Raw genomic sequence first — 243,573 nt, 5'->3', positions numbered from 1 at the left:
TGCCGGGCCCACATCTGAGAGAAATGTGAAATACAGACAGTTTCGATGGAAACATATTTTTTAATTGAAATATTAAACTTCAAAGATCGCAAAACAAGGTAGCTAGTTTTAGGGAAAAGATAAATACGGTCAAACAGGAAGTAAAATTCTCCAACGGAGATGAATTTTGTGTAATTTCCGCCATCTATCGGGCAGTTTCTGAATATTATATTTACAATATGTCATTCTCCAGTCGAATTGACTTGAAAATTCATGAAAATAATAATTTCTTCACGACAACAGTTTATAGCATTATTGATATATTTTGATAATGTAGAAACAAAAAAGTACAACAGCAGATGCAAAGCACTTATTAACCAAATATTGACCAGTTATTTAACAATATTCCAAATAAAATGAGATCACTGTTCGGTATAAAAGTAATAAGTTAGTATTGAAGAAATGTGTAGTCAAAATAGAAAACTGTTTGTTTGTTTTTGCATTTCGTGCATAGCTACACGAGGGTTATTTGCGCCAGCCATTCCTAATTTAGCTGTATAAGACTAAATGGAAGGCAGCTAGTCATCACCACCTACCGCCAACTATTGGGCTACGAACGAATAGTGTGATTGATCATCACATTCGAACATTCCCACGGCTGAAAGGGCGAGCATGTATGCTGCTACGGCTGAATAAAAATATTTATAGATTCAAATGACAGAAGAATACGAAAGTTCTAAAGCTTCAGGGAAACATTGAGACTAACACCTATTGGATATGTAGCTCAAAGACTTCACTTAAAATAGACTTTGTGCCCTGGTCTTATACTGCTTAATAAGCAGGAACATTTAAACTAGAAGAACGTACCTTTAATAAGCAATTTGTCTTTTACTAAAATATTAAGCATATGATCACACTGTTTAATGTTTTCTACGGTAATCAGGTTACATGTAGGAATGTTTGTGTTTTTTCTATGTTTATCAGTTTGAGACGTTCATCCAATCCTATAACATCGCTAATGTAAACTGATACACTCAGAGGGTAGTTTTGAACTAATTAGACTGAAAATCATGGTTCCATTACAAAGTTGAAAACAATTTTTTCAAAGCAGTTTCCATCGAGTTGTGTTTAACTTACAACGTTTTAGTTGTTAAGTCTTGTTTCAAACACTGCACATACACTTAAATCCGAACACGTCAAAGGAAACCATACATAAATTAAAGTGAAAAAAACGTTTATGTTCCTCGTCTTCAAGTGCTTTGTTTTAGACAGACTCGAGGCACATTTCTCATTATTATTTATCTCTGTCTTCAGCTGCTCTCTTCATATATCCATGGGTCCTCCTAGTTACACATAATCTATCTTATTCTGTTTCTTAATTTTCTCCCAAGGAATCTTCCCACAATCACTTGCTTCTACAGGCAATGCTTCATCAATACGGAACTAGTACACGTTTTCGTGATTGACGTGACAAGTCCACGTTCTTCTCTCACCTAAGGTAGTATTATCTCTTAAATTGTCTTTTGTTGAGTCCAACTTATTTTCGTGACGTTTCAGCAAGTTGACATGTAAAAAAATATTCAGTCTATTTATGTTTTCCTTGAATACGTTTCTACACTCCAAATGTAACTTTTATATTATTCTGTCCTGCAGTTTTCTCTCACACTGTATAGTTAGCAGTTCTATTTTTTTTATGGAGACTTCTTTAGCCATTTCTGATACGGGTCAAATTTTTTTAGAGAACTGACCACCTGATGTTATAAGTCTACGTAAGTTATCTTCCAAAAATCAATCTATAGAAAGTTATAATTATTTTTCAAATAATATTCAACAAAGTAGTTGCTGCCATACATTTTTATAAACTTGTTTCAATGATGTAAAACAATTTCTTTTTTTCACGTTTACATGCATCCCAGTGACGTTAAAACAGATCTTTTTCTAGAACGAGTCTAACAGAACTAGACAGAATAAACAGAATGAAACTTGACTCCGTAATATTAATGCTAGGACCTGTAAATATATAATTATTAAAGAGAAAATAAAGACCACAGAAGAGCGGATCTGATGGTGTGACATTCTTAGGTAAACTGATTTCAGAGCAAGTTCAGAATAGATCTAATACATATATGGTAATATAGGACATTTTCCGAGTTATCTAAATCAGAAAAGTTGACTGAGTTTTAAGTTGAATGAGGAAGAAAGAGGTTAGGCATGTTCTCGTTAAGTGATACAGTCTTTATTAGTGACATGACAGCAAGAAAAATATCCAGTGAGGTGCGTAGTTGAGTGTACACTCACTCAATATAGGTCTACCAAAATCGGACGTAAAAATGGTTAGATGAACTGAAAAGCAACTAAAACACGTATAAAATATACACAAACGACCTATAAAACCGGGTTCGAGCTTACTCGAAACCACTGGTTTCTTTTCCTCAAGATGGCGTGAGTACGTGAAGAAACGATTTCTCATGGCATTTGCTGGACGAGATACACCAATATCATCCATTCGGCCAACGTTAAGCATTTTAAGAAGCTAAATAAGGCGATATCTGATGTGAAGGAAGACTGAGAGAAACGGCCACGCTAGAACAAAGAAATATCGACGTTTTTCCAGACAAACTGTTTTTATGCCAATAGTGCACAGAAAACAACTACAAGAAATCTTCGGAAACTTTCACTTCAATAAAGATCTTTGAATAATATATAATGCACAGAGGCATGGTAGACTCCTACTTCATACTGGTTCAAAGAGAAATCAAGCAACTTCGTGAAAAGCTTTTGGTTTGTCCGAGATGGTATAATCGTATTCAAGATTTAGATAAAACACTGATTTAATTATCCCACAAGTTTATGCGCCATCATCTGATAATGAAGAAGATAAAATCGAAAACTTTTATTCAGATATTGAGGAAACTATACAGCAGTGAAATCAGGAGAAAACCTGAAAGTTAAAATTAAAAAAAAAATTCTTCCAATCACAGTAGGCTATCTGGTCATCAGAATAATTAATCAAATGCACTTTTCTTACGTGGCTATTTATAAAAACTAGTGTGGATTGTTTTGTTAGTTGGGCACCCTTGCTGTTAACAACAGTTTCGTCCGTAAATCCATAAGCTTGGGCCAGATTAGTATGTCCAGACTAACTCTAAATAAAAATTCTAAATTAATAATGACACTCAATCTTTGTAATACATGTTTTATAATTAAGGGCATATTGACGTAAAATAAATGTAAATCTATTTGATATATTAAGTGGTATATCATATACTTAATGAAGGGGACAATAGATAAATAACATGATATTACTCAAATGAGGAACCCATATACAATAACTCTTTTTCCTAAGCCACAGTCGCTGATGTATATTATTTTTTTTGGGAATTGGCTCTCTCTCTAACAACACACTCTGTATGCCTTCCGCCACTATATAACTTGTTAAATGTGAAATTTAATATCAGGTGTTTTGGAAAAAGATTTCGGGTTCGATGCATTCGCTTTGTCATAATAGAAACAAATATCAGACACTACAAAATAAACAAAAATCACAAAACTAATAAAATGATACACGACCTTGTCATTATAATATAATACGGCTGAACGCAGAGGAAAGAAAACACCTAGCCAAACGTAAAACGTAGATTTTTAAAAAACTCTTAGTACCAGTATCAACACCTTTACCTCTGTCCCACTCATGTGTTCGTAGAATTACTAACCCTTATAATAAAGTACCCAAAGTATTCCTGAAAGCCGAAAAGAAAAAGAGAATAATTAGCTATCTTTAACGTAAAACTTCCTTTGAAGACAGCAATGTATAATGACAAACATACAGCCCTTTAGACGGGAATGAGATAATTATAGATTTACGAAGATTATTTTGTTTTTTGAATTTCGCGCAAAGCTACACGAGAACTATCTGCACTAGCCGTCCCTAATTTAGCAGTTACAGACTACAGGGAAGGCATCTAGTCATCACTACCCATCGCCAACTCTTGAGATACACATTTATAAACATAAAATGAGATTTACTGTTACAGTATAACGCCCCACGGCTGAAAAGGCGAACATGTGTGGTGTGACCGGGATTCGAACTCTCAACCCTGAAATTACGAGTCGAGCACCCTGACCATCTGGCCATGCCGGGCCTGGCGAGGAAATAGGCTTAACGATCAGCAACATTTGATATAATGTAATGATCACTCAGTTTTTGTACACTTGGAGGTTACCTCAGGATGGTTAAGGAATTGTAACAAATCAGATAGATTACACACAAAGTAAGAACATTCTAGAATTTACCCATCAGTAGACTGAGGCTCTGATCACAATCCAGTGATCGGTGAAATAAGATCTAAACCGAAAATAAGACAAAAAAGAGGCCGTAGATCAGGTTACAACATAACCAAGGACTTTATAACAGAGTTACGTACGCCGATCAAGAACATTAATAAGAAGTTTGGAAATTCTAAAGAAATTCTGTTTAGTATAGCTTTGAAAGACACATATAAGAATGTATGGTAGCAACTGATTTGTTGGATGTTGTTTGAGAAGTAATTATACTTTTGTACAGGTTGGTCTTTGGGAGACAACTAACTCTTCTGATGCTTTGTTTCCATGACAAACAAGAGAAATTGTAGTAAAAAAGTTTTTTTGAGAGAAATCTATGTTTTGGTTTAACATCACTTGAAAAAAAGTTTTAATTTCTGTAAATCATCAGTACAATCTTGTCTTCAAGACCCAGTTGACCTATACTTGTTTATTAGCCGTAACATAATTTATGATTTGACTGTATATAGTCTGTTATCTGCATTGTATTTTTACAGATGCACACAAAGTCTTTGACAGCTATTTGCTGTACAGAAATGTTTTTATTTACATCTTCACTTGATGGAACACCGAAGGTGTGGGATCTGTTCAGTCAGAAACAGGTATTGTCTAGTTTATTTTGTACTCTTATAATATGTTTGTCTTAATGGCACACTTTGAATAGCCGTACTCTCATTCTCTAAGAACAAATTATTCAATTGTTTAAACATGTCATTTATCACTACAGAAATTGAAAATGGTAAATTTAAAGTCACATTACATTTTCATGGGAAATGTTGTTCTTTGAAAACAATACTACAAATATATATGTAAAAACGGCTCGTTTGGGTTGAGAACATTTTTTACGTAGAGGAGTGAACAATGTTTCGGTCAACATCAGGTTCACGAAGAAGATGACCGAAGAAGGTTGAAACGTTGTTCACTCCTCTTCGTAAAAAATGTTCTCAACCCAAACGAGCCGTTTTTACATATATATTTCTCTACAAGTGGGTTTTCTCGACATCACTGAATACTACAAATGATTTGCTCTAATTGTACAGTTTTGTCTTGTTGATGAGAATTTTGCTTTCACAAGGAAAACTTTGGAATGAAGAATAGACTAGAAATCCACTTGATGTTCTCACCTAATTTCTTTTACAGCTGGGACAGTTTCACATGCCAGTACCTATCAGTGCAGTTTCTGTACATACTTTTGGCCGTAAAATGTTAAGAACAGTGGACAACATTCGTATTGTCTGTGGCACAGCCAGTGGTCACGTTCATCTGCTTCTGTGGAAAACCAGCTTGGAATAATAACAGGAGAAAAAAACCCTCATTTGTTAGGCACTGCATCACTTCAGATATACATATAAATTAATTTGATTTCAGTAATCTTGTGATAAATTATTTATGTGATACTAGATTAAATATCATGGTATAAAAATATTTTTTTTGTAAATTATCTGTATTTTACATTAGAACAGATAATACTGTATAAAATCTCCAATAATTTCAGTTGATGACGATGTACATTTTGTTTTTGTTTTGAACCACATTTTAATCACTTGTAGATTGCTTTTTGGACTCGGCTTCTTAGTTGAAAAATCTCTGAGTAAAATTATGGAAATTTCATGACACATTAAATAATAGAATTAAATAAAGTTATGTGAATTTCATTTTTTAATCCAAAAATTATTCAGTAAGTTTAACCAAGGTTACCCTATGACTTGGTTGGGCATTTACACTGTGTGAAGGAACAAAATTAATGTACTGGTTTATGCATATTATATCGACTTGACAGTTACTATGAGTGTAAAATCTAATAAAGGGACTATTAGACAACCAGGGGCACTCAGAAACTTCTGTTCCTCTTCACCGTAATAGCAGAATTAAAAGTTATTTGTAGGTGAATTCATAAAGTGTACCAGAGTGAATAAAACTTAAGATAATATACAAAGTTTTAATTATGGGGTATGAACATTAAGCTTCCAGATTATTTGTAAGTATGCATGGTATCTATGGGCCTTACATCTGCTCTGGGGTAGAGCCCCAGTACTGTGCATGTAACCCCTAAATTAGTATTGTGATCTCAACACTGTCAGCAACCTGGGTGCCCTTAACTTCCTTCCATATCCTAGGCTTTTGATAATTTTGACCAGTTAATAGTGGTTTCTCTGGACAGTTGGATTTTCGTTCTACAGATGCAAGTAAAAGCCTCAAAGAAAACCAGAGGAGCAGTTGTCTTCATGATGTTGGTTTGAAATGAGATGTTTTAGACATTTTAATCTGACAACCGATGAACTAATTACAATCAGCAGAATCAGACGGCAGAGACCTGTATCAGTAGGTCAGTGCTCCCAGTTCTAGAGAAGACATAACGCCAGCCCCAGCGTTTGTTTCATCACATTTACAGATTACAATTTTTCATAAAGTCAGTTGCATAGTGATAAACTTTATACAAAAACAGAACTTACAATATGCTCATAATATCTTCATAAACATCAACTATACAAATCCTGTACATTTGACATACCAAGTGACCCATATGCAAAGTACTGTAGGCCTTACATATTATTCAGGTTGATGCGCTTTAATTGGTTGTTCGTTCTTGATTTTGATTGGTGGAGCAACTGAATGTGAATTCAACCAATGGTAGCCATAAGTTTCTCATTTCTAGGCTCGCTAAAGTTTTTGTTTAACTAACATTTTATTTTGTTGATACAACAAGAGCCCTTTATTTTTCTTGTTTTCCAAACGTTGTCTGAGTAGATTATTCTATTTTTGGCGGAGTCTTTATTGTGTCCAGTTTACGTAGTATGTTCAACAATGGCTAATCTCTCCATTTTCATTAATCTTGTAGTGTCCTTGTATTCTTGTCACAAGTTGTCTTCCCATTTCTCAATATAGTGATTTTGTGATCTTTTGTGTTAACTCTTCTATAAAAAATGACAAATTGTGGTCAGAATTCAAAACTGGATGGTATCTGTTGTCCAAAAGATATAAAATTATACGACATACATAGGAGAGGTACAGTTAGTTGCCATGGTTCAGTGATCATATGTGTATGTTTACGAAGTTACATCCAATATTTTTTGGTTTGCCAAGGGTGCCAAAAATAAGTCGAGAAACTTGACTAATGCTAAAATCTTTAACGAGTGTTTAAATTTAAGGTGCCCTTTGAGCTCGAAATCAAATGGCCCCATCCTGTATTTGAAACAGTTAAAATAGAATATTACCAGTTTTGAGGCATTTCGCGAAAACAGATAAAACACACATGTGTGTAACAGAAATTTTCGTAAAAACGTTACCAAAAATTATTATTTGTCAAACAAACTTTTATCTGATAGTTAACCTATCAGCTTGAGAGCTTTTAACCCTATAATCTGTGTAAGATATCTGTAATGGATACAGCACAGATAGCCAGACGTTAGTTGGAAACAAAATGGAGTTAAACGTTAGCTTGTTGTTTATTTGATTGTTTTAGTCAAAATGATTCTGAATTGGGTTTTATATATGCTGCTAATTAGCAGTCAGTGTGCTCCAAAAGTCTCCCACCAATAAAATAACTTTGCAGGGCTCTCTACTCGTAATATGAGGGTTGTAGGTTCGAACCCCATCCCTCCAAGCATGCTCGCCCCTTTCGCCGTTGGGGCGTTATAAAGTCATGGTCAATTCCACTATTCGTTGGCGGCAAAAGAGTAGCCCAAGAGTTGGCGTTGGGGAGGGGGGTGATGACTAGCTGCCTTCCCTCCAGTCTTACACTGCTAAATTAGGGACGACTACTGCAAATTTAAAAACAAACATCCAATAGTAACTTTGCAAGAAATTATAAGTTCGAGCTTGTATGATCACCAATTAGTTTATATTATTTTTGGGAAGGGACCAGTGCTGACTGGAACGAGCATCGCGGATGGTTGATTGTAGTGATTTCTGGGTTAGCTAAATCATTTCTTTTTATGGTAAAGATAAATACATAAAAAGCATTCTTTCATTACCTTGACAGTTTTGTAAGAAACAAACAGTCCAATGAAAACGTTTTATCAAAGAAAGGAATTGGAATTCTCAACCTGAACTCCCATCTTTTGAGCATGTGGGTTAAACGGGCAGGTTAAAAAAGTCCTTTAGAGTTCACGTACTAGTAGCTGTTCTTAATTTGATTTATTAACCAAAAACCCAGTAGAATCAGCTAGTACAGTGGATTTTTTAGGCCTTTGGAACCAAACACCAGAATAAACATTTACTTTCATAACTTATCCAAGGATGATAAAGCAGGTAAAATAGTACTGGTCTCGAGCCTTCGATTCACCGTCCAGCGCTGTAATTATTATGTTAACAAAACGTCGAAGAGATAATTTGCCCAAAAATAAATCAATTTATATAAGTGTTTTGTACCACCCAGTCTTCACAAAAGAGTAAAGTGATGTTCACAGGATCGAAGTAAATGCGAAAAGAAACTATTTTGGGGAAAAATATTCGAGTTTATTGGAAATAAAAAAAATTACAGTATATCGTTCATATAGTTTACAACTTTAAGGAATGGTAAATACAGTTACCTTTAAATGTAATGCTAAACAATTTATATAATAAAACGGTTAAAACATTTCTTTTATTGATAAGAAAAAAATAAAACTTTGCCTAAGGCTACAAATACGCAACTTCATTTCGACACATGATTTAAACATTTAATACAATAAGAAAGTTGAATCTTTTATTTTCTTCAGGAAGTAATAAAAGGATGAAGCAACACGTTTCGTCTTTACTTGTAAACAGTGAACAAATTTATTCTGTCAATCGCTAAGATGATTTGATCTTCGGGAATTTGTGGACATTTGTTAATAATTGACTGAACCACTTCGAACTTTGATGAAAGCTGCTGGTATTGAATTTTCTGATCGGCTCCTTCTGAGAGCTCAAACTTATTTTTGATACCGCAGAGTTTGAGTCCAGGAAAGCTAATAAAATATAAATTTTCTAAGACTGGAGGGTTCACTTCTGCAACGAGGTATGCTTTAGTCATGTGTTCTTCAAAGTAAGAAAGATCTCGAGGTTCAAGATCAAAAATAAAATAATCAGACCAACCGTCTTTATCACGCCGATTCTCGGGTACAAGAACGTCTAAAGTTTTATGAACTCGTATTATTAAATTTCCTTGACGAACAAACTTAAATTTGAGATATGACATGCTATAAACTGGTGATTCTTCTTCGAAATCTAATGGGATTGCCTTGAACGTTGGGAAGGCGTTGAAATCCACCAGATGTTTAGTGCCACGTGCCGACAAGTTTCGAACAATTGTGGCAATATGATTGTTTGGAAATCCAAACGCAGATGCAGTATGATACACGTCAAACCCCAAAGCTTGAAGCAAATATTTCACAAAGACATTGAGAATGTAACACGATCCTCCTTGTTTAGCCATCATGGCTTCTTTAATTCCAGCCCATGTTGGTATGTAACGATGTTCCGGTTCCAGTGAAAGGAAAGATATATTATGATAAGGAATTACTTGGTGGATCGTCTCTATAAGATGATCTAGGAAAGCACTGCGATCTGTTGCCAATTTTCTCTTAGCCTCTGGTATCTCAAGAACTTTAGATGCAAAATACAGGGCTTCTTCTTTGGTCAACCTGGATTCCATCGCCAACAAATCTCTTGTATTTATTCGAGTAATCGACCTTAAAACATGGAATAATTTAAATTTACTTTTGATAAAATCATTGAAACATAAAGTACAAAGTAAATTAGTGTAAGTTAACCAACTGAAAGAAGAAACTACTACAGTACATACCATTTCTTTCATAATCCGATGGTCGCAGGTTCGAATCTCCGTCACACAAACACGCTTGCCCTTTCAGCCATAGGGACGTTAGAATATCACGGTCAATCCCACTATTCGTTGGTAAAAAGAGTAGCCCAAGAGCTGGCGGTGGGTGGTAGTGATTAACTGCCTTCCCTCTACTTTTATTCTGCTAAATTAGGGAAGGATAATCCTCGAGTAGCTATGCGCGAAATTCAAAACAAACCAAACCTTTACTATTTTATCATGAATGAATAAACAAGTAATCCTGCTTAAGGCTAATTTGAATACCTAATCTCGAAAGATTAAATCTTTTTTTCTTTGTTTTGTCTTATATTTATAAAGCTGAGGAAATTTGGCATACATTTTGGCATGGTCGATATAAGCGTTTGTAAAGGACTGGCTGGAATGTTATTCCAAGTGGTGAAGATGGCTTAACGAAGATCATGCACTGTTTGGAATTGACATCGATTTCTCTAGACTTCCCTTGCCATCCACTTCCAAATATTGTCAATAGGGTTCGGTTTGGGCGAACACGCTGGATGGTCCAAAAGAATCGCGTTATTCTCCATTAAAAAGTCCTTTGTCCTGCAGGCATATGGATTGCAGCATTGTCCTGCTGAAAGATCCAGTCATTTCCACACAAACGAGGGCCTTCAGTAAATAAGGATGCTCTCTCCAACATACCAGTGTAGCCAGCTGCTGTTTGACGTCCCTGTATAACCTAAAGCTCCATTGTTCCATGGAAGGATAAATCACCCCAGATGATGATGAAACCTCCTTCACTGTGTCGAGTAGAAAATGTCTCAGGTGGGATATCCTTATCATGCCAGTAGCGTTGGAAGACATGTGAACCATCCAGCTTAATTTTTTTCTCATCAGAGAACAAAATCTTCTTCCACTTTCCTACATCCCATGTTTAGTGCTTCTCAGCAAAGTTTAACCGAGCTGTTTCATGGTGTGGAAGGAGGCGTGGCCTTTGAAGACGCTTACGGTTTTTAAAGCCTTTCTCTTGTAGATGCCGTCTTATTGTTCTTGATCTGCATTCTAAGTTCATAAGGGCCTTAATCTAGTTCGATGATAGGATGGTATCTTGCTGGACAACCCTTCGAATCCTCCTGTTCAACGCCGGCGAAATTTTCTTGGGCCGACCACTTGAAATTCTCGTTCCATATCCCTCAGAGTCTTTTAAAAAATTTGCAACAGCAGGTTTACTACGTCCAATCTCACCAGCGATGGCACGTTGAAAAAGACCTTGCTTTTGCAGCTCGACAATTCTGCCACGTTCAAACTCTGTCAACTTTTTAGCCTTTGCCATGTTTTTACCAATTGTAACACAGGAGATGTTGACAACGCTAATGCTTGAACACAAATGACTGAATTTCGTTACGTGTTTATCGATTAAGGCTAATTTCATATTGTTCACATTTTCCCTATTAAATGCCAAAAAGGTATTTTATTTTTATTTTCCATTTTTTTATTTTCATCTTTCGAAGCTCAAATAAGTGGTTGAGTCTGACAACGCAAAGCGCATATTTTTTCTTTATGTTTATTGGCCTTAAGATTTTGGCCAGCAGTGTATATCTTTTTGTTTTAAGTTTCAGCCTTATTGTGTAGTGCACATTGGCTATTACCTTCTTTTACGTTTTTGTTAAACAAGATATTAAATATTGTGATTCCTAAACATACATATGAACACATGGTTAGTTTAAATAACGATAGTAGATGTCGGGTCAAGCTTAAAATGCGAAGGAAAATTTAAAAAAAAACATTGAAATAAAATGTTTCTGGCAGCATTGGACAACACCTTCCTTTGTCTCTAACGCGGACCGACTCCCAGTAAAGAAATTTTAACCTTTTGGGTGTTTTTTATTGTTTAAATAAGATTTTAAAATTATCTAAACTTCATTATATTAAAGAAATTAAAAATAGTATTGTATTATCTTCTTTTTTAATCTGAAATTTCAAATTTTGTTAACCCTGCTGTAGGTTTTTCAATTCACTTGTGATATTTTGTCGTCAAGGTATGAGAAAATAATGTACGATTAATACACAGGTATATGACATTACATGCAACCTTGGAAATAATAAAGTAAAGTAATGAAGAAATCTCTCCTTTTAACTGTTTTCAGTGGGGTGAAAGAATATGATGTTAAATCTATTCTCAATATGTAATATACAATAAACAAAAACTTTAGAGGATTATAAATTTTTAAGACATGCTAAACTAAACTGAATAAAACTTTTTGTTTGTTATTAATTTTTCGCAAAGCTACATAAGGGGTATCTGTGCTAGCCCTTCCTGATTAAGCTGTGTAAGACTAGAGAGAAGGCAGCTAGTCATCACCACCCACCGCCAACTTTTGGGCTACTCGAAACCTAACGAATAGTGGGATTGGCCGTCACATTATAATACCTCCACTGCTGAAAGGGCCAGCATGCTTGGTGCGACGGGGATTCGAACCCCAACCTTCAAATTACGAGTCGAACGTCTGAACCCACTTGGCCATGCCGGGCCCACATCTGAGAGAAATGTGAAATACAGACAGTTTCGATGGAAACATATTTTTTAATTGAAATATTAAACTTCAAAAGATCGCAAAACAAGGTAGCTAGTTTTAGGGAAAAGATAAATACGGTCAAACAGGAAGTAAAATTCTCCAACGGAGATGAATTTTGTGTAATTTCCGCCATCTATCGGGCAGTTTCTGAATATTATATTTACAATATGTCATTCTCCAGTCGAATTGACTTGAAAATTCATGAAAATAATAATTTCTTCACGACAACAGTTTATAGCATTATTGATATATTTTGATAATGTAGAAACAAAAAAGTACAACAGCAGATGCAAAGCACTTATTAACCAAATATTGACCAGTTATTTAACAATATTCCAAATAAAATGAGATCACTGTTCGGTATAAAAAGTAATAAGTTAGTATTGAAGAAATGTGTAGTCAAAATAGAAAACTGTTTGTTTGTTTTTGCATTTCGTGCATAGCTACACGAGGGTTATCTGCGCCAGCCATTCCTAATTTAGCTGTATAAGACTAAATGGAAGGCAGCTAGTCATCACCACCTACCGCCAACTATTGGGCTACGAACGAATAGTGTGATTGATCATCACATTCGAACATTCCCACGGCTGAAAGGGCGAGCATGTATGCTGCTACGGCTGAATAAAAATATTTATAGATTCAAATGACAGAAGAATACGAAAGTTCTAAAGCTTCAGGGAAACATTGAGACTAACACCTATTGGATATGTAGCTCAAAGACTTCACTTAAAATAGACTTTGTGCCCTGGTCTTATACTGCTTAATAAGCAGGAACATTTAAACTAGAAGAACGTACCTTTAATAAGCAATTTGTCTTTTACTAAAATATTAAGCATATGATCACACTGTTTAATGTTTTCTACGGTAATCAGGTTACATGTAGGAATGTTTGTGTTTTTTCTATGTTTATCAGTTTGAGACGTTCATCCAATCCTATAACATCGCTAATGTAAACTGATACACTCAGAGGGTAGTTTTGAACTAATTAGACTGAAAATCATGGTTCCATTACAAAGTTGAAAACAATTTTTTCAAAGCAGTTTCCATCGAGTTGTGTTTAACTTACAACGTTTTAGTTGTTAAGTCTTGTTTCAAACACTGCACATACACTTAAATCCGAACACGTCAAAGGAAACCATACATAAATTAAAGTGAAAAAAAAACGTTTATGTTCCTCGTCTTCAAGTGCTTTGTTTTTAGACAGACTCGAGGCACATTTCTCATTATTATTTATCTCTGTCTTCAGCTGCTCTCTTCATATATCCATGGGTCCTCCTAGTTACACATAATCTATCTTATTCTGTTTCTTAATTTTCTCCCAAGGAATCTTCCCACAATCACTTGCTTCTACAGGCAATGCTTCATCAATACGGAACTAGTACACGTTTTCGTGATTGACGTGACAAGTCCACGTTCTTCTCTCACCTAAGGTAGTATTATCTCTTAAATTGTCTTTTGTTGAGTCCAACTTATTTTCGTGACGTTTCAGCAAGTTGACATGTAAAAAAATATTCAGTCTATTTATGTTTTCCTTGAATACGTTTCTACACTCCAAATGTAACTTTTATATTATTCTGTCCTGCAGTTTTCTCTCACACTGTATAGTTAGCAGTTCTTTCTTTTTTTTATGGAGACTTCTTTAGCCATTTCTGATACGGGTCAAATTTTTTTAGAGAACTGACCACCTGATGTTATAAGTCTACGTAAGTTATCTTCCAAAAATCAATCTATAGAAAGTTATAATTATTTTTCAAATAATATTCAACAAAGTAGTTGCTGCCATACATTTTATAAACTTGTTTCAATGATGTAAAACAATTTCTTTTTTTCACGTTTACATGCATCCCAGTGACGTTAAAACAGATCTTTTTCTAGAACGAGTCTAACAGAACTAGACAGAATAAACAGAATGAAACTTGACTCCGTAATATTAATGCTAGGACCTGTAAATATATAATTATTAAAGAGAAAATAAAGACCACAGAAGAGCGGATCTGATGGTGTGACATTCTTAGGTAAACTGATTTCAGAGCAAGTTCAGAATAGATCTAATACATATATGGTAATATAGGACATTTTCCGAGTTATCTAAATCAGAAAAGTTGACTGAGTTTTAAGTTGAATGAGGAAGAAAGAGGTTAGGCATGTTCTCGTTAAGTGATACAGTCTTTATTAGTGACATGACAGCAAGAAAAATATCCAGTGAGGTGCGTAGTTGAGTGTACACTCACTCAATATAGGTCTACCAAAATCGGACGTAAAAATGGTTAGATGAACTGAAAAGCAACTAAAACACGTATAAAATATACACAAACGACCTATAAAACCGGGTTCGAGCTTACTCGAAACCACTGGTTTCTTTTCCTCAAGATGGCGTGAGTACGTGAAGAAACGATTTCTCATGGCATTTGCTGGACGAGATACACCAATATCATCCATTCGGCCAACGTTAAGCATTTTAAGAAGCTAAATAAGGCGATATCTGATGTGAAGGAAGACTGAGAGAAACGGCCACGCTAGAACAAAGAAATATCGACGTTTTTCCAGACAAACTGTTTTTATGCCAATAGTGCACAGAAAACAACTACAAGAAATCTTCGGAAACTTTCACTTCAATAAAGATCTTTGAATAATATATAATGCACAGAGGGCATGGTAGACTCCTACTTCATACTGGTTCAAAGAGAAATCAAGCAACTTCGTGAAAAGCTTTTGGTTTGTCCGAGATGGTATAATCGTATTCAAGATTTAGATAAAACACTGATTTAATTATCCCACAAGTTTATGCGCCATCATCTGATAATGAAGAAGATAAAATCGAAAACTTTTATTCAGATATTGAGGAAACTATACAGCAGTGAAATCAGGAGAAAACCTGAAAGTTAAAATTAAAAAAAAAATTCTTCCAATCACAGTAGGCTATCTGGTCATCAGAATAATTAATCAAATGCACTTTTCTTACGTGGCTATTTATAAAAACTAGTGTGGATTGTTTTGTTAGTTGGGCACCCTTGCTGTTAACAACAGTTTCGTCCGTAAATCCATAAGCTTGGGCCAGATTAGTATGTCCAGACTAACTCTAAATAAAAATTCTAAATTAATAATGACACTCAATCTTTGTAATACATGTTTTATAATTAAGGGCATATTGACGTAAAATAAATGTAAATCTATTTGATATATTAAGTGGTATATCATATACTTAATGAAGGGGACAATAGATAAATAACATGATATTACTCAAATGAGGAACCCATATACAATAACTCTTTTCCTAAGCCACAGTCGCTGATGTATATTATTTTTTTTGGGAATTGGCTCTCTCTCTAACAACACACTCTGTATGCCTTCCGCCACTATATAACTTGTTAAATGTGAAATTTAATATCAGGTGTTTTGGAAAAAGATTTCGGGTTCGATGCATTCGCTTTGTCATAATAGAAACAAATATCAGACACTACAAAATAAACAAAAATCACAAAACTAATAAAATGATACACGACCTTGTCATTATAATATAATACGGCTGAACGCAGAGGAAAGAAAACACCTAGCCAAACGTAAAACGTAGATTTTTAAAAAACTCTTAGTACCAGTATCAACACCTTTACCTCTGTCCCACTCATGTGTTCGTAGAATTACTAACCCTTATAATAAAGTACCCAAAGTATTCCTGAAAGCCGAAAAGAAAAAGAGAATAATTAGCTATCTTTAACGTAAAACTTCCTTTGAAGACAGCAATGTATAATGACAAACATACAGCCCTTTAGACGGGAATGAGATAATTATAGATTTACGAAGATTATTTTGTTTTTTGAATTTCGCGCAAAGCTACACGAGAACTATCTGCACTAGCCGTCCCTAATTTAGCAGTTACAGACTACAGGGAAGGCATCTAGTCATCACTACCCATCGCCAACTCTTGAGATACACATTTATAAACATAAAATGAGATTTACTGTTACAGTATAACGCCCCACGGCTGAAAAGGCGAACATGTGTGGTGTGACCGGGATTCGAACTCTCAACCCTGAAATTACGAGTCGAGCACCCTGACCATCTGGCCATGCCGGGCCTGGCGAGGAAATAGGCTTAACGATCAGCAACATTTGATATAATGTAATGATCACTCAGTTTTTGTACACTTGGAGGTTACCTCAGGATGGTTAAGGAATTGTAACAAATCAGATAGATTACACACAAAGTAAGAACATTCTAGAATTTACCCATCAGTAGACTGAGGCTCTGATCACAATCCAGTGATCGGTGAAATAAGATCTAAACCGAAAATAAGACAAAAAAGAGGCCGTAGATCAGGTTACAACATAACCAAGGACTTTATAACAGAGTTACGTACGCCGATCAAGAACATTAATAAGAAGTTTGGAAATTCTAAAGAAATTCTGTTTAGTATAGCTTTGAAAGACACATATAAGAATGTATGGTAGCAACTGATTTGTTGGATGTTGTTTGAGAAGTAATTATACTTTTGTACAGGTTGGTCTTTGGGAGACAACTAACTCTTCTGATGCTTTGTTTCCATGACAAACAAGAGAAATTGTAGTAAAAAAGTTTTTTTGAGAGAAATCTATGTTTTGGTTTAACATCACTTGTAAAAATGTCAAAAAAAAAGTTTTAATTTCTGTAAATCATCAGTACAATCTTGTTTTCAAGACCCAGTTGACCTATACTTGTTTATTAGCCGTAACATAATTTATGATTTGACTGTATATAGTCTGTTATCTGCATTGTATTTTTACAGATGCACACAAAGTCTTTGACAGCTATTTGCTGTACAGAAATGTTTTTATTTACATCTTCACTTGATGGAACACCGAAGGTGTGGGATCTGTTCAGTCAGAAACAGGTATTGTCTAGTTTATTTTGTACTCTTATAATATGTTTGTCTTAATGGCACACTTTGAATAGCCGTACTCTCATTCTCTAAGAACAAATTATTCAATTGTTTAAACATGTCATTTATCACTACAGAAATTGAAAATGGTAAATTTAAAGTCACATTACATTTTCATGGGAAATGTTGTTCTTTGAAAACAATACTACAAATATATTTGTAAAAACGGCTCGTTTGGGTTGAGAACATTTTTTACGTAGAGGAGTGAACAATGTTTCGGTCAACATCAGGTTCACGAAGATGACCAAAGAAGGTCGAAACGTTGTCCACTCCTCTTCGTAAAAAATGTTCTCAACCCAAACGAGCCGTTTTTACATATATATTTCTCTACAAGTGGGTTTTCTCGACATCACTGAATACTACAAATGATTTGCTCTAATTGTACAGTTTTGTCTTGTTGATGAGAATTTTGCTTTCACAAGGAAAACTTTGGAATGAAGAATAGACTAGAAATCCACTTGATGTTCTCACCTAATTTCTTTTACAGCTGGGACAGTTTCACATGCCAGTACCTATCAGTGCAGTTTCTGTACATACTTTTGGCCGTAAAATGTTAAGAACAGTGGACAACATTCGTATTGTCTGTGGCACAGCCAGTGGTCACGTTCATCTGCTTCTGTGGAAAACCAGCTTGGAATAATAACAGGAGAAAAAAACCCTCATTTGTTAGGCACTGCATCACTTCAGATATACATATAAATTAATTTGATTTCAGTAATCTTGTGATAAATTATTTATGTGATACTAGATTAAATATCATGGTATAAAAAATATTTTTTTGTAAATTATCTGTATTTTACATTAGAACAGATAATACTGTATAAAATCTCCAATAATTTCAGTTGATGATGATGTACATTTTGTTTTTGTTTTGAACCACATTTTAATCACTTGTAGATTGCTTTTTGGACTCGGCTTCTTAGTTGAAAAATCTCTGAGTAAAATTATGGAAATTTCATGACACATTAAATAATAGAATTAAATAAAGTTATGTGAATTTCATTTTTTAATCCAAAAATTATTCAGTAAGTTTAACCAAGGTTACCCTATGACTTGGTTGGGCATTTACACTGTGTGAAGGAACAAAATTAATGTACTGGTTTATGCATATTATATCGACTTGACAGTTACTATGGGTGTAAAATCTAATAAAGGGACTATTAGACAACCAGGGGCACTCAGAAACTTCTGTTCCTCTTCACCGTAATAGCAGAATTAAAAGTTATTTGTAGGTGAATTCATAAAGTGTACCAGAGTGAATAAAACTTAAGATAATATACAAAGTTTTAATTATGGGGTATGAACATTAAGCTTCCAGATTATTTGTAAGTATGCATGGTATCTATGGGCCTTACATCTGCTCTGGGGTAGAGCCCCAGTACTGTGCATGTAACCCCTAAATTAGTATTGTGATCTCAACACTGTCAGCAACCTGGGTGCCCTTAACTTCCTTCCATATCCTAGGCTTTTGATAATTTTGACCAGTTAATAGTGGTTTCTCTGGACAGTTGGATTTTCGTTCTACAGATGCAAGTAAAAGCCTCAAAGAAAACCAGAGGAGCAGTTGTCTTCATGATGTTGGTTTGAAATGAGATGTTTTAGACATTTTAATCTGACAACCGATGAACTAATTACAATCAGCAGAATCAGACGGCAGAGACCTGTATCAGTAGGTCAGTGCTCCCAGTTCTAGAGAAGACATAACGCCAGCCCCAGCGTTTGTTTCATCACATTTACAGATTACAATTTTTCATAAAGTCAGTTGCATAGTGATAAACTTTATACAAAAACAGAACTTACAATATGCTCATAATATCTTCATAAACATCAACTATACAAATCCTGTACATTTGACATACCAAGTGACCCATATGCAAAGTACTGTAGGCCTTACATATTATTCAGGTTGATGCGCTTTAATTGGTTGTTCGTTCTTGATTTTGATTGGTGGAGCAACTGAATGTGAATTCAACCAATGGTAGCCATAAGTTTCTCATTTCTAGGCTCGCTAAAGTTTTTGTTTAACTAACATTTTATTTTGTTGATACAACAAGAGCCCTTTATTTTTCTTGTTTTCCAAACGTTGTCTGAGTAGATTATTCTATTTTTGGCGGAGTCTTTATTGTGTCCAGTTTACGTAGTATGTTCAACAATGGCTAATCTCTCCATTTTCATTAATCTTGTAGTGTCCTTGTATTCTTGTCACAAGTTGTCTTCCCATTTCTCAATATAGTGATTTTGTGATCTTTTGTGTTAACTCTTCTATAAAAAATGACAAATTGTGGTCAGAATTCAAAACTGGATGGTATCTGTTGTCCAAAAGATATAAAATTATACGACATACATAGGAGAGGTACAGTTAGTTGCCATGGTTCAGTGATCATATGTGTATGTTTACGAAGTTACATCCAATATTTTTTGGTTTGCCAAGGGTGCCAAAAATAAGTCGAGAAACTTGACTAATGCTAAAATCTTTAACGAGTGTTTAAATTTAAGGTGCCCTTTGAGCTCGAAATCAAATGGCCCCATCCTGTATTTGAAACAGTTAAAATAGAATATTACCAGTTTTGAGGCATTTCGCGAAAACAGATAAAACACACATGTGTGTAACAGAAATTTTCGTAAAAACGTTACCAAAAATTATTATTTGTCAAACAAACTTTTATCTGATAGTTAACCTATCAGCTTGAGAGCTTTTAACCCTATAATCTGTGTAAGATATCTGTAATGGATACAGCACAGATAGCCAGACGTTAGTTGGAAACAAAATGGAGTTAAACGTTAGCTTGTTGTTTATTTGATTGTTTTAGTCAAAATGATTCTGAATTGGGTTTTATATATGCTGCTAATTAGCAGTCAGTGTGCTCCCAAAAGTCTCCCACCAATAAAATAACTTTGCAGGGCTCTCTACTCGTAATATGAGGGTTGTAGGTTCGAACCCCATCCCTCCAAGCATGCTCGCCCCTTTTCGCCGTTGGGGCGTTATAAAGTCATGGTCAATTCCACTATTCGTTGGCGGCAAAAGAGTAGCCCAAGAGTTGGCGTTGGGGAGGGGGGTGATGACTAGCTGCCTTCCCTCCAGTCTTACACTGCTAAATTAGGGACGACTACTGCAAATTTAAAAACAAACATCCAATAGTAACTTTGCAAGAAATTATAAGTTCGAGCTTGTATGATCACCAATTAGTTTATATTATTTTTGGGAAGGGACCAGTGCTGACTGGAACGAGCATCGCGGATGGTTGATTGTAGTGATTTCTGGGTTAGCTAAATCATTTCTTTTTTATGGTAAAGATAAATACATAAAAAGCATTCTTTCATTACCTTGACAGTTTTGTAAGAAACAAACAGTCCAATGAAAACGTTTTATCAAAGAAAGGAATTGGAATTCTCAACCTGAACTCCCATCTTTTGAGCATGTGGGTTAAACGGGCAGGTTAAAAAAGTCCTTTAGAGTTCACGTACTAGTAGCTGTTCTTAATTTGATTTATTAACCAAAAAACCCAGTAGAATCAGCTAGTACAGTGGATTTTTTAGGCCTTTGGAACCAAACACCAGAATAAATATTTACTTTCATATCTTATCCAAGGATGATAAAGCAGGTAAAATAGTACTGGTCTCGAGCCTTCGATTCACCGTCCAGCGCTGTAATTATTATGTTAACAAAACGTCGAAGAGATAATTTGCCCAAAAATAAATCAATTTATATAAGTGTTTTGTACCACCCAGTCTTCACAAAAGAGTAAAGTGATGTTCACAGGATCGAAGTAAATGCGAAAAGAAACTATTTTGGGGAAAAATATTCGAGTTTATTGGAAATAAAAAAAAATTACAGTATATCGTTCATATAGTTTACAACTTTAAGGAATGGTAAATACAGTTACCTTTAAATGTAATGCTAAACAATTTATATAATAAAACGGTTAAAACCTTTCTTTTATTGATAAGAAAAAAATAAAACTTTGCCTAAGGCTACAAATACGCAACTTCATTTCGACACATGATTTAAACATTTAATACAATAAGAAAGTTGAATCTTTTATTTTCTTCAGGAAGTAATAAAAGGATGAAGCAACACGTTTCGTCTTTACTTGTAAACAGTGAACAAATTTATTCTGTCAATCGCTAAGATGATTTGATCTTCGGGAATTTGTGGACATTTGTTAATAATTGACTGAACCACTTCGAACTTTGATGAAAGCTGCTGGTATTGAATTTTCTGATCGGCTCCTTCTGAGAGCTCAAACTTATTTTTGATACCGCAGAGTTTGAGTCCAGGAAAGCTAATAAAATATAAATTTTCTAAGACTGGAGGGTTCACTTCTGCAACGAGGTATGCTTTAGTCATGTGTTCTTCAAAGTAAGAAAGATCTCGAGGTTCAAGATCAAAAATAAAATAATCAGACCAACCGTCTTTATCACGCCGATTCTCGGGTACAAGAACGTCTAAAGTTTTATGAACTCGTATTATTAAATTTCCTTGACGAACAAACTTAAATTTGAGATATGACATGCTATAAACTGGTGATTCTTCTTCGAAATCTAATGGGATTGCCTTGAACGTTGGAAAGGCGCTGAAATCCACCAGATGTTTAGTGCCACGTGCCGACAAGTTTCGAACAATTGTAGAAATATGATTGTTTGGAAATCCAAACGCAGATGCAGTATGATACACGTCAAACCCCAAAGCTTGAAGCAAATATTTCACAAAGACATTGAGAATGTAACACGATCCTCCTTGTTTAGCCATCATGGCTTCTTTAATTCCAGCCCATGTTGGTATGTAACGATGTTCCGGTTCCAGTGAAAGGAAAGATATATTATGATAAGGAATTACTTGGTGGATCGTCTCTATAAGATGATCTAGGAAAGCACTGCGATCTGTTGCCAATTTTCTCTTAGCCTCTGGTATCTCAAGAACTTTAGATACAAAATACAAAGCTTCTTCTTTGGTCAACCTGGATTCCATCGCCAACAAATCTCTTGTATTTATTCGAGTAATCGACCTTAAAACATGGAATAATTTAATTTTACTTTTGATAAAATCATTGAAACATAAAGTACAAAGTAAATTAGTGTAAGTTAACCAACTGAAAGAAGAAACTACTACAGTACATACCATTTCTTTCATAATCCGATGGTCGCAGGTTCGAATCTCCGTCACACAAACACGCTTGCCCTTTCAGCCATAGGGACGTTAGAATATCACGGTCAATCCCACTATTCGTTGGTAAAAAGAGTAGCCCAAGAGCTGGCGGTGGGTGGTAGTGATTAACTGCCTTCCCTCTACTTTTATTCTGATAAATTAGGGAAGGATAATCCTCGAGTAGCTATGCGCGAAATTCAAAACAAACCAAACCTTTACTAATTTATCATGAATAAATAAACAAGTAATCCTGCTTAAGGCTAATTTGAATATCTAATCTCGAAAAATTAAATACTTTTTTTCTTTGTTTTGTCTTATATTTATAAAGCTGAGAAAATTTGGCATACATTTTGGCATGGTCGATATAAGCGTTTGTAAAGGACTGGCTGGAATATTATTCCAAGTGGTGAAGATGGCTTCACGAAGATCATGCACTGTTTGGAATTGACATCGATTTCTCTAGACTTCCCTTGCCATCCACTTCCAAATATTGCCAATAGGGTTCGGTTTGGGCGAAAACGCTGGATGGTCCAAAAGAATCTCGTTATTCTCCATTAAAAAGTCCTTTGTCCTGCAGGCATATGGATTGCAGCATTGTCCTGCTGAAAGATCCAGTCATTTCCACACAAACGAGGGCCTTCAGTAAATAAGGATGCTCTCTCCAACATACCAGTGTAGCCAGCTGCTGTTTGACGTCCCTGTATAACCTAAAGCTCCATTGTTCCATGGAAGGATAAATCACCCCAGATGATGATGAAACCTCCTTCACTGTGTCGAGTAGAAAATGTCTCAGGTGGGATATCCTTATCATGCCAGTAACGTTGGAAGACATGTGAACCATCCAGCTTAATTTTTTTCTCATCAGAGAACAAAATCTTCTTCCACTTTCCTACATCCCATGTTTAGTGCTCCTCAGCAAAGTTTAACCAAGCTGTTTCATGGTGTGGAAGGAGGCGTGGCCTTTGAAGACGCTTACGGTTTTTAAAGCCTTTCTCTTGTAGATGCCGTCTTATTGTTCTTGATCTGCATTCTGAGTTCATAAGGGCCTTAATCTGGTTCGATGATAGGATGGTATCTTGCTGGACAACCCTTCGAATCCTCCTGTTCAACGCCGGCGAAATTTTCTTGGGCCGACCACTTGAAATTCTCGTTCCATATCCGTCAGAGTCTTTTAAAAGATTTGCAACAGCAGGTTTACTACGCCCAATCTCACCAGCGGTGGCACGTTGAAAAAGACCTTGCTTTTGCAGCTCGACAATTCTGCCACGTTCAAACTCTGTCAACTTTTTAGCCTTTGCCATGTTTTTACCAATTGTAACACAGGAGATGTCGGTGGGAGATGTTGACAACGCTAATGCTTGAACACAAATGACTGAATTTCGTTACGTGTTTATCGATTAAGGCTAATTTCATATTGTTCACATTTTCCCTATTAAATGCCAAAAAGGTATTTTATTTATATTTTCCATTTTCTTATTTTCATCTTTCGAAGCTCAAATAAGTGGTTGAATCTGACAACACAAAGCGCATATTTTTTCTTTATGTTTATTGGCCTTAAGATTTTGGCCAGCAGTGTATATCTTTTTGTTTTAAGTTTCAGCCTTATTGTGTAGTGCACATTGGCTATTACCTTCTTTTACGTTTTTGTTAAACAAGATATTAAATATTGTGATTCCTAAACATACATATGAACACATGGTTAGTTTAAATAACGATAGTAGATGTCGGGTCAAGCTTAAAATGCGAAGGAAAATTTAAAAAACATTGAAATAAAATGTTTATTCCTTATCTGGCAGCATTGGACTACACCTTCCTTTGTCTCTAACGCGGACCGACTCCCAGTAAAGAAAGTTTAACCTTTTGGGTGTTTTTGATTGTTTAAATAAGATTTAAAAATTATCTAAACTTCATTATATTAAAGAAATTAAAAATAGTATTGTATTATCTTCTTTTTTAATCTGAAATTTCAAATTTTGTTAACCCTGCTGTAGGTTTTTCAATTCACTTGTGATATTTTGTCGTCAAGGTATGAGAAAATAATGTATCGATTAATACACAGGTATATGACATTACATGCAACCTTGGAAATAATAAAGTAAAGTAATGAAGAAATCTCTCCTTTTAACTGTTTTCAGTGTGGTGAAAGAATATGATTCAAAATCTATTCTAAATATGTAATATACAATAAACAAAACCTTTAGAGGATTATAAATTTTTAAGACATGCTAAACTAAACTGAATAAAATTTTTGTTTGTTATTAATTTCGCGCAAAGCTACATAAGGGGTATCTGCGCTAGCCCTTCCTAATTAAGCTGTGTAAGACTAGAGAGAAGGCAGCTAGTCATCATCACCCACCGCCAACTCTTGGGCTACTCAAAACCTAACGAATAGTGGGATTGACCGTCACATTATAATACCTCCACTGCTGAATGGGCCAGCATGCTTGGTGCGACGGGGATTCGAAGCCCCAACCTTCAAATTACGAGTCGAACGTCTGACCCCACTTGGCCATGCCGGGCCCACATCTGAGAGAAATGTGAAATACAGACAGTTTCGATGGAAACATATTTTTTAATTGAAATATTAAACTTCAAAAGATCGCAAAACAAGATAGCTAGTTTTAGGGAAAAGATAAATACGGTCAAACAGGAAATAAAATTCTCCAACAGAGATGAATTTTGTGTAATTTCCGCCATCTATCGGGTAGTTTCTGAATATTATATTTACAATATGTCATTCTCCAGTCGAATTGACTTGAAAATTCATAAAAACAATAATTTCTTCACGACAATAGTTTATAGCATTATTGATATATTTTGATAATGTAGATACAAAAAAGTACAACAGCAGATGCAATGCACTTATTAACCAAATATTGACTAGTTATTTAACAATATTCCAAATAAAATGAGATCACTGTTCGGTATAAAAAATAATAAGTTAGTATTGAAGAAATGTGTAGTCAAAATAGAAAACTGTTTGTTTGTTTTCGCATTCGTGCATAGCTACACGAGGAATATCTGCGCCAGCCATTCCTAATTTAGCTGTATAAGACTAAATGGAAGGCAGCTAGTCATCACCACCTACCGCCAACTATTGGGCTATGAACGAATAGTGTGATTGATCATCACATTCGAACATTCCCACGGCTGAAAGGGCGAGCATGTATGCTGCTACGGCTGAATAAAAATATTTATAGATTCAAATGACAGAAGAATGCGAAAGCTCTAAAGCTTCAGGGAAACATTGAGACTAACACCTATTGGATATGTAGCTCAAAGACTTCACTTAAAATAGACTTTGTGCCCTGGTCTTATACTGCTTAATAAGCAGGAACATTTAAACTAGGAGAACGTACCTTTAATAAGCAATTTGTCTTTTACTAAAATATTAAGCATATGATCACACTGTTTAATGTTTTCTACGGTAATCAGGTTACATGTAGGAATGTTTGTGTTTTTTCTATGTTTATCAGTTTGAGACGTTCATCCAATCCTATAACATCGCTAATGTAAACTGATACACTCAGAGGGTAGTTTTGAACTAATTAGACTGAAAATCATGGTTCCATTACAAAGTTGAAAACAACTTTTTCAAAGCAGTTTCCATCGAGTTGTGTTTAACTTACAGCGTTTTAGTTGTTAAGTCTTGTTTCAAACACTGCACATACACTTAAATCCGAACACGTCAAAGGAAACCATACATAAATTAAAGTGAAAAAAAAACGTTTATGTTCCTCGTCTTCAAGTGTTTTGTTCTTAGACAGACTCGAGGCACATTTCTCATTATTATTTATCTCTGTCTTCAGCTGCTCTCTTCATATATCCATGGGTCCTCCTAGTTACACATAATCTATCTTATTCTGTTTCTTAATTTTCTCCCAAGGAATCTTCCCACAATCACTTGCTTCTACAGGCAATGCTTCATCAATACGTAACTAGTACACGTTTTCGTGATTGACGTGACAAGTCCACGTTCTTCTCTCACCTAAGGTAGTATTATCTCTTAAATTGTCTTTTGTCGAGTCCAACTTATTTTCGTAACGTTTCAGCAAGTTGATATGTAAAAAAATATTCAGTCTATTTATGTTTTCCTTGAATACGTTTCTACACTCCAAATGTAACTTTTATATTATTCTGTCCTGCAGTTTTCTCTCACACTGCATAGTTAGCAGTTCTTTCTTTTTTTTTATGGAGACTTCTTTAGCCATTTCTGACACGGGTCAAATTTCTTTAGAAAACTGACCACCTGATGTTAAGTCTACGTAAGTTTTCTTCCAAAAATCAATCTATAGAAAGTTATAATTATTTTTCAAATAATATTCAACAAAGTAGTTGCTGCCATACATTTTTATAAACTTGTTTCAATGATGTAAAACAATTTCTTTTTTTCACGTTTACATGCATCCCAGTGACGTTAAAACAGATCTTTTTTCTAGAACGAGTCTAACAGAACTAGACAGAATAAACAGAATGAAACTTGACTCCGTAATATTAATGCTAGGACCTGTAAATATATAATTATTAAAGAGAAAATAAAGACCACAGAAGAGCGGATCTGATGGTGTGACATTCTTAGGTAAACTGATTTCAGAGCAAGTTCAGAATAGATCTAATACATATATGGTAATATAGGACATTTTCCGAGTTATCTAAATCAGAAAAGTTGACTGAGTTTTAAGTTGAATGAGGAAGAAAGAGGTTAGGCATGTTCTCGTTAAGTGATACAGTCTTTATTAGTGACATGACAGCAAGAAAAATATCCAGTGAGGTGCGTAGTTGAGTGTACACTCACTCAATATAGGTCTACCAAAATCGGACGTAAAAATGGTTAGATGAACTGAAAAGCAACTAAAACACGTATAAAATATACACAAACGACCTATAAAACCGGGTTCGAGCTTACTCGAAACCACTGGTTTCTTTTCCTCAAGATGGCGTGAGTACGTGAAGAAACGATTTCTCATGGCATTTGCTGGACGAGATACACCAATATCATCCATTCGGCCAACGTTAAGCATTTTAAGAAGCTAAATAAGGCGATATCTGATGTGAAGGAAGACTGAGAGAAACGGCCACGCTAGAACAAAGAAATATCGACGTTTTTCCAGACAAACTGTTTTTATGCCAATAGTGCACAGAAAACAACTACAAGAAATCTTCGGAAACTTTCACTTCAATAAAGATCTTTGAATAATATATAATGCACAGAGGGCATGGTAGACTCCTACTTCATACTGGTTCAAAGAGAAATCAAGCAACTACGTGAAAAGCTTTTGGTTTGTCCGAGATGGTATAATCGTATTCAAGATTTAGATAAAACACTGATTTAATTATCCCACAAGTTTATGCGCCATCATCTGATAATGAAGAAGATAAAATCGAAAACTTTTATTCAGATATTGAGGAAACTATACAGCAGTGAAATCAGGAGAAAACCTGAAAGTTAAAATTTAAAAAAAAATTCTTCCAATCACAGTAGGCTATCTGGTCATCAGAATAATTAATCAAATGCACTTTTCTTACGTGGCTATTTATAAAAACTAGTGTGGATTGTTTTGTTAGTTGGGCACCCTTGCTGTTAACAACAGTTTCGTCCGTAAATCCACGAGCTTGGGCCAGATTAGTATGTCCAGACTAACTCTAAATAAAAATTCTAAATTAATAATGACACTCAATCTTTGTAATACATGTTTTATAATTAAGGGCATATTGACGTAAAATAAATGTAAATGTATTTGATATATTAAGTAGTATATCATATACTTAATGAAGAGGACAATAGATAAATAACATGATATTACTCAAATGAGGAACCCATATACAATAACTCTTTTCCTAAGCCACAGTCGCTGATGTATATTATTTTTTTGGGAATTGGCTCTCTCTCTAACAACACACTCTGTATGCCTTCCGCCACTTTATAACTTGTTAAATGTGAAATTTAATATCAGGTGTTTTAGAAAAAGATTTCGGGTTCGATGCATTCGCTTTGTCATAATAGAAACAAATATCAGACACTACAAAATAAACAAAAATCACAAAACTTATAAAATGATACACGACCTTGTCATTATAATATAATACGGCTGAACGCAGAGGAAAGAAAACTCCTAGTCAAACGTAAAACGCATATTTTTAAAAAACTCTTAGTACCAGTATCAACACCTTTACCTCTGTCCCACTCATGTGTTCGTAGAATTACTAACCCTTATAACAAAGTACCCAAAGTATTCCTGAAAGCCGAAAAGAAAAAGAGAATAATTAGCTATCTTTAACGTGAAACTACCTTTGAAGACAACAATGTATAATGACAAACATACAGCCCTTTAGAAGGGAATGAGATAATTATAGATTTACGAAGATAATTTTGTTTTTTGAATTTCGCGCAAAGCTACCTTCATTAAGGTCATAGAGACGTATGTTGAAATATTTCACCGTAATTTACTTCAAAATATTATACAGGGTGTTCGGAAAGTCACTGTGCACTTATATATTCATTAACAGACAAAACTGCACAGTGACTTTCCGAACACCCTGTATAATAACAAACTAATAATATACTTAGCAGATGAGATTACAATAATAAATAAGGCCGTGGGATTATTGGTAAAACATTATTTCTAGATACAATATTTCAAACTTAACCTATAAGATTAAAAATAAATAAAACCGTTGGAATGTTGGTAACGTATGTTTGACAGATTCAACAAAGCCGCTTCATACCATAACTCGCAATATAATATTATAATTAATCATTTATATAATTCTAGAGATGATACCAATCCTTAATTAATAGATTTGTGGTTACAAAGTCTAGCAAAAATTTAAGGGATTCCATTATAATTATGGAATCAACTTTGGAATTTTTATTATTTACTCTGTATGTAAATAGCATTGTTTGTGTCGATTGAGCTCGTTCTATTTATATTACACATCTTGGTGATATTGTGATTTCTACTAGTGTTACATATATCTTAATGTGTTTAAAGGATTGCCAGAAACGTTTAATATTATATAACTATAACAGATATTAAGCACATGTATCTGTTCGCCAAAGACATTTAATGAGAGAAATTTGAAAAGTATAACACATTTCCTAAGTTGTATTAATAGGTTTGGTACAAAGCACGAGGAAATGTTTCAGAATTTATAAATTCAATATTCAGACAAAAACTTTAGGTAGAAAATCAGATACAACTTATTTGTAATAGATTAAATCTATTTTTGGCTGTTAGTTATAAACCTCAATTTTTGTTTCTTCGTAAATGGTTGTTTGTTTGTTTGTTTGTTTTTTTTGAATTTCGCACAAAGCTACTCGAGGGCTGTCTGTGCTAGCCGTCCCTAATTTAGCAGTGTAAGACTAGAGGGAAGGCAGCTAGTCATCACCACCCACCGCCAACTCTTGGGCTACTCTTTTACCAACGAATAGTGGGATTGACCGTCACATTATAACGCCCCCACGGCTGAAAGGGCGGGCATGTTTGGCGCGACTGGGATGCGAACCCGCGACCCTCAGATTACGAGTCGCACGCCTTAACACGCTTGGCCATGCCAGGCCTCGTAAATGGAATGAATAAATTACTAGACATGATAATTTAGTACATCGAAATGTATATAATATGTTTGTGATGAAATATTAAAATCTAAGTGTAACGTGAGAAAATTTTGAAGCATTAACTATATAAAATATAGATGGTCCCCTGCTAGTACAGCAGCAAGTCTGCGGATTTACAGCGTTACAATCAGGGGTTCCATTCCCTTCGGCGGACTCAACAGATAGTTCGATGTGGCTTTGTTATAATAAAATACACACACACGCACAAATATAGATATATAAAAAGAAGTCTGAACATGATAAGCGTATAAAGAAACCAGCTGTAAATACACATTATAAAAGTAATTCTGTTTATTTGCTAATGCAATTAAGGTAGGATTAGATTAAACCTTTCCATCTAAAAGTAAAAAAAAATAATCAAGGAACAACATAAATTTAAATACTAACTTTAGAATAACTGACATCAAATGTTAGGAGCATACAATATCCTTCTTACCTTTAAACGAATTAAATATAAATCATAACAACTAAAATGTCTCCCAGTGGCTCAGCTGTATGTCTGCGGACTTACAACGCTTAAAACGGGGCTTCGATACCCATGGTGGATAGAGCACAGAGAGCCCGTTGTGTAGTTTTGTGCTTAATTCAAAACAACAACTAAAATGTAGTTATAAAACGAGTTGGACATATGATCAGGAGAGGTAGAAATGATAAAAGGCCTTGAAAGGATTAAAAATACTGAATCTACTTTAAAAATAAAACCTTTCTCAGCAACCCTGGTTCGTGGGTAAAAATATGAGAGTAGTTGTTTTTTTCTCAATTTGATATTGTATACTCAAAATGTTTCGAATATAAAACAAACATTTAGGTACATTTTGATGTATTGTTTATTCAGAACGAGATGAATTTTTACACTGATGTTAGTTTTCGTAGTGTAGACATCTGTTAATTGAAGCCCTTACGTGAAAGTTTGAGACTAAATGATCTAGTTGTTAAATGTTCTGTCACTGTATGGCTCATTTTGACAGAGGTATATCGATTTCTTTGTGTGTTTTTTTTCAATTATGTATTAGGAAATGTCGTAAAAGTAAGATGGTTAAATACATCTGCCTAAAGCTACACGATTCATTTTCACATTTATTTCTAACGAAACCTTCTGCTTTTGTCAGCTGAAGGAATTCATGTTCTTGATCAGTTACATTGCTAAAACTTAAAGTCTAGATTTGGCTAAGTTCCAAAAAAGATTAATCGCTCGGTCGATATCGCTTTAACAGCAGTATTCGAGGGTTTCTATCATTTTTCACACTGTTTTCAACTTTGCCATGCCAGCGAAATCCGCTTCCAAGTCAATATGTTCAAAGATATCAGTTTTATAGAGAATAGTTTTTGATGTTAGCTTTGAATACAGTGTGGTTAGTACCGAGTCCAGAGCTGATTCTAGTGGTACGGTATTCAAAAGTGAAAACTTAAATTAAAACATAATTCTGTAAACCTTTATTCGTGCTGTGTTTACATTATGATTGATGCGAACCTTCAATTGAAAGTTAATTTACTATTACTCTATTTGTTGTCACATCACACGGTTGGTATAAACTGATATGTGGAAATCGATTCCCCTACGACTAAAAAAGTGCAAATATCCAATTAAGAAAAACAAACCAACACTTATCGTCACAAGGGTTCATTTTCACACGAAGAAATTCAAAACGATTTCAATAAAAGCTCCACCCCCACCCCAGTGGACCACCGAATTATAACGACACCAATGGTAGTCAAAGCATAAATAACGTGTTGTGTAGCTTTGAACTTACCAACAAACAAACTTGAATAAAAAAATCAAATTCCTGTCTCAAATTACTAACTGCCCAAAAGCTTTTGTTCCCATTTTCAATGGCTCGGCATGGCCAGGTGGTTAAGGCACTCAACTCGTAATCCGAGGGTCGTAAGTTCGAATCCCATCACACCAAACATGCTCGCCCTTTCAGCCGTGGGTGGTGATGACTAGCTGCCTTCCCTCAAATCTTACTCTGCTGACCTAGGGACGGCTAGCACAGATGGCCCTCATGTAGCTTTGCGCGAAATTCAAAACAAACCAAACCACACCCATTTTTAATAATAAACTAATACGACAACAATATGGTTCATCATTTATCACGTCTCCTAGTGGCACAGCGGCATGTTCGCTGACTAATAACGCTAGAAACCGGGTTTCGACACCCGTGGTGAGCAGAGAACAGATAGCCCATTCTATTGCTTTGTATTTACCTACAAACAAATAAAACAATCTAACATCCAAAGTAATCCTTGTAACATTTTATTCTTTCCAAATAGGGAACAAGGATCTTGTAGTCCAGATCTCTACATAAAGTACATTTAAGACAAGCATAAACAACTATGGAACCATCAATTAAGACAAGAGCTATAATTATTTAAATATGATTTAAGAAACAATGTAAGTTAATTTCCTGTTTCTGTTTTTTAATTCGTATATTTTACTTTAAAAACGCATAAATGGAAGCATTTACACTTACAGTTCAAAATATCCAGTTATAAAATATTTTCGAAAACATCCTAAACAGTTTCAAATATTTTTGTTTTTACTAAGTAGGTAGACGTATAACAAGCATTTCAGCCCACGAGATATAATTTTCTAAGTCTTCTTACTTTACCTTTCTTTATCTTATTCCTAAGACAGCTTCAAGTTGACTCATTCACCTGGAAATTGTGCGGCTCTTTAAATTATTTCGGCCTGAAGCAGAATAAATTAGCCTAAGAAAGCTTTTTTCTTTTTCCATTTTTATTAGCTGTATTTTTGTTTTCCACCAATAACAATTGTTTTGCAAGCGTTTACCTGATCCTATTTTATTACTCATGTTTACCTACCTACCCTTAAATTGAAATTATTTGAAGCATTATTAGACGTAAACTAATCTATAAGAGCTTGGGTTTAACCTTCTGAGTCCAAAACTGTAATTATATCTCAAATCGGCTATGAAATGACGGAGCTATTCGTTTTAAAAATTTGTCCTTAAAAGCAAATTAAGAGCCATTCTATGATCCGCTATGCAGTTGCCAAAAAAACAACAACAAACTAGACACAATGTATTGGATTTCATATCTTAAAATGACATAATTTCGGAAGTCGGATGTCTGCCAACAGGGTTTCACTTAGTTTGGCCGATCTTGTTTTGTTTTTTATCACGGTTTCCAAAGTAAACTATTTTTTACAAACATATTTTTAATTCGACAGCTCCTCTTTCTAGACCTTTATATTTCATCGAAATTCTACAATTTTTATTAGTGTAATATAATCATACAAATAAATATACATGTATGTTTGTCAGTGCTGGATTACCCAGTAGACAGACTAATCATATTCATGATGACGAATCACCCACTTGAAGTAAAAATCGATCTCGGGATGGCTGGTACGGGTATTGACCCTTTTACCAATAAAGCAGAAACAACGTTTTGACCATTTTAGGTCATCTTCGGGTTAACAAAGATACATTTTTACATTCAGACTAAGCACGTGCTTAGGGTACCAGCAAAGAAGGAACACCAAAGAAAAAATAAAAGGAATTTTCTTTGGTAAGAATTTGATATTCCACAGAAAACATGCTAAATTATGTACGGCTAGCGTAGATAGCCCTCGTGTAGTTTTGCGCGAAATTCAAAAACAAACAAACACTATTACTTATCTTCACCTAACCATCGACGTTCTTCGATGAAATGATCCAGAATTTTGCAATCATAAAATCTAGAAAAAGCTATTTTAATTTCAGCATCTGAGTTTGTTTCAGTTTGAAAGATAATTTATTTTATGTTTATTATTGTTTTTGTTTTAAATTATATTTGTTTTATTTTGTTTTGAATTTTGCGAAAAGCGACACGAGAGCTATCTACGCTAGCCGTCCCTAATTTAACAGTGTAAGACTAGAGGGAAGGCAGCTAGTCATCACCACCCACCGCCAACTCTTGGGCTACTCTTTTACCAACGAATAACTGACACAAAGAACGCCCCCACGGCTGAAAGGGCGAGCATGTTTTGTGTGACGGGGATTCGAACTCGCGACCCTCTGATTACGTGTCGAGCGCCTTATCCATCTGGCCATGTAGGGCCTTTAAATTATATACACATGGGTTTGTTTTTGTTTTCTTTGTTTTTGAATTTCTCGAAAAGCTACACGAGAGCTATCTACTCTAGCCGTCCCTAATTTAGCAGTGTAAGACTAGAGGGAAGGAAGCTAATCATCACCCCCCACAGCCAACTCTTGGGCTACTCTTTAACCAACGAATAGTGGGATTGATCGTCACATTATAACACCCCCACGGCTGAACGGGCGAGCATGTTTGGTGCAACGGGGATTCGAATCCGTAACCCTCAGACTACGAGTAGAACGCCCTAACCCACCTGGCCATGCCGGGCCTATATACTTGGGGCACCATAATCTTTTCAGTGCTTAGGGCCTATAAAGGTCTTAATCCGGTCATTATGTTTATGTATGTATATATAATTAATTCACTTTCATCACTCCGCTATCGCGCACAAAGTTTCATAACCGGCTAGCTGTACTATACCCACTGCGATTATCGAAATCCAATTTTCAGTGTCATAAGCCCTCAGACTTGCCACCGTAGTTTTGTCAATACCATTGACTTCGTAGAAGGTCACTAGCCAGATTGAACGATTTTTAAGACGTTAAAATTTAATAAACGTAGTTAAAAATTTGAATGGTTTCAACAACTTTGCAATCTTTGTGGTTTTCCACATGTGATGCATTTGCCACAACTCTCCATTACAAATTACTCCTTTTATGGTCCCCGGTACCTCATTCTTCGGCTTGGGCACTCAATTCAGCCAAGATTGGTCCCACGATTGGTCATTTATGTTTATCCTTCTATCCAATTACTTAGTTGAGCGATCTCTTCCATCTATACCACTCCTTTCGAGTCTTTTAAACTCCTCCCTATTGGCCAGCTCAATTGTGGTTTGCACGATTACTCCAACTGCAGCTTTTCTCACTAGCACTTTTCCCCTTGTCTTCCTCCATTCTTCATCAGACTTGGTCACTGGTTCTACCTTTCGCCGTTTATGTCATTTATCTTCACACCTGATTTTTATTCAGTCTTTGATAAAGAGGTCAGTTTTCTGTTAGTGAGTTGCTTTCCTTTTGGCTTTTGGCTCATTCCCTGTATCTTTCTTCAATGTATCAGCAGAAGTGGAAAGTGTTCCACATTTGGTCATAGATTCCAATTCCCCACTGTCTGATCTACTGTGTCTAAATGTCGCACATGGCTTTTCAATCAAAAGTCTTTACAGTGTCTTTGATCTAAGGTTATCGGGCTGCCTTATCCTATACCATTTGTTTTTCGTTACACCATCGACTTTTTGCTTCCCCCTGTTCTTATTACGTTAATACATCCCCCTCATGACCTTGTCTTCCAGACTTCATGGTTTTCCATTCCCTTACACTTGATCCTACTTCGTTGTGCTTCATGTTTCACCATTACTTTAAAAATATTTTCTTCTCGTCTTAGCCTGTGGACATTGAAGATTTGGGTTGTTCACCATTGATTAGTCACCACATCTATTTTCTTTATGTGGGTCATTTCTTCCTCCCAAAGATCTCAGTGGGTAAGTCCTCGTGTTTGCTGTTTCTCATCTCTACCCTCATCCTGATCCAGATATACTTTATATCTTATTCCTATATGGATTCTTTCCATGGTACACATTTCCGCCTCTTTATCCCTTGGCAGTCTTCCCCTGTTCATGATCTATTACCTTCCATCCTCATCATTTGGGTTCAACATTTAATTCAGTTCTCTGTTCTTCGCTTTCTTCCCACTGGAATTCGTTCAAGGTGTCTTCTCATCAGATTCAACACCTTAACGTTTTCCTCGCATCTTGCCTTTGTCGGCCATTGAAGTAAATTATACAATAGTTCATGCGAACTACACCTAAACCGTTCATCTCCCATTATTTACACCATATCATAGTTTCTTCTTCGTCAGGTTTTCGTATTCTATTTTGTAGCCATTCATCAAATTTTAGTAGAACTGATTGGGTGAGTCTATACTCATAAATTATTTTGATTTCAGGTGTACTTACTTCATTAATTCTTTAGAGAGATACCCACCTGTGGTGAGTGGCGCCTGACCAGATATTCCTCAATCAGAAATCCGTACTGCACAACCACGTTGACTCACTTTAACTTTCATGGCTTCGCAATGATCATCCTTGAGAGGATTGTTCCACAAGATTGCTTCCAGTTGATAAATCTCGCGATGTAATCACTTCATAAATTTGTTGATTCTACGCACATTTCATTGATGCAAAAGAGTATACCTGATCAGAAATAATGCAGCCTCCCTCATCAGATCTTTGGATCTGGCCCTCTCATTTTCAGGGGTATCCTTTGGATGATTTTAGGTGATATTTTCATTTCCTTGTACTGGTCTCTCCACATAAATAAAGTGAGATTCTAGTTAATCTTATGAGAGGAAGGAAGTATCGTATCGGAAGTTATAATTTTTCTTTATATAAAATACATTTTCAATATATACTTCCCCCTTTCACACTTCTCACCCTTCCTTCCCATATTCCTCCCGTGCTTACGTCTTCTATCAGACTTTGAAGTGATGATTCGATTGACGTTTATAGAGAAAGTCACATGAGTATTTTACACTTCTAATGATGGAGAATTGATATGGATGAGAGAAATGTTGGGATAATTTAATTCTAATAGGGAGAAACAAAAGACGTGTGTCATGCCTGAAGAAAATATCTGCATACAGAGGGCAGAACTAAACGAGAATTGCTAAACTTGTTGTTGTTGTTGTTTTGAATTAAGCAGAAAGCTACACAATGGGCTATCTGTGCCCACAATGCCCACCACGGGTATCGAAACCCGGTTTTAGCGTTGGAAGTCCGCAGACATACCGCTGAGCCATTGGGGGCTGCTAAACTTGTTAGCATAGATAAGCATCTATCGCAAATAAATTTTCAGCATACAAAAATTATAACACTAATTCAGTATTTTTATTTCTACTGCAAACCAAGGTTTTATCTGACATCTTTACTTTCAATGGAAATATATTACAATTTAAGTTATTTAAATCGATTCTTTGTACTTTAATTTGAATAATAACAGCAACAGAAAAAGAGCGTTATTTTCTTAATCTTTCAACCCCATCCATTCAAATTTATCACAAACCCATTCACCTAATATGGTAACTATTCACTTCGTTATATTTGGATCCATTTAAATCTGTTCTCGGTGGAGTATATCACAATTCAGGATCTGATTAAATGTTAGGTAACAAGTTTATGAATGTTATTTATTGTTGTTAAATGATCTTACGAGATTACTTTGAATATCATTATATTCTGAATTATGTATCAAACAAATGGAAAATCAGAAGATGAATAAAAGCTTTGAGGAACTGCCTACATATGATTCTAAGGTTAAATGTTCGCGTAAACATAAATTATGGACTTGTAAATTCCCCATATTTGAAAGATTTTGTTATGAGTTACAGTAGTTTATACACATTGTATGAAAAGGGGATGATGTAGACAAACAGATGTCGGTGTCTCTACGATTGTTGAAAATAAAAATCCGAACAGGAAATTACGACACTAATGTTGGTAATGACAAGCTTAACATGACAAGTAAACTAAATAACTAAACATACTTCTTATATCTCTGTTGCCGTAACATACTTTTACAAACGTTTTTTCAAACAAAAACATAAGATTGATATTTTTGAACGTGGACTTAAACAGTCAAGTCAGAGGCCATAACTAGGCTTTAAAACTGAGGATTAGGGGTAGAGGGAGCAACTAGTCTTGAGTATCCTCCGATAAATTGCTACTCTTAATCGAATAACGAGATTAAGTGAGACATTTATAACGTTCTCAACAGCTGAAAATGCTGAGTGTGTTGAGCAGCAGGTCCTGGCTCAAACACTTGAATGACAAGAGCACTTGATGAACTATGTGCCATCTCTCCTGAAATAAATGTTTCTGTTATTGAATTTTATTATTTAGTTAGGGGGTTTATCGAGAAATAAAGGTGCTTAGTCAACTACGATCATGCATAATACATATAACGTCGATTCAGTGTTAGGCTTATTGTTGTTGTTAAATATATAACCTGTATACGTGATTAAGACTTCTAATAGTGAATTAGGAAACAAATGGTTAGAATGAAAAGTAAATGGCCTGGTAGTGAAATCACTCAACACGTAATCTGAGGGTTACGGGTTCGAATCCCCATCACACCAAATATGCTTGCCCTTTCAGCCGTGGGGGTGTTATAATGTGACGATCAATCCCACTATTCGTTAGTAAAAGAGTAGTCCAATAGTGGGCAGTAGGTGGTCATGACTACCTGCCTTCCCTCTAGTTTTACACTGCTAAATTAGGGACGGCTAGCGCAGATAGCCGTTGTGTAGCTTTGCGCGAAATGCAAACCAACCTTTTACAAGGCTTTTAAATAATTTTACTAAAAATGCACATTCACCATATAAATGGCACACGTTACAGAAAATAAAAATATTATTATCAATGTATCACCTAACGAAAAACTCGTATCCTAAAAACGAAGAGAAAATAAGACTATCCTGACAATATACTGACACAGAGATTATTTAGTAAGCTTGTAAAACAAAATCCTAAACAGAATCATATAAAAGATTAACTCAGTAGAATATGTGTGCATGTGTTTTCTTATCGGAAAGCCACATTGGGCTATCTGCTGAGTTTCCCGAGGGGAAATCTAACCTCTAATTTTAGCGTTGTAAATTCGAAGACTTACCGCTGTATACTCAGTAGAAAGAATACCTGTCACGCAGAGTTGATCATATTTTAAAATATGTCCATCTTTATCGAGGGACATGGACCATTTTCAGCTGAACAATGAAAAACAATAATTCATTTATGTCCAAGTGTCATCAAAATCCTTTCATTTTTGACAAAGTTAAAGGACAAAAATTGCGTGACAAATTGGTTTCCATGTGAACAGATAGGGATTTTTTGGATATTTGTGAGCTTGCTGTGATATTTGACCTTGAACCTTCGAAAATTAATCAATTTTAAGTTTTGTTGTTATTCAACATTCGTCAAAATCCGTTCAATCGTTTTCAAGAAATCTTGCTGACAAACAAACAAAAACAACAGCAAAAAAACACGTGACGAAGGTAACAAGTGTTTTGTGCCAGTAAGTTAATTGTTAGGATTAGTTGTTTATAGTTCTTGAAATATAAAACTGCATCTTTATTAGTATTAGATGACAGTTTTAAAATGGTTTTATTTTGCTATCGTTTTTTTTCTTTCTGGTGTGATAATTGAGTTTGATCTTATTTCAAACTACAGGGTGTACATGTTGACCAGTTGTCACTAGGTTTTTCTTTCACGGAGATATTGACCGGATAGCTTCTATAAAACGAACTTTAATTTCCCTTCTGTTAATCGTTAGAATCAGTCATGGAGAAATCCGAAAACAGCTAGGCGGGAAGACCTGTAATACGGAACCTGGTGGCGAGTTTTAATATTCGTCATACCCGTTTAGAAGTCATCAAACATTTTACTATTCCGGAATTAATATTTCTCTCTCTCTCTCTCTTTGTGATACAAAAACATTCCTGATTCGTTATGTCAAACTCATGAAAAAGATAACATTAGGCTTACGACGAAAGACACATTTCTCAATCGTTAAGCCTAAATATTAAGTAAATAAATTAGTTAATACGTGATGTATAATAGCTCAATATAACATAAACTTTTAAGTCGATTATACTTCTCAACTGTAACTAGATTCAACAAGGTTTTTCATACTAATAGACAGTTTCAGTTTATTTGTTCATTTTTGTTAAACACCAAAACTGCAAAACCGCCCAAAACGGGTGTCAAAATGTTTTAAGCCTTCAAACTTACTGTTGAGTCACTGTTTGTGTATAAGAAGGGAGCAATTTCGAATAATATAAAATAAATATGTTACACATATAATATTATAATGTTACTTCTTACCCCTAATAAGTGCTGGATAGGATAGGGATTAAGTTGCTTACAAATAAAGTATTTAAGATAGTAAAATTTGGTTATGACGAATTACCTGAAAGAACGCGAATTCTGTTTTCGTCATCAGAATTGTGTATTTTTACAAAAGAAACTACAGCGTCAAACTTAACACATGTCACATAGTAGGCTGGCATGAAAGAATTCTATCTCTTGTCATTAGTCATAAACCTATAAAAAATAGGTTAGTAACATTAGTATTACCTATTATTAAAACATCTATGTTCATTTAGCCTAGCTGTGTAAAGGAAAATTCAATTATTACATAAACTAACCGGTTATCCGTGGCCCAGTGGTCTCTTGTGGTACCAGCAATTGGTAAGGATGACAGTGTATGGTAGCTACGAGTGATTTGTAGCAATCTATGTTGAATTACCCTAAAAAACATGCCAATTACTCCGTAAACATCGAATCTGCGTGTGACCTCTTCAACTTCATTTGTTCCACTAACTTGCACCAAATTCAGCTTCTCATTTTTCTGTACATTCGAATGTACAAACACCGCTGTTTTACTTGGGGGCGTTTTATTATTAACAACAAGCACAACTGAGATACATATAAGTACTGGAGAAAAAAAGGTTTTGCAGGCAAAGTTAAAACTGCTGTTAAATGTACAGTATTGTACACTTACTTCGACCTGTAATTTTCACCCAGAAATTTCTTTGTTTAAAAGAAAAACTATGTAATAAATGACGAGTTTTACTCACTCCGATTTGTTTAGTGATTGTCAACTTTGTGTCAAGGTTCTTAATATAACGTAATGACTGAATGTCAACTTTGTGTCAAGGTTCTTAATATAACGTAATGACTGAATGTCAACTTTGTGTCAAGGTTCTTAATATAACGTAATGACTGAATGTCAACTTTGTGTCAAGGTTCTTAATATAACGTAATGACTGAATGTCAACTTTGTGTCAAGGGTCTTAATATAACGTAATGACTGAAAACTATCTTTATTTTTGTGAGAGACAGCGGTATGTCTCCGGATTTACAACGCTAAAATCAGGGGTTCGATTCCCCTCGGTGGGCTGAGCAGATAGCCCTTTGTGGCTTTGCTGTACGAAAAACACACACACATACATTTTTGTGAGAGGACGACTAAAAGGATGCTACAAGAGTTGCTGACGTGTTACATTGATAAAGTTGCTACGTGATATACCAGTGAAGTGCAAGTGAGGTCAAGCCCTTCTCTGCCTTCTCGTATGTCACGTGCTGCTGATTAGTTGTTTCCTTCCTGTGAGTATTCTGAAATTAGGGACAACTTTGACTGAATCTTGGAGCTTCACAGTTGCCTATTTAGCCCATGTATTGCGCGAGATATATTGTTTAGACTGAAAACAGCAAACTTAATACGAGCTTTTCTTGTTTTAGGTTTTGAACCTGTTTTTCATAACTGAAAATTACATCGCTCGGAAAAGTCGAATGCAATGAAGAGTTGTCTTTGGAATAGCAAAAGAAAAATCGTTTTGTCGTCAGATTCCTGTCATTCTTGTGAATTACTCATTACCATTTCTGATAACTGGTGCGAGTTTTGACTCCAACACAACTTTGTACCGTGTAGAGGTGGTTAAATAACCCGTGAAAAACGGAAGTAGTTGTGCATTTCCCTGCCTGGTTTCTAAAGACGCTAAATTTTTGTGATGAGGAGTTAATGAGACATTGAACATCAAGACATTTCCCTAGTTGAGTCTGCTACTGTTTCTTTAACACTTAAATACGCGAGGCATACAAATATGAGAGTAGATAAACCAGAAAAGACTGGCATTAATCACAGTAACGTTCATTGGATTACCATAAAACTAGCAATAATATTACGAATCTTGACGTATGGAAAAAGACTATTTGCTTGCAAATACATCTCACAGAAGAGGGCGTGATCTAGAAACTAAATGTTGTTTTAATACTGTTTATGTTCGAATCTCTAGAGAATTGCTCGTCACGAACACTAAGAAAAAACTTCGACAAAGAATAACATGGACTGCTAATTAAGGAAAGTCATTAATAACCTCTATGAAGTTTGTTACGTATTATAATTCATTTTGCACTTTCCTCTCTCCCAACATATTATGTTATGTATTACGATTTCAAATAGCCTGAACTGTAATTTCAAATTAACTTGTTTTTCAATTTCGCGCAAAGCTGCTCGAGGGCTATCTGCGCTAGCCATCCCTAATTTAGCAATGTAAGACTAGAGTGAAGGCAGCTAGTCATCACCACCCACCGCCAACTCTTGGGATAAGTAATTTCAATTTAGAACATAATAAATGTTCATTTGTAAATTTGTGCTTGAACATTTAATTTTAACTTGTGACTTTCATTGTTCTCATCAAGGTCAAAGCTTTTGTTTACTGGTGAATATAATTAGGAAGGAAATATCATTTAAAATTTATTTCATTTTCTTAATAGCTCTAAACTACTTTTATAATTGCTGTAATTTAAAGTAAAACTTGCTAGTTCAGTAATTTTCTAACACATTATTTGAATATATAGCATAACATTTTACTGATCCACTGGTTTAGTTGTTGTTAAGGGTATACATATATATATATACACACAACAGGCTATCTTTGCTCTGCCCACCAGGGGTATCGAAATCCAATTTTTAGCGTCGAAATTTAAGCCGACAAACAAATAAACTTAGCGCAGCTTTCTTTCAGAAGTTTCACTTTGTTAAATCGTTTGTGTAACAAAACAATGTCAAATAAATACAGGGTGTTCGGAAAGTGCAGTTTTGAAAGCAGCGATAACAACATTCACTGACTCTATTTCAAGCCAGCAACTGATAGCGGTGTTTAGAAACAAAATAAGAAGGATCCAGGCCTGTATTGATGCCAACGGGGGTCACTTTCAACATTGTTTATAATTCATTCATATTTACCTCCTGTATTCTATATTGAAACATGTCTGTTAATAAATATATAAGTGCACAGTGACTTTCCAAACACCCTGTATAAAGTAAAAGTGTTGGATTACAGGTCAGGGTCGTGTTTTCTTAATTCTCGAGAACATATGTATATACACAGCAAGCAAGTAACACAGTGCACGACCAAAATCCAAAACGCGAGTTCAATATTATTGCAACAACCATGGAAGATAACACATACAGTCATGTGAAAAAATTAGGACACCCTATGAAAGCCTGTGTATATATGTAGCAATTTTGGATAAATGGAAATTTTAATCTCAATTGTAACAATACTGAGAGATTATAGGAATATAACTAAAAACTGAAGAAAATACTTTTCAAGATCTGTAAATGTAATTCTACAAAAATGCATATTCTAACTGAAGAAAAAGTTAGGACACCCTACCCCCTAATAGCTAGTGTTACCCCTTTGGCTGAAATAACTGCAGTGAGACGCTTCTTGTAGCCATCTACCAGTCTCTGTCATTGGTCTGAAGAAAGTTTGCCCCACTCCTCAATGCAGAATTCTGTCACTTGTGAGATGTTTGAGGGGTTTCTTGAATGTACTCGACGTGTAATCTGAGGGTCGCGGGTTCGAAGCCCCATCACACCAAACATGGTTACCCTTTTAGCTGTGGGGGCGTTATAAAGTGACTGTCAATCCCCCTATTAGTTAGTAAAAGAATAGCCCAAGAGTTGGCGATGGGTAATGATGACTAGTTGTCTTCCCTCTAATCTTACACTGCTAAATTAGGGACGGCTAGTGCAAATAGCCCTCGTGTAGCTTTGCGCGAAATTCAAAACAAGTAACGAGAGTATGATTACAGTCATGTGGAAAAGTTGGGACACCCTATGAAAGCCTGTGTATTTTTGTAACATTTTTGGATATATAGATATATAATCTCAATTTTAACAATACTGAGAGATTAAAGTAATATAACTAAACAATTAAAACTGAAGAAAAGACTTTTCAAGATCTTCTGTAAATGTAATTCTACAAAAATGCATATTCTAACTGAGGAAAAAGTTAGGACACCCCACATTTATACCCACTTAAAATGGCTCAACTCACACACAGGTGTATCACACCAGGTGCACGTGATTAGAAGATTGCTACTCATCATTGTGAATGAGGCTTGCCCTATTTAAACCTCAGACATTTAGTTTGGTGTGCTCCTGACTGTTGAAGTGAGAGTGAGCATCATGATGAAAGCAAAAGAGCTGTCTGAGGCCTTCAGAAAGAAAATTGTAGCAGCTTATGAGTCTGGTAAGGGATTTTAAAAGATCCCAAAATATTTTGAAAATATGTCATTCAACTGTCCGGAAAATAGTCAACATTTGGAGGGTTTTCAAAACAACTGCCAGCATGCTCAGGTCTGGTCGTCAATCAAGTTCACCCCGAGAGCAGACCGCAAGATGCTAAAAGAGGTCTCCAAACACCCTAACATGTCATCACGGGACCTACAGCAGGCTCTGGCTACTGTTGATGTGAAAGTGCATGCCTCTACAATCAGAAAGAGACTGCACAAGTTTAACTTGCATGGGAGGTGTGCAAGGAGGAAAGCTTTGCTCTCTAACAGAAACATCAAGGCCAGACTGAAGTTTGCCAGAGAGAATGTAGACAAAGACCAGGACTTCTGGAATATTGTTCTTTGGACAGATGAGTCCAAAATTGAAATATTTGGACACCAGAACAGAGGACATGTTTGGCGTAAACCAAATACAGCACTCCAGGAAAAGAACCTCATACCAACTGTGAAGCATGGAGGTGGAAGTGTCATGGTTTGGGGCTGCTTTGCTGCAGCAGGACCTGGACAGCTCACAATCATAGAATCCACCATGAATTCTACTGTATATCAGAGGGTGCTTGAGGATCATGTGAGACCATCTGTACGAAAATTAAAACTGAAGCGGAACTGGACTCTGCAGCACGACATTGACCCAAAGCATACCAGTAAATCCACCAAGGACTGGCTAAAACTAAGAAATGGAGAGTCCTGGAATGGCCGAGTCAAAGCCCAGATCTTAATCCCATTGAGATGCTGTGGGGTGACTTGAAACGGGCTGTACATGCAAGAAACCCCTCAAACATCTCACAACTGAAAGAATTCTGCATTGAGGAGTGGGGCAAACTTTCTTCAGACCGATGACAGAGACTGGTAGATGGCTACAAGAAGCGTCTAACTGCAGCTACTTCATCTAAAGGGGGTAACACTAGCTATTAGGGGGTATGGTGTCCTAACTTTTCCTCAGTTAGAATATGCATTTTTGTAGAATCACATTTACAGAAGATATTGAAAAGTCTTTTCTTCAGTTTTAATTGTTTAGTTATAGTCCTATAATATCTTAGTATTGTTGAAATTGAGATTAAATATCTATATATCCAAAAATGTTACAAAAATACGCAGGCTTTCATAGGGTGTCCTAACTTTTTCACATGACTGTAAGTGTAGAATGATCACCTTAATGATGTTGTTCTTCGTTGGTTTTTTTTAAGATTTTCACATGAAGTTTGCCAGAAAAGGTCTCATTTGTCTAACAATCTAAACTTCATGCAGATTAAGTAAACAATGGGAAACTCTGACCATAACATTTCAGTGAATTAAAGGTATCATAAGTAAGCATACTGCTGTGCCAGTAAGTGTGATTTAATACGATACTATCAGAACTGTCACTATATATATGTATATAGACAGCAAAAGTTTGTGATCAAATACACTTTTGTTAAATCCTTAAATTATTGTGTATGTCATATTCAGGTAAGTTCATTTGTAATTTCCTTGCTTTGCAAAGTTCTCAATTATTTGGTCTGGAATGGTCTGACAGTTGACATTTAGATTCCCAATCTGCGGATCATAGGTGTGAATCCTCTCATCAAACTTGTTCGCTGTTTCAGCCATGAAGTTAATCTCGCATTTTCGTTGATTAACGAGTAGTTGAAAAGTAGAAAGTGGAAGATGTCGTGGACCATCTGTCTTCCTTCCGGTTTATCGCTTAAAAATTGAGTTTGTTTGTTTGTTAGGTTTGTTTGTTTTTGAATTTCGCACAAAGCTACTCGAGGACTATCTGTGTTAGCCGTCCCTAATTTTGCAGTGTAAGACTAGAGGGAAGGCAGCTAGTCATCACCACCCACCGCCAACTTTTGGGCTACTCTTTTACCAACGAATAGTGGGATTGACCGTCACATTATAACGCCCCCACGGCTGAAAGGACGAGTATGTTTGGCGCGACGGGGATGCGAACCCACGACCCTCGGATTACGAGTCGCACGCCTTAACGCGCTTGGCCATGCCGGGCCTTGTTTGTTAGGAATTAAGCACAAATCTACACAATGGTGTATCTGCGCTCTACCCACCACAGGAATCGAACACCCGGTTTCTAGCGGTGTGAGCCCACAGACAAACTGCTGTGCCACTGGGTGGCCGAAATTAGGTACGGCGAGCGCAAGTAGCCCTCAAGTTGCTTTTCTCGAAATTAAACAAACAAATATCAGTCGCTTGATAATTAAAACAAAGGACTCAAATAAGGTGACTAGAAAACAGATGGTTAAATGGCGGTAGGTTTAAGGTTTTTACTAACTTGAACAGTAAATTCTTCAAACCCAACCCTTTGACTACTCAAAATGTTTTCCGCAACTCTAACTGTCTGATAACACTGGGGAACACTCATTTTGTTGCATTTAAAAAAAGACCTTTCTATAGTCAATTTGAGTGTGTTGATTTCAAATCTGAAGTCGGTTTTTATCTGCAAGCTACAGATTTTATGCAATTTGACATTTTATTTATTTTTAAGGCAGACCATTGCGTTTTCCTTTGGTCCAGTCTCGAAGCATTTCCTCACAATTGTGGCACACAACATGAGGAGCCCATTGCTTGTCTTGATCACCAAGATGGACTTCAAAATATGCCTTGTAGGCACGCTTGACGAACGAGGATATGTTACGTCTCTGACGATTGAGTGTGTAGCATCCACATATGTAGCAGAAGGCATCAGGCTTGTTTCTGTAATGATATCTATTTTTGGAAGCCATGTTTGATCTGAAACAAAAGAAGAATGATCAATATATTAGAAGCTATCTATATATATGGACGTGAAAATGCTTATACATGGATTACGCAAGTTCACATTTGTACAATTTCATTAACCTCAAATTGCATACAAACTAGAGCTTGTAGAGAAAAACTAATTTCAGATTTGAAATCAGCGCCTAAAACTCCTTCAGAATCAGTTAAAATATCCAATGAAACTCAAAGTTACTGAAAAAGTGTTCCCCAGTGTAATTACTGTTAGCCTACCGCGTTAAGGCCTGCCAAACGAAAAAGAGGTTTTGTTTTGTTTTTTATTTCTGCGCAAAGCTACACGAGGAATATCTGCGCTAGCTGTTCCTAATTTAGAAGTGTAAGACTAAAGGGAAGGCAGCTATTCATCACCACCCACCACAAATTCTTGGGCTCCTCTTTTACCAACGAGTAGTAGAATTGACCGTCACATTATTACGCCCCCACAGATGAAAGTTTGAGCGTGTTTGGTCGGACTGTGATCCGAATCCCCGACCTTCATATTGCAATTCGAGCTCCCTAACAACCTGGCCATTTCGGGCCTTCATTATCTTCTGCGATATTTACATGGTTTATTTGCGATTTATAAATAAATCTTTTATTTTTTGTATTGAAGCTTAATTTATATGTATGGGCTCTGGCTCAACAGTGCTATTTCTTTGTTTTACAGATTTACTAGCCGTGTGGATTCTAACTGATTCACCAGTGCGACTTCCCTAATTTTTTTTTATTTTTCCCTAGTACAATGGCTTTTGCTGACCTTAAGAAATCGGCTTCCTAATTGTCCAGTCTAATTATTTGTGACCCATGTTATCTCTTCGATATTTAGTGTTATAAAACCGCAGATTTATGCACAAATGCTCGTTTTCGTGCGCGAGTCCTTGCCAAGTTAAAAATGCGATTACTTTTTTTTTCCAAGTTTTTCGTTTGAAATGGATTTTTGTTTGTTTAACAGTGCTGTGTCCATATATTTCACGATTATTCGTGATGCAAGCACATGGGTTCTTCTTGGTTTAACACTGCTATTTCCTTATTTTCCTGGTTTATCTATTGTGCGCGTGTTCTTATTTAACAGCGAGGCCAGGCATGGCCAAGCGCGTTAAGGCGTGCGATTCGTAATGCGAAGGTCGCGGGTTAGAATCCCCGTCGCGCCAAACATGCTCGCCCTTTCAGCCGTGGGAGCGTTATAATGTGACGGTCAATCCCACTATTCGTTGGTAAAAGAGTAGCCCAAGAGTTGGCGGTGGGTGATGATGACTAGCTGCCTTCCCTCTAGTCTTACACTGCTAAATTTGGGACGACTAGCACAGATAGCCCTCGTGTAGCTTTGCGTGAAATTCAAAACAAACAACCAATGTGCATGTGTTATTATTTGTTTAACAGCGCCACTTCCATATTATTCTGGTTTATTCACTGTGCGCGTGTTATTTATAGTTTGTTTAACAGCGCTACATCATTATTTTCCTGGTTTATTTACTGTGTGTAAGTTATTATTTGTTTCACAGTCGTTCAGTATTTTCTATTCAAAGTACACCTGAGTGATCACAAACTAGAAACTAAAGACAGAGCACATAACAAAAAAAAAATCACTCCTAAGATAATAATATAATAGAACTTGTTACTGTACGAAATGAAACGACAGTTACGTCCTTTGACGGTTAGGAATTTTGTGATATTTGTGAGCTGATGAGATTGCAAACATAACATAACTGGCAAAGAATGTTCCTTACTTTCTTTTAAATATAATCTTATTACTCACTGTAATCGTTGATTGTTTTTGTCATTTCTTTAGTTGTGCATGAGCTGTAGTATAGCCTATCCTTCACGAAAAAACTCTTCACGCGCCGGACTTTATTTATTCCATTAACTCGGGTGATGTTAGAATTATACCAAAAACATCTAGTCATGAAATATTCCTGAATTGAATGTACACAGAAATCAAGCTATTGTACAGCAGTGCAATTATTTTAAGCACGAGATTCGCCCTCTGAAATTATTGAACCACTAGCTTATGTTCTTAGGGAAGTTTCACATAGGTGGGCTCTCCTGTGGTTCAAATGTAAGTCTGCAAGCTTTATATATGATTTCAATATCCGTGGTAGGAACAACGCAGATTTTATAATTATTTGTTTAGCTTTGCGCTTGACAACAACCAATCAAATCAACTGATAGCAGGATAGTGCAGACTTTCAGGGTAATTGGTTAGAATCGACGTGCGTAGGTGAACAGCAGTAAATAAAATTGTAGAACTATAAAGCGGATGGATAGGAAGTTAACAAAGAGTAATCAGTCCATTTTAAAAGATGATAAATCACGTTCTGTTTTATTTATTTTTATAGCTTTCATTGAATAAATAATAAATTGGTCGTGTTTTTATTTAAGCTTTTATATATAAAGATAAAATAACATTCACTGGTGCCTACATATTTGAGCAACATTTTATTTGTTTGTTTACTTTAGTGCTAAGTAAATCTTAACGTATATGATGCCAAGAGAATTTGATAAAATCGTTTTGATTACCACTTGCTATACCTATTTAGACACAAAATGGTTCCAAAAAACAAACAAACAGTTGATAGATTAATATTCTACAAATATCTATTTAGAATTATCAAACAGGAAATGATATTTGTACAATTATCGGTTGTCATATGGATACATTCCACTTCAGTAGTAGTTTCTCGCGACAAAATATAGTTCCGGAAATAATCACGTCGTCCGACACTAATTCTGAACTCTCCTGGGAATTTATCAAATAATTCTTTTTCACACAGTTATTCTTGACCGGAAACATTAAGATCAGCAGTTTCCGCTAAAATAAAAACAAAGACTATATACAAATGAATTAATAGATAAGGATCTGGTATTTACTTTCTACTATGTGTGTTTCGTTCATCGATAGACCTATAGCTGTGTCAAGCTAGAAAAGTTTGTTTATTTTTTTGAATTTCGTGCAAAGCTATACGAGGGCTATCTGCGCTAGCCGTCCCTAATTTTGCAGTGTAAGACTAAAAGGAAGGTAGCTAGTCATCACCACCCACCGCCGACTCTTGGACTACTCTTTTACCAACGAATAGTGGCATTGACCGAAACATTATAACGCCCCCACGGATGAAAGGGTGAGCATGTTTGATGCGACGAGGATTCGAACCCGTGATCCTCAGATTATGAGTCGAACACCGTAACCCACTTGGTCATGCTGAACCGTGGGAAAAGTAAAAGTTTCAATTATTGTAGTTTTATTCTCTCATTTTCTTTCTTTTTTTTAGTTTGTAAAATAGCATAATATAATATAATATTATATAATATAATATCTTATCACTTTGTTCTTACGCTTTTATCAAAATCATATCTCGCCAGTTAAATCGGTTGTTAAAAGTTGAGTTTTGAAATATGAAGTTTTCATAGTTTATTTCGCTTATTCAAATTGGTTTAATTATTCGCTGTAAGTCTACAGACTTACAGCTCTAAAATTAGGAGTTCAATTCCTCTCAGTGGACTCAGCAGATAGCTTGATATGGCTTTGCTATAAGAAAAACACTCACATTCGACATAAATATATCACTTTATTAGGTGAACCGTGTGTCTCATTGAATTACCTCTATATTAAGATATTGCGAATACGTTTAAATTATAAGCAATGCTCGATATAGTCTTTTGTTTACGACATATTTTATAGACTTAATGGCCTTGTTATAGACCAATGTAATACGTTCGTACGTTTTATACATAATAGTAACTATAAATAATAAATGTTAAAAAATGCACTGTATATTATCTCAGATTCAATAATAAGACTCACCAATTTCGATCTTATAAGGAAAACAAAGCAAAAACAAACAACAAATTCATTTACTCACTAATTTTCCTCTATAGTGTATAAAAGCAATACAAATAATACCGTGCATTATATTTATTGGCTATCACGTGCGGCTTCCCGTATACGATTATAATTATTTTGGCGACCGTTTGTCAATTTTCACTTTTCACGTGGTGTTCACGTAACACTCGCTTTCAACAGTCGTTGATCAGTTTATCACGCTGAGCTTTTGATATTTGGGAATTGGTCGATTTACAAATGAATTCTCCATAGAACTGTATATTATTCTCCTGAGTTTGTATGTATATATATTTCTATAGTTTGAATAATATTTCTCTCCAACATTTAACAAGTTTCTTTACCCTTTACATGTTATTTTTCTTCTTCTCTGGTGTTTTCCTTATGACATGAAACAAGCGTTTTTTTCTTGAAACTCTAAATATAAATTAGATTCGTTGCTTTAAGTTATTCCAGATGTAACTGGCCTGTTGGTTTTTAAATGATTGTATGGTGAGGACTTTTATTGTATTTTTACTAAAAACGTTTTGGCTCAGCTATTTTTCACACCTTATTTCAGAGGTGTTTTTTGATCACAGCAAACTGGGTACGTTTGACTCTCTCTCTCTCTCAAACCTACACTTTTTATTTACTTTTTGAAAATAAATGGAATGTGGTTTAGTGGTTAGCATACCGGAATAAGAGGTAAAGAGTTTACGTATATACGCAATAAAAGTGACGCTTAAGTCTCACTATTTTATCAAAGAAAAGTAGACCAGCAGTTGGCGGTAGGTGGTGTTGACTAACTTCCCTCTAATTTATCAGTCCAAAATTATAGACAGTTTTGCGCATATTTATAGCTCTTTATACAGCTACAGGCGGATATCCAAAACAATACAAAACTGTCAAATTACGTTAGTTTAATTTCGATGTTTCAGTAAAGAAAAAAACAAAAGTTGTAAAAGACATTTAATGTAGTGTTAACTTAAACATGTGAGCAAATAATAATTTAAAACTTTATTTAATTTTTATAAAAAGCCAATAATGTAGCTTATAAATAATTCTGCGCAATATTTATTTCATTAGAACACAAGTCCTCTATTAATGTCTTGGAGACGTTATAATGTGACAGTCAATCCCACTATTTGTTGGTAAAAGAATAGCCCAATAGTTGGTGGTGGGTGCTGAAGACCAGCTGCCTTCCCTCTAGTCTTACACTGCTAAATTAGGGACGGCTAGCGCAGATAGCCCTTGTGTAGCTTTGCGCGAAATTAAAAAAAAAACACGAAAAACAAACCTTTATTTCATTAGAACATAAATCCTTTATTTTCTGCCTAAACAACCATTTACAACATCAGCATTAGATTCGATATATTAAGGAAGTAGATTTGGTCAATCATTTGAAATATTTATGTTTTCATTCTCATTTGAAAATGATGCGCTGTGCTTAGCAAAATCATTTAAATCTGTTAGAATTAATCAATTAATTTTATGCAGTACATTGATCTGGCCAACATTATGGAGCATAGCGTTCTAGTCGGTTGAAAACTGAAATCAATAATAAGAAAGAATGTTAATATTTTTTTCCCTCAGTGTAAGTTAACTTAATGTTCCTTGAATGATACTTCAACCATACGAGTACGAATAAATCACAAATTTATGGACATCATTTTTCCCTCTGAAAAACTTTTAACGATCTTTCAAGTACGAGGAACATCCCACCGTTTCAGGGACAACACGTCAACTGGAAAAAATAAAGATAAGTTCTATTTATTACTACGTTGGTGATGTAAGTAAGTAAATGTTTTCTTTTCTACTGTTTTAGACGAAACTTGGATTTCACATTGAAATGTTACGTGGTAAACGTCAATTTTCTACTGTTTATCAGAATTTTGTTTTTACTCTTAAAGTCGCAACTGAACATTTTTGTCATTATGGTTTAATTGTAAAATTGTGATTGAACTAAATTAAGATGGTTTTTAGCTCACTGATAACATACCACTGTATAAGCACATAACACTTAACATTGTTCAGGTAGTTAACGAGCTCGACTCGTAATTTGAGAGTCGCGCGTTCGAATCCCCGTCGAACTCAACATGTTCGCCTTTTCAGCCGTTGGGGCGTTATAAAGTGACGGTCAATCCCATTATTCGTTGGTAAAAGAGTAGCCCAAGTGTTGATGGTGGGTGCTGAAGACTAGCTGCCTTCCCTCTGATCTTACGCTGCTAGGGACGGCTAGCGCAGATAGCCCTACTGTAGCTTTGCGCGAAATTAAAAAAAAAATTATAACTTAAAAAACTTAAAAAATATATAACAATTCAATTTGTATCATTAAGTTACCCATTTTTTTACATGTTAAAATATATCCAAAACAGAACACTTCAGATTATCCAATCTCTCATTGTTTGGTAACTTCAAATCGCAATAAACTATAACCCTTTGTTCCATTAATTTTTTTTTGTTTTCAAAGTTTTAAAATATCTATCTTAAAATTAAGATGAGAGATATACATGTTGAAAACAGGAATTTATAAATAAGTAACTTAATACTAAATTAACAGTTTGAAAAAGCAGGCATCACATGAAAATATGTCTTGCGGTGACAGCAGTTGGTCAATAACGCCTACATCACCCCAGAACCTCGATTTCCCTTACTTTTCTGACAGGGATGGTCAGAAAGCTATTTAACTTGAAGTATTTTTGGTAGGGGCGAATTTAGATAGCTTTTAATTAAGGAATTTTCGGCGATTCTTTTTTTTTAATACAGTTAAAGTTTGTTTGTGTTTTGGAATTTCGCACAAAGCTACTAGAGGGAAGGCAGGTAGTCATCACCACCCACCGCTAACTCTTGGGATTACGAGTCGCACGCCTTAACACGCTTGGCTATGCCGGGGTATGTGTCGCATAAAACTCTTAGTAATTCTCAACTCACATGTTGGCCAAAGCCTCTTTCCAGTTGTTGGTAAAATCTCACCATCTCACAACCAAAATATTGTAAAATTAAAAACACTGACTCATGAAAGGAAACATGTTACATGAAACAAATATTAAAACAGTTTTATAACTAAGTGACAACGTTGCTTTTGTTTGGCACAAAGCTACATAATGGGCTATCTGTGCTCTGTCCACAAAGCTACATAATGGGCTATCTGTGCTCTGTCCACCACCAGTATCGAAAACCCTTTTTCTAACAATTTTTCTTGTCAGTGGCTCATCGGTACGTCTGAGCTTAAAACACTAAAAATTGGGTTCCGATACCTGCGGCAGGCATAGCGCAGACAGCCCACTGCATAGCTTTATGTTTTACAGAAATAAACAAACAATAAATATATTATGAAGTAACAAAACTAAATAATTATCATTAAAACTGCTAATTTTAGATGAAAACCTTGAAATAAATAACTTACATTTTCAACAAAAAAGTAAAACTATTTTCTGGTGTAGAGCTGAGTTAATAATAACTAACATTTTCATTTGAATATTGTTCTCTCAAAATGTAACCTATACGCAGTTATCTCAAACTTTGAATTCCATAATAAACAGCAAGAGCAGCATCCACCAAACGTTTCTTTCAAAAGCTAAGAACGTAGATTATTACGGTCGGAGACTCAGTTTAAATGGTCTTTATATCTCCTACGATTCACAGAATATTAATAAGAATGCTAAAGACATTATGTCGTCAAAGAACTGTAAAACAACGAAATATAAGATAAATGAATGACATAATTTTGCGTTTCTACCCTTTATACGAAGGCATGATTTATAATACTTTTTCTAAGTATCTCACTGAGAGTTTAAACTAGCGGTTGTTCTAGATTTTTATATTTATAATACTAATACACTGGAACAAAATATAGTACATGCGATTACATTTCTACCAATAAAGTAGAGGAGCTATAAAACTTTTTCAATTCTAAATCCGAGTGTAATTTTTAAATTACATTTTTTTACATTTACGTATGGGGTAAATTTAACGACAAATATCAACTAAATTATTTTATAATAACAGCAAAATACTCCCAGGAATTTTACGAGGGTGTTTATGATAGAGATAATTAAACTGAGTGTTTTCTTTAGTGTATAAATAACAAAGATGGACACGGTTTTAACAAACAAAGTTTTTTAACAATAAAATAAAAACCAGTGCGTGCCTTTATTATTTTTTTGGGATAGTTGGTGTCTCTTTCTCTCAAGATCTTTCAAAAAATGAGCATGTCATTATTTGTTGGTTGACTAATGAAAACTGAACTAAGAAAGTGCGTCGGGTTCAAAATGTCAACTCGCTTTCTTTGTTCAGTGAATGTCATCACACCTTCAACTGTGCTTCCCGACAGTCAACGTCATAATCTGCCAACATATTATATTCAAGTTTCAACTCATTCAATCCTAGGCCTGTAAATAACACAGAAAGAGCTTTAGTAGCTAGATGAATGTCACATACCAAAAAAAAAAAAGATCAAAGCAACTAGAACAACACAATGCCAGTGATTTTGAACTATGTATTACCGCCATGACAAAGTGAAAATTAGATAATCAGTCATTTTGAAGATTTTTACCTTACTTTTTAATTGCATTAAAAGCTTTCCTAAAACTTGAATTCCCAAACAGGGTTTTAAACGACTAAAAACTATAATATAGTTATTTCTTTTCAGCACGCGAGAACCTAATACCATATCACTTTCAAGTTCCTGATGACAATCCCTAGAATGTACTAAAGTTTCTATTTTCTGCTTGGAAATGAGCAACGTAGTTGATAAATGAGATTAATATCAACTTATGGTAAACCGAAATATTTTTTGTTTGTTTTGTGTACACCTTTTTGAAATTTTCTTTCTCGGAATTATCACATTTTTTTGTTATCAGCTACCAAATAAAGAAAATTTCAAAAAGGTGTACAATATGCGCTCAATAATCTTTGTATATCTTTGATTAAATAGGTTTCGAAAGTTATTGTGCATATTGTATTCCTACCCATCGTCAAATAGTTCCAATACATAACAATAAAAATATAAGTTTTTTTAACTTTTTAATTACAGTTTTTAAAATTTCTATTGAGTATAATAAAAGCAATGTACAGTATTCCATAACTTTGTGTTTCCGAAAAATGCTGGAGTTCGAAAGCTCTATACATGAAACACGATTGTGTCATTTAGTGACGCTCTTAAATTTATCAAAAACATAAAAACCGCGTGCTTTGAAAAAAAAAAGTGCATTAATGTTTTCTAATAAGCAAAATGTCTCTAAATTAGAATAATTTTTCAATACCTTTCACATTCTAAAAACATTTTAAATTCAAATTTGAATAATGTTTACTTTCACTAAATAAAAACTCTACGCCACGCCCACCTGCAATTCAAGTTTGAGAAAATTGCATTTCTTCAGAATTCGTAGCTCAATGAAGAAAAATATCAATCAACAGAGTAATTCTCTAACTGTGATATTACTACAATTGCTGGTAGATGGAGCTAACGTCTGTGGTACATTACAGTAAAAATTATGAGCTACCCGCGTAAATACAAACAATACTCTTTTTCGCTTTTGATTCGTCGACTTCCTGTGAAGGTTCACCAGTGATTTATTCCTTTCAAATTAACATGAATCTCAAAATATATTTTTGACAAACAATCACACCTTTCCCATCAACAAGTAAATGTTGAAAATATTAATTGTTACTTCTAGCCGTTTTTTAAAATTAGGCCTGCATTTCTACTTTAAAAAGAAGGAAGTCTGAACAAAAGGTTTACAAGTCTGAAAAGTTTGAGAACCACTGCTATAGAACGTTATACGTATTTACGTACTAGAACTAACTTGTTGTATTAAACTTGCACAGACCTTTGTACTCACAACGCATTCACACGCTGCTTGGTTCTGGTACACTCCGGTTTCTTTGCTTCTATGAAATCAAAGTGAAATTTACCTTCTATGTGTATATAAAGTGTATATCGCAGAAAGCTTCCACAAGTATAAAATACACAATTTAGTGATTCTATTTATCACTACCTATTTATAAGGTACTTTGTTTTCTTAAAACTAATTCTTTTTTTAGTGGTGAAGGTTTTGCAGCCTGTTAAGGTAAAGCAAATATCTAATTGTTCTGTCTGGCAAGAGGCCCGGCATGGCCTAGCGCGTAAGGCATGCGACTCGTAATCCGAGGGTCGCGGGTTCGAGCCCGCGTCGCGCTAAACATGCTCGCCCTCCCAGCCGTGGGGGCGTTATAATGTGATGTTCAATCCTACTATTCGTTGGTAAAAGAGTAGCCCAAGAGTTGGCGGTGGGTGGTGATGACTAGCTGCCTTCCCTCTAGTCTTACACTAGAGACGGCTAGCACAGATAACCCTCGAGTAGCTTTGTGCGAAATTCCAAAACAAACAAACAAGTCTGGCAAGAGCTGATTCTGCCTGCTTTTCAGTAACTATGTTTCCTGTAATCCATCATTCAAAATAAAAAACTGACTAGAGGTGATAATTCTCTCGTACAATATTGTGCGAAATCCAACAAAAGAATTAAACACACGGATAAATTAATTTTTTATGTGAAAAATATTTTATATTAAGACAGGTACACAAAACATTCAAATACCATTGCCCACTAAATTATAACGTGTATTTTTTTATATGAAATACACTTAACAAAATACAATACGTGATAATACGTTTACTCTTACTCGTCCCAAACAGAATTAATTACCGTTACTATAAAATCGTAGGTTGAAATCTTCGTAGAACCAACTCTCTATGATGTATCTTTCAAGATGTTTTATGTTGTTTTTCTTTGAAGTAGTGGAAATTCAAATCTATTACTGAACATATATGTATGTATATGAATATTTGCTATCATTTACTGGATGATAAATGATATGTAATTAATAAAATGTTGGTAAAAGAGTAAAACCCTAGATCTCTACTGTACATCAGCGTGAGATTTAATGAACAGTGGTAGACAATATTGGGGTGATGTTAAAAGCACAACACTGTGCATTTGAAACGACCGATAGATCACGTGGTATTATGACAGTTCTAATGATCCAGGAAATGACGTTCAAAAGTGACTTTCTCAAACTGGTGTAGAACGATTCTTAAGAACCTCTGTTGTTTTTAAATTTGTCACGGATGGGTCTAGCCACTTCAACAGAGGCGATGCGTCATAAAAATTCATATTTTCATTGCAGTTCTGTAGGTTAGAATAACTTATATTAATTGCAGGTTTCGCTCATTTAATTTGTCAGTTATATTCACATTTAATTATCTTATAATCAACATGCATGACCAAGCATATAAACTGTTATTGTTTTGGTTACAAATATAGTTTTGTTTTACTTACATTAATTAATGTTACCGGAAGAAATCGAAAATTATCTCTTATAAAATCACAAGTCTTGTGAATTATAGTTCGATCAGTGATCTTGTGTTGCTGTGGTCTGTAGTACATTCACTTGTTTTATGTAGTTGTAGTCTGTAGTATAATTCGTAGTCTTGTTTTGCTGTAATCTGTAGTACATCCGCTAGTCTTGTGTAGCTGCAGTCTGAAGTACAGTCACTAGTCTTATTTAACTGTAATATGTAGTACAATCACTGGTCTTGTGTAGCTGCAGTCTGTGGTACAATCACTAGTCTTGTGTAGCTGCAGTCTGTGGTACAATCACTAGTCTTGTGTAGCTGTAGTCTAATTTGTGGTCTTGTGTACCTGTAGTCTGTAGTACAACCAGCAGTCTTATTTAGCTGTGGTCTGTAGTACATACAATCACTGGTTTTGTGTAACTGTAATCTGTAATACAATCAATGGTTTTGTGTAGCTGTGGGCTGTAGTACAACCAGTAATCTTGTATAGCTGTAGTCTCTAGTATAATAAGTGGTTTTGTGTAGCTGTGGGCTGTAGTACAATCATTAGTCTTGTGTAGCTGTAGTCTGTAGTACAATCAGTGGTCTTATGCACCTGTAATCTGTAGTACAATTAGTGGCCTTGTGTAGCTATGGGCTGTAGTACAATTATTAGTCTTGCACAATCAGTAGTTTTGTGTTGTTGTAGTCTGTAGTACAATCACTGGTTTTTTGTAGTTGTAGTCAGAAGTACAATCAGTAGTCTTGTGTAGCTGTGGTCTGTAGTATAATCAGTAGTCTTGTGTAGCAGTAGTCGGAAGTACAATCATTAGTCTTATTTAGCTGTAGTCTGTAGTACAATCAGTAGTCTTGTGTAGCTGTAGTCTGAAGTACAATCAGTAGTCTTGTGTAGCTGTGAACTGTAGTAAAATCAGTGATCTTGTGCAGCTGTAGTCTGTAGTAGAATCACTAGTCTTATTTAGCTGTAGTCTGTCGTATAATCAGTAATCTTGTGCAGCTGTAGTCTGTAGTACAATCACTAGTCTTGTGTAGTTGTGGGCTGTTGTGCAATAAGTAGTCTTGTGTAGCTGTGGTTTTCAGTACGATCATTAGTCTTGTGTAGCTGTAGTCTCCAGAACAATCAATGGTCTTGTGTAGCTACGGGTTGTAGCTAGGAAACGTGCTATGATTTATTTTAGAAAGTGAATCTTAAAGTTTTCTTAAAGTGTAATTTTAAAGTGTAAATCTTAGTTCAATTTAAAATAATATAAGAAACCTTATTCACAGTTTCTGTTCTTAACAAGCATTGTGTCCACTAGTGACATAGCGGTATGTTAACGGACGTACAAATCTAAAATCCAGGGTTAAATTCCTCATGGACGACACAACAGGTAGCACAGTGTGATTTTATTATAAAAATATTCAATCAAGCATCGTGCAGCTTTTTTTCCATTTCCACAATGTGGCGGTCCTGATGCTGACAAACAAGAATACACGGTGTGACTGTAAATAGAAGTTTCAAGACATTTTGTCCAGTGGTTCTGATATTTGAAACAATATCAAAACCGAAACCTTTTTCAAACTATCACTGGGACAAAATCTTGTGTGTCTGTGGGCCATAGCCTTCAATGAGGAAATCCACAAATGACCTAATGTAGTTCCTTGTATTCTCAAAGTCTAAAAAACCTTAACAAACACTCATCGAAGATCCATAACTAAGAAACCGCCCTTAAGAAAAGGTTTCGAAATGAAGCAGTATTATGTGCATATGGTTTTTACAAGTTCCTTTTGTGGCTCCCGTACAGTACCGGTCACAATAACAACAAAGATATTATGTTTTATTTAATGGTTCTTACAAGTTCCTTTTGTGGCTCCAGTACACTACAGGTTACAATAACAACAACGATATTATGTTTTATTTAATGGTTCTTACAAGTTTCTTTTGTGGCTCCCTTACAGTACAGGCCACAAAAGCAACAACGATATTATGTTTTATTTAATGGCTTTTTTTTTCTTCTATGACGCTTACTCAGTTCTTGAGTTTTTCATTGTCTATTTGTGATATTTGATCTGAGGACAATATTCCATGATATCCAATATACAGGTAGTAAGTTAGATATTAAGTGCCGTAGTGTTTACTTGTTTATTTGCAGCACAAAGCTACAGATTGGATTAACTATGCTATGCCCACCGCGGGTATAGAAACCTGATTTTTTGCGTGACAAGTACTCATCATATTTACTGGTGAGCCACCAGGGGAAAGTGTCGTGAAGTAGAATAGACACACGAAATAAAACAATATAACTTTATGTCGAAGCAAATAAGCAATTAAATAAATATTAATTACAATTTAAAGAGTGTTTGTATATATTTATTTAATTACTTCTTTATTATAACTTTCAAGTTTTTGTATTGATTCTTATGTTTGAACACAGCACTCTTTTTTACGCAGTGGTTGAAGCTTACGATGTTAAATATCGGGGTTTCAATACCCGTGGTAGGCAGAACACGGATAGCTAGCTCATGGTTAGCTTTGTACATAAACAACACTCGAACTTAAACCCAAATGTGGCGTTATGTTTCTAAATAATATTGTAATTATATTAGCATTGAACTAACCAGATATGATTTTCCCATTTTCAGTTAAATTTCAATTGATTTCTAGGCTTCTGTCTGAAGTTGCGCTTTTATATTTTGTGTGTAATTCACTTCTTTTATTCACGTGTTTTATCCTAATTACTTCCTGCCCTTAGTAATCATATTTAAATATTTATTTTCGGTTACTGGCACTTCTAAGTAAGTTGTCGCCATTGAAACGAGGGAATTTCCTTATTTGTTGTAAATGAAATACTAAGAAGATAACAAACAGATACGACCTCTATTACTATTTAGAAGTGAAATTGTAATACATCTTACTCTAATACTTTGAATAATTGAAACATTTAAAGTATCCTAAGTTAAAACCGTACATAAAGTTCTAACAGCGTTACAACATTATTTAGGCGTTATTAAATAGCAAGGAAATTATGCTGAAAAATGATTAAAAGTATATCTAATCCTGCAACTAAAAATTCCGTATTCACTTTGCTTAATTTATGAAATACTAGATAAATGTATATTCTGCAATATTTTTCTGTCATATAAAATATAAGTTTTGCAAAATCAAGAGGGTGTCGTGAAATTCTTCGATGTATACATGTTTCCTCAAATTTTATTTTACTATTGTTTTTGCAAATATTATCAAAAACACACACATTTGTTGTTTTTCTAATTATTTTATTTCTTCACAGGCTGTGGTAGAGTTTCTAGTGTCTCAGTACATTCACTCTTATATAGACGACAGAAAATGGACTGCATACAGATTATAGGCCTAACAATACACAAAACTACAAATATTTCGTAAAGCGTTTGTATATAATCAAATACACTCGTGTTGTGTGTGAACATAGACGTATTTTCTTTTAAATCACTTTAATAATTGTATTAAGATTTTAAATAACTCAACGGCATATGCCAGTTAAACGTGTAAATACGTAAAATGCGTATGACTGAAACGTAACTTTACGTAATCACACGAGACAGGTAGGGTTGTGGACATAATTAGTAGCCCGTACGATTGCCAGAGTCTAATTATTAATGAGTCTAGTTATATAACTCGATACTAATTTTTGAAGACACCAGTTGAGTAGATAACCCACCAGACTTTCACCAAGAAGACCCAGGATTGAATCCAAGGCCTAATCACTACAACAGAAACATGAAAACTGTGGCAGAAACGTAGAATAAAAGTAGTTATTCTGAGAGCCCAAGATTGAAAGCAAAGCACCGTGTTTGCTATATCTAGCATGATGAGGTCTTTGACACGATACCAAGTCTTATCAGGCTGCTTAAGATATGGCAAACGTACTAATAATACGAATATCATCAGTGTCCATGAACAACTACTTGGAACAACAGTAAATAAAGGTTTGATTTGTTTTGTTTTGAATTTCGCGCAAAGCTACACGAGGGTTATCTGTCCTAGCCGTCCCTAATTTAGCAGTGTAAGACTAGAGGGAAGGCAGCTAGTCATCACCACCCACCACCAACTCTTGGGTTACTCTTTTACTAACGAATAGGGGGATTGACCGTAACATTATAACGTTGCCACGGCTGAAAGGGCGAGCATGTTTGGTGTGACGAGGATTCGAACCCGCGACCCTAGGATAACGAGTCTTTTGCCTTAACCACCTGGACATGCCGGCCTATAACTAAAGGAATTCTAATTATTGTCAATTTTATTTGAGCCATTTCGTAGTTTATATCTAGTCATTAAAACTTAGTTACTAACTGATAATTAGACTTAAGGGATCGTACAGGCTACTGACCGTGATAACGATAAGGCGTGTTAATTAATTAGTATTAATGGAAAGGATTAGATTATATTTCTTTCCTACATATATATAAAGCCAATTAATTACTTAATAGGATAGACATATAAATAAACATCACTCTGTTGAGGTTCGTAAGGTGTGTCAGCCCATGCTGATCTCTGGAGCTTTCCTGTTCTTACAATTTAGAAATACAGAAATATTAATTAACATTTTCATAAAACGGTAATAACCAAGATATTTCTGATGAACATACCTCCTGGAATTACTTTCTTGTTTTAATATTCTATTTAGAAAAACAGATATAAAACATACAGGTTTCTGTTTTGTTATTTCAAAATCGAAATATCTAATCACGAAGCCTTTACTTTTACAGTAAGAAGTACCATGTAGACCCATTGGTAATGTGAAGGCAATATTTGGTCTTTTCTAAAGATGTAAGTGTAGTTGTCTCGCTTTGGGGAGAATTTTCAACTTTCAGCTTCTTGTACTTTTTAATACACGGTTCAGTGTCATGATCGAAAACATAGTGAAAGTGCTTGAGTAAAAATAAAAAAATAATGGCCAACATTGTAGAAGTTATTGAAAACAAAACTCGACATTTTTAACCGATTTAATTGTACAAGAAAATTTAATGAAAGCAACAATGTGATCAAACAAACATTATCTGTTGGAACAAGTCTCAAGATGTTCGACTCAAAGGGCCGGCTAAGGAATAAACAGCCTCTAAATAATTCATAAGAACACTTTATTAAGATACAAGTAGTAGCGGTGTGAAACGTTGGAAACGGTTGGTTATATATCTATACGATGTTATATTAAATTACATTAAATGTCAGACAAGAACGATATATCTAATTATTTCTTGCACAGAAATGTTTTGTAGAAGTATATGAATTTTCTTTCCCTGATTGAAAAAGTCTTTTAGACAACTTCAAAGAAAGTAAAAGCCCTACGAATTAAAGTACTTAGGTTATTTTACACCAATAATTGTAACAGTTATGATCATCCATCTGTTATTGAATTGTCTTAATAAGTTGGTTTGATTTGCGAAATTTTTTAAGACTTCGAATGTTTAGCATATCATATTTTTAAGTAAGTGTCGCCTGATTATTTTGTTTTGAATTCTGTTTACTTCATAGATTTGATACATATATTTGATCACAGTCTGCAATGCCTATGAAATATGAAATGAACTGTACTTATTATAAATTAAAAATATATTCTGGAGTTACTATTTAAAGCACAATTCAAGTGATAAACATTCCCTGGAGAATAGGGAAAAAAAGAGATTTGTTTTATGAAACAAAACATAGATAAAAGGGAATTTTGTGAAAAATAACGCAGAAAAAATGGTTTGTTTTGTGAAAGATAGGATAGAGAGAAAAGGGGAATATTTTGTGAAATAGAGCATAGAAAATATTTTTGTGAAATATTTATATTTTATTATGTTTGATTCATGATAGTTTCTTTTTTCTAAATGTAATGAAATATATAAATAATTACATGTGAGACTGGTATGCCATTCTAAGATACATTTTTAATTGAAGTGAGTTTCTCATCATCAAGAAATATGTATTTACTTTTTCAATTATTTGAGACATTGTAAGGTGCATGAATTTAGGAACTCAAGGGGTTAAAGTATCAGTGTTGTTATATATTTATGATTATTTATTATCAGGCAGCACCAATGAAAAACGTTTTATTCCTTAACTACGTCAGTAAGAGAGTGAGAAATTACAAATGTAGTTGAGGATTAAAACTTCATATATTTACTATTTATTATTCTTATTTGAACACATGTTTCCTGATTCTGATAATGCTGAAAATCAATAAAGCTTCTCACAATCCCAATTAAACTTGATAAGTACATGATGATATTACGAGTAATAAAGCTAATCACAATACAACTGTAACTGGTAAAACGTTTCACATAATATTACTAGAACAATACTATTGTAAAAAACACAGCCACCGTAACCGTGTACGTTTAGAAACTACTATTAGCTTGAAACACTCCATTTCAGAGCTACATTCGTACATTGATTTAGAGATGACATAAACAGTTGTATACAATGCAGAAATAAATTCTTCACTTTCTACGTGTGCAACAAATACTCATACCTAAATTAACGAATATCTGGTGAAATTTATAGAACACCATTAGAACCAGGCTTCTGAAACTCTTAGAACAAGGAATGGTTTATTTAAGATTATACGTTATGTTTAACAGTTGTGTGTTGACGAAGTGTATTCGCACTTAATCGTATTCTTAGAATTACATTATTGGGACAACTAAGTAACGTTAATATTTGCATTGTGTAGGGAAAAAAAGACTTTTATCTAATCTAAAAACATTTTACCGTAGGATACAACCATACCTATAAGTTTTTTATTTGTTTGAAGCTCAGCATAAAGCTACACGATGGGCTATACGTGCACTTCTCACCACGGGTATCGAGAACCGGTTTCTGGAGTTGTAATTCCGCAGACATAGCGCTGTGCCACTGTAGAACACCAAGAAGGAGTAGCAAGGTGGTATGACGAAGGTAACGATCCAGAATGATGAATCCAACTGGCTATGTTCGATGAAAATCGCCACGAAGAAGACGGTAAAATGTCTTCTTAAACTGCTGATTCATTAAAGCGTAACAAAAAGGGTTAATGGGACTGTTAGCGTAGCACAAGAAATACGTAAAATAGAAAAAGTGATAGTTAACACAGCCGGCAGGATCGGAGCAGAATCCCTCTACCAGTGCACATATGTGATATGGCGTCCAACACAAAACAAATGCTCCTAAAATAAAGGAGATAGTCCTCAGTGCTTTCCTAGCACGATTTTCGGATTTGGATTTTTGCCTCTTTTCTTTCGTGTGCTTTTTGTACTTTTTCCCTTTCCTTCCGAGGACTGTCGCGAATTGTGTTTTCGAACGAGTCGTCGTAAAGTCTTTTGTAGAAGCAACCGTAGTGTTTGGTTGGTCACAATCATGGTTCACGATTGGCTGCATCTCCTCCGGTTTCACTACGCGCGTTACCATCTTGGATTCAGATATATTCTCTACCTGCATGCTTACCATGCTGTTCTTCTGTTTACATTGTTCGGGTTGAAGTGAAGGAAAGTCATAAAAAATCACAGGGTCAGTATTTACTGATTTGTCCTTGGTTCGTGGCTCAGGTGTATCTTCTGTTGGTTGTGGATTATCTGTGAGGACTGTTTCACTGGCTGGAGAGGGCATGGCCACAGAACTTTCTTGATCAATATACTTCATGTCAGAGGTTTCTAGATATTCTAATGGTTGTTCCTCTCTTACCGAAGTCAAGTTGAGTGTTTTGGGAGGATGCGGTTTTTCGTTGGAAATAACATTTCTTTCGTCGGAAGGAATAGTATTTATTATTTTATTGTTATCAGCTGTTGTCGTGATCTTCAAGTCTACAGATGGTGCATCCGAAGGGAACATAATCTTTTCAGTATCCATAACGCTCTCATTTCTGATTGTATCTTTACCTGAATCCAAAGGAAGATTCCTTTGTAGAGCCGAAGGCGGAGGAACTAATTTGAGGATCTGTTCGTCGGTAATTGGAGATCTGACGATATTAGTGTTTTTTATTTTTTCTCGTTTATTATTAAGAGGGGTAGCCTTAGGTGCACTTTTATCTTTAGGAGTTTTTGCTGGCTTTAAGGACTTCTCCGGCTTTTGATAATTTTCCTCATCAGAATCAAACATTGGGCTACTGGACCGGTCCGGATCAGATGCGTCTTTCTTCTCCGAGAAGACGAGAGCTTCAGCATTTCCAGTTTTATTTAACAAGGTTTTCTGGTTGGATGGACAATTCCCACTCCCTACAGCCTGGGAGTTCTGGGGATTAATTTGGTTTACAGATGTTGTAGTATCTAAATTTCCTGGTTGGGCTGTTTTGGGTTTGTCTTGACAGAGTAAAGTACTCTGTGTTTTAGATAAACCAATCGTTTTACGTTTTCCTGACGATTTCCCCATGGCCACTAGACTCTGCATTTTCTTTTGTTTCGCAGCTGACTTCTTCTGCATGTCACTGGCTGTTTTGTATATTCCTCCATAAAGAACAAAGAGCACTACTAACGTGGCGTAAAAATAACCAAAAATCAGTGAAGTGTTGAAGACTGGGTCTTTAAGAAACTGTACAGCGCACTCTCCAGGGTTTAGATCTCTATAACCAATAAAATGTTCCCATCCCATAATGCTAATGAAGAATACGAGGAAAGGAATAATCCACGTTACTGCTACCATGAATATTACCTTGGTCCTAGTTCGCCAGTTTCGGTATTTGGCGGCGATGTTAACAGAGCAGTACCTGTCGATGGTTATAAGAAGTACGGTGTAAATAGAAACGAGACAAACGGTGTGGTCAGTGGCTAACCACAGGTCACAAGGAATGGGTCCGAGATCCCACCGACCAACTAATACATAAACAGCGTAGAATGGCATCGATACCATTCCAATAAGAAGATCTGATACAGCTAAGGAGACTATAAAATAGTTACTTGGCTGTCGAATGGCTCGTTCTACTGCAAAAGCCATTAATACGAGTATGTTTCCAGCAACAGTAAGTATAATACACAGACCAATGGAGACAGCTATGAATATTGTTAGCCACAGAGAATATGGTGCGACAGGAGTATTAACAGCTACCGATGTACTGTTTGTGGCGTTATCACAATGAACTGTATAGTTTTCACCATTTCTCTTATTTAAACACACGAGCGACAAACCATCCAGAAGATTTGATCCAGTTTCTTCTACCAACAGTTTGACCTCTGACCCTATGGACACTGTTGTAGTCAACCAGTTGGACATAGACGAGAAGTTGGCTAATAAAGATACACTGCTGTTCCGCATGGACGTGTGGCTGTTACGATTTGAAAAGAATGCAGTAGGGGGCGATACTAGATTAACCTGGGACAGAGTCCGTGCCAGGAAACTTTCATTGGTCATAATTAGCTTTGGCAACGAACGTTAATCTTTATAACCGCTTGTAGAAATCACTTGTAATTCACATCGTTTTATTTTAGACTGCACGGAAGTTCCTGTTGGAAACATGAAAGACAAATAAGGACAGTATAAATATTTACGTAAGTTAAAAGACACATTAATTTGTTTGAGTCCAAAAATATTCTAGTATTTTAAACTAAAATGTTAAAAACAATCTCAGTATCGAAAATAAATGACGTCATCCCTTTTATCAGGTGAATTCAAATTCCATGCAATAAAAAAATTACTTTTGTCAAATTGCCAAAAGAAAAAAAACTTTCAAACAGCAATACTTACATATCAGATTATAGGTCTTTATATTCACTGTTGAGCAATGGAGGGCGGGACAGCTGCGTTATGAGAGTGATAGTTAATCCCATATTTGGTTCAAAGCTGGATAAAGCAGATGCTGTTAACAGGTTTATTTTGCTTTAGTCAGTAACTCAGAATTAGATATTGTTATACCTGAGCCATAAAAATGCCAAATTCTATAATAGTTCTTACCCTTACGCTAGGTAAATGCATTTTCTTCTTCCTTCCTTGAAAGACTAAAATCCACTCTTCAGATAACTTTTAATCAAACTGTGAAGAGGGTAGCTGTACGTTATATTAAAATAATATTGAATATGCAAATCTGCCAGTCATGTGACAACCATAACCAATATAAAACTCGGTCAATTAGCATGGTTTTCAGAACCACATTTTGAATGTTTGACGTTTCTTAGGTAGAAGGCGTCATCGAAAATTACTCGCTTTTGAATAAAGGTGTTTAACAGTCAGTTCCGAAGTCAAATTTTCATATACCCGGATCATAAAAATGTGTTCAGATAGGGAGTTTAGAATTTTCAAGGCAGGATACTCCGTGTTCTTCATGATTATAAACGATAAAGGAATATACATATGTATCATTGGAACACCAGGACTATCAAGAAAGAGATCTGCAACAAGTCGTATTCAACTGTGGTAAGCAAAGTGTGACGTTTTGTTACAGATGAGAATCTACAATCTCAAAGTCAGTGGCAAAAGTCGTCCACGTCCTCGATAAACTGTACTCGGCCTAATCAAGAAAACAATCTCTGTCTAGGAAAGCGACCAACAGATACGAATGGATGTACCAAGATAAGACTTCCAATAATACCTCTCGTTCAACTGACAAATACTTAAAGCGGTTAGAGAATAAAACAGGAATTCATGACATTCCATAAGAAACAAATTGGTCAAATCGCCTTTGGATTTCTGTGTAATAGGTGTGTGTTTTTCTTATAGCAAAGCCACATAGGCTATCTGCTGAGCCCACCGAGGGAAATCGAACCCCTGATTTTAGCGTTGTAAATCCGTAGACATACTGTGTAATAGGACTGTTGCAAAGAACACTGGAAACCTTGATACTTTCATACTAGATGTACTGTGGAAAGCATTCATTAAGATAATGTGCTGGCCATGACAAACTTATGACGAAACATCTGACAATAGAACTACGCTGCATGGCTATTATCAAAATACATGGTCATCAGATGGAGCAAAACTAAACTTAGCGACTTAGACTGTAACGACGCGGTAAGGCACCAAAATCATTTCTATGTAAAGTACTTAACCTCTGTTTATTTACAACTCGATATGTTAATGTACATCTCTACCGCCTGCAAATTCATATTAGATTTCGTGTTAGTTCTAATTGGCAAAAATTAAAGCAACCGAAGAGTAAAATGGTTTAAAAGAGTTCTCATATTTTTGAAGTGAATCTTTTTACGAAATAATGGTTTAATATTAAAGTGAATAAGTAACACTAGTTTCTGGAATGAACGATTTTTAAGCTGTAAAAAAAACGTCTTTGAAATGTTGGAAGAAATAATTTCTTAAACCTTCTTACGATGTTAAAAACAACTTAGGTGAGAAGTGTATTTAAAATGGGAGGGAGTTTAGTATAAAAAACTCAACTTACCTCTTTGTTTACTCCAATTAAAACTACCAAACGTGACGCTTCAAAAGCAGATATGTTATCAAACACAGCTCCTCCATTCTGAAAGCAAATAAGAAATTCTGAAACCACGAGTACACGAAGTTTCTTCTAACATTTTCAATTCGTTTGAAAAGTGTACCCGAAGAAAATAGCAAATATTTGTCAGTAATTAAGCAAAGTAACTCTTATTTTCTAGCATTGTCACGATTGGCTCAAAGAGTAGTTTGGTGATGACGGTGACAGATCACTTGGATTGTTCTGAATAACGTGTAAAACTAAACGAGGATTATCTGCCGTCCATAATTTAGCAGTGTAAGACTAGATCTACTTTTTTTTTTCAACGAATAGTGACATTATAACGTTTACATGGCTGAAAGGGCGAGCATGTTCGGTGACGAAGATTTGAATCCCCGACGCTGAGATTGCGAGTCGGGCACTCTAATCACCTGATCATGTCAAACTAGGACTACACGATATTACTTTTTTTTTTTTTGGAATAATTGAACATATCAGAGGAATAGCTTCTTTGGTGGAATAACTAGTAAGCCAAGGACTAACTATTATATCCTTGAAATGCTAATAAAAGAACTTGCAAACATGGCTGCTGAAGATGAATGGGCTAAGGTGTAACAGGAAGTAGGAAATAGGAGGAAAACAAAAGTTAAAAACCAAATCTGGATGAATGATGACATTCAGAAAACAAGTGTCAAGAAAGTGGCAAAGTTATAGGAGAGTAAATAATGTTTTTGTAGACATGCAAGATACGAATGTCTGAGCAAAAATTGTGGGACAACATCTGGTACGAGTGACATGCGCAGTAGAATATGAAAACTGCTCTGTCTTCCAGTGGTGCCGTTACAAATAGAGGCATACAAAAACCTTTTGGAATTGGATATATTAAAGACAGTTGAGTGGAGCGTTTTTTATTGTTATTAAACATAAGGCTATATAATGGAATATCTGTTCCGTGCACACCAAGGTATCGAAACTTGGTTTTTAGTGTTTTAATTCTTTAGACATACTACGTAGCCACCAGTGGGTGTGACAGCGTATGTGAAAAACGTTTATAACTATGACAGGGAAACTGGATTCGCTACGGAATGAATAAAACTAATTAACAAAAGCTCTACAGTTTTGGAAAAAGAAGAATTAGAAATGGAAAACTTGCGCATATACAAGTTTCCAGCGAAAGGGTTAAAGGAAATTAAAATCTGCATCAATTGAATATCTGACCGCAGTTTGTGTCTCACTTTACAAGCGAGGCTAATATACTTTTAAAGATTTTTTCCGTGTTGTTACTCAAGAAACTTAAGATACAAACTGTAAAGGATTACCAGCTTGATCGCACACGTCTATAAAGTATTTTAAAACCGAAACATAAGGTTGGCACTGAGCTGTTACGTACTCAAAACGAATTTAGAAGAAGTCGAAGCATGTGAATAAGCATAATCGCACATAGGATGTTAGGTAAAAAAAAAAAACCAAAAACATAGAAGCTCAAATAAAGCTGTACGTATGGTTCATAAGCTCTGAAAAAGTACTTGATGATTGATCTTGAGAAGGTAACGGAGATCCCACAGTAGACTCTGAGTTGGCTCAAGCAGATAAGTGAATCCTAAAAGAAGCGGCAGTTTGAGCTGACAGAGAACTAAGTAGTTAGTAGGCAGTTACAAGAGACGTATATGAAAAAGATGGTGCTGTCAAAGCAGAGCGGATAGTAATGATTAATTATTGATGGGATGAAGGATATTGGAGTCTGTAATAAGAGATATGGTGATGATGCAACACTTAGGAGTGAGTACAAGAAATATATCCAAAGGTTACTTAAGAGATAAGTTGATAACAGCAAGACAATAGGCTTAAAATACATGGCAACAAAGCTAGAGATATATCCGTTTCACAATCTGGTGAAGCACTCAGAATATGCATCAGAGTAAACGGTAAGAATGTGGAGAGGTTTATTTAATTAGAAACAGTATCAGAAAAAGCGACAATTATGAAAGCAAAAGATAGGAATGTGAAAACAGCATCCTTTAATTCCAACGAATTTCACGGGAGACAAATTAAAACTTGAACTGAAGAAGAGACGACTAAAATGCCACGTGTAGTCTGTTCTACTCTACGGGAGTGGTTTCACCTGAAACAAAATGAGTTGGAAATATTCGAAACGTAGTGTCATAAACTCATGATGACGAACGTACACACAGAAAAAAAACATAAGGATGTAACGAACATACAATACAACTGCTGGATGTAAGAAACGGAAGGTGCGATAATTTAAGGGAAGGTCTGCTGAGATTCTGATGCGTAAAATCGAAGAAAGACGAGCAGGCTAAAAATGGAAAGTTTGAACTGGGAAAGCTGACACATCCAGTGAGGAATACAAAACAACGGAGAACCATATTCGTTGACCCCTTGAACTGGGAGGATGCTGTGATTGATAATGAATCTGTTTGTTTTATTGAACTTCACATAAAGCTACACGAGGGCTATCTGCGCTGGCCGCCCCTAATTTAGGAATGAAACACTAATAGGGAAGACAACTAGTCATCAACACCCACCGCCAACAATTAGATTATTTTTTTACCAACGAATAGTGTGATTGACTATAATATTATAATGCTCCCTAGGGTCAAAGGAGCGAGCATATTCAGTGTGACGGCGACCCATAGATTGCTAAGTTGCTCGCCCTGACTATTTGGCTCTGCCTTGTGTGTGGTTATTAAAAAAGAGATTAAAATTAGTTACAGCTGTGTTCCTCTCTAGAGAATGAATCATGGCTGAACACCTAGATCACAGATGGATTAATGATCAGTGATCACTGAAAACCTAGCTTACAGATGGATTAATAACTAGTGATGACTATAAACCTCGTAGAGGATGGAATTATAAGCAGTGATGGCTAAAGACATAGCGTAAAGATGGATTAATAACTACTAATGGCTATAGGCATAACGTAAAGATGGATTGATAACAAGTGATGGATGTGAACCTGATGCAATGATGGATAATTTATTTTCATTCATTTTATTACTGATTATTTTGTTGTCCATATATTAGGTATAAAAGTGAATTTGTCAGGGGTGTCTGATATAAAAATATTTATCTTATGACAAAAGGTAAAAATGGAAAAATTGTGTTTTGTTTCTTTTATAAACTGCTAACTGGCATACGTTCAAAATATTCCAGTAACTTCTATAAAAACAAAACAGATTCTTAATGCCAAGCACAGTGAACGTCATTGTTCAATTTTTATAAAGCCAAGTGACATCATAAGTTTTGTTTCACAAGAAATTCAGGTGTTTTTATCACAAAAATATATTTTTGAACTCAAGTACGACTTTTATGATTACAGCCAAAATTCTTATTTCAACTTGTTTTGTTTTTTGAATTTCACGCAAAGCTACACGAGGGCTATCTGCGTTAGTCGTCCTTAATTTAACAGTGTAAGACTAGAGGGAAGGCAGCTAGTCATCACCACCAACTGCCAACTCTTGTAGGATTGACAGTACCATTATAACGCCCCCACGGCTGAAAGGTCGAGCATGTTTGGTGCAATGAGGATTCGAACCTGCGACTCTCAGATTACGAGTTGAACGCCTTAACCCGCCTGGCCATGCCGAGCCCTATTTCAACTTATTAGTAAACGTATACTTTATGATCTGAGGAGGCAAATAAATATTAATTTTGATTTTGGTTTGATTGTTTATTTGTTTTTGAATTTTCACGCAAATCTACACGAGGGTTATCTGTGCTAGTTGTCCCTATTTTTAAAATGGTAGACCATAAGAAAGGCAGCTAGTCATCACCGTCGATTGCCGGCTCTTGGGCTACCAGATTACCAGCATATATGGTATTGACTATCACAGCAAAATATAATTCATATCGGGTTCATTGCCGTCCTTCTAAGTTAAAGTTACAACTTGCCAAATAAAACATGCAATATTATAAAGCTAACCCTGGTTGTTGTTATTTTATTACAAAATTACAAATCATAAACCTATTGTTGTTGTTTTAAACTATTTCTGTCACGACATAGGAAATAAAATTTTAATAAAATCAACTCATCATCGTGTAGGTGTTTGAACTCGACTTAAACGTGTCCTGACATCTAGCGATAGAGAGTGCACACTCATAGTCCAACATTTTTTTTTCACCGAGTTCCACTTATAATTTTTTTAACTAAAGAAAAATCAACGGTAAACTGCATAGAGATATCCAATAGTTGACTTTTACATATTTCCATTTTAAAGTAAGTAAAATATAAAGAGATTACAAACAATATTAGCTTGATTCTTGTCACCTTGAGGGATCGAACCATATGTTTTCAATGTCATACATGAGTAAGTGTTTCCTTATATCAAAGCCACATTGAGCCATCTGCTGAGTCCACCAAGGATAATCGAATCGAGGATGTTAGTGTTTTGCAAATCCGTAGACTTACTGCTGTACTAGCGGTTGACCTCCCACATGAATCTCAAAAGGAGAAACAACGGTTTGGTTTGTTTTGAATTTCGGGCAAAGCTACACAAGGGCAATTTGTGCTAGCTGTCCCTAATTTAGCAGTGTAAGACTAAAGGGAAGGCAGCTAGTCATCATCACCCACCGCCAACTCTTAGACTCCTCTTTTACCAACGAATAGTGGGATTGACCGTAACATTATAGCGTCCCCACGGCTGAAAGAGCGAACATGTTTGGTGTGACAGGAATTCGAACCCGCGACCCTCAGATTACGAGTGGAGTGCATTAACCACCTGGCCATGCCGGGCCTGAGAAACAACGGGAAAATATTAACAAACTAAAAGCTAAGAACATGTTACAAGGTATTTATTTTGAACTGAGCTAAAGGTAAATAGTTTAAAACACTAAATATCAGAATGTTTTTCACTCTCATTTTTAGCTTCAGTGTGTGTGTGTTTTCTTAGATCAAAGCCACACTGACCTATCTGCTGAGTCCATCGAGAGAAATCGAACCCCTGATTTTAGCATTGTAAATCCGTAGATTTACCGCTGTACTCAGTGATAAAATACAGCATCTGTTTAATCTGTGTTATTTGATTGATCAGATGATGAACTGTACTGGAATAATGGCAAATAAGAAAAGATAATGATTTTAATGTGATTCTGTACATGTTTTGCTGATATTTGTCCAGTTAAAGGAAAGGTAAAAGAATTGTGCTAGTTATCAATGGACAATTCAATTTTGTTATGGAAATTATACCAATTTATTTATATTTCCCCAACTTAAAATAGGTTTATATTCTACCATAAAAATGAGTAAAATGAACAAATTTAAATGTGTACACATTTGGTGCAAACACCATCTGACCTAAGAATAACCAAATGATATCATCAGTGACCAAAGAAGATAATCAAATACAATTACAACAGATTCTGACAATGAGCTCCCTAACGTCGTTTAATTATTAACAAGATCAGCCACACAAGAACATAATTAACAACAACATACCGCTCATGCGGTCGAGGATTTTTAGGTTACCACAGTTCTCCTGTGAGCAAGAATCATCTAGGTTACGTTTTAAAATGTTTACAAGTTGACACTTAGATGTTGACACCAGTTTGATGACAGACGAAACTAAATATGATATGGACTTGTCATGAAGAATGTAATATATTATGCCACCCGTAGAATATTCTTTAAAATACCGAGATGAAAATTCTTGTTAAAATCAACTTTACCGATAGAAAACTTACCATTAAATGTAAGGCAATGTCTGATACATCAAACATAAGACCTTTTCCAGAAATTATTCAAAATGAACTTTTTTTGTAGTTGTTTTTTTCTGAAGATGAAATAGAAGAGTGTAACAATACAATCCAAATGAAACAGAAGACTGTAACAATACAATCCAAATGAAATAGAAGACTGTAACAATACAATCCAAATGAAACAGAAGACTGTAACAATACAATCCAAATGAAACAGAAGAGTGTAACAATACAATACAAATGAAATAGAAGAGTGTAACAATACAATCCAAATGAAACAGAAGACTGTAACAATACAATCCAAATGAAACAGAAGACTGTAACAATACAATACAAATGAAATAGAAGAGTGTAACAATACAATCCAAATGAAACAGAAGACTGTAACAATACAATCCAAATGAAATAGAAGACTGTAACAATACAATCCAAATGAAACAGAAGACTGTAACAATACAATCCAAATGAAACAGAAGACTGTAACAATACAATACAAATGAAATAGAAGAGTGTAACAATACAATCCAAATGAAACAGAAGACTGTAACAATACAATCCAAATGAAACAGAAGACTGTAACAATACAATCCAAATGAAACAGAAGACTGTAACAATACAATACAAATGAAATAGAAGAGTGTAACAATACAATCCAAATGAAACAGAAGACTGTAACAATACAATCCAAATGAAACAGAAGACTGTAACAATACAATACAAATGAAACAGAAGACTGTAACAATACAATACAAATGAAATAGAAGACTGTAACAATACAATCCAAATGAAATAGAAGACTGTAACAATACAATCCAAATGAAACAGAAGACTGTAACAATACAATACAAATGAAATAGAAGACTGTAACAATACAATCCAAATGAAATAGAAGACTGTAACAATACAATCCAAATGAAATAGAAGACTGTAACAATACAATCCAAATGAAACAGAAGACTGTAACAATACAATACAAATGAAATAGAAGAGTGTAACAATACAATCCAAATGAAACAGAAGACTGTAACAATACAATCCAAATGAAACAGAAGACTGTAACAATACAATACAAATGAAATAGAAGAGTGTAACAATACAATCCAAATGAAATAGAAGACTGTAACAATACAATCCAAATGAAACAGAAGACTGTAACAATACAATACAAATGAAATAGAAGAGTGTAACAATACAATCCAAATGAAACAGAAGACTGTAACAATACAATCCAAATGAAATAGAAGACTGTAACAATACAATCCAAATGAAACAGAAGACTGTAACAATACAATCCAAATGAAATAGAAGACTGTAACAATACAATCCAAATGAAACAGAAGACTGTAACAATACAATCCAAATGAAACAGAAGACTGTAACAATACAAACAAATGAAATAGAAGAGTGTAACAATACAATCCAAATGAAAAGAACTGTAACAATACAATCCAAATGAAACAGAAGACTGTAACAATACAATACAAATGAAATAGAAGAGTGTAACAATACAATCCAAATGAAACAGAAGACTGTAACAATACAATCCAAATGAAATAGAAGACTGTAACAATACAATCCAAATGAAACAGAAGACTGTAACAATACAATCCAAATGAAACAGAAGACTGTAACAATACAATACAAATGAAATAGAAGACTGTAACAATACAATCCAAATGAAACAGAAGACTGTAACAATACAATCCAAATGAAACAGAAGACTGTAACAATACAATCCAAATGAAACAGAAGACTGTAACAATACAATACAAATGAAATAGAAGAGTGTAACAATACAATCCAAATGAAACAGAAGACTGTAACAATACAATCCAAATGAAACAGAAGACTGTAACAATACAATACAAATGAAACAGAAGACTGTAACAATACAATACAAATGAAATAGAAGACTGTAACAATACAATCCAAATGAAACAGAAGACTGTAACAATACAATCCAAATGAAACAGAAGACTGTAACAATACAATACAAATGAAATAGAAGACTGTAACAATACAATCCAAATGAAATAGAAGACTGTAACAATACAATCCAAATGAAACAGAAGACTGTAACAATACAATCCAAATGAAACAGAAGACTGTAACAATACAATACAAATGAAATAGAAGACTGTAACAATACAATCCAAATGAAACAGAAGACTGTAACAATACAATCCAAATGAAACAGAAGACTGTAACAATACAATACAAATGAAATAGAAGAGTGTAACAATACAATCCAAATGAAACAGAAGACTGTAACAATACAATCCAAATGAAACAGAAGACTGTAACAATACAATACAAATGAAATAGAAGACTGTAACAATACAATCCAAATGAAACAGAAGACTGTAACAATACAATCCAAATGAAATAGAAGACTGTAACAATACAATCCAAATGAAATAGAAGACTGTAACAATACAATCCAAATGAAACAGAAGACTGTAACAATACAATCCAAATGAAATAGAAGACTGTAACAATACAATCCAAAGAAGACTGTAACAATACAATCCAAATGAAACAGAAGACTGTAACAATACAATCCAAATGAAACAGAAGACTGTAACAATACAATACAAATGAAATAGAAGACTGTAACAATACAATCCAAATGAAACAGAAGACTGTAACAATACAATCAAATGAAATAGAAGACTGTAACAATACAATCCAAATGAAACAGAAGACTGTAACAATACAATACAAATGAAACAGAAGACTGTAACAATACAATACAAATGAAATAGAAGACTGTAACAATACAATCCAAATGAAACAGAAGACTGTAACAATACAATCCAAATGAAACAGAAGACTGTAACAATACAATACAAATGAAATAGAAGACTGTAACAATACAATCCAAATGAAATAGAAGACTGTAACAATACAATCCAAATGAAACAGAAGACTGTAACAATACAATCCAAATGAAACAGAAGACTGTAACAATACAATACAAATGAAATAGAAGAGTGTAACAATACAATCCAAATGAAACAGAAGACTGTAACAATACAATCCAAATGAAACAGAAGACTGTAACAATACAATACAAATGAAATAGAAGAGTGTAACAATACAATCCAAATGAAACAGAAGACTGTAACAATACAATCCAAATGAAACAGAAGACTGTAACAATACAATACAAATGAAATAGAAGAGTGTAACAATACAATCCAAATGAAACAGAAGACTGTAACAATACAATCCAAATGAAATAGAAGACTGTAACAATACAATCCAAATGAAACAGAAGACTGTAACAATACAATCCAAATGAAACAGAAGACTGTAACAATACAATACAAATGAAATAGAAGAGTGTAACAATACAATCCAAATGAAACAGAAGACTGTAACAATACAATCCAAATGAAACAGAAGACTGTAACAATACAATACAAATGAAATAGAAGACTGTAACAATACAATCCAAATGAAACAGAAGACTGTAACAATACAATCCAAATGAAACAGAAGACTGTAACAATACAATCCAAATGAAATAGAAGACTGTAACAATACAATCCAAATGAAACAGAAGACTGTAACAATACAATACAAAACAAGAAGACTGTAACAATACAATCCAAATGAAACAGAAGACTGTAACAATACAATACAAATGAAATAGAAGACTGTAACAATACAATCCAAATGAAACAGAAGACTGTAACAATACAATCCAAATGAAATAGAAGACTGTAACAATACAATCCAAATGAAACAGAAGACTGTAACAATACAATCCAAATGAAACAGAAGACTGTAACAATACAATACAAATGAAATAGAAGACTGTAACAATACAATCCAAATGAAACAGAAGACTGTAACAATACAATCCAAATGAAACAGAAGACTGTAACAATACAATACAAATGAAATAGAAGAGTGTAACAATACAATCCAAATGAAACAGAAGACTGTAACAATACAATCCAAATGAAACAGAAGACTGTAACAATACAATACAAATGAAACAGAAGACTGTAACAATACAATACAAATGAAATAGAAGACTGTAACAATACAATCCAAATGAAACAGAAGACTGTAACAATACAATCCAAATGAAACAGAAGACTGTAACAATACAATACAAATGAAATAGAAGACTGTAACAATACAATCCAAATGAAATAGAAGACTGTAACAATACAATCCAAATGAAACAGAAGACTGTAACAATACAATCCAAATGAAACAGAAGACTGTAACAATACAATACAAATGAAATAGAAGACTGTAACAATACAATCCAAATGAAACAGAAGACTGTAACAATACAATCCAAATGAAACAGAAGACTGTAACAATACAATACAAATGAAATAGAAGATGTAACAATACAATATGAAAAGAAGACTGTAACAATACAATCCAAATGAAACAGAAGACTGTAACAATACAATACAAATGAAATAGAAGAGTGTAACAATACAATCCAAATGAAACAGAAGACTGTAACAATACAATCCAAATGAAATAGAAGACTGTAACAATACAATCCAAATGAAACAGAAGACTGTAACAATACAATCCAAATGAAACAGAAGACTGTAACAATACAATACAAATGAAATAGAAGACTGTAACAATACAATCCAAATGAAACAGAAGACTGTAACAATACAATCCAAATGAAACAGAAGACTGTAACAATACAATACAAATGAAATAGAAGAGTGTAACAATACAATCCAAATGAAACAGAAGACTGTAACAATACAATCCAAATGAAATAGAAGACTGTAACAATACAATCCAAATGAAACAGAAGACTGTAACAATACAATCCAAATGAAACAGAAGACTGTAACAATACAATACAAATGAAATAGAAGAGTGTAACAATACAATCCAAATGAAACAGAAGACTGTAACAATACAATCCAAATGAAATAGAAGACTGTAACAATACAATCCAAATGAAACAGAAGACTGTAACAATACAATCCAAATGAAACAGAAGACTGTAACAATACAATACAAATGAAATAGAAGAGTGTAACAATACAATCCAAATGAAACAGAAGACTGTAACAATACAATCCAAATGAAACAGAAGACTGTAACAATACAATCCAAATGAAACAGAAGACTGTAACAATACAATCCAAATGAAACAGAAGACTGTAACAATACAATCCAAATGAAACAGAAGACTGTAACAATACAATACAAATGAAATAGAAGAGTGTAACAATACAATCCAAATGAAACAGAAGACTGTAACAATACAATCCAAATGAAACAGAAGACTGTAACAATACAATACAAATGAAATAGAAGAGTGTAACAATACAATCCAAATGAAACAGAAGACTGTAACAATACAATCCAAATGAAATAGAAGACTGTAACAATACAATCCAAATGAAACAGAAGACTGTAACAATACAATCCAAATGAAACAGAAGACTGTAACAATACAATACAAATGAAATAGAAGAGTGTAACAATACAATCCAAATGAAACAGAAGACTGTAACAATACAATCCAAATGAAACAGAAGACTGTAACAATACAATACAAATGAAATAGAAGAGTGTAACAATACAATCCAAATGAAACAGAAGACTGTAACAATACAATCCAAATGAAATAGAAGACTGTAACAATACAATCCAAATGAAACAGAAGACTGTAACAATACAATCCAAATGAAACAGAAGACTGTAACAATACAATACAAATGAAATAGAAGACTGTAACAATACAATCCAAATGAAACAGAAGACTGTAACAATACAATCCAAATGAAACAGAAGACTGTAACAATACAATACAAATGAAATAGAAGAGTGTAACAATACAATCCAAATGAAACAGAAGACTGTAACAATACAATCCAAATGAAACAGAAGACTGTAACAATACAATACAAATGAAATAGAAGAGTGTAACAATACAATCCAAATGAAACAGAAGACTGTAACAATACAATCCAAATGAAACAGAAGACTGTAACAATACAATACAAATGAAATAGAAGAGTGTAACAATACAATCCAAATGAAACAGAAGACTGTAACAATACAATCCAAATGAAATAGAAGACTGTAACAATACAATCCAAATGAAACAGAAGACTGTAACAATACAATCCAAATGAAACAGAAGACTGTAACAATACAATACAAATGAAATAGAAGAGTGTAACAATACAATCCAAATGAAACAGAAGACTGTAACAATACAATCCAAATGAAACAGAAGACTGTAACAATACAATACAAATGAAATAGAAGAGTGTAACAATACAATCCAAATGAAACAGAAGACTGTAACAATACAATACAAATGAAACAGAAGACTGTAACAATACAATCCAAATGAAACAGAAGACTGTAACAATATAATCCAAATGAAACAGAAGACTGTAACAATACAATCCAAATGAAATAGAAGACTGTAACAATACAATCCAAATGAAACAGAAGACTGTAACAATACAATACAAATGAAATAGAAGAGTGTAACAATACAATCCAAATGAAACAGAAGACTGTAACAATACAATCCAAATGAAACAGAAGACTGTAACAATACAATACAAATGAAATAGAAGAGTGTAACAATACAATCCAAATGAAACAGAAGACTGTAACAATACAATACAAATGAAATAGAAGAGTGTAACAATACAATCCAAATGAAACAGAAGACTGTAACAATACAATCAAAATGAAACAGAAGACTGTAACAATACAATCCAAATGAAACAGAAGACTGTAACAATACAATCCAAATGAAACAGAAGACTGTAACAATACAATCAAAATGAAACAGAAGACTGTAACAATACAATCCAAATGAAACAGAAGACTGTAACAATACAATCCAAATGAAACAGAAGACTGTAACAATACAATACAAATGAACTAGAAGAGTGTAACAATACAATCCAAATGAAACAGAAGACTGTAACAATACAATCAAAATGAAACAGAAGACTGTAACAATACAATCAAATGAAACAGAAGACTGTAACAATACAATCCAAATGAAACAGAAGGCTGTAACAATACAATCCAAATGAAACAGAAGACTGTAACAATACAATACAAATGAAATAGAAGACTGTAACAATACAATACAAATGAAATAGAAGAGTGTAACAATACAATACAAATGAAATAGAAGAGTGTAACAATACAATCCAGATGAAATAGAAGACTGTAACAATACAATCCAAATGAAACAGAAGACTGTAACAATACAATACAAATGAAATAGAAGAGTGTAACAATACAATCCAAATGAAACAGAAGACTGTAACAATACAATACAAATGAAATAGAAGAGTGTAACAATTCAATCCAAATGAAACAGAAGACTGTAACAATACAATCAAAATGAAACAGAAGACTGTAACAATACAATCCAAATGAAACAGAAGACTGTAACAATACAATCCAAATGAAATAGAAGACTGTAACAATACAATCCAAATGAAACAGAAGACTGTAACAATACAATACAAATGAAATAGAAGAGTGTAACAATACAATCCAAATGAAACAGAAGACTGTAACAATACAATACAAATGAAATAGAAGACTGTAACAATCCAATCCAAATGAAATAGAAGACTGTAACAATACAATCCAAATGAAACAGAAGACTGTAACAATACAATCCAAATGAAACAGAAGACTGTAACAATACAATACAAATGAAATAGAAGAGTGTAACAATACAATCCAAATGAAACAGAAGACTGTAACAATACAATCCAAATGAAACAGAAGACTGTAACAATACAATACAAATGAAATAGAAGAGTGTAACAATACAATCCAAATGAAACAGAAGACTGTAACAATACAATCCAAATGAAATAGAAGACTGTAACAATACAATCCAAATGAAACAGAAGACTGTAACAATACAATCCAAATGAAACAGAAGACTGTAACAATACAATACAAATGAAATAGAAGAGTGTAACAATACAATCCAAATGAAACAGAAGACTGTAACAATACAATACAAATGAAATAGAAGACTGTAACAATCCAATCCAAATGAAACAGAAGACTGTAACAATACAATCCAAATGAAACAGAAGACTGTAACAATACAATACAAATGAAATAGAAGAGTGTAACAATACAATCCAAATGAAACAGAAGACTGTAACAATACAATCCAAATGAAACAGAAGACTGTAACAATACAATCCAAATGAAACAGAAGACTGTAACAATACAATACAAATGAAATAGAAGAGTGTAACAATACAATCCAAATGAAACAGAAGACTGTAACAATACAATCCAAATGAAACAGAAGACTGTAACAATACAATACAAATGAAACAGAAGACTGTAACAATACAATACAAATGAAATAGAAGACTGTAACAATACAATCCAAATGAAACAGAAACTGTAACAATACAATCCAAATGAAACAGAAGACTGTAACAATACAATACAAATGAAATAGAAGACTGTAACAATACAATCCAAATGAAATAGAAGACTGTAACAATACAATCCAAATGAAACAGAAGACTGTAACAATACAATCCAAATGAAACAGAAGACTGTAACAATACAATACAAATGAAATAGAAGAGTGTAACAATACAATCCAAATGAAACAGAAGACTGTAACAATACAATCCAAATGAAACAGAAGACTGTAACAATACAATACAAATGAAATAGAAGAGTGTAACAATACAATCCAAATGAAACAGAAGACTGTAACAATACAATCCAAATGAAACAGAAGACTGTAACAATACAATACAAATGAAATAGAAGAGTGTAACAATACAATCCAAATGAAACAGAAGACTGTAACAATACAATCCAAATGAAATAGAAGACTGTAACAATACAATCCAAATGAAACAGAAGACTGTAACAATACAATCCAAATGAAACAGAAGACTGTAACAATACAATACAAATGAAATAGAAGAGTGTAACAATACAATCCAAATGAAACAGAAGACTGTAACAATACAATCCAAATGAAACAGAAGACTGTAACAATACAATACAAATGAAATAGAAGAGTGTAACAATACAATCCAAATGAAACAGAAGACTGTAACAATACAATCCAAATGAAATAGAAGACTGTAACAATACAATCCAAATGAAACAGAAGACTGTAACAATACAATCCAAATGAAACAGAAGACTGTAACAATACAATACAAATGAAATAGAAGAGTGTAACAATACAATCCAAATGAAACAGAAGACTGTAACAATACAATCCAAATGAAATAGAAGACTGTAACAATACAATCCAAATGAAACAGAAGACTGTAACAATACAATCCAAATGAAACAGAAGACTGTAACAATACAATACAAATGAAATAGAAGAGTGTAACAATACAATCCAAATGAAACAGAAGACTGTAACAATACAATCCAAATGAAACAGAAGACTGTAACAATACAATCCAAATGAAACAGAAGACTGTAACAATACAATCCAAATGAAACAGAAGACTGTAACAATACAATCCAAATGAAACAGAAGACTGTAACAATACAATACAAATGAAATAGAAGAGTGTAACAATACAATCCAAATGAAACAGAAGACTGTAACAATACAATCCAAATGAAACCGAAGACTGTAACAATACAATACAAATGAAATAGAAGAGTGTAACAATACAATCCAAATGAAACAGAAGACTGTAACAATACAATCCAAATGAAATAGAAGACTGTAACAATACAATCCAAATGAAACAGAAGACTGTAACAATACAATCCAAATGAAACAGAAGACTGTAACAATACAATACAAATGAAATAGAAGAGTGTAACAATACAATCCAAATGAAACAGAAGACTGTAACAATACAATCCAAATGAAACAGAAGACTGTAACAATACAATACAAATGAAATAGAAGAGTGTAACAATACAATCCAAATGAAACAGAAGACTGTAACAATACAATCCAAATGAAATAGAAGACTGTAACAATACAATCCAAATGAAACAGAAGACTGTAACAATACAATCCAAATGAAACAGAAGACTGTAACAATACAATACAAATGAAATAGAAGAGTGTAACAATACAATCCAAATGAAACAGAAGACTGTAACAATACAATCCAAATGAAACAGAAGACTGTAACAATACAATACAAATGAAATAGAAGAGTGTAACAATACAATCCAAATGAAACAGAAGACTGTAACAATACAATCCAAATGAAACAGAAGACTGTAACAATACAATACAAATGAAATAGAAGAGTGTAACCATACAATCCAAATGAAACAGAAGACTGTAACAATACAATCCAAATGAAACAGAAGACTGTAACAATACAATACAAATGAAATAGAAGAGTGTAACAATACAATCCAAATGAAACAGAAGACTGTAACAATACAATCCAAATGAAATAGAAGACTGTAACAATACAATCCAAATGAAACAGAAGACTGTAACAATACAATCCAAATGAAACAGAAGACTGTAACAATACAATACAAATGAAATAGAAGAGTGTAACAATACAATCCAAATGAAACAGAAGACTGTAACAATACAATCCAAATGAAACAGAAGACTGTAACAATACAATACAAATGAAATAGAAGAGTGTAACAATACAATCCAAATGAAACAGAAGACTGTAACAATACAATACAAATGAAACAGAAGACTGTAACAATACAATCCAAATGAAACAGAAGACTGTAACAATACAATCCAAATGAAACAGAAGACTGTAACAATACAATCCAAATGAAATAGAAGACTGTAACAATACAATCCAAATGAAACAGAAGACTGTAACAATACAATACAAATGAAATAGAAGAGTGTAACAATACAATCCAAATGAAACAGAAGACTGTAACAATACAATCCAAATGAAACAGAAGACTGTAACAATACAATACAAATGAAATAGAAGAGTGTAACAATACAATCCAAATGAAACAGAAGACTGTAACAATACAATACAAATGAAATAGAAGAGTGTAACAATACAATCCAAATGAAACAGAAGACTGTAACAATACAATCAAAATGAAACAGAAGACTGTAACAATACAATCCAAATGAAACAGAAGACTGTAACAATACAATCCAAATGAAACAGAAGACTGTAACAATACAATCAAAATGAAACAGAAGACTGTAACAATACAATCCAAATGAAACAGAAGACTGTAACAATACAATCCAAATGAAACAGAAGACTGTAACAATACAATACAAATGAACTAGAAGAGTGTAACAATACAATCCAAATGAAACAGAAGACTGTAACAATACAATCAAAATGAAACAGAAGACTGTAACAATACAATCAAAATGAAACAGAAGACTGTAACAATACAATCCAAATGAAACAGAAGGCTGTAACAATACAATCCAAATGAAACAGAAGACTGTAACAATACAATACAAATGAAATAGAAGACTGTAACAATACAATACAAATGAAATAGAAGAGTGTAACAATACAATACAAATGAAATAGAAGAGTGTAACAATACAATCCAAATGAAATAGAAGACTGTAACAATACAATCCAAATGAAACAGAAGACTGTAACAATACAATACAAATGAAATAGAAGAGTGTAACAATACAATCCAAATGAAACAGAAGACTGTAACAATACAATACAAATGAAATAGAAGAGTGTAACAATACAATCCAAATGAAACAGAAGACTGTAACAATACAATCAAAATGAAACAGAAGACTGTAACAATACAATCCAAATGAAACAGAAGACTGTAACAATACAATCCAAATGAAATAGAAGACTGTAACAATACAATCCAAATGAAACAGAAGACTGTAACAATACAATACAAATGAAATAGAAGAGTGTAACAATACAATCCAAATGAAACAGAAGACTGTAACAATACAATACAAATGAAATAGAAGACTGTAACAATACAATACAAATGAAATAGAAGACTGTAACAATACAATCAAAATGAAACAGAAGACTGTAACAATACAATCAAAATGAAACAGAAGACTGTAACAATACAATCCAAATGAAACAGAAGACTGTAACAATACAATCCAAATGAAACAGAAGACTGTAACAATACAATACAAATGAAACAGAAGACTGTAACAATACAATCAAAATGAAACAGAAGACTGTAACAATACAATACAAATGAAACAGAAGACTGTAACAATACAATCCAAATGAAATAGAAGACTGTAACAATACAATCCAAATGAAATAGAAGACTGTAACAATACAATCCAAATGAAACAGAAGACTGTAACAATACAATACAAATGAAATAGAAGAGTGTAACAATACAATCCAAATGAAACAGAAGACTGTAACAATACAATACAAATGAAATAGAAGAGTGTAACAATACAATCCAAATGAAACAGAAGACTGTAACAATACAATACAAATGAACTAGAAGAGTGTAACAATACAATCCAAATGAAACAGAAGACTGTAACAATACAATCAAAATGAAACAGAAGACTGTAACAATACAATCAAAATGAAACAGAAGACTGTAACAATACAATCCAAATGAAACAGAAGACTGTAACAATACAATCCAAATGAAACAGAAGACTGTAACAATACAATCAAAATGAAACAGAAGACTGTAACAATACAATACAAATGAAACAGAAGACTGTAACAATACAATCCAAATGAAATAGAAGACTGTAACAATACAATCCAAATGAAATAGAAGACTGTAACAATACAATACAAATGAAACAGAAGACTGTAACAAATCAATACAAATGAAATAGAAGAGTGTAACAATACAATCCAAATGAAATAGAAGACTGTAACAATACAATACAAATGAAACAGAAGACTGTAACAATACAATACAAATGAAATAGAAGAGTGTAACAATACAATCCAAATGAAACAGAAGACTGTAACAATACAATACAAATGAAATAGAAGAGTGTAACAATACAATCCAAATGAAACAGAAGACTGTAACAATACAATACAAATGAAATAGAAGAGTGTAACAATACAATCCAAATGAAACAGAAGACTGTAACAATACAATCAAAATGAAACAGAAGACTGTAACAATACAATCCAAATGAAACAGAAGACTGTAACAATACAATCCAAATGAAACAGAAGACTGTAACAATACAATCCAAATGAAACAGAAGACTGTAACAATACAATCAAAATGTAACAGAAGACTGTAACAATACAATCCAAATGAAACAGAAGACTGTAACAATACAATCCAAATGAATAGAAGACTGTAACAATACAATCCAAATGAAATAGAAGACTGTAACAATACAATCCAAATGAAACAGAAGACTGTAACAAATCAATCCAAATGAAATAGAAGAGTGTAACAATACAATCCAAATGAAACAGAAGACTGTAACAATACAATCAAAATGAAACAGAAGACTGTAACAATACAATCAAAATGAAACAGAAGACTGTAACAATACAATCCAAATGAAACAGAAGACTGTAACAATACAATCAAAATGAAACAGAAGACTGTAACAATACAATACAAATGAAACAGAAGACTGTAACAATACAATCCAAATGAAATAGAAGACTGTAACAATACAATCCAAATGAAATAGAAGACTGTAACAATACAATACAAATGAAACAGAAGACTGTAACAATACAATCAAAATGAAACAGAAGACTGTAACAATACAATCCAAATGAAACAGAAGACTGTAACAATACAATACAAATGAAACAGAAGACTGTAACAATACAATCCAAATGAAACAGAAGACTGTAACAATACAATACAAATGAAACAGAAGACTGTAACAATACAATCCAAATGAAACAGACGACTCTAACAATACAATACAAATGAAACAGAAGACTGTAACAATACAATCCAAATGAAATAGAAGACTGTAACAATACAATACAAATGAAACAGAAGACTGTAACAAATCAATACAAATGAAATAGAAGAGTGTAACAATACAATCCAAATGAAACAGAAGACTGTAACAATACAATCCAAATGAAACAGAAGACTGTAACAATACAATACAAATGAAACAGAAGAGTGTAACAATACAATCCAAATGAAACAGAAGACTGTAACAATACAATCCAAATGAAACAGAAGACTGTAAAAATACAATCCAAATGAAACAGAAGACTGTAACAATACAATACAAATGAAACAGAAGACTGTAACAATACAATCCAAATGAAACAGAAGACTGTAACAATACAATACAAATGAAACAGAAGACTGTAACAATACAATCCAAATGAAACAGAAGACTGTAACAATACAATCCAAATGAAATAGAAGACTGTAACAATACAATCCAAATGAAGGAGAAGACTGTAACAATACAATACAAATGAAATAGAAGAGTGTAACAATACAATACAAATAAAACAGAAGACTGTAACAATACAATCCAAATGAAATAGAAGACTGTAACAATACAATCCAAATGAAACAGAAGACTGTAACAATACAATACAAATGAAATAGAAGAGTGTAACAATACAATACAAATGAAACAGAAGACTGTAACAATACAATCCAAATGAAACAGAAGACTGTAACAATACAATACAAATGAAACAGAAGACTGTAACAATACAATCCAAATGAAACAGAAGACTGTAACAATACAATACAAATGAAATAGAAGAGTGTAACAATACAATCCAAATGAAACAGAAGACTGTAACAATACAATACAAATGAAACAGAAGACTGTAACAATACAATACAAATGAAATAGAAGAGTGTAACAATACAATCCAAATGAAACAGAAGACTGTAACAATACAATACAAATGAAACAGAAGACTGTAACAATACAATACAAATGGAACAGAAGACTGTAACAATACAATCCAAATGAAACAGAAGACTGTAACAATACAATACAAATGAAACAGAAGACTGTAACAATACAATCCAAATGAAACAGAAGACTGTAACAATACAATCCAAATGAAACAGAAGACTGTAACAATACAATACAAATGAAATAGAAGAGTGTAACAATACAATCCAAATGAAACAGAAGACTGTAACAATACAATACAAATGAAACAGAAGACTGTAACAATACAATACAAATGAAATAGAAGAGTGTAACAATACAATCCAAATGAAACAGAAGACTGTAACAATACAATCCAAATGAAACAGAAGACTGTAACAATACAATACAAATGGAACAGAAGACTGTAACAATACAATCCAAATGAAACAGAAGACTGTAACAATACAATACAAATGAAACAGAAGACTGTAACAATACAATCCAAATGAAACAGAAGACTGTAACAATACAATCCAAATGAAACAGAAGACTGTAACAATACAATCCAAATGAAGCAGAAGACTGTAACAATACAATACAAATGAAATAGAAGAGTGTAACAATACAATACAAATAAAACAGAAGACTGTAACAATACAATCCAAATGAAATAGAAAACTGTAACAATACAATCCAAATGAAACAGAAGACTGTAACAATACAATACAAATGAAATAGAAGAGTGTAACAATACAATACAAATGAAACAGAAGACTGTAACAATACAATCCAAATGAAATAGAAGACTGTAACAATACAATCCAAATTTCGTGCATCTTCAAGTCACAATAAATGATTTCTCTTTTTGTCTACTCAACAGAGTGGGTGTTGCCTTGTGGATGGTGTCAAGATACAATACTACTGATCACGCCACACACACATTTTCAACTGTAGACAGTCGAAACCGTTATTCAATCAATGAAACTTCTGATAGTCTGTCTTTCTTCTTAATAACGTTTCTCAGATAGAGCAACGGTAGCATCCATACAAAATTATACAAATTTTCAGAAAGCTATCACATCTTTAAAAAAATTTAAATCCAAAGTGTTTCTACTTGGCATTATTATCTTATTCTGTCAAATTTAAAATCATTTTGAATTTCGCGTAAAGATATGCGAGAATTATCTCCGCTAGCCCTCCCTAATTTAGCAGTGACAGACCAGAGGGTTTGGTTTTTTTCGAATATCGAGCAAAGCTACACTAGGGCTATCTGCGCTAGCCGTCCCTAATTTAGCAGTGTAAGACTATAAGGAAGGCAGCTAGTCATCACCACTCACCCCTAATTCTTGGGCTACTCTTTTACCAACGAATAGTGGGATTGACCGTTACATTATAATGCCCCCACGGCTGAAAGAATGAGCATGTTTGTTGTTACAGAGATTCGAACACTCGGATTGCGGATTGAGTGTCTTAACCACCTGGCCATGCCGGGCCCAGATCAGAGGAAAGGCAGCTAGTCATCACCATCCACTCGCCATCTCTCTACTCTACTCTTTACCAACAAATAGTGGGATTGACTGTTACATTATAACGCCACCACGGCTGAAAGAATGAGCATGTTTGTTGTTACAGAGATTCGAACACTCGGAATGCGAGTTAAGTGTCTTAACCACCTGGCCATGCCGGGCCCAGACCAGAGGAAAGGCAGCTAGTCATCACCATCCACCCGCCATCTCTCTGCTCTACTCTTTTACCAACAAATAGTGGGATTGACTGTTACATAAAAACCCACTAACTGCTGAAAGAGCAAGCACGTTCGGCGATGGAATTGGAACCCATAACCCTCAGCTTGCGAGTTGAGTGCCTAAACCACTAACTTATGCGGTTACAGTGTTCACATACTCCAAACTGTAGTGACTAATATTTATTGTATTGTGAGAGGCCCTACAGAAATATCCACTAGATTCATTTGACGATGTAAAATAAATTTTACTTTTTCTTGTTCCTGAACACAAAGTGTTATTTCCCAATCGCTTGTGCATAAAATAAATGGAAAATACCTATTTTTCTCTTCAAGCTTTGCTTTCGTGATCTGGATAATGAAATTTTCAAATTTACCCATTTTCAAAAACATTCCAGGTAGATTCAGTGCTGAGTAGCTGATGGAGAATTTTCTCGAACTTGCAAGAATTTCCTAGAATGTTGTAGAACTTACGAGAATTTTCAAGAACCTTTTAGAATTTTTTACAACTTTCTATAGTAATATATATATACAGGCGCTCACCACTCACCACTTCAGTTTAGCTGCCTAAGCTGCCTAAGTGAACACATAGACCTATCTGATTTTATCAGAGACGTTATTGTTGTTGTTGTTTTGAATTAAGCACAAAACTACACAATGGGTTATCTGTACTCTGCCGACCACGGGTATCAAAACCCGGTTTTTAGCGTTGTAAGTTCGCAGACATACCGCTGAGCCACTGGGGGGCTTATCAGAGGTGGCATCAAGAAGCTGCAAGCATTCTCCAGAAGCATTCTGCAATGTATGTGGCCAATTTATCAAGACAAGAGCGAAAATGTACTCTGTGACAGCATCTGCTAAAATGCGTGAAGCCTACAAGGTTTATTTCGACATGCCTGACGGGGATTAAGACAAACCCTGGGTACCTCGTTTTACCTGCGAGCACTGCAAAAAAACTCTAGAAAGTAAGACTGACAATTTATGCTTGCTTGAATAGTAAGATTTTATATTATAAAAATTTCAGACCTTTTAAAATTTAAATATCTTTCAATTTATTTTTTTTTAAATTTCGAATAGTATAGAAAAATATTTTACGTGAACCTAAATATTCATAATAACAATTTTATTTTGCTCTTTTGCAGGATGGTACAGATGGGAAAAGAGAGCCATGAAGTTCGCTATTCCAAGAAGTTGGAGTGAACCCACTGACCACTCAAGTTTCTGCATTGTGGGCCTTTTCAAACGTCGGGCTAGCAAGAATGCATCTGCTGTCATATATCCGGATCTTTTATCATCCATTGTCCCAGTACCACACTACCCTGAGCTCTCTGTACCCACTCCGTCAGAGAGAAAGCAGCCATCCTCAGAAGAGAGCAGCAAATCTGAAGAGGAGATAGACGTTGAAGATCCAGATTACAATTTCAGGTGCAGCTGGTGAGAGAAACACATACTACCCTAACCAAAGAGACCTCAATGACTTGATCAGAGTTCTTGGTCTAACAAAGTCGAATGCCGAGACTATACCTGGGGGCTGATAGGTGAAAGTTATTTAAATTACAGTCGCAAATCTCGAACAACTACTCACTTCTAAACATTTTTGTTCAGCTTTAGTATAAATACATGTAAATCTTGATTCATATGTTGTTTTATTCAGACCTTATGTAAATGAAAATGTTCAAATTTGCCCGTTTTTACATAAAAAAATAGGTTAATTTCTAAATTTTATTATCCGGGTCACAAAAGCAAAATTTGAAGGGAATAACGTCCATTTTCTGTATTTTTACAACATAATCAATTAAGAAATAACACATACTATCCAGGGACAAAATTTGTGTTACATAGTTACATTCATCTGCTAGAAATTAATTTTCGTAACTGATAACGTTACGATCTTATTTTGATTTTGTTCGTCTCGAGAAGGAAACTTTCCTTAAGCTGAAACTCATTTATCTTAAAAACCCTTTGACAAGTCATACACGTTCTATTTATCAAAATAATATAAAACTGAGTTGGGGAAACCTAAGATCTGTCGTTATAAAGAGGATTTAAAATGATACAGACTAACAGTGCAACACAAATAAAAAAATTAAACAATTAGCTATATCTTAGTTAAATGAACCTACTTTCACTGAAACGTGTTTGTATTGGTCGAAGAAACGGTTAGAAATGGATATTATCATAACATGATAAACAAACTTATGCAAGCGTTTCCGTTGTCTATTTTGCCATATTCTATGGTTTATGTTGTTTTAAGGAACATTTAAGAATATGCTAGAATTGTAATATAATTAACATTATCTTAAACTGAAATTTTTATGTTTTATGATTCTATTAGTATCAAAAAAACAAAAAAACGTTTCAAGAATTGCCCTGAGCATCACAAAAGACAGTTCAAAACAACTGAGACCTCGAATCAACATGTAATTCTTCTAAAATAATACAAACGTATTGAAAATATAGTAACAGTACTTATCTACATTATAAATACACAACGAAATAATGAACTTTCCATCTCGTATCTTGCTAATTGGCCCCCCAGTGACTCAGCAGTATATCTGTGGACTAACAACGCTAGAAACCGGGTTTCGATACCCGCTGTGAGCAGAGCACAGATGTTCCATTGTGTAGTTCTGTGCTCAACATCAATTATAAACAAACTTATTAATTAAAAGTCTTTTAACGATCCAGTAGAATACGACTTCACTTCATAGCTGTAATCTGAAGGTCACAGGTTCGAATCCCGGTCATAACCCGTGGGGACGTTATAACGTGACCGTCAATCCCACTATTCATTTGTAAAAAAACTATTTTCCTTAAATGTTACTGATAAGGTTGCATTTCTTGAAACGATTGTTAATCATTTTAATCACCTCACAACAAACAAGACCTGGCATGGCCTGATAGTAAAGATGCTCGGCCCGTAAACTGCAAGTCGCGGATTGAGTCGTGTTACTGAACGTGCTCATCCTTTCAGCCGTGAGATCGTTATAATGTCACGGTGAATCTCACCATACGTTATAAAAGACTAGTCCGAGATGGTGGCGTGTATATATATAAATCATTGTAAGACACCCATATAAAGTATACGCAAAATAAACGCCAAAATTACCAAATCCGTTCATATATAAATAGTTAGTTAACTGGAGGAAGAACTCGAGCCCCTCTTTGCCTCCCTTTGTACTTGCTGCTGCTCTAGTCCCTCTATCTTTAAAATTAGAAACAACTAGTGTAGGTAGCCCTTGAGTATATTTGCGCGACATTTAACAAACACTAATTTTAAAAACTCTCCTCCGAGTAATAAAGTCCCTCCCCCGTGAGATAGCGGTAAAGTTAAAACCTGGGGGTTGGATTCCCCGCGGTGAACACGGTAGAGAGCCCTATGTGGTTTTGCTATAAAAATGAACAAATAAACTGATTCGTTCCAAAGTTACATTGATTCGCATAACTTCAAGAAGGTTCCTGGTGTACATCAACTCTGATAAAGAAAAACAGCTAATTTGGGCGCTAATATAAAAGCCAGGCATAAACTTATTTGTTGGTCACAGAGCCATCTCTCTCGCTCTTGTTACAACATTTGTTTATCATCTGTCACACTGTGAATAAGATATAGCAAATATTAAACATACTTTACACGAACGAGTTATATGTTCTGTGTTTCGTTCATTGTTAACTGGGATCAGTTTCATAGCTATTGTTATACTCCATTTCCTGAAATTGTAAGTTACATTGTAAAACAAAGATTGTAATGACGATACTTTAATCTTCGAGAACATACCTTGACATGCTACACAGACCCTTTGCTGTGAGGCCTGATGGCTAAGGCGCTCAACTCACAATTCGAGAGGCCGCAGGCTCGGGTCCCCGTGACCGAAAATGCTCGTCCTTTCAGTCAGAGGGAAGTTATAAGTATAGGGTAAATCCTGTTATTCGTTGATGAAAGAGTAGCCCAAGAGTTGGCGGTGGATGGTGTTGACTAGCTGCTGAATTAGGGACGGCTAACGCAGATAGCCCTCAAATATCTTTGCTCGACATTCAAAACAAAATAAGCCCTCTGATGTGTGTGGATGTCGAATTTCAAGACAGACCATATTTAAACCAAAGATATTCATTGAAGCAGCTTAGAAACTTATCAAGGATGCATTCAAACGGAACATTTATTATTCAGCACACTTTGTGGAGATCATAGAAACAACCTGAATTGCTTCACATAACACAAGATAAAGTAACTTCACTAATATATCGTCAACAGTTTCAAGACGATAAAACTCTTAAAATTGCATCCAATTGACAATCTCAATAACAATAGAGCTCACAACCATCTGCATCAACACAACCTAATTCAAACACGAAGGCAAATACTACCAATAACAAACTGTCTAACTATGGGCTAATCCCTAGGGCAAGAACTCAGTAACGAAATTTCGAAGTTATCGCCCTCAATAAATGTACTCTTCGCCCCATGGTTTAGCTTAGATACGTTGAATACACGTTCGTAGTGCGACCACACATTGCAGATAATATTCAATAATTCATAAACCACTTAAAGAAGTAACAACATCCTAAGGTATAATTCAGGGTTAAAATAAAACACACAAAACCTCATTTATTGACGTTACCAATACACTTAACTCATAAACCATCACGGCAGTTTGAAAAAATCCATAGATAGAAGTAAATATATCTCAACTATAAATCTGACACTACAACCAAAGCTTAAGACAGATGTCGCATAGTGCTGTGTTTTTTGAATTAAAAAGATTTGTAACACCGAAGAAACTAAGAAGATAAAAGAACAACACATCACAACAACCCTCCTTTACCAAATAAGTATACAGAACACCAAGAATAAATATAAATAATCAGACGTATTTTTGAAAATATGCAAGAGATATGTTTGTTTGTTTGTTTTGGAATTTCGCACAAAGCTACTCGAGGGCTATGTGTGCTAGCCGTCCCTAATTTTGCAGTGTAAGACTAGAGGGAAGGCAGCTAGTCATCACCACCCACCGCCAACTCTTGGGCTACTCTTTTACCAACGAATAGTGGGATTGACCGTCACATTATACACCCCCACGGATGGGAGGGCGAGCATGTTTAGCGCGACGCGGGCGCGAACCCGCGACCCTCAGATTACGAGTCGCACGAATTACGCGCTTGGCCATGCCAAGCCATGCAAGAGATATGTAAAATACAAAATTTCAGAACAGTATTCAAAAGGTGTAACACGACGTGATTGCAATTAGTTCAAACCAAAGTGTAAAATCCAATTCAGAAGGGGAACACCACACATATGCATATTGCATTAATGGCAAAGAAACCAGGATTATCTGCCAGCACCCCTAATTTTAAACCATCAGCCAGCTGGAAAACACCAAGCCACTACCACCTTATCACCTACCATTCGCGCATACGTCTTGGCTTTCACTCTTATAATTGGGCCTGGCATAGCCAGGTGGGCTAAGGAGTGCGACTTGTGATCTGAGAGTCGCGGATTCACATCCCCGTCGCACCAAACATGCTCGCCTTTTCAGGGGCGGAAGCGTTATAATGTTACGATCAATCCCACTGTTCGTTGGTAAAAGAGTAGCTCAAGAGTTGGCGGTGGGTGGTGATGACTAGCTGCCTTTCCTCTAGTCTTACACTGCTAAATTACGTACGGCTAGCGCAGATAGCCCTTGAGTAGCTTTGCGAGAAATTCAAAAAACAAACAAACACTCTTATAAATCATCCATAGCTTAAAGTGTGGGGAAAATGTCTTGGCTTCACAGGGAAATTATCTTGGCTCGCCAGTTCCGAAATCCAAAAACTCTACCACAGCCACAGCGGTAGTCAACATATTTAAAACACAAAATCCGGATTTCGACCCTGGCGATGGACATGGCAGATGGCTCAATGTAGATTTGCTCTGATAAAACAAAACCATCCACCAAAGTGCCAAGTTGAGCTGGACACTTATAACCTTATCGATTTTTAATCATAAGAACAAATGATGTACATAGTTATGACAGAAAGTGTTCGTACCCCTGCGTCATGAGTAGTTTTTTCCTCATAACTTAAAAAGTATCACGATTAGGAAAATTAAAGTATAGTATTTTATAAATATTATACTAACACATATCTACATAAATTTTGATGTAAATTGAACAACAAATAAACTGTTTATAAACAAATAACCAAACATAGGAGGGGCAGAAAGTGATCGTGTGTCTACTTTAATGGTCAGTTGTGTAACCTTTCAGGTGAATTACTTGGCGCAATATCTCCTCATAGCCCTCCATGATCGTTTGACAGTACTCGACTGGCATTTTCTTCCATTCTTCTTTACATAAGGCCTCCAACTCTTGCAAGTTTTTCGGATGACGCTGATGAATCCTGGTCTTCAAATCATGCAAAACGATTTCAATTGGGTTGAAATCGGGTGACTGCGATGGCCACTCCAAAACGCTTATATGGTTCCTCTCAATCAGGATTGCACATATTTCGATGTGTGCTTAAGGTCATTGTCGTGCTGAAAGATCCAACGACGACCAAGCCGCAAGTTCCGAGCATCATTCTTGATATAAGTGCCTAATATATCAACGTACTCTTCTTTATTCATGATTCCGTTGACGCGGTGAAGGCTGCCTACATCAGAAGAGCTGAATGAACCCCAGAGCATGATCGAGCCACCTCCGTGTTTAACTGTAGGGACGGTGTTCTGTGGAAGATTTCGTTCACCCTTCTTACGGAAAATATAGCGAACATCATTGTGGCTGAAAAGCTTGATTTTAGTCTCGTCTGACTAAAGAATACTCTTCCAATAGGTAAAGAGTTTATCTACATGCTTTCTTGCATACCTCAATCGTGCTTCTAAATGAACAGGCTTTAAATATGGAGTTCTACGAGGACGGCATGCTTTGAACCCAGAAGAGCGTAACATGTTCGTAACTGTAGAGGTGCTTACTTCAACCCCAGTTTCCCTTACCAGTTTCTGTATGTCATTACATGTTAAACGAGGGCTCCTACTAACTTCTCTGAGAACCTTCCTCTTGGTTCTCTCTGGAATTTTGGAGGGGGCGTCCGGAAAGAAGGAGGTTAGCAGTTGATCCTGTAAGCTTAAACTTGGCAATTATGCTTTGAACAGTAGATTTGGGCACATTAAGTTGTGTAGCAATACCGGAAAGAGACACACAAGACTTGTATTTTACAATAATTCGGTTTTTTTAAATCACTGTACAGTTGTTTCCTGTTCGCCATGATGACCAAGCAGATGATGACGGATACGGCGCTAAATTGGCCGAAGTAAATTTTTTGCTGGCTAAATTCTAATCATTATGAACCCAATGTCCAGTTCTGGAATGGTATAATGTAGTTTATTCACCAAACTAAACAAAAGTTTTACCGGAATATCAGTTTTTTCACATGTTCTGAAATGTACGAACACTTTCTGCTCCTCCTATTTCTGGTTATTTGTTTATAAACAGTTTATTTGTTGTTTAATTTACATAAAAAAATATGTAGATGTGTGTTAGTATAATATTTAAAATATACTCTACTTCTAATAGCCTACTCGTTATACTTTGTAAGTTATGAGCAAAAAAACCACTCGGGACGCAGGGGTACGAACACTTTCTGTTGTAACTGTAGTTTTGTTTATAGTGAACGAACCCAATCCTCAGCCCTATTTACGAATATCTTTAAAGTTGTTCTTTAACAAACATATTAAATCCAAGTAGAACAATGGCAACCATGTTCTAGTGACGTACGTACAATTGGCCGTTTAAGGGATGTGAACCGATCTTATCTACTACATCCACAAACATATCAAATCCGAACAACAAAGTATGATAAAAAATGTGGATTACCAAACAAATAAAATAAAACGTATACAAAACATATCTGTACTTTCTGATAAAACAACATGTCAAAAATGTTAGTCCGTTAAGATGGGAAAGATAGGAAAATCCCCATTGGTTTATTAACTTTTTGAGTGAAAATAAAAAAAAACATTTTGTTAATTTTTAAATAGGTAAGAAAATTCTGTTAGTTAAGTTTCTAATGAGGCAACATAACAAAAATATTGGTTTATTAATAAGAATAAAATTAGGAAAAAACGCTGGTTTATTATCAGCTTTTTGATGGGGAAATAGGTTTTTGTTGTTAAACGCAAAACTACTCACTCCCCAGTGACATTACAACCCTAGAAACCGGATTTCCATATACGTGGTGAGTTTGTTTGTTTGTTTTTGAATTTCGCACAAAGTTACTCGAGGGCTATCTGTGCTAGCCGTCCCTATTTTGGCAGTGTAAGACTAGAGGAAAGACAGCTAGTCATCACCACCCACCCCCAACTCTTGCGCTACTCTTTTACCAACGAATAGTGGGATTGACAGTCACATTATAACGTACCCACGGCTGGGAGGGCGAGCATGTTTGGTGTGACGGAGATTTGAACCCGCGACCCTCAGGTTACGAGTCGCACGCCTTAACCATGCCGGGCCGTACGTGGTGAGTACAACATAGGTAACCCATTGTTTAGCTTTGTGCCTAATTTCAAAACAAACAAATAAAACTACGCAACATATATCTGTACTGAGCCTTCCATGATTACCGAAATTCAGTTCTTAGCGTTATAAACCTTCAGACCGCACTGCCACCGGAAGAGACGCAAGTAAGAAAACTTTAGTTTGTTTACTTTTAGATTGGTAACGTAAGAAAACCGTTTATTTGTTATGACTTTAGATTCTTAACATAAGAAAAATGTTAATTTGTTAAATGTTGGATTGGTAAGATAAGAAGTGCCTTCCTAGTTACCTTCAATGAACGTATAAATACAAAGAATGAAGCCAGTCACTAGAAATGACAAAAATGTTTTCTCTAGTTTCGAACAATGGATTTACTTTCACCTAACCAAACTAAGCTAAAATACGTTGATACAGTTGGTAAAGATTTTCATCATTACTACTACTTACATTTAAATATTTTAATAACACTTGATTCGCGCGCAATAAGCAAATTTAACACTTGATTATTTTGCCAAAGAGCAACATACTGGGCAACATATTTGAACCATGCCTTACCCAAAATCTCTCAATAAAAAATTAACTGCATTGATTTCATTATTTCGACTTTCAATAGTCAGGAATAAGAAACATTTCTGTGCAAAAGAAAGAATTTACTTATGGATAGCTAATTGATACTGTTTAAATGATATAGTTACGAAACTAGACTATTCTTTTCTAACTGTGTAGATTATATAGTTGTGAAATCTTAGACTTGTGGGTTCGAATCTCTGTCGCACCAAACACGCTTATCCTTTCAGTCATGGAGACGGTTAATAATGTGGCAATCACTTCAACTGTTTGTTTGTAAAATAGTAGCTCAAGAGTTGGCCTTTTCTCCAGTCTTTAACTACTAAATTAGGGACGGATAGCGCAAATAGCTGTTATGTAGCTTTGCTCGAAATTCAGAACGAACAAAAAATGTAATAGTGTTGTTATATAGAAGTTGTAGAATTCGGACTGAACCTAAGGTCTTTTTTTAAAAAAAATCCACTTCACACGAATGGAAAAACTCATAAAAATGTTTTCCTGTTCTTCTGTTGCAACAAAGAAATAATAAATATCATGAGTACTGTTTATTTGGTCTTTTTTGGGGGGTCATTTTCGCGTGTATAAGTCCCTAATTTTCATCTAATAAACTACAAGGAAAGCAGCTAGTAAACAGCATCTGTCCCTACGTTATTAGTTACTTTTATATGGCCAAATACTGGGATTTAACTGTTACTTTTATAACACTACTACGATTACCAAAGTGCAAAGCACATGCTTGGTAGAAAGGAACCGCGAACCAAAACCTCTTGACATGCTAATTACCATTGAAAACCCGGCTCAGCAATAACTTTCTTCTGTCTGAATTCTCTCTGATGGACAAGTGTTGAAAGTTGAACTGACAAGAATTACGGGAACATAAAACATTGAGAAAATATCTATAGAAAACAGCTGTCATTTCTCACAGAAGTTTATTGTGTACAATCCTCACAATAGATTTATCATTCTGTTCTAACCTCGATCTAGATTCTAGGGAGACTTCGGTGGAACTACAACAATATGTCAATCAATTTATGAAGAGCGACGTCGTGGCAGATTCTTTGTTGACGCCGTGACGACACGAAGCTCCATCATTGCTCGAGAACGGTAAATTATACTGGTTTGGTCGTTAATATACGCCAGTCCTAAAAAATCAAACTATAATCACACATGTGTGTAAGTCTAAAAAATAGGGTATCAATGATCCTATACAAAAAGACTAAATTAACTTTGTGTGTATATATTTATTCGTCTATTTTTGTGGACGAAATGTTTAATAAATATGCATTATCTTAACCTAGGAATCGCGAATTGTTTCACTAACAAGCGTCAAAACTGTAGCGCCCCCTCCCGTTGGGTCAGCGGAAAGTTTACGAAGTGACGTAAAAATTCGGGGTTCGATTCTTTGTAATGGCCAGAGAGCAAAGTAGATAACATATTGTGTGATCTTGCGCTAAACAAAGAAACAGCTAAAAGCTTTACACACCAAGAGATTTGAGGTGTTTGACTCGGTGATTAATTTACTCGTATCGCAGTTCTCAGGATTTGTGGTTCGCAGACCGTCACAACAAAAACGCGCTTTACACTTCGAGGTCCGTGGATTGGGTGTACTATAAGAGTAGCAATTGAATCCCATTGTTCGTTTTGAGAAGATTGGTCCAAGAACTAGTAGCAGGTGCTGTTGACCTGACTGATTTCCCTATATGTAGGAGGTGTTCGATGGGGTTGAGGTCAGGCCAGTAAAGTTTTTCCACACCAATCTCTTTATGGACCTCGATTTGTGCACGGGGCATTGTAATGTTGAAACAAAAAAGGACCTTCCCCAAACTCTTGCAAACTAAGTTAGAATCACACAATTCTCTAGAATGTCATTGTATGCTGTAGCATTAAGATTTCTTTTTACTGGAACTAAAGAGCCCAGCCCAAATCATGAAAAACAACCCCAGACCATTATTTCTCCTGCACAAAACTTTACAGTTAGCATTATGTATTCAGGCAGATAGCGTTCTTCTGGCATCTGCCAAACCCAGATTCGTCCTTCAAACTGCCAAATAGTGAAGAGTGATTTATCACTCCAGAGAACGCCTTTACACTGTCCCAGAGTCCAATGGCGGTGTGCTTTACACCACTCCAACCGATGCTTGACATTGCGCATGTTCATCTTAGGCTTGTGTGCGGCTGTTTGGCCGAGGAAACCCATTTCATGAAGCTCCCGACGAACAGTTCTTGCGCTGGCGTTGCTTCCAGAGGTAGTTTGGAACTCGGTAGTGAGTGTTGCAATTGTAAACAGACAATTTTACGCGCTTCAGCACTCGGCGGTCCCGTTCTGTGAGCTTGTGTGGCCTACCGCTTCGTGGCTGAGCTGTTCCATTTCATTTCACAATAACAGCACTTACAGTTGACAAGGGCAGCTCTAGCAGGGCAGAAATTTGATGAATTGAAAGGTGATATCCTATAATAGTGCCACGTTGAAAGTCACTGAACTTTTCAGTACGGCCCATTCTACTGCCAATGTTTGTCTATGGAGATTGCATGGCTGTATGCGTGATTTTATACACCTGTTCGCAATGGGTGTGACTGCAATAGCTGATAATACTAATTATAAGGGATGTTCACATATTTTTGGCCATGTAGTGTACTTACTCAATGTATTTCGAAAAGTAAAACTTTCTTTAACGGTTTGCATATTCCTATGAAAGAAAGCGGTAATTTCACGTGGCACCTTGTCTTCCGCGTGGTTACGTTAGTCCATACACAGAATTTCAGAACATTGTGCTGACCTATATTTGTTTGTTTTGAATTTCGTGTAAAGCTACACGAGAGCTATCCGCGATAGCCGTCCCTAATTTAACAGTGTAAGATTAGAGGGAAGGCAGCTAGTCATCACCACCTATTGCCAACTCTTGGGCCACTCTTTTACCAACAAAGAGTGGGATTCACCATAATATTATAACACCCCCACGACTGAGAGGACAAACATATTTGGTGTGACGGGGATTCGAATCCACGACCCTCAAATTACGAGTCGAGTGCCTTTACCACCTGGCTATACCGGGCAGGACCCAAGTCCTGAACACAGACACCTCGACGGTAAAAGATACTTTTGAAATATCTAATATATCAGGTGAATGACGCAGTGTAATCTGACCTGATACAAATATATAAAGGAGCTTATAACTTCAAAATTAGAAGCTCGATCCTTGTTAGGGACACAACACGAGTGGGTAATTGTGTAGCTTTGAAATAGAACAAGGAAAGAAGAAAGGAGTGTTAACTGTTTCGTTGTAACTTCACACAATCGTATATTCTAACATTCTGAATGCGTTTTATATTCTTCATCGGAAATGGTTCTTTATCTGACAGTAACCAAAGCAAAATGAATGACTTTTCCTTCCGAACTTGAAAAACAATTCCATGTTTCCGAGTGTGTAGTTTTATTTTTATAGCTAACTACATCTCCGTGTTGCGTTTCTTTTACAAACAAGCACGAATATCGATTTATAGTCTGGTTTTAACTATACTCTGAAGCAAAAAAAATATTAAGCTGACAATTAAGTAACATTATGAATATGATCTGCTGCAAACTGTTTCCTGAATTTTACAAAATGAACAGCGAAAGCGAACACTACAAGAAAACCTAATCGGTTTCAGTTTTAGTTTGACCAGTAACACAAATACGCCTAGTCATTTTGTATATTTAAAGATATGTTATATTCGTTTGAAACGTAAGTTATTCAGAGTTAGAGAATACGATGAGAAGGAATAAACTCTGAATATCAGAAATTAACACTAAAATCGTTAACACTAAAAGTGGTGTTAACTGTCTGTGTGAAATGTAATATTATATAATAAGTTACATTTGTGATATAATCATGATGATAGAGAAAAGGGATCTTTAGAAGCCTGCAGCAGAAAGAAGATATATTATACTAATTAGTACCAGTACACAGTAAAGAACACTGTACTGATACAATAGTAAAACAGTTAGAATATAACTTGGTTACCTTAACGTGTATATTACTAAAAAGTGTTAAGTTCCAAGGTATTAGTGACCTTTCGTTCTTGACCCATCCTTGGTAACCTTAGTACATCCCACACTGACTGCATTTAACTAACTGATCTCCCTTCATCTAGAACCTAAACCAGTATTTAATTTACGAAGTAGAATTCGTAATGTTGGGGAAAATAAACCTACACTAGTCTTACCGACAGTAAACATGCTCGCGGCTAGTGCAGATAGCCCTCGTGTAGTTTTGTGCGAAATTGAAGAACAAAGAAATAAACAAACTTACCGACAACAATAATAAAATGTATATTTTACTCTAAAATATCCCATGCAGTGTTACTGACATCTGCTTATTAAAGTCATAATACACCTTTGTTCAGGTGCGTATGTTAGTAACTTTGTACTGTGGCGTCAGTCGAGCCACAACTACGTAAATAAAATATGGTTAAATTAACCTCATCACACACTTGACATTTTCAAAGTTATTAACTCACTGTGATTATCTTGGGTTAATCGGAAGGATAATTCTTCACATTCCTTAGAAGTGACACTATTTAACACACAGATTTAAGTGCCGCTAGTCCTACGATTTGTAGAAACCTACGTTGTTTTTGTATTCGAAACACTATTTCATCGGAGTCTTAAAACCGGTTACAATATTAAACCAACAATAAATTACATCTCGATTTTTACCGAATTTTCTAAGAGAATAGAATTTCAAGAACAAAAGAAATTTAATTCACTTAGAAACACTTAAAATTCCTTGGAAGAAACATACAAAATAATAATGTATAACATATTATCATTAACTGTGTGTTTCTTATAGCAAAGCCACAAAGGGCTATCTACTCAGCCCACCGAGGGAAATCGAACCCCTGATTTTAACGTTGTAAATCCAGAGACATACCGCTGTACTAGCGGGAGGCTATCATTAACTTGTGATAACAACAAGCTACCCACATACATCAAACTTACAATTATCTTAGTTAATAATGTAACTAATTTGATACACCTGTTTAACTACACATATCCATTGCATTAACTAACAAATACATAATGATCACAATGTAGTAGTTGAATGTTTAATACTCTGATTGATATTGATATTGTTGGCCGTAATCCCAACAAAATCTTATCAAGTCTGGTGTAAGCCAAGTGTAAACAACAATAGAAATAGGATAAATAAGGTAACGTTAATCAGTGATGACGAGAAAACCCACTTGTAGAGAATAATATATATGTAGAAACGGCTGGTATGAATTGAGAAAATTCTATGTAGAGAAGCGAACAAAGTTTCGACCCTGACGATGACCGAAGAATGTCGAAACGTTGTTCGCTCCTCTACATTGAATTTTCTCAATCCATACCAGCCGTTTCTACATATATATTTAAGGTAACGTTAATTATATATGTGTATGTATTAAACACACTAACTAACACCATCAGTGAAATTAATTTTAAAGACGGTATACAATTTTTACTTAAAAGATTGAAAAAAAAAATCTATAGGCCTTTTTTGTGTTCTTTCTTCGATTCTCTACCCACAAAAACTGCAACACAGCAGTACACGTAAAACTTTATGTAACCTCTCTCCATCCGCCCAAACAACAGACCATATACGTGTTACAATAAAAAATAATTCTTTGAACCCAATACGAGCTATAGACAATTGGACTGTTTGTATCTTGATATTAAAGAAAAGGAAACTAGTAGACAAAATTTATGTTATAAAAGCAAATTGAATCAATATTTCGATTCACGCCTTGGTTGTTGTTTTTAATTTGAAACATTTATTCTTCATTATTTGATAGGCTTGTGATTTTTTAAAAATTTTACAGCCAATTGTTTTATTTCAGAACCACAATGGTTTATCTGCTTCTGTCTACCGTGAGGAATTGAACCCTGGATTACAACGTTTTAAGTCTGTCGACTTACCGCTATCCTACCGCTGTCGTTTTGTCATAGTTAGTATAGAATATAAATCAAGCTTTAAGAATTTTTGGTTTTTTCGGTATCTTGAACAGCGAATAGATATAAGATTATTTACTCTCACTATGCATCTTGATACGAGAGTCAACAAGTGAGTAAATCTATTAGAAGGAAGTCTGTATGAAATACACTTTGAGGCAATCCAGATATATTAAAGATAATCCATTTTCCTTGTGATATACATGACGATTCATCTGCCTTTCCAAAGTGGATTTTCATCGTTTCATCACACGTGAAACTTTTATTCTCGTGAAAAAAATTTTATTGTTCAACAATTTCGTTTGTGTTTCGAAAATTTTTTAGATGTTGTTTAGTAAGTTCCTCCTTCATTCTGTTTCCTGTTTTTTGAAGGATAAAGGTTCACGCACTTTCGTCAGCTGATGCTTTCTCTTCTGCTCATCGAAATACCTAAAGCTTGGAAAATAAAAACACGCGGGACACCATGAGAAACGAAACATTTTTTGCTGAATGAAACGATTGCGTTTAGAGGCCAGAACGCGTTACACGTAGAAGGCGGAGTGTCAAAAAGTCAAAGTTTAACATTAGGACGCTACCGATCTGCTGAGAGAGACAGATGTTTCCTAGTGAGGTTGGCCAACAAACTTTTTCCATTTCATAATAAGCAAGTACTGCCTTTCAAAGGCTTGCGATAGTGACTCACCTTAATGGTGTTAATACAGAGCTTTTCTAGTCACGCTTCCTTTTGAAAATATCATTAAAAATGTATCAGCATTATTTACACCACGTCGAATATGCTCATCCAATAAGAAGAAAAGTGTGGACTATTTTTGTAAGTAACCGAAGTCAGTGGAAGAGTTAAAGACACTAGAACTTGATGGTCTGTAAGAAAAAAGATATATATATTAATATTGTGATTACCCACATTCCTACTATAAAGTGTAAGATGTAAGTATCTGGATGGGTTGAATCAGTTTGTTTACTAGTATCTGTAAGATCTGACTCTGTATAGGTTAAATCAGTTTGTTTACTATAAGCTGTAAGGTCTGACTCTGGATAGGTTCAATGAGTTTGTATACTAGAAACTGTACGATCTGACACTGGACAAATTTTATTAGTTTATTTATTAGAAACTAAAAAACAAAACTCTGAACTGGTGTAGCCAGTGTATCTTGCTGAAACTGATAAGCCAAACTATAGACGAACATATTTTATGTAACTTCTCGAAATTGTAAAATCAAAAACTGAACATGTTTAATCAGTATATTTAATGGAAGGCCAAACCAAAAAAAAAAAAAAAAAAAAGATATAATCAGTATGTCTATTGGAAATGCCCCCTGCTAGTACAGCGGTATGTCTACGGATTTTCAACACTAAAATCATGGGTTCGATTCCCCTCGGTGGGCTCAGCAGATAACTCGATGTGGCTTTGCTAAAAGAATAAAAACACACACACAGTATTGGAAACTGTAATGTAAAAATGTGAACATTTGTAAACAGTAAAGTTGACTTGAATGAATAGTTAGTCACGTGGAACATTTGTAATAAAGTTTCTTCCACAACCCATTCATGTGATTTTCTGAAACGTGATCTCCTTGTCATCAAATGTGTAATGTATATAGTAGGTGGAAAGCATCTACAAAAAATTATAACCAGTGTACCAACTAGAAGCTGTAAGGTCAAACTCTGAACAGATGTGATCAGTCTACAAACTATATACTGTAAGGTCAAACTCTGAACAGATGTGATCAGTGTACAAACTAGATACTGTAAGATGAAACTCTGAACACATGTGATCAGTGTACAAACTAGATACTGTAAGATGAAACTCTGAACACATGTGATCAGTGTATAAACTAGATACTGTAAGATCAAACTCTGAACAGATGTGATCAGTGTATAAACTAGATATTGTAACATCAAACTCTGAACAGATGTGATCAGTGTATAAACTAGATATTGTAACATCAAACTCTGAACAGATGTGATCAGTGTATAAATTATATATTGTAACATCAAACCCCCTCAATCAATACAGTTTGCTTTTTCTAAAAAATTAGCTCTACTTTCAGAGTAAAGTATAGTATGATTTCAGAATACATTTCAAGTTGTTTTTATAACAAGATGTTTAAAATGCTCTTTTGTTGTTTTTTGATTCACTTTTCATTCAAGTGTTAATTAGCCTTCAGTGTTTTTCCATTGAGCTGAAAATGTTACTGTAATTTTTGGTATACAGTATTCTCAACCTGAACCGCACATTATACGACACAGAGAATCCTAGGATTCAGATATAGCCGTCCATAATTTAATTTTTCTGGCATCTTTTAACGTTAAATTATTTGCTTGAAACTAAACGTAATTTATGTATGAGATCGGTTCTGTACTGTTATAAATAATCCGAATATTTAACGTGATAACTAATTCTGAGAAATACATTTTCAATTTCACTCTCTTTTTGTGGGGAAGGAAGAGAGATCAGACTATAGTATAACGCTAAAAATATACTTGTTGGTATACGTTGGAAATGAAGCATTTTCGTTCTTATGTGATTTGAAGCAAGCATGACTTACAGGTTAGCATTAGCTACAGACTGAAAGGTCCAAGGTTCGAATTGCAATTCCGCTGAACACACATGGCGCTCTCAGTTGTTGGCGTATTATTAAAATAATAACCAATTCCGTTGTTTGCTACAGAGAGTCTGCTACTACGAACTGACTTTCGTAGTACTACTTTCCCTCTCGTCAGTAGCTAATAATTAGAGATGGTTGTATCTGAATGCAAACACACTCAGATCTAATCTCTTCGTCAACGTTTCATATTTAAAATTCCAATTTTTGTCGTATTCTCTTTAATTACAATGAAACAAACACGAGAGTGTACATACATTCTTTCACTGTATGGTTTCCTAAGACATCAGTAATTTTACTGAATATAGCTAACAGTGATTGTATGGTGGTGACAGCCGTTAAAAAATAATTTATACTTGTTTATATGAGCACCTTGTTTAACTCAGAGTCTCTCAATATAAATTCTGCAGTTATTCCATCTTAGTAAATAAAGTTTGTTTGTTTGTTTTTGAATTTCGCGCAAAGCTACGAGAGGGCTATCTGCGCTAGCCTTCCCTAATTTACCATTGTAAGACTAGAGGGAAGACAGGTAGTCGTCACCACCCACCGCCAACTCTTGGGCTACTCTTTTGCAAACGAATAGTTGGATTCACCATCATATTATAATGCTCTCATGGCTAAAAGGGCGAGCATGTTTGGTGCGACCGGGACTCGAACTCGTAACCCACTTGGTCATACCGGGCTTAGTGAATAAAGTAAATAGTCAAGCAGAAAATAAATTATGATTAAATATAGAAACTAAAATCCTAATAATATGACAGACTTGAAGATAAAAAATCGTTTCTTCATACTTGTTCAGCGCAGTTATATTTACACGACGTAATTCGTTAGAAAAGCTTATCAGACTCTCGAGTGAACCATTATTCAGTGGATAAAATTTTATTATCCTTTCCACGAACATTGCGATTTTCGTGTTTCTAAAAACAGCAAACTCGATCTTCAGTACGTGAGGAACGAAAGTGCTTTACCAAGTGAACTGATCTACGGGAAAAAAAAAATCAATTTTACCGGTATTTGAATGTTAAGTGCACTAGATGGTGCTATCAAATGTACGTTGTCATAAAGCAATTTTTTTCTTCTTCTAGGTGAAGAATGTATATTTCAATGCAATTTGGATACTTTGTGTTTAGCTAAGGTTCACGGCTCGTACGGCCAGATGGCGTGCGACTCGTAATCTGAGGGTTACAGGTTCGCATCCCCTTCGCACCACCTTTCCAGCGGAATGACGGTTAATCCTACTATTCGTTGGTAAAAGAGTTGCCCAAGAGTTTGCGGTGGGTGGTGATGACTACCTGCCTTACCTCTGGTCTTACGCTGCTAAATTAGGGACGGCTAACTCAGATAGCCCTCGAGTAGCTTTGCGCAAAATTCTAACCAAATTGTTATGATTTATTTTACTAATCAAATTCAAACAATAAACAAACAAGCTAAGGTTCAAGGACAAGGTTTAGCTGCACGATTTTTAAAGAGTAATGTGTCTTTACTTTTACGTTTTTGTTACGAGCAATAATTTAAATAAATCTCTCCTTGGAGAAAACCGTAAATAAATTTTATATTAATTTCACATATTTCTTATGAATTTATAGACAAAAGCAAGAGATATTCATTTATAACTCCTAAAGCTAATACATCTCAACGCACGTGAAGACATAAGGTATCCCCTGGGGGGAATTTCGCATAAAGCTACTCGAGGGCTATCTGTGCTAGCCGTCCCTAATTTAGCAGTGTAAGACTAGAGGGAAGGCAGCTAGTCATCACCACCCACCGCCAACTCTTGGGCTATTCTTTTACCCACGAATAGTGGGATTGACCGTCACATTATACGCCCCCACGGCTGGGAGGGCGAGCATGTTTAGCGCGACGCGGGCGCGAACCCGCGACCCTCGGATTACGAGTCGCACGCCTTACGCGCTTGGCCATGCCAGGCCCTCGTCCCTGGGAGTGACACAAAGAATAACATGCGAGCACTAGTATCCTCAAAACGGCTGGCATGAGCATCAGCACTTTAATTAAAATGATCTTACACTGCTAAATTAGGGACGGCTAGCTCAGATAGCTCTCGCATAACTTGGCGCGAATTCAGTAAACAAACTTATGACGTTCGTTTCATTTCATTCAGAATTATGGTATATTTCAATATGAGCGAGTGTGAGCCATTTCAACTTAACTTGAAATAAAAACAATGATTTTTTCACCTTTTATCTTAATCGATTCAAATGACTCTTTGAAACACTTTTTGTAAAAAAAAAATGTATTTATAAATAACGTAAAAACATGTGTTGGTTATATTGATTTTAAATAAGAAGACATTCCTTTATTATGAATTTAAAAGTGTGTATGTAACATTTGTTTGTTTGTTTTTTTAATTTTGCGCAAAGCTTCACGAGGATCATCTGCGCTAGACACCAGGTTTCTAGAGCTGTCACGCCACTTGGGGTTAAATAGTTTTGTGTTTAACAACAAAAACTAATAAACCAACGTTTTTCTAATTTTATTCCTATTAATAAACCAGTAATATTTGTTATGTTCCCTCATTAGAAACTTGACTGACGGTTTTTTTTTTCTCACCCATCTAAAAATTAACACAATATATTTTTTTAATTTTCACTCAAAAAGTTAATAAACCAATGGGGATTTTCCTATCTTTCCCATCTTAACGGATTAACATTTTTGACATGTTGTTTTATCAGAAAGTACAGATATGTTTTGTACACGTTTTAATTTATTTGTTTGGTAATCCACATTTCTTATCATATTTTTTGTTCGGATTTGATATGTTTGTGGATGTAGTAGATAAGATCGGTTCACATCCCTTAAACGGCCAATTGTACGTACGTCACTAGAATATGGTTGTCATTGTTCTACTTGGATTTAATATGTTTGTTAAAATATAGCTTCAAAGATATTCATAAATAGGGCTGAGGATTGGGTTCGTTCACTGTAAACAAAATTATACATCATTTGATCGTATGGTAAAAAAATCAATAAGGTTATAAGGGTCTTTTAATAGAGCTCAACTTGAAACTTTGGTGGATGGTTCTGTATTTTTTAGAGCAAAGCCAGATTGAACTTTCTGCCATGTCAAACGTGGGAAATCGTACTCTGGATTTTGTGTTGTAAATACGATATCTACTAGTGTGGAAGAACTTTTGGATTTCGGAACTGGCGAGCCAAAATAATTTCCTGTGCTGTGATTTTCGTATAGCAAAGCCACAAAGGGCTATCTGCTCAGCCCACCGAGAGGAATCAAACCCCTGATTTTAGCGTTGTAAATCCGGAGACATACCGCTGTACTAGCGGAGGGCTTCCCTGTGCTACCACGAAATGCTCCCATCACTTTAAGCTGTGGGTGAAATATGGAATGAAAGCCAACCCGTAAGCACGAATGGTGGATGATAAGGTGGTAGTGACTAGGTGTTTTCCATCTGGCTGATGGCTCAAAATTAGGGGTACTGGAAGATAGCCATAGTTTCTTTGCCATTAATATAAATAACAGATGTATGAATCTTTATACAATACGAAATACACTGTATTTATTTTGGTATTTTAAATTTCAAATTTTAAAACACGTCTTTGAAAGCTTTTACTCCGATAGCACGAACTAGACATTTCAAATGTTGAAAATGTTCTAATTTTTTCTTTGAAAATTAAAGTTTGTTGCGTCTGTTAACATTAAAACAACGAGCGCCTTAACCACATGGCCATTTCGGGTCCATGTACACCATATCACACCTTAATCAGAACTAGTGTACTCAAACCTCCACCACCGTCCACTTATCCTTTTACCTTTAGACCAGTGATTCTCAACCTGTGTGCCGCGAGAGATTGGCAGGTAAGTTGCCGTGGTTTTCAACTTTCTTGGGATTTTACAAGCAAGTCGAACACATCAGTTAATAAAAGCTACTATAGAGACACTCTGAAACCTTCTAAACCATTCGATAGTTTTCATTTAACTCGAGCACTGAAAAATTCATACTTAAATTTCGTTCTCGACTGCAACGGTTCGACTGTTAGTTTAATTATGGCGCAACAAGCGCTTCTTACGTCATAAATGATGCATCAAACAATCAAACTGCTTTCTGGAACACGTTCTCATTCTGCGGTAAGCTACAACTACTACGCTGTAGGTAGGAATTTTATACCAACTGCAGAGCAAGGAAACAAACGAAAGTACAAAAACGAATACATCGAATACGGTTTTATCGCTTTGGAATCGGAACATTCTCAATTACGATTCTGCCTACTCTGCAATGCAGCTTTATCGAACGAGGAGCTTGTTCCTAGCAAACTGAAGAGACACTTGGAAGCAAAACATTCAGCTGTGAAGGATAAACCAAGAGAATACTTCGAGAATCTCGAGGCTCAACAACATGAACAATCAAGGAAGCTTGTGAACAACATGAAGCTGTCCGAAAAAGGATTGATTGCAAGTTATAAGGTTGCTCAATTGTTGGCAAAATGCAAGAAAGCAAATACGGAGGCCGAATCAGTCGTTGCGCCAGCGTTAGCAATCATCGTTGAAACTATGCTTGGATTGGATGCCGCCAAAAAAGGTTAAGCAAGTTCCACCGCCCAATGACACAATTTCGCGCAGAATTGTAGACTTGTCGTCGGATTTGAAGAATCAAGTTTGCGAACACTTCGAAGCGCCTGAAGATGAATTGTCTCTGCTGTGGTCTCTTCAAGTTGATGAATCTATTGACGTTAATGTAAAAGCTCAAGTTCTGGCTTTTGTTCGATTCAAAAAAGATGGAAAAATCGTAAACGAATACTTATTTTACAAAGATTTAAAAAGTACAGCGAAAGGCCAAGACATTTTCGAGTTGGTGAATGAAAACATTTTGCTCTTCAAATTACATTGGAACAACTGTGTCAGCATTTGCTCCGATGGCTGTCCTCCAATGCAAGGATAAAAGAAGGGATTCGTCACTCTGGTGCGCCAAAAAATTCGAACATTAGGATTGTTCACTGCATGATTCACAGAGGGGCGCTCGCCTCCAAATCTTTGCCGAAGGATTTGCAGTCTGTTGTGAATCAAGTTATTCAAGTGGTGAATTTCATCAAGTCTCGGCTACTTTAATCTCGACTTTTCTCTCTTCTCTGTGAGGCGATGGATTCAGACTACTAAAAGCTACTGTATCATACTGAAGTTCGATGGCTTTCGAAAGGAAAGGTGCTAAAGCGTCTTGTCCAACTAAAAACTGAAGTAATTTCTTTATTGGAGATTGAGGAAGCAGGTTTTGAATTTTCTTTTCATGATTAGATCTGGTGGCTGAAGGTTCAATTTCTCTCCGACTTGTTTGACAAATTAAATTCTCTGAACTTAAGTCTCCAAGGACCATCTGAAAACATTATTACTGCAACGTCCAAACTGAAGGCCTTCAATGAAAAGGTGACGCTGTGGAAGAATAAGATCTCGAAAGGAATCCTTGATTGTTTTCCTTCTGTTAACGAATGTCCGTCAAAAAAGAAAATTGTCCCTCAAATTTTGAACACATTAAGTGACCTACAGTCCGCACTAAAACATTACTTCCCGTCACTTGCTGTCGACGAATATAACTGGGTGACCTATCCATTCGGAATCAACGAGACAACAAATCTTACAACTGAGAAGGAAGAACAGCTCATTGATTTACGAAACGACAAATTTTATCAGTCATTGTTTCCAGAAAAGAGCTTGGATGATCAGTGATGTCGAGAAAACCCACTTGTAGAGAAATATATATATGCAAAAACGGCTCGTTTGGGTTGAGAAAATATTTTACGTAGAAGAGCGAACAACGTTTCGACCTTCTTCGGTCATCGTCAGGTTTACAAAAAAAGAAGGTAACTGACCGGAAGCTGACCACATGTTAGGAAGGGGTTGTGTAACTGAGTGTTGGAATGTAGAGGGCGGTGTTAGATGTTTGAATATATAATTTTATTTTATTATATTTAATATAGGTATAAAGGCGTTCCTTTATATTGGTTTCTTTTGGGTTTAAGTTGTTGTATAAGTAAGGCTTCTTTAATTTTGCGTTTGTTTATGTTTGTTTCTTTATTTAGTATTTGAGTGTTTTCTATGGTTATGTTGTGTTTATTTGACTTGCAGTGTTCGAAAACGTGTGAAGGTGACTTTTTATGTTCTTTGAATCTGGTTTCTATTTTTCTACTTGTTTCTCCAATATAGAAGTCGTGGCAGTTATCACATTGTATTTTACAAATAATGTTGGTGTGGTGTTTGTCACTGTAGTTTTTACATAGTATAGAGCTCAGTATTAACACCACTATTAACAGTACACGCTCACACGATCGTTAAGAAACTAAGAAAGTTAAACCAAAGAATTATCAATAGAAGAAATGACATCTATTTCATTCAGCAATGTAGAAAAGAACAACTAACCCCTGATTTTGTAGAGATAAAACTTTCAAAAAATATTAATAAATACACAAACATTATCCAAAATTTACAGAAAAAACTACTTAAAGCCATGTTGAACACAAAATACAAAGAACTACATGAATTACAAAAACAAAAAATGAATCTAGACCATCAACTGGCATGTTGCATTAAACCAGAGATTTACGGAATTATACAACAAAACATAAACCAAATCAACACTAAGAACGACAGAGACAAAAAGATCTGCCACAACAAAAAACTAGAAAAACTAAGATGCAAACAGCAGAAAAGACACCAACATGACAAACCGTTGACTAACCTCATAATTAACAGATCCGACCGACAATTAAATACAGACGAGATAAATCTACTTAACAAAGGACTCAACTTCGCAATAGCACCTAGGTACATTCCAACCATAGAATTCAAAACATGTTTAGAAGATCTAGCCAGGAGACTTGTGATACTTTCTACAGAAAACAAACACAAGGAAACAACCAAAAACAACCAACAGAAAGAAGACAACTAATTTTATTGACATCCAACAGCCAAACTTCCCAGGTAAAACTAAAAATTTATATTTTCCAGAAACACCTAAAAACAACATTTTAAACGATTTTTCAAAGAATCACAAAACCATCAACATAATTTCACAGAACATAAAGCTAAAAACAAGAGACATTCCATTAAAACCTAAAACAGACATAAAAATTTTAAAACAGATAAAGGTAACGCCATAGTCAAATGAATACATAAAAATGAAGAGCATCCTATCAGACACGAACAAATTTAAACCAATACACACAAATCCAACAAAGACACACGAGACACAACTAAACAAAATACTACTAAAATGAAAAAAGCCAACACAATTTCACAAACATTTTATTCCTACCTACGCAAGACCGACTCACGCACACCACAGATATACGGCATCCCAAACCTCATAAACCAGATTGTCCATTACGACCAATAATGTCCACATATGAATCATTTAATTACAATTTTGGTAAATACATAGCATGGGCATTCTCCAAATATGTAACATCAGCCAGCTCATTCATCAAAGACTCTTTTAATTTTAAGTCTAATCTTAATCAACTTAATCATAAAGCCTTAATGGTCAGTTTTGATGTCATCTCCCTCTTTATAGAAGTCCCAACCGCTGAAGCCTGCAAGATAGCCTTGGAACTCCATATCCGAGACCCTTATCCTTCAATAGACATTCCTAACAACCAATTAGCAACCCTCATAGAATTCACCACGATAAAGACAAACTTCATGTTCAACAACCACAACTATATACAAACAAATGGCCTAAGTATGGGCAACCCAGTATCACCAGTTCTAGCCAATATTTTTATGACACAAGTTGAAACACAAGCAATTAACACAGCATTACATCCACCACTATACTGGTACAGATATGTAGATGACACGATTGCGGGATTCAGATCTACAGAACACACACTTAATTTTTTCAATCACATTAACTCCATACATCCCAACATTAACTTCACATGTGAACAGGAAGAAAGCAATCAAATATCATTTCTTAACCTCAAACTTACAAGAACCGACACAGAATTCAAAACAGAAATCCACCGAAAAATCACCCATACTGGACTATACATTCCTTGGGACTCAGCACATGAAACAAAACAAAAACTCAACATACTAAGAAACCAAATAAACACAGCCATAAAACTATGCTCACCAGATAAAATTAACGATGAAGTAGACAAAATAAAACAATACTTCATCAGCATCAATAAGTTTCCTCCACAAACCGTAGAAAACATCATATGCACACACCTAGACAGAAAGCAAAATCAACCAACAAAAGTAAATATATCTCACGATTCAAAAAATCACGAAACCATATACTGCTGCATACCATATATTTCCGACATCAGCAGACAAATAATGAACATTTGGCAAAAACTAGTAAATAAATATGACATTCCAGTTAATACCAAATTTATTCAAAAACCAGACACAAAACTGAGGTCTATACTATGTAAAAACTACATTGACAAACACCACACCAGCATTATTTATAAAATACAATGTGATAACTGCCACGACTTCTATATTGGAGAAACAAGTAGAAAAATGGAAACCAGATTCAAAGAACATAAAAAGTCACCTTCACACGTTTTCGAACACTGCAAGTCAAATAAACACAACATAACCATAGAAAACACTCAAATACTAAATAAAGAAACAAACATAAACAAACGCAAAATTAAAGAAGCCTTACTTATACAACAACTTAAGCCCAAAATAAACCAATATAAAGGAACGCCTTTATACCTATATTAAATATAATAAAATAAAATTATATATTCAAACATCTAACACCGCCCTCTACATTCCAACACTCAGTTACACAACCCCTTCCTAACATGTGGTCAGCTTCCGGTCAGTTACCTTCTTTCTTTGTGAACCTGACGATGACCGAAGAAGGTCGAAACGTTGTTCGCTCTTCTACGTAAAATATTTTCTCAACCCAAACGAGCCGTTTTTGCATATATAGAGCTTGGATGAGTTTTGGATATCCATTAAAAATTCATATCCTGCAATCAGTTCAAAAGCAGTTAAAGTTCTGCTTTCATTTGCATCTTCGTGGTTTTGCGAAACTGAATTTTCAGCATTGACTGAAATTAAAGCCAGAAATAGAGAGAGGCTTCTTACAGTCGAAGATGGAATGCGAGCTTGTTTGTCTACGTTAGAGCCTCGCTTCAATTTGATTTGCTCTCAGAAGCAGGCACAAGTCTCACAATGAAAACATATATAAAAACAGGAAGTTTTGATTTTTCTGCTATACCACAAAATCGTTAAATAGCCTTAGAAGGACACTGACGACCAAAGCAAGCGATAGTATTGTTAATGTACAGATGACATTAATATCGCTTGCTTTGGCCGTGATTTTCGTTCTAAGACTTTTAACGCTTGCCATGTAACGTGTACCTAAAAAAATCGTTATGGCTTTCCAGGTGTGCCGCGAAAATTTTCAGATTGTCGTAATGTGCCGCAAGTCAGAAAAGAACCACTGATTTAGTGTGTCTGCATGAGAACATATATAAGCTTTAATTTTGTATTATAATTCAAATTGTTTTCTTGATAATGGTGTTGTTAAATTGCTCATTGTTAATTCTAAAGCCAATGTCACTTACTGCTTCCTCTGTATTCCAGTGGCTAGCCTGAAGAGTTACGGATCTATAGATTTAATGTTCTATAAGGTTATTACGTTTAGTTGCAAGGGTGTTGTAAATGTAACGGTTAATCTTCCTTATTCGATTTGAAGTAGCCATGTAGGCGATTTGTGTTTTTGAGTGGTTTCCATCCTTCTGGTTAGTATTTCAGAATTAGGAGTGGCTCAACCTGAATTCTGGATTTCTGCACCCATGCGTTCCTCGAGCTATTGTTGAAAATATCAAATGATGTGAGTTTTTTTTTTTTCTTTTGCTTTGTTTGACTCTTATCGTTTGAAATATTTTCCTTTTGTTTACAATAAACAGAGAAAAGCAAGCACGGGCTGTGTTTCTGTTTTAATCTGAGTGGAATACTTCAAGCAGTGTTTCTGTTTTAATCTGAGTGGAATACTTCAAGCAGTGTTTCTGTTTTAATCTGAGTGGAATACTTCAAGCAGTGTTTCTGTTTTAATCTGAGTGGAATACTCCAACCAGTGTTTCTGTTTTAATCTGAGTGGAATACTCCAACCAGTGTTTCTGTTTTAATCTGAGTGGAATACTCCAACCAGTGTTTCTGTTTTAATCTGAGTGGAATACTTCAAGCAGTGTTTCTGTTTTAATCTGAGTGGAATACTCCAACCAGTGTTTCTGTTTTAATCTGAGTGGAATACTCCAACCAGTGTTTCTGTTTTAATCTGAGTGGAATACTCCAACCAGTGTTTCTGTTTTAATCTGAGTGGAATACTCCAACCAGTGTTTGCCCCCCGCTAGTACAGCGCAAAATCAGGGGTTCGATTCCCCTCGGTGGGCTCAGAAGATAGCCCGATGTGGCTTTTCTATAAGAAAACACACACACACCAGTGTTTCAAACTTTTACAGACGCTGCCTTCTTCCATAATTACACTGTTTTTGTTTTATTATTCCATCGTGGTTCTCCTGGCGATACAGTAATAAGTCCACAGACTAACAACGCTATAATCCATGGTTCAATTTCCTGCGGTGCAAACAGCAGATAACCCAATGTGGTTCTGCTCTAAAACCTTCAAGTAAATTCATCGTCGTAAAGTAACTATAAGAAAAAGAAGAAAACTATCTCCACGTTTCTGTTGGTACTTTGACTTGAGAACCAACCGGTTAACGCTTTCATACATCGTTTCTCTCTCTGCGATTTAAGAAAAACAAACTGACGACTGTTAACTGTGGGTATCTAGATGGGCGTGTCAGTGCCATCAGTGCCATCTATAGATTTTGTGAACACTTACTTAACAGTCAGTAGTTGGAGTCACACATTAATACAGTTCTCATGTGTTTTCTGTACAATTCAATTTAGAAACGCTGCGCCCCTTCAGCGAAGAGATTAATTGAGCATCCAAATATATATAAAGTAGTTTCTTAATGATACTATGAAACAAATCGTGGTATTTTGTAAGAGTAAAACAAAACACCAAAATATCGCTTCAAATGAAAGTATTTTATTTCGTTTTTCTAGTGATTAAGAGTGTAATATTTAAGTTACTTTTTTTGGAAAACTTCTAATAGGTTTTGTTTTAAGAATGATCAGTCTATGTCAGTAGAAGTCTTTTCCAGGACATTGGTATGTTTATACGTGTAGAATACAGCTTCATCAGAACATGACCCTAATAATCTTTTTGAGTTAAATTGTGTCTTCCTTTCAATTTAAAAGCAGCTCTAGTTTTGTTATTTATTGTTTCTTTTATGTCATCCCATCTGTTGGGAAGCTAGTTATGTACGTGTACCAAATAAAATCAAACAAACTATATGAATGACCATCTGATTTACTACTCACGCTAAAAAAAAACAACAACAACAACAAAGCACATCATACACTTCCCGCTCCTGGCAACAATAACTGAAGCTAGCTCATCTTGCCAGCATGAAGCAGATTTTACTTCAACAAATAGGAAATAGACATAAAACTTCTCAGATTATTGAGGTTTCTGGAACATTCTCCGAAGAACGTTATTATTCTCTCTTTCTCTCACTGTTCATAGACAGAGAGAGAAACAAAGTTTTCGAATTGCAATTAATGAGATCACCATTAAACCAGCCTCTTCGATGTTCTTTGAGAAGAGGGAGGGTATATTTCAAACTCTATGTTGACGTCAGGGGAAATTTGTCGACACAAATTTATATCCCCACTGCGAATTTCTAGAAATAATAATAATAAAGAAAGGGAGAGACATTTTAGTTTAGAATTAATAAAGTCACCGTCTTTTGATGCTGTGAAAATGTAAATTTTGTTTTTGTTCGAATTTCGCGCAAAGCTGCACGAGGGCTATCTGCGCTAGCCGTCCCTAATTTAGCAGTGTAAGACTAGAGGGAAGGCAGCAAGTCATCATCACCAACCGCTAACTCTTGGGCTACTCTTTTACCAACGAATAGTGGGATTGACCGTCACATTATAACGCCCCCACGTCTGAAAGGAAAAGCATGTTTGGTGCGACGGGGATTCGAGCCCGTGACCCTTAGATTACGAGTCGAACGCCTTAACACACCTGGTCATGCTGGGCCGAGAATGTGAAGAAGTTTTGGTTATATAACATGGAATGCTCAATCAAACCCAAAAATACGAAAACCGACGGGTTTAAAAATGGATATTAATTTACATATAATGTAATACAATTGTTACTTGATGACGCATACTATATTTGGGGGCCCCTGTGGCTCAGTGTTAAGTTCGGGTTTTAGGATGCTGCAATTTAGGATTTTATACTTTCTGTGAGTGCAGCATCATACAGCTTTGACCTTTACAAAAAGTCTATACTTAGTCCCGGCTGAAAAGCCTGCAGTGATTGTGACAAAGTTTAAATTTGGTCTAAGCTTTTTCGTCTTCTGACAAATGTAACAGAAGCAAAATGTCAGCTGTGGGACTCGAGCAATGATCGAGAGTGTACGTCAAGCATATAATACATGTTTAATAGTAGGTTACACACCTGGTAAGAAGGCAATGATCTTACAGACTTATAATGCGAAAATCTGGGGTTCGATTCTTCTTGGTGGGCGTAGCAGAAAGCCTAATGTAACTTGTGCTCTAAATGCGAACAAACAAATCATAAGTTACCACACCCACCAAAATGTCTTGCGTTTTTTTGCCGTTAAATGAATACACTTTAAATTGGAATAGTAGATGCTAGAATTCAATATGTATGTTTTAAACAGGAGTACTAGACATTAGAGTTCAATAAATGCGCGTCCCCCGCTGGTAAAGTGATAAGTCTACGGTCTGATTACCCTCGGCGGACTCAGCAGATAGTCCGATGTGGCTTTGCTATAAGAAAGCACACTCAATAAATACGCTTCAAACAGGAATACTAAATGTTAAAGTCAATATCTTTGGAAACAACTATAGACGTCTGACTCTTTGCCAAGACCGATTTGACAAAGAAACCAGACACTCATTATCATAAATAGAAGACAATATAAATTAGACCGAACACACAAAAACAAAACACATGGATCTTGTAGCGCAATAACTTTTGTCGGGATTTTCAAAGAATCTGAAACCTTCAGGTATCACTTACACACGACGGATATTGTTAATAACTGGTGTTAATAACTGGAGACAATATATAATAAACGTCTTTTTACCCTTAAGAATGAAAAGTTAGAACCTTTTAAATGGAAACTCCGTTGTTGTTTTGAACCTCGTGGAAATTCCTTTAATTGAAGGAAGGAGCTGCCGTTTGCTTCTTCTGCACATCTCAAAAAGCCACTACACACTCTTCGGTCAAGAAAACTCGCCAGTAGTAGTAATGGTAGTGGTAGTGATTAGAGAATATTTAACCTCTTATCAGTGGTCAATAATTCAGTCTTGTAAACGATCTTTATCAGTGAAACAAAAGGAAAAAATAAACAAGTTTTGGTCTTTTGTGTGATCTAGTGGAAAAATCTCTGCAACCAGCTCTTTATTTGATGGTCTATACCTGTAAAAAATTGTTACTTTTGTAAGTAAATATTATGAAAGCGATAAAATTACATCTTCTAATCCCAAAGCCACTGGAGTCATTTTGTTTTTGCCTTACAAAATACAATCATATTTCCAAACTGTTTTTTGAGGTAATATATTTTCGTTTCTCCAGACCTCAGTTTGACATAAAATATTTCGACACTTACGGTTTTCTAAATTTATTTGTTAATTATCCTTAATTTTTTTCGTTTTAAATAAATCAAGATATCTCACAGGTATTATTCTTTACTCACTAACGTATTTTATACAACAACGTTTGTTTATTTCTGCTAAAATGTCCTCAACTTTTTAATCGGTATGTGAATTTTATAAGTTAACTAATATCATTTTTGATCAAATTTTGATGTACTTTTTAAGGTGACAGTACATTACATTTTTCTCAAAATAGTCTGTGTGAGATTTTCCATCCTATAGATCTGAAATGATCTATGTTCTATACCAAGACTTATTATCAAAGAACAAATCAAATATCTCTAATGAAGTTCATTATTTGGTGTCAATAGCTGCTCTGGCGTAGAACCATACATTCGAGAAATTGAGGAATATTTGAACAGTACAGTGGTGCTACCTACGATATTGCACATGAAATCTCGTGTAACAAGATAGAATAAGCTACGTAATTATTATAATTGTTTTCACACTGCTAGGTGATCTTTTGTCATAACGACAGGACATCACAACTGGGGCGTACTGAAAACTCCTTATATACGAAGCTTCAGTTGGTCTCTTCAACCGGATTCCGACTAAGTCTAACGCATGTAGGCAACTTTACAGGCCACGTTGTTATAATTGGTAGTCAAGAACTTTCCTATTTCTTAACAAAGGCTTGAAGAATCAACAGCAGTACAGACAAGAAAGAGCCATTTCAAGTTGTAAGAGACATAGTGACAACGAATGCCTTTTGACTCACCACTACTATTGAGTGGAGGCCATTAGTGCAGATATAACGTTACTACTTTAACAAGTGGATTCTAATCAAAAAAACTTGGCCAGTGCTTCATATCCAGCGATAAAATGAAGCGAGCTTCACTAATAATGAAGAAACAGCCCACTATTTCAATGGAATAGTAAATCTTTTAAAATGAAAATCATGTTAAAAAGGAGAGTATTCAATTAAGTGCTGAAAAAAAGAAGAGATTCCTGAAAATGAAACAAGTCTTCGCGATGACTTTTTTTTTTCTACGGTCTTTATTATGGTTGAAAACATGTATTTGCTTACACTCGCGTGTGTCAAAAAAAGTTTAATAGCACAAAAAATAATGAAAAGTTTCTTTTGAATTGTCATTAATGCTTCTTTAGTAGCCACTGACTGTTTCTATTTTCCTACCTGGGCAGAGTATAATTCCTTTTTCTGAGTATCTAACTGTGGGGGCTGAGGTTCTACGGTTCGCATCCCGTTAGCGCCAAAACAAAACGTTTTGGAGCAGTGGATGCGTTATAGGAGAAACAGGCAAATCCTTTATTTGGTATCAAAGCGTGTCCTAAGAGCTGGCAGTGAGTGATTCTCATGTGCTGTCTTCTTTCTAGTCTATCACTTTAAAATTAGGGACGGATAGCGCAGATAGTCCTCGTGTTGTTTGGCGCGGTATCAAACAAAGAAAACTGTTTTCTTGCACATTCACAATATTATATAATAGTGTCTCTATATGTAGAATATTTCCTTATGGGCTTCATTATATATTTAATCTTTTATAAACTATTATTATCGTCTTATTCTTTAATACTGACAGTAATATAAACTTCGTTTTCAAGTTATCTTCATTACACACAGTATCTAATGTCGAAATAAACAATAAATTATTTCTTTAATCGATAATAGCCCCCAGAGGCACAGCGATAAGTCATAGGCTTATAACGCAAAAATCCTGGTTTCGATACCCGTGGTGGACACAAAACATATAGCTTATTGCGTAGCTCTGCGTTTAACATCAAATGAGTAATATTTAATAGCGACAGTAATACATGGTTGTACCCTCATGAACTAAAAGTTTTATTTGCATCTTTCGAAACAAAAAATGTTGGGGACCGGCATGGCCAGGTGGTTAGGGCGCTCGACTCGTAATCTAAGGGTCGCCGGTTCGAATTCCCGTCACACCAAACATACTCGCTCTTTCAGCCGTGCCGGCGTTAGTAATGTAACTGTCAATCCCACTATTCGTTGGTAAAAAAGTAGCCCAAAAGTTGGCGGTGGGTGGTGATGACTAGCTGCCTTCCCTCTAGTCTTACACTGCTAAATTAGGGACGGCTAGCGCAGATAGCCTTCGTGTAGCTTTGCGCGAAATTCAAAAACAAATAAAGAAAAGCATGTTGTATCCTTCTTTCAAACAACCTTACATAATTAACTGTGTGTTACCTAAAAGTTATCTTTTGTTCATAGTTTCTTTCTGTGCTTACCTCTCTATAAGATTCTCTCTTCTTGTATTAAAATATCACCTACTAAATCCTCCATAGAATAAAAGCCGCCTTTTTATTGTTAGCTATGAAATTGAATATATATGTTTAACCCTTTGAAATTGGAAGTTTGTCTTATTGTCGTTCCAAGAGTACAGATTGCATTGTTCACCAATAACAGTGAATCCATGTCTTAAGTTACAGAGAAGGGCAGCGGTAGAAGGACTCGCATAATCGGACCGCAGGAAACGTTGGGTTATGACTGGAGCTATTATTTCACATTAAGTATCATCATAACTTAAGTATAGGATACGCTAGATGTGGAATGTTGTCAGAATTATTACCTTTTTCCTGAAATTCGTAAATCACACGTACACGTATAATTATTTGGTTTCGCGCTTATATAAAGCTTTCTATTTGTTTGTTTGTTTTTAATTTCGCGCAAAGCTACTCAAGGACTATTTGCGCTAGCCGTCCCTAATTTAGCAGTGTAAGACTAGAGGGAAGGCAGCTAGTCATCACCACCCACCGCCAACTCTTGGGCTACTTTTTTACTAACGAATAGTGGGATTGACTGTCACATTATAACGCCCCCACGACTGAAAGGGCGAGTATGTTTGGTGTGATTGAATTCGAACCCTCGACCCTTGAATTACGACTGAAAGGGCGAGTATGTTTGGTGTGATTGGATTCGAACCCTCGACCATCCGATTACGAGTCGAACGCCTAAACCCACCTGGCCAGGTCGGGCCAAAAAAGTTTCTTAACTACCTTCTTCTTTGTGACTTCGTTATACAGAACGTTAAATAATTGACTACAGACTAAAAATTATCTTTCGTATAGAGATGTTTTCCCATTTCATACAATCACTACACAACTAACTGTTTTGCTGTTTGTTACATTTCGCCCAAAGATACCAGACGGCTAGCTGCGTTAGCTGTTCTTAGTTTTGAAATGATGGAATAGTTTGTTTGTTTCTTTTGAATTTTCGCGCAAAGCTGCACGAGGATTAACTGCTCTAGTCGTGCCTAATTTAGTAGTGTGAGACTAAATGGAAAGCAGCTAGTCATCACAACCCACCTCCTATCCGTGGGATTGACCGAAACGTTATAATGCCTCGTCGACTGAAGGGGCAAGCATGTTTGATGTGACGGCGATTCGATCCTCACATTACGAGTCGAGCGTCATAACCTTATTAAAGTGCTATATTTTTGTTTTAACAGAAATTCTAACAGTTGATTTAGTAGGAACTATTTTATACAATGAAGTTAGGAGACGGCTTAAGTGTTTTGTTTTGTTTTACAACAAAGTCAGCGATGGGAATCAAATCCCTGTTTTTAGCATTGTAAATCCGGAGAGTTACCTCTATCTCAGCGGGGAACAGGACGATTTAAAAGGGTAGCGAAAAACTTTATTACAAATTAAAACGTTTCGACAAGGTTTTATCATCACCAGGTCGGTACAAGTAGTTCACATACACACAGTAAGGTACAAAGAAGTCACAAGGCTTAACAGCCCAGTAAAGGTATCTTGGTACCCGAAATATTGCTTTAGAGTAGTATTATTTTGTTCAATTGACACAGCTCCCTCTATTTTTCATTTGGTGTGGTACAGTTTTTCAAACAGATCTACTGACTTATGTTTCAGTTACAATGATGGTAAACGCGTGGGAGATTTTTATTATGTTTGGTAAATCTGGTTTCCAATTTTCTTCCAGTTTCCCCGATGTAGAATCCTGGACAATTGTTACATATTATTTTATATAACAAATTTCACTATTCAATGACGTATCTAGAAGTATCCAGCTGAAGGTTGTAGCATGTGTGTGCATTTTAGAGACAATTAAAATCTATATCTCTAGCTCCATCTTCAGTAGCTGCCTCATGGACCATTTTCTGCTATCAGATATCAAAAATAAAAGGGTATACGCAATGTTTTCCGCTTCATACAATTACTATATAACTAACAGTTTCATTTGTTTGTAACATTTTGCGCAAAAATACTCGATGGCTACGTGCGTAAACCGTTCTTAGTTTTGAAGGGATAAAATTGTTTGTTTGTTTCTTTCACAACTTACAGTCGTTTATTAAACGAAAAATGACATATTATGAGCAGTTCAACATCAGTAATAAACCTTTTTTTAAAACAAAACAGCAACTGATGTTTAGATTTGCACTTCAAGGTTAAAGTTTTAAAGCATCTTTAAGTTTCCACATAGGCTTTCTTAACCCTAATTACTCCCTCTAGCTTACCAGTAAGCTTAATGACTTATAAGGCTTAAATTCATGATTCTATTCCCAGCGATGGACAAAGCGAATATTCTGTGATTTTTTACTTAATAAAAACAACAAACCAACCATCTTAACCAAAACGTTTTCAACAATTTAAAAAAAAATGCTGCAATATAACACCGCCCATTGCGTTTCCTACCTTCAACCTAAATATTATAATAAAATAATCGTCTTTATTCACTGTGGCAGAATAATTGTCCTTTGAAATAAATCTTGATCGATGTAAATTTACGGATTATTGGAATTATAAAGCTGTAACCACTGGTTACAAAAAACATTCTTAATTACATAACAGAGTTAAAACGTTTGAAACTTTCTGATATTATAGAAAACATATCTTTCTTACCCAATAAATGGTGGTTATTATTGATAAAAAATACATCGTCGAAGTTCAAATAGGCCCAGTAACTATCTTGAAAGCAATTATAGTTCTACAATCTAATCTTGTGAGGTTAAGCTTATAAAATCATACTTTGTTGTTTCCATGGTAAACCAAAAAGCACTACGTCACAGTCACAGTTGTCATCATTTCAGTCACTGATTTTTCTTCGCCTTGGACCTACTTAGATGTTTTTGTTGGTGATTGTGTTACTCTTAGGCCTCTTAGTGGCTCAGTGGAAAGCCTGAAAGTTCATAATGCTTAAAACTAGGTTTAGATACTGTGGTGGCGTAGAGGACACACATATAAATCATGGCAAGGTAGGAGCCATCTTCAGCTAAGATAGTTTTATTTGGCCAACAAAGTGGTTGGCCACTGGAAGTTTCTTTGTTTCTTTCTCGAACGTTTAAAGTCATTTCAAATAATATTTCAGAAACGGAGACTTATGAACTAGTAATGAACTCGGTAATGTTTATTTTGATCTTAATTTAAAGCCGAGACCAGAGGTTTGGAGTGGACTATACCATTTACATCCTCTTTGTTTTCAAAGCATGATTTGATTTCTTGAATAAACAAACCGTCCAGTGAACTCAGCTCTAGTGCCTTCACAAACTATAGTTAAAAATAAAACAACTTTATATGAATTTAAGTTAGGATTTTAGCCTAAAGGACAAAACGTCAAACAGAGATATCGACGTTTTACTGTTTATATATTAAAAGAACTTTATTTAGAACTAAAAAAAATACATTGTGCAGTATATTACTATCTGTATAGTATTAAACTAGTCTCTTCCTTGCTATAAGTAGCACCAAAATTATTCTAGCTAGTTGAAGAATAACTAACATTAATTCAGCTAATTTGTTGTGAGCTTTTTAGCAAGCCCGCTGTTTAAGATAATGTTTTTGCTTATCTTTATCGCCAAATTTACAAATTTTGGCCCAGATCTAATGCTGAGAATTGAATTCCTCAAAACCTGTCTAAATCAGTCACCGATGACGAATTCAATAAAAGGTAGGGTCTTGCGTTTGTAATTTTGGTGAAGTGAAGAAATCCGATGACTCTGAAGTTAATTATTGGACATACTGACGCCAATGCAAAATGTAGAGGTTTCTCACCCAACATGCCCAGCAAGACCAGGTGGTTAAGGCACTCGACTCGTAATTTGAGGATCATGAGTTCGATTCCCTATCACACCAAACATGCTCGCCCTTTCAGTCGAGGAGGCGGTATACTGTGACGGTGAATCCCACTAATCGTTGGTAAAAGAGTATCCCAAGAGTTGGCGGTGGGTGGTGATGAGTAACTGCCTTTCCTCTAATCTTACACTACTAAATTAGAGACGGCTAGCGTAGATAGCCTTCGTGTAGTTTTGCGTGAAATTCAAAACAAACCAAACAAACGTTGAGTTCAACGTTCTTTAAAGAACAGTTTAATAATGTTATCATAAAAGCACTCATTTTGATACTATTTATATTCTTATGAGCAGTAATGTGAACATGATAGCAGTAATTTAAATATCTAAAGATTTGTCGTTTTGGATTTTAATAAAAACATAATGTTTTATTTCAGGCATAGAAAGAGAGGTTTTACTTATAAGGAACATCACATAAAGGGCTTCCAGCAGAGGAATATGACGTCACAAAAGAAATCTCCGTACATTAGCACCAGATCCCAAGTTATTTTTAGAACAACGGATCAACTCGTCTCTATCACATTCCCTCTCGCCCCATTTACGAAGAAGTTTCACTAGCCCTAGAATAATCGATCTTACTATGATGTTACAGACAACCCCTGTCATCAACTCTCTCAGAGACCAATCGCAAAACACCGCCCATGCCAAAGATTAGCTCTACTAGAGAACGGGTTACAACATCTATTGGCCAACCAGCTGTCTTTAATTCAATTGAAATCACCTCAAAATGATTTGCTGACGAGCATGGAAGTGGAACTTTGCTTCTTACCGAACAAGCGAACAATAAAACAATAAAGTTTATATATAAATCTTACGATCAGGGCTGCAAGCATTGTCCATATTATTCCTACAACGTTCGGAGGCGGAAACATTTGGTATGCGGAAATCTTAACGAGAATTGTTTTTCTTTCTCATAACTACGTCAGATTGTTTGTTGATGTGTTGGTTGTTTTTGGGATTTCGAGCAAAGGTTGCACAAATAGCTACCCGCCCATAGCTCTTCATAATTCTGAGCTGTTAGGCAGGAAGAAAGAAAGCTATAGTAAGCAGCACACACCGCCAACTGTTGAGAGCGCAGTTTGAAGGGCAACGAGTCGCGAACCATGAATTCTATGATTCACAGCTAGGGTACTCCAGTAACTTGGCTCGTCAGTGCTACTACATTATAAATCGAACAACGCTGTACAGTACCCGCAAATAAACAAAATTCACTGCAGAAAAGTTACATTGTCACTACATCTTTGGTGACTTTTTAGAGAGAAAATGTACTTTCGCTAAGCGAATACTTACTTATCACAAAATACTGTTTATGTGCTAAATTAATGATTTGAAATCAGAATCTTTGATATTCTATTGAGCGCATAACTTTAAAGCTAATTTCCAAATTATTTGTTTCACATTTAATCAATGGTTTGGTATAGATAAGCTGTTTAAACTAATTTTAACAATTGTAAACAGAAAAATACCAAAAACTGTGACAGTTAATTTATCCCACATTAATATCGTATTGGAAAGATATTCCTGTTAATTATCCTAGAACTCTGTGTGACATCAAATGATTTATTGTTTAAGCGTTTGATTTTTTCTCTACGATAAACAATAGAACATTTCAATACTTTTATTGTTGTTTTAGCGCAAAGCTTTTGCTTATTCGTTGTCAAATACAAAGATACACAATGGTCTATTCTTGCTGTAATCACCGCAGGAAATAAAACCTGATTTTTTTAGCGTTATAAGTTCGCATACTTATCTTTACGTTCGCATACTTATCTTTAAATAACTGGCGAACTAACAAAAATCCATATTGTTGACCTGAGAGAGGTCAACTAGCCAGCAGCACCGGCCATCTAGGCAGCTACTCATAACCAGAACTGACTGTTATTATTATAAACTTTCCTATTGCTTAAAGTGTAAAATGTTCTTAGAAGCATATGCCAAGCTCTAATCTTGGACCTTTTGATCCACAGATCGATATTCTAGTCAATGAGCTACTACCTACGTAGTGTAGCACATAGCAGGTGTTTCGGTTCAAGTATATTTGACTCCAAGCTGGCGCTAATATTGCGAAGTTGTGCCCTATGAGAACTGACGTGGAGAGGATTGTTTGTTTGTTTGTTTGTTTTAATTTCGCACAAAGCTACTCGAGGGCTATCTGTGCTAGCCGTCCCTAATTTTGTAGTGTAAGACTAGAGGGAAGGCAGCTAGTCATCACCACCCACCGCCACCACTTGGGCTACTCTTTTACCAACGAATAGTGGGATTGACCGTCACATTATAACACCCCACGGCTGGGAGGCGAGCATGTTTAGCGCGACGCGGGCGCGAACCCGCGAACCTCGGATTACAAGTCGCGCGCCCTACGCGCTTGGCCATGCCGGGCCAACGTAGAGAGGAAGGGAGGTCTTGATAGGTGGTGCATCGAAGTGTATTTCGTCTTAGCTATCAGAGGCAGTGAGTTGATTATAGAAGAACAGGACGTTCTATTGAGTTGCTGTGTGTTGATAGAGACTGTAGAGAAGAGAACTGATTTAGCTGTTGTAAGATGCTGGTTGTAGGAATATTCAAAATTCTATGCTTTATTTATTCCATATACACATATATAATACATATTATTGTGGAGGTTTAAGAAAGGTTCTGTTAGTTTACAAATCTTACTGCGTTTTGCAAACTTAATTTATTGTATTACTAATTTCCAAATTATTTTCATTACTTTATCAAAAGTGGACATAAGTTTGGTATAGATAAGCTGTTATAGTCTCGCAAACTCAATTGCGTAATTAATAGAACTGGTTTATTTATTTTAGCAGAAAGTTACATATAAACCATCCGCAATACGTCCGCGTTAGGAATCGAATGAATAAATTTAGCATTACAAGCCATTTAGTTTACTATTGAGACAACAGTGGGGTTATAATTGCTAAATATTATTTGAAAATTATTAGAAACATGTTGGCATAACAACAGTTAAAGTAATGCGGGAAACGTTTTCAAGCCAGAGTACAGAAACACACAATCACATGTGCTTCAGAAGGTCAGACGATTCTGTAAGTGGGAATATGGAGTGAAAGTGGTTGTATAGTCAAAGAAACTGTAAGTGATCATAAAAAGTAGCTGCTTTAAATTTTGTAAAGCACCGCTACAAATTATATATTGTATACAATAGTCAAACGTCTGAGAGCTTAGCTAAACGTGAATATTACCTAAAAGTAGGTAGCAAAATAAATAGGAAATTATTAACCTATGATAAAAATAAATATGATAAATACCGAGTCAGTTAGAAATTATGTTAATTTTTACCGGTTTTTTTGTATATTCATCTTATTTGTTTAGATTTAAATTATTGTCGAGTGAGTTTGTTAAAAAGGTGTGTTTTTTTTCAGACAGAAACCAACATATGATCCTCTGCTGTGTACATAAAACAATGATCAGGATGCCACTAAAACCTGGCATAGCCAAGTGGTTAAGGCGTTAGACTCGTAATCTGAGGGTCGCGGGTTGGGTTCGAATCCCTGTCACACCAAACACGTTCGTCCTTCTAGCCGTTTGGGCGTTATAAAGTTACCATCAATTATGGTAAAGAGTAGCCCAAGAGTGAGCAGTGAATGGTGATGACTAGCTGTATTTCCTCTTGTCTTATATTGCTGAATTTGGAACGTATAGCTCACTTGTAGCTTTGCGCGAAATTCAAGAACAAACTACGGTATGTTTCGAATTTGTTGTGGTTTATAAAATATACGTGCATCCTATACAATGACTAAAAGTCTTTAGCGCGGAAGATTTTCACTCTACCTTTGGTTATTCGCTTTTATTTCAAACAAAGGAATTTCATTACTACATATAACGTATTAAAGAAATTCTGAGGCAGTAATCTAAAACACGAGGAAAGAAAAAAAAAACTCAACCCTGGGTGTATAAATCACTCAGCTGTTTCCACACAGCCAGACAATAACCTTTCTGACAGAAGCTAAATGTAGCGTAAAATCGCACTTCGTCAGTACTTCTTGAATGAAACATGGAATAGTACAGAAAAACGGTTAACGTCAACTCTTACTTGTACGGAGTTTTTCGAGCGAAGCTTTGGTGGTTATTTTTCGTCAACACTTCCTTCCGTTTTTACTGTGTTGTTTCCTGGCACCCAAGGTGACTAGTAACAATTAAAAACTACGTGATACGCCATAACAGAAAACTCATTAACGCGCCTCATGAAAGCTAAATTCGTGTTCGAAAAAACGAAAACGTAAACTTTTCTCTTACGTCTTCACAAAAGAAGCTTCAAAACCATTTTCATGAAACGTTTACCTTCTCTTCAGAACTGTCTGGATTCTTCTATTAAGTATATTACTCGCTAATTGAAATGCTTACATTTGATGTTCAACGTAAAAATGTTAAAAACAGACTAGAAAACAACGTGTAATAGAAACATTAGATACGTTTCTCGCTGTTGAAAACTGTTAACTAGAAATTAGTAAAATTAGATTAGTAATTAAGATATGATTAAAATAAATACACATAACTATATGTCTACTGCATAGAACTTATGCGTTTTACGTATGGTCTACCACAGGACCTACACAATATGTCACTTTCACCAACCAGAAATAGTGTGTACACACTGCCATTGCACAATAATCTGGTTCACATAAACCCATTGCTAGATATTATACTTTTCTTTATATCTACCATACAATATCTATGCTATTGCAAGCCATCTACAATATATACGGCCCGGCATGGCCAGGTGGTTAAGGCACTCGACTCGTAATCTAAGGGACGCGGGTTCGAATCCCTGTCACACCAAACACGCTTGCCCTTCCAGCCGTGGGGACTTTATACCGTGACGGTCAATCACACTATTCGTTGGCAAGAGAGTAGCTCAAGAATTGGCGGTGGGTGGTGATGACTAGCTGCCTTCCCATCTAGTCTTACACTGCTCATTTAAGGTCGGCTAGCACAGATATCCCACGAGTATCTTTGTGCGTAATTAAAAAACAGACAGATGTCTTCATACAGAGTCATCACAAAAGTATTACATCTGAACAAGTTCTGTAAGAACACTTAACAATATCATTAAAAAGAAGACAATTCCCTTTAAGTATCATAGTTTTAATATTCCGCTACTTTGACGCCACTGGTATCTTGGAAAGCATATGCAAAGATGGGGTCATAAGATCTAGGATCAAAGCCCCCAGGAAGATTCTGGAATGTGTTTTATGCCTTTAATATCTTAATAATCATTAGATGATTGCACTGTGAATTTAGACATACATATTGCTTATTGCAACGTATTCTGACACACACAGAGTTAGAAATACGTTGCATAAACAAAAATATCAGTGTTTATTAACTCATCTTACTACACGTTGAAGAAAGTACTTGTGACTAATTCTACATGAATTTTCCCGCCATTTTACTTATAAATATTTATTATTATTTTAAATTATTTTCTATGATTTTAATTTTAATTTTTGTAGAATTGATATGTATATAAATCCGTATTCTGCGTTAATTGTAACAGCTCTCCTGCTCTGTTATTACTAAAAACACTTTGCTTCGTAAGTTCCCTACGATATAAACACCACAAAGGGACTTACTGGTAGCACAATATATTCCTTAGGAAACCTACTATTTTACGTTGTGTGTTTCGACTCTTCTGTTGCACACTTCCGGTTTATTCACGATCTTAAACACACCGTGGTTTGGTAATCCCATTAGTGTGTGTTGTAGAACACTTAGTTTCATTCGTTATCTTTAATATGGAAAAGACAGAAAGAGACACGAAAATATGACGTTTTTTTTTGTATTTCTTATAGTTTGTGATTATTCAGACTGACCTATGAACAGCCTGAAATTTGACAACATTGGGCTAAACCTTAGGAAATTTCATTCTGCTGGCCTCCCAAAAACTCGGCGGTTCGTCTGAAATCTTATAACGCTAAAATGTGGATTTCATATCCACGGAGGGCACAACACAAATAGCCATTGCTTTGTGATTAACAACAAACAAGTTATTTTGCTGTTATGCCACGAGACGGCCACGTCACTCTGAACTGTTTCCTGAAGAATACTCCAGGGAATAATTTTAGTACTCGAGATGTGAAGAGAAGAGATAGTCCATTATGTAGCTTTTCGCTTAACTACAAACAAACCAACTGCATCTATGAAAAATAACTAACATAGTTATTCAAAGCATTCTTGTTTGGAAAGACCGAAGGACATGAAGTTGAGTAGATAAATATTACTCTAATTCCTTTACAAGTCCAGTTTGTTTTCTTGCTTGTAATTAAACACAAATCTATACAACGGACTATCCAAGGTATCTCTACCATGGGTATTGAAACCCAGTTTTAAGCGTTATAAACATTATCCTACTTTATTTATGTGTCCAGTTGTAATTAACACAAAGCTACAGTATGGGGTGTCTGTGCTGTGACCATTACGAGCATCAAAACCACGTTTTGACTTACCGATATGCCACTGAGGGGTCGTCTAATGTGTATAATTGTTTAGAATTAAAATATGTGATGTCATTTTATTTGTTTTGAATAGTTATCTGGTTAACATGTACAATGAGTTTTTTAATATTTCTTTTCTGTTGATATTCATTAATTTTCAAAAGATTTATATATTTTTAGCTTCTTAAAATTTTCTAGTCTAACAAGATGCTCAGATAATTTGTGGTTGAAAATATTCTTACCCCGAGACCTTTTGTAGGTTCTTTTTTCTTCTCTTAAGATGACTGCCTTGGAAATTCTCCACCATACGGCGGGCGACCCAGTTGCAACTGAAAAACAAAAAAAAAAGTTATACTGAATTACAATTAAATAGAAAGTAAGTTATTCTGAAACGTTTATCAGATGATCAAGCGATTAAGTGTCTAAAATATACTGCTATTCTGATCCTTGGTTAGATAATACACTAACTGTATTCCAATTCCATGGCCAAGCGCGTAAGGCGTGCGACTCGTAATCCGACATGTATTCCAATTTACAAGAATGGATAATTTGTCGAAAGTAATTGAAATAAATTGACCAATTTAAATGATGGACAAAACAAGCTATATAATTTAATTTTTTGTCTATCGCAAAGCTGCACAATACATTGCAGGAAAACAAACCACGGATTTTATCGTTATAAGTTCATACATTTGCTGTTGACCCAAAAGTTTGTTTTGTTTTGTTTTGAATTTTGCGCAAAGCTACACGAGGGCAATCTGCGCTAGCCGTCCCTAATTTAGCAGTTTAAGACTAGAAGGAAGGCAGCTAGTCACCACCACCCACCGCCAACTCTTGGACTATTCTTTCACCAATGAATAGTGGGATTGACCGTTACATTATAACACCTCCGCGGCTGAAAGGGCGAGCATGTTTGTTGCGAGTTGCCCCCCAGTGGCTCAGCGGTATGTCTGCGGACTTACAACGCAAAAAAAGCCGGGTTTCGATACCCGTGGTGGGCAGAGCACAAATAGCCCATTGTGTAGCTTTGTGCTTAATTCAAAACAACAACAACAACAATTGAAGCGAGTAAAATGTGTCTTCCCGTAGGTCATTCTGTTGAGAGCTAAAGAAACAGCGAAAAAAATTAAAATACAGAGTAAGACGATGAATGTTTGTTAATGCTGTCACAATACAGCATTGAGCTAAAACATTTTTTTAACATCGTAGTTAAAGCTCGTTAACAAAGTTGCTAAATAGAATTATAGCACGATAAACAAAATATCATGCAAAAAGCGATATAAAAAAATACAATCATATCATCACATTGATCCTCTAACCATTCCTACTAAACTTGTTGCAGTGTGTGGATACCTAGGACTAAAGGCACAGTTCTAAAATGCGTTGAAAGAGTTCGATACTTAAATCACTCACGTACACGTAACATCATTATAAATGCATTTATAATTCATTCGTGATAGTTTGATAATTATACAAACCCAACTTAGAAATTATCAGGTCTTGTTTATTGGCCATGAATATAAATATAAATTTCATAGATAAAAGGCCCACCATGGCTAGATGGCTAAGACGTTCGACTCGTAATCTGAAAGTCGCGTATTCGAATCCCAGTCGCACGAAATATGCTCGCCCTTTTTAGCCGTGGGGGCGTTATAATGTTACGATCAATACCAACTATTCGTTGGTAAAAAAGTAGCCCAAGAGTTTGCGGTGGGTGGTGATGACTAAGTGCCTTCCCTCTGGTCTTATACTGATACATTAGAGAGAGCTAGCGCAGATAGTCCTCGAGTAGCTTTGTGCGAAATTCAAAAACAAATATACATACATAGATTTTAAAATAAAAGAATGCGGCTACAACAACTGTTGAGATTAAAATGATGAATTCGGCGAACGAACTTCAAAGTTAGGTAATGAACCGAATGTCAACATTATGAAGAAAACCACAGGAAAGAAAGGAAACTTATAATGATTAATAAATGACATTTGCTGAATAATTAAGAGATTGTTCTATTGAAATGGACTGATGTGAAAAGCGAGACAAAAACAGGACTTTTCGTTTTATGTAACTTCTAAAGAATAATAAAAATCGTTTAATTTTAAAAAGATGTCATTTCCTGATCGTGATGTTGGGTTTGCTGTTTGAATAGCAGTCTCGAAGTTTTTTGTTTTCCTTTTCTCTAATAGTCCTATGTAATGTAGATTGTCAATGTGATGAATGAGTTTCATGTAAAGAAAACTATAGCCCCGTGTCTCGAGGCTGCTTGTCATTTTGTGAGACATAGTTTATGGCATTTTTGTCGAAAACAAAAATAACTAGACACGTGTATGAAGAGTAATTACTAAGATCAAGATATATTTTTAACATCCATCTAATTTCCAGTACTACAAGCTATGAATCAGCCAACGTTTTTACATAAACAGTGTTCCACGTGGTGGAATGTAACAAAAACATCGTGCAACGATATTGGCCACAATAAAATTTGTTCGTTTCTTAGTTATGATATCTAAAGCAAAGATGTCAAATGTGCGAATGAATTATAAGACGTCATTGTTGTTATTATATCTAAATCTACTCGATATTGAGTAAAAGATAAATGTAACTTCACGAAACAAAAGAGAATTGCAGTTGTTCAGCTGAAACCTGCACATTGGGCTCTAAATGTGGCACTCATCGCGGGGATCGAACCCCTAATTTTAGCGTTAGAAACAAGGTTTGCGCTGAACCGCCAAATAAAAATGCATTAAGACTAAAAAGCTGGAAAATAAATAATTATTTTTCTCTAAGTTTAACAAACAAACGAAACAAAATTGTATTTCGAAGACAAAGAATGAAAAAAAAATTATTTAGGAATACACAATAATAAATTATGAAAACTATAAAATCAATGAAAATGAAAGGGAAAAAGGGACCATTAAAAATTGTATTTGGTAAATAAAATATTTTGTATTAATAAACAAAACAAAAGATGAACCAGAAAAGTAAATTTGAACACGAAGTTAAACTCTGAAAGAAAGGTATATTGAAAACTAGAAAGAAGTTATGAAACTTTATGAGTCAGTTAAAAGAGAACGAATAAAGATCTCGCTTAAAAAAGGAAAAGTTAGACAAAATGTTGAGATAAAAAATAAGATAACAGAACAAATAATTTCGAGAATAGTGATATAGAGGGAGAAAATTATAGAGAAAATACAGCGGGAGAAAAACAAAAGTTATAGGTTAAAGTATGCGAGACAGTGAAAATATGTTTTTTCACAGCTTTATCTTAGCGATTACAATAATAAAACTCTATTTCACACGATGATTACCATAGCCATGAAACAAATTGTCTCACTGACCATCTATTCTCTTGATGTTTCAAGTAGTTTTCCAATGCGAATGTCCCTCTGCGATTCCCAGAGATTTTAGTCTAAGTCAACAAGACATTGTAAGCCTCATTGCGTGCTTAAGTTGACGACTTTATCATGAAAGTGGTCTTATCCATTTCCAACAAAGATCTTTCACAAGGCTTAACTTCAACTTGTGGTCTGACCAAAATCGATGGTTGTACATCAACAATGCTTCTTAGCCAATGAAAGTAACTCGTAGATCATACATCAGTATGGAACTGATTCCTTAACTTAAAGGTAAAACCAAACGATAAATCACGACACTGTATCAATAATAGCACAATTTTGCTCGCGCATGTCTATTATTTACATCATAATGCTACTGAGGGTTATAAAATGTGTCTTGTAAGTGTCCAAAAACACAATGTTTATGGAAGACTGTTTGCAAGTGATAGTAGCCGTTAGTTATGTGGGGCGCCAATCAAAAACATTGGTATATAACAAGAATTTTAACCGAAGTTCTAAATCAGTTAATCACTAATGTTATTAAGGTTTTAAATCAGCATATCTTACATACATGGCTTGTGTAAATTAATAGCTGAAATTCTTTTAATCAGTAAATTAATTGATGAGACCTTGTTTTCCTTTTATTAAATATATTTTGTACACCACCAACACAAAGCGTGGGGTGCGCGTATACCCTGTTCGATTTTATTACTCATCAAAGTAAAATTCGTTTCGGCAGGGTTAGAGTAAATTAATATATGAAATCTTGGGCTTGACCAATTACATCAATCGAAACAATTTGACTTCCTAAATCTAAAACTGTAATAAGGTCTCGAATAGGTCGAAAGAAGAAGGAGTTATATTCTAAAAGTTTGTACCTAAAAAACAAAACAAAAAAACAAACTTAGAACCGTTCTATGAGCTATTATGCCGCGGCTAAAAAATAAAATGCTTTTAAAGTATGATCACTTCGGTATAGCCTTAACTGTATTTCATCTTTTGGGCTTATTAAACATACTTAATATTTTCTTTTATTTTTGTTTGTTTTGAACTTCGCGGAAAGCTACTCGAGGGCTATCTGCACTAGCCGTCCCGAATTTAGCAGTGTAAGTCTGGAGAGAAGGCAGCTAGTCACCACCACCCTCCGCCAGCTCTTGGGCTACTCTTTTACAAACGAATAGCGCGGTTGACCGTCACATTATAACGCCCCCACGGCTGGGAGGGCGAACATGTTTGATGTTACGGAGATTCGAACCCACGATCCGCAAATTACGAGTCGAGTGCCTTAACCACCTGGGCATGCCGGGCCTTATATTTGTTCTTCAAGACTATAAAACATAATTGATAAAATATTTGTTGTTTTTATTTTGTTCTCTCTCTCTCTCTATCCGAAACTTGTTTATTTTGGATCCTCACGTGAAACTACAGAAGAGTATTTCTAATTTTCAACGGATTGACAGGTTTCACTTTCTTTTTTGTATTACTTCAAACAATACAAGGTTGGTTGCTACTCTTCTAACATAAAGTTTATAGCTCACTTTTGTGCTAAAATCAGAGGTTCGATTCTCCTCGGTGGACTCAGAAGATAGTTCAATGTGGCTTTAGCTATAAGAAAACAAAATACAATTTTGTGATAACGAGACGCGAACCATGAGCTTTTGAGATCCCAGTCGCTAACCACCAGACCACACCTGAAGTAAATGTAACAAAAATAAAAAATAATTTACCTCATACTAGAAGAAGTCTCCTTCAACTGAATTACATGGTTGTAAATTAAGCTATGTTTATCTGTTAGTTAACAAAGTAATTCTAACAGCAACAAATTTAATGGTAACCTTTTTTTTTTTTTTGGTTACAAAGTTCAGGAGTTACTTGTGTAAAAGAAATAGAACACTAATAGAATATGGTTCATCCTGATTGGTCACTGTAATGTGCAAGTGTGAAATAAATGGAACACTAATAGAATGTGGTATCTTTGTTCATCCTGATTGGTCACTGTAATATGCAAATACAAGATCAATAGAACACTAATAGAATGTGGTATCTTTGTTCATCCTATTGGGTCACTGTAATGTGCAAGTGTGAAATAAATGGAACACTAATAGAATATGGTTCATCCTGATTGGTCACTGTAATGTGCAAGTGTGAAATAAATGGAACACTAATAGAATGTGGTATCTTTGTTCATCCTGATTGGTCATTGCGGCATTTTGAACTGAAAGTGAATCTTCTTTTAATAAACAAATTCTCATAACAAGAAACTCTATGAAGCGTACATATAAAAGAAAGGCCTGTCTAAGAATATAACGTAAGTCACGTCAGTACATGTGACTTTATTTACCTCACGTTTAGATATTCTGTAAATCTAACAATACGATACTTTAAATATCCAGCTAAAATTTATATAACACATGTTTATGCTGCTTAAAAAAATCAGTATCAGTATGTTCGGTTTTTTTCACTGTTTTTCATTCGAAAGCGATTCATCTCGTCCTAGAAAATTTTCGCTTGACTTTTATTTTGTTTCATACACTCAAAATGTATAACCAAAATAAGACGTACAAAAAACAATAACTCGTTATTCTTGTTTCCATCACTTCCAATTCAACAGTGATAGCTCGATTCGTAATCCGAGAATCGCAAGCTCGAATCCCTGTCACACCAAACATGCTCGCCCTTTCAGCCGTGGGGTCGTTATAATGTAACGTTGAGTCCCACTGTTCGGTAGTAAAAGAGTAGTCCAAGAGCTGGCGGTAGGTGGTGATTACTAGCTACCTTCCCTGTAGTCTTACACCGTTAAATTAGGGACGGCTTGCGCAAATAGCCCTCGTGTAGCTTTGCGCGAAATTCAAACCAAACCAAACCAACAGTGATGATAATATTAGTATTTTCCACGACATACCCACGCAAGTTTACGATAGTCAGCAGGAAAGTTACATTTGTATTTCGCTCAGTTATTTCATTGCTGTCGTAAAATGTTCGACATACAGAAAGGAAAGTCTTACTCTGTTATAATAACGATTTACATAGATTAATGCAATGGTGTGTCGCCGTAGATACGAACCGTAGCGCCATGGACGACTTGTTTAGCACCTAAATAATAGGTTCGTGGTGAATTATATTTATTGAAAAGCGTAATGTTGTCGAGGATAGAGATATAGTTGGAGGAAAACAGACGGCATATAGCCTTTACGAGGAAGAATAGTCGTATATATGCATTATCAAACGATGTGAAAGCAAAGAGAGCGTATAGAATTGGCTCAGAAATCAATATCCCAACCTAGTCCGAAGTGACATTTTCCTAAGAAAAACGTAGGTTATGGCTGCGAAACAGAACCTTATGACCCACCAACCAAAACAAACAAAAAAACATTGAAATATATATAAAAATATCTCCTGGCACTGTTATCGAAATAATAAGCAAGGATTTAAAACTGGCGAAGAATCACAGCTCATACGTTTACAAACCTGCAACCATAACTTTAAAATATCAAATACTTTCATCGCAAATAAAACAGTAGAAGAAACTGGAATCACTGCAGTAGTGTTTTTATTATATTTCACATAATTTTTGTATTTTGTTGTTTATTATTGTTGTAAGAAACGAATATAACGTTTTTGTTCATTTACAACTCTAACGTTTTCGTCGTGTATGTTTACGTTCACATGTCAAATCTAAATTTAGATTTATTATTATTTATACACGTTGCATATCAAAATTTACATGTCAGACAATGACATAAATCTATATATAAATGTGTAAAATAATAAATCCTTTTGCCGATAACATACATGGACACATCATGTGCAGTATTTTATATTTCTAGTTTATTAACATGGATATATCATGTGCAATGTTTTATATTACTAATTTATTAAAATAGGCATATCACGCGCAGTAATTTACATTACAAATTTATTAACATATACATATTATATGTAATATCTTATATAGCTAGTTTTATTTGTTTTTGAATTTCGCGCAAAGCTACACGAGAGCTATCTGTGCTAGCCGTCCCTAATTTAGCAGTGTAAGACTAGAGGGAAGGCAGCTAGTCATCACCACCCACCGCCAACTGTTGGGCTTCTCTTTTGTGGGATTGACCGTCACATTATAACGTCCCCACGGCTGAAAAGACGAGCATGTTTGGTGTGACGGAGATTTGAACCCGCGACCCTCAGGTTACGAGTCGAACGTCTTTACCCACCTGGCCGTGTCAGGACTATAAAACGTTTATATACAACGAATCCCTGCCTCTACCCAAACACGTACACGTAGTATTTCACCCCTGGTAGGCCCACCTCCTCAACTCTCTTACAAATCTTATTCAATATGCACTGTCGTATGAGGAATCCAACTGTGTTTCTCAACAACTAAACTGAAAAGAACTAAATGAAAACACTATGATTTTTTTCTTGGTAGTTGGGGCAATTCTCTTTCTAAACTTTGCCTTAGGTAATAGTATTATTGTAATGCATTGTCTGTAGAGATCCTTGTGAAGCCACTTATCATCAGGAAGTATAAGGATAACCAGAAGTATCTCTGTCAAGATTCATAATACATCGGAAGAAAGACGTCAAAAATGTTGTATTAAAAGCTTACTTAAAAGTATAAGGTAGTAAAAGATAAACGTAGTTACCAGTACAGCAGATGGCGGGTTATAAGTTACAGAGGAAAAAGCCGTAATAGAGACTAAGAAAGAATTTCCGTTGGTGCTAATAAAAATACTATACGGAAGAAAGAAGCACGACTACTGAGATATCAGGCATGCTCACAGAATCGTCGGAAGACTTTAACCGGCAAAGCCAAAGAGGGAAGAGTGGTTAACTTTAGGGCAATAGAAAACTACTGAAACTGTTGTATCCGTAAAAAATCCACAGCAAAAAAAAATCCTCATATTGTATTCAATCTTTCACGGAATTGCAGATGTCGTGTGGATTCTACTGTTTTACTAACAATTACACAGTTAGCGTAATTATTTCAGAGATTCGTTGTAGATCTATATTTTAAAATACAGTTTATAGTGTAGAATTATCCGGCGTCCATACATTTGCAGCTGAAACATAATCTGGGATTAAAATCATTACTGTGAAGATTGTTGAATGGGAATCTTTGCTTTCTTATATATTTTAATATGAAATCTATCTTTATTTTTTGTAGGGTTATAAAATGCTCACTGGCAAAGAAACTGGGCATAATAAACAGAATGGAGTAATTAATTGTTAATTTTGTTAATGCCTGGTTCACAGTTAATAGATTAACACTAATTAAGAAGCATTTGATAGAAAATATAGGTGCAGTGTCCGTGTTTGCTTCATAGGTGCACTGTTGGTAATTTCCTAAACCGCAAATCTCTCAAATGGAGAATTTTAAAGAGGTTTTTATGTTCAAAATTTTAATGGCAGAGTTGTTGCGAAACCGTGAATTTAAAGGTATTGCAAGTCCACGATGGCGGCTTCCAAGGTCTGTTCATCTAATACGTACAAAACTAGTCTTGATGGAGCCGTAAGGACAAAACGTTGATTGAAATAAAAATGTTTCTATTGTTTTTCAAAGAGAACGGTCAGTTTTTCTCTAACTTTAAAAACAAGCAGAAACAAAAACTAATTGAACTAATTGAAAAATCCTAGGGTACAAACTACAATGTGAGATTATAAAATGTACCCTAGATTTCGGTAGGTGAATGCGGAAGTAGGACTCACATTGTGTTGGGAATGTACCCTCTATATCAAGTGTGATATAGGTGTGGACTTTGTGGGCTTGAGCACCCACATCTCGCTCTCCTAATTTCTATATCTTTTGTTGCTCTTTCATTTCTTATGTGAGACTGGCGAATGGAAGTTAAGTGTGGTTTGTTTTGGAATTTCGCGCAAAGCTACACGAGGGCTATCTGCGCTAGTCGTCCCTAATTTTGCAGTGTAAGACTAGAGGGAAGGCAACTAGTCATCATCACCCACCGTCAACTCTTGGGCTACTTTTTTACCAACGAATACTGAGATTGAGCGTCACATTATAACGCCCCCGCGACTGCAAAGGCGAGTGTGACGATGATTCGAACTCGCGACCCGGATTACGAGTCTAGTGCCTTAACCACCTGACCATGGAGTATAAGATTGACAGACGGATATTTTAATTAAATTTTTAATACCCCTACCAGCCGTCTTTAGAATACAATGGGGATAAGGCTTGGTAAGACCCTTATCCTTGACAAAACTCTAACAATAAAATTATCATTACTGGACCTTGGAATGGCCATTTTTTCCTTGTCTTTGGAAACACCGAAAGAAAAAAAAAACTTAAAATCGAATTCGTTTACTCGATCAACTGATGTAAAGAAAAATGCAGGATTATCTTCTTCGCATTAAAGTAAATATATATATATATATATAACAGATGTTGCGTTCGTTTAATCAAGTCACGGTAACACCACGAAAAAGAACATTATGATGATAAGAGAGCCACCAACTTTTCCCAGCCGATACGTAGACCAATCTGATTATTATAGTACATCTGAGGTTAGATGTCCCTAAAAGTCTAACTCAGCACGAGATCAGAAATCTGACAAGCTTCCATTTCCTAAATCTCTCTGAAAGAAACTGTTATCTTGTCTTACTGAAGAATTGTCTGCTTGTAAAGTTAACGCGTTGGGCTTACAAGTAATATCTGATACAACATTGTTTTTAGACGCTCTACAAGAGACAAAGAACCATAAGATAACTAACTGCAGGCAGTTGAGATGAATCGGATGTGAGACATATTGTCACTGAACAATGAACGTCGATAAAACCCGATCCACATGGCAGTATAGTTTGTTTTAGGGCAAAGCTACACACTGGGCCATTTTCACGCTGTCCACCACGAAAAATGTAGCCTCGGATTTCCGCGTTGTAAGTCCGAAAAACTTACTGTTTATCTACCAGGAAACCTAAAGTTTAGTAGTAAAACTCCATTAAGAAACACACTAAGAAGTTATAAATTGCACTGCGCAGTAAAATAAACACTGATACCTCAAAAGAAAAGCTTACTTTCATGAACATAACCCTAAAATTTAAATGGGCTTTTCATGGTGTATTTAACAAAAAATTCATGACATCATAAATAATAGTCATATGTTTATCACAAGACGAAACATTCACAAACACTTTTTTTTTTACATTCCAAAGTAAACTTTGTTCTTGAAACACAATATTTGATAATTAACTTCATGTTAAAAGGATACTAAAAACCGCCAAACGAAAAGAACGGAAAAGAATCATATAGCATTTTAATACATTCCTCAACCAAGACTGTATAATACTTAGAAAAGTGTTTTCACCGAATATACAAACATAACTCCTAAACTCGCGGCTGCTACAGCAGTTGTTAACATTTCTAGAAGAAAAGTAATACTTTCTGTGTCCCAGAACGGTTGGTATGGGTATTAACCCTTTTATTGATAAGCGGAGAACAACGTTTCGACCTTCCTCATCTTCGGGTTAGCCATACAGCCGTTCTGAGATACATTTTTGTTTCAAGTGGGGTTCTCATTATCAAGAGATACACTTTTTTTTACCTAATATTTCTATTGAGCTTAAGAAAGTTAGCGATCATATGCTTAGTGGATGTTGTGCTCTGTCTGTGAGAACATGAATTTCAGTGTTTCAAAAACAATTGCCTGAAACGTCCGTTCCACACTTTAGGGCCGCAGTTGCGCTAAAATGGTCATCAAATCCCATTATCCGATTAGAGTAGACCAAGAATTGATGGCGGGTGCTGTTGTTTAACTGCCTTTTCTCTATAAATTCAGTACTAGATCAGTAACAGCCAAAACAGGCGGCTTTTGCTTAGCTTTTCGCGAAATTATGACACAAATAAACAAGGTGGAGGTAGGTTAACCTTTGTAGGCGTATGCTACTTCCTCCAGGTAGGCTAACCTTCGGAAGCTTATACTATTTTCTCCAGGTAAGCTAACTTTCGGAGGCTTATGCTACTTCCTCCATAAGACATTTTTGTTTCCTCCTCAGATTAATGTTTGCTATTATTCATTAATGGCGATTCTTTTCTTGTGAACAAGGAGGACTTCATTTTACCAATGAAGAATGGTCAATTGCGGAAAAGTAAATGTTCTTAAACTCATAAATTATTTACAATGAACCCAACTATGAGGCAAAACTTTCATCATAAATTGTCTTCAATGTACTGTGTATGTATCTATTAATAATCAAAACAAGGAAGAAATACCCTCGTCAAATACTCCAAGTTTTCACCTCTGGCCATCCTGGTCTTCACGTTCTACGTCCAGCATGGCCAGATGGGTTAAGGTATTCGACTCGTAATCTGAGGGGCGTGGGTTCGAATCCCTGTCACAAAATACATGCTCGTCCTTTCAGCCGTTGGGGCGTTATAAGTGACGGTCAATCCCACTATTCGTTGGTAAAAGAGTAGCCCAAGAGTTGGCGATGGGTGGTGATGACAGGCTGCCTTCCCTCTAGTCTTACACTGCTAAATTAGGGACCGCTAGCACAGATAACCCTCGTGTAGCTTTGCGCGAAATTCAAAATCAAACAAACAAACTTCACGTTCTCAAGGGCGACTAAGTCTTTAACATGACAATCTCATGGGATTGAGTTACCTCGACAACTCTTACACTTAACATCATCTTTACCAAGAAATAAGACTCATTATCAAACAATATTATACAAGTGGGCACATCAGTAATAAGAATTGTTATGAACAATATTATACAAGTGAGCACATCAGTAATAAGAATTGTTATGAACAATATTATACAAGTGAGCACATCAGTAATAAGAATTGTTATGAACAATATTATACAAGTGAGCACATCAGTAATAAGAATTGTTATGAACAATATTATACAAGTGGGCACATCAGTAATAAGAATTGTTATGAACAATATTATACAAGTGGGCACATCAGTAATAAGAATTGTTATGAACAATATTATACAAGTGGGCACATCAGTAATAAGAATTGTTATGAACAATATTATACAAGTGGGCACATCAGTAATAAGAATTGTTATGAACAATATTATACAAGTGGGCACATCAGTAATAAGAATTGTTATGAACAATATTATACAAGTGGGCACATCAGTAATAAGAATTGTTATGAACAATATTATACAAGTGAGCACATCAGTAATAAGAATTGTTATGAACAATATTATACAAGTGAGCACCTTAGTAACAAGACTTATTATGAAACAATACTATACAAGTGGGCAGGATTTTTACCAATGAAAAGAGAAGACATAAATCCATGCACGGACAGAAGTAACTCTAAAAACTTACATATAATAAAGTTGTGTCAAAAAAAACTGTTTGTTATTCCCCTGCTTGTGGTTAGGGCTCTCGACTCGTAACCTGTGTATCATGGTTTCGAATCTCTGTCATCGATCATCTATTTCTGGGTGCGTTGTAAAGTTACAGTCAATGCCATTGTTCATTGTTAAAAGAATTTGCTTCTTTGTAATTAAACACAAAGCTACACAATGGGCTATCTCTGCCTACCACGGGTACTAAAACCCGGTTTCTAGCTGTCTAAGTCCAAAGACAAACATATAAATAAAACTAAATCTTTAATTAATTTCATATAAAAGTTGGTTTGGTGATATTCATAACTACTGTTAATGATAGACGAATAAATAAATACATTGTTTAACATAACCTTTTTATTGAATGCTTGTATTAACTTTACTCACATTACGTAGGTTTAGTATGTTGCATTTGAAGGACTTAGAAGCCTCATCATGTCGTCTCAGCCCGTGTTGCATGTCGGTCATACTTTATCTAAGAACCTCCAGTGTAATTTCTATTAAAAAAGTATCCGTTATAAGGCTAACATGTACAAAGTCACCGTTACCTGCCTGCTTTCCATAATCCACCTATGATAAGACAATGAGGACATTTCTCTCGCGACCATTTCAATAGTATGATAGAACAGGAATTTATAGGCGTAACATCCGGTATCTTAACCTTCATGTTTGTGAATGGAATAACAAGAATATCCGTTTCGTGGTTCAGCTGCTTGAGATACACTACTATTGAATATATATATATCAGGATGCTTCTTGTGTACATGTGACTTGAGTGCTTTGTTTCAGACTGAGAACTCTCTTTATTACGTTACGTACTGATGCCTGGCAACATGGACTGATTTTGCCACAGGCTTTTGATTTGTAGATTCTCGCCTATTACAAAACATTACAGTTTGCTTACTACAGGTGAGGGTGCGATTTGTTGCAAGTCTCTTTCTCGATGGTTCTGGTACACTAAGTCCATAACTAATCTTTTGTTTGTCATGATTTTAAGTACAAGAGGTGCAAGACATGGCCAGGTAGGTTAAGGCGTTCGACTCGTAATCTGAGGTTCGCTGGTTCGAACCCGTTCGCACCAAACATGTTCGCCCTTTCAGCCGTGTCGGCGTTAGTAATGTAACTGTCAATCCCACTATTCGTTAGTAGAAGAGTAGCCCAAGAGTTGGCGGTGGGTGGTGATGACTAGCTGCCTTCCCTCTAGTCTTACACTACTAAATTAGGGACCACTAGCGCAGATAGCCCGCGTGCAGCTTTGGGAAAAATTGAAAAAAACAAATAAACAAACAATAAGACAAGAGATATTTACCTTTTACAAATTTGAAATCCCGGTATAAACACATCTCTATCGCTGGACTGTTAAGAACTGTTACATACCTTTCCTAAAAGCCAAAACAACGTCAAAATATTGTACTGAAACCTGTCGTTTAACCGAAACTTTATATCAATTGTGTTTATCACGTGACTTGCTGTTTTGCATAATCAGAACTGTTTTAATATAACTAACTCAGAAAAGTAAATTGAGCAGGCAGAAGTAAAATGTTACAAGACAAACCAATAAAAGTTAATAACATATTATATCTGATCTAATTTAGCAATATGTATTTGAATGGTACCATTTTTATTAATTTAGATAGTCAAGACCACCCCAGTTTGTGATCATTGAACTCTACATTTTAATTATGATGTTTTTACGAATATTTCATTAGATGTGGATACAGTTAACGAAGGTTAATTTAACATGTATTACTTACCATCTTTTGCTTTTATTTAACATGTGGTACAACGACGCAGCCTTCTGTATACTAACACAAGCAACAGAGGATAAAGGGATGTTTTGCAGCAATAACCTTTATCCTAAACAAATAATCGTTGGTTTATTGGAAAGAGCAAAGCCATATTGGACTACCTATTCTGTCCATCGCGGAGAATCGAACATCGGATTTTAGCTTTTTACGTCTGTAAGCTTAACGCTGTCCAACCTGGGAACCCTAGAGGAATAAGAAGCTAATGTAAATATTAACACCATTGCATCAAATTTCTTTTAAAAACCTCATCGGTTTTAAAATTATGCCAAAATAAATCAAATATTTTTTTTTATATTTTGTTTTCACTCGGTAACTTTCTAATTCTGGCCTGGCATGGCCAAGCGCGTAAGGCGTGCGACTCGTAATCCGAGGGTCGCGGGTTTGTGCCCGCGTCGCGCTAAATATGCTCGCCCTCTCAGCCGTGGGGGCGTTATAATGTAACGGTCAATCCAACTATTCGTTGGTAAAAGAGTAGCCCAAGAATTGGCGGTGGGTGGTGATGACTAGCTGCCTTCCCTCTAGTCTTACACTGCTAAATTAGGGACGGCTAGCGCAGATAGCCCTCGAGTAGCTTTGCGCGAAATTCAAAAAACAAACAAACAAAACAAACATTTATTTATTCAGCATACCTATACGATTTTTTATTCAATTTACAATGTCACATTCATTTGCCCTCACCGGGAAAAACTTTGCCTCTCCCTGGAAAAATGTCTGCAGACGCCCTTGCTTGCAAGTGTAAATGAGAGTAAGATAAACATGAATACTAGTATTCATTAGTATTTAATACTTTATAAAAGAGAACAGATTCTTTTTATAGGTAAATTGCTTTGTAACGTGCAAAGGATGTTCACCCAAAATCTGGACGTAAAAGAGAGAAAAAACTAATTTCCAAATGAAGATTTCTCTGCGGATGGTGAACCTTCGAGTACGAAAATTTTATTGTCCTAAAACTCTAACACTAAATCTTTGTCCAAAATAATTATCTTTCTTTTTTTCTCGTTTTCCGGATATCGTTATGACCAGAAGAGCCATTAATTTTTGTACGATCGACTTACGATTAAACAACAAATATACAAGATATGGCACCTATCGTAGTTCGTATCTTTCAGCGGGAAACAGACAGATTGAGGAATAATAGATTGGCTCAAATCTTATTACTAGCTCATAACGTTTCGTGCACGTCCATCATGCTACAAATTCAGTGATATTGACGTTTACAATCAGTCCAGTCAGCAGTGTGTTATATGTATTGTTTGTTCTGGAAGCTCTATACGTTTTATTCTAGGTTTTTCTGCCGCAGATTTGTAGCGTGTTGTTTATAAAGTTTGTTAAAAGGACTCAAAAGCTCAGTTTTATGACTAATAATTATTTTGTAATCCCGTCTTATCTCTAATTTTCAGTAGATAATCTGTTTGAATATTTTCGTTAACGCCATAAATCATATAATGGACAAAACAGTCTTTGAACTACAATAATGAAATGAGGCAAACACAATAATTAAAGCGTTAAGTGGAATAGTGCTCTTTGGGGGAATTTTACAGACGTTATTACGTTATACTATAGAAATCCTTTCCTTCATTCTCAAAAGGCTGATTTTAATTGCTGTTATGTTTCGCCTTAAGCCTAGATCAGAGTCAACTGAATGGAACATATAACAGCAAACAGTGGAACAAACATGACACTTTATAACTCACTCTTTTGTATAACAGTTTCACAGAGTTTCTTTTCTAATATTATGTTTACTTTTGTTCCGCATCTAAAAAGATTGTTTATGTACACAAGACTGGCGTGTTTGTTCAAATAAACATGTGTTTGTTCCATTGTTTGTATTTTAGGTATGGAGGACAGCTTAGCTCATTGAATAGAAATCTGACTAAATCGAAGAAATCAGAGAGTTGTTATAAATGGAGTTAACTCAAACTGTCTTAATGTTACGAGTAGAATACCTCAAAGTTCGCTGTTATGATGTTTGCCTCTTTTAGGTTTGTATCAATGACATAGATGAATGAATGGTCAACATATTATTTGAATTTGTTGATGGCATTAAAGTTTTTGGTATTGCTGCTATGAGGTCGACGCTAATATCTTACTAAAGGATTTGAATTACTTGGTAAGTCGGGCAAATATATAGAAGATGGCTTTTAGTTATAATAAGTGCAAGGTAATGGATGTGGAATATACAACTTGAATTATGAGCACAATGTTGATGGGAATAACCAGAACAGTGTTGTGGAAAAAGACGACTTAGGTGTTGTCATTGATTAGTTTCTTAAACCATCGAAGGAATGTGCTGTTACTAGTAGCAACACAGTTACTAGTAGCAACACAAATAGAATTTTAGGTTGTGTGTACATAAATATTAAATACAAATCTTTAAGAGGCTATAATGTCATTGGTTAGGCCACATTTGTTCAGTCTTGGGATCCTTACCTCAGAAAGAACATTAAATTGTTGGAAACGGTTTAAAGGATAACTACTAGGATGATACCTGAGATGGAAAGGTTATCATGTGGGGAATCTGATTGAGGTGTTTCAGATTTTTAAGATAATTAATAGCACTAATGCATCATTTTATCCATACTTAATAGAGAGAATGGTTAGATTAGAGGACGCAGATATAAACCTTTTGCAAAGAAGAAGCCATCTTCAGATAAGAAAGCTTTACTTTTCTAACAGGGTGGTTGGTCTCTGGAACAGGTTGCCTTTGGATATGGTGGATGCAATCCAGTTAAAGGAAGTTAAGAGTGAGCGTGATAAATACTTGAATAATAAGGCGTTTTTTTTAAAAGATTTAGTTTAATTTGGTGGATAGAACAGTTTAAATGGGCCCAAAAGTCCCTTTCTTGTTATTTTATGTTTTTACCATTATTATCTCTCTTAAATTCAGTTGTATCTGATGTAGGCCTAATTGTGTAAAATAACAACTATCAATTAATTTTTTCTTGGATCTGAAAGAAAGTATTTTTATGATATACCGTATTTTTACACCTCGTAAGACACATCTTAATTTTGAAAATATAATTTTAAGAAAAAATATTTTGACTAATCAACCAACACCTTGATGCAGCTTTGACTTTTTTCAACCTATTGAGTAAATACAATCAAATACATCATATTATTCACAGTATATTGGCAATATTAATTAAATTGAATGTTTTAGGCTACTTAAAATACTCGTAATTGGTAAGTAATGAGATTACAATCTGTATGAGAGGTCGTTTCGAGAAGACCCTAAGCTAACCTCTTGCCATAACCCATCGCTTTTGTCTTGGACAATGCATGGGGATTTTTCAAGGAAAACGTGTGTCTTACAAGGAACTGAGTATGGTAACTTTCTTCTCAGAACACTAATGAAAGCATTGTTGGAAACCAAAAAGTAATACATATAGTATACAATGAGAACAGAGAATTAGAAACATATATATATATGTACACACACATTTGTGGCTTTTACAGAGAGCATCAAGTAATTGTTTATTTGGTTGATCAGTCACAACAGTACACGCAAATATTTGTTTTTGAATTTCATGCAAAGATACGCGAGGAATATATGCGCTAACCGGCACTAATTTAGCAGTGTAAGACTAGAGGGAAGGCACCTAGTCATCACCACCCACCGCCAACTCTTGGGCTACTATTTTACTAACGAATAGTGGGATTGACCGTCACATTATAACGCCCTCACGGCTGAAAGGGCAAGCATGTTTGGTGTACCATAACCATCTGGCCATGCCGGGGCCTGTTTGGTTGATTAGTCGTAATTATACGTTCAGCTACCGTGTTCAGAAAACAGTTATCGTAGACCTAATTGAAAAGCGTATTTTTCACGCGTAAGTAAATTCGTGTTTCCTAAAGTGCAACAACAAATTTGCACACAGCACAGTTGTTCTTGATCGAACAATATCTGTTCAGTTTCCATTCGTTTTATCAAAAGTTTAAAACACGCTAATCTTGGTAGATACATGAAAAGTTGATAGTTATTAGAAAACGCGAAAGTTGTGCTATACAAGTAATAAAATAATAATACATGCATCTGAATTAAAAGAAGAAGGCAAGCACAAAAAGCACGTGACCCAAAGATAATTTTTACCAATTTTTATGTTATGTTAATACAAAATTAGGGCTATGAACTCACACACACACACATATATATATTTGTTTTATTATCAGGAATAATGCTGCTCAATGAGTTATTTATACAATGCTCACTATACATATCGAAACCTGGATTTAGTGCTATAAAAGTACTGACGTAACGCTGAACCACTGGAGACACGCATATATATATATATATATACACACATACACACACATACGGGACTTTACGGCTGAATCAGCATACGATAACAAGTGTCTCAGAGCATTTCAAAAAACTCATTAATCTCTGTCTTAAGTCTGGTGATTAAAAATACATTAATTGTGAGTATCTTCCCCCAGTATCTGGGAAGCCTTAGAGCGAGAAAGAACCACAACAATTATTCTTGAAGATTCACAAAACTAAATCATAAGATAGTATCTTCTTCAAGTATTACTTTTGTAGAAGAAATTAGAACATATAATTTAAAATTTACTTAGAAAACTCGTTACAGACAGCAGAATGTTTACTTTTTGCTGTGCTTTAATTTCGAAAGTTCATCGCTTGATTGAATACAGAGAGACAATTACGACAGCCGACCCTCAGTAGCACAGCGGCATATCTGCAGACTCACACCGTTAAAAACCGGGTCTTGATACTCATGGTGGGCAGAACAAAGATAGTCCATTGTGTAGCTTTGTGCTTAATAACAAACAAACAACTACGACAAGTTCTCGACTTCGATTACAATGAAGTTCAATTATTTTAAGTTATTGAAGGACTCGAAGCAATAAGAATACATTTTTGATAATATGAGTGCGCTTGCATATACAACAGATTTGGGAATATAGATGTAACTGGTGGATTGTTATTAATACAAATGTGTTTAAATATACAACAGATTCCAAAGTGTTTATAGTCGGTACATTTCCCGCGTTATGAATGTACGAAGCTGGGCTAGAAAATGTACGTGGTTGTTTGATTTGATTTGTTTTTGATTTCGCGCAAAGCTACACAAGGGCTATCTGCGCTAGCCGTCCATAATTTAGCAGTGTAAAACAAGAAAAAAAAGAAACTATTCATCACCACCCACTGCCAACTCTTGGGCTACTCTTTTACCAACGAATAGAGGGATTGACCTTCACATTATAACGCCACCACAGCTGAAAGGACGAACATTTTAGTGCGACGGAGATTCGAACCCGCCGCCCTCCGATTACGACTCGAGTGCTTTAACCACCTAGCCATGCCGGAAGTCGTACACAATTGTATTTCCTTGGTTATTTAATTAATAAATTTTAAAGCAAGAAAGATAGCATTGAACCTCCCTGTGTCACATTTTTTGTAAAAATTTACAGTACAAAACTCAGTGATTTACAATATAGAAAATATTGTATATACAATATACCAGCAGTTACATAAATTAAAAATATATACAAATGACAATATACAAAATGCTACTAGTTAAGTAAATCAACATTACATAAAATTGACAATGCAAATGTCCACCTACATCACAGTGATAAATCTTCGGAATTACAACGCTAAAAACCACGTTTCGTTTTGATACCTGCAGTGAGAAAGAACACGGATAGCTTTGCGTTTATTTACAAACAAATAAATGGTATAAGAATTGATAGGTCAGTTGAATAAAATTTCGAAACTTGGAATTCAGTACACGAACAGTACAGAGTTGACAAAAATTAGCAGTGCGGTAAAGTAGAATACAGAATATCTGTAGTTCAAGATACAAGCAGTACAGAGAACTGGCTACCTCTAACTGAACTTATGAGAGTTCATCCGATTCTTGACATAAAACAAATGGCTCGTACAGTTATGGTGACATACAATAGCTGAAATAGAAACTTCAAAATCCCTGTATTACGTGGAATTAGTCCATTAAACCATAAGAACATTCTGAAAAGTATCAGTATACATGTTTAATGCTCTGAGAAGTGCCAGTACAGCACATCATCGTAATCTGGTCCATTTGCCACTGATGACGTATTATCCAACAGTTGATTAATCCATTGCAAAGTTAAAAGTCGATTTGACGGATACAGGTGGAACTTTAAGTTTGTACTTCATAAAACATAAGTCATGACATACGACTCAAAACACAGTTAAAAGAATGCTTATTTTTAAAACTTTCGGTGCGTACGAAGTTCTGGTGATAACGCTAAATCTCTCCGACCTGTATAAATTCAAACTTGGTAGATTGAAGTCGGAACCATGCCCTGTTTCACTTACAAAGAAAACAAGCACTCGCCACATAACTCAATCCTTGTGGCGTGAAACGCTTCATTAAACTAGACCGCTCCAGCGTTGTTGATACTTTGTCTCAACACTGGAAACTAGCCAGCATCTAAATCTGTATAACCGAGAAAACAGCAGGTTTCCTCGAAAGAATAAGCGATAATACTTAACACAGTTCCTGACACAAAATAAAAACTTTACTTCTACCTAATATGTTAGTGAACAAACTTACTAAACGCCTGACACCTAGTGTGAGTTTATGTAACAAATATTTTTGTTTCAAACAAAGCTCGAAACGTCGTTTGAATTACAGACTCTTAAGGAAGACCTTTGGTAGACTTAGTTATGTTCAGACTCACCTTGACACATTTTAACAAGTAACATCATGAGTTTGACACTTTGCTAAGGTGCGTTTCAAATGCTCTTGTAAAAATGTACACGTTGTATATTTGAAAAACAAAACTTTCTATGGAAAATTTCCATAGATGTGTGTGTATAGTATTTGCTATTTTCAACTTGAATGACTTCTATTGCAACACATGCACAAAATAACTAGTGACCCCAAAACTCAGTTTTAGCCAAGCGTAGTTTAAACCATCTAGCAAAGAGATAGCAACCAGCCAGCAATGAAAGTGAAAAGTATGTTTAGTGGCTGATTGTACCTTCTGAGATACGAACCACTAGACAGTGCTCAACCCAACTATTTATATGTAACAACAATATCTACAAACGCTGAATTATTTGTGCGTATTAACCGACTTAGTTATAACATGTTTAGTATAAAAACATATTTTTTTTCTACATAACGTGTTCCATACACATCCTTGGGCGTCCAAGGACTGGCATTTTGGATGATCAACTCGCAGTATGCTGATGGTGGTACCGAAATCCTTCTCCAAATATGCTCGTTCTTTTAGCTGTGTCGATCAATCCCACTGTTCGTTGTAGCACAAACCTAGAAATTAGTAATGTTCACTATTTCCCTAACCTCTAGTCTATCACTTCAAAATTATGAATATATATCACAGATAGACCTCGAATATGTTTGTGTGTAATCCAACGAATAAGCCTCTAGTTGCACAGTGGTATGTCTCCTGTCTTACACTGCTACTGTGGTGAGTAGAGCACAGATAGCCCTTTGTGCGTCTTTGTGCATGACAAAATAAACAAACCAACAAACAAACTTATTCCTATTTTGACACATCGAAGACTTTTTTTTACTGTGCTCTTGGTTTCTCACCTGATACAAAACGCCGCACCTTGCTTATCATGATGGGGGTATGACTTGTTGTAAATCTCCTTATGGATGGTTCTGGTGCTCCAAACTAATTCACTTTCCTTTTTTCAATGCAATCGAGTATAAGGGATAATCCTGTCTTGAAAATTCCAAATCCGGAAAGTAAAAACATGCTATTGTGCTGAGTGCATGGAAATTTTGCATGCTCTTCCAAAAAGCGATCAATTTTCGGAGCAATTTAAAAAGTCGTTATTATACTTCCCGTTCTACCATGACTTGTTGAATTTCAATTTTAAAATCTTTCTTTAAATTATAATATATTCAACTCCTTGTATATTATTACAATTCCATATACCAGATATCTGAAACTAGCCGCAATGATCCCTAAAACATGTCAATTTTAAAAAGTTGTTTCTTGTATTTTATATAAAACACCCAGTTTTTTACGACAAATACACAGATCAAGCGCATTTTGATTATATCTGTTTGTTAAAATTTTGACTGTAGTACAAATAATACGTGCATATAACACATACAAACATATGTAATATCGTTTCACATGTATTTTTATATGCATGTGTTTATTGATTTATTCAACGAAATTCGAATTCAATTCATTTTCCTCAGAATTAAAAAGCAGAAAAAATCTCATATGCAAAACCCTTCTAGGAAACAGCTTGTTTCATGTATTATTGACGATCATTTACCACTGACAAATATATGGCTGAACTTTTATTTTACTTCTATAGGAAACAATCCAAAAACAAAATATCTTAGGCGTCTTCGCTGTAAAATGTTCTTTGCTTACGTGTTTCCTCTTATCCCATTATTTCTCATAAAAATCACGGACTTTTGCTACTGTCAGCAACGCCAGAAGCTTTAAACAGGATTTAGCACCTAACGCAACTTTTAACTTTAGACAGAAATGTTCTATTTTAGAAGAATCTCATTCAAGTGGTATATAGTCCATAAAGTATTTTAAAGTTTTTTATTATTATTATTACTATTATTATTTTATCTCGTTTTTTAGCAACAAAATAAAAATTTATTTTATAGGTCTTTAACAACTCTTAAGATGATTCGCGCGAAAACATAGTTTCAGTGAAGTAACATGATGAAGACGTTGGAGAAAGATTGAAGACTAGTTTTGTCCAGATATTGAAAACACCGAGAAATTTAGGCTAAAACAGTGTATGTGAAGTAAGAAATAATTATGAAATTTTATATTCGTGAATACACAAAAAAATATTTTAATATAGCTTTCAAGTTGTTTGTTTGTTGTTGATCACAAACCTACACAATGCATGAACTGTTTGTGTGTTCTCTATCTCCTCACGGGTATTGAACGCTGATCTTTTAGCGTTATAAAAGCTCACTCTTACTTATGAGCCACCAGAAGAGGGAGAGATTAGAAAAAGAATTAGAAATAAGAAAAATACCAGTATAAATTTATCTGTTGTCTTTCGGTGTGGTTCTAAAGCAATAAGTCCTTAGGTGAGACAGTTTTAAGTTTACGGTCTTAATAACTCTAAAATCTGGAGCTCAATTCTCCACGGTGGACACAGCATATAGTTGAATAAAGCTTTGCTCTACAACATATCCAACCAACTAAAGCAACGATCTCTTTACTACAACATTGGCAGATGTGTCGACTCACAACGCTAGAAACCGGGTCTCCATACCTGTGGTGGGGTTTGGTTTGTTTCGAATTTCACGCAAAACTAAACGAAACCTAACTACGCTAGCCGGCCCTAATTTAACAGTGTGAGACTAGAGGTAAGACAAATAATCATCATTACTGACTCTTAGGCTACTTTCTAACCAATGAATAGTTGGATTCAACGTCACATTATAACTCCCCCACGGCTGAAAAACAGAACATGTTTAGTAGCATAGGGATTCGAAACCGTGACTCTCAGAGTGTAAGTCGAACGCCCTAACCACCGTGGGGGGCAGAGCACAGATTGTCCATTGTGTAGTTTTGTGGTGAACAACAAACAATGTTGAAGCAATAAATCCATTGTAGAAAGTAGTTAAAGTGAAGTTTACTTTCAATTGTTGTTGTTTTTCAATTTTAAAATGGAATCTCTCTTGACGTAAAAACAATATAAAACTAGTAAAGGCCCGCAAATCATTTTGGTCAATTTAGTATTTTTTATTGTAAGAATACTTCTTTAAATACAGGATTCTTAGAATAATACAAAAGAATTCTAATCACAAACACAGAAAGCTGAATCCACTTGTCTTAGGCCTAACATTCTTTAATTTTTTTTATTAATTACGCCTACATCCGATAAAGAGTAACTGTAACTGATGTGCATATTTTGCATTAGATTAGTAAAAGCTAAACTTTTCCGTATTTAACACCCTCAATAAATAAACGTATAGTAATATTCTTCGACCTAACTTCAGACCTTTTCAAAAACTTTACATATGTTGTTGTTATTTCAGATGCCTACTAAAATATATTTACATCCGGGATTTATCCGTTAAAAGTGCTCGCGCAGGACATAAAAATTGAATATTATTATAATATATGTATATACTTTGAATACAATGACTTCTAAGTACATGAGTCATAAGTAGGATAGAAACTTTATATTTATTACGTTTTACAGAAAAGATAAAATAGTTTTAATTATGAATTCAAATTACGATTAATCCTTACATATCTTAATATTTAGGTTGTTCATGTAACTTTATGTAAAATTGCCTTTAGAAAACAATAATGAATTAAATGCGGTCGCATTTTTACAAAGTAACCATCTCAGAGTTTTGTTGTTATTTCTTGTTAGGGGCCCGGCGTGGCCAAGCGTGTTAAGGCGTGCGACTCGTAATCTGAGGGTCGTGGGTTCGCATCCCCATCGCGCCAAACATGCTCGCCCTTTCAGCCGTGGGGGCGTTATAATGTGACGGTCAATCCCACTATTCGTTGGTAAAAGAGTAGCTCAAGAGTTGGCGGTGGGTGGTGGTGACTAGCTGCCTTCCCTCTAGTCTTACACTGCTAAATTAGGGACGGCTAGCACAGATAGTCCTCCAGTAGCTTTGTGCAAAATTCAAAAACAAAAAAACAAATTTTTTGTTAAGCACAAAGCAACAGAAAGGGCTATCCTTGTACGACCCAATGTGAATATGGAAACTCAATTTGTAGCACTATAAGTTCTCAGACAGTGGTTTTGGGCCACTGGAATGACATCTCTATCTTTCTACTACGCATCTATCTACTTTTCATATAATGTAACTGACGTATTCATATACATTGAAGTAGGTTAGCTTTTTTTTACTGACTAGAACTTGTTTTACATTAACTGTACAGAAAAACTTCGTTTGTAAATACTTAATTTTTTAATCACCTTGTACTTTGTATCTTATGCGTGGACATTATCGGTCTAGGAACATAGTTTGTTATGATTTTATATTATGTTTATAGCTACCCAAATGTATGTATAATACTTGCTTTCTTGATTGTTTATTTGCCTATTAATTGCAAAAAAAAAGAAATACAACACTATCGGCTACCTTTTCCTTGCGCACCTGAAGAATCGAATCCCGAATTTTAGCGTTATTAATTATCAGTCAGTCTTCAGGCAACAGGTGACTAACGTGATTTCCAATAATTAAATCGTTCCGGCATGGTCAGTTCGTTAAGGCACTCGACTTGTAATCTGAAAGTCGAAGGTCCTAATCTCTGTCACATCAAACATGCTTGCCCTTTCAGCCGTGGGGGAGTTATAATGTGACGGTCAATCCCACTACTCATTGGTAAAAGAGTATCCCATGAGTTGGCGGGGGTTGGTGGTGACTAATTGCCTTTCCTCTACTCTTACACTGCTAAATTAGGGACGGCTAGCGAGGAAAGCTCTCGCGTAGCTTTGCGCGAAATTCAAATCCAAACCAAACCAATAATTAAAGCTGAAAAGTAAACTGATAGCGGACCTCCAATCAACACATTCATTCTAGAACTTCAGTTTCCACGAAATGATTAAGTTCACGAGCAATTAATTTAGCGTGGGGTGTACTTGAAACTGTAACACAAATGATGTTATTTTTTTAAAGAAACGCCACACTGGACCACCTGTTGTGTCCACCGTGGGTAATCAAACCCCGGATTTTAGTATTGTAAGTCCGTAGACTTACCGTTGCTCTACTTGGTAGACACGCAGTTAGTAGCCCCCCGCTAGTACAGCGGTATGTCTCCGGATTTACAACGCTAAAATCAGGGGTTAGATTCCCCTCGGTGGGCTGAGCAGATAGCCCTTTGTGGCTTTGCTATAAGACAAAACACACGCAGTTGGTAATTTCTCTATGGAAAAAATGGAAAGAAAAACGTATAAGTTTTATGGAGTGTTATGTTTACACTGGTACTGAATATTGGTGGTAGAACATCGGATATTACGTTTATGAGATAAGTTACTTATTCATTTTTATTAGCAGACTAAAACGCAAACACTAATGCAGTGTAACAGAAAATTATTCACTCCAGTAAGCTCTAAAATTATTTAGTCCTTTTCTTTACCCATTGTGCTGGCTTTGTTCAGTGATTATTTTGCTCAGAGCTTTCGGTGCACTATAAGAACTGCAGTTCATCTTTAACTTCCACGCAATGCTACACGGGGCTATCTACATTAGATAGATAATCATCACCGCCCACTCTCAAATCTTGGACAACTTTCTACTAACGCATACAGGGATTGACTGTCACATTATAAGGCGCCCACGACTGAAAGAGCGAATGTGTATAGTGGGAAGGAGATCTGGGTCAACTACTCTCAGATTAGGAGTCGAGAGTCCTAATCATTTGGCCATTTCAGGCTCGAAGAGTAAAGGTCAGTTCCAACTAGTCAGTCCGATAAAAACAACCAAAGAGTCATCGATGGTTGATGTATATTAACCGTCATTCTTCCTAATTAAACAGTTCGAAAATAATGATTATCTATGCGCAAATAGCCCCTCGGTAGCTTTATTTCAGTGTTCTTAAAGGAAAAGCACACTTTAACCTATGATTTGCTTTTCCGTTCCACTTCTCTGCTTAATTACCCAAGAGTTTCACCATAGGATTAGTACCGAAAATAGACGTTAGGAAAAAACAACATAATTATCTATCTTCCTACATACATAAAACGACATTTTCCCATTTAAAAAAAAAAAGTCAAATGGCTTTGAATGAGAACATTTAACATTTGTATTATTACACGTGAGCATTTCTTTTCCACCATAGCTTCCCTTAATATTTAAATCGTGTAAAAAAATATCTCACCTTTTAAGATTCCAAAATTCCTTTATGTTACAGACGAATAAGATTATTTTCTGTTTAAACCAGAGAGATCAGGTGTATTCATATAACAAAACGTGAATCTAAGGGTCATGGTGTTTAACATCAAATGACATCCGTCAAACCATTTAGTTTGCAAGGATTCCTCATTTTGTTTAAAACCATTATCAAAGAGTGACATATTTTAAAAATTCAAGTCCCCGAAATTGAGATTAATAAAAATACAAACCTGGCTTTTCAAATATTAGAAAGATAAAGAAAAAGTAGTTTGTTTGTTTTTGAATTTCGCACAAAGCTGCACGAGGGCTATCTGCGTTAGCCGTCCCTAATTTAACAGTATAAGACTAGAGGGAAGGGAGCTAGTCATCGCTACCCACCGCCAACTCTTGGGCTACTCTTTTACCAACAAATAGTGGGATTGACCGTAACATTATACGCCCCCACTGCTGGGAGGGCGAGCATGTTTGGCGCGACCGCGATGCGAACCCGCGACCCTCAGATTAGGAGTCGCACGCCTTAACACGCTTGGCCATGCCGGGCCGATTCGAATCCCGTCACACCAAACATGCTCGACCTTTCAGCCGTAGGGGCGTTACATGTTACGTTAAATCCCGCTATTCGTTGGTAAAAGAATAGCCCAAGAGATAGCGGTGGGTGCTGCTGACTAGCTACCTTCCCTCTAGTCTTAACTGCTAAATTAGGGATGGCTAGCGCATAGCCCTCGAGTAACTTTGCGCGAAATTCAAAACAATATGTAATTACTGTAGAAAGTTTCTAACACTTTGTCAACTTAACCATATTTGTATTAGTCTTTTAGTGTTTGTTTCCTTACAGACGATGAACTAGATGGAAGTAAATTATGGTTTTGCAAGAGATTTCAATATGCTCTAGAAAACTAATAAAATTATGTTTTAATTATTACATTTGTTCGTAAATCACCATTATGTATAGTATCATTAGCTTGACGTTATAAGTTCTCTTGTAAAACGGTATTCTGCGAACTTCCAACACGAGAACCGGGGTTTCAATAACCGTGGTGGGCAAAGGACAAATGACCCATTAAGTAGCTCTATGTTTAACTTGAAAACGAAACGAATTTAAAATCAATGAAACTTAAACGTAATAATTAATTTCTACAGACACAAATTCACCCAACCCATTTTTTTTCTTACAAATATAAATATTATGTTATTTGGATTTAAATACGAATCCATAAAAAAGTGTATTTCTTGTAGTAGACCATTTTGTTTATTCGTTAATTTAAAACTACATTGTTTTTTGTATAGTGTGAATGCATTTATCTAGAACTAAACCAATTTAAGACCACCATCCATTCATCCAATTGAAACTTAAATTTGAGTTAAGTTGAAATCGCCTGACTTAACTTACTTGAAAATAAAGAAACAAATTTAAGATGTAAGGTGTATAACAACAACACCATTGAAGGTGTAATAATTCCGTATTTGTATTCCTTCGAGTTACATTTTGAAAGCAAACACCATAGCGAATTAAATAATTATAAATTTAAACACCATATTCTATTAAATAGTTATATTTTCAGCGCCGTAGCCTTTTAAATAGTTATATTTAAAACACGGTAGCCTATTAGACAGTTATATTTAAAACACGGTAGCCTATTAAATAGTTATATTTAAAACACAATCTCGTATTAAATAGTTATATTTTCAGCGCTGTAGCGAATTAAACTGTTATATTCAAAACACCATAGCGAATTAAATAGTTATATTATAAATACCATAGACTATTAGAACAAATCTTGTAAAGAGTTTATGAATCTCTGAAGTAAAACTATATTCGAATTGAAAAACTTAGACATGTGGTAGTAGAATGAACTAAAACACTGATAATTCGATTCTATTGAACAACTATCTTCAGCTTGTTCTAAAATCAATTAACACGTCTTGACACTGATCCAATAAGCTTTATCTTGAGTTTGAAAGTGGATCATGACCACCAGAACCTGTTAGCTCCAAGACTGACTGTTGCATAAAGAGATACAACTTCAAGTAATTTATGCTTGAGTTTCAAATTAAGGAATTTGATAGATATGACTGTCAATCATTCATTCAACTCAGAAAGAACCTAAGATAAGAAAATTAAAAACTTAAATAATTCAGAAATGACAATCATCCTATGTTTTATCAAAATTCCATCCATCGGTTTTCAGTTTCATAAAACACGGAAACATTGGAATTAGTATTTAGTCAGCGTTTTAAGGATAGTATTTAACACTATTTGTTTCCATAAATGTTTCGAACCACATCACAAACTTCATGGAGAATACAATAGTAATAATGTACAGCAAGTTTCGAACAACTATATCTTTAAACTTAAAAACGGAATTCATTGGGGTAAAAAATGGAGAAATTTCAAGGCTTTAAGTGTTATTATTAACTTTACCGTCCTATTCTTCACATCACTAGAAATCGTGTTTCGATACCTGTGGTGGACAGAACACATATAGCCCATTGTATAGCTTTGTGCTTAACTTGAAACAAACAAACTATCCTTCATCGGTAGTTGTTTGTTGTTGTTTGATTTGCTGTTGTCGTTGTTTTTGTTTGATCTGGTGATACAACATGTGCACTCCCAGTAGGAAGAAAACTTTGGGGGAATAAACTTTCAGACAGTTGAAGTTTGTTTGTTTTTTGACTTTCGCGCAAAGCTACACAAGGGCTATCTGCGCTAGCTGTTCCTAATTTAGCAGTGTAAGACTAGAGGAAAGGCAGCTAGTCATCACCACCCACCGCCAACTCTTGGGCTAATCTTTTACCAACCTAAAAAAAGGCCTATACATATCTTAGAAACGCTAGTCACAACCAAAGACGTCAGGATGCAGAAAATAGTCAGGTGAGCCGTATACAAAACATATATATATATAAATAGCATGATGAATCCAGTGACTCAAGGAAGAATGAAAATCAATATCTATTTCAAAAAAACTTTTTTTTTAGCTTTCGTGAAGTTACTGGTGAAGCAAAAGAGCAAACCATACAAACATCACGACTGAAAATATGTTCTATCTCCGTGAACTGAACTGTGCTGAAAGAGTTATGGGAAACGAATACAACAGAAACATGTACAAAAACAGCACCATCTAGATCAGTAACTTCCATTACAGATAGTTATAAATGTCTAAGATCATTAACAGCCACAGATGTCAGATCCTGTAAAGATAAGAACTATGAATGGTAAAAGACAGTCTGTTTGAATTACCTCCGAAAACATGTGGAAATGGAAGTGCGATCACTCTGTGTTATCTATGACTCGACGGTTCAGTCATTGCAGTGGAACGTTTGTTCCACAAAGCACTTAGGCCATTAAAATAAATACAACTACCGATATGATACATATCTCTCATCCTTCATGTATTTTTTGATGCTTATCAAACAAGAAACAGCAAAACATCATTTAAATGAATAATGTTCCTAACGGACTATTATGGTTAAGGCGCTCGACTCGAATCCCCTTAGCTCTAAACATGCTCGCCCCCTTTTAGCTAGAGGCGTTATAATGTTACGGTCAATTCCACTATTCGTTAACAAAAGAGTAGCCCAAGAGTTTGCGGTGAATGGTGATGAATAGCTGCCTACCCTGTAGTCTTACACTGCTAAATTAGGGACAGCTAGCGCAGATATCCCTCGAGTAGCCTTGCGTGAAATTCAAAACAAATCAAACCAAACTGTTTAAAGCGTATTTATAGTCCCTGGTACAGCGGTAAGTCTACTGAATTACAACACTAACATTAGGGGTTCGATTCCTCTCGGTGGACTCAGCAGATTACCCGATATGTTTTTGCTATATGAAAACACACAAAATATATGATAGTATATACTTGCTTTTACTATTAATGTTCCATGAGGCAGACGAGATTGACTCAACTTTTGCACAGGAAATAATTTAATATACTGACGTTTCCGCTGGTAGTTCATTACGCTTAACTTAACAAAATGCCCTTTTATCACATCAGAGACTTGACAGTCTACGAAATAAGAAATTTGACATCCTACAACACGAATAAAAAGCGTTTAAAAGGTCGTAATGCTACGCCAGACTGCTGTTGTCAAACCGAGTAAACTGAAAGGCACACTAGTTATCCAAAACGTGACAAAAGTTTGGTCGATTTCCAGCATCATGTATGAGAAACAGTACGTATGATAGTGAACATTTAGAATGTGAGTATTAGCATAGGAGTTGCAAGCTGAGTCAGTGAAAATCTACTTATAATAAGATTCAATGTCTGTGTGTCACATATCTCCTCCTAAACTGCTGGTTGCGCCAATTTTTAAATGGTGGCAAACGAAACGTGCTGGTCCCGGGATATGCTTAAAAGTAAAACTTTTCACCAAACCCTTTAAGGAACCCGAATATTTCGCGAAAACACTTTTATGGGAATTCCCCCTAAATTGACCCAAATCTTGACATTCACTCACATCAGGTAAATAAATACACTTACAAATTTTTATTCATAGCTTAGTTCAAGAAATTCAATTCGCGTTATAGCATTAATGATAATTAAACTTAAAAAGTACAACATATTATTTCGGGAATTAAATATGAGTTAAAACGGTCCTATATATGTTGGCCACAGAGGGCAACTGTTTGTTTTGTTTTTCGCGCAAAGCTGCTCGAGGTCTGTCTACGCTCGCCGTTCCTAATTTAACAGTGTAAGACTAGAGGAAAGGCAGCTAGTCATGACAACCCACCGCCAACTCTTGGGCTACTATTTTATTAACAAATAATGGAATTGGCGATCACATTATAACAGCTGAAAGAGCGAGCATGTTTGGCATGACTGGGATTCAAACCCACAACCCTCGGATTACGAGTCCAGCTCCCTAACCACGTTAAATACCTACGAGTCTACTCAAAACGTATCCCCAGGTGAAGGTAATATTGTGTACTCTAGAAGTAACTGGTCGGATTTCGTTTTTACCAAATACAAAGTTACACACAAAGGATTATCTGTGCTCTGCCCTCTACAAATATCGAAGGCCAACTTTTTAATGCCGTAAGCCTTGCTTACAAGCCACTGAGCAACTGGATCCAGGGCTGGCTCTCCTGAATTCAATGAAACAATGTAAAGTGATCCCTGATCATAGCATTCTGGAAGTAAATGTCAGTTTTTGATCAGAATATTAAAACTGTCAGTAGTTTTTTGTTTTTTTCTATGCGAATTCACTACTTAAATGTGAGCGTATAAATACGCTGTAATTGGAACATGTGTATAACTTAATACAATGAAAAATATATGCATAAACTGCATATATTTGTGTGCTCAAGCCTTATTTTCAGTCTGATTGATTACAGAAAAATAAAAGATATTTTTTTAAGAATTTTATAATTAATCTGTTATGATACTGAAGTGTCATCATAACATGTTTTTGTTATTGACATTCGTTGTAATGTATACAAATATGTATAATGCTAGTGCTGTAAGATACATTATTTGCAAGTAGACGATAAGATAAACTGTACAACATTAGTTAACTCAATACAAGTTTAAAATGTTTACAACGAGACAACAAAAGCAAACTCCACTTTTTCATTACTAGTCCTCGTCATCAGCACGACAAAGACTAGAAATAAAATGTTCGTGTTTTGTTTAGTCTCATTGTTAACGTTGTCCACAGCCCTGAATGTTCGTACTGCTTGGAAAGGAACATTCAGCATAATATATTTAACCCGTTTGTCCATACAGTTTACGAGTTGTCAGAGTTATTGAATTTCCGTACACAAAGTTCAATAGAACCACTGTTAATCATCTCTCCCCCCCCCTAACATCAACCAGACAGCCTCAGTCCCCGCAAGCTTCAATAAATATATTGATGAATTCTATATAAACCAGGGTTTTGTTACTACAAAAGAATTGCTACAATTTTCATGTTTTGATCAAACTGCGTGAAAGAATCGTTAATCAACACAAGTTTACAATATTTACATGCTTATCTGACCCACGAAGAACAGTTTAGGTTTGTTTTCACAGATTTCGATAAAACTGTGAAGACTGTTTACCATATGTAGCATTTGGAATAAACTGACTTAATTCTACAATTAAGAATGCACTATATTCGTAGGCTTATAAAACGAATATTTATTTATTACTAATAAAGCGTTAATCATTGAAATAGCTGTTTATTAATACCCTGACCCAGCATGGCCAGGTGGTTAAGGCACTAATCCAATTCGCGAGTCTGAATCTCCGTCACAACAAAAATGCTCGCCCTTTCAGGCGTTGGAGCGTTGTGATGTTACAATCAACCCACTATTCGTTGGTAAAAGAGTAGCCCAAGAGTTGGCGGTGGGTGGTGATGAGTAGCTGCCTTCCCTCTAGTCTTACACTGCTTAATTAGGAACGGCTAGCGCAGATAGCCCTCGTGTTGCTTTGCGCAAAATTCAAAACAAGCAAACATTACAACCCACTTGCTGTTTTAAGCAAAATGATTTTGCTACACTTGAAATGAACGTATTACATTTGTAGTAACGATTTTCATGTGAATCTTTGTTGGCTGTGTATTAAAGGCATTCTTGTATTACTGATGTGTGTAGAAAGAATGAATTTTACCATTATTGTTTTGATACTACCGTGAAACATTTTAAAATTTGACCTTATTAAAATTACAAGGAAAACGTTTATAGTTTATATAAAATGAATTATTTTGATGGTAATATCTAATTTCTTAAAGGTAAGACTTCGTACTTTGAAGGCCCGGCATGGCCAGGTGGTTAATGCGCTCTACTCGCAATCTGAGAGTCGCGAGTTCGAATCCGAGTCACATCAAATATGTTCGCTCTTTCAGCCATGGGGGCGTTATAATGTGACGATCAATCCCATTATTCGTTGTTAAAGAGTAGCCAAAGAGTTGGCGGTGTGTGGTGATGACTAGCTGCCTTCCCTGTAGTCTTATACTGCTATATTAGAAATGGCTAGCGCAGATAGCCCTTGTGTAGCTTTGGCGCGAAATTCAAAAACAAACGAATCGTCTCATTTGAAGTAGCAAGAAGAGTCCATTAAAAATTTGAACTGTTTTGATCAGAATATGTAAAAAAAAGAAGAAAATAAATATTATTCGATATCACTAAGTAAAAATATCTGTTGTTTAAAGAAAGAGCGACTATACATTTTAGAGAAATAAGAATTTTGCAAATCAGTAAGACCAATCCTTTTTCTTCTTTTCTCAGAACGATTAAACCAACCACGGATTTTATATCATTCTTATCCAATCAGCAAAAAGCAAACCTTTCACGTGATAATCGACTGACATTTGTTTGATTCAGTCCATAATCAATAATAACGAAATGTTTGCTACGTAGAAAATGGAACTAAGAGAGGCTTTTGTGTAAGCATTAAAACCCATTTAGTAACCATGGTTTTAATAAAAATGATATAATATATATTCTGGTCGAGACATATCGACTGCAGAATCCTCCGTCTCTTTCCTTTAACAGAAAATTCTAGCTTTGAAGAAATATATGATAGAACAAATGCTTTAAAAGATATGGGATGAACTTTATATTTTCCTTTTGTTGTGATTCACATGAATCATTCTCAGTACAATAATTGATAAACTGTAGATAAAGAAAGCAGTTATTTTGTTTAGAGCTGAAATATCATGTCACAGAGATACTTTGACCTGAAACAAACCTTAAACACTAAGTTATTTAGTTATTACTCAGAGAGGGAAAATAACTACCGTGTTTAATTTTGTTGTGTGCACTTCATTAAGTAATCATGGTACGTGGGTAAAGAGAAAATGATCCTTCTAAACCGAAAAACATTAATTAAGTGCCACCATTAACGTAAGTGTGTAACTACATGTGGAACTACTGTTGGTTGCTTTGAATGCTTACGTGTTTTTTGACGCTGTGGTACGTTTCACATAATAGGAACCTCTACATTTTATTTTATTTTATTATAAACATTGTAAAGAGGAGAAATTGTATAACATTTCAGAAAAAAAAATTCGTAGTAATATATTTAAATATTACACTTAATGACAAAAGTCAAAAAATAAAGCGATTTCTGTCTTTCAGTATTGCCTATCGCTAGTACAGCGGTATGTCTCCGGATTTACAACGCTAAAATCAGGGGTTCGATTCCCCTCGGTGGGCTGAGCAGATAGCCCTTCGTGGCTTTGCTATAAAAAAACACACAAACACTTTCAGTATTCATTTTTCAGTTTGTTTCTTTTTTCTGAATTTCTCGCAATGCTACTAGAGGGCTACCTGAGCTAGCCGTCAATAATTTAGCAATGTAAGACTAGAGGAAAAGCAGCTAGTCAACACTATCCACCGCCAACTCTTGGTCTACTCTTTTACCAACGAATAGTGGGATTGACCGTCACATTATAACGCCCCCACGGCTGAAAGAGCGAGCATGGTTAGTGTGACAGTAATTCGAACCCGCGACCCTCGAATTGCGAGTCGAGTGCCTTAACCACTGATATTTCAAAACATGCGAACAGAGTTACACAAAAACCACCTGTGCGCAGACATCTCTAATTTTTAGACTACAACTGTTTTTCTCAACCAGTAATCCACAAGTTGGCGCCACTCCGTTACAATCGGTTTACTGGCTCGTGAATAGACGTTATGTAAACTGTAATGTTTTTACGTTCTACTTGTAACTTAGCGGTATGCAACAATTTAGGGCGGCAGCGAACGGGTATCAGGTGTCGAAAAGATTGAGAAATTCTGAACTAATGAACAGACATTTAGTCAATACTGACACAGGCAACACCCATAGTGATCTTATCTAACCGAATAGTACGATTTTAATTAGTGCGTTTATGGGCCCAGAGTTCGAGGTACGTTATTTCGGCAAAGAGATTTGAACCGAGAATCCTTATATTATCATTTCGGATGCACTAATCAGTTGGTCACACCTGGCTAACTCTTAGAATAACTGCGTTTATTTAAATGTAAAATTTATATGTTTATCTGTTTATTTATTGTTAAGCTCAACATCCTGTTTGTGCTGTGCCTACCAAGAATATCAAAACACATAGGTTTTAGCGTTATAATCCTTCAGATTTAAAGCTGAGCCACTGTGGAGCAAGATGTATAAGATTTCACTTAATAAAACACAAACGAATAGTGGGATTGACCGTCATAATATAACGCCCCCACGGCTGAAAAGGCGAGCATGTTTGGTGCGATGGGATTGCGAACCCGCGACCCTCGGATTACGAGTCGCAAGCCTTAACGCGCTTGGCCACGCAAGGCCGTGTTAAACGCTACTTTCAAAGCATCAATAAAACAATGTAATTGAGAATATGTTTATTTATTTCAAACAAGAGAATACGAATGTTTAACCATGTGGTGAAAAGGTCACCCATATTAATATTATTCTAAACAAATGTTTTAATTTTGGTTTTGTTTTTTTTCACTCTATGTATAACTTTCAATAATTTTGACTTTGGTTTTTATGCATCATAAACTCAATAATCTTAAGAAACCATAACCAAAACTTTTACCAGAAGTTCATGCCGTGAAATAACATTTCGGAAATTGACGAATAATTTCTTCCGCGAGGAAAAAAATCTTATTTTATTTGTGTAAGCGCAAAGCTATTCAATAGGCTACCTGCGATGTGCTCACTAAAAGGTATAGGACTCCGAGTTTTAGCGTTATAAGTTCTTAAACTTACCTAAGATCTTTCAGAGGGCAGCATCTTATAGTACAAAGTTTATCTGATTCAATACGTACCGTGTATGTACGTATATATAAAGTTTGCTAAGAATTTCGCACAAAGCTGTCTGCGCTAGCCGTTCCTAATGTAATAGTTTCAAACTAGAGAGATAGCAGCTAGTCATCACTACCCACCGTCAACTCTTGGGCTACTCTTTTACTATCAAATAGTGCGATTAATGATCACATTATAATGGCTGAAAGAGCGCGCAGGTTTGGCATCACGAAGATTCGGGCCCGCCACCCTCGGAGTACGAATCAAGTGCCGAACTTTCAATAAATACCCAGTGCACTAAAATATAAAGTTAAAAGTATTCTCTGACATCCACTCGTGATTCAAGATTGTTTATACTATTTATAACAAAATTCTACGTATATATTCCGTATGAATTAACTTCTCTGTCTACCCTGCTTTGCAATTATTTGTATTTTGTTTGTTTGTTTTGTAATTTCGCACAAAGCTACTCGAGGGCTATCTGCGCTAGCCGTCCCTAATTTAGCAGTGTAAGACCAGAGGGAAGGCAGCTAGTCATCACCACCCACCGCCAACTCTTGGGCTACTCTTTTACCAACGAATAGTGGGATTGACCGTCACATTATAACGCCCCCACGGCTGGGAGGGCGAGCATGTTTGGCGCGACTCGGGCGCGAACCCGCGACCCTCAGATTACGAAGTGCACGCCTTAACGCGCTAGGCGCAATTATTTGTAACTCATTGAAATTCGTAGCCTGAACAGCTCCCATTATTCATTATTAACAACTATAAAAAATATTGAGCTTAATGGTTCTGATTTAGTTTTAGTAATTGTTTAGTGCAAGGCTACATAACGAGGCGTCTGCGCTCTTGGCACATTGAGAAATCGAGCCCCGGATCTTAGCTTTGTAAGTTCGTAATTTGTAAGCTCGAACGAAAGACAACCTTTTAGTGACCAAAAGATAAATTATGTCTTATCATATAAATTACTTACAGAACAATAAGTACCTTTGGAGTAATTATCCCATTTATTACGTTAAAGCGTAGTCGGAACGAAACTCTGCACTCCTTTAAAATTTGATAGGTGTTTTCATTTCTACCGGCAGTTGAGTTTTGGTCCAAAATAACAAAATCACCCCTTTTAAAAAAAAAATACATTTAGCAGCTCAAGATGGGCTCGAAGAAATGAGACGAGAAGTTAAGGTCAAAGATAGGTCGTGTAAGTTCATTTTAAGTGTTTGTATGGCTTCTTGAGTATACGTTATTTTTGGATGCACATTAGTTGCACATTGATTCTTCCCTGAATTTTATCCTATCTTAGGTCTAACTGTATCAAACTATCCTTAAATTGCTACCACTGTATTTTTTTAAGGGAAGCATAACTCGAAGCCCTTTCCATAAACACATGAATTTGCTCGAAATTTGTTTCTGACGCATGTATATTGCAATGACAGAAATTCTACTACAGAAAAACAGCAAGTATGAGTGACAAAAAACCTTGATGACAGCTTGGTACAAATTCAGGTTTCCGTAAAGAGAACCCAAAATAGTCTTAACAAAATCAATTGAAACAAAAGAAAGTTGGCGAATCGTTTAAATTGTGCACGTGCGAGGAAAAATGTAAAAAGTTGACGGTAATTGTGGGAAAAGGATGATTAATGGTTAAATATTATCTATCCACAAAGCAAAATCTGTTAATGCGAGTAAAATAATCTGGTGGATGACAAGACATATCTTATAATACTTTAGCGTCTTCCACCACGGTTAGTCTCATATTTAATCATCAGACTACGGATGATTCAGCCTAAGGAAGTAAAATAATTTAATCTTTTTATCTGATGAGGCATGTAATTACGAAATAAATATGTACAAATAACCAACGATTACGGAATTGAGACAGAAAATGTCTAATATCAGAAGAACAGAAAAAAATCTTTCGCCGAGATACATAATCTTATAAGTAAAATATTGTTTCTTAAAAACCAAAAGACCCGGCATGGCTGAGATGTTTAAGGCACTCGACTCGAAATCTGAGGGTCGTGGGTATGAATTCCCGTCATACCTAACATGCTCGCCATTTCGACTTTATAATGTGACGGTCAATCACACTATTCGTTGGTAAGAGAGTAGCTCAAGAGTTTGCGGTGGGTTATGATGACTAGCTGCCCTTCCTATACTCTTGCACCGCTAAATTAGGGACGGTTAGCGCAGATAGCCCTCGTGTAGCTTTGCACGAAATTCAAAAACAAACAAACAAACTAGTCGTCTCTTTCTTAATTCAGTTAGACAAGAGTGCCCCAAGAATTATTAGTGCTTCTTTTGTTAATTAGCTGTTCTTCTCTATAGTCAGGTATCCTGGCGTGACAGCGTTAAGTCTTTGGATTTATAGTGTGCTAAAATCAGGGGTTCTAATACCGGCGACGGAGACAGCAGATGGCTTTGTTATAAAACATCACACATGCTCTCTACGAAAAGACTTAGATCTTTGTGGATCTTTGCGCGAACATTCGAAACAACAAATAAACTTTCCAATTAAATTAAATGTAAACCCAACATTTATTAAGTTTAACAGCTTGAATGAGTGCAAGTTGGAAATTTCGACCTAGCAATGACCTTTGTTTGTTGACCATAAAGAAACATCATACCAAATTTCTCGGTGCACGTGGAAAATCTTGTTTTGAAAACTAGTTACAAAGACCTTATCATTAACGTGCACAGCAGCAACACTAGAACCCACACTTTAAAGGAAAAATCAAGACTTCCATGAGGTGAGTTCGTTCTCCTATAAAAACAAGTTCTGTGATTAACTTTAATTGCCTTCAACGCAATTACCTGTAGACTGCTTGTATCCTAGACTCAGTAAGAGTTATTTATTGGGGTTGTTTCAAGCTCGTGAAGCATTAACATGAAAGACTAAAGCCATTAGCGACGCACAAGATGAGTGAATCGCCAGTAACAGACACGAATTTCCTGGTATTTGGGACTTCTTTCTATAGGACTATATATATGATCGATAATCGATACATTTTAGGTGAAACAATAGCTCTAGTACTTTAGTACTTACTCTAGTACAACGGTAAGTCTATGGATTTACAACGCTAAAATAAGGGGTTCGATTTTCCTCGGTGGGCTCAGCAGATAGCCCGATGTGGCTTTGCTGTAAGAAAAACACACACACAAACACATACGCACAATACCTCTATATGACCTGTCTAAAGCACTTCAGTAACTAAAGCGAGTGAAACATTATTTTAGAGGTAAACTTCCGTAACGAAAGTAATAAAACATTATCTGAGAGGTAAGCTTCCGTTGGATAATCTAATGTTTTTTCTGAAGGTTTTCTTTCAATCAGATGAAGTAATTGAATTACTCATAAATAATTGTTATCGTTTCACAGAAAATAGTTTGTTCGTTTGTTTGTTTGTTTGTTTTTTAATTTCGCGCTAAGCCAGACGAAGGCCATCTGCGCTAGCCAATCCCTAATTTAGCGGTGTAAGACTAGAGGGAAGGCAGCTAGTCATCACCACCCACCGCCTACTCTTGGGCTACTCTTTTAACAACGAATAGTGGGATAGACCATCACATTATAACGCCCCCACAGCTGAAAAGGCGAGCATGTTTGGTGCGACGGGGATGCGAACCCGCGACCCTCAGAGTCGCACGCCTTAACCCACCTGGCCAGGCCGGGGCCTCACAGAAAATAGTGATGAATTAAGTAGGTAAGATGTTACATTATTCAGTATTAACGATATTTTTTTAATTCAATAAGTACAAGAATGTTTACATGTGTAGGAAAAAAAATATTTCTAATACAATTTCTCCAACGTAGGGCAAATTTCATTTTCATATAGTTTAAAGTAAGAAAATGGGTGTGTTATAAGTCCATATGTAAATAAAATGTGCCACGTGTGTAATAACTATTACCCAGATTAAAACAAAGCGAAGGTAATACTAACAAAACACGTTTAGCCAATTTGATCACATTTTACTTCTTTTAAACTTCAGGTTACCGAGTGCTTTTTATATCATTTACTACAGGACGGATCCACATATTACACTATACTAAGACCTTTGTACTTTTTATTTATTACAACATCCGTTCTCAGGAACTGACCAAACAATTTCGGATTAAATTGGTTTGTTTTTGAATTTCGCGCAAAACTACAGAGGGTTATCTGCGCTATCCATCCCTAATTTAACAGTGATAGATTAGATGGAAGGCAGGTAGCCAACACCAATCACTGCCAACTCATGGGCTGCTCTTTTACCAAAGAATCATGGGATTGACAGTAACGTTATAACGTTCTCACGGCTAAAAGGACAAGAACATTCGGTGGGTTTGTTTATTTGTTTGAAGTTAAAACTGAAAGTCGAACACTCTAACTATCAGGACGTGTAGAATACATAAAGGGCTCTGGAATCTGTTAAGGGGATTAGCTGCACTGTTAGTAAAATTTTTCATTTATATTTTTTGATGTGACTAAAGCCATTAACTACGCAGAAAATGAGGGAATCACCAGTTACAGACACGAAATTCCAAGTATTTGCGACAGGGGAGAAATGTGACTTCTTCCTACAGGACTATATGGAACTTGTAATCTGAGGGCCATGGGTTAGAATTCCCGTCCCACAAACATGCTCACCCTTTCAGCCGTTGAAGCGTTATAATGTGACGGTTATTCCCATTATTCATTGGTAAAAGAGTAGCCCAAGAGTTGGCGGTGGATGGTGATGATTAACTGCCTTCCGTCTAGTCTTACACTGCTAAATTAGGGGCGGCTAGCAGAGATAGCCCTCGTGTAACTTTACGCGAAGTTCAAAACAACAAACAAACAAACAAGAGTTGAAGTCCACCTAGTATCAAGAAGATTAACTACAGTTAAAATAAAATAAAGCTGACAATTTACATCTACAAATAGCTCGTTGAAAATAAAAACGAGAAAGAATACAGTTTTATACAAAAGAGTTTAAAATATTACATTTATTTTTGTGGAATTCAGAACAAAACCCAGTCAATTCGTCTGTCGTATTTCAAGTTGTGTTTCTCTCGTTCAATGATCTGTCATTAAAGATTCCGAGAAAATACGAGGATTTTGTTGTGGTAACTTTAAAGCTCTTGTAACTGAAATGCAAGTTTTATTGACCAGTTGCAATTGGTTATGAAATGTACTTTATTCTGTGTTCTTATGTTTTTGGATTAGTTCACCTTCATTTTGTTTTTAAAATTGAAAATATCTTTAAAATGTCTTGAAAGAGCACTTGTACTTACGCAATATATAATACCTAATATTGGACGAATATCGATAAGGAAATGTTTAAAAAAACGAAGTTTATTGTGTTACAAAAAATGCTTGTTTAGACTGCTGTACGTTAACGATTATTCTTAAGGTCCTTATGTACAAGTATATATATATTCTTAGTTCTTCAAACACGCGTACTAAAACAGAATCTGTTCTGCGAACAAGCTTCATTACCTTACAAGCCTTTCTTACAAAAGAACGACTTGCTGCCTAGCAACAGTAGCTTGCCATTTCACCAATACGACCTGTTTACAGCACGGTTGGGTAAAAAGTCACGCGCAGAAGAGAGAGGCAGGCCTCTAAAAAAAACATGAAGAAATTGTTGTTAAAAATACAACATTATCAAAGGCTCTACTTCACATTTGGATGATCATCCAAGTTAGAAAGCGCTAGTTAGTTATAACGATTAGATGCTTCCATCAAACCTGGTCCGGCACGGCCAGGTGGTTAAGACGTTCGATTCGTAATCTGAAGGTTGCGGGTTCGAGTCGCCGTCGCACCAAAGATGCTCGCCCTTTCAGCCGTGGGGGCGTTATAATGTGCGGTCAATCCAACTATTCGTTAGAAAAAGAAAAACGCAAAAGTTGGCGGTGGGTGGTGATGACTAGCTACCTTCCCTTTAGTCTTACATTGCTGAATTAGGGACGCTTGCCAAGATAGCCCTCGTGTAGCTTTGTGCGAAATTCAGAAACCAAACCAACGTCTAGGGTAAAAAAAAAAAAGTGACTTTAATCCAAAGACCGTTTTACTTTAATAATTTTACACTTGGGTTAGTGGTCGCGACGTAAACAATTACAACACGCTAGCATATAATGTTAGAAATAAATGTATAAACACGCGCACGAGCACATAGGAGTCACAAACAATAAGTTGATGTAAACAAAGGATTAACCTGGCATTTGCACAATATGGTATTATTTAAATACAGAAGAAAAGCGAATACATTGTATAACGCACTAATGTCATTTCGTTTACTTTAAACAGAAAAGGAATACCTTGTTTTATGATATGCTCCTCATTTGCTAAGCGGTACGTCAACCAGCTTACGACGCTCTTAAAAAACACTTTCGATACCTGTGGTTTGCTCAGTACAGATAGCCCATTTCGTAGCTTTGCGCTTAACACCTAAACAAAAATAATGTAATACAATAAGTTTATCAGTGTATGGTTGTGAAATATTGTTTCATATTTCCTGTGTTACCCATCCACACACACAAACAATCCAGACAAGAATTTTGAATGCTATTTCACCTACTTAGTTATCGAACAAACACAAACATATGAACTAATATTCATTTCGGGAGGGGGAATTTTGTGCAGGCCAGTTTATGTTTAATATTTTTATATCAGCTTCTGTTTTCTTCCAAATATTACTTCACCATATTGATTCATCTCTGAAATCATTCTATTGCTGAAATAAGAGCCCCAGATTAACAAGTCTTGTCCTTTGGAAACGAAATGATGGATAAGAATTAACTGGTACCTGCCAACAGTTAGGATGCCATCACTTTTGTGCAAATTTCCAACGATGGTAGCTGAAATAAAGATTACATTTGTTTTAGTGCATATGATACAGGTTGTCGTCCCACTGTTTGGCTTCTTTATCGTTGGTTTGTGCCAAACAATTTGAATTTAGAATAGTTTAGATTTGGTCCCCATTTCTGTTAGTTTCACACAACGAAGAATTTCACACAGCTGAAAATACCATAACATTTATTTTAAATAATAAGTGGCTTAGAAGTCTTAGAGTAAGATGTCTACGTACACGTTACCATGGGAGAGAAAGTCAAATTTCAGTTTGATTAGACAACGTTTAACGAGAAACACTCTTTCCACTATACTCTAGTCAATCAGTTTAACCTGTTCAGTGCCGTAGACGAGATAACTCGACCAAGCCGACCGGTAACACAGTGCCACGGACGAGTTAATTCGTTCTCAATAATACCTAACTTCAAGGCTAGATGTCAGCACCATAGATGCATTTGACCTACTTACAAATTGTTTCACTTTCGATCCAAAATGGCGTCACGTGTGTGTGTAATTTCTCATAGCAAAGCAACATCAGGTTATCTGCTGAGCCCACCGATGGGAATCGAACCCCTGATTTTAGCGTTGTAAATCCGTAGACTTACTGCTGTACTAGCGGGGGGCATGGCGTCACGAAAAAAGTTATCAAATGAAGAAGCATTAGAGTTGTATTGTAGCAGCTGAAATACTTGGCAGTCAACAGGTTAAACATAGACGTTAATGAACTGACCCTTTTCAGTATGAATCTGTATATTGTTTCTCTTCCTCTCAATCTAATTCATCTCTACCATAACCACCCCAGCGACTCAACGGTAAAACTGAGAGCTATGAAGCTAAAAAATCTGGTTTCGATACCTGCGGTGGACACAGCACAAATAATTCATTGTGTAGTTTTGCACTTTGTAATAAACACTTTAATCCCATTTAACGCGAATGTACCAAGAAGAAATATTCAAAGTAGCCGAAAGAAATATGCAACTTTATGTCTGTTTAACTTCTTTTTAATAGTTACCCATTGTGTTTACATTAAATTTTAAAATCCTTCGTATCTACATACAAATGTGTCTAATAAAGTAGTTAACTTTGTGTCGTAGCCAAGCAAGTCATCTTCTATGTATAAATTGTGATTCCAGAGACTGCGTTAACCTTTACTTATCACAAACTATGTTATGACTATCACAGAACATTTGATTTTACGTCTTAACTGAGAAAATAAAACACAACCAAACTTCTGAGCTGTTTGAAACCATAAAAACCATAATTTTCTCTCTTTTGTTTTGGAGTGATATTTTAACTTTTGAATCAAACCTTTATATTTTAAACTTGGATTGCCTTATGTTTATGTTATAATCTTCATAATTTATAATGATAGCAACGTAAATAGGACGTATGATAGGACGTAAACGTCCTCAAATAGCTTCATAAAAAATCAAATAGTCACAAAAGTAAAGTTATCATTTTCACCACTTTGGACGTTAAATTCTCACTACCTCCTTATATCAGTTGTTGTTTTGAATTAAGCACAAAGCTACACAATGGGCTATCTGTGCTTTGCCCACCATGGGTATCGAAACCCGGATTTTCGCATGTAAGCCTGCAGACATACCGCTGAGCCACTGGGGGGCCTTTATATCACTCTTGTAACTTTTATATTCCATCAATTAGGTTGTGCTTGTTTCTTTGGAATTAAACACAAGGTTACACGATGGGCTATATGTGCTCTGCCCACAACAAGTATAGAAGCCTGGTCCTAGTGGTAGGATTCCGCAGAAATACCGCTGCTTCACTGTGGGGGGGGGGGGTTAGTTGTGATCCCAATCATAGGTACTGAATTGTACCTCTCATATCTTGTGTTATCGATTATCTAGTATGATATTCTATTTATAACTTACGCCATGATATCAGTTATATAGTTTGATGTAGGCTAGTAGACCCTTCTATAGCTTGTGAAGTTCCCTATAAGAGGTAGGAACCGAAAAATAACTTCTTAAACATGAGAGTTGTGTGGCTCTTGTACATCTTCAGAAATAATTCACCTCTCAAATTTCTATTAATTAAGCAAATGGGCCCGGCATCGCCAGGTGGTTAAGGCGATCGACTCGTAATCTGAAGGTCGCCGGTTCGAATTCCCGTCACACGAAATATGCTTGCCCTTTCAGCCGGGACGGGCGTTATAATGTTACGGTCGATCTCACTATTTGTTGGTAAAAAAGTAGCCCAAAACTTGGCAGTATTTGGTAACGACTAGCTGCTTTCCCTCTAGCCTTACACTGCTAAATCAGGGATGCCGAGCGCAAATAACCCTCGTGCATCTATGCTCGAAATTCAAAAACAAAGTTAAGCAAACGAAGTGATATGGCGTGACGTCATTAAACTATTTCCGTCCAAAATGTCATTGATTACGTTTTTCCCATGTAAATTATTATTGTTCTACATAACAAACTAAATCCCCTAAAGCACTTTTAAGGCGAGAAATGTCTAAATACAAAGAGTCCTGCTGGTCTCTGTTCGTTGAAGCTCAAACAAAAAAATTTTAAAAAATTATAATAAAGGTTTGTTTTTTAATTGACTGGATTATCCAAACCAACGTATTCTCCTTTGTCCGTGTTATAACTGTAGCCCGTCGATATAATCACAAAATGACGCCCACTTAACACGTGTAATGTAAAACTACAATTTACTTACGTAGGTAAGCTGTGCGAAGGAATGTTTAAAAGGTACAACACTCATAAACAAAGCATGGATCTTGTTTAAAGTAACTTGTGTAAGTTAGTTAACTTATAATTAATATTTGTTTTAATGTTTGCTTTCTGACGGAATTTACTTCCTCACGTTATTTCGGTGACTGGTTTACGTTGAATGACGAATATTTGGACAAATAAAGTGAAAGTAAAGAGCCTAGAAAAATATCTAACCATGCTATATCTGTCATGTCCAGTGCAAACGAGGTCTTTGACCCAGTACTAGAACTAATCAATTCGAACACATACTTAAGACTTAGTTCGTTGTGAAAGAATTAATTGTTGTTGTTTTGAGATAAGCACGAAGCTACACAAGGGGCTATCTATGCTCTGCCCACCACGGGTATCGAAACCCGGTTTTTAGCGTTGTAAGTCCGCAGACGTATTGCTGAGCCACTGGGGGGATAACGGATTAATTAGAAATTTATTTGATATCTTTTACGTGGGAAGCTTCATGTTTGAAAATTTTGTTCTCGCGTCAAATAACGGATTCTATTGGTTTATTATAAAGGGCTTATCTTAAGTGTATAATACTTTTTCTTCACTGCCTTCCTTCGATGGCAAAGCGATAAGCTTGAGGGCTTTAATGTTAAAATTCGGGGTTCAATCCCTGCCTTTGAGAAACCTCAGATTTCTATCTGTGCGTGAAACGAAACAAATAATCTTTATGGAACAGGATTTCCCCTCTCAGCTAGGGGAGAGTTATTTTTTTTAAAAAAAAGCCATTTATTCAAATGATTATATATTTCCTGGCTAACCCCATAAATATTGTGCACATATATAATAGGCTTTATTGTATTTGTTTGATTTGTTTGTCCACGCTGTGCTGATAAACTTTGAATAGGCAAAACTGCAGTCCAGAGCAGATGGCACAGCCAGTCAAGAAACACATGAGGCCTCTACGTCACAGACTGTCTTTTGAGGTTTTACTTCTGGTGAAAAAGAAATATGTAACATATAGTTTTCTCGAGTTTGTCAACTAGAAAATAAAATCTGTTATCTGAAGCGATGAGTCGAAATCGTAGGTCCTGTTTTGGAAGTACTAACTGTTAATAGGTGATATGTAAGTGATACAACCGTAGTCCTGTTTTAAAAGTACTAACTGTCAGTAGGTGATATTTGAGTGATACAACCGTAGTCCTGTTTTGGAAGTACTAACTGTTAATAGGTGATATGTAGGTGATACAACCGTAGTCCTGTTTTAAAAGTACTAACTGTTAATAGGTGATATGTAAGTGATACAACCGTAGTCCTGTTTTGGAAGTACTAACTGTCAGTAGGTGATATGTGAGTGATACAAACGTAGTCCTGTTTTGGAAGTACTAACTGTTAATAGGTGATATGTAAGTGATACAACCGTAGTCCTGTTTTGGAAGTACTAACTGTTAATAGGTGATATGTAAGTGATACAACCGTAGTCCTGTTTTGGAAGTACTAACTGTTAATAGGTGATATGTAAGTGATACAACCGTAGTCCTGTTTTGGTAGTACTAATTGTTAATAGGTGATATGTAAGTGATACAACCGTAGTCCTGTTTTGGTAGTACTAACTGTTAATAGGTGATATGTAAGTGATACAACCGTAGTCCTGTTTTGGAAGTACTAACTGTTAATAGGTTATATGTAAGTGATACAACCGTAGTCCTGTTTTGGTAGTACTAACTGTTAATAGGTGATAAGTAAGTGATACAACCGTAGTCCTGTTTTGGAAGTAGTAACTGTTAATAGGTGATATGTAAGTGATACAACCGTAGTCCTGTTTTGGAAGTACTAACTGTTAATAGGTTATATGTAAGTGATACAACCGTAGTCCTGTTTTGGAAGTACTAACTGTTAATAGGTGATATGTAAGTGATACAACCGTAGTCCTGTATTGGAAGTACTAACTGTCAGTAGGTGATATGTAAGTGATACAACCGTAGTCCTGTTTTGGAAGTACTAACTGTTAATAGGTGATATGTAAGTGATACAACCGTAGTCCTGTTTTAAAAGTACTAACTGTTAATAGGTGATATGTAAGTGATACAACCGTAGTCCTGTTTTAAAAGTACTAACTGTTAATAGGTGATATGTAAGTGATACAACCGTAGTCCTGTTTTGGAAGTACTAACTGTTAATAGGTGATATGAAAGTGATACAACCGTAGTCCTGTTTTAAAAGTACTAACTGTTTATAGATGATATGTGAGTGATGCAACCGTAGTCCTGTTTTGGAAGTACTAACTGTCAGTAGGTGATATGTGAGTGATACAAACGTAGTCCTGTTTTGGAAGTACTAACTGTTAATAGGTGATATGTAAGTGATACAACCGTAGTCCTGTTTTGGAAGTACTAACTGTTAATAGGTGATATGAAAGTGATACAACCGTAGTCCTGTTTTAAAAGTACTAACTGTTTATAGATGATATGTGAGTGGTGCAACCGTAGTCCTGTTTTGGAAGTACTAACTGTCAGTAGGTGATATGTGAGTGATACAAACGTAGTCCTGTTTTGGAAGTACTAACTGTTAATAGGTGATATGTAAGTGATACAACCGTAGTCCTGTTTTGGAAGTACTAACTGTTAATAGATGATATGTAAGTGATACAACCGTAGTCCTGTTTTGGAAGTACTAACTGTTAATAGGTGATATGTGAGTGATACAACCGTAGTCCTGTTTTGGAAGTACTAACTGTTAATAGGTGATAGTGAGTGATACAACCGTAGTCCTGTTTTGGAAGTACTAACTGTTAATAGGTGATATGTAAGTGATACAACCGTAGTCCTGTTTTGGAAGTACTAACTGTTAATAGGTGATATGTAAGTGATACAACCGTAGTCCATTTTTGGAAGTACTAACTGTTAATAGGTGATATGTAAGTGATACAACCGTAGTCCTGTTTTGGAAGTACTAACTGTCAGTAGGTGATATGTGACTGATACAACCGTAGTCCTGTTTTGGAAGTACTAACTGTCAGTAGGTGATATGTGAGTGATACAACCGTAGTCCTGTTTTGGAAGTACTAACTGTCAGTAGGTGATATGTGAGTGATACAACCGTAGTCCTGTTTTGGAAGTACTAACTGTTAATAGATGATATGTGAGTGATGCAACCGTAGTCCTGTTTTAAAAGTTCTAACTGTTAATAGATGATATGTAAGTGATACAACCGTAGTCCTGTTTTGGAAGTACTAACTGTCAGTAGGTGATATGTGACTGATACAACCGTAGTCTTGTTTTGGAAGTACTGACTGTCAGTAGGTGATATGTGAGTGATACAACCGTAGTCCTGTTTTGGAAGTACTAACTGTTAATAGATGATATGTGAGTGATGCAACCGTAGTCCTGTTTTAGAAGTACTTAATAGATGATATGTGAGTGATACAACCGTAGTCCTGTTTTGGAAGTACTAACTGTCAGTAGGTGATATGTGACTGATACAACCGTAGTCCTGTTTTGGAAGTACTAACTGTCAGTGGGTGATATGTGACTGATACAACCGTATAAAAATTACACTTAATTATTCAAAATCGTTTTGTATTCACATTGTGCAAAGACATGAACATCTACTGTGAGAAAAGACCTTTTGATGGTTTACAATGTCATTCACGCAGGATTTTATCTCGCGCAAAAATCGTTGATTATTCAGGAAAGCATTAAATTTGTGACGTGTTTATTACCAAATCGTGTTTTCTTTTTTGAGCGTATCAGCTAATTCAGGTTTTGAGATGTACAAGGTAACAACGCGTAATGTATATTCATCACGAACTACTACTACAAATTATCATTGCCTTTTATCGTACTTAAAATTAAATTATGCTTTAATTTCTTTACAAAATACATTAAACCAATTAATTAATTATTATGTAAATTTGTAAACTGACTAAACCAATTATAAATAGAATTATTATATTTTCCGTTTCATAAGAGAAATACGTACATGTTTTGAGATTGTACATCATGAGTTTGTTTGTTTGTTTTTAATTTTGCGCAAGGCTACTGGAGGGCTATCTGCGCTAACCGTCAATAATTTAGCAGTGTAAGACTAGAGGGGAGGCAGTTAGTCATCACCACCCACCGCCAACTCTTGGGCTTTACCAACGAATAGTTGGATTGCCAGTCACATTATAACGCCCCCACGGCTGAAAGGGCGAGCATGTTTGGTGCGACCGAGATTCAAACCCGCGACCCTCGGATTACGAGTCGAACGCCTTAACACACTTGGCTATGCCGGGCCGTACATCATGAGAAGAAACTTCGATACAACCGTGACTTGTTACGAAACTTTACAGCACCATCTACTTCGTTTAATTCATTTTTAATCTAATATTTAAGTCGATTTAAATCGTTAAGCCTTAATCCATAATATGTAGTTCTTCGGAACTTTCTGGAAGTTGAATAATGTGCATCCTAAATTCGATAACTGATCTCTTGATATTTTGTTAAAGAAAATGTAGTTATCAAATATTACTCTCACGCTAACTACTTTTTAACAAGATTGTTTTACCTGTTAATTAATTTACTCTGGCGAAACTCGTGGTTCTAGAGCGGTGAGCTTGACGTCTGTCTTGTCCTTGACATAAAGTAATAAACAATTAGTATGTTCAGCCGGAGATCAGTTGTTTGCCCGTCTTGAGGAAAGGGACGGAGCTCTTCCCCTCGAGTCTGGCGTGGCGACAAGAAAGTCTGCCTGTGAGTCAGTGAAGTTCGAAGTTTCTACCCTTGAAGGAAGTGTCTTTCATATTGAATCTGCGCATGACATTTAACAGTATCGTAGCTTTGGTTTTTCAGTGAATGAACTGATACAGATGACGCCACCATACAACGAATTTATGTTAGACAATGACTTCGTAGCCAAATGGCAGTACTGTCGAAGCATTGCACTCAACATTCTATGTGATCATTCTGAAACTATGCATGGTGACATGTGTTGCTAAACTTTCATTAACAGCCACATTAAAAACTGCTATAAAGCAGGAAAGTTAAAACATTTAAATTTTAGGAAAGTCGCAAGAATCTTTACTGACGTATCTATCATTGTACAGAATATTATAATAAATAACAAAAAATACGTAACTCCAATGATGTTAAGACAATAAAAACGCATCGTTTCAAGTCTTAATACAAAATATACATATATATATATATTTACTGATACTGCTTATAGATACAAGTCCCCCAGTGGCACAGCAGTAAGTTTCCAAGCGCTCAGTCAATCACAAAGAACAAAACGATTAAACTTATAATTAAATCACTGTTGCGAAAGGATTGTGGCCAGTTGTTAAAGCACTCTAGTCATAATTTGAGGGCCGCAGGTTCGAATCCCTCTCACTTCAAACATGTTTGCCCTTTCAACCGTGGGGGCGTTATAATGTAACGATCAATTCCACTATTTTTGGTAAAATAGTAGCCCAAGAATTGGTGGCGGGTGGTGATGACTAACTGCCTTCCCTCTAAATTAGAGACAGCTAGCGCAGATAGCACTCGTGTAGCTTTGAGTGAAAATTCAAAACAAACAAACGAAAGGTTTGTCCATAACACCTTTAAACTTTCACCATGGGAAAATAATGCGAAGTTATTTACAATGTAAAAATATTTAGTAATTATCCAGTAAAATATTTTAAAAATAATTATTTGGAGCTTAGACGAATTATATCTGCCTAGTTTTCTTTTCTTTTTTTGTATGTGGAGTAAAATCCGAGAAACTTTCCACCTGTTAAACTATAGTTGACAATTGAACCTTCTTTAAACAACAAAGTTCTTTTCTTCAAAGGACCAAAGCCATACTCGGGCCTAACCTGTGCAGATTCGATTTTTTGTTTTTGTATCAAACACGAGACATTTCTAAAACGGGATGTTCCGCTAACCGGCCTAAAAGGTTAACCATTAGCGTTTGCAAAAAGTATACGTTTTGACAAGCCTAAACCACCACAAAGCTTATACCACGAGCAAAAGTTTATAGTTAAGTAAAAAAACTACACAATGGACGATGTGTGCTTTTCCCACCACGGGTATCGAAACCCGGTTTCTAACATTGTAAGTCCACAGATATGCCGCTGTGCCACAGGAAGGAAGATATAAATTTCAACTAACTACGTGTAGGATATACAATTTTCCCTTTTCCCCACCGCTTTGCTTAGAACTTTATCAAAATGCATTTCAATGTTTTTAATTAGTATATAATAATTAAGTACCACCCTTTATGTAAATAAATTAACTGAAGACCACTAAAGAAGAATCTAATAAACATTCAGCCAGTTTATTGTACAATAAAACTTTGCCATTTTTCTTAACAACGTTGCACATAATATTTGTTTGTTTTAGAGCAAAGCCACATTAGGCTATCAGCCACGGGGAATCGAGCCCCGGATTATAGCGGATTAAGTCCGCAAACTTATCGATATCTCACGGGGAAACAGAAGGTAGTGGAACCTGTAGCTAAAATAAGTTGTATTTCAACATTCTACCCTGAAACCCCATTTACGTTTAGTACTATACTGTCGGTATTATTCAAGTGGAAATGATTAATATGTCAGGAAAACTTTATTCGAGTTTTTTAAGTGCTCATTGAGAAACTAAATTCGTATCTCCTAAGTGTTTCAGATCTACATAAATGGTCACAAGTTGTACGTCTGTTGTATATTTAATAATTAAGTTCTCCAAAAGCAATTTTTGTTGTCGCCGTTCTTGTTTTTACTTACTTAATTGCCCGGGTTTCAATACCCATGGTGGGCAGAGCACAAAAAGACCATTGTGTAGCTTCGTGCTTTATTTTCAAACAAAAACTTAATTAATTAATTAATTTAAAGACTACATAAAATTCTGTCGGCAAGAAACATATCTTCTCATACACTTCTATCTATAGTATAAAACATTCTACATATTTCATTTAAAACAACTCATTGACTAAAGCAGTTTATTTCACAGTTTTATAGAAAGTTCTACAAACCTTTGTTATTTAATTTTAAAAGTCTAGTTAGACATTTTTTTTCACTCCCAGGTGAGTAAATGATAATTTTACGAAGTTACAATGCTAAAATCCATGGTTCGATTCAGTGCAGCGAAAAGAACGCAGATTGTGCTGCTTTACAATAAAAAAATGTATTTTTTCAACATGTAGGTATAACATCAAAGGCATCCTCACTTTTACACATATTACGCATGTGGGTGGATTTTGTTTTTGTTTTTTTTTCAAAGAAAAAGTTTTAACCCGAAGTTAAATTAAGTTTGGTTTGTTTTAAATTTTGCGCAGAGCTACTCAAGAGCTATCTGTGCTAATCATTCTTAATTTAGCAGTAAAAGACTGAAGAGCAGGCAACTAGTCAACACAACTGACCGTCAGCTCTTGAGCTACTCTCTTATCAATGACCGGTGCATTTGGCATTACAATGTAACGCCCCCACACCTCAAAGAGCGAGCGTGTTCAGTTACGAGAATTCGAACCTGTGACCCGCAGAATGAGAGTTGAATAACCTAACCACCAGATTATGCCACGCCCCCAGAATTAAGAAGACAAAAGATAAAGAAAATCTTAAAAAGGTTAATAAACAGCAAATTTCAGTGTCAGTAAGCACATTTTACTATAGTCTTTGGGGTCGCTTTCTGGTCCCCCCTTTTAATGATACTTAGCCCAAAACCTCCGCTGCTGTTAACATTTCTATTTTCTATGGACTTCCCTTGCAGTTTTTTTTTCACGGTTAGTAATTGGTAACTTACGAATTTAGAACGTTAAAATCCGAAGTTCGTTTCTTTGTTGAGACAAAACACTACTATTATGTAGGTTTGTGCTAAAATAAAACAACTAAGAGCTATTGCGATTCTCTTTGTTTAGAAACGACGTATAATGATGATCTTTATTCGTAATAATTTAATCATGTCTGTATTTTGTATAAAGAAAAATAAAGAAGAGAATACGTGACAGTAGTCAGTAGATCGGCCCTGACACCATATACTTCACAATATAGATAATAACAGTATTGAACGATTTTGCCAGTGGCCAATCAAAATTAAACTAGGTGAAGTTCTCCATTAGGGCCGTGATACCGTTTTGCGATTTTTCCTTTTTTTTAAACATAGTCCTGATAGTAATATCCTCTTACCGTTGACTCTCACTCCACAATCTTGTTTTTCTTCTTACTGCAAAAGACATACTTCACCTTACAATATTTTGACACTTATAGTTCGTTTTTATTCCACTGCTTACACGCCAGTCTTAACACGCAGAGCCCTCTCCGATGCTCAGTTGTGCAGGTAATCATTTCTCTCTCTCTCTCTTTTCCTCTAAACAGTCATCATGCAGTATGTACTTCATTCATATTTAACTAGTTAAAGAGTCCGCGTGGAGTCTCCAAAGCCGTTTCAAAATCAATACAAATCGTAGGAAAATCCAGATGCGCCAATTGTGGGGGGAGAGGCAGTAACCCCCTTCTATAGAGGTTAGAAGAACTTGACGATAAAGTAAAAGTTTTGCGCTTTTACTAGACGCTATATAGATACAATGCAATCAGACATTAGACTACATATCACACACTTTTAAAAAATCCGAGAGCTTCCAGGGGCCACAACCTCGTCATACTTTGCCCTCCCTCCTTCCCAAATTAACTCTCAAGTGGCATTCCTGGAGAAATGCTCCCTAAACGCATTTCTTGTGACCCTGTAAAAGTTGTTTTTGTTTAAGATTGTTAAGTCGTACAAGTAACACAACATTACGGGGCTGTTAATCACTACACAGCTCTCAAAAATGTTTTTTTTTTGTAATTTTTCTATTGTGAAACATAAATCAAGTGAAAAATATTTTTGTTAGTTTTACTGAAAGCGTAAAATGTTACACATTTTTTCAGCTGACGGAACGTGATGGGATGCATCTCAGCAACGAATACTAACTAATTTTCAGAAAAAAAATCGACTTTGTTAGAAATAATTATTTTATATAATTTATGTTTATTTAATAATTCTTTGCAATAGTAACGACGACTACGATATTGCAGTAACGAAAGATATCTACAGCTATAACATTAATTTTATAGCATTGCCTACAAGAAGATATTCCATCTTCACAACGTGTTTGTTGTTTGTGAAAACAATTTAACACTAGCCAAGTTATTTCAAATCTTACTCGATATGTACAGTAAGTTGTGCATTGGTAAAAGGAGTTAACTATTTAAATCTCACATCTTAACCTTGTTAAAAATAGAAAACAACTAAGCGAATACGAGATATATCTCGAACATTTAAAAGAATTTTAACCTTTGTTAAAAATCTACATAAACATAAACATTTTTATGGTTTACACGTTTTAACATAAATGTCAAAATTTCCCACTACTACTATTTACGAAAAGTTACAGTGACCACCACCAGATGGCTAACGACAAAAAACAAAACTTAATGCGTAACACCTGACATCTGGATCTTGATCAAATCGTTTAAAATAAATTAATAACAGGGATTATACGAGTGGTTCAATAAACCCTTGAGTTAACGAAGCAGGGATTAAATTCGAAATTCGTGGTGAAATATTACAGTAGAAGGACTAAGAGAGATAATGTTTTTGTTACGCTAAGTGTCTTTGACGTGTATTGCTTTTAACATCTTAAGAGAGAATAATACGTTATCGGTTTTTCATAACATTTTCAACCCGCAGATAGTTTTCGATTCTCATTATTAATGTTACATCAGAGTCACTATTTATTATGTATAAAGTAACTAAAAGTTCGTTATTTCTAAAAACTCTGAGCTGAATGTTCCAGAAAGAAACAAAACCAAAAAGAGGTTGTTTATACCACACTCGTAGCGCTAAAAATCGACAACTAATAAGGACTTTGAATGCTGATTGGAGGTTTATATCGCACTGCGTGACTTGTGGTTATAACTGTTTCATTCCTTATTGAAACTGTCTGTATATCTCATGATCCAATAGTCTGAAAACGCATATTAAAATTATAATCAAAAGTCTTTTGTTTGATTGTCATTTTAATTAATTTAGTATTACAGAATACTACTATTTTAACCATCAAGGATATGTCGACGTCTCATACTTTTAAGCCTTTTCGTTAATTTGTGATCAAATTGAAGTACCTCACATAGATCAGAACCGAAATTTGTATAAGTAAATATTGTTGTAAATTTATAATTGGGTATTCACGCTTTCTATCATGATCTCAAGAAGGTCGACCAGCTAAAAATAGTTAAGTTAGTTCTACATTCGAATAATAAGCTAGTCGTACAAAATAGCTTGCATAATATTTATATACATCTTTACAAATATAATAGTGTTGACTCTTACCTGTTGTATGTCCATGTAACTATTTCGAAGAGTATGGACAGATCATCAAAATTGGTATGGGGATGTATTGAGTCCATAAAGAGCTACGTTCAAATTTTCAGTTTTTCATTTTGCGGTTAGCAGTTTTAATGGAGTTTTTGGGTGCATTTTTTAGCATTAATTTACCTCTCTTGATGGCCCTTCATCAAATTTGGCATAACGGTTTGATTTGTTCATGCTGAGATATATACAAAAATACGGTACGTGTTTTGCTTTGCTATTTTCATGGGAGCTTTTGCGTTTTTTCGCAATTATGTATAAGGGAAATAACTTTAATGTCCAAAGATAACCTTTCTTTCATCATGAATTGACAGAACTTCTGCCCACGAGACGGGAACTGCAGCTGGTATAAGTGAAAAATAGTGGAAACCAATACGGTTAATGGAAATAACATAAAGAAAAATAATCTGTTTCCAATGCCATGACGTAACACTGTAATAGTCGTATTGTTACAACAATATATCACTTAATTATTTAAATTTGACACGTTTTTAAGTACAAAAACCTGGGGCAGCGAACAAACTCCGAATTACAGAAACTGTATGTTCACTAACAGATCCCTGGCAAAATGCCTGGTCGATGTTCCGTGTAGTTTAGGTGGCTTTTCGTCTAGGTTTGAAGTCGTAGAGGAAAATCGGATGAAAGTCCTTTTTATCCATACCATCTTGGTGGTTGTGAAACTTACTCTAAGTAGAGTTGGAACAGTAAACAATTAAAACATCTTGTAAGCGACAAACGTTGGATTAAACCAACTCGATATTCAGCTTCTAAATATCCTCGTGAGAATTCCGACATTTATTTCTAGACAATCTAATAATTAATGTCATTCAGTATTTGTTCCGTTAGCCTCATCCATTGAATGAAGCGAAAACTGGGCCTGTACAATTGTAGTGATGTAAAACGTATTTAATGAACGATCAAAACATTGAAGAATAGCTTTTTCTAAACGTAACCATGCCCTACACCGTGTATACCAAGAAATAACAGTGGCTTTGTTTGTTTGCTTTAGAATTTCATGTAAAGCTACACGAGGTTTATCCGTCCCTAATTTAGCAGTGAGTGTAAGATTAGAGGGAAGGCAGTTAATCATCACCACTCACCGCCAACTCTTAGGCTACTCATTTATGAACAAATAGTAGCATGACCGTCACATAATAACGTCCCCATGGCTGAAATGGCGAGCATATTTGGTGAGACGAGGATTTGAGCCCGCAACCATCAAATTGCCAGGTTAGGTGCGCCCTAACCACCTGGCCACGACGAGCTAGTTACAGTGGCATTAAGAATCACCGACAGGTGGCTAAAGACAAAAACGAATATGAATTTCATATTTTTATATACATTAATAATATGGATCCCGTCCTTCTTCAGCGGCGAATATTGTACTTTGAGAACAAATCATCAATTATAAATATACGCAATACCTGCAACAGCTCTCAGGGTTAGAAAATGTGCTCTGTAACTCTAAAGCGATAAAAAACTTGTATTCTTATGTTCACCAAATTTTGACAGGATTCAAGCTTTACAGTTTACCGTCCACTTACGTGCATCAAAATAATATCGTTTTGCTGGCCGTAAAATTTCGATCAATCTTACTTGTTACATACAACTCTTGGACATTAAAATAATCTCAAATATTTTGGCAACTTATTGTTAGACATTTATGGACTGTGTATGGCCTAGTGGCTATCGTGTCGGACTGTGAATCTGAGGATCCTAGATCGCGTCCCGTTACTTCAAAAGCGCTCCATAAAATGTAACGATGAAATACCACAATACGATCAAAGTAGTTCAATAGTTAACAGTCTAACCCATTAGCTCTCTGCCCTTCATCTAGTCTAACAGTTTGGGGAGGCTAATGCAGATAGCTCTTGCGTAGATAGATTTTCGTGAATTTCAAAATTCATCAAAGACATTTATTAGATGTCAAACGTGTGTCACAAAACTTAGTACGTAGTCTCTATACATGATCTTGGAACAACATAAGAATAGCTCTTCGAATTTCATCGCTGTGTTGGAATAAAAGGCTGTCGTTATTTCCACATTTCCATATGCGATGTCTGTCAGCTCATATCTTTAGTTTCCTGAAAGAATTTGATATGTTACAATTTTTGCGAGCATATATTTGTTCATAGTAAGAATAAAATAACCAAATCCATTTTTAAGAGCTCAAGCATCATGTACTTACAATACAATCATAAGACGCTGAAACGTGTCCTTGGTTATCGTTACTCTGTATCTCTAAACAGAAAATCACAAAAGTTCAAAGTTTTTTTTGGTCCTTCAACAATTTTCTTTTTATCACAGTCATTGCAACTACAAAATGAAATTCTTAAACTATTTGTTGCCATGGTGATATACAACGCAACGGTATAAACAACTTCTTTTTTATATAATAATCGTTCTATTTTCCAGTTTTTTTCCCGCAAACTTTTCTTGGCGTTATTAAAAGGTAAACCTTTATGACATGCATGTGTTTTATTTTACCTCGAATGCTTTCGAGATATATACATCTTTTTTTTTAAATAAAATATCATTCGTACGCAGGCTATAACAAAATATGTTTCACAATAAGTACAAAACAAGTTGCGTGATTTTATTTTTATTTTATTTCGAATACTTGGAAGGAGGCTACACAAAAGATTTTTTGCACTAGCCATCCCCAGGTTGGAAGTGATAGGCTAAAAGAAAGGTCAACATTATCCTCCACCATTTTTTGGGCTACTCTAATCGAATGGCAAAATTTGACTATCACTCTTATAACTCACCCACAACAACATTATGAACATCACCATTTTATAGCAACAGAATGTTAGCCATTGACTCTCGATATCACATCTGACCATTAGGCCACGTCTGTCCAGTGTCGCAAGAATAATGCCAACAACACACTAGCATTTATTTTAAAATTGTACAATTAAATTACTGAAAAAAAATTATTACAAAATTCAATTATTTTATGTAGAACATCAAAGGCACACTGTTGTATTATTTTCTCTTTTTTTCAGGATTGGGCTGAAAATCAAGTTATTTTAGAAACTAAACAGACAAATAATTAATTTTATTTGAATGTTTTGTCAGTCCTTTCGTACATTATTAGTTCCTATATAAAAATAATAACTTCCAATCAAGGTAAAATATATACTTAGAGCGAAGCTAAAAATTAACCTTTCCACCGTTGTAGCTGGTCAAATGTACCTCTCTTACATACTTACTCATAAATATTAGAATACATTGTTTTCTCAGTTGGGTTTCCAAGCTATTAACAATATTTTCAGCTGTAAATCCGGTAATTTCATTCGGTTTTGGCCTACTTAGGAGATTTAAGTTATTCCTAAACATAAATTCTAAGCTAACTATTGTAATTCATTCTTTGTAGAACAAGTTTAATAATTAAAAACATGTTAAAATAAAACAGAAATAAATATATGAATAAGTATATGAATATAATTAACCGAAAGAATAAACAAAATAACATACCTTAATTAGGAATCCCGTAAGTACTAATTTTAGTCCTAAACCATAATCGTAGATAAGTATTTCTGTAAAAGCTTTCTCCATCTCTCAAGCATCGCATTTTACCTATTACTGATATAGTACAAGTTATTCAGGCAAAGATTTTCTAAAACGGTCCACTCATTAAAATAAGTATTAATTTTATTTACTATTTTAATAATTTATGTACATCTAATAAAACCCACTGTTGTAAAAAATACTAATCACGTGCCCAGATGGTTTGGACACTGTACTCGCAATCTGCGTGTTGCAGGCTCGAATCCCCATTTCACCTATGTTCACCCTTTAAGCTGTGTGGGCGTTATAATGTGTCAGCTCATCCCACCATTCTTTCGTAAAAGAGTAGACTGAGAGTCTGCGGTGGGTGGTGATGACTAGCTACCTTCCCTATAGTCTTTAACTGCTAAATTAGGGACCGGCTACTAGAGATAGCCCTCAAGTAGCTTTGTGCAACGTTCTCACAAAACCACAATCTGCTTGTTAGTTCATTTACATGCAAATTAGGTATCTAATGATCTGCCATGTGATCTGAAAGATAAACAATGGGTCCTTGAAATTACGCTGACAAATAAATGTTTAGTAGCGGCGACTTTACATTCAACTTAAACATATGATCAACACAAAGTAAATATGGCACTCATGCGTAAAATCAGTGTTAATAAGATCTTAGGTAATTCGTGACGTCTTCCATGAAAAATCCATCTCTAGAAAACCTTTAGTGTCTGTAATCTATTTTGGTGTGAAACATAAGGTTTCGAAAATACACTCTTTAGAGGCTCCATAGGATTTAAGTCCGATGAATTACAATTTACTCAACCCGGTTGTTCTTCTAATTTTCAAGATAATCTCAGCGAAACGAGAGTTATCACCCACTGACCAAATTTAGAACCAATAGCACCAACATTTAGCAGCACAAAGAGCCGTAGAAAGTGGTTCATATAATATGTGACATTAAAAGTACTATTTTACATAATGTAGAAATTTGTAGCTCTACCAAAGCTTAATCCTTTGGCACCATGTTTCCACCACCACTGTATTCATCATCCTCATGTATGAATGTTTGGTTGTCTTAAGTTCTATTTCTTTTCAATGACCATTGTGGGAATAAAGGACCCATGTGTGAAAATAATATTGTTACCTCGTACATGGGTCCACTATATATGTTCTTGGCGCCATTGCAGAAGATCTGTTTTTGACATGGTGTGAACGTTACTGACCGTCTTACATACAGCTGGCATTTTGAGGTGTGATTTTAACTGTCTGTACGCTGATATGGTGTACAGTTGCTATTGCGAAAAATATTTTCAGCCTCGGAGCAGATGCATCATCTATAATTGTATTTAGCAAGAACTGGTTGATGAAAGATGTCTGTTTATGTTCTGGATGACGATGTGTTTTCCCCAGATGTTCAACTGACTACATCTCAGCACCTTATTGTAATCGACCATTTTCCATTCTTTCGATAACTATACACATAAGTAAAACAACCAGATGTTTTCTTTAAATCCAAGTGATGGTTCATCTGAAACACTTTATCTTTTTGTACTTCCTTTCAAACTGTATGAAACTACTAAATATAAATATAAGTGAGCGTTTTCTTTTCGGATCGCATGACAGACCATCAATGCGTTGATTCACATAACTATAACTGATGGAGTGACTGACATTATTTTTGTTCTTGTCCTAGTTATGACGTCACAAACCCCAATATTCTTTTTTAGTACACAACATAATTTTGTGAAAATGTGATCTTCGCAGCGCATTATCTATTAGTTTTCATTAAGGGGTTTACTAAAAGCTTTATTGAAAGACAACAGATGAGTTTGAAATACAAAGAAATGTTATTGTTGTAACTCATTTGTGTTTAGGTAGTCTTTGCAATAATATCTTGATCTCGTGACATGGTTTTGATCAATGCTGACACTAACGCAACAAACAAAAAAGCTATTTTTTTTCCTGTGTGTATTGTCACGGGCAATAAAATACTTTCTTTTCCGGGTTTCACATTCGACTATGCTTCTTCCCCGACGATTCCCCTAGATCTTTCTAATCACAATCTTATGGTAGCAGAACCACGCAAAGAAGACAATGTTTGGCTGAGTGCCCAACGCGTTCGGAACAGAAGGCTGACACAGCTATCCTTCTCTACTGCTTTTATATTTTGCCTGCGCAGACAATGATGTGGCTAAAACTAGACTTACTGAATATAAGCAAGTCTTCTTCCAAAAACAGAAATTCCTATATAGAGCAAAAGTAGGCCAAGATGACCGTAAGAGAATTATTGGGTTTCTATTTTGAGATGCCTATCTACCCAATCAAAATAAACGTATCTGGTCCAAGTTCATCAAATACTATACAGGTATATAGATAAAAAATAATTGAAACAAACAAAGAAAGGGATAAAAAATAAAACTTTATTTGGATTATATAGAATAAATGCTTTAGTTTCTTTTGCATTTCGCAAAACACTACACCAGGGCTATCTGGGCTATCATCCCTAATATAGCAGTGTAAGACTAGAGGGAAGGCAGCTAGTCATCACCACCCACCGCCAACTCTTGGTCTACTCTTTTGCCAAAGAATAGTGGGAGTGGCCGTCACATTATAATGCCCCCACGGCTGAAAGGGCGACGATGTTTGGTATGACTGGGAACCGAACCCGTGACCCTAGGATTATGAGTCGAGTGCCTTAACCACTTGGCCATACCAGGTCAATACAGAATAATTTATAAACAACTGAAAATGCGTCTTTCAATGTACTTCGAGAAACGTCACTAAAATTATTAAAGAAAAATATAAAAATATTAAAAACAGAATAGAACCAGGGTAAAATAATAAATTAAATATATTTAAAGTACAAAAAATTCACTCTGCCACATCTCTAAGCGAGATAAATGATTCGTTTGTTTTATTTTCACGCAAAGCTACACAAAGGCTATCTGCGCTAGCCATCCCTAATTGAACAGTGTAAGACTAGAGGGAAGGCAGCCCGCTAGACATCACCAGTAGTGGGACTGAACGTCACATTATAACGCCCCCACGGCCAAAAGGATAAGCATGGTTGGTGTGGCAGAGATTCGAACCCGCGACCCTTGAACTGGGAGTTGAAAGACTTATCCACCTAGCCATGATAAATGATTCATCGAGCTCTTAATGATTTTTCAAGTAAAATAGATTTCATGAAATGCATTTCTATATGTATTTGTAAAATTAAAATCGACAAATGTCTAAAAAACAGACTTTTAAAACTTTCACCTTACTATAGTGGGCGTATCTTATATATATATATATATATATGTACGTGTCCGAAATAATAATTATAATGTGGCGCCATTTATTCAGGGGCATCACAAACAAACATCAATAATAAAGTTCATATTTTTGGGTATTCAGAAATCTGAAACAACCGTTTCTTTATCAAAGACACAGCTTTAAGTAAAAGTATTCTTCTCACAACATGAACATGACTTTCACTGGGATTGTACGTGAGAGTTTGGTTATATCTTTAGTGATGTTTTTGTAAAAACAGTAGGGTATCACTCTTAATATGTTAAAACATTACAGTTTATATCAGCATAATCTAAACATTTTTTTCTTACATTATTTCCCAGAAAAGATTGCCCTCTCGCACTGGCACATCAGCATGTCTGTGGACTTACAACAGTAGAATCCGGGCTTCAATATCCGTGGTGGGAAGAGAGCAAATAGCCCAATGTGTAGCTTTGTGCTGAATTACAAATAAACAAACAAAATAAAGAGAAACGTATATTTTTTTTAGAAAATATCCACCTTTTCTCAATTTTTTCAATGTGGTATGAATACTACAGGCAATTATCATCACAAATAGCAGTCCGCAAGGTGGTATTTCTGCTAGTATTTTTAATGCTGCTGACAATGATTGAAAAGTCTGTAAGAAATAAACCCAGCATGGCCAGGTGTTTAAGGCACTCGACTCGTAATCTGAGGATCGCGGGTTCGAATCCCTATCACACCAAACATGCTCGCCACTTCAGCCGTGGAGGCGTTATCATGTGTCGGTCATTCCCACTATTCGCTGGTAAAAGAGTAGCCCAAGAGTTGGTGGTAAGTGGTAAGCCTTCGCTCTAGTCTTACATTGCTAAATTAGGAACGGCTAACGCAGATAGCCCTCAAGTAGGTTTGCGCGAAATTCAAAACAAGCCAAACCAAACTGTAAGAAGTACCTGGGTTTACAATACGTATACATTTATTCTTAAATGTTTAATGTTTTAATCTTGTAAATTCATTTAATCTTCAGCAAGTGCAATCCTAAAATGCTAAATTAGGACATCAAATGTTAAGAAACACCAAAGAATGACCTGTCTCCATCAGAGTGAAAGGTCTTTGCATTGGGAGTACAATATTAGACAACTAACTAGTCTCACAATTCCCTTAAATAAGATAGTGTATGTTGAGGTTACATTAGTGCTTCTCGTTTACTGAAGGCCGATAGTATGTCACTTTTAGCTTGAAACTAATAGTTATTTTAAATTAAATTAAAATCCTGTAAACCGGTTCCCATTTAGTAGGATTTTATCATTTTGTAAATCGGTCTGTACAGACTACGGAAATTTAATTTTAAATCTAAACGATTCTGAAGCCTTATCGTGCCGTTACAGTCCATGTCGCCACACAGGCCTGGCATCACTTGGCTGGTAGGGCACTTGACTCGCAATCTGCTGGTCATGAGTTCGAATCTCCTTCATCGAATATGCTCGCCCTTTAAGACTTATGAGCGTTACAATGTGTACAGTCAATCCTACTATTTATTGGTAAAATATTAGCCCAAGAGTTAGCGGTGAGAAATGTTGACCAATTGTTTTTCCTCCAGTCTTTCACTGTTAAATTGGGGACGACTGGTCTGGATATCCTTCGAGTGGCTTTGCACAAAATTCGATGCAAGTAAAAAGCATATTGTCGTGTCTGTCTAGTCGTACTCATTCTGACTACCGTGCATCATGATAATAACCTTGCAACGTTTTTTCCATTACATTTCACGTGGCTTCTTAGTATACAAGGACTGCGATTTCCCATTGCTTGTTTCAAAAGTTTCATCGCTCAGAAATTCTTGAGCGCTGTGTCTGCGGCCTTGATTTGTGGGTTTTTTTGTGTGGAACTCCAAATATGACGTTTCACTCAACAATTGTTTGTGAGGTACGACGTTTTAGCTCCCGTTCACATAGATTTTTGTTAGTGTCCTTTATGTTCGTGGAATTTCACCTGTTACAAGACACCATTCTGAACGATCATCGTCTCCTAAGTTGATCCATATGTCTCCGTTTTTCAATATCATTAAATATCAGGAATATACCCTTCTTGTAAATTTATTACGCCCGATCTGAACACATTTTTATGATCTGAGGATACTTTGCGTCGGAATGCATATCATATACCATTGCCCAAACTGATTAGTTTTTGGTGCGGTATCAGTGTACATAGGAAACGCTAAACAATGTCAAAATATTGGTTGTCTTTGTTATGAGACTTACTAATTTCCGTATCCAAATATTTCCTTAGTATTAAACTGACAAACTAGAAGGAAGCTAGTCAACAATACCCAACGCCATCTCGTGGCCTAATTCTAATCAAATAGTTGCATTTCAACTACCACTTTTTTTCATGCACTCACAGCCCCAAAGTGTGAGCACGAACCATGAACACTCTGGTTCTTATTCTGAGCATACTAACTTCCTAGTAGATCACATCCATTCAGGCAGCTTTCTATATTGACAACGGAGGAAAAGAAATAAAAATATATTAAGGGCAGTTTTTTGTCTTCTTCTGAAAACATAGGGCGTGTTAGGGAGGTTTATTGTTCTCAAGAGGAAAAAGTTCTAAAATTAAGAGACATTGACTGAAAAATTCTTCATGTTCTGAGGAAAAGGGTATGATCAGTTATAAATTAGTGTTTTTTGTTGCATTAATGTCCAGCATGGCCAGATGGTTAAAACACTCGACTCGTAAGCTGAGAGTCACAGGTTCGAATCTTTATCACACCAAACGTGCTCGCCCTTTCAGCCTTGGGGGCGTTAAAATGTGACTGTCAATCCTACTATTCGTTAGTAAAAGAGTAGCCCAAGAGTTGGCGGTAGGTGGTAATGAATAGTTGCCTTCCCTCTTGTCTTACACTGCTAAATTATGGACGGCTAGCGCAGATAGCTCTCGTGTAGCTTTGCGCGAAATTCAAAACAAACGAAACAAAACAGGTTGCATTAATAACTTCTCAGTTGCAGTGAAATATTGTTTGGTAATTTAAACTGTAATCGAAAGTGGTAACTAGGAATAGAGCAACACAGTATTTCACGCGAAATTTTGAAGAAAAAAGTCTTCTTACAAGGGTGGTTGACAAAAAGCGATGTGAGGGTAGAAAACGAGAAAGAGATGATTCCAACAAGACTTCGCTCGAAATATAGATACCAGGTCATCTTCTCCCTCATTGCAGACATCTAGTAAGTGTTACTCCGCGTTCATATTCATACGCTGAAAAGCATGTCTTCGCCTGTTTGAGTTAATGGAATCTTTTGACAAGTACCTCCCACCACAAGACAAATACTCAAAAGTGGTAAGTATTCAAATCGTCTATTTCGAGGTGGTGGTTCCTTGTGGTATCCATGACAGTCAGAACGTTTTATTTCTTGTTAAATGTGTCATTTCGATGTTTAACTTGAGAAACGTCTACTGTGAAATCATATTTTCAGTTTGGGGCCGTTTACTAATTTTTCACATAGTTCTGTACGAGGGATACTTGATTATATTAAAAAGAATCAGTTACCTGAATTTTCTCTTAAACTGTATGGAAACGCTAACAAAAGCGTGTAGCTTTACATTAATTGCAGAATGTATTAAAACTATTGCGCAGACTATACTGCATCAAGCTTAAAAGCATTGGCCGTCCGGGTACCTCTTGCAGCGAAACTCTCCGATTGGTTTTCGATTCCCTGGTGAGCTCTTCGATAAACTGCCTCAGTAAACCGAACACACATGTTCTTGTAGAGGATTGTTTTTTCACCTCGCTGACTTGTAGGCCCAGCATGGCCAGGTGATTAAGGCGCTCGACTCGCAGTCTGAGTTTGCTAGTTTGAATTTTTGTCCCATCAAACATGCTCCCTCTATCAGTCGTGAGGGTGTTATAATGTACCTGTCAATCTCATTATTCACTGGTAAAAAGAGTAGCCTAAGAGCTGGTGGTGGGTGGTGATGACTATCTGCCTTTCCGTTTAGTCTTTCACAGTTAAATTAGGAACGGCTAGCGCAGGTAATCCTCGTGCAAAATTCAAAACCAACCAAACTAAACGTTAACGTGCAAGATTTATTTTAGTATTGAAAGCTATGATCTATAACCATGCCCACTATGTGCCTGTCATAACCTGTAATTGACCGATTTGAATCCCGTCACCAAACATTCTTGTCCTTCCAGTCGTGGGGACGTGATAAGCTATTGTCATTCCCACAGTATGTTTATAAAGAAAAGCCCAAGAGATGGCAGCAGGTGGTGCTGACTTAATTAGCTGCCTTCCTTCTAGTGACCAGGGGTTCCCAACCTTTTGGCACTCGCGACCCCTTACCTAAAAGTTTGAAACCCATGTGACCCCCTACTTAGGGCTTACTATCAGCAGCTTAATTTTTCTTTTATTTTCTGTGAAGGAGAGGGAAAGAAACATCTAAAAAAATATTTAAAAATTCTGTAATTATTTATTAGCAAATTAAATCACATTGGTCCAACCTGAATTCACAAAAAGAACATATATTTCTTAAAATAATATTAACATAGGTTTGAACAGCTATCCAACTCAGCTAGTGAGATGCCTGATGTTGCATTTCAGCAGCAAGCTTTGAAATTTGTGGCCGAGCGTTTGTCAGAGCCAGTCTCATGTCATCTCCAACATCCAATCTGTTCCTGTTCTTTGTTTTTATATTGACAAGAGTGGAAAATCCTGCCTCACACAAGTAGGTAGAAGCAAATGAAACAAGGACACGCAAAGCTATCATGCTGACTTTGGAGTATGACTGATATATAGCGCACCAGAACTGAGTCACGGATTTCACCTTGAAGAGATCACGAGCTGAAGAGTCGTTCCTTAGATCCAGAAATTCATCTTGGATATCATCTGGGATGCTGGATACATCAAGTTCAGAACAAAATGGGTTCCTTATCAGGGCCTCCTGTTCCTGTGATAGCTCAGGGGAAGTAACGCTCGACTTCCTTTTCTAGAGACTGAAGATGTTCGGTAATCTCATCCTTGAGGAACTGATCCAGTTGGATCTGAGACTCATCCGTCACTCCACAAAGTTTTTCAAACATAGCGATGTTTCCAAGATTGGTTTTCCGACGCCAGTTCTGCAGTTTGGAAACAAAGGCCCGAAGACTATCTTGAAAAAGGAGAACATGTGTTTCCCTTCCTTGAAGCTTCAAATTGAGCTTGTTCAACTGGTCAAAAATGTCGGCTAGGTACGCAACCCTTTTATTCCATGCTTCATCTTCAAATTGAGCTACAAGATCTTTCCATTCTTGAGTCTCCAGGAATAGCTTTATTTCATCTTTCATTTCAAAGACACGATTAATAACGTTTCCTTTTGACAACCAACGTACTGCTGTGTAGAAGAGAAGGACTTCGTGGTCAGCATTCATGTCTTTGCATAGTTCTTTAAATAGGCGAGTGTTGAGTGCTTGAGTCTTCACATAATTTACAATTTTGATTACAGATTCAAGCACTTCCTGCAAAGAGGCAGGGAGAGTCTTACTGGCGAGAGCATATCGGTGAATCATGCAGTGGATGCCCTTTGCTTGAGGTGCTAGCTTCTTCACTCTCGACTGGAATCCTGATTTCGATCCTAGCATAGCCGGTGCCCCATCCGTACAAACCTCACACACGTTTTCCCATTGAAGATCTTCGTCTTGAAAAAAAGTTGAAACTTTTTCCATGACATCATCAGCTTTTTTTCTGGTTTCAAGTGCACTGCAGAATAAAAATTCGTCTTTGATGTCACCTGAATTAATGTATCTCACGAAGACAAGCAACTGAGAACATGAACTTACATCTGTTGACTCGTCGAGCTGAAAGGAGAACAAAGGGGAACCCTTGATTTCAGTCAAAACCTATTCCTACACATCCATAGACATTTTAAAAATGCGCCTTTGTATAGTATTATTTGACAGGGATACTTGCTGCATCTTCTTTGCACTGGCTTCTCCAAGAACAACATTTATTGCTTTCATCATGTAGGGTTTAAGAAGTGTTTCTCCAATCGTGTGAGGCTTTTTTTGTTTAGCAATTTTGAATGCAATCTCATATGAAGCTTCCACTACGGCTGCACTCTGCTACTGAAACGACCCACTTCTATCGATTCTTTGGCTTTTAAGACACCGTTCATGCCGTTTGAAAAAATCCAAACCCTTCTTTGCGTGTTCTGGATGTTTCGTCTCGAGATGACGCTTGAGTTTTGATGGTTTCATCGACTCTGCACTCAGGACAGCATGGAACAAAACACACTGTGGCTTCTTGATGCCGTCGTTGGCGAGCACAGTGGTAAAGCCAATGTTGAGGTAGCATTCTGAGTATCTGCGCCGTTTAGCCATGGACACAACTCACCTCTACTGCTTACTTATCTCCTTGTTAAAATAAAATAAAAATGTTGAATAATGAATGCTTTGGCAACTGTAGATCTTACACTGACTACTTGTGGGGGTGCAGGTAGAGTAATGATGGGGTAAGTATTGGAAGGGAAGGGAGCGTGGCCAGTCGTGCGATTCGTCATCCACCAATCAGCAACGGACATGTGACTCACGTGTCGACAGCGAACACACACACACTTAATCACAGCTAAACAGACACACAAGCATACGTACATGCGCGTGCACTCACATACTCGCTACTCACTAGTACACACATACATACAGTTGCAGACACATACACATTCACACAGGCACATTCACTCACAGGCACGCATACAAACACCCATAATATCACATAATGACATTGAACTAACGTGGCACACGTTTTGCTTTGCACCGAAACAAAAAAAAATGTAAGAGCATGAAAATGTAATTGATGAAATAAAATTAATGTTATCCCAAGCTACTTCTAACAAGGCTACGCGACTCCCCTGCCAAGGCTTCGCGACTCCCCTGCCAAGGCTTTGCAACCCCCTACCGGTTGGGAACCCCTGTAATCTAGTCTATTACTTCGAAATTTGGAACGGCTAGAACAGCTTGCCTTCAAGTAACTTTGTACAAAATTCAACAGAAACAAGGAAATAAAATTACCAATAATCTGTTTTATCATAAGCCTAAAAGTTTAAAACTTATTTGATATATTGATATATTAAGGTCAGACTGTGGTTTTGTAAAATACAATTCAGTTTTCCATGAAAACCTGTCAATAGAAAATTAATTATCTCATTAATCTAAGATAGATCTCAGGGTATGCTTGGCAAACCTTCAAACTAAGTACTTGCCTCGTCTGTTTCAGTCTTTGAATAATGTAGTCCTATCAGGAATATTTCTGTTAGGAAAAATTCATGATAACTTTCACTTCTGAGCGTTGGGATTCTCCACACTTTACGTTATTTTTCAACTGTTATGTTACACTTTAACAAACATAAAAGTGAAAATTTGGGAGGAGTAAACTCAGAAAACAGTAATTAAAAAATGATAATAACGTTTGTCTTATTCTGGATATACCGTCCATACAAACAAGTTTGCTTGTGAAAGTTGTTCGTGCCATGCTAACCCTGAAAGCTAGAGAAATGTCACCAGTGATCCAGGCTGTAGTCCCACCAACGCAAAGTGAAATTGGATAAAATTGCTATCTACTCCATGGAACTCAGATGATTCAAGCCACTCTATCTGAAACTATACTTCAAAAGTAGACTTGTCAAGCTAAAAAGGCCACCATCAATCATATCTCTCTTTTAACCACGCTGAAAAACAAAACTGTCTGATAAGAATTAAGTTTGTGAACCTATAAGAGTTTATATCAACTGATTGGAACCAAGTTGAAAGCTAGCGTCCATAAATATTTTATTTTTTTATTTTTTATTTGAAAGAGCTAAACATAAATTTAATTCACTTTCATGTTTAAGTCCTTCTGATCTGTTTTTGAAACTTAACATAATGTGAAACAATGATATGTTGAGTACGTTTCAGTTTTGTTTGTTTGTTTGTTTTATTAAAATGCTTATCTGATTTAAAAGCTTATATTTGAATACTATTAAGATAAAACTATTATTAGTATTTTTGGTTTATGTTTTTAATATTTATTTTGCTGTATTTTTTAAAGCTTGAAACATATTGAGTCGAGAGTGATAGATGCATGCTAATATTTTTTTGTGTTTTCTTGGTGTATTTTTAATTTTGATTTCAAGAATAAGGAGTAAATATCTGTAAAACCTGTATAAAGTAAAATATAATAATAATGAGTATATTCTCTTTAGTTTTCTTAAAATAAAGTGTTTAAGTATATCGCGCTGTGGACGATAAACATTTTAACACAGGATATATAACACATTATTTCATTCAAATAATTAAATCCGTATTAACACTAAAAGGTTTCAGGGCTTATAAAGTTAAAATGCAAAGTTTGATTTTTATAGCAGATCGGGTCAAAATAGAACATTTTGTAGCTTTACACTATAAGAAATTATTGAATCAAACGTTTTGTTGTTTTATTTTAAAAATGTATCTCACTTGAATCCGCAGAAATTTTCAAAGCCGTTTCTATTAATTATTTATTTAAAACTAAGAATACTAATTTTATCTTTTTGTACCATATTGGTACAGAGTATGGGTTTAAATTTTAAATTCTTTACTATTTTTTTCAAATATTATAACTAAAATTCATTCTTAATTCTAGAAATTATTCGTATGAAGACATTTGTGGCTGATTTATTGTTAATTTTATTAAAGTTTGAGTAGTATGATGATTTTACGATTAAAAATCTGTAAGCAATACAATGTATTTGGTCATGGATTATCATTACTTATCTGTTATAATGACAGACATTTTGAATTATATATCATTAACTGGAGTAGTAGTTTTAAATCATTGTTTTCAAATATATGCAGGGAAAAAAACATGTTTACACTTCGAAATGGAATTTTCTTTTAATTTAGATGTTTCCGGTTTTTAACTTAATTTTAATGTGATTTAAAAGTAAGCACTCTTTCTGAGATATAACTAAGTCTTTAGGGAGCGATGTATTTCATTGTCAAATTAGCCTAAAACATAGATGAATTATTTGGTGGTCCCCCAGTTGAACAGCGGTGAATGTACGGATTCATAAGGCTAAAATCGAGGGCTCGATTCTCTTTGGTGGATATAGTAGATTGCCTGATGTGACTTTGCTGTAAAACACACACACAGTTATGTGTTGCCATATTAGTCTTTTAGAAGTTTGACATAAAATTACGATTTTATTTAATTTTTAGATTACTGCAGAAAGACTCAATGTTTCCAAATTGACCTTAAGAATAATACTTACGTACCTTTTTTCATTCCATATAAATACTGTAGAAATTATGCTGTCTCCCATGTTCTCGTTCGTAGACCAAAGCTTATTGTAATATATACTTTTTAAAGCCGGCGAGTATGGAAATTTAGAGACTAATTTTGACGATAGAATGGGGTTTCATTTTGTTTGTTTCTTTCATATTTATAATATTGTGTTGTTTATTGTTGTTTTTAATATTTCGGAATATTATTTTAATTTATTTTTTCAGATGGCGATGGCTGTGACAGTGTTTGACTGCATCTTATGAGGTTTCGGAATCGTATTGGAACACTAGGTGTAACTATTTAGAAAGAAGGAAAAGATTTGTTCTGGTCTTTGTTTATTTTTTAAAATAATCCAAAGAGGTAAATAAAATGTATTATATTAGTTTTGTTAAAGTTTTCTTTCTCTAATATCACATTTTCTCTTAACTACTAAGTTAGGCCCAAGTCCAAGTCAAAATATTATTTAGTTAGGACAAACGAGGGTTGAGTAGGAATTCAAATTTATAAAATTATTTAGAAAGTAACTTATACGTTTGGTTCTGAAGTTAACCACGTGTAATCTTTCACTAGGTTTCAGAAACTAGCAACATAATCCAAGTTTTTTTTTACACTTGTGATAGGTATTAAGGGTAAAGAATACATTCGGGTTATCCCATAAATAATGACCGAAAATTCAATACAGAAAGTGCATCATTATGTTTATCTTTGTAGGCTTTAATGACTAAAATATGTAGTAGGACGTGTATAAAAAATGTTCAGACAAATAAAATACACTTACCCAACTCCACTTTTTCAGATCATTAATCAAATAAACCTTTATGAAGATGGATGTGTCTGAGGAGCACATTAGGCAAATAATGCTTTCTGAGTTTTAAAAAGGCAATAGTGCAGCAGAAACTATGAGAAACATTCAAGATGTTTATAGTGTGAAGTCTCTCAATGAAAGAAAATGTTGAAGGTGGTTTCAGAAGTTCAGGTGACTACAGCTTAAGTGATGTGCCACGTTCAGGTCATCCTGTTGAGTTTAATGATGACTTGCTGCTGGCTGCACTCGATGAAGATTGTGCTGTAACAATTGAAGAACTAGCACAGAAGCTTAATTCAACCCATTCAACAGTTCACCATCATCTGCAACAGCTTGAAAAGGTGTTGAAAGTGGGACCCCCATGATTTGACAGAAGCCATCCTTAAAGCAAGATTGGACATTTGCATTCTCATGAACATAACTTTCCTTTTTTTGACAGGTTAATGACTGGAGATGAAAAATGGATATATTATAAAAATGTTAAGTGCTTCAGACAATGGCTCAGTGTAGGTAATCTGGCTAAAGCACAGCCCAAAATGAACTTCCACCCTAGGAAAAATCTCGTTAAGCATGTGGTGGGATATTGTTGGTGTAATCCACTTTGAGTTGCTACTACTCAATGTAATGATTACATTAGACTGCTGTTGCCAACAGTTGTTTTGAATGTTGCATTGAAAGAAAAAGAGGCCTGCTTTTGTCATGCATATAGGTGTTGTATTACACCAGGATAATGCATAGCCCCACACAGCAAGGATGACACCTGCAAAGATTGAAGAGCTAGGCTGGGAAACACTTCCACATCCTCTTCATTCTCCAGACCTTGTCTCATGATTATTATCTCTTCTGAAGTTTGCAGAACTGTCTTGATGGAAAAAGAACTTGGAACACATGAAGATGCCAAAACTACCCTCTGTACATTCTTTTCCTCCAAACCCCAATAATTTTGTAGAAGTGGCATTCAGAAGCTTGTGAATCATTGTTAGGAAGTAATTGATAATAATGGAACATACATTATTGATTAACATTAAAAGCATTTGAAATTCTTCCTCTTTTTTCTGAACCTAAAATCGGACATTACTTAAGGGATGACCTGAGATTTATATGATTTAATTATTATATTACAGATTTCTATTAAGCAAAATTAAAATTAAAAGTAGCTGTAATGTAGAAGCCTAATACATTTTTGATTTACCAAACCCTCTTCTGTGGACTGCAGTTTTGCCTGTTCAAGGCTCATCAGCACAGTGTGAAACAGAAGCCAAAGATATACAGTGAGGCCTCTTATAATGGTAATATCAGTATAATATTTATGGGATTTTTGAGTCCCTTTGAATTTGAGATGAATTTAATCTGCTTTTCACCAAAAGAAATCTGTAATATAATCATTAAACAGTTCATTGTATAATGTCAAATAACAAATTAAGAGTCTTACACCTAAATTAATAAAGGTTTTTTGACAAGTAGTTGTATTTAAATGCTGATGACTATCTGTGAACCAGGAAATGAAAGTCTATTACCAGGACTAGAGAAAAAAGTTTCCTTAGCATGTGAAGGATATAGCCTGGTTTATTGATACCAATTCAGTTATGTAGATGGTTAGAACAAGTGTATTTGATTTTGGTTAGCTGAGTGAATTCATTTTGGATTGGCTGTCAGACATCTGGAAAAATGATAAATATAATTATATAGAAATGGCTTTTTTACTGATATGGTACAAATAAGTTAGTCAAGGTCCTTAAATGAATAAGTCATGGAATGTCAGAATCTTTAGAAATAAAAGTACACCTTTACTGAAATGTGTAGTAGTTTCATTTTTGGTGCAAAGAAAGAAACTACTACAATTGAAACTCTTTAGTCTGGCAGTTCCCATGGTCTGACGCATTTTGAATCTGCTGCCATTAGTTTGCAGATCAACCACTAGGACTGTGCTGTTAACAGTGCCAAAGCATCAGGTTTGTTTACTTCTGAAGTTGAGTGTTTTGGTTATACACTCCTGTTTTAGCTTATATTTTGCTGTGTTTTAAACTTACATTGTCATTCCAAGAAAACAAAAATTGTGAAAGGGGAGGCTAATGCTAATAAGGAAAAGCATAAATCATTATCTTTGCTTGAAAAGGTGGAATTACTGAAACAAACTAGATAAAGTAACTTCAGTGAAGGCTTTGTGCGAATTCCATAACACTGGATCATCAACACTTTATGATTTAAAAAAAACAAAAGGAGCAGATTTTAAGGTTTATTTTGCTGAGAATTAAAGAAAAGTATATAGCATGTGTGTGGTGAAAAGTAAAGTGCTAACACAGAGATTGTGTCAAAGTTTGTGGATGAAATTGCACAGTTAGTGGCAACAGAAATTTTATCTCAAAAACAGGTGCACAATACCAATGAAACAGCCCTGTATTGGCACTGCATGCCACAAAAAACCCTTGCCCTAGATACTGAGGAGGCTTCAACTGGAGGTAAGGATTCAAAGGAAAGGCTAACAATTTTTGACTGCACCAATGCAGCTGGCACACATAAGTGTAAGCTCATGGTAATTGATTTAATTGTGCACCCAAGGGCCTTTAAAGGGGTGAGAATTTTTCCAGTTATCTATTGAGGTAGCAAGAAAGGGTGGATAGCAATGCAATTATGTCTTGAATGGTTTCAAAATTACTTTGTACAGAAAGCTAGAGCTCATCGAGACTCTGCTGACCTTGATCAAAAGTGTAAAATAGTTTCACTTTTAGATAATTGTTTGGCCCACCACAAACCAGAACGTTTGATAAAAGTTAATGTAATTTGTGTATCTCCCTCCTAACTGCACTTCTTTAGTTCGGTTCTGTGACCAGAGCATATTACATTCGCTGAAATGTAAATACAGATCAGAGTTCATGCACCATTTGCTTGTTTCATTGAATAATGGGAAGCCTGTTGCAAGTGTCATGAAAGAATTTGACATAAAGGATGTAATGTGGTCACTTGCTTCTGCCTGGGATAAAGTTGACAAAAACACACTGCAGGATGGCTGGCATAAATTGTGGTCAAGGTTAGTGTTTCAGAAAGAGGAAGATAAAGAACTGAACTTCATTAGATTAAAAGAAGTTTTCAATGAAAAGAAATTGATCTGAGAATTGGTAAAGTATGCTAAGAGTATGACATACTATAAGTGTCTCAAAGTAACCAAAGATATGACAGAAAAAAAATCTGGAGGAATGTTGATAACCAAGTGCCAGTTGTTTATCAACCCTCAGATAAAGAGATTGTTCAGTAAGGCAAGAAGATCATGAATAAAGTGCAAAAAGATAAGGAAGTGAAAGAATGTATATTGATGAATGTATCCAGATGACTAGGAATTTAATTGCAGGACTGAAACAAAAAGGACTTTATAACAGAATAAAAAATTGTGTGTTTGTTTGATTTAAACAAAATTAATTAAAGAAAAACCAAAGTGCATGAACTAAGCTATTTTTCAACAGTGGTTCAAAAAGATTGTTGAGAAGACTACTGAGAAAGAGTCTAGTGCAAATAATCCACTACCCACCACCTTTGCATCTGATGTACAGATGCCTGTTGACCCCAATGTACTTCTAATATAATCTGAGCAACCATTGATAATATTGTACAACACACTAGAAGTGGATATATGGCAGTATTAAATTTTTTTGGTTTTTTTTTAAAGCTTTACTATATTGTACTGTAATTAGATATGGTTAAGTGTCAACAGCCATAAATGGAAGTACGGTACAGGTTTAAGGTTTATGTTTCTTGAAACAAAAACTATGTAGCAACATTAGTGATAGTACAGTACCTGTATTGTTTTCTGTTTTAAGCTTTATTATATATTGGTACAGGTATTATATATATATATTTAACAGCATTAAGTATGTAAGAAATTACAGAACAATGTTTAGTAAGTTTTATATTACAGGTACATGAAACAATAAAAACCTTTTCTGTCAGCATTAGTAATTGTATTATTTTTTGTTTTAAGCTTTATTTTACCTTTTATGACATAGATATGTAGAGCAGTCTGGCAAGCCTAAGATAGGACATGTTTACATGAAGAATTCTTTAATGACAAATTCTGTGGTTCAGCATTTTCTGTGATCTAGCACTTCTCGGGTCCCAGTGTTGCCAAACTGAAGAGTTTCAACTGTGCTAGTATCATTTTCTTTGAATCTTGGTGTCAAGTAGCAACCCCAAACCTTATACAAGGAAGCAGGTTATTTGTTGATGTGCAGGCAGATACTGCACTTAAGGACTTTAGAATGGCTAGTAAGATTCATTAATTATTCCTCAGCCATCTCTATAAATATAACTCATTAGTGCAAATCTTTGTGTACAAATTTGGCCTTGAACTCTTCCTTGCTTCTGTACCTAGTTAGTGAAATAGTAATTGACTCAACATGAAACATGATTTCTGCAAACTTTCATGGGTAAGCTGCTCCACTGATATTTACTTCCAAAGGATGGTCTTTCCATACGTAAAAGTTCTTGGATGCTTGTGGCTGTGTGAACTAAATGAAGTACAATTTTTTAGGGTCTGATTTCCTTCAAACTGTGTGATTGGATAGGCTTTTGACTTAATTGTCAAACACTTCTTAAATGTTGCTGAAAACATGCAGAACACACAAAGTCATTCTTGGAGTTCCTTGTCTCAGGAACGATTACTTACTTGGTGAGGATTTTGAAGTGTTAGACCATTTTGTCATTTCCAGATTATGCCATTGCTTAAGTCTCAATCTTTGATCAATTTTCATTAAAGATTTGTAGATCCTTTTAGACAAACTCTTTGGAATAAACTTATAAGACACAATGTAATAATTCATTCAAATGAAAACTGTTTACATATTTTACAATATCTTTGCAACTCAGCCATAGAGTGCTATGAGATAGTCAGTCATTTCTTCTAACTGTGTCATATTGGTGGCTTTCACTCTTATGACATCATTTTTTCTGTTATTTAAGATGTTCTGTGAGAAACTTGTGTTAAAATGTAAACACTAGAGTTGATGGGCAGAGCTACTTAGCTATAGATGAAGCAGTTTGGGTGGGTATAAAAACTCAATAGTACAAAGATATTGTAGAAGCTGCTAGGCCTGTGCTTGATCACAGATGTCATCTATAATGGTTTCAGCTCGTAAGTGTAGTGAAAGTATAGAAAGTTCAAGTTTCCCTAGATAGAACTTATTGTACTTTGAAAGAATAATTGTCAGGTAGTATTACAAACTTACATTAGAGCTCTATGATTAAATGATTACCTCTGAGCATCAGTGTCATGGAAAATAATTGATAAATCAAAATTATAATTGATTAAATGTCACAAAAGTAAGTAATTATTCTAAATTAATGTTTTCATTACAGCTATTTCAAGGTTGTTCAGCTTGATTGATGTCACGACACAAAAATAATAAATGAATCTAAATTAGTGTTTTCAATTATTACTATTTTTCATTATTCAGACTATCCAAATCTTGTAAGAATAATCAATTAGTTGAAAGTAATTAATTCGTAAGTCTAACAGTGAAACATTTATCACATTTCACAAACTCCTTGCTCTGTCACTACAAAATTGTCTTTTCAAGTGAATACATCATAAAATAACATAACACTGCTTGGCTCATTAAACCATGTAGTATCCCATTTAAAACAAAGTAACATAAGACTACTTGATTCATTCAATCACAGTCATCTTATTCTAAATGTAGCTTCAATTTATCATTTCACTCATCTTTTTTTCATTTGAGATACTTCTGTAAAATCTTGAAACAAATAAATATTTGATTCTGTTATGATGGTTGTTGAGTGTGATGCATACATTGGGTATGATACTATACCTTATCAGTGTCATTTGTTTCTGTTTTGAGTAATTTCTCTGTACATCTCTATAACAAGAAGTTCTGTTTTTTGTTACATTTAAAACTAAATGTCTCAATTTTGTGTTTTGATACTGCTTAAATGTTATGCCATCACTTAATTTGCATATATAAAGTTCAGAGGTACAGGGTAATGTAAAGTGAATTGGATATAATTGGCTTATTTGTTGTTTAGTAATGTTTAAGTAGAATATTTTTCCCTGTGTTTCAAATTCATAATGAGAATCTTGTTTAGATATAGTAAACAGTTGCCCATTTACTAAGTAAATAAAAGAAAAACTGAACCATTTGTTGTTGTTTCTTTGCTTGAAAAATTTTTTGATATGGTATATAATAACTGATGTTGTTTGACAGTGAAACAAGTCAAAATAAAGAGATTACATACAAACATTGTAATATTTCAGTTACGACCAGAGTTCTTTGGTCAGCATGTCTGCCTATGGAACATATGATGCTGAGTATGGAGCTGCAGATGAGGGTGTCCCATTCTCCAATTTTGAGAATTCTTTTTCAGAGAAAACAATTAGAATGGGTAAATTTTAATTTTATTAGTTAAACTGAGAACTATTGACATTCATATGTTACACACAAGTGTATCTATAATATTTATTCATTGTGGAATATTTCTTAATTTTATATTTGAAGTCATGAATGTATGTATGAACTTATATAATTCTAAGTTGGCTAATGAGGATAAATTTTAATATTGTTTAAAATGTTCATTACAGTGATATAACTAATGGCTATAAACTGCTTTTTGCAAATACTACAGATGAGTTGGCCTAACATACATTTGTGTGTATTGCATGTACATACATAAATCACAGGTATGTTCTTAACAACTCATTTCTGACAAAAGTACTATCTTAAACTAGAAGGCAGAAAATGGTACATTATGCTCAAGGTATTGATGAGTTAATAAGGAACACATTTTACTAAGTTAGCTTTGCATTTTCAAATGTTAAGGGCTTAAAATGGGTAAGTTTATTTTTATCATTTAGGCTCTAAACTACTGGCATTTATTTTATACTCGCACAAAATACCCACGCTGCACTGTGAGATCGTAGGTCTACTCGTGATTTACAGAGGCCTGATAAGTGTCTCTGTTGCCTTTACCTGAACTTAGTTAATAAGAAATAAACACTGAAAGGTGAGTTTATTTACAAAAACAAGATGTGTATTAATGTTTCCAGTAGTCAATTTTTTTTTTCCACTGGAAAGTTTCAAGAGAATTTCAAAGTGTCACTGCTAGTGTAATTATTGTACTTGTCACAGGAAGTTATTTTTAGTGCCATCAAAATTTCTGTAATATTGTACTTGATGATGTTTTCTCTGCAGTACCTTTTATTTCCTGCTGTTATAATTCATAGTCAAACTGACATTTTTGTTTCTGGTAGCACATGTTACCTAACTTGAATAAACACCCTACATTTGATTTTTCTTTGTCCACTATTTTGATGATGATATGATTTATTGTATTCAAGTTTATGTATGTGTATAGTACAAAGAACATTTATAGTGTACTTATGAATACTTTTGTATTTTAAGACCCATGTTTTCTTTAGCCTCAAACTTTTACAGCTGGTTCTGTCACAGTCATAATCTGTATAACATATAAGGTTGTTAGTTATTTAAAAATTTGATTTAGATAACATCAGATGCATGTAAAACAGCATTCAGTCTGGTTGATGCACATTAGTATTGCTTTCACTCTCTGTATTAACTGGCACAATTACATTACTTTTTCCCTTGTGATTGTTATCTCTATGGTGTTCTCGTGTGTGTATAAAAGTGTGTATTCTATCCGAGTAGGCTACAGTATGTAGATGGTGTTTTTGTGCTTGAACATATATGTGCAATTCAGCATTTAGTAATACACTTATAGATTTCTCAGGGATTCTTTCTTTTATTTCAAACCCAGGTTTTTATTAATAGGAAGAAACAGTTAAAGACCTGGGAATGCATTAAATGCCATTTTTTTATGGATTTACTTTCATAAATTTTCTGTTTTTAAGTAATATACATTTAGATGTTTGTTCTGCATCCATTAGCAAAGTTCAGGAAAGGTTAATTTCATGATTGATCTTCAATTTGCTACTGTTATGATAGCTTTTAAATTGATGTTAAAGATGAAAGTTAATGGTTTTTGTACAATATGTCTGTGCAGGATTCATTCGTAAAGTGTATGGAATTTTGATGGTACAACTCTCTATCACTCTGGGATTCATTGCACTGTTCCTTTACGTGTAAGTAAATAAATACAATGTATATAAACTGTAAATGTTTTAATTTTATTTTTTACATTTTTAGCTAAGTTCACTAGTGAAAAATAGTTTTAATGAAATGAGGTTTAAAACTTCCATATTGGTGTAGCTTTGTTTTAATTTTGTAAACAATAAACAGATGTTTTTTTTAATATTTAAACATATTTTGTTATAATTTGGAATGTTAAGTAATGGTTCTATGGCCCATAACAAAGAACTTGTCCATAGTGGAAGAGTAAGTGGGAACTGAAAATATTATATTAGGGTTGTAGTATAATTGCACACTGAAATATTTGGTCCAAACCTGAAGATTTTACTTTATAAAGTTGACAGGAATGTTCTTATGTAAACCATGTTCTATATTAAATTTCAGTAAATTACCAGTGTGTGGTGAAGTATGTCTTTAATTATAATTTCTAGAGAATTTTGATCAACACAGTGTTTGGTTCTACTTTAAAGCCAGTTCTGTCTGAGCAATGCACCAATATACAGTGGAGCGCCGTTAAGCCGCAGTATTTGGGGGGTCAACCTGCTTAACCATGGCTTAAATCTTTGTGACTGAAAAGCCGAAGTCGCCAACAACTCCGCCGAGGAGCTGCATCTGGGCCATTGCGTGATCATTATATCGGATTATCGAATTAAAAATAATACTTTAATTATTGATCACTTTTTTCGCAGATTAACTTTAATGTATGGAGAGGTGTGATTCGGTAACAATGGCGGCCTCCATAAAGCTGACATAGAGAGCGGATAAGGTAGATTAACGGTCGATTTCTATTGTAATATATTTTATTTATTTCCCAAATTAAAGCAAATCCTTTTTAAATATCCCCTTGAAGTTATAAAGCCAGGATTAAATTCGTATGCCGAGTTTTTACACGTTCTTAAATTAGCGGTGAGCCGCGATGATCCTCGCTCACAAGACTTGCTACAGCGGCTTAAGCGATTTCGCGGTTTACTGGTCCGCGGCTTAATGGCGCTCCACTGTACATTTTAAAAAATGGCTTGTTTGTTGTATGTCTGACAATAATACATTCATTTGTTATATATGTTTACAACTGTTAGGATTTGGTTCTACTACACACAGCTACCCACAGTCTTCCAAATATCTGTATGGTTTATAGTCTATGTCCCAAAATGTTTGGACTTTCTGCTGTCCTATAATATATGATAGTGCTTTCTGATCAATCCCAACAATTTTTTCACAATTTCAGAATATTGTTTATCATTTTAAAATACAAAAATATATTCTAAAAAAAAAATTGTTTTTTGTTCAGTCACATTTCATCTGTGTTATTTTTAGGTGATGATACATGTATTCATAGATTTAAGTTTGCTGAATTTTGTATGGACAAACTATCAATGTATATATATCTTATAGAAGCTTTAAAAATTTAAATTTTAACGTTTTATAATATTCTGTTTATAACTTAATGACACAAATGAAATATATTCATCTTTATGGTGAACGTTTTTTGTTTTGTTTTTACCATTGTTAAGTTAATCTTAGTTCCTATAAATATAGAATAAAATACTGGAATAAGAATTTTTTTTTCACCATTGTAAGGTTAACCTTAGTTACTATAAATGTAGAATAAAATATCAGGGAAAAAGAATATTATATTTTTTTACCATTGTTAGGTTAACTTTAGTTGCTGTAAGTATAGGATAAAATATCAGGGAATAAGAATATTGTTTTACCATTGTTAGGTTAACCTTAATTACTATAGATATAGGATAAAATAGCAGGGAATAAGAAGATTGTTTTACCATTGTTAGGTTAACCTTAATTACTATAGATATAGAATAAAATAACAGGTAATAAGAATATTTTATTGTTTTACCATTGTTAGGTTAACCTTAATTACTATAGATATAGGATAGAATATCAGGGAATAAGAATATTTTATTGTTTTACCATTGTTAGGTTAACCTAAATTACTATTAATAGAGGATAAAATATCAGGGAATCAGATGGTTTGTGGTATAGTTTTCAGCATTATACTAAAAATTTAAAAATTATAAATGCTTGGAAAAAATAATTTGTATATATATATTAACAACTATTTTTCAGGCCAAAAGTACAGAAGTTTACTGCTACACACATAGAACTTTTCTGGATTGCACTGTAAGTTAACTTCGTTAATGCAAGATTTGTGAAATGATGAAAAATGAAAAAAGTTGATTTAATGTTATGATCTTTTTAACAAAATGCATCTTAAATTTTTCTGACTTGCTATTTAAAATATCTGTATTAATCTGATTTTTAAGGATGTAAAGAAATTTTTATAAATGTTTAGCAAAACTTATAAGGTTAGTAATGATCGTACATTGTTAATATAAGTATCTATGGTAATTTGTTTAGTAGTGTCTGTTAGGTAGTGCAAAAAAGTGCAGTTAATGGTAAATAAATTAAAACAATATAGTGTGCAATTTTCTAATATATACAGTTTATAGATAATCGTAACTAGAGAATACATTTGTTATATTACATAAGCTGTAACTTTAGGTTGTTTTTTTTATTTAACCCATGAATATGATTCATTTGGTAATTTTTATATTTATGTAGTGTTAAAAGCTAAATAAGGTTGTACTTCTCAGTAAAGCAGAACAAAAATATAATAAACCAAAAATATTATTGAACACATTTAAAAATTTGAAGTCATTTTTGTATTAACATTAAAATATTTACCAACATGTACACATAGGTTTAACAACACTGAAAAAATCAGATTGCAGCATGTAAAGTTATATTGTGATGTTAAAGTTATGTTAACAAATAAATTGTGTTCATGAACATTTCTTTTCACAAAATGTTAAGTTTTACTGATGTAAGTTAAACTTATGAAAAAGAATGTCCTTTTTTGAGATTAATGTACAATCAGAAAAACATGTTTAATTTTCAAGTGTCAGTTTTCAATGACTTGATTTTCTACTTATATTATGTATAACAGTTATAATAAAAAATTATATAAATATTGTAAAAACAGTATGTTTGTTTAGGAAGTTAAGTTTTAGTTGTATATAATATTAGTGCAGGTGTATATAGTCAAACATTTTATCAGTTATGGAACTGTGTCTTTTGTATGTATAGGAAATTAAAATCTTCTGTCTTTATGCAGTGTCCTCATGTTTATACTTATGATTGTCTTGGTTTGCTGTGATAAAGTCAGAAGGACCTCTCCTACTAATATATTCATACTAATAGCATTTGTAAGTATGATCAAATGTTTATTCCTATAGGATACCTCTTCCTGTATTAGCCTAATTAATTCATTAAGATTGTATCTATGTCCTATAAATAAGTCTGTGATAAATATATCTGAAAAATGCTTGTTTCCTTGCACAAACACATAAACATCTATGAAATGAAAAGTTTTACGTTGCATATTTCTTGCAAACTGTGGTGTTTGTCTAAGCACTCGGCAATCTGTCTGCCTGCACAGCTTTTCAAACAGACATGAATAATGTTGAGGCCAAATTTTATTTTACAAGCAGGATATTCTACATTAAATTGTCAGAAATTAATCACACTGTCATTCATATTTCAAAATGTGATGTAAAGAATAAAACGATTTACCATATGTTACTGTTGAGTGGCTCTTAGCATGACTGAAATGCTCAACAATTACTTTTCACAATGGTCAGTAAAAGTAGCTCAGAGCTTTGAATCTGAGTGAAACCAAGAGTACAACACAGTTATTCTTTTTAAAGTCCATGAAGTAATTTAAATTAGTAGTTTAAATTAAACTTTTCCCATTACTTGGGACAGGTACTTTTGCTTGGGTGTGTGTATGTGTATATATATACATATATATATAATTATTACTTTCCAAATTCAACATAAGTGTCTCATTGAATCTGTAGGGATCCTTCGACCACTATTTTTCTGTATATTAATTTGATAAGTGGTTGAGTAAATTAAACTTCCACGTTTAGATGCACATATCTGGTGAATACTCATTTCTGTTGGAAAACCAGAAATACAGTAATAAAGAATGAAACACTATACACTATGATTAGTGATATTTAATTTATTACCTATGCTGTAGAGTTGCTTCTGTGGTATTAGAACAAAATAAAAACTTCTTTTGATATTGGGACAGGAGTAGCCTAGTGGTTAGTAGAATTTACTTATTGATTAATTATTATCATTAATTGATTATTATCACTAGATACTTGAATGGTTGTAATACTGATAAATAGTTATTATTGGAAACTCTAATTTGATTAGCTCATTATTTGATTCTAATGTATGACATTAATTTTTACAATTGATGCTCCTAGATAATGAAGTTTAGAGGTTAGTTGGATTGTATTCCACACTTTGGTACCTTAGATATGTTTTAAAAGTGATAATTAAATCCCATTCTTCATTTAAAGTAGTCCAAAATTTGGCAGCAGGTCTGTTGACTAGCTGCATTCCTTCTAGTTTATCTGCTCCAAATTAAGGACAAGAAATGCAAATAGCCCTTGTGTCAATACAGAAAGCAAACCTTTCAGTATCTGTTACAATCAGCTCTTAATTAGCCTATAATGGAGTTTTTTGAATGGTCATGTTAATTCTGAGTTACTCATTTGAGCTGTTAGAATTTCATTCTTAATTAACTGTCAGGATATTCACACATGTTCGTGTTACAACTCACCTCAGTTATCCATTCAGACGTGATATTTGCATTTGGCTGCAAAACAATTGAACGTGGAAAAGAACCCAGTAAAGGGAAATAAGGCAGAAATAACTGTTACAGGTTGCTCTCGACTTTACAGACATAAGAGCCAGATCCACATTTGATTGATGCCTTTGCTATGTACAATCACTACACCTGAGTATACTATAAAATGATATAAACATTAACACACACCACATACATGTCAAACATTGTGTAGGTGCGAACAGAACAGTAACATCTATTATCAAGTCAGTCATCAAAAACATTTTTTATTGCTTTTTTCATTGTAAAATTATTGTTTAATGACACTTGATTAAATTATGAATTAAAACACTGCAGTTGTGGGAGTGTGGTAGTTGCCATGGCTGTACAAATAGTTCAGAGTATAGGTACCAATGAATAGCTACTGTGTTCAGGAAGTCATGTCAAATATTTTATCAAACGTTAATATACAGTTCACAAGAAATATGTATATTTATTTCAAGTACATGTTTAAGTATTTTTTATTATCTTTCTTGTTTTTATATTAGTCTTGACTGTAATATTTCTTTAAAAATATTATAATAAACAACTTTGTTTTGTAATTTACTTTAATGTTAATAAAGTTTCCAACAATATTTGATATATTCTTAAAATTACTCCTTGATTATTACTTGCTAAGATTTAATTGTTTAATTTATCAAAATAGATCAAGTCTGTTTGATCAGTACAGCAGGAAAAGAGCAGGTTGTCAGTATAAACCTGATTACCTTTGTCAACCAAATATAATGTATTATTTAATCTTCAGTAGTAAGATGTAATTCTTTTTGTAGCTTCTCCTCAGTACACATTTTTCCTTGCAGTGAGAATAATAGTATTTGTACAGTACTGACAATTATAACAATGAAAAGGCAGAGTTTCAGAATATAAATTTGCTAAATTAACCCTAGCTTTTGTATATTAAATCATGTACAGGTTATTCCTGAAAGTTCAAAAGTGAAATTAATACAAATTTATTTTTCTAGACAAAATACTAAAGAGTTTGTAGTATGTGATTTCTCTGATACATGGAGTGCAGAAGTTAATATTGTATGGGTAGTGAATATGAACATTTTACTTCTTAGTTGAGGAGAGGAAACTGATCATGCAAAGATACACCAGAAATCTTTAATAAATGTATATAATAATTAAAAGTAATAACTCAGGGAAACTCTTCAATTGCTTTAAAGACCACATTTACACACATAAAATGTTTAAGTTATACTAAATTTGTTTAAATAAGTTTACAAGTTCCTTGCTTTGTTGGTGGAATTCTTGTTAACCTTTGTTAACATTTTTTTCATTACAGACTGTCCTAGAATCTTTCTTGTTGGGATTTGCAGCAGGGTAGGTTACAGACAACTGTTATTTGATGTGTCAGAAATTGTACTTTTGTAGTAAACTTTCTAGTGAAATCACATATACAGCAGTTTTATATTTTCTTATTAAGCATTCTAATAAACATAGATTAACTCTTTTGAAGTTCAACAAACTTGGTAATGAAAGGTTAAGGTTGATTTAAATTTTTTACTGTTATGTTGCAGAGTTGTGTGCAATATTTGGGAACCTTTTCTCATTCAGAATTTGTGGAACTGTCAGTTGAGGGTGTGGTGTTTTTGCAGAACATGCATTTCCTAGAAAGCTACATTCACATCAGGAAACATGTACATAGACTCTTTAAATATTAATTTCACCATCTTAAAATTTTAGATTATTGTTACACCTAACAAGAATGTATTTATGGCATTTAATTTCTAGATGGTATTTTGTATACATTTTGTATGTGTTGTGGACATTGTGTCTGATGCTGGTGTTTGGGTATAGTGCTCATGAAACCCTGGCGTTGCTGCAGTGTTCTTGCTTGACATTGTAGTGCATCCCCTCGTAGAGCTCCATGGTGGGTGGGGTCAGTGGGCACCAAAATTTTCTCTTTTCCTATGGATTCTCCAAATAAAAATTTAAATAAAATAGTGAAAAAACAGTCAATAGGTAAATGACCATGTCTTGAAGACTCTGATCAGCAATCTGCAACATCTGTACCACCAGTTGTACCTCATTTTCTCATCCTACATTCTCTTCCAGAGAAACCTTTAGGGCAAATGTCCCCCTTTTTTATTCAGAAGAGACTGGAGGGATTTGCTGGCTCTCCAAAGTCAGTAAAGAAGCTTTGATCTGAAGACATTGTTTGAAACATCCACATCTCAACACAGTGAACTCTTGAATTCAAAGGCAATTAGGGATATACCTATTAAGGTTACACCTCATGCTACTTTGAATTCATCATGAGGAGTTATAGTTGAGAGGGATTTGAAGAACGTCCCCAAGTCAGAGATTGTCGCTGGTTTCTCCACTCAAGGAGTTTCTGCAGTGAGGCGCATCTCCACTCGCAAAGATGGAGTTACGTTGCTGACAAATATCCTCATTTTGACATTTACATCACCACGTGCACTTGCCACCATCAAGGCAGGGTATGGCCTACATTCCAAACCCTTTCCAATGTTTCCAGTGTCGGAGCTTCGGCCACTCAAAGATGTCATGTTGTGGTTCCCTGACATGTGCTCATTGTGGTGGTAAGGACCACAATGCCTATGAGTGTGACATGGACCCACATTGTGTCAACTGCAATGGTTCTCACCCTTCCTACTTCCGTTCTTGTCCTAAATGGTTGGAGGAAAAAGAGGTGCAGTTTTTTGAAAACGACTCTTAACATTACTTATCCTGAGGCTCGGAAATAGTTGTCCACCACTTCATCTCGGACATATGCTGCTGCACTTCATTCCACAACTACAGTGAGGGTGCAGACAGATCTCTTTGTGCCTCCAAGAGAATTATTCTCAAAACAAATGAAAAGCCTTTTGACCTTCATGGTTAAAAAATTTGATGAATCAACTTCTACACCCATTTCTGTTCCTCCCATACATTCCAACAAATCTCAAGATTCACATCCTTTGATTCCAGGTACAGGCATTTCTTCAGATATGTCTTTTTTTCCCACCTCAAGATGTAAAACAACAATACGTTTGTGTCCTTAGTCACTGGAATCCCCTTCCAACCACAAAGACCTGCCCAATCGACCCAGGACAGGATCCATGGAGGTTGATAGACCTCCCACGAATAAGGACAGTTAGGAAAAATGACTTGGTCATAAACAGAAGGGTTCTCCAGCCAGTTCGCCTACACGTCATTAAAAATGGCCGCCTTGATACAATGGAACTGTCAAGGTTTATGTATCGGTGAAGTTTCGCTGCTTGTGGTCCCTGAGACCAAGTTCTTGGGGCTTATCTTTGACCGTAAGCTGACCTTTATACCACACATTAAACTGCTACAGGTCAAATGTACAAAAGCACTGAACATCCTCCATGTCATCTCTACCACCAGTTGGGGAGCGGATCGATGTTCGATGTTAAAGGTATATCGTGCTCTTATTCGATCAAAACTCAACTATGGATCACTGATCTATGGTTCTGCCAGACCCTCGGCAGATGCTGGATCACATTCATCATCAAGAACTTCGACTATGCACTGGGGCTTTCCACACCTCCCCAGTTCACAGCTTATATGTAGAATCTCATGAACCTTCTTTGTACCTTCGCCATTTGCAACTGTCTTTACTATATTTTTCGAAACTTCATTTCTTACCCGAAGCATCCCACCTGGGGTTGTGTTTTCCTTCCTTGATGGGCCAAACTTTTTCAGAACAGATGATCTGTTATTGCTCCCTTTGGCTTTCACATCCAGGCGCAGTTGGATGAATTTGGTCTGTCCTTGGATAACATTGCAGAATCCACTGGTCAGCCCATCCCACCATGGCTTATTACAGTCCCCAAATGTGACCTTTTTTAAGTCATCTGAGAAAAGCAGATACTTTCGATTGGAAGTACTGTCTTTTATTTACTGAACATCTTTCAAACAATCCATTCCAATTTATACTGATGGTTCCAAATCAGGTGACTGTGTGGGCTCTGCCATGGTTTGTTGTGGTTTGGTGGTTGCGTGCAGAATCCCCTCTACAGCTTCTGTGTTCACTATTGAACTGTATTGCCACTTCTTTTGCCCTGAATCATATTGAAGCTAAGCATTACTCCAACTGCACTATTTATACTGACTTGCTTAGATCTCTACTGGCCCTGGAATTGCTTCACATTGGTTCACACCCTGTTCTCGCTGATATTCAAAACCAAATGCACCATTTCTCATTAGCATCTACTTCTATTCAGTTTTTCTGGATACCAGGCCACGTTGGTATTCATGGGAATGAGCTTGCAGACACTGCAGCTAAATCTATCTGCTCTGGCACTATCACCACTGTGCATAATCCATACATGGACTATAGTCCTGTATTCAAGGCTCAGCTCCGTATCAGCTGGCAGTCGACTTGGAGTGAGCAACGCAAAAACAAGCTTTTCCAAATAAAACCCTATATTGGACTTTGGCCAGCTTGCTTTTGTAAGGTTCAGAAGGAGGAAGTTGTTCTAACTAGACAACGCATTGGTCAGTTTTTTAACTCATCGTTTTCTTTTATCTGGAACTGATGCACCAGTGTGTAGTTTGTGTGACACTCGGATCACTGTAAGCCACATTTTACTTTCTTGCCATCATTATGACTCTCAATGATGGCATCATTTTAACACTGTGCGGACCCAAGCTTTGTCCATAACATTACAGTGTCATTGGTGAGAGTGACACTTGATAAAGTTTTTAGTTTTTTAAAGGCCATTAATATTTTTAATGTCATATAGGTGTTTCAAATTTTTCCAGAAACCTTTTTTAATGTGGTTCCCTTTTAAGAATCACAATCTCTCTAGTTCGATTTCAAAAGCAAAAAATGGCTGTAACATTAAATAACTCGACACCAGGACTGGAAAAGCCAACTTCAGGTGACTGACGGTGGTTCTTGTACTTACCTGTTAGTCCTCCTGGCAGGTTATGATAATTACCATTATGCTACAGAAAGTTTTTTACAACTTCTCTTACTGTGGTTTCTCTCTTAACATTGTAGACTAGATGTCAACATTGGTTTTATGCTATTTATGTTTTTCAATGCTGTTATGTTTTACCTTCATTTCTTTTATGAATTTGACTACATTTACTTTATTTTTATTTTTTTACTGGACGTTTGGCACAGATATCCTAGCTGCATTATGCCATAAAACACTAAATCAACCAACCAAATAAAGGGAATGCTTCATTCAGAACATATTGTCTGAGTCATGTGAAATTCTCTCTGAACTTTAGTCACCATAGATAGCCAATTTGGAAGTTAAAGTTTGTCTAATGTAACATTTTGTACAGATCTTATAGAATATGCTTTATTCATTATTGAAGTTTGTTCTTCCTATAAAGCTTTATGTTTAATTAATATTTTTAGTTTATATATTTTAGCAATTTTTGATTAAACAGCAATTTTGAGAATCTCTTTTATTGTGGTGCTTAATTTTCTTATATTTTGGCCAATCATAGTTTGGAATAGAGCAACAGTAGTTTCATTACACATCAAAAGAGATGGATTAAACTAAAAGAAGGTTGGAAGTTTTGTAACACAAAGACAAGTTGAAAAATGAACATAAATTTTATTTTGTTGATAAACAAGCAGCCAAACAATTTAAATTGACAACATTTTTACAAGAAAATAATCCAGAAACACTTTTGTTTACTAGCATAAAGAAGTGATTGAATTTTAAAACAGATTAAATAGAAAATCTAATATCAGGTTACTATTTGTTATGAAAATGAGGGACAATATTTATCCGTTAAAAAGCATGTAAATTCAACCCCATAGTTAATTTTCTATTATATCAGGTTTTGTAAGTATTTACTATAATTAAGTTATTGTAATAAGGGTTAATATTTATACCTGAAAAACACTAATATTTTAATTATATTATGTTAGAACTTTTACTTTTAATAATTATATTAAAAATTTAACAGCAAGAAATTGCAGAAAGGGTGGGTAACTGTTTTAGTTGCTTCTCAGATGCTGTTGGTTATATAAAGATAACTTGTTTTTGGTTTAAAGCATGATTGTTTAAAACCAAAATCTTCAAAATAATTGGTAAATTTTACTTGTAATTTTGAAAATATTTTAAACTTTATGTATCCAAAGTATTTTTATAATATGATTTGAAACAGTGCTGATTGTAAATTAGAGGTGATAATATTTCATGTACCAGCCAACAGATTTAATCCAATGAATGTTGGTATAATGTGCTTAAATCCTATAATTTTGACCTGCAGTTACTACTGGTTAATACACAGTAATTGTGCATCAAAACAAAGTATGTGAACTGATCTGCAGAAATAAATAACTATCTTATTGAATATTGGAAAAATTATGAACATAAAAAATTAACAACTTTTTATTTCAGCACATCTTTAATTCATCAGTTTGTACTTTCTTATTAGTTAATACTAAATAAGATTGAATTGGTATAGCTGGGTGGAGAAAAGTATAGGACTTGAAAAATATGTTTTCACTCAATGTTTTTAAGCTAATTCATTTTCTGTATATTTGATAAAGAAAACATATAAATAGCTCTTATTTGATAGTTCAGTTGGTTCTAATCTTTTATTTGTTGGTGTTTTGTTTTCACTAAGAGAGATACAAGTTACCAACTAATAAAAATACAAACAGGATACCATCATATACTGAATGATTACTGTTGTTTAGACTGCTTTCTTTATAGTTAAAGTATTTAAAATATTGAAAATATTTTTTTTTTAACTGTTATGTCTGCTTGTCTAAAACATAGCTAGGCTTTTTTGTCACCTTTGATATCATATAAGAAAGGAAAATCATTTCTTATTGGTCTGTTTCTTTATGAAAAGCATGCACATATTTTATATCCTATTAGCTGATTATGAATTTCTGACTCATAATCTGACTTGTTGTTTACTTCTTATTTTCAGTAAAATATTTTGAACAATTATCATGAACATAAACTTTAAATTACTTGATAATTGACTGTTTTTGTTCTATATCAGGGGTTATAAAGCTGATGAAGTGGTCATGGCTGTTGGTATTTGTGCAGTAAGTAAAAATTCATGTTACCATAATTTGATGATTTTTATTTCTAAGGTGGCCATACTGTTGCTATCCTACATGTATTTAGTTATATTTTTGATAACCTATGTTTGACATAATTTAGCTTCATAAACTGCAGAATTTTGTATACTAAGATACTTTTCAGTCTAAAAGTACCTAAAACAGATAACATTTTACCTAATTATTTTAAAGATCTTTGTATGTGTGAATTAATACTAATTTTAGGTAACATGTTTCATGTCAGAATAAATATACTATCTCTATTTAATTCATTGCCAATCAGTTTACTTTACATGTAAGTAACCTCTACAAAACTCAACAGGAAAGAGTGATACACTTTAAAGTATTATAAGTACAAAACTTAAATGGCCTGGCATGGCCAGGTGGTTAAGGCACTTGACTCATATTCCGAGGGTCACGAGTTCAAATCCCTGTCACACCAAATATGCTTGCCCTTTCAACTGTGGGGGCATTATAATGTGATGGTCAATCCCACTATTCATTAGTAAAAGAGTTGGCAATGGGTGGTGATGACTAGCTACCTTCCCTCTAGTCTTACACTGCTAAATTAGGGACAGCGAGCACACATAGTCGTAGCGTAGTTTTGCACAAAATTCCAAACCAAACAAACAAAACTTACAAGTATTATAGAAAGTTTAGTACTATTAAATTCCTGTTAAATTGTAAAAGCTAATTAATACTCACTTAAGTCATCTCTTTATTATTGATATTTATTAATTATATTGTTTTCCCACCATAGGTAGTATCTCTGGGTTTGACTATTTTTGCTTTCCAAACAAAGGTTGGTAAATGCTTTTCTTTATTATTTTAGTGTGTTATGAAATTGGTGTGTGTTTTAATTTATGTAGCTCAAGTATTGGTTAAGAAAGGAAAGACTTGATTTTGTCTTTAAAATATCCTTGTGCTGTCAATAATTTTGTATATAAAACATGGGCCCTAAGATTTAAACCAGTTCTAGGAGCGAGATACGTAGTTTCTATGGAATTCTTACTTCATTATAGTGAGAATACATGAAATACTATTTCAATAAATTTAATATATTATTTTCTGTGACCCACTGAAGTATTGTATATAGGAGTTTCTTTTTACATGCAAGCTGGGATGAGCTCCATCTGTTTTCAACATTATATATATTAAGACACAAGGAAACTGTAATCAAGTGTGTTAGAAGTTTTGTGTGTGTTTACATGTAATAAATTGTTACTTGTAATTTTTGCAGTGGGATTTTACCATGTGTGGTGGTTTCCTTTTTGTGGCAGTCTTGATCCTTTTTGTCTTTGGCTTTATCTGTATCTTCATTCCAGGACGTGTGAGTTAAGCTTTTAGTATTTTATATAAAAAACGTTTAGCATAGTTAATTGCTATTTTACTGAAAAATTTAATGTGCTAATTATTTAAATACTTAGTATGCTGTGGTATGTTATGTTTAATGTTTGATATGCTTTTGATTAAATAAATATTACAGATTTGTAAAAAAAAATTTTTTAATCTTATATCTTACCTTTTTTAACAGCTCAGTTCTGAATATTTATTTTTTGTTGTACTACTGTTTTTTAATACATGTTCCTAAACTCACAACATACTTGCTACTTTCAACACTAACAGATTTTCTGGGGGGCACATAGTGTTCCACATTAGCAGTATGTCAAGTCCATGACCTGTTTTAATTCCTGTAATCCATTCTTTTGGATAAGGGATGCCACTGACCCAGTAATGTAAATCCATTGTGATGTTTTAAGCATAATGAAATTCTGAAAACGAGATTTTAGTTTTAGTTCAACTTTGTTTCTTCTCACTACTGGTGTTTGTACTTGTTTTATTCCACTTTAGTTAACCTCGAGTAAGTACGTTATAAAATGTTTGGCAATCCTCATTAGCTGGTTAACAGTGTTACTGCTGTATTGCTGTCTGCTGACAACTGGGGCGCTGACTGCTCCACCTCAAATGATAGTTTGTTATTTTACTTCTAAAATTAAAACAAAACTAACCTCTAACAGTGAGTTTATGTTAGTGAAATTTACAGTTTGTTTAAAATCAGCCTGAGGAAAAAAGCAAAAATAATAATAATAACTGCTTTGATTTCTTGTAACTAAGCAGACTTCTTCAATAGCAACTGTAGGTTAAGAATCACAGTTTTAATCCCTGATGATACCTAAATGACATGCTAAAGTAAGGCATTGATAATGTGTGCTAAATGACATGCTAAAGTAAGGCATTGATAGTGTGTGCTAAATGACATGCTAAAGTAAGGCATTGATAGTGTGTGCTAAATGACATGCTAAAGTAAGGCATTGATAGTGTGCATTATTGAGGTCATTCCTGTATCCATAGTAATGTCTAATAACATTTTGAATGTATCTAAGGAGAATCATAAACAATAAGTTTTGTAACATTTGAAGAACATTAGTCTAATTTCTTTTAAAAAGATGGAGGACTTCCTTCCTTTAACAAGATACAAAAAATTTGAAAGCAAGAAAGTTTTATCACCTGTGGTTCCCCTTCTGGAGAAGGGGCCACTCTCAAAGAGCTTCTTTACTTATTACTTGTTTTTATTTAGCTGATGTAATTATTATTTATTGATGTGTAATATTGTTTCACACATAATGATTGTTTTTATGTTGATATAATTAAATATTTTGATACCATATTGAAAAGGATATGATGAAAAATCTCTTTCTGGTTTGTAAATTATCACATACTTTTGAAATATCAGTCACTGAAAAACAAAATATTATCTAATCCTAGTCACCTGATTTGTTTAATAACACTATGTAATGAGATACTTTTTCTTGTTCCTGACAGAAAGTGTTATTTCCCAATTACTTATGTCTAAAGTAAATGGAAAAGACCTACTTTTCTATCAGACTTTTTGCTTTTGTGACCTGGGAGTGTATAACGAATACGTGATGGGACACTATATTTGGGGGCTGATACATGAAATTGATTTACATTACGGTCAAAGTCTCAAAAAATTACTCACTTCTAAACATTTTTGTGTAACTTTAGTATAAATACATGTAAATCTTGATTCATATATTGTTTTATTCAGACCATATGTAAATGAAAATTTGTAAATTTGACTGTTTTTACATAGAAAATAGGTTAATTTCTAAATTTCATTATCCAGATCACAAAAGCAAAGTTTGAAGGGAATAATGTCCATTTTCTGTACTTTTACAACATAAGTAATTAAGAAATAACACATACTATCCAGTAACACAGTTTGTGTTACATAGTGTTATTTAATGGAAATCTGTTACTTTTCTACTTTTTTTTAGTTAAGCTTAAAATGAAAACTAACAGACGTTCATTCAGAATAACCTAAACTAAGTAAATATTGTCATGCATGATATGAATAAGTTTGCTCATCTTGGGTAGTTTTATTATTCAAATTCTATGTATTAAGCTAACAAATAGTTCTGAATCAGTCAATTTTTGATCAATCTGAGATCCACCAAGAACCATATTGGTTATTCAGAATTTAAATTGTACTTTGTGAAGTATTTGGTAGAGAATGCACATTAAATTATACAATTATTCTGTTCTGAACCTATTTTGAATAGGAGACATATTCATAAGAATGTTATCTTTTGTTATAGTTTATAAACAAAATCTTTTATTGACTGATTTATCCTCCAAATTTACTAATCACAAACTAGATTTGAACATAAATTCCAGTGGTAACTTGAGCAGCTGAAAAAACTAAATGTTTTAGTAGCAGTTTTTACTTCATAAAATAAAGTAATTTTAAAAATTATTAAAACTTAATGATTAACTGCCAAGACCTAACTATCTATTTAAAATACTGGTTACCTTGGATTTTCCTTCTGGTTCAAATATGGTACTGTGTTCTATGATTTAACGTGTAATTTACTGTCATACATAAGTCATTATTTTTCAACCTTGCAGGTTGTCAGTCTTGTTTATGCATCGCTTGGAGCTCTAATTTTCTCACTAGTAAGTGCACAAAACATTTAATACCTATTTTAATATGCTTTCAAGTATATATTTCTCTTCCTCTTTGCATTATATTCTTATACACCCTTATGTTTCATTTAGAGGGAATGTATAAACATTTGTGTGTGAAAAGGTAAACCTGATTTACATGAATGTTATATTTATATCTAAGGTAGGTGTGCACGCAATGAAATATCATTACCGAACAGGTCATGTGTACTTAGCTGACTGTACATTTCTAGCTTTCTCTCTTTGAAATTCTAGCTGTAATTAAAGTGCTTGAAAAATACATTCTTAGTGAGGACCAACTTGTTAACCCAGTGTTACATTCCTGTTGAGCAACCCAAGAGCCTTTTTGTGAATCAGAATGGTTTGTTTGATGTTTTATAATAATTCTGTGAATCAGCTGGGTATCGACATTCTACAATGAGTGAAGAATGAGTGAAATATTGTTCATTGTTTAAAATTTAGTTCTTTTTTCCTCCATTTGCTGTTACTGTATTAACCCTATCACCACCAGTATCCTTTGCTGCACACAACACAAAGTCTTGTTGCCTTACATTCAGAGTTTTATTAAATTGTTTTTGTTCATATTATACCTCTTAGAACAGCATAAAATATTAGCTAATAATCCATATTTTAATAGTATGCAAGTTTTAAGTTCTTAATTCTACAAAGCAATATTTTTAAAAATCCTGAATTTCCCCAAGTGTGACACATTTTCTCTAAGCATGTCATCATCTCTATTTTATCCACCACATCTAGAAAAAGTAGAGATTAAACATGAATTACTCTACAAAATTATCATTTCACAGACAATCCACATTCATTATAGTCTTCAACTTTGGTTTTAGTGCTGTTGAATAGAAAATCAGACCCCTCATGCCTGGCCCACGTGACAGTCTCTTTTTCATAATTCATTAACAGTTACCTTACATTTAATTATATATTACCTATAATCAGTAAAAATTCAACATTTAAATCTATTTTACGTATTGTATAAAGTTATGTTCTTAATGGTTAAATCTCAGTTTCGCTTAGAGTACCAACATCAATCCCATGGAAAAGTTAATGACTAGCTTGGGTGAGGTTGTTATGACTCTTATTGCAGAGCTAGAAAGCCAGAAAAGTTTTGAGAAGTAATAAAATATGTCTATTTTATGCATGTTATTTGTTTATATTGTTTGGTGCATTATTTAATTGAATAAAAATTAAGTGCAATACTTTGAGTTATATGAAAAAAACAGTATTAACTCCATTCAACATTGAAGAACAACAACAAATATTTGATAAGTATTTTATTTCCTCTTTTTCCATATTTCTTTATATATAATTTTAAAAGTAAAATGTAAAAATAGGGATATTTTTAGGTTAGTTAAGATCAGATCAAGTAAAATTGATGATGATATATAATAAAACGGTTTCACGAGTCACACATGAGCTGCTTGTACTAGTTGTAGTAGTTCATGGGTAATGTAATTTGATAGCATAACATGAGCTACATGTGCTCCGAGTGATTTACAACTTGTAATATTGCAGACAGTAGTCAAACATGGTTCAAAGGACAATAAAACAAAATTTTAATAATAGGTAGATGTATGTTGTTACAAACTTAGAGGTACTTGGGATAAACAGAGGTGGTTTTGTATTCCAATTTGAAGTCATTCTAGAAAGAAAAAAGGATAGTTTAAATTTATTTCGTTTTTGTGAATTTTCGGTAGTTAAGAATTTGGTAATATTGACTGATTTTTGAGATAGGGTGAAGAAAATAAGAGATAAACTATCAAGAAGGTTTTCTGAAATAAAATGCTTAAAGTGCACTTAGGAAATATTAAGGATTGCACGAGGCAAATTTAAGATTTTTTGGATGAGAGAAAGTATTTTTAATTTTAACCTAAAAATTACTTTGTACGTGGACCATTCAAAACAAATACTCAATATGTTCATGGACAGATCTTTATTTTATTAAAAATATTTAAAAATATGATATTTTGTATGCTAACAACATATAATATTTTCTGAAACACTGCCAAAGTTTGTAAAGATATATACACAAAATAAAAAATTATAAATATTAAATCTAAATGTTAGACTTTAAACAAGTACAAAGAGATCAGACAGTTGGTCACATATACCAAGCCTGTATGTGATTCTTTAAGAACACAGAATCTAAGTAACTCATTTGATAATATTTTCAGTTTGAATTATAGCATTGTATGAAATTAACTTATGAAATACTTAGCATCTACCTTCTAAGTGAAATACAATGTAGGTTGTGAGGAAACATTATCAGTAAAAACCACTAACTGTTTATTTCATATTATGTATATGATTAGCATACATCTTTTTAACATGTTAGTAAGTGCAATAGTTCTGACTAGATGGATAGAAATGGTTGTTCTATCCTGCAAAATGTGCAGAAAGTTTTTATCTTGCAGCATTACCAAATTGTAAATGTAAGGCATGTGACCATAAATACCAACTTGTTGCTGTGTTGCATGATCATAGCAGTGAAACACAATATATAACTTGAAATTGACAAATTTATGTAATTTATAAGTAGTAAATTTGGAAAGGTTGCCAGAGCCTCACTATAAAGGATCAGTAGTAATGATGTATGTGCTGAGCATTGCTGTTATGGTCCACTGTTACACCCCAGTTTCATTTGTAAATTATTGTCTTTTCTCCAAAAGCAAAGATTATGAAATTGACTATTAAAGATGTAAATGTGCTATGGTAATATTTCTGTCACTAAAAATTGCCAGAAATTCTAAGTACATTTATTTGTCTCACAAAAAATTCTCATTATAGGACCACTATCAGTGTTGTGTGTTATATAAAAAAAATTATTTCTGAATCAAAGCTTATATTTCTTTGTCCATTTTTTTCTTAATCAAACTAATGCAGATAACTGAATAAAATGAATCACTAATTTCTCTTAATTGTTTGCAAAAACAATTGTGTTACTAGAATTATTTTCCTTATTGTGGTATCTTAGTTTTTGAATGACTAATAACAAACAGAAAATAGCTTCCCAGCTGCTAATTTGTGTGCACTTCATAACATCACACATCCATGCATTTTACAATTATTTTACAATATTTTTAATTTTATGCAATATGATATTGTAACTGTACTGTCTTTCAATCTGACTACAGTTAAATAGGACTATGATATCAAAAGTATTTTCAAGTAAAGTAAAATCTATGATAGAACAAGGAGTAATGTTTGTGTGTTTTGATCTTTTTGCTCCGTCTTTCTCTACAAAAATACCACTTTGTTTATAATAGTTCAAATTTCATCACATATGAGTATAACTGTATATAAAATATCTGTTAATGACGTTTATATGGTTTAATTTTTAGTACTTGGTGTACGACACACAGCTGATGATAGGTGGCAATCATAGGTACTCTATTTCTCCAGAAGAATACATCTTTGCAGCTCTGAACCTTTACCTTGACATCATCAACTTGTTCCTTTTCATTCTTCAGATCATCAGCTCTGCTAGAGATTAAGGATTACTCTCTACCAAAAAGTTGTTCTCTGACTGACAGCAAACCTATTTAAAAAACTTAGTTGGCAAGAAAAACTTTCAAAATTGTAACTGGAGGTTCAAAATATGTTTTTAGACTCTTTAAGAATAGTAATAAAAATTTAAATTTTGAATATTTGGTAAATGAAAAATATACTGAATGCATTTTAAAATTACCCAGAAATCTACTTTGACTATTACAAAAGCATATAGTTCTGTTTATGAGAAATAGTGTTTTACAAAAACTGGCATATTTGTGGTTACTTATTATCAGAACATATTTTGTGTACTTGTTACAATGGTTAATTGCACATGTGTTTTCTTCCTCCCAGATTAAACTAAAATTATTTTTTTTAGTATAACCTAGAAAAAAAATTAATTTTTATTGGTTTGATATTGGTATTTTTCTTGAGAGTTAAGCATTTTAAATAAAAGTGAAAGAATCTTGTGGATATTTGTGATGATAAAAGAACCCTTGTGAATATATAGCTTACCATATGTTTGTAAAATACTTAATAATTAACAGTTATTTAATAATTACAAAAACATTTCCAACCTGATATTTTTGTATTATGAGTTTTATTATGAAAATATATTTAGCTGTTACTAGATATAAAATGTAATTTTTACAATGGTTTTTGGTCTTTGAGGAAATAATTGAAATATTGTAACTTCATTTTTATATTTTTCAATAAATTTAAAATGGTATGTTTTTCAGTGTTTATTTAAAATTTATAAATATTGCAAATATTAAAATGTAATGAGCTACAAGTGATAATATTTATAATTCTCCATTGTTATGAGATATTGAAATTTTACTATTATATAAATTATGCAGTAATGCTACTATTAGTGTTATATTTTGATTATAATTAGAAACAATATGATGATGTGCTGAATTCTTTCTCTCCTTGACATTTTGTCTACAGGATATTAGCCTAGTTATTTAATTTCTACAAATCTTTAATATGCTTGTGATAGTTCTCATAAAACTTGTGTGCAAAATTTCAAGATGTCTAACTTGTGTAGCTTCACTGGAAAAACATTTTAATATCCCTAGTTTACTTATTTCTAAATTACAAGATATTTTTTGTACACCTACCTCTACAATATGAAACTTAATTTGTCTAAAGCAGTATTGATACACTACATTTAAGAATTGATTCACATAGGTTACAGTATAATAAATGTTTTCCTTATTTATCCAAAATTGATTGCTTTAATTGTCATTCTTTTCAAATATTTGATTTACTATTTTACAAAAGTTGAAAACAGTGTTACTCTTGTGAATGCAAAAAATTGTTGATGTTAAAATAATATTCTATTTTTATGGATTAAATCAGTATTATAAATAAAACAGTCAACAGTTTAATTAAAAATACTTGTATTGGAAAATACAATTTGAAATCTTAAGAAAGTAATTAAAGTAAAATTAAATATGGTTTAAATGTAATCTGTTCTATGTATCACTTAGTTCTGCTAACAATCAAAAATGCATCATGGCTTTTATTACTGATGAGATTACTATAAATTTAAAAAAAATAGGTTTCATAACAAACGTTTAATAATTTATTGATAATTAATGATCTTGATTTAATAGTTCATTTGAGAAAGATTAAACTTTGATAGATTTCAGTCTTTTGACAATACAAAAATAGCAATGAAGAAAAATATTTGTTTGTTATTGATTTTAAACATAAATCTTTAGATGATTTATATTTGCTTTGTTTAATGTTTTATTACAAAATTTCTATTAAAAACATACAACACATTGCTGTGGTTAAATAGGTTAAACCAATAACACTTATGCTTTACAATTATTTATAATTTGTTAAAAATTTAAACTTTGAAGATGTAATTTACCTTGTAACTGAAATAAATATTCTTGGATGAAAATTATGTTAGAAATAACTTAAATCTAATAGAATATGAAAATTTAATTAAATTTTGCAAAAATATTCTAAATATAGGACTTGCAAGGAAAATTATAAAAAGACTTTTTTTATAAATTCAATAATTAACATTCTGATAACTTTATTATTAAAATTACTAAAGAAAAGGAATTTTCATTGTTATCTTTTATGAATTTATGTTTTTACTATTAGAGCTTTAGAAAATAAGATTAATTCAATTAATTTGTATAATTATGATTATGATTTTTATATTTTCAGAAGAAAAATAATTCAAGGTGATTTAATTATATTTTGATGAACTAAATAGAAATTTTGGTTTTGTTCATACACAGTTTTATGCTTAGATGTTATTTTATATAAAATTAGATATGAATGAGTAACTTTAGAAAGACTAATAAACTTAGTTATTTTTTCTTATATTATGTCTAAATTGCATGAAAAGACAAAAAATAGATTTATTATAAGTAGTCTTTTTATACCTATTATTAAATATTACATTAAACAAAATCCTAATATAATATTTTAAAAGTAAAATTATTTTCCAATATTTTTGTGCTTACGATTTACAGTCTTTAGAAAACAATAGCTTTTTTTATTAAATCAGTTTAATTTTTTTATTTGTTTTAGATTATATTATTCCTAAGTTTCACTTTACTCAAGAACAGTTAAAAAAGTTATTCATTTTTCTATTTTTAATAATCATATTATAATGAATAAGTCTTATTTATAAACAGAACTGGATTACCCATAGGATCTAGATATTTTAGTAATTTAACTAATTTATTATTTTTACCAATAAAAATTAACTCTAAAAAAAGCCTTCTAGTGGCACAGTGGTTTGATTACAAACCTACAACTCTAGAAATCATGGTGGGCAGAACACATATAGCCCTTTATGTAGCTTTGTGCTTAATTTCAAACAAAATCTTTAAAAAAGAAATTTTCAAATTTTCAGCTCTGTAATGCATTATGTTGATTTAATTTTGATTAATAATTCACAAATTATTATTATTTTAACTTAAATTTATTCTACTGATCTAGAAATAGAAACAATTAATACTGATTATCAAGCACAGTATCTGGATTTGGATATACATTTTTTGACAGATCCAAATTTTTAATTTTGACAGAACATATTTTAATTTCAAAGTTTTTGGTTTACAGTTAGAAGTAGTCTTGTGCCTAATTGTTTTAAATATATTTTTTTCCAATCAAAAAGATATGCTTGAATTTGTAATAATAATTCATTCTTTAAACTTCTGGTTGATAATCTAAATTATAATATTTTTATTGTTGAGACATTAAAATAATAAAAATAAGAAACTATTGTGAAAGAAACATTTTCTAAAAGAAGGTTAATTCTTAGTCATGGAAATATGAAAATTCTGTTATAAATAAATTTTATTTTTATTAGGCTATATAATACAAGTTACTGGGCCTGAAAAGATTGCTTTCATGTAAAGGAATTTTATTTCTATTTTCCCATTGTGTATTTTGATTTTTTATAGAAATAATAGTTTATCAGTCTGGTACTGTTGGTGGAGTTTGTTTGTTTTTTTTTGTAGAGAAAGGATTGTTAAATATGAAACTGTATGAGAGAGAGAGAAATATAGTTCTTGATTATGTTTTCTTTTTAACTTGCTGTTTTATCTTTCCAACAACTGATGTGAACACTGGCAGGTAGTAGAATACAGGACATTGTGGATTTATGCACTTGTTCTCCTTTCTCCTTTTTTTAATTTTAAATGTTATTGTTTTTGTATATTAATATCAATTTTCATTTTTCTTCTGTACTACCTGACTATTTTGGTTTTTATTATGGGTGCTTATGACTGCAGATATCTTCCTTTAAAGCTGTATCATTTAGAGTTTCACATGTGATACAGCTTTTTAAGATTTTATAATGTCTATATTATGCACAGTTTTGGTTTACTAAGAAATAAAGTACTTTTTTAAATTTTCCTTTTAGCTCCTTACAGCTGAATTAGTCATATAGCCATTAATAAATTTATTAGAAATACCATATTATGGTGTTTCCTTATTTTTCTACCTTTAGTTAAATTGGGAAACTTGTTGAAATCTTCAGTTTAGTATTTGTGTGTATGAATACAATCTATTTAACCTTGATACAAATCTTATAATTAACTTGTTTATTGTTAGTTAATTGTACTTAAATTTTGACCTGAAAAGTTAAGCTCAGAAAAATAAGAATGGAAAAAGTATGTTTATGAAAAAGACATCTACCATTCAGAGTACAAGTACTGTACAAGTCACATGTATTAGTGATTTTCAGTTCTTGTCAGAAATCCTGTTTTAAAAACTGTATTGTAGTTAAAAATGAGATTGTCAGTGTTTAATGTTTATATATTGTGAAATATTTATTAATGTAAAAAAAATTAAAGTTGCTTTCTTCATCTGTAGTATAAGTAAACAATATAAATTGAATCATTAAATTGTCTTAAAAATGTTAACTAAAACATGTTTAACACATATAAATACCTTTACACTGAAATATACAACTGTAGTAATATTCATAATGGTAGTCGTATTGTGTTCATAAAGAAATAATGTATATAAGGATTTATTTAATATTCTAAAACCTTTTTTAATTATTATTATTATGATTATTACAATAGTTTTAGTGGTTATGTACTATAAGAAATTACTGACTTAATAATGGTAATGTTGTACATTCTCTATAATTTAGTGCACTTTATTTTACTATAAATGATTTTTGATCAGTAATAGGTGGATTATAATGACTGAGTTACTTAAGTTACAAAATATTTGACTTAGAACACAAATGTTATCAGTAGTGAATCCAGGTCTTATGTGCAACTTTTACAAGGTTTGATTCTATACTTTGAAATGTTTTAAAGGCTAGTCTCCAGTTTAGGTTTTTGAAATGTTTTGTAAGTTGCTCATTTTCTAATGAATGTTACATACCATACATTTTAACAAGATATCAATACTACCTGTTTGGTAAGAGTTAAAAATTCCTATTATAATGTGTCGGAAGACATCTAGCCATAAAAGAATTTGTAGCTGGCAACAGATGGAAAATCAAAAAGCAGGAATTTTTATGTAGAAATTTGGAGATTCTGTTATTTGTGGTAAATTTATGTGGAAATATACAGTCACCTTTATGTGTAACATAAATATAGGTTAGAAGTTCTAAAAATAAAGATGATATGAAGTTTATTGTTTTTTATTAATAATATGTGGTATGAAAATGTTTTGTGTAAGGTTTACATATTAATTTACTTCAGAATAAAGGATTTAGAGATATAATTAATATGCCATTTTATTTAGCTTTCTGGCTATTAGTATGAAATTGTATTTGTACTTGTTAAGAACTAGAAAGTAGATTATTTCAAATCTATTAGCATGCATTATAACTTTACGGGCGAGTAGTCCAAGGATGTAAATAGTAACTTTTTTTCACCAATGCATACAAATTGAATAGTGTAGCACTGATATTTGAATGAAGTTCTCTTTTGCATATAGATAAACCACGTAACGAGGGAAATTGCTGCAAAAATGAAAACCTTGCTTGTATTTACTTGTATGTTATGAAGTAGGTTTGGGTGTGCATTTCAAAATAAAATCTGATTTACGAGGCATTGTCTGTTTACGTGCTGTTAAACGTGGTTATAAACACCAGTAGTGTCACATGCACGAAGTTAATGAATTCTGGCTTCACTTTTAATCAAGATTATATACATCATGGAGTGTATAATTTTTAGAATAAGCTGCTTATTTTAATCTGAATAGGTTTAGTAGGATGCTGTGTATTGAACAAGGTATGTGAAATTATGGTAGTAATTTTCTCAGTTCACATGTCATATGGCTCTCTCTTAAGACTAAACTAAACTAAACTAACGTGGCAGGGGTTCAGTTTAGAGAGAGAGAAATCAGAGTTCTCTCTCCAACTGGGGTGTTCAGGAACTTTGTAGTTCCTCTTCGTCCCCTTTCGTGGATTGTTATTAAGATTAAGTGGTGTTTTTTTTATTATTATTATTTTAATAAATTAATTATCGTTATTATTCTTGACTTTTTGGGTGGAGGATGTCTCTCTAAATGTTTTGGGTGGAGGCAAAGGAAGCTGTGGAAAGAAAGGCCAGGACCTGTCCCGAAAGGAAGAAGTTTGGCAGATGTGAACATGAATATAATTCATTCAAATCCAGATCAAATCAAACGGCACGATTCAGGGTCTGGCAAAAGAGTTGCCTGGGCTGGGATCTAGAAATCCAATGCCTAAAGATTTTGATGTGGGGGGAAACGGGAGTGCCCCGAGAAAACCCACTTTCACACGACAGGCACCGAAAGTTTTGCCTGTCGTGTGCCCTGTACCTGAAAAAAAGGAATTCATGTTAATAACATGGATTTTATTTATTTATATTCTTTGTTGAGTGGATTGTGATTCTTGAAATATGTTGTAAGGTGATATGTATTTTGTTGGTGCACTTGATAATTTGTGTAGTGATGCCGTTAGTTTGTTTCTATTTTCTGCTTTTAGATAATATTTTCTGCTTTTAGTTGGTAAATTACTAATTTGGTGTAGATAATTTGTTGGTGTAAAAGATGGTAAACTGAATGCGGATTTTAATATTCTGTTTTGTTGCAGATTTTC

At 34.7% G+C, this 243,573-nt stretch overlaps 3 protein-coding genes and 2 long non-coding RNA genes across 9 annotated transcripts; 3 read left to right on the top strand and 2 right to left on the bottom strand.

Annotated features, from left to right (window-relative positions):
* Positions 1 to 4,801: 4,801 nt before the first annotated feature.
* Positions 4,802 to 5,796, top strand: LOC143236649 (uncharacterized). Its single transcript, XR_013019642.1, has 2 exons — positions 4,802 to 4,901; positions 5,440 to 5,796. It is a non-coding gene; the product is annotated as an uncharacterized LOC143236649 (long non-coding RNA).
* A 3,027-nt stretch (positions 5,797 to 8,823) lies between these two features.
* Positions 8,824 to 40,770, bottom strand: LOC143239667 (uncharacterized). 3 transcript variants are annotated; one of them, XM_076481013.1, is made up of 2 exons: positions 32,925 to 33,004; positions 8,824 to 9,953 (listed from the first exon to the last, which is right to left on the bottom strand). In XM_076481013.1, the coding sequence occupies exon 2, from the start codon at positions 9,914 to 9,916 to the stop codon at positions 9,035 to 9,037; it is 882 nt and encodes a 293-aa protein (XP_076337128.1). In that variant the 5' UTR covers positions 9,917 to 9,953; positions 32,925 to 33,004; the 3' UTR covers positions 8,824 to 9,034. The 3 variants fall into 3 exon arrangements, with proteins under 3 accessions (XP_076337128.1, XP_076337126.1, XP_076337127.1); XM_076481011.1 differs by lacking the exons at positions 8,824 to 9,953; positions 32,925 to 33,004 and adding exons at positions 21,352 to 22,557; positions 40,612 to 40,770; XM_076481012.1 differs by lacking the exon at positions 8,824 to 9,953 and adding an exon at positions 21,352 to 22,557 and having other exon boundaries at positions 32,925 to 33,045.
* On the top strand, positions 17,404 to 18,542 carry LOC143238496 (uncharacterized). Its single transcript, XR_013020605.1, has 2 exons — positions 17,404 to 17,503; positions 18,039 to 18,542. It is a non-coding gene; the product is annotated as an uncharacterized LOC143238496 (long non-coding RNA).
* Positions 40,771 to 63,371: 22,601 nt separating the features above from the next.
* LOC143239658 (muscarinic acetylcholine receptor gar-2-like) lies at positions 63,372 to 187,185 on the bottom strand. Of its 2 annotated transcripts, XM_076480987.1 has the most exons (5): positions 187,014 to 187,185; positions 150,382 to 150,618; positions 136,217 to 136,303; positions 69,750 to 69,827; positions 63,372 to 67,863 (listed from the first exon to the last, which is right to left on the bottom strand). In XM_076480987.1, the coding sequence occupies exon 5, from the start codon at positions 67,769 to 67,771 to the stop codon at positions 65,381 to 65,383; it is 2,391 nt and encodes a 796-aa protein (XP_076337102.1). In that variant the 5' UTR covers positions 67,772 to 67,863; positions 69,750 to 69,827; positions 136,217 to 136,303; positions 150,382 to 150,618; positions 187,014 to 187,185; the 3' UTR covers positions 63,372 to 65,380. The 2 variants fall into 2 exon arrangements, with proteins under 2 accessions (XP_076337102.1, XP_076337103.1); XM_076480988.1 differs by lacking the exon at positions 150,382 to 150,618.
* A 21,893-nt stretch (positions 187,186 to 209,078) lies between these two features.
* On the top strand, positions 209,079 to 242,560 carry LOC143239657 (protein lifeguard 1-like). 2 transcript variants are annotated; one of them, XM_076480985.1, is made up of 11 exons: positions 209,079 to 209,217; positions 215,925 to 216,052; positions 217,688 to 217,766; positions 219,859 to 219,912; positions 220,907 to 220,997; positions 223,782 to 223,819; positions 229,454 to 229,499; positions 230,275 to 230,316; positions 230,755 to 230,844; positions 233,445 to 233,492; positions 236,858 to 242,560. In XM_076480985.1, the coding sequence occupies exons 2-11, from the start codon at positions 215,950 to 215,952 to the stop codon at positions 237,008 to 237,010; spliced, it is 744 nt and encodes a 247-aa protein (XP_076337100.1). In that variant the 5' UTR covers positions 209,079 to 209,217; positions 215,925 to 215,949; the 3' UTR covers positions 237,011 to 242,560. The 2 variants fall into 2 exon arrangements, with proteins under 2 accessions (XP_076337100.1, XP_076337101.1); XM_076480986.1 differs by lacking the exon at positions 233,445 to 233,492 and having other exon boundaries at positions 236,858 to 237,150.
* The last annotated feature ends 1,013 nt before the right edge of the window (positions 242,561 to 243,573 follow it).

This window comes from Tachypleus tridentatus, chromosome 13, assembly GCF_004210375.1.
Source record: "Tachypleus tridentatus isolate NWPU-2018 chromosome 13, ASM421037v1, whole genome shotgun sequence".
Lineage (NCBI taxonomy): Eukaryota > Metazoa > Arthropoda > Merostomata > Xiphosura > Limulidae > Tachypleus > Tachypleus tridentatus.
The sequence above is the reverse complement of the archived record's forward strand: the minus strand, read 5'-3'. Positions and strand labels throughout refer to the sequence as shown.

Excerpts from the sequence above, each read along its gene's own strand:
- LOC143239657 (XM_076480985.1), top strand. The coding sequence starts at position 215,950 with ATGTCTGCCTATGGAACATATGATGCTGAGTATGGAGCTGCAGATGAG. Across the intron at positions 219,913-220,906 it reads GAACTTTTCTGGATTGCACT|TGTCCTCATGTTTATACTTA; the intron begins GTAAGTTAACTT and ends GTCTTTATGCAG. Across the intron at positions 220,998-223,781 it reads TATTCATACTAATAGCATTT|ACTGTCCTAGAATCTTTCTT; the intron begins GTAAGTATGATC and ends TTTTCATTACAG.
- LOC143239658 (XM_076480987.1), bottom strand. The coding sequence starts at position 67,771 with ATGACCAATGAAAGTTTCCTGGCACGGACTCTGTCCCAGGTTAATCTA.
- LOC143239667 (XM_076481011.1), bottom strand. The coding sequence starts at position 40,724 with ATGTTTTTTAGGGTAATTCAACATAGATTGCTACAAATCACTCGTAGC. Across the intron at positions 22,558-40,611 it reads CACTGGGCCACGGATAACCG|GTCGATTACTCGAATAAATA; the intron begins GTTAGTTTATGT and ends CCATGTTTTAAG.